Below are 245,249 nucleotides of genomic sequence, written 5' to 3' on the forward strand. Positions count from 1 at the left end.
TGTCTCTAGCTCTGACCACTGAAAGGGCCAAGAAGCAAAGATGCCCTGCTAGCAATGAGCAAATCTAGTGCCCAGATCTTGGTCTCCAATACCATTTCCCACTAAAAGGAACCAGGACTCCACAAAGAAGTGGCTGATTCCAGAACTGGAGCAGAATAGGTACATGACAAGCCTGAAACATCTTCCTATGCCAGAGAGTAAGGAAATGCTCCAAAAATAATAAAGGTTGGGGCTTGTCACACAATAGAGCGGCCATCTAAAGGGGCTCCTGCTGGCCCAACCTGGAAGAGTTTGAGCACCAAAATAACTATAAAAATAGATAATAAATCATTGAAAAGATAGAAACTTATGAATCCATACCAATAATAGATATATATTTAGACTAGATAGGTGATTAGATAGATAGATACATAGATAGATAGATAGATAGATAAGATAGATAGATGATAAATAGATAAGACATAGATAGCTAGATAGATAGCCAGATGGATAGAGAGATAGAGGAAAGAAAGAAAGAAAGAAAGAAGAAAAAAAAAAGAAAAGAAAGAGAGATAAGAAGGGAAAGCTCTTGATTGCAGTAGAATTCTGAGGTCCAACTAGTAAAAGTAGAGAGAATGCCAGAGTTGGGAGGTTAGCACAACCCCAGATTAAACATGAAGAAACAGTAGATGAACGCAAAAATGGAGGCACTGTATTCTTTACAAATATCAGCATTGCACAGGGCAAAGAAAGGCTGTGGGATGTTTCAGATTAAAGGAGGCTAAAAAGACATGAAGACCAAATATATGTATATATACACAGAGAGAGAGAGAGAGAGAGAAACGGAATCTCATTCTTTCACCGAGGCTGGAGTACAGTGGCACGATCTTGGCTCACTGCCAACCTCCACCACCCAGGTTCAAGTGATTCTCTTGCCTCAGCCTTATGAGTAGCTGGGACCACAGGTGTGTGCCACCACGTCCGGCTATTTTTTTTTTTTTTTTTTTTTTGGTATTTTTAGGAGAGAAGGGGTTTCACCATGTTGGCCAGGTTGTTCTCGAACTCCTGACCTCAGGTGATCTGCCCGCCTCAGCATCCCAAAGTGCTGGGATTACATGCCTGAGCCACTGCGCCCAGCCCCATAATTTTATTTTTATGAGTTTATTACTCAGCCTTTAAAATCCAACTCGAGTCAGTTTCTTCTGCCTTCTCCTTGCCTCTGTGTCCCCTCCCTAAAAGTTACAACTGTCCATCAGTGGCTCTCCCCAGCGTGGGTTTGGGTTCCTGCCTCCTTTCACTTCAGAATTGATTGCCTATGTTGCAGTTACTTCCTATTTGCTTCTGTTTGTCTCCCTGAAGGGCAGGGACCAAGTATTGTTCCTCTGACTCCCAGCCCCAAGCTCTGTGCCTGGCTCTGTGAATGTTGGCTGAATAAACGATGTGGCTGAATGAAACCTCCTCTTATTTGACCTAAACTCACCTCAATCAAGTCTCAAAGTGAGGCTTTCATCGTGGAGCTGGAATTAAGTAGGATTAAAGTGAACGCTGTCCTGGCTGACATAACTCTCTCATTCCTTCTGTTTCTTCCAAGGGTAGAAGATCAAGGCAGCATACAGGTCATAGGGAAGACACGTGGCGTTTGTTCCTAGTCAAATAAGGAAGATCTTCTTATTGAAAGTGGTCTGGAGGGAGGGAGTCAATCCGCCAACAGCTATGAAGTAACCAGGTGGGCTGAGTTTAGGGGATGCAATGGACAAAGGAGTAGAAGCCCAGGAGGGGCTAGCAGGCAACTGCTACTGAGTCATGGGTTCCATATCAGTTCAAGCTTCAGTCATTACGGCATATGAGAATTTCTGTGGAGTGATGTGCAACACAGTTTAGGCGATCACCTCCCCCATGTCAGTATCCAGAAAATAACTAAGGAAGGAGCATTCTGCACAGATTTCAGGAAACCTGATTGATATCTACCTTCCTGGTTTATCATGCTCAGGGGACAGAGGGCTATGATCTCTCCAGCACAGCTCTGTGCAAAGTGTGAGAAGATGGAACTTTCAAATAAACCCCTGGATTTAAGACAAGGCTGAAATTTTATTTGAAGGGATTTGCTTTCGATTTCATTTTTTTAAATGCATTTTTAATAACAAGCCTATTCAATCAAAAGGGGGTATTTGACTGTTTGGAACAGCAGTGGGATCGCCCTCAATGTAATTTGGATCCTTTCCTAAACCCATGTCCTTTGATTCTGCCAGTTCAGATCTCTCCTCAGTTGGTAACTCACAAAGCATGTTTGTCAGTGGTGTGGAAAAAACTCAGCTGGGAGTGTCCCTAAAGATACCTCCAGACCCACCCCTGCAAAACAAGACAATCAGTTCCCATTCATTGGACACTAACAAGTGACATCACATAGACGCTGTAAATGTTGAAGGGGGAAGGACTGTGGGGAGCACATAGGCCCAGCCCCTCTCACAACGTTGAGACTCCCATGACCAATCTGCTGGAAGGAAGTAGTGTGAACTATTCTACCTCCTGTACCTTCCTCCTCCTAGAGAGGGAGGCTGCAGAAAAGCGGCACGGCCCTGGGGCTTATCACCAACCTTCCTGGTTTGGGGATCATGGGAGAAGCAATGAGGAGCATTCTTAGGTCTGATGGGCAGGTCTTGGGACTCTTAAATGAAAACTCCCAAGAGAAACCAGGGAGATGATAGGTACTGCTAATCTCGGGTTGGGATACTCCAAGAGGGCATGGAGGCCCAGCTAATGTCAGGGAGCTGGAGTTGCTGGAGCTTGAGCAGATCTGAGTTAGGCACCAGGAGGTTTTGCGCAGATTCCTTCAGTTCGGAAGAGGGCCTGCAGACGACACTCCCTGGAGAGCCACCGGTGGGCAGGAGGGAAAAGCAAAGGCTGCAGGAAGCTAGCAGATGGTGGTGGGTGGCACAGTGGCCTGAGCGAGGCCCCCTCGTGGTGGAGTGGAGAGCTGCATGGCCAGCCCGCAGCAGGTGGATGTGGGGCCCTGGAGCCCCAAGAAAAGCTCCAGCGACCTGGAAGAATTTGACTAGGGTGGGAGCCAGGGGTTGGAGTTGGCAGTGTTTGGTGTCCCTAACGCCAGGGAGGGCAGTGGGGCAAGGTCATATTCACTTTGAGCTGAGTCTGCCTCTTTATAACTTTGCTCATTTTGACAAATTTGTGACACATTCAATTAATTTTCCTAAAGATGCTCAAATCCTAGTAGAGTTGAGATAGTCTGGTAGTCATGTAGACGTTCTCGGTCCAGTGACAATGGCAGAGTCAGGACTTAATCTAAGCAGATCATCTCAAATTTAACATATTCTCAGCACAGCAGCCAGAGGGATCCTTCCTATAAGAGCCTGTAGATGATATCCCTCCTCTGTTCCATCCCTCCTGTGGCCTCCCATTCTGCCTAGAAAGCCCTTACAAAGATTGCAAGGCCCAGCGTGCTCTGGCTTCTGGCACCTCAGACCTCATCCCTGAGGTCGCCTCTCGGTCACCCCATTCCAGCCTTACAGGCCCCTCCCTGGTCTCCAGCACACCAGGCCCATGGGTGCTGCCCTAGCTGCTCCTTCCACCTTGATATTCCCCCAGGTGTCCCCATGACCCTAGTCTTCCCCGTGTTAGTTTTTTGCTAGAGCATCATCTCACAAAGGCTAATCTGACCCCTCTGTTTTAAATTGTAGCACCCTTACCATCCCTATGCCCCTCTCCTAACAGAACTTGGAACCATCTGGCATCCTGAGTGTCTAAGTGATCTGCTTATTGCCTGGCTGCCTCCACTAGACGGTAAAACCCTGTTGGGGTTGGGATTTTTGTCTGTTTCACTCACCACTCACTGATGAGAGCCTAGAATAGTACCTGGCATGTAGTAAATACTCCAAAAATGTCTGTTGAATGAGTAAAGGTGAAGAAGGTGAAGCCTGCTGGCTCTTAGTGTCGACCAACTCAGTTGGCCTGAGCCGCAGATCAAACCACCTTCTAACAGCGCTCCTGCTCCCAGTTCTGCTGGCTCAGCCCCTGGCTCTCGACTCTCATATCTGCTTTCTTCCCTTTCCCATTGCCTGGCTCAACTCTGTGTCTCCCCGCCACTCCCACCATGACAACAGGGGCCATGCACATGGGCCTCAGCTCAGCATTTCCCACAGCAGCGATACACCTGCCTCAGCTCAGCATTTCCCATGGCAGTGATCCACCTGCCTCAGCTCAGCATTTCCCATGGCAATGATCCACCTGCATCACCCCAGCCTTTCCCACGGCAGTGATCCACCTGCCTCACCCCAGCCTTTCCGATGGCAGTGATCCACCTGCCTCACCCCAGCCTTTCCCACCGCAGCGATACACCTGCCTCACCCCAGCCTTTCCCACAGCAGTGATCCACCCGCCTCACCCCAGCATTTCCCACGGCAGTGATCCGCCTGCCTCACCCCAGCCTTTCCCACGGCAGTGATCCTCCTGCCTCACCCCAGCCTTTCCCACGGCAGTGATCCGCCTGCCTCACCCCAGCATTTCCCAGGGCAGTGATCCGCCTGCATTTCCCATGGCAGTCATCCGCCTGCCTCACCCCAGCCTTTCCCACGGCGGTGATCCGCCTGCCTCACCCCAGCCTTTCCCACGGCGGTGATCCGCCTGCCTCACCCCAGCCTTTCCCACGGCGGTGATCTGCCTGCCTCACCCCAGCCTTTCCCACGGCGGTGATCCGCCTGCCTCACCCCAGCCTTTCCCACGGCGGTGATCCGCCTGCCTCACCCCAGCCTTTCCCACAACAATGATCCACCTGCCTCACCCCAGCCTTTCCCACGGCAGCGATCCACCTGCCCCACCCCAGCCTTTCCCACGGCAGTGATCCGCCTGCCTCACCCCAGCCTTTCCCACGGCAGTGATCCGCCTGCCTCACTCCAGCCTTTCCCACAACTATGATCCACCTGCCTCACCCCAGCCTTTCCCACGGCAGCGATCCACCTGCCCCACCCCAGCCTTTCCCACGGCAGTGATCCGCCTGCCTCACCCCAGCCTTTCCCACGGCAGTGATCCGCCTGCCCCACCCCAGCCTTTCCCACGGCAGTGATCCGCCTGCCTCACCCCAGCCTTTCCCACGGCAGTGATCCGCCTGCCTCACCCCAGCCTTTCCCACGGCGGTGATCCGCCTGCCTCACCCCAGCCTTTCCCACGGCGGTGATCCGCCTGCCTCACCCCAGCCTTTCCCACGGCGGCGATCCGCCTGCCTCACCCCAGCATTTCCCACGGCGGCGATACGCCTGCCTCACCCCAGCCTTTCCCACAACAGTGATCCGCCTGCTTCACCCCAGCCTTTCCCACGGCAGCGATCCGCCTGCCCCATCCCAGCCTTTCCCACGGCAGTGATCCGCCTGCCTCACCCCAGCCTTTCCCACGGCAGTGATCCGCCTGCCTCACCCCAGCATTTCCCACGGCAGTGATCCGCCTGCCTCACCCCAGCCTTTCCCACGGCAGTGATCCGCCTGCCTCACCCCAGCCTTTCCCACGGCAGTGATCCGCCTGCCTCACCCCAGCCTTTCCCACGGCAGTGATCCGCCTGCCTCACCCCAGCCTTTCCCACGGCAGTGATCCGCCTGCCTCACCCCAGCCTTTCCCACGGCAGTGATCCGCCTGCCTCACCCCAGCCTTTCCCACGGCAGTGATCCGCCTGCCTCACCTAGGCATTTCCAATAGCAGTGACCCACCTGTCACACTCCAGCCTTTCCCACAGCAGTGCTCAACCTGTCTCCATAAAAACCTTCCTTGATTTTGAGACTCTTAATGATACCTCAGTCCCTCACAGCCTCTCTTTCAATCAAAGCAATCCCAATATCTTTTAAAAACATCTTGTACCATTATTTCAGGCCACTTAGCCATCCATTTGACCAACATAGATGATCCTGTAGCCACAGGAGAAGCCATCCTCAGGAGAAGCCACCCTCAGGAGAAGGCTTGTTGAGCCAGGCAGGGTTTCTCTCAGTGGTGGGCCTGCCTGTGAGCCTCCACAACAGGACAAACCTGGCCCAAGGCCCCTCCCGATGGAATCACCACTGTGCCAAAATGAAGAAGGAGGGTCCACTTTTGAGGCTGCCCCCTAAAGTAAGGGAACATGTGTTCTCAGAATCATCAAGTGCTGGAGGACCCAAAAGAGGAGTTCAATAGACACAGGCCCCATGCTTCCAAGGCAAAGCCTTCCAGGCTCACCGATGTTACCATCCAGAGCTGGCATCTCCACAGCCCTACACAGACACAGGATTTCTCAGAGCCATGGAGCACAACAGAAACACCAGCCATCTGTCTCTTGAAATTTTCAAGGAGGGGGGTCCCGCATAGCTTGGAAGACGCGTTAAGGCAAGTGTTGCGCTTACACCATGTTGTGTGTGCAGAACGTTCATGTCTTCCCTTGGATGATCCAAGTGTGAAACAGGCAGGTTCCCATCTACTGCCCCCCTCAATCTCAGCCAGGGGTCCCAGCAGTTCTGGAAGCCCACAGGAGTGAGATAAGGCCTGCAAAACTGCTGAGGAGAGAGAGCAAATCCCAGCCGAGCAATGTTCCCAATAGCTCTGCGCCAAATTCAGTTGAAATGAGACACTTTTCAAAAACAATTTCTGGGTAAGTGGTGGAAAAAATAAGAACACTGTGAACACGTGGAGGAAAGAAAGGAGCAGCCACCTGAGATCAGTGATGGCTCTTCGTCCGTCAAGTGGAGCGAGCTGGGACGAAGCGCGTTCCTCACACACTGTCACACAGAGGCATCGGCTGGGACAATGACTTGTGTGGGTTGTCATGATGATGAAATTGAAACTGGGATAAACAATAGCCACTCAGCCAGCAACCTAACCTCTGAGCGACCTGTCATTTCGATTGCAGCTGCCTGGGCCCTACATAGACGTCGGGAGATGAACATCTCTCGGGGCAGCCTTTGATAACAGGTAGCTAAACACGAGGCTGGAAATCAACTGAATCTTTTTGCTCCTCCGTAAGCCAAGCTAGGGAATTCAGCAGCATCCTCTATAAGGTCCCCAGAGCCTGTGGAGGGACAACAGAGCACAGAAAGTTAATGCAACGGACCCAAAGACACACAGCATGTCAGCAGAAAAGGCTAAGAATTGCTACCCCATCCTAAATTCAAAATCCCTTGGAAGTCATTGCTGGCTTACTGAGGGTAGCACTTCTAAAGCTCAACAGGGCTTCCTGGCATTCGTCACCAAATGGACCAAGGCAAAATTTAATTATTGTCTCTATTAGAACTTGAAAATCCCTTTGCAGTTCTAAGGCAAATGCAAATGCAGTTTCTGCGGACTCTGTGCCACCCTCCCTTCCATCTCTGGTTGCCTCAGACACATCTGCAGAAGCTGAGCACCAGGAAAGAGAACAGAATATGCCCCAAAGGGCTCAACTTGACTTTAAAAAATGGTATTATTATTTATATTTAATAGCAGCTTCAGAGAAAGCAGCAGATCCTAGGGCATGGCAGAAATGTAAATGCTAACTGATTGTTATTCTTACAGAAACTTAGAATTCCAAAGTTTAATCATCCTCATTAGCATAATTTGGGCGACTTCAGTCCATAACCTTACCCTGGAGTTGATTATTTATGGCGCCCTGAACAGAAGTCGAAAATTAACTTTGATTTAATGTAACAATTCCATCCCCAATATAATTCATAATGCAGATACATTTGTCAAAAATAAATCAGGCTGCTCACTCATCTCAGAACAGGAAACCAAGAAAGGAATAGAAAGAGAATCCCTAATCTTTTCTTTATGTAGTTATTCTGGCTCTCCCTTCCCCTGCTGAAGTCTGTGCTTGCTCAGGGACTAGCTTTGGAGAAGGCCGAGAGCTTCAGGGTGGAGAAAAATCTAGGGATCAGGCAGACAGGCCAGGAGGGAGTGGAGGTTCCCTCAGGATGAACATCTTGTATATATCCTGAGGGCTTTATCCAAGTAAACAGCTTTCTAACAAGACAGGATGAGAAAGTCATCCCAGGGAGCTCATCTGGTGGGAGGGTTGTGTGGAGAGCATAATGTAACCCTTTGCATGTGTTTGAAATTCATCGATTTACAGTTTGCTTCCACCTGTAGTATTTCGTTTAATCCTCACCACTTTAGGTAGGGCAGCTGGGAACTGAGGCCTGGGGAAGTTAAGCAACTTGTCTCTGTCCCACAGCTTGTAAAAGGCAGTGTTGACCCTGGGATCCTGGTCTCCTGGCTCCTCAGGCAGTGCTCTCGGGCTGTCTGCATGTGGAAGGAAAGGTGCTTGGGTATGCAGCCTGTCTCCTAGCCCAGGGAAGCAGAGCCCTTATGGACTCCATCAAGGGCTTGGGGTGACAGTGGGAGATGATGCTCCCAGAGCAGACAGGAGAAATTTTCAAGACATTACCAGCTCACCAATTTCCAAGAGCTCAGAAGCAGCATTTATTGCTTCTACAGGAAACACTTAGAAAATATAAGTCCTGGGGCCGGGCAAGGTGGCTCATGCCTGTAATCCCAGCACTTTGGGAGGCCAAGGTGGGTGGGTCACTTTGAGATCAGGAGTTCGAGACCAGCCTGGCAACGTGGTGAAACCCCATCTCTACTAAAAAATATAAAAATTAGCCGGGCATGGTGGCGTGCGCCTGTAGTCCCAGCTACTTGGGAGGTTGGGACAGGAGAATCGCTTGAACCCGGGAGGCAGAGGTTGCAGCGAGCTGGGATGGCACCACTGCACTCCAGCCTGGGCAACAAGAGCAAAATTCCATCTAAAATGTGTGTGTGTGTGTGTGTGTGTGTGTGTGTATTCCCCACACATAGGACACAAAGAACCCTAGGAGACCTCTCCTAGATGATGGGGTCAGAGTCATCCTAGGATTATGGTTAGACTTATAGACTTACCCCACTATGAATATATTTGCCTCTGCAAGCTACCAAGTTCTCTACCAAGGAAGAAATCTCTTTCCATGGACAGTACCAAGGAGCCAGACGGGCACTTCTGTGGAGCTCTTCCTCCGTCCTAATTCTCTGTCTGGACTGCTGAAGCCGCCCAGACGTGCCAAGTTTTAGTGGCAACAGGTTTGCCTGCCAGTAACCAACATCCTCTACCTCTCCCCACAAGCACCTACAGGCTGACAATGCCAACTCTCCCTTTTCCATGCCAGGCAGAGCTGATGCTATCTCACAACAGGCAGCAGAACCCTGTGCCAACAGCCAGAGTCTGGCCCAGTGGCTGGCAGGAAAGTGACCACATTCAGACTATGCCATTTGGCTCTTTGGCTTCTGCTCTGGAAAAAAAAAAAAACTGGCTGAGAAGAGGTAAAAGCTGTTGGCAAAATATAAAGTTTGCATTCTCTTGGTCTCAACTCAGCAGGGATAGTGATGGGTTGGCATGTCTTCTGTGTATATATGTGTGTATGTGCACACATGCACACACGTGCATCCTCACACTCAATCACGTATTTTTAACAGCTATAAAACTAAGACAGAACCAGGCCAAAAGGCTCATTGTGAAAGAGAAAGCACCCAGGACCTTAGATAAAATTGTAGCCAATCTTAGTTTGGGTCACCATGACATTAGAACAATGAATTGATTCATTCAATTAGAACAATCAGTTGGTTCATCCAATTCAAACAACCACCTGATCCCACCAATGAAAAAAAAAAAACAAAAAACAAGTCAGTTGTTAAAGCCTTTGTTGACCAAACACACAAGGAGTTGGCTGAATTGATGTTTTACCAACTAAAAGCTCGTGACGCTGTACAGACATGGCTTGTGGCTCACCCCTTCCTGGGTGTCACTTTACTGAACGAAAGAATATGGCATTTTGGTCTCTTCTGATTCCATTTCTAGGTAAGTGATGTTAACTATAACAACAGCAATAACAATAATGGGTACATGTGCACATGGGAACATCTGCTGTGAGCCAAGCACTCTACTGTGTCCCTCATATACTTTCAAATAATTCTCACAACAACCCTATGACATCAATGTTGTTATTATCCTCCTGAGTTTAAATATGAGAAAACTGAGGTTGAGAGCAGTTAAATAACTTGCCCAAGGTCATACAGCTAGTCAGTGATAGATCCAAGGCCCAGACCTGGGCCATTTTCCTCCTCTTTACACGTGTTCACATGTGTGCTGTTGTCTCCCCAACTAGAATGTAAGTTCCATGACAGAAGGGACCTTGTCTTTGTTGTTTGTTCTTGGATTCCCAGATTGAAAACAGTGCCAATACACAGGCACAGAACAGGCTCTTAATAAATAACTATGAAATGAATGAATCAGCCTCACCTCAACTGCGAGATGAAACCAACCAGCTTCATATCCACCTCTGAAGTGAAGCCCCAACACAGACAGTATCCAAGGATGGGTACTGGGGTGTGGTCCTCCCAGAGAACAAGGATGGGGTGAGTCCCTGCTCTCTGCTGTTGGCAGGGACAGGCAGACTGACACTTCCCTGCCCCAATCAATGCAGGTTTCTGTCAGTCATTTGTCTCCGTGATAGGCCCCTGTGCTGGGAACACCCTGTGCCTCTCATCACCCGGTATCATGGCACAGGCATCCATACTCCATCTTGCCAGCCAGCTTTCATAGGTGGGCAGCGGATGGCACTGGTGTTTTGGCAATCCAGCTAGACAAGTTTCTACCTGAACTTTGGCTCTGCCAGTGACTGGGTGGAGGAGCCAGAAAAAAAGGTCTGGACAAAGGAAAGTGCCTTCTCATTTCTGCTTCCCAACCCCACAGGGCCAGGAGGAAGGGATGATGTGCTGAGGATGGTGGGAAGCACCACTGAGAGCATACATTCTTTGAGCATTTAGGACCTCGGGTCTCCCATTCATCCTCTGGCTTTCAGACATACCTGCGCAGAACTCACCTGGGACAGGCCTGCAGACATGAAGCGCCTCTGATATTGCATCTGATCCATCATGTTCAGAACTGCAATCCCTCCTGATGGGCAATGCCATGAGAGTGGAGAAATTCAGCAGTCCAAGGATTGTCTCTAGGGCACAAGATGGAGCAAGCACCAATTCTCAACCTAGCCTCTCAGACAAATGTGTTGTTGCTACTGTTGTTTGCAAAGACCCTGGTCCTATTTATAAGCCTTGTTCTTTGCTCCTCCTAGGGACAAGAGAAACTGTACAAATAAGAAGGCAGGTTTAACCCTTTCCTTGTTGTGGATAGACACTTGCCAGAGAAGTGTAGGAGTGAGTAGCTTGCAAGATTAATACCTCAGGCTTGCAAAATGCATTCTGTTTGCCAAAGCATTTTCTCATTTCAGCCTTATGACTGTAAGATAAGGGATACTGTTTTAAGTTCATATTACAGATGAGAAAACAAAGGCTGAGCCAAGGCCTCAAAGGTCATTCCAGGCCACCTTCCCTCTCCTTCTATCCAGGTTCCAGGCCCGTAGAGAGCAGGAGAAGAGAAAGAGTGGTGCTAACAGGCCGCCTTGATAGAGCACTGTTTCTTTGTGAAAGGTCACCTGTCCCTGAGCCTGCTCTGTGAGGGCGGGGCCAGGCAAAGCACTCACAGTGGTGAATTTTATGTCAACTCTACTCAGCCACAAGGTGCTCAGACTTTTGGTCAATCATTACTCTGTGTGTCTGCGAGGGTGTTTCTCAATGAGATTAACATTCAAATAGCTGGACTAAAGAAGGCACATGGCCCTCCCTAATCTAGGTGGCCCTTATCCAATCGGTTGAAGTCCTGAATAGAACAAAAATGCTGACCCTCCCAAAATTAAGAGGGAATTCCTCCTGCCTGACTGTCTTCAAGCTGAGACATTGGTATTTTCTTCACTTAAACTGGAATGTCAGCTTTTCCTGGTCTCGAGCCTGCTGGCTGCAGATCTTGGGATTTGTTGACCCCCAAAATTGCATGAGCTAATTCCTTAGAATAAATTTCTTTCTTAATACATATATATACACACATCCCATTGGTTCCGTTTCTCCAAAGAGCCTTGACTAATACAGGGCCCCAGAGGCTCTGAGCAGGAGACAGCTGGGAAACCGGCTGAGAAGGCTGGCCTCCTCCCACTCCGGCACCAATAGAGAAAGAAAGTGTTTCCTGCTCTTCCACATATGCTCCTCTCTATAAGCTGCCCTTCCTTCCCCAAAGCATTTCTTCAAAAATATTTATTGACAACCAGCACGTGCCAGGCTTTTGGTGTATGGGTGTATCAGTGAATGAAATAGACCAAAATCTTTGCCCTCATGGAGCTCAGATTCCGTTGGAAAGATAAGAAAATTAGTCTATTACGAGGCGAGAAAGACTAAGAACAAACAGAAAGTAAGTAGATCAGCATTGGGTGATTAGGTGCGTTGGGGTGGGGGCAGGGATAGTGTTGAAGGGAAATGAGGACAGGCGTCTGTAGGGAGGTGAGATTTGAGTGAAGATTTGAAGGAGGTGAGGGAATGAGCCAAGCAGGCATTTGGGTGAAGATTAACCCAGACCGAGGGCATAACCAGAGCAAAGGCTCTGAGAGGGGAGATGCCTGGAACTGCAAAGGCCAGTGTGGCTGGTGCAGAGAGGGTGCAGAGGGAAGGGCAGAGCCCTAAGACATGGGAATGAGGTAGCCCGAGGCCTGAGGGGACACCCGGGGGGGCTTTTGCAGGGTTTCTGGCTGAGGAGTAGCACAATCTGATTTAGGTTTTTTTGGTTTTTTGTTTTGTTTTGTTTTTTTGAGACAGAGTCTTACTCTGTCACCCAGGCTGGAGTGCAGTGTGTGATCTCAATTCACTGCAAGCTCTGCCTCCCGGGTTCAAGTGATTCTCCTGTCTCAGCCTCCCAAGTAGCTGAGACTACAGGCGTGTGCCACCATGCCCGGCTAATGTTTTGTATTTTTAGTAGAGGTGGGGTTTCATCATGTTAGGCAGAATGGTCTTGATCTCCTGACCTCGTGATCTGCCCACCTCATCCTCCCAAAGTGCTGGGATTACAGGCGTGAGCCACCGTGCCCAGCCTGATTTAGGTTTTAAAAGGATCCCTCTGAAACTGAGCGTGGTGGTGCACGCCTGTAGTCCCAGCTACCCAGGAGGCCAAGGTAGGAGGATCGCTTAAGCTCAGGGGTAAGAGTCTATAATGAGCCATGATTGTACCACTGCACTCCAGCCTGGCAACAGAGTGAGACCTCATCTCCAGTTAAAAAAAATAAACAATTTTTAAAATTAAAAAAAAAAAAAGGATCCCTCTGGGAGCATGTGGAGAACACATTGTAAAGCCGGCAAGAATACAAGCAGGGAGTCCAGTTAGGAGGCTCTTGTCAAAATCCAGACCAGAAGGCATGGTGCCCCCACCCAAGGTGATGCCAGGGCTCAGACTCCGGATGGAGTCAAGCAAAGATGGAGATGCCCCGGAGCTTCGCAGGCAAGTTCCAGGGTTCTGAGCCCTTCTGCTCTCTGCTCAGGAAAGTGTCCTAAAGATATTTTCTTTGCTGGGACCCCAGGGGGAAATGTCTACTCGCAGCTAGGAATAGTCTTTGCTCTGGTGGGGGCTGGAAAGGATGATGAGAAGGACAATTTCTAGCTCCTTCTCTAATATCTGGGTGAGCCATTAAGGGCTGATGACATCATATAAGTCCTAGAGCTGAAGCAGGGGCTCAAGAGGAAAAGGATAATGGTCTCTCCCATGAGTACGGTTGGTGGTGTGCTGGTAAATCTTTAACAGCTGGCTCTCTGGGAAAAACATGTGAATTTATGTGTGTAATTTTACAGGTCTAAAGAATGTGTGGCATATATCTTACAAATAATAATAAAATATATACGATCCTTTATCATAAATTCCATATAAACAACTGATTCTCACAGAATGCTTTAGTTGATTTTTGCAGAACTCCTGTATTTGCAGCCAGCCTATGATCGCAATTGACAAGCCAGTGTAGTTCCCACAGGAATGTTGGTTGATATTTTCATTTACATTAATGGGTTTTAAAAAAAAAAAAGTGAAATGGGCCGGGCGTGGTGGCTCATGCCTGTAATCCTAGCACTTTGGGAGGCCGAGATGGGCAGTTCATGAGGTCAGGATTTCAAGACCAGCCTGACCAACATGGTGAAACCCCGTTTCTACTAAAAATACAAAAAAAAAAAAAAAAAAAAAAAAGGCTGGGCATGGTGGCAGGCACCTGTAATCCCAGCTACTCAGGAGGCTGAGGCAGAAGAATTGCTTGAACCCAGGAGGCAGAGGTTGCAATGAGCCAAGATCACACCATTGCACTCCATCCTGGGCAACAAGAGCAAAACTCCATCTCAAAAAAAAAAAAAAAAAAGAAAGAAAAAAGTGAAATGACAAAACTGTTTGTTGAAACTTCCCTTGTTCATCAATGATGTGAATGACTTCTTTGTGGCATCAGATATTAGTTTTCACTTACTGCAAGAATATTTCCTCATTTTTCATTGATGTGTAATAGCCACAGACATAGCACACTTTTAAGTTTAATCTGCATCATTAAGATATTCTCCATCTTTTTTTTTTTTTTTTTTTTTTTTTTTTTGAGATGGACTCTCACTCTGTCACCCAGGCTGGAGTGCAGTGGTGCGATCTCGGCTCACTGCAACCTCCACTTCCCGGGTTCAAGCGATTCTCCTGCCTCAGCCTCCTGAGTAGCTGGGATTACAGGCATGCGCCACCACACCTGGCTAATTTTTGTATTTTTGGTAGAGACACCATTTCGCCATGTTAGCAGGCTGGTTTCAAAATCCTGACCTCATGTGATCCGCCCGCTTCAGCCTCCCAAAGTGCTGAGATTACAGGTGTGAAGCACCATGCCCAGCCTCTCTATCGCTTTTTAAAGTCTGGATAAAGAACAGAACAATGAATGAAACGCTGATTTAGAGTCTTTGTCAATTCCATATTGTGAATATTCCCACCCTGGCTGATTTCAAGCTGACATCATTGCGTGTGGCACTGGGAAGAGATGCTTGCTGGCGTGGCATCATACAGCCTCTCCACCAGACAGATACCAGAGATGGAAATAATCGCGAGCATAGATAGTAAAATGTTGTAAAATAATTAGGAAGTAATGAGTTTTGAGTATTTATTACCTTGATGTTTAATATAACTTATTTAATTGTAGTTTATATAATGTAATTTCTAATAATGGCTATGTTTATCAACCAGCTCACAAAATCACTGAAGATTTAATGCTCAACTCTCGTGAGCCTGTAAATGCCAGCTCTAACACCACCCTGACGAGTATGGTGCTTTCATGGAAATTACCCATCTTCCTCAATCAGAGATCATGAAGCTACCTCTACCAAAAAATGGGGAAACCGAGGCTCAGAGGGGTGAGGTGAGATGCCCAAGGCACCGGTAGCCGCTGTCCTAGAGCAAGAGTGGCCTTAAGATATGGGTATGGGGTGAGGGAGGGCGTGGTGGAAATCCAGGACAGCCAGAGGAAGCAGCTTCATATGGGGGCAGTGAGGGTTGATGGGGATTCCTGGGTGCGAGGTGCACCCCTTCCCAGGCCCACATCACCACCCTGGTTCCCCACAGCCTGCCTGGGCCAGCCTCTCAGAACAGGATCTTGGTGGATCATTATGGAGAAGCAGCCTCACCCATGTTTCATAGGCTGTGGTTGATTAACAAATTAGCTGTAAATCACGCGCCAATCAACGTAAATAACAAGTTTGTCCACAGGATGGAAAATCTGCCAGTGCCAGCCTCCTCAGCTGGGCTTGTCAGAGTCAGTTCAGGAGGATCCGGCCTTGGAGAGTCAGGTGGCCCCGCTGGCCCAGTGCCCTAGTGTTTCATTGTCCCTGAATTTAGGGAAAGGCCAAAAGAGGGGTTCAGAGGCTGCAACTGGTGACCCAAAGATCACAGCTGCCCCTCCCATTCTGTACCTGCTCTCCCTTGGAGCACCTTAAATCTCAGAGTCCTGTTTCAGCTCCCCCAAGTTCCTTCTGTACCCACCAGTGCCTCCAAAGTACCCACTTGACCCTCTGGTTCCAGAAACAAGAGTTAGATACTGATTTCAGGTCCTCGCCAGCCTCCCCAGGCCACGCGCGTCCTGGGTGCAGAGGGAGGAGCAGTGCATGGCCCTGAGCAGCCAGGGAGGGAGGCTGAGCAGTGGCCTTGAGTGTGGTCAATCTGAATTTGGCCCACCCCAGACGCCAAGGGCAGAGCAGCCTCCTGGGATTCTGGATGCTGGAAAGGGTGAGGAAGGAGGGAAAGCACAGCCAGCAACTGGCCAGAGAGTGACACACACCCCAGCTTCTGTGCCGGAAGGGTACTGTGTTACCTTGGGCAAGTTAAACAGCCTTTCTGAGTTTCCATTTTATGCATGCTAAAAAATGAGTTAGCAATACAACAAATCCTTGGCTTTCATGAATTTGATGTTCAACTGTTTGGTTTTCACTATCTGGTAACATGCTGTTTGCCTGGGTAGTGCCCACTCACAGGCTCTGTTTAACGCCTCCCCAGAAGCCCTTGGTCTGACACCTTACCAGCCCGGATCAAAGCTCAGGAAGGAGGATCCAATGTCTGCTCCTGCCCTCCTGGCCCTGGCACACTCCCCCCGAATTTCCTTCCCAGTAGGACTTGGAATCTGAGATGCTGTGGCAAAGCACCGGGATCTCTGTGAAGGGGTCTGCATGGCCCTGAGGGGACAGCTCTGCCCACAGCCCTGGTGCCGGGCTTTAATGATCCTGGGTGTGGGACACACACGTGGGCCTGGGCATTCCACAGACCTAGGCTCAAATGCAGGTTCTGCCACACACAGATTACATGAATGCAAAGAGGTGACTTGGCCTTTCTGCCTCAGGTACCCTTTTGACCCTTTCCAGAAAGAGGACCTGAAGGGCCTCAGGGCTGATGGCCTGGGACAAAGCACAAGGACTCCTCCCTCCCCACTTTCCCCCATGTGCCTCCCGCTTCAAATTCCCCAGCACTCTTGACAGCTCAGCATGAGCTCCTCAGCCCCAGAAAGGAGCTCAAATTAGGCTCCGATCAGCCTAGGGGCAACCAGGGAAGACAGAGCTGTGGGAGGTGAGTGGCAGCCCAGGAGAAATGGGGAGAAGGCAGATAAAGGGGGGCGGAGACAGAGCGGGAAGGTGGGAGTGGGGAGCGCTGACACAGCACTCACTGCAGATTCCTGCCATAAATCACTCTCAGGGCGGCCTGGGAGCCCTCGCAGCAGGATGGGGAAGGGTCCAATCCCAGCTTCTAAGACCAGAACATCACCCTGGAGGGCTGGGGAACTCTGGGCATCCCTTTCCTCATGCTGGAAGCCTGTTTACCCCACTGCAAAATAGGGAGCAGTATCCCCTGCTCTTGGGCCCTGTGCAGAGACCAATTATGTCTCAATGCCAGGGGCATTGACGTCCCCATGTAGAGGTGCATGGATTAGGAATAGGATCATTATTAAGGAATTATCGTTCCCAACGGTTTTAACAACAAAAATCACACAGAGCCAGGAACATGCCTGCTCTGGGGCCTGGTGTAATAACTCACATTTATGTGGTGCCTGGCAGCATGAAAACCACGGTCATATATTTTTCTCATTTGATTCCCACAACGCAGCAGTGCAGGTAAGGCAAAGATTTTTCTCCGTGTTTGTTTTACAAACCAGGAATTTCAGGTTCAAAGAGTAAAGGGTCCCCCTGCTCCCCAGGCCATAGAACCAGCTAGTGGGAAGGAGCAGGAACTTGAGCTCAAGTCTTGTGATTCCAGACACTACCTGTTCCCTTCCCATTACCCCTTCCTGAAGGGCCTGGGAATGGAGCTGAATCCTGGAAAGGTGACATCATAGGACTTTGGGGTCCGGGTTTGGCTCCCAGCGTGTGACCTCAGAACCTCCTCAGTATAATGGAGATCGTGCCACAAACAGTGCTCAGCTCCTAAAGTTGCTGGGTGCATTCGAGGAGATTGTGGATTCAAAGGGCTTAGCTAAGGTCCTAGTGGTGAAAAAGTGCTCAGTAAACATTAGCAATTGTTAGCATCATTCCTGTGGTTCAAGGAAAAAGGGGTCACCTGCTGGCTTGCTGGCCACTCTGGAGGCCAAAAGGTGACAATGATGAACTCCCAGCTCTCGCCCCATTTGAGGGGCCGGGGAAGTGATTCCCGTGGCCACTCTCCTTTTCCCCGAGAGGCTCCTCCTTGTGGCCTTCCAGCCCACAGCGGCTGGCCCCACAGAGTGTTCACGGAGGATCCCACAGATGATGGCCCCGGGCCCTGGGGAGGAACGAGGCTCTGCTGTGACCTTGGGTGGAACTGACCTGAGTCCGAGGCAGGTGCAGGACAGAGAACTTGCTTCTCACCAGAGCCTCGATTTGGGAGGAAGCTTGGGGCAGGGCAAAGAGCATGACCTGAAAACTGGCTGTGCCTCAGCGTCCTCAACTGTAAAAGCAGCTGACAATGGCTGGAGTGGAGAGGGGCTGCGGCTGTCTGGGTGTGGTGTTCCCTCTGTTTTTCCCTGTGGAGGCCAGAACAAGCCCCAGGATGCCAGAGCTACCCAAAGCCCCGGATTCACTCCTTCCTGTGAACGTCCCTGGAATGGGACCCTTCATTGGACGGGACTGATTGAGTGGGAGTGGGAGTGAACAGGAGCACTTGAAGGCCTCTCCCACTTTCCCAGAGCGTGACGCTGCCGTGGCCTTCCAGGCTGACCGCCCCACCTGCCACCCCAAGCCCTCAGAGACTGCCCTGCTCCCCGCCATGGTGGCCTGAATGCCTGGCCTCCCTGACGCACCATTGCCTGGTCCTGCAGCCCTGCCTCAGGGCTCCCTTGACCCCCACACTGCAGCAGGGCTTCCATGGCCCCTCAAAAGCAAGTATCAGCGCACACTGCCTCCTCCCACATCCCCACCCCACGCCGGGCACCAGTCAGGTGACGCGCTCTGAGGCTCTGAGGGCTCCGGTTAAGTGGTGTAAGTTAGCCTGGGTTCTGTGTTTTGATTTTGCCCAGCTGCGTCTGTGTGCATTTAGATTAATCCTGTTAGCTGCTGGGAGTGGGGCTACCTGCTGTTTATCAAGAGTGCTTGTACGATTCCTGCTTGAAATGCAGCCGCCTTCCCTGGGCAGAGAAGCTCCAGTTTCCTTCATCCCACAGCAGCCTCCAGGAAAGGTAGAGCATCCACAGAAGGGGCTGCCTGGTCACCCACACTGGCTTTGCAGGCGATGGCATGGAGTCTGCAAGCCCCTAGACCCGTACCCCAGCCTGCATGTCCTCCCCATCCACAGTACCTACCTAGGTCTCCACTGTTATCACAAAGCCTTTGATCTGCTGCATCTCAGAGTCCAGAAGGCTCCAGGATCACAGGTGTGGCTGCTCTAAGGCCAGTGGGAGGCAGGGGTGCCCTGACCTTTCCCTCGCTTGAGTCATGTGGGTACCAGGTTTGAATGAAGGAAAGTCACAGTTCTGGCCTCTCGCTGTCAGCGGTGGGACCTCAGGCGTGTCCCTTGACTCAGTTTTCTCACCTGTAAGGTGAGAGGAATGCCACCAGGCCTACATATGCAGAAGTTTGTCCTAAAGGTGAAAAGAATTCATTTGTTGACAGCGCTTTTCCAGCCCTGCTCGGTTACCAGGCACGAGGCAACAAGGATGGCCTGGTGGGCACACGGTTGGAGCAGGGTTCCGTCCTATCCCTGTTCACGTGTCCTTTAGAAAGTCACCAGTACACACAGGCTCTCTGTTTCTTCATCTGTGAAATGGGAACAGTAATGCTGCTTAACTACCCACAGTTGAAGTGACAACCAAGGCTGGCTGAGATGAATTCTGGCCCCCATCTGAACGCTCACTGTGTGCTTTCGACACAGCTTCCACTTTCACGCTGCGCAACACCGTGAGGGGGAAACCGCCACCTTCATACCATTGATATGGAGACCAAGGCCAGAGAGGTAGCAAACACCCGGGTCCAGACCTGGCTCTGCTGCCTCCAAACCTGTGTTCCTGGGAGACATGGAGTGGGTCAAGTGCTGTTCATCTCCATGGGATCATGTGGGTGGTTTGGCAGGTAGGTGGGACACCTGCCCAGCCATGATCAGAACTCCCCCATCCCAACACTACATCCCTCTAGTGTTGTGCCCTCTCCTGCTGGGCTCTGAGTGCTGCCAGAGGACACTAGTGCAGCCTCTTCTCCCCCACCCCACCCAGGGGTACACCCAAGCAGTGCCTATTCCCCTAGAAGGCATTCCTCCAGGTTCCATCCATCTTCCCACTTGGGAAATTCTTCCTAAGCAAGGTCACCCATCCCCATAGTCTCCCCTGCACCTGCGTGCTAAGATTCCCCAGACTCTATCTCCACCCACACCTTGCCCACTTCTCTCACAGCCTTTGATGTTTTTTTCCAAGATAGGGGGTCTTAGGAAAAAACCTAGGCTGGTCTTGCACTCCTGGGCTAAGTGATCCTCCTGCCTCAGCCTCCTGAATAGCTGGGACTACAGATGTGCATCATCACGTTTTTTATGGGTTTACTTCTCTTTCTCTCTTTTTTAACAGCTTTGTTGAGATATAATTTACGTACCATACAATTCACGCATTTAAATTATACAATGCAGTGGTTTTTAGTATATTCACAAATAGTGCAACCATAACCACAGCCAATTTTAGAACATTTTCATTATCTCAAAAAGAAACCCCCTACCATTTAGGTATCACTCCTCCATTCCCCTACCCCACACCCCAGCTCCCAACCTAAGCAAACACCACTCTACTTTCTCTCTCTACAAATTTGTTTATTCTGGACTTTCATATAAATTGAATTATGTAATAAGTGGAATAAGTTTTAAATCTTGTTTTTTAAATTTTATCATGTATTTTTATTTATTTAGAGATGGGGCCTTGCTATGTTGCGCAGGCTGGAGTACAGTGGCTACTCACAGGCCACTGGAGCACACTGTGGCCTTGAACTCCTGGGATCAAGTGATCCTCCCACCTCGGCCTCCAGAGTAGCTGGGACCACAGGCACGTGCCACTGCACCTGGCAACTTATCATCATGTTTTCAAGGTTAACTCATGTTGTAGCATGTATCAGCACTTCATTTCTTTCTATGGCTGAATAATATTCCACTGTATGGATAGACCATATTTTGTTTATCCATTCATTAGTTGATGAATATTCGGGTTGTTTCCTCTTTTCATCTATTATCAATAATGCTGCTCTGAGCATTTTTGTACATGTTTTGCGTGGATGTATGTTTTCAATTCTCTTGAGTATCAGCCTAGGAATGGAATTGCTGGGTCTTACGGTGACTCTCTGTTTAGCCGTTTGAGGAACTGCCAGGCTGTGTTCCAGCACGGCTGCCCCATTTTATACTCCCACACAACCGTTGTATGAGTGCTCCGGTTTCCCCACAGCCTCACGCTGGCTATTGTCTGTCTTTGGTTATCCCCATCTTACTGGGTGTGAAGTGGCATTTCCTCGTGGTTTTGATTTGTATTTCCCTGATGCCTGATGATGTGCAGCATCTTTTCATTTGCTTTTTGGTCATTTGTATGCCTTCCATGGAGAAATGTATACTCAGATCTTTTGCCCATATTCTAATTGAGTTATTTGTCTTTTTGATTATTGAGTTGTAAGTGTTCTTTATATATTCTAGATACAAGTCCCAAAGCTCAGATTTGAACACCTAACTGAGCCCAGCGTTATGGTTCAGAGGGAAGATAATGACTCGGAATTAGACTGAATTGGATTCAGATTCCCACTCAGACATTCAGTAATGGAGAATGTGCTATTTAACTTACTTGCAGGATAGAGGTAATTATACCTGTGAAATAGCACATTCAACGCTCCGTGTGTTTACCTGTGCGAGGCATGGAGCTTGGAATTGTTCAACCTTCCCACTGAGATAGGTAAAGAACTGTTATTACTCCTGTTTACAAGAGAGACAACTGAGGCACAAGGAATTCACTGTGGATCATGGAATCATAAGTGGCAGAATTGGAACTTGAATCCACATCTCTGGAACTCTAGTGCCAAGAGCCAAGATAGGCAACGAATGTGTGTTAAATAAATGAATGAATGAATGCCTTCACTGATGGGGACCTCACTATCTCACAAAGCAGTCTGCTCTGCTGTTGGATTCTTCTATTTACTACAAAAATCTCACTGTTGTTGAGCAAAACCCACCCATCTCCCATCGTAACTCCTTCCCATTGGCACTGATTCTGCCCTCTAGAGAATCCCAGATGCCCAGGGGCCAGGGTCAATGCCACTGACTCCAACTCTAGTATACAGAAGTCCTCCCCCATCCCCCACTCATACACACAGGCAGAGCCCCAGCCTTGGCCCATCTGACCCCCAGATGAGGCTGGGGCCACCCACCTCCCACAGGTCTATTCAGGCTCTCCCACTGGATGCAGAGAGAGCCAGATCCCCTCTCCAGGGACCAGGGACTGAGGCTTCCCACTGGGAAATGAGGCCCTTGTCAACAGTGAGTGGGACCCATGGATACTGGCTTTGTGATCTCATCAGTGTCAGGTCATATTATGGCAGGAACAGGACCTAGGTGAGAGCTAAAGGAGCCTGTGGCTGGCTGAAGGGAGAGGGGATGCACAGGGGACTCGCTTGTTCCAGCCTCCGAGCAATCTCACGCTTGGTTAGCTCTGCAAGTGACACTACTTCAGGGCTGGCCCGTCGTGGCCCCATAGCTGATGTGACCACAGTATCTGAGACTCCAATTCCGGGCTGTGAGGCCTGGACAGCCTTGGAGAGCACTGGGGAGGAGGAGCACGTCACCGTATGAGCCTCTGCCACCCCCACTGAGGCAGGAGTGAGCACTGAGTCCCGGCCAACCCCTGCAGACAGCTAGAGCTTCACCTCTGTCTCCAGGAAGCATCATCTCTGGGCCCCTGTATGATGGCCTGCACTTGAGAATTCAGGCTGGACAGGACAGGCTAGGATTGCCCTCTCCAGCCTCCAGGACTGAGACCTTAGCATTCCAGAGCCAAGATCCCCAGCTGTGTTTTGGAGGCAGAGGAAATTCAATCTGACACATGGAGGACTGAGGGCCATCAGTTCAAGCAGTGCCTGCAAGTCAGTGTTACATTGAAGAGACTTGAGAGCCTGGTTTACTGTCAGGGTGACCTGAGTTTAAATCCTGTCTCTGCAAGTTACTTCACTGCCCTGGCCTCAACTAGTATGTCTGTAAAATGAAGACACTGATGCTGACCTTGCTCATCAGGTTGTTATAAGAATTAAATGAGGCCAAGCACAGTAATGCCTGTAATCCCAGCACTTTGGGAGGCCGAGGTGGGCAGATCACAAGGTCAAGAGATCAAGACCTCCTGGCCAACATGGTGAAACCCAGTCTCTACTAAAACTACAAAAATTAGCCAGGCGTGGTGGTGTGTGCCTGTAGTCCCAGCTACTTGGGAGGCTGAGACAGGAGAATCGCTTGAACCTGGGAGGTGGAGGTTGCAGTGAGCCAAGATCGCGCCATTGCACTCCAGCCTGGCAAGAGAGTAAGACTCTGTCAAAAAAAAAAAAAAAAAGCATTAAATGAGTTATTCAAGCCTATCCCAAAAGGTTAAATGGTTCTGTGACATTCTTAAAATGACAAAATTATAGAAACAGAGATTCATGGTTGCCAGGGGTCAGAAAAGAAGAGAAAAGGGGAAAGTGCCTATGAAGGGACAACAGGAGAGATCTTTGTGGTGATGGAACAGTCTGCATCTTGACTGTGTCAGCATCTATTTCCTGGTCATGATCTCGTACTATAGTTTTGCAAGATGTTAATATTGGGGGAAACTGGGCAAAGGGCACACTGGATCTCTACTATTTCTTACAACTGCATGTGAATCTACAAAGATCTCAAAATAAGTTTCATTTAAAAAAAAACAGAGTTATTTAAATAATGTTGGGTGAAAGGAAGCATCTGTAACATTAGCTATTCTTGCTCCCCATCCCTGGGTTGCTCTGTGAGCTGATGTGGGCTGGGAACCTGCATCCTGTGAAACCCTCACGACACTGGGGAAGGGGCTGGAGAGAAGAGCCTGACCATATGTTTAGCAGCTTTTATTTCTGTGCCTGCCTTGAGTGCTTAATAAATGCAGGAGGGAGGTAGGGAGTGAATGAGTGAGTGAATGAATGAATGAATATTACAGCAAGTGACCTCTCTATCTCTCAGGAAATGAAATGGCCTTAAAGCAAGAGGCACTTGGGATGGACGCAGGAACCATCTTGCAGCCCTAGATTGGCCAGCCCGCCCTGCCCCTGCTTTGCCTCGTCCACCCCGGCTGCATTCCTTGTTGGGGGCAGGCTGCGTGCCTTCGAGGACAGCAGAGTGACGCACTTTAATTAGTGCAAGAGTAAATTACATTGGACGAAGAGTCCCGACTTCTCCCGATGGCGCGGGGAAAATAGAAGCCTAGTATTTTCAATTTAAGGTTTAGTTAGATAATGCCTATTGGTGCCAGTAGATTACAGAGTGGATATTAAATCCTGCAGGATTTGGATTCGGAGCATACAAGATGAATCCATAAGTAGGGGAAGCAGCCGGAAGGGTCTGGCCTGCTGTCCTCAGCTAGCGAGAGCCCCTCTCTGGAAAGCAGCAGCCTGCACAGAACTCGGGTGCCCACAGTGGCTTCAGAGTGGTAGCTGAGGGCTGAAATTCTAGGGGCTGGAACTACTTTCCTGCCTGGATCCCTGAACCAAGGTTTCCTATGTTATGAATGGGAAGACTAACACCCAAAGGCACCACAGGTTTTGGCAGTCAGAATAGAAACCCACAAACCCACACTTCAATCTCATCCAACCCTTCCCTCCCTTCTCCATCCAGTCAACTCTTAACGCTGCCTTCGAAACAGCTCAAGAATCTCTTCCTCCACGAAGCCCTTTCTAACTATCCACTTGGATTCCTCTGTAAGCCCAGAGGACTCCAGGCTTCCTCTGGCATTGAACTCATCAATGATGATTATAATCACGGACATACCTCTCTTCCTCTCCCCTCACTCTTTTGAAAGGTGTGACCATGGCCTGCTCTCTCACACCCTTGCTCCCAGGCACAGAGGGGCACCCACTAAACATGTGCTGCACAGATGGGGTTTCCATCGTGTTTGTATTTATTTTCCAACAGTTGATGCATTTTGAACATGTGATACATTCACAGCCTTCAAGACTCAAGAGGTACAAAGGGGTCCACGGGGAAAGTCTCCCTCCCGCCCTGCCTCACAGCTCTCCAGCTCCTCCCTAGGAGTAGCCAGTCCCTTGTACACCCATCCAGGAGGCTTTATCCTCATGTAAGCAAATGTGGACGTGTGTTTCTTCCTTTCTCAAGAAAACAGCGGCTATGTCACACATTATTCCCACGTCACTATCTTCACTCCACAACCTTTCTTAGAGACTTCTTCGCTACATGGAGGAGGCCTTTGTGTTCCCAGGCGTCTTGGAGCCAGACCCTGCTACTTCAGGAGCGGGAGGCTGTAGGGCAGGGGGCTGGAAGGATGGGTTCCCAAGTCCTGCTTTTCCATCAGAGTGTGCAGTGTTGATTGGCATCTTAAGATGCCTCTGTGGCATACCTGGACCAGCAGGCTAGGAGCGGCCAAAATAAGCAGCCTCAGAAGTGTGGACACAGGGCCTGGGAGCCTTCTTGGCCCGAGCCCACAGGACAACTGTAAGCCCCATCAGACTTCCCGGGGGGCAGGATAAAGTTTCTGGCAGGCTCAGCTCAAAGGCTTGGGCTCAGTGGAGGAAGCTAGAGAAGCTTATTAGTTTAAGCAGGATAAAGTGTGTAAATTAATTACCCCGGCCACCCATGCATGTAGCGGCCGGTCTGCCACTGGGAGGAGAAGCATTAGCCTCCACTCCTCCTGCAGTCTGGCTTTCCTGCCAGACACAGCCCAGAGGACCCATGGCTGCATGGCCACCAGGGAAGGAGGGACCCAGGAACCAGAGCCAGGTGGCCTCGAGGAGCTAAGCAGGCTCACCCTGAAATGCCAGGGGTTAGATTCTGCCATCACCACCAGCAACAAAAGCAGCAGTCAGAGAAGAAGTGCCTGAGGCAGGGAAAGGACCCTCTGTCCTGCTCTCCACCATGCATCGGGCACCTATTTATGAAATGATGATGCATCAGGCACTGTGGCAACACTTACTTGCCTCCTTTCATTTGATTCTCTTACAAACCCATATGGTCACTATGATTAGCCCTATTCGGCAGATGAGAAAACTGAGGGTAAGGAAGTATAAGTAGCTTCTCCTATTGACCCAGCCAAGTCAGGATTCAGGTACAGGGTGGCACATTGCCTCCCTCAGAGAGGCACAGACAGAGGGCGATCTCTGGGACTGTATCACCCCCCAAGAGTATTCCCTGCTTCCACACCCACCTCATGGCAGTTCCATCCCCCTCAGCCCATAGCAGCTGTGCTGCAGTCTCCCTCTCTGGCATTAGCGCTCCTGCAACAGGGACCTATTCTCCAACTCCCCTCCTCCACCCACGGGCCCTTGGCTCTCAACCGTTTCCTAAACCCTGCATCCTCTGCACATCCTGTTTGCTTCTTTGCTTGCTCCTGCACCTGCAATTCCACCAGCGTCTCCACCTGCCATAGTCGGTCCCATCAATGATGTCTCAAGTCACCGCCATAGCGTACCTGGGCCTCCACTCTTGCTTCACCTCAGTTCATTCCTGAGTCCTCTTCTTAGAGCACTGATCTGATTACTTACCCCCCCATGGAGGTGGCCACTGTGTTTACGGTAAAGCTCAGCCCCTATGTAGCCCGGCATGATCCTGCCCTGCCTTTCTCACACATGCAGAACTCACTCTCCATGTCAGATCCCTCTGGTCCCCCGAGATCTTCTCAACCCACTCTCAACACAGCTGTCCCCTCCTCAGGGGACATGCCTCCTCATCACCCTGTTTTGGGCCCTGCACACTCTGATCACCTTCTGGATCAGCTCACAGGCCCAGTCTTGCGAATTCATGCAGAGCGGTCGCTTGTGTCTCCTGTATCTTGTGATTAGATCTTGGTCCAACACAAAGATCTAAATGAATACAGGCCTCCCCCGAGCCACACCTCCATTCCTGCTCCTCATCAGATATCTGTGCTCCCATCTCTCCCCTGGGCCTATGCAATGCCCCCAGTCTTGGGCTCAGGTCACCTAGTGCAGTCCCCGCTCCAGGCAGGTCCACACCTGAACCATCAAAGACACACACCTCACCCTCAAAGAATATGCCGCCTCCTTCTCAGACAAGCTCTCAGGGCTCCACCTTCCACAGCCAGATCTGAATCCTGCAAGTTACCAATCCATAACAGGGTTTGCAGCCCCTCAATTCAGCCAGCTGAGGATCTTAACATGATAATGGGACCAACCTCAGAAAAATGCAGAATTTGCTAACCAGAGCCAACCTCAACGCCGAGGAAACACGTTATATGTCCACTTGGGATGAATGTATCGATAATGATAAGCCCAGCCAAAGACCTCCCCTCCCTCCCTCACCTGGCTTCCTGTCCTTCCTGGGGAGCTTCAGGGATCCCAGGCACCATCCTCATCCCCTGGGTTGAGGTCACCCATCCACTGCCACATCTTGCAAGAGAGTCTGTTGGTTCCCAAGTTTCCTTACCCCCTCCCCACTCCTTTGCCTCTTCTTAGCCTCTGCCTTGGCAAGGTGATGAATTAGGAGCCAGGACTTGGCACATTCACCAAGCAATTAGTGTTTATCTTCCTTGTTTCTGTGGCTGAACAACAGTTCATTTTCAAACTTAATAGTCAATACTCAGAAAGATAAAACTGCTTGGGTCACTCTTGGGAGGTGATTTGAGGGTTTGGTGGGAAAGGGAGGTGGGATATGAGCTGGCCCTGCCTCAGCCATCCAGTCCCCACCCCTCTGGACAGGAATTCCTGGGGTCCCACCTGTTACCCTTCTGACCTCTTTCCATGGTCCATCAGGAGGCAGGGACAAAGGTCCCCATGTCGTAGCCGGGACATGGAAGGGGGATAAGAGTCAAGCAGCTCTGCAGTTCGCAGCCCCTCAGTGTCCCCTCCCCCTTGGACTTTGAGGACTCTGGCTTTCTGTCTCACTCTTCACCAAGAGCTGCCTTGGGTAGAGCCCTGTCCGACTCACGCAAGCCCTCTTTGGGGGCTGCAGAACTGAGCCTGCTGTGCCCACACAGCCCCCTCCTCAGGCCAGTTACCTGCAGAGGGAACTCAAAGGTGGCGCCCACATAAAGGGAGCCTGCCCCTTCTGCAGAATTCCATGCCAGCTCGGGCAAGGTCTGGTGGGGTGAGCAGTAAGCCCCTATCTCCTACTCACACCAGGGGACTGCTGTCCTGGGGTCACATATTCTACAGGCTAGGACAGAAGGGTCTACTCAGCTAATACAGAAGTGGGGGAAGGAGGAGAGAGAGAGAGGCTCACCTTGTGGAAGGGCCCTGAGACCCAGGCCGTCAGGACTAGGTCAGGAGTCCTGCTGGGGCAGGAGTTTGGCGCCCACTCACTGCAGTGAAATGCTGTCACCTGCCGGCCATGTCCCAGAACTGCAGGAGCCCTGGTGCGGGTCCTAGGGCTGGCCCAGCAGCTTCCACCTTGTGACTCCCCACCAAGTGCAGAAGGCCAAAAAGACGGGAAATCAAGCTTCATCCCAGGTTGAAATGTTGTCATTGTCTCTGTTGTTAATTCCACAATAGTAATAGTATAATCTCTCAACTGTTGGGCCCTTGCTAAGCCAGGTTCTTTGCAGTTTTTTGTTGCTCACAGCAGTCCTTTAAGATGTTATCCCCACTGAAGCTCAGACACAGTGGGCAGCTTGGCCCTGGTCTTACAGCTGATGGGCAGTGCAGCCAGGATTCTGGCCCTGACAGTGTGGCTCCAGCTCCACACACTGCCCTCAGAAGCCTATGCCTCAGCTCTCCACACAATGAAATGTACCAGGCACCCATTATTGGATGTCTTCCAGCTCCCCTTTTGATTTTTTCACCTTCCTCTCCCACTTCCTCTTCCCAGTTAACTGCTTCTTAGCCTCCAAGGCCTGCCCATGTGCCAGGCACTGTTCTAGGACAACATGATGGAATAACCCCTGCTATCACGGAGTCCACATTCCAGCAGGTCCGGAGGCCCAGAGCAGAGCTCAGAAGCTCCTGCATCTCCAGCCTTCCTCTCTCCTGGACAGAGAAGGCTTCTCAGATGGGGACCCATGCCCCTGACAGGGTCTAAAGGAGAGGCAGGGGGCTGGGTACAGGGAGCCTTGGAGATTTGGGAGTCCAACCTGCCTAGCTGTTAGCCCAGGTCTGATGGTGGATTCCCAACCTGACACCAAGCTCAATGTTCCTGCCCCTTCCAACCCTCCTTTTGCTGTGGTCTCCACCTCACGGCTGTTGGAGCTGGGAAAGAACCCCAGAAATGATCCAGTGAATACACCCCATTTTGTAGATGGAGAAGGTCAGGCCCAGAAAGGGCAAGCAGTTTGCCCAGATCACACAGCCAAGTGACAGAGCCTGGATGAGACTCAGGGCTCCCAACTACCCAGCCAGAGCTCCCGGCTGAGCCCCTCTGCTGCCTCCCTCCTAGCTTGTCTGCCAGCGGGCTACCTATACCTCTGAGAATCACCCAACGGCCAGAGCTGGGAGAGGGCAGAAGACAGGGCAGCATGGCCCAAGACTGCCTGGGTCTGAGGAACAGAAGTGGACATAGAATCTTGCTGCCCTCCTTTCTCTCCCCTCCCCTGAGCCACTTGGGGTCTGGAGTAATCCTATTCTCTCATGCTGGGGACAGAGGCATTCTCAAGAACTGGGAAGAAAGGATTTCCCTGATTGCTTTATAATCACAGCTCAGACGATAATGGACCTGTTGGGGATTGATGGGGAGAGTGTGATGCTCAGCGACGTCTCCGCCCAGTTCCCAGCACAGCCCTGGGCCTCCCGACACAGCGGTCTTCCCAACATCCCACCAGCCAGCCTCTGTGCAGCAGGTGCAGCCCCTGGTGTGGCCCAGGCATGGGACAGGCAAGGGCCCGGCTGCCCCCACAGGGGAATTTAGCCAGACCTGGTGTCCCATCCAGTTCCCTTTCACTGGAGCTGGTAGGCTTAGGGCAGGGCCTAGAGAACTGGGAGCCTCTCATGGCCAGGGTCTTTCTGAGAGTCCGGGCATCTCTGGAGCCCAGGAATGGGCCCTCATCACCATCACAACCCCAGGGTCCTCAAGAAGGGCCAGGAGGCTGCAGGGCACGGTGCCCACAGAGGTGGAACTGCTGGGGCACCAGGTAGGGATGCTTCTCAGAAGACATTGTTTGAGGGAACCAGCGCCCGGGGCAGGGGGCTGTAGGGAACAGCAGCTAACCCCAGGGACACTCTGCAGTCCCAGCTCCCAAGGGAGAATACCACCCAGATGGCCAAAGCATGCGGGTCCAACTTGTGGTCTCTCTTCTTGACAGTGCTGGAAGGTCCTCCACGGACACACTTGGCCCCTTCTCCCTCCTTTCCTTTCTCACCCTTACCCTCCTGTCTCCTCCATCTCTCTCTTCTCAGCCATTTCTTCCTCACTTTCTCATTCCCAAGAGCCCCTTCCTGGCAAGCCTGGCTTCTTGGCTCCTAAAGCTCCCTGGCCCAGCAGGGTGGAGAGGAGGAAGGAAGAGTGTTGTCCCTCCACAATGGACCAGCAGCCAGCTCGCTTAGGGACTTTTACTAGGACAGAGGGACTGTTCCCCTGGTGTCATCAGGCCCCTGGTGGGGAGCAGAGTGAGGAAGAACAGTGAGAACAGAGGGGCCCTGGTGTCCCTGCCACACCAGGGAAAAGAATGTGGTTGTTTGGCACCCTCTTCCCTCTCTACCATCATGCCTCCTCCTGGCTTGCTCACCTCTTCCAGGAAGCCTTCCCTGACTGTCCTTCCAGGCCTCTCCGGGTTTCCAGGGACTGGAAGACCTTTTCCCTTTCCTCCATCCCCCAAGCCCAGGATGATGCTGTCCTCAGGAGCCTGACCCTCCTGCCAGCCTCAAAGGTGAGCTCTCCTTCCCAGAAGGCCCTCTATGCTCTGAGAAGGCCCTCAGGTCTGATGCCTCCAGTGGGCTTCCACTCCAGCCCACGTCTGAGCACCAGAGTGCTTGGGGTTACAGGCTCCCAGCCACTTCTGGGCCCTTCACCCCCTGGGAAATCTGGGGTGGGCTGGCCAGAAGGTCTGAGCATGGCAGAAGGTATTGAACATATCCCCAGGCCCACACCCCACCGTCATTCTCCCTGTGTTCATTGTTAGCCAAGGCCTGCCTCCCTAAGGCCCAGGTTCCTGCACTGCACCCCTGTGTCCCAGACAGGGTGAGAGAGGTCAAAGGAGATTCAAAGAAGCCACATCTCTGAGAGGAGCAGGAAGATGATCGTGCCCTCATCAGAGGGAAAAAGTGCATTCAGAAGAACTGCAGCCTGTTCCTCTGGGGACCCTCAGAGAAATGGTCATTCAATACAAGAGAAGTGACAGACCAATGGTTTATTCCAAAGGGGAAAGCCCAAGCTGGATGTCTCCCTCCCCAACCCCTGCAAGCTGGCCCATCCTTCCAGAGCCCCCATAGGCCTGGGGCTGTTGAGACGGGAGATGTCTCCACTGTGCTGCTCCTGGTTTTGTCTCCTCTCCAATCCCTGAGCACCCTGATATGCAACATGGGGGGTAATCAGAAGGAGGAGGCAGCCTCTGACGGGGCAATGGCTGAGGGTGGGGGCAGTGTGTAAGGCACCCTTTGCTGTCAGCCCAGCCACACTCTCCATCGCCAGAGAGAGTGCCAAAGTATAGACTGAATGAAATTCTGTAGGCAAATGGTATAGTGGCTGGTAAATGGTAGCTGGGCCAGTAGCTATTTGCATGGGTGGATTATATCGTGTTAAGGGAATTCTTTATCTCAGCAGAGGTAACAGAAGAATATCTTGGCTAAGGTCAGGCTGCCAGTCAGGAGAAGCCACCCTCCAGGGACCACAGACTCAAAGTGACTGTGGTGGAGACCCACTGCCTGGGTAGGGTGATGTCAAGACACTGAGAGGTTTCCATCCGCAGTGGCCAAGGGCTGCAGGTTCTGCCATGCTGGGCATTGATAGGTAGGACCAGAGAGAGCAGGTCGGGCCAGTCCTCTGGGAAGCAGGAGGTGAGCCACGTGAACGGGAGACGGGTGGCTGTGCTGTCCAGGCACCTGCTGACAACACTGGGGGATGGGGCCTTGGAGAGAAAGGTCTATAGGCTTGGAGACAGCAGGGTGTGGGCGGGAGAGACAGGCTGATACCATGCGGGTACTCACTGCTAGCCCCCAGATCCTGCTAGCCCTCCAGGAGGAGGGTGGTGGGTTAGGGCAGGCCCCACCTATCTCACCCCTGCGATGGGTTGGCCTCTGAGCACAGGAACAACGGTGACCATCTGAGGTCACAAGGCAGGAAAGGAGTCTGAATGGAGTGTGGCCAGTGGGGAAGTTGGAGAAGCCAGAACTGCCCCCAAGAGGCTGGCAGAGGGCTGCAGAGGGCAGGTGCAGGACCAGGCTCCCTCCCACCCAGACAAGCACAGTAGCTTAGAAGGCAAGAGCAGCAGGGTCAGAAGGAAGAGCAGGGGTGTGGCGCCTCGTTCCTTCCACCAGGAGCTCATGGGGCTTCGTTGGACCCAATCCCGTTGCCTTTGTTGACGTAAAATGGCCGGTAGTGAGACTGTGGGGGAAACAAGAGTGTCAGCGAGGCCAGACGACAGATGAGCCCGCTACCTAGACCCACCCTACCCTAACCTGCCTCAGGAGGCAGCAGTGATCCAAGCCCCGAGAATTCTAGGGGCCTTTTGGCCTGATCTGCAAGATTTACCTACCCTGTGATGAGGAGCTGGTCCCTAAAGTCAGGATCTCCAGGTTGGAATCCTAATTAGAGTCCATTCCCATAGTTAGTGGGTGACCTTGGACGTCAGCCCCCCATCACACTGGTCAAAATTTCTCTCCACAGCTCAGGAGGTTCCTCCAGCGCCACCACAGCTACTATTTATATAGCACTTTCTACTCCACAGAACTTCACAGCACTGTGCCGAGGGCTGTATGTGGATGCACTCATTTAATTTTTACAACCACCCAATTAAATAGATTACTATTATCATATTCATTTTATAGTTGAGCAAACCAAGGCACAGAGAGGCTAGGCAACTTGCCCAAGGTCACTCAGCTGGTAAGCAAGGAGCCGGAATCCAAGCCCCAGCAGGCTGCCTCCAAAACCCACACCCCCAGCTGCCAGTTCTCGGCATCACTTCTCTTATGGCGAGGGCTTCCAGCATTTTCTTCGGCTCTCTCTGCATAAATTTCCCTTACAGAGGGGGTGCAGAGAGGGTAAAGAACTGCCCCAGTCTAACACGGTCCCAGGCTCCCCACAGCCCTTTGCCTCTCTTGTCCTGTTCCTCCTCCCCCAGCCATTGGTACAGGGAGCATCTCTGGAGAGAGAGCCCAGTGACAGCTCTCCCAGCCTTCTCCATGTATCGTATCTCCCAGTAATTTCATGAAATCAGCATGCCCCACCCTGCCCAGATAACTTCATCAGGACCCTGAGGAGGCAGCCCTCCAGGATGGAGTGGAAGAGCACGGCTTAGCTGCTGCTCACCCATGCAAGCACCGTCAGCCCCCGGGGGATCTCAGGAAGAGGATTTGTCCCTGAGCTGGGTCAGAGGCTGAGCCCACTCCCATGCCCTGCGGATCCCAATACAGGAGACATCATTTGCCCCTCACACACACACCTCAAGGGTGCACTGCCCTTGGCCCTGTCTCTCAGGGAACTGACACCTCCTGGTCAGCTCCTTGCCTTTGTCTGGTCCACAGCAGGACTTGAGGGATGCTCAGACCTTGCTTAAACCACCTCTTAAACAAAGGAAGAAACTGAGACCCAGGGAGGGGAAAGAACAGCTACTTACTGGCAAAGCAGAGCCTGGACCAGGTCTCCTGACCCCCAGGGGCCAGCCTGGACCCCAAGCAATTCATAGGGCAAAGTGAATAGATTTGGAAATGGCTGAAGCCTTTCTTTGAGGAAGACTGGGTCAATAATATGGGTTGCAGGTCAATGAATGGCATTGTCTGGTTAAAAGCCTGGAGTGGTAGGTGGGCATCAGGGCAAAATGCTCCCCTCACCCTCCCTTCCCCTCCCTGGCTTGAGGTCACAGCACATATGGCAGTTGGAAGAGCTGGGAAATCATCCTAATTACGGATGGGAAAACTGAGGCACAAAGGAACCATTTTTCCTCATGCAAACTCACACAGCAAGTCAATGAGACAGCTGGGGCCAGCCCCCAGGGAAATTGATTCCCAGCTCAGCTTCTCTGCACCCCAGCACCTATCTCCACTCTCCCAGTGCTGGGTGCTTGCTGGACACCAAAACCTTGCTCTGCCAGGGGCCTCAAAGTGCTGATGAGCCTTCTCTCCAGGGCCCCAGGCTCTGAGAGGGTGGAAAAGTATGTAGTAGGGAGGGGAAGGACTGAATCTAGAACAGAAACCTTTTTTCTCCCCATATCTGCTTTCTGCAGTCCTGCTGTTGCAATGCCCCTGGGTCCAGCTCCAAATTACACACACGATCACTTAGCTCCCATCGCCAGCAATTAAAGATTCTCTCCAATTAAACCATCCCCAGCCATTCTTTGTGGTCCAAGGCAAATCACCTCTCCTGCTCTGACCTCCAGTTGCAAGGACGGCAAGAAACAAGGGCTCCGGCCCTGGTTCCAGCAGAGCTCCTGATGCCACCCACATGCCACGGCAGCTGGCCCACTCCTGTAGCAGGGCCTAGAATGGACCTTCAGGAGCAAGGCATTCAGGCACATAGGGGCTCTGCATGTAAACTACAGTCCCCGATCACTGAGGTCTCAGTCAGGGTCAGATATGTCAGATCTAACGGGCACTGGGGATCATCCCAGTCCCCACATAATAAAAAGCAAGAAAGAGTCTCAGAGAGGGTATCTAACTCATCCAGGACGCCACAGTCAGCAGGTGTCCTGGACCCCAAAGCCATGCTTCCCTGTCATGCTGCTCTTCTGATATGCCTGGCCTTGGGTCATTAGATATTGACCCTAAATATATCTAGTCCCGACTTTCCAGCCTTTCCCGCCCCCACATTATCACCCCAATGGCCTCTATGCTGTCAGAACTGAAGAACTGCCCCCAGGGAAATGGGACCCATCTCTAGGAGGAGGCCTGTCCTCCCGCTGGGCTGTTTTACAATCCCAGAGCTGGCAGAACCCAAGCTGTCATTCCACTAGCATAGGCAGCCAACAAGCATTTGCCAAGTAAAAAAACCAAGGCTGCCCACTTTATAGATCAGAAAACTGAGGTCCAGACAGTGTGTGCTTAGCTAGTCCTCTGCCCATTAGCCCTGGGTCTCTACTACCCTCGGCTGTGTACAGGTATTCAGGCCACTGCTGCCTCCTTCTCCACCCCACGGCCCAGAGAAGTCCTCCCACAGGCCCTGGAACCTATTGCCTCCAGGGAGCCCCCTTCAGTGCCAGGTCTCTGGACGTGCCCAGGCCCTCCCGGCAGCACTTCCCTTACCAGCATAGTCTGCTTGCCAGATTTCCAAGTCTGAGGCTGGGCCTTGGGGCTTTGGCTCCGCATGAGGGAGGGATAGCCTGGGAAGACAAGAGACTCAGGTCAAAGGGAGCAGCGCTGGTGGTCAGGGGCCCCCGGGGCCGGAGCAGCACAGCTGCCTTCTCCAAAGTGACCACCAAGCATCATCCAGCCCATTACCAAGTGCAGCCGCCTGAAGACGCGTGCAGCAGCCAGGGTGCCGCAACCGAAAATCCTGGGGAGGCTGGCCAAAGGGAGGAGGCAGCAAAGCAGACAGAAGGAGGAGGAGCCGGCCAGGTGGGCTGGACCAGGCAGCAGGGGAGTGTTGCCCCCACATCCAGCACAGCATCGCGCTGCTCTGCAGGGATTTCCACTCACCCACCCCGGAGGTTTACGCCACGGGCCCCCCCCTTCCCAGAGCCCAGAAGCGCCACGCATAAGCATGGCCTGCCAGAGTTTCCCGGCAGGAGGCGCTCACTTGGACTCCCCTATGCTGTTTGGATGATGCTTCCCATTCACAGAGCCCCACTTGTGCCAAGCACTGTGGAAGGGACTTTGTAGATGTCTCCTCACTGAGCCTGGCCCCTGTATCTATGAGCTCAGCAGTTTGCTTGAGTTGCACAGCAGCAGTCAGGATTCCAAACCAGGTGCTGGGGAGCACCGCAGGCAGGTGGGGGACAGAGTGCCGGAAATCCAAAACCCAAATTCATGTTTTTTCTCCCCGGCTCTGTGGCCCCTCCCCTGTTTCACTAGCCAGAGACTAGGGCCTAGAGAAGGGCAGGAATTTGTCATTGTGGCCGCCACCCAGGGTTAGGATGGCAAGCCCGAGAGGCCTGGAGCAGGTTAGCTATCTGAGCTTGGTTGCAAAGATGCTAGTCTAAGGCAGGGCCGCCTTGACTCCCTGCGCCTCAGCCCAGACAGACCTGAAAGGAGCTCTGGTTCATAGCACAGTGAAGGCACTCTCAGTGTCAGCCATCAGCCTGCAGGGACGCCTGGGAAGACACAGGCCATGACCTGGATGCTGAGGCCCTCAAGAAATAAGCAGGGTCTGTCCTGGGCCAGATCTCTGTTGAGTGAGAGGCTGCATGCGGTCTGTCTCGGGAAAGCCCCTCTCCTGCCCTGCTCTAAGCGAGGATGAGCAGGTCAGGCTCATGATGAGCACTGCCAGGCTGCCGGTTGGGTTGGCCCTTCCCAGGTTGGCACTGAGCAAGGAGGAGGGGGAGGAGGCAGAGCAAAGAACCTGGGTCTCTTCCTGCATCTGAGGGTGGGGGCAGCCTTGGAAAGGGGGGTTCCAGGGATCCTGAGTGGAGATTAAAAGGAGTAATTCAGGCCTCATCTCTCAGTTCCCAGAAAGAAAATCCCATGCCAGCCACGAGAGAGGGGAGAATGGAAACAGGGGTGGGGTCAGGGGGGCCCAAGACACCCGCCTTGTGCAGCAGGCAGAAGTCCAGATAGAAAGTGTGCTGGGGTGGCAGGTGAGGCATGCATCCCTCTCCAGGGAGCTCTGGGGAGAAGGGACCGGCACACCCTAGAAGTGGCAGAGAGCCCCCCATGTCCCACCTGCCCCCGCTGTGGAAGAGGAAAGGGGAGGGATGGAAAATGGGCAGGTACCGGGATTAGTTTTAGACAGCCCACTGCGACCCAGTGGTTTGGAAAACTCTGCAGTGGCCTGTCCCAAGGTGGTGAACTGATAAGGGGTTTTCCCAGTGCCTGCTGGGAGAGAGAGAGGCATTAGTGGCACAGTGCTGGTCCCAGATGGGCCAAAAGGACCCACACCTCATTCTGGGGGCTGCTCTAAATCACACCTGAGGGCGGCCACCTCCCCTGCCAGGTGCTCTGTGGTCCAGGCTTCAGCAGAGAGCAGAAAGGCGCCTGCTAGAAGCCAAACAGGCCGAGGCAAGTCCTGGAGCTCCCCAGGCCCAGATCTGGGCTAGGACATGCCCGGGGCTCCTGCAGGCTGGGACCCTCCACCCATAGTCCTGTCTCCTCCATCTTGCCGGCAGCTCCAAGAATCCCTGTCCTGGGTATAGCATAGGACCCTGGGCCGGAAGGGACAGCTGAGTGATGAGGCCTCAGAGACCACTGCTCAGGGGTCTCTCTGCCCTGCATAGCCCCTTTCCCTCTCCTGAGCCCACCCAATGTGCTGATCTTGACTTCCAGGCCAGATGTTTGGGGTGCCAGAAGAGAGACAGGGTTACTCCCACCACAGCCATTAGAACTGTCCCTGGGATCTTTCAGGAGATACATGAGGGTCTGGGGCCCATAGCTGGGGTCTGATTCAAGCCTGCCCCCTCAGGATGCCCCCAGCACCAGGGGACAGGAGGCATCAATCACTCTGCCTTGTCAGAGTGCTGGGGAGCACCGCAGGCAGGCGGGGGACAGAGTGCAGGAAAAGAGAATCAGTCTCAGGGGGACTTAGGGTGGTCTGGTCCTGCCTTTCCCAAAGGGGGGCCTGCAGGATTGGCTCTACAGGATGCTGGCAGGTGCTCCATGGCCACAGGACCCCAGAGCCATCCAACGCTGGGAGTTAAATAAACTCTGCAGTAGGAGAAGCAGCATCCTGAGGATCAGAGAGGTGCAGGGTGCAGGGAGTATGGCATGTCCCCCCATCCTGACCACTGAGAGCTGTTGTTGCAGCGTGTAGTTAGAGACTAGAGAGTGGTGAAACAAGCCCTGGGAAACGCTGATGTGGCCCAGCCCCCACCCCTGCCCTCATTTTCAGCAAAGACCATGGTGGCAGCTCCCGGGCTCTCAGGCCAGGCCTCTCTCCTTCACGAGGTGAGGGAGGAACTAGCAGCTCAGGGAAGAGACCCAAGCAGGGCTTGGGAGGTGTGAGGCAGCTGCGGAGGAAAGCAGGGGCCAGGGTGGGCAAGCTCACCTTTCAGGGAGAAGGAGGAGCTGCCTTGGACGACGGGCAGGTCATTGTCAGAGCTCTGAATGCTGGAGGAGTACTCCCAGACCCGGGAGGTATAGTTACCTGGCAGGACAAAGAAGGGCTATCAGGCCCCCACAGCTGGGAGTGGGAGAGGAGGCAGGACCAGGACACAGCCAGGTCTATAACTCTCCAGCCGCTGGCCACAACTTAAGCCAGGATGCCACTGTGTGATCCCAGTGACGCCTCACCCCCATCCTTCTGCCACCAAAGCTGTCTTTCTAAAATATAAAGCATAGTCTGGTCCCTGCCTTACCTAAAGGCCACTGTCCTCAGAATAAGGGGCAAAGTCCCAAGAGCAGCCCACAGCTCTGTCGTGAGTTGCTTCCCCCAATCCCCACCACCCACTCACCATCTCCCATTCTTGACTTCACCTCTGCCCTCCCTCCACCACTGGACATTCAAACCAGGCTAAGCCTGTGTCTGAGACACTCCAAATTCTCTCCTGCCCCAGGCTATGTGCCCAGACCCTGTCCTCTGCCTAGGACACTTCTCCTGCTCGCCACCCTTGGCAATTCATGGGTGGGGTCTTCAAGTGTCAGCTTACATGGCACCTCCCCAATGTCTGCATGTGCCTCAGCTCCATCCCCACATCGTCCTGCACCCCCTACCCTCTGGGTCACAATTACATGTTCAATTGTCTGTCTTCCACAGTGAGCTCACATGAACTGGGAATGTGCCTGTCTGGCCCCTGCATCACACCTGGTGCCTGGCACAGAGCCTGGTTCCTGGAAGGTGCTCATTGTATGGTTGATGGATAGAATGCATGAACCAACGAACAAATGAATACAAACACATCCTAAAACTTGGGGACGAGACAGTTGATAGTTGCCAAGTTGAATAGGCTAACACACGCCCATGTGCAGGCATGTCCTATAGTCCAGAGGAGAAGAAGGCAGTGGAAAGGGGGCACTGGAGTGGGGGCACTCAGAGGGCACTGGAGTGGGGGGCTCAGCGTCCCCATGGGTAACGCACACTTCTCCAGCACCACACCCCCACCTGCCAGGCTTGAAGCATCAGTGACCTCCTTAGTCAAGCTCACTCCTTAGCTGCCTGTGGGGAGGGCTGGGGGCTGACTTTCAGACTCAGGGGTCACAGATGGCTGGGGTTGGCCACCTGCCCCAGTGCAAAGCCCTCCCACAGGGATCCCAAGCAGCTTCTGTAGCAAGGCTTCAGTGAGCATGTCCAGCCAGGGCTCCGCGAGGCCAGACACCTTGCCCTTCTGTTCACTCATGCCTTTAGTCTCTCTCTCAACAACTGCTTCCTGACCCCCTCCCACTTTTGAGCTCTGGGCCTGTAGCAGCGAACAGGACAGACACAGCTCTGTCCTCAAGGTGCCCACGGTCTACTGCATATGTGGAGGAGGGGGTGCCACTGGTCACAGCTGTGAATCCAATTCTGGATGTAGAGGCCCAGGCATTGCTCTGGTGCCCCTGACCCTCCAGTCTCCATGAGTCTTGCCCTCACTGAAGAGTCCTCCAGTGCTATGTCTGGGGTGGGGGCTGACCCAGTCCCCTCCCTCCCCATGCATGGCTGGCATGTGGCCAGGAGCCCCCAGGACAGAACCAGGGCCTCCCAGAACCAGGTCTCATTGAATGCATGGCCCTGCCCTTGAGCAAATGGTCCCCTCAGAGCACTGGGCAGAGGGAGACCCTGAACTTAGCAGCTCCCCCTGGGGAAGCCACATCCCCACCCCCATTTCATCACATCTGGGTCTTAAGGTGCTGTTCGTTCGCCTCACCGCCTGGAGCTCCAGGGCCAGCCGCATTTCCTGCCGTGCCTTCCTTTCCAGTCACAGCCACGTTGACAACTAACCACTGTATGACTTTTCACTACAGAAGTACTCAAATCAGTAGAGATTCTCTTTGGGTCCTCATGCCCTCATACTTGCTGGGAGGGGTTCCCCACACTTAAGCCCAAGGTGGCTGCTCAGACCCAGTTTTCCCCAGATCCTTCCTCAGGGATCAGAAGAGCACATGGACTCAGGGATCTCCAGGGATGCCGAGATTCCTGGCTGTTTTTCCTCCAGCCTAACTAACGGTGTCCCTCACGCATGTACACACACACACACACACACACATACACACACACACACATTAAGCTCGGTAAGTAGGACCCCTCCCTACCAATGCCTGGACCCTCCACTCATCCCAGCTTCCCACATTCATCTCACACTGGGGTCCCAGCCCCATGCCCCTGGCCCCACCTCTATGCCCCTCCTGCCTGCACAGCCCCACATGAACTCTGTGCACCCTGGAGCTGAGCCACCACCTACCTTTGGTGCCATAGAGATTGTTGAAATTCTTCTGGGTAGTCTCCTTGGTGAAGCGGCCGGGAGACGAGGGCTGGTATGATGTCCGGGCTCCACCTGTGAAGCAGATGAACAGGGCTGTCATTGCAGAAAATGGTCCCATCAGGACTCCTTGCCCCCAAAAAGTTGCCCAAGTGCCCATCACAGGACCTGGATTCCACCGTTGAGAGAGGTCCTTTGGGTCTGACATAAGTCAGTCAACTAACTTATCACCCAAATTGGCATGCTTTTGAGAGTAGAAGGGCTCTGTTAGTAACCATGCGGAGAGCATCAGCATAAACCTGGAGAGGCCATGGCAACCACCGGGGCAGAAGCAGTGGGCTCTCAGCCACGTGAGGGTGGAGCCTCCTGGAGGTGGCCTGATGAGCCAGGAACACCTCCCAGGGGCCCACCCAGGCTGCTGCTTCCCGGGAGATCAGAGCCTCCATTCACAAGTGCTTTCCTTCCCGCACACCTGGGTTCTCACAACAGCCTTGTGAGGAAGGAGTGGGGACTGATAACCCCACCGACACCCAGCTGAAAACAATGAGCTCCCCATGCGTATTCTAGTCCTCTGTTACCTCTGTCCCTCCCCACCTGACCCTCAGATGACACCACACCCCCAGTTCCAGCCCCGCCAGTCCTTCCTGTAAGCCTTTGTGCCTGTGGTCCCTGATGCCCTCTGCCCTTCGCAGTCATGCTCCCTCTACTGAGCACAGGTTCCTGGAAACTCACCTCTCCCGGGAAGGAGTCACAGCCACTGTCAATCCCACTGACCTCAAAGCTCCCAGACTCAGGACCCAGTCCCTTTAGGGGCCTTGTTTCTTTCATCTCCTTGGTGATTCCTTCGTGTCCTCCCCCCAACTCCACCCTGAGCCTGGGAGCTCCCAGAGGGCAGATTTCCTGTCCCTCCTGTCCTCGGCACAGGCTATCCACAGTACTTGAGCAGGGATGCTGGGGGAACCTGTTTCTTCCATCGCAGACATCATAGACTGACTCACAGTGCAGAGCTGGGAAGTCTCCCAGCATATGAGCACAACCTCCCCTCTCTTCAGATACGGGTACTGAGGCCTGCCCAAGATGCCCCAGGCCCTAGGCCCTTGGGGTGGCATCATAGTGGGTGCTGCTGTTCCCTCAACCACCTCCCTACAGCCTGCAGGAGGCTCAAACTGGGCCCTCAGTCTCCTACAGAGCAGGAGAGACCCGCAGGAGCCCGTCAGGGCACTCGATGGCACCCCAGGGCCTGGTCCATGGATGGAAGGGAGAGACAGGAGGGACAGGGCCGGGCCGAGGCCAGGTAGGGGTTCTGAGGAGAGGGGTGCTGGGGCTGGCTGGTTAGAACAGCTTATCCTCTCCCAGAACTTGCCCAAAGGCACAGCACCCCAGGCAGGGAGGAGGCAGGCTGGCCGGCTGGGGCCTGGCCCACACCAGGAATGTCAGAGGAGGGACAGCCCAACAACCAAGAAGCCCAGGGGTTGTTTTCAAACTGGGTGGGGCGGCACAGGTGCTTTTCTGTTGAGCTCATGTCTCCAAATCCCCCAAGCCTCTCCCATTGTGTGTGTGTGTGTATATGTGTGTGTGTGTGTAAGACGTGTGTGAATTACTGATTAGCTCCCGGAGGCTTCCCCCTCCCCAGCCCCTGTGCCTTACCATGCCTCCGTCCTCCCCCAGCCTCCCTCTCCCACATGCACAGGCACACACCCTCATGGTCTGAGGGCCGGCACACCCACCCTTATGTAACGGGTATTGCTGTGGTTTGTTGCTGGCGCCCAAGAATGTGAGAGGCCACCACAGGGCAAGGACAGGCAGGCACTGGTCTGTGCTAGGCCGGCACCTTGCAGGCTGGGACTGTCCAGGGCCTGGGAGGGAGGGCCAAGGGGGCCAGGGTGCAGAGCCAGGAAACTCAGAAGAGAAGGGACCACTCTCCCTACCTAGGGGAGCAGAATGGTCCTGGGGTCGGCAGCCATCTCACAGGGCTCAGCCCCTGCAAAACCTGAGCCAAAGCAAAATACAGCACTGGCCTGGCAGAAGGGAGCCCAGGAGACCTCCAGAAGGAAAGAGAAGCAGAGATATGGGCTGGAAGTGAGAAGGCAAGGAGGGCAAAGAGGGGCTGCCTGTGTGGCCAAGGAGGAATGCCTCTGAGAAGCTGGCACCAGGTAACTTCTCATTCGAACCAGGACACCTCTGAGAGCTAACGCCGACGCTGTTCATCATCACATCAGGACAACACGTAGATGCCAGGACTTTACCAGGCAAACTGGACATGGCATCACCCCCACTCAGAAGAAACCTGGCTGAGAGTCACTGCACGGACTTTAGGGGCCCCTAGGCAGCAGGAGAGACACTAGGTCTGGGGTGAGGGGTTCCCTCTTACCTTTGGGTGTCAGGTACATGGAGTATCTCTTCATGGTGTCCGGTGCACTCCACTCACCCCCGAAGCTGTTCGTGTAGTTGTTCACATAGCGATGGTCACCACCTAGGAAGGAGAGGGTCGGGTCAGCAGAGGAACCAGGTGGAAAGGAGGAGCCAGCCCACTGGGGACTTTTGGGGCTCAGATGAGTCACCCCATAGGCCTTCCCCTATCTCCCAGGGACAGCCAAGTTTCCCCAACCTCACAGAATACGACGCCCTGCCCAGCATTCACTCGGTTCCTGAGTTCTTGGTGGAGAAGGTGTCTGCAAAGAGCCATCCACCCTCTTGGACTGAGCCCTTGTGAATAAGATTGTGTGCACAGCACTTCCTAGCACTTCACCTTTACCAGGTGCTATTAATGCCCATTTCTTATTTGATCCATACATCAACTGTGGTTATATCCCCCTGAGACAGATAAGGAAATTGAGACTCAGAAAGTAAGAGAAGCAGTTTGCCCAATGTCACATGCCAATAAGGGCAGAGTTGGGGATTGAGCTCTGGCTCCCTACTTCCGAGTTCAGTCCCAGCCACTGCTGGCAGCCTAAGGTGAGGGGATGAGGTCCCAGTGTTGGCCTCCATGGCCCAGGGATCCAGGCAGTGGAGTGAGCTGCTATGGCAGGGGCCACTCACCTGCAGACCCCCTAACTCAAACAGATCTGCTGCTCGATGCTTGACTTCCCTCAGCCACCTCTACCCCATTCCTTTCTCTTTAGACTTCCCCGTGTTCTACTTTCCCTGTCCTTCCCTCTCTCTCTCTCCTGAGCAAGAGGAGGAATGTGCCGAATGAGACCCTCATTCTTCATCTTCATCACCGGCGCCTATCAGTGTCCTGGTGCACAGCAGATTCTCAAAGAATAAACAAATGCCCTCCTAGGTGTTAGCCCAGCCCTGTGCCCCACAGAGTCCAGGATGAACTGGCCTGGTGTCTCTTAGTGCAGGGGCCTTTGACGGTGTGGATGAGTCCCTGGTCTGGTGGGCAGGCTAACATCGGGGAGGAGTGGATGGTCACTCCACTGTCTGACTCACGGGCCACCACCTCCTAGAGCAGACACACTCCCAGCATCCACACGGCAGCCACAAGAAGAAACAACACAGAGGCAGAGGAGCCGCCCCCACGGCCCCAGGCACAGGCGTGGGCTACTGAATCAGCAGTGCCCATCCCTGCTTCTGCTTGCCACCTCGCCACACACCTCGTACAGGACGCAGGGCCACACCTGTACAGAGGCCGTGGCCAGCATTGTGACCTAGAAATGGGACAGTGAGAGGCCAGGAGACTGAACAGTTTCCGCAAGGCTCACCCTACCCCAGTCTAGGCCATCCCCCCAGGCCTGGCCGGACCTCACCAGAGGAGTTTCCCTGCCCGGTTTGTACCCCAGGGACGATGATTATCACACTCCTCAACCCCACTTCTGCAGCCACCGCCAGCCGCAGCTTCTCAGATAAGAGGGCATGGGAGACTGAATAGCAGAGTGTTCAACCCCGCCGTACCCCCTACCGAGCTGTGCGCCCTTTGAAAGGATGCTTCTCTGAGCCTCAAACTTCTCGCCTGTAAAATGCAGTACACCCCGCAGGGAAAATAAGGTAATGTGCGTGAGGAGCTCAGCGAAATGCCCAGCATCGAGGGAGCACTCAATCATTGTCAGCTGTCACCATCACCATTAGCATCATCACTATTGTCATTAGAAGGAGGATTTCGGGATGTGAGTGCCGTTTGAAGCCAACTGATTGTCTTGCTGAAATGGCTTATCTGTCCTTGCGTGTGATTGAATGTCCCCCATATTTCACAGGGACACCGTGTGATATTGCCATCACCAAGGTGCACAAATGGCTTCCTGAACCCCAACCCTTATGCACACTCTTATCCCCCTCACCCCCTTCTCCTCCCCCAAAGAATCATATGCTGTGTCTGGAGAGCAATCAGGGGTCCTTTCCTTTGGGGTATTCACGTCTAGCAGTCATTAACAAGGCTGTACTCTCAAGGCCTCGTGCAACGCCTGGGACACTGGATGGGGCCTTGGGGAAAGTGCCCAGGCTTCAGGCCCTAAAGGGACTGGGTGGAAAAGGACTTGACGATGTTGTTTCTCAGGTTCAGAGGTTTTCTGTGAGATGATTCAGTTGACCTCTGAGGGAACAGCATGACTCAGAAGAAGAGCTGACTTCAAGGGAGCTGGTGAGTCACAGAGACACTGTGTCCCACCATCCCCAGCCCAGCTCAACAGGCCAAGTCCAGCCTCTGGGCTCAGCACTGCTCAGCATGGCCACGATGACAGGCAAGTCCTCCCTCCAGGCATGCCTGCAGTTCTAGGTCATGTCTGCTAGAGTCTGCAAAGCCACCAGTTTGGAATCTGGCCCATAGTAGTGGCAGCATCCACACAGCTGCTGGGCTGGGCCCGGCAATTAGATGTAGATCTGAATGAAACCAGTCTCTGAGTTTGATGGACAACCCACAGAGAGGAGGCATTTGTGGAGCCAGTGCCCAGGATGTCCCTGCTCTGGAGGTCTCTTGCTGTAGTTGCATAACTTTGGCAGCAAGTTCAAAGGAGGAGGAGGGTTAGAATCCCTGTATCCTAGTCCAAACAGCCTGAGGAAGGGTAGGTGGGTGGGAACAATGAGAAGAAGCTCACTGGAGGCCAGCCCGTGTCAGGCAGCAGGAATTGATTTGGGAGAGAAAGGTCTATGGCCTTGCGGCCCAGCCACGAGAGGGGACCTACCGTTCTCCATGTGGTTCCTCTCAATGAAGTTACGGCTCAGGTCCGCCTTGCACATCTTCTCAACGTGGCGCATGCATACATTGAGCAGGTCATCCTTGAAGTTGCCTAGCGACTGTCCCAGGCCCTCCCCCTCCAGCAGGACATGATAGGTGGGCAGGGGTGGGGGGAGAGAGTAATTGCTCATCAACGCACCAAATTCCTACCAAGAAAGGAAAGAACCATTAACTGCCTGGGTCTTCATGAGCTATGAGGACGCTTCTCTGCCAGGGGCTCTCACAGTGCAGCTGGGGGTCTCAGCGCTGCAAGCCCCACTCTTCCTCACTGGATGTTTGTTTCTTCTGTAACGTGAAAAGGTTCAACTAAAACCCACTGGATGCTAACATCCCTGATGGCACTAGCATTCAGATGTGTGACTCCACGACTCCCACCTCTAAAGTGGGTGCATCTGTTTACTTCATAGGATTTATGAGAGGGACACAAACTGCAAAGACTGGGAGTGAACGCACTAAAGAAATGCAAGGAATTACTATAGAATTTGGGGTCAGCCATGGTGGTATTTCTTTCTTTCTTTCTTTTTTCTTTTTTTTTTTTTTTTTTTTTGAGGCGAAGTCTCACTCTGAGATCCAGGCTGGATCTCAGCTCACTGCAACCTCCGTCTTTCAGGTTCAAGCAATTCTCCTGCCTCAGCCTCTCAAGTAGCTGGGATTACAGGTGTGTGCCACCATGCCTAGCTAATTTTTTATTTTTATTTTTTGTATTTTTAGTAGAGATAGGGTTTCATCATGTTGGCCAGGCTGGTCTCGAACTCCTGATCTCAGGTGATCCACCCACCTTGGCCTCCCAAAGTGCCGGGATTACAGCCGTGAGCCACCATGCCCAGCCCACAGTGGTATTTCTACCTTTACATGCCATGCTCAGTGCTGCCTTTGCACTTCTCATTTCCCTTACTCCTCACCAAAGACTCTGTCCTCCCTCTCAAATCCTAACCGGCCTCCAAGACCCAGTTCAAACTCCACCTCCTCCACAAAGCTGTCTTAGCTTCCTCCAGCCCGCCTCCCCTTCTCTGAGCTTCTACAGGCACTTATCTCCTGAGCCATATGCTTTATCATTTAATTACACACTTTTCTATACTGTTCTCTAATTGTACATGTCTTATCTTCCCAGCTGGATTGCAGTTGCTTGGGGGCAGAAACCATGTCTTGTACTTCTCTATTTGCCACAGCACCTGATAGAGTACCAGGCATGCAGTAGTATCCAAAACACTCTAGCAGATGGAAGGATGAATGGATGAATAGACAAACGGACTAGATCCAAGATAACAAATATGCAGCACTCCTACACCACTCCTCCTCTACCCGATTCACTGATCTCACAACTCTTTCCTACTGAGCACAGAGCACTGCTAGCACATATCAATTGAAGTTGGTAAAAGGTGATATTTGTGTGCCATCTTGAGAGTAGGTAAAGAAATGGATTGGATTAAAAAAATTAAACAGGGAGAATGGAGCCTGGATAGATGGATGAATGGATGGATGGTTGGATGGCTGGATGGTGGATGAACAGATAGATGAATAGGTGGATAAGTGGATAGGTGGATGGATGGATGATGGAGGGGGGTCTCGAAAAGTGGATTGTGAAATCGAGGGCTTGAGTGACAGAGGAGTGGCTTGTTACCTGCAGAAACAACACAGAGTCGCTGATGCTGTGCAGCTGCTCCCGGGTCTGCTTGTCCTCATGCAGCACCTTGGCTCTCTCATCCAGAGCATCCACGATCACCTTCACTTGGTCCACAGCATCCTGCTCCCGCTGCTCCAGCGCAGCCCTCACTTCCTCCTTTTGCTTCTCCAGGTCCCGCACCAGGTCCCGGAAGTTCTGCTCCAGGATGGCCTTCTCATTGGTGGTGAAGCTCTGGAGGTCCAGAGTCAGGGAAGGGATTAGGCAGGGCTTTAGTTAGGGAAAGAAATCACCCTAGTCGGGTATGTCTTTAGGTTTCCAGCACAGAATCAGGGCATTCCCACTGCCCCAACCTGGCAAGCCTATTTGGCCAAGAATCTCATTCAAAGGCATCACTGAGGGATGCCACCTACTGACAGAGATAGCCAGGTTTGTTCACAGCCCACACTTCTTATCTACCTGTGGCTCCTTCCTCTTGGTGGGTCGATATGAGCCATCATTCCCTGTGGGCCCCAAAGTTCTCCCATGGGTCACAATATGCTCCCAGAAACCCTAACCAGAACCAAACATCATTCAGAAAATGAATGTATATGTAGAAATGTGTATTCAGAAAATGAATGTGTATGCTGGCTGTGTATATAGTCAGGGTCAAGCAGGCAGTGATTTCAGATTGTAGTTTGCAATTACGCAAACCATGGCAGATATACATTTAGCCATAATGGCATAAGTAGATAAGAAATGGTGTGTATTTGGTGGCTGGGGAGTCTGGTGGGCAGAACAGACATTGGAGGACATTGGAAGACACACTGGAGGAAAGTCTGGGGTCTTTACTTGCTGGGTTAATATGAAATGGGCATTAGGTCACAGACAGGATCCCACCTGAGTGCCTGGCTCAGACTGAGAAGGGGAGTTGGTGAGAATGTCAGAGGAGGTGGGAGAAGCCAGAAGAAACACCTTGGGATGTCTATGTGGGCCTGGGACTCAAATGGGAGCCAAGGCCTGCCTCTTTCCAGGCAGGCCAGGTCGGGTAACGGAGCAGCAAGGTGAGCTTGGGGGCTGCTCACCTTGATGCGGTCCTTCTCCTTCTGCCACTTCTCAGCTTCATCCTCAATCTCAATGATCTTGAGCTGCAGCTGCTCCTTTTGCAGTGACAGCTCCGTCTGCAGAGAAAGAGCCAGGATTGGCGAAGTCAGGGGGAGGAGATGGAAGAGAACCAGAGAACCAGGGAGCGGGTCCACTCAGGGGGCACACTCACAGCCAGGGCTCATCACTCATCTATTCAGCTCTTCATTCAGCAAACATTCATCAGGACCTCGGATATGCCAGGCACCATGCCAGTCGCCAAGGATCTAGCAGTAAGTTAAATACCATCTTGCTGTATTCTCAGGCTACTAGGGCTGGATATCCTAGCCATGTCTTTTTAAGGGCTAAGCCTCTGCCTGTCTCCTCCACCCAGCATGAGCAGGAGGGAAACTCATTTACAGGGTGCTTGCCCCTTTCAGTGGACCTGGAGCAATGGGAAGAGAAAGGAAGGGGACCCAGCCCAGCTCAGCCCAGCCCAGCCCAGGGAGTGTCTCGTGGCAGTAACAGTGTGCAGCGTTTCTATGGCATGACGTAGGGCTGTGCTGCAAGCAGCAGCCAGGGTTGCGGTTGCCGCCGGCGTGGACTCCGTCTGGGCAGGCACAGCTATAAAACCTGTTTATGGGAAAGGGAAGGCGTTCTGCAGTTTTGGCAAGACAGAGACTTTTACCCAGGGGCTCTGGGGAAGGAGAAGGCTAGAGAGGAAGGCAGTGTAGAGTGGAAGAAGAGGTTGTAGGGACCCCTGCTCAGGAAGAGGACACAGACTGTTGGGGTCTGGGGTGGTTTAGGAAGAGGTTGTATCAGTAGCACACTGGGACATTAGCTTTCACTCCCATACTCACCTTTCATTTGGGGAAATGCCCTTCTCTGAAAAGCAGTCACAATAGAGACAAAAGGAGAGGCAGGAAGCTAAGGCCAATCCCATCCAGCCAAGCCTCTGTTCTGCTGGGCTGCCCTGTAGGACTCTCAAAGCCCCTTCTAACATGGACAATAGGTGGATGATCTCCACCTGACAGAACAAAGCATCCAAGAGAGCCTTGGATTGCTCCAGATCTCCCCACTACCACTGGGTTTTGAATGCAGAGTCCCACCCCTTTCTCTGGCCATCTCCTTGAGGAGCCCAAAAGAATAGTCAAGGTGAGGAAGCCACAAACCTCTAGGAATGGGAGTCCCATCAGCCAGGAGTCATGAGCACCTGGGAACATGCATCACCACGCGGCACACCTTCTGAACGCCCCACCGGGTCAAGGGAGTGCTAACAGGGGACCTGCTGCAGGCACCCAGGGAAGTGGATCCGATGGCAGCTAGAGCTTCCCTGGATTTCCTGGAAAAGGTGCCCAGAGGGTGGGGAAGGCATGGGGCAAGAGCCACGGAGCTTCCCAGAGAGTCCTTGAATCCCTGGCCTCCCCGACCCCACCACCACATTCCTGGGCTCTCCAGGCAGGGAGATTCAGAGATGTTCTCAGTAGCATTTGCCCCACCAGCAAAGGGCTGGAAATGCCATAGCATGGAAAATACCATCACCAGAGATGGAAAAGAGGACCTAAGGAGATGAGGATGGAGATTTGGCCCCATCTCTGGAAAAAAAGGCTGGAGAGAAGCCAGCAGCCAATAAATAAGGTGGTGAGAGAGTGGAAAACAGAGAAAGGAGGCCCACTGTAATGGCAGAAACTCAGCCCTCACACTCTCTGATGATGCAGAGCTCAAGAGCCCAGGAAACACAGGCTGGCAGATCCCACAGCCCCAAAGGCCTCCGAGGAGGCTGGACCTGGCAAACAGATCTGAGCTGTGAGGAAGAGTCCAAGAGAGTGGACTGGGGGTCTGTCCCAAGCACCTTTCTCATCCCTGGAGAACTCCTGAGTGAAGTCCAAGGTTGGGGAACAGCTGGAGACCCCCAACCTCCTGAACCAGCTCAGTGATGGAGGAGTTGGCACCTGGGTTCCTCACCCCACCTTACCACCCTGAGAACAAGGTCTGATGGAAAGGAAAGCAGAGAACAAAACAAAATCCCTCCCACCATAGGCCAGGGCCCAGCGCTGGTAAAAGTCCTGTCTCAAATAGGAGATGGGCAGCCCTTCCATGAAATGAGCAATGGTGGGCTCAGAGGGAGCTCCCCGGGAGCACAGGACAGCAGGTGCCTCTGAAAGTTGCCTGGCTGCTCTGTGCCTCAGTAGCCCTGTCTGGTCCATGGGAGCAGGAAGAGGACCTGCCTCCCAGGGAAGCTGTGGGATGCCCTGGGATTGGGAGTGAAGCCCCCAGAAAGCATTTGGCACAGCGTGAGCACCGTCTGAGCAATGGTTCCCATCATCACTACTGTGTGCGCACCTTCCGTGGACCAGGGGCCAGGCTGGGTGCTGTCACTCACACCATGCTCGGAGCAGTGTATGCAGCGTGGTGGGCAGGTGGGTCCGGCATTGGCAAGTGAGGAGCGCAGCAGATGTGGTCAGGCGAGGTGTTGGTGGTGTTCAGTGGTGAGGATAGTGTATGCTGTTGGATTGGGATCCAGATGGAGTGTGTACACTGTCCAGACACAGAGTGAACAGTAGGGAGTGCAGAGAGAGGCTGGCGAGGTCAAGACACTGGGCTGAATGCAAGATGGAAGCGTAGCTCGTGGATAATTGAAGATTGAAGGACACTGGTGGAAGTGAAGGAGGACAGAAGGGGATGAGGGTGGACTAACCACCTGCAAGTGGAAGAAGGTCTGACCAGAGAAGGTGAAGGCCACGAGTCGAGTGCCTGGAGTGAGCAGAAGTGCACAGGGAGACAAGGTGAGGGCTGCATGGTTGGGGCTGCAGAGCAGGAAAGGTCTCCCCAGGTGAGCGTGGATTCATTGGCCAAGACAGATGAAGGAGACAGTGAGTTCAGGGATGCAGAATTCAATGGGGATTAGAACAAAGAAGTGTCTAGGCCAAGGGCAGGGAGAGGCCAGTCCCCCGGGAGTCCATCCTGTGTAAGGGAACCAGGGAAGAGGGCAACAGGGCTAGTTGAGCACCGAGGGGTGGAGAGTAGTGCCAGAGGTGTTGGCGGATGATGTGGAAACCTGTGAGGGCAGGGTCAGAAGGGGAGACTGTCTGCAGCTGTGGGCGGAAGAGTCGGTCAGGGTGGAGGAGAGACTTGGCCTCCTATTTCTTTGGGGCACTGAAGAAGTCGGACACAGGTTGGGAAGGGGCCCTGTTCCCACAGCATGTCTTGCAAGACCGGCAGGACACAGCGGGCTCCTGGAGTTCCCTTGGACTGGGAACTCTGTGCTGCTAGAACGGTCCTTTTTCACCTCTGGGATGAGTCCTACCCTGTCGGGGGAGGAGCATTTGGGGTGACACCTAGGGGTGCACCTCGTGTCTGTTCAGCTCTTGGCAATTTTTCCTGTATAGGAACTAATATAACATGGGAAGGTTTAAAAGACGCTGGGCTCTCCTTCAACACTAGGAGAGGGAAGGAAGGCAGTGTTGATTACTGAGCATCTACTATGTGCCAGGACTTTTCTCCTTTAACCAGCAAAAGCCTCCTGTGGAGGTAAGTGGCATTATCCCCCCCATTTCACAGGTGTGAAAACCGAGGCCTGTAAAGATTACACAGCTTGCCTGAATTCTCACAGTTGGAAAGCGGTGAGGCCAAGCTGCAACAACAGGACTCAGATCCTATTCTGTGCCTTAAGAGGCGCACCTAGAGGTGGTGGCACTAGGCTGTCCTGTGTGTCTTCTGTGGCATCGTCCTTCCCCTTCACTCCTGCTGACCTAAGCCCTCCCATGCTCCCTTCACCTCGCAGATGGCACTTTGGCAGTTCCATCTCTTTCCTTTTGCCCCCGCTTCCCTCCCAGCACCCTCCCCATTGTCCTCTGAGGCCCCAGCTTTCTCTCTCCCTCTCTCCCTCTTCCCTCAGAAAGTGGTTGAAGGCCCTGATGGCTGACAGGGCCTCTGATCCCCACAGTCCCGCCCTGCCCACGCCTCCCTCCTGACTTCCTACTCTCCGCTTCATTCCTCCCTGCCCAGGCCTGTCCCTAAATGACTCCTTTGTTCCCTTCTCCCACACCTGTCTGGTTGCCTCTTGCTCTCTGATGCCAGGAACGGGCCCTGCATGGGCCACCTAACCTTGAAATCCTTCAGCCTTGGATGAGCAGAGGTTTTCCCGAGAGCAGACAGGTGGTGCAGCAGCTAGCAGTGCCTCAACCTGGATGTGGTCTTCAGGTGGAGACACACCTGAGCATCCACCTGGATAGGTGTACCTGCACTGCCTCCAGGGAGGAGAGGACTGGTCATGATCTTCCCCTGGCCTGAATTCACTACATGGGCCGTCGGCTGTGACATTTGCCAAATGAGCCAGTTAATTGCCAAATTTGTACTCTCAGACAAACGGTAATTATCTGGATAAGAATCTGAAATGCTGGATAGATTTCCCCATCTCCACCTGGACGTCAAACAGCCCAGGATCAGTTAGTCTGCTTGACTGAGATTTACTGTTCCTTTTGCTTCCTCACAGCCTCAAGTCAGGGGAGGGGTGAGATGGGGCAAGGAAGGTATCACCCTGGCCATCTCCAGGCCAAGAGTGGGGAAGAAGACAGAATGCCAGACCCACAAAGTGTTAGCAGCCCCCTCAGTCTCCTCCTTCACCTTGCAGATGGGGACGCAGGCACAGTGGGAACCTCCCCTCCCTGGGCCTTGGTTTCCCTGTGGTGAAATTGGACTAGATCTCTGATTCCCAACCCAGCTACACATTAGAATTCTCTAGGGAGACCTTTAAAATACCTCCTGGGCTAAGGCCTGGAAATCTGTGTTTCAACAATTCACCAGCTGATTCTGGTCTGGGGATTGCTGTTTGGGAGCCACTGGACTCGGTGATCTCAAGAAGACCCTTCCAATCCTACAGGAACAAAAAGGCTTAAAATAGCGGAAAGGAATCCCAGCTCTGCCACTCTTGGGTGCTGCAACTTGTGTAAGTCTCTTGACGGCTTTGACCTTGTTTCTTCATCTACAAGTAGCACATGCTGGGCCCAGCACTGGCACTCAGGTGTGTGCCATAGACACTGGGTTGTCTCCTGCCTGCCTGTCACTTTGCTCCCCTGCTTCCTGTCTCCAAGCCTCTTTTATTTTGTTGTTTCCCCCTTAACACCCAGAGAGGTCCCCCTACCTCCTTTCTCACCCACCCTGTCCCAGAGCAAGCATTCTCCCCCCAAAGTCACCAAGGTCTCCAGGGAAAGTGGGCCCAGCCCCTCCAGGGCACCCTGGCCTTTAGCCCGGCTCCCCTTCCCAAATCCCAGAGAGCTTTCCTGGGCAGACCAGCGCTGCTCAGAAATGCAAGGACCAGCAGCTGCCCACGCCCAGCAGCCAGTGGCTCAGCTGTCGTGTTAGAATTGGGCAACGAGATGAGAAACAAAGCCACAGATGTGGTGAGAGAACTGAATAGAACCAAATGGTGGGGTTGAGAGAGTGGAGGAGGTATGAGGCTGAGCCTCTCCAAAGCAATGCTCCTAGCTGAGTGACCTCCACACATGCCTCGTCATGCTGCCACCCCAGAGCAGGCCAGACCCATGACAGGGCAGGGCCCCCCAAGAGCAGCCAGCCATCCACCCAGGAGGTCTTAACATCCTGGCCTGCTGAAGCTTGAGATAGGCAGAAGGAAGGGCCATAAGACACAGAAACAGATGTACGTGTACATTTCAATCTCACCCACCTAACCTAGCCTGGGAAGTGTTCAGTGGCAGAGGGGAAGACAGGAGGACATGTATGAGGCCTATTGTGACATTTGGGGTGGAATTGGAAACATGCTGACCCAGGGACCACCAGAGAAAGGTGCTGTCATGTTGTCACACCAAGTGATCTTTTTCTAACAGAGACTCTGCTCAGAGTCTGTAGGTAGAGCTGAGGCCCAGAAGACGGGCACCCGCAGCCCTGGGTGTCATCTTAGCCTCACACAACCAATCGAGGCAGGTCTGAGGCTATGTCACCTGGGTCTTCACCACTGGCCTGCAGAACAGGTTCTGAACAAGGCTGCTTGCAAACAGCTATGTGTGGGCTGATGTTTGGGTCTGCAGGAGATGCCTCAAAAGGATGCCAGGACTGGCATGCTCATTCACTTTGGCCCATCTACCTACTAACCCTGCTCTGTGCCAATGTCCCCCACCTCTGACATTCCAGCAGAGCCAGGCCGAGACAGCCCGTGTGCCCAGCTCAGTCTCCTGGCTTCCTGGCTCCACTTCTCCCTGCCTAGCCCTATGCTGCAGGTGCACATGTGTGTGCACACACACACACAGGCTACCTGAAGCTCCCACCATCGCAGTCACTTTAGGGCACCAGGCATTTTCTCCTAAAGCACACATATCCCAATCCCATCTCCTTGGGGCCCTTTCCCTGAGGCACTCTCAAACACTGGAAGAGGGCTTAGGGGGCTTCCTCCTCAAACAAGGACCTTGGACCTTCCTCTGTGCCTGTGTCCCTATTTGCAAGGTGAGGGAGGACACTGAGGGGGTTGCTAATACCTGTTGGCCTGGCATTCTGTCTACTACAGCTTGATGTTGACTTATAGCCGCTCTGCATAACTAGGCGGGTGCTCCCCAGTCCTGTTTGGGTGTATGAGCCCTGCCTCCTGACCTACATCATGAGCCCTCCCTCAAGGAAGAACTGTGAGTCCCTCAGCGGCCCCCATGCCAGAACCTGAACTCTGAACTCTGAGCTCCTGGCACATCCAGATGACCCGCCTGCCCACCAGAACCACCTTTTCCAGGGGTACCCAGGCTTAAGCAGAGATATCCTTGGCTCAGACCAAATTTGAGTCCAAACCCACATAGAAGATGATCAATAAGAATGTCCTTTGCTTGTAGTTGAGGTGGGAACATGAACCTTCCGCCTTCTTGACACCTCTTTGCCCCCTCCTCATCCTGAGGCCTTGAAGACATTTCTAAGAATTCTAGGGCTCTGTGGGGTAATTTGAAAACCAACAATCTAGCCTCACCCCTTGGGAGATTGAGACTGAGAATGGAAAGGACTTATTCACAGCCTTACAGTTAGTTAGAGGCAAAAACTGGGACTGGAACTTGGTCACATTTCCTAAAACCTTGTTTGAGGCTCTGCAATTTCTCAGCTACTGTGATGAGGATGATTGCCTCTTGTTCTGTCTAACCTCCCAAGTAAACTCCCCAGAATGAGTTTCATGGCCCCTGTCCCATCTATATCTCCCAGTATGAAGCCTGAGGCCACGCTGGGGTCGGAAGATGGGGGAAGCTGGAAACATCTTCCTGGGCCAAACGAGGCTTCTGGAAGGGATCTGTGAGTCTGTTCCCCTCTCTACCTCGGCCCTTTCTGTCCAGGGGTGTGGGTGAGAGATGAAGGGAGAGAATAATCAACCAGCTCCTCTTGGTCAGGAAGGCTGGGCAGGAAGGAATCCTGTGCTGTCCAGATCTGAGGTGTGCAGAAGCTCTTCAGGAAAGTGGAGTTCACTGCTTTGGAGGCCAGGAAGGTTTGCCCCAGGAAAGCCACCCACTGCAGGAAGCTGTGTACCTTAGGGAAGAGTAAGCCCGACATCTGTGGGGCAAAGGGCAGTGGCCACAGCTGGGCCCTTCGCCCAAATCACCTTCCCCAGGTATGCTACATCCACAAGCCTGCACTTGCCTCTGCTCCTCCCCATAGAAGTACAGGCACAGTCACATAGAACTCATGCAAACACACTTACGTATCACATACACGAATACATGCAAACATCCACAAAGGCACAAAAACACCCACGTGCACATAAAATAAACACATATACAGATGCTCCTCAACTTGTGATGGGGTTATTTACCAATAAACCCATTGTAAGTTGAAAATGTGATAGGTCAAAAATGCTTTTAATACACCTAGCCTACCAAGCATCATAGCTTAACCTAGCTTACCTTAAACGTGTTCAGAGCACTTATATTAGCCAACAGTTTGGCAAAATCTCCTACTACAAAGCCTATTTTGTAATAAAGTGTTGGATTTTATGGAATACTGTACTGAAAGCATAGCACTTTCACATCATCGTAAATCAAACCATCCTAAGTCAGGGACTAGCTGTACATGTACGCGCCATCCACACACAAACTCCAAACTTCCCCAACAGTGTCCGCGTGCAGGAATAGGTGTGTCCACACACAACCACACACACAAAACACAGGGCCCAGCTGGGAAAAGGATAAAGGAGGCTGTGGAAGAAGTCAAGAGACCAGCTGGGGATCAGCTAGAACAAGAAGCCACTGTACGACAAATAAAAACTATAAAGACAGCAGGAAGGACCTTTCAGTGGGCCCCAAAATTCTCTCCTTCTAGTATCTTTCCTCACCCACAACTCATTCCCCAGGGGCCAGTCCCACTTAGATTGGAGGAATTATCTCTTCTTCAAAGAAAAAAAAAAAAGAAGAAGAAGAAGAAGAGGAAGAGGAAGAGGGAGAAGGAGAAGAAGAAGAAAGAAACACCTCAGCCAGGCACAGAGCCCAGGAGTGAGTTCTGTGCTATTGGGTCATGCTCTCTAACCTGACTTGAATTTATCCTATGACTTTGGTCAGGCCCCCAATCTTTTCTTAGTCTCCATCTGCTCATCTAGAAAATGTCCCTGTCTCCTGAGACCTTAGGGGATTGGGGAGCCACCTCTGATCCCCAGCTGGGATTAGGGGGGACGGGGGGCATGAGGGGAAAGAAATGTTTTCTAAAAGAGCCAAGGACAGTAGAAACTTAAGCCCCAAACCCGAGGAAGCCCCAGTGGAGAAGATGAAGGTCGGAGGGGTGGGGTGAGAGAGGAGAGGCCTGGAGGGGCAGGAGGGGCCCCAGCGCTTACCTCCTTCTCGGCCTTGGCCTCCTCCACCGTCACAGTGCTATGATTCTTGTGCTCCTGGAACATGCAAAGGTAGCAGATGCAGGTCTGGTCGGTCTGGCAGAAGAGCTCCATCGTCTTGCCATGCACGGGACACTTGCGGGCCTCAAAGTCCCGGATGGGCTCGAGCAGCTGGTGGTCTCGGAAGGCGGCGCCCTCCAGGTGGGGCTTGAGATGCAGCTCGCAGAAGGAGGCCTGGCACACCAGGCAGGACTTGACCGCCTTCTGCTTGTTGCCGATGCAGGAGTCGCACAGCACCTCCTCGGAGCCGGACTTGGACCGTAAAAAAAGGCCCGTGTCGGCCCGGGGGTAGCTGTTCCGCCGGGTCTCCCCGGGCTCCATGATGGACACCGTGGGCTTCCGGGACTCCGAGAAAATGGACTTGCGTAGCTCGCCCTTTTCGGCAAAGGTAACGGGTGGCTTCTTGGCAGCCCCCAGCTGGAGCCCTGCGTACGGCGACCTCTTGCCTTCCATAGAGTCCATGCTGAAGTAGTTGGAGTTCTTGTCGTCCCCAGACTCGACAAACTGGATGATGGGTCGCCGCCACTCATTGCCCGCGAACAGGGCGCTCCTACCTTCCCCTGGCTTCAGGGCGCTGCCCAGGCTCTTGCCCTCAGCTGCCTCCCCGCCGTGCCCGTTGGTGGTCTTGGCGTCCTTGCCGTCAGCCTTGGTGCCATTCTCCAGGCTGCCACTGGGGCCCGACGGGCTCCGGGCATCCCTGGCTTCTGGGCTCGACCCGTTGCTCCTGGAGGCATCTGCAGCTTCCATCGCAGGGTGCTTGGCTGAGCTGTTTCAGGATTGCTAGGGTTCAGGATAGGTGACCTTTCTAGCAGGCGTCTCGGCAGGGAGTGGGGCAGGCAACCACGGGGACTAGAGACACACCTGTGAGGAGGAGGAGGGGGAGGAGGCGGAGGAGGAGGAGGGGGAGGAGTGGAGGGGAGGAGCAGCAGGCACAAGCCTGACACAGCGGCCCGGGAGAAGCAGGCAGCCCCGCAGCCAGCAGAGCAGATAATTGCACGGGAACCACGCCCTGCACATTCATCCCTAACCTGATTTTTAAAAGAAGTGTTTTTTCTCCCCCAGCTTAATTATTTTCCACAACTCAGCAACCAGTTGGGCTGCTTCCCTCTGACGCACTTGCTTCTCATCCGGGGAGCGGGGAGTCTCTGTCTTCACAGGTGGGCAGGCTTCACTGCGCCCAGAGGCCCCTGGGGCAGAAGGTGAGGTGTCTGCAGAGGCCTACGGGACACAAGGCTGTTAACTGGGTCACACAAGCCAAATAGCCTTGTAATTTGCAGGCCTGAGTTTCAGAGGAAAGATTGTCCACCCTGGGACTGTAACGCTGCTTTTCACCTTAAGGGGGAAGGATGGGTTCCGTTTGATTTGGCCACTGAGTATTGAACCCTACTTGCCAACCTCCAGGCACTTTCCTAGGTATTGCATATATACGAGCTCATTCGGACTTCCCTAAAACCTGTTCAATTAGCCCTTTTTAATAGATGAGGAAACAGGCTTTAAGAAGATAACTCACTGGCCTAAGTCAAGTGGCCCAGCTGGGATTTGAACCCTAAGCCTTTGAGAAGCCAAAGTCCCTTCTTCAGCTGGGTGGTCATGGAGTCACCTGAATATCTCACCAGAAGATGGCTTCTGAGAGTCTGTCCTATCCCAATGGCCCCAACAAGATACATATAGACCTTAGATTATTGCTACCAGAGCAGGTCAGACCCTGCGTGGATTCAAAGGACCAAGGCACAACAACGAGGGGAATCCAAGCAATGCCAGGCCAGGTGGTTGGGTCCTCAGGGCCCAAACACTTGACTCTCACCTGTCTCCACACTTGGTCTGCTGTGTGACTCAGAAAACACCTGCCCATCCTCTCTGGGCCAGGCCACAGGCAATGCCCTCCAAAAAGAGGCCAGCAAAGTGTGAGCTTCAGATAATCTCAGAAGTCACCTGTTCAAATATGACTATCATATAAATACAGACCTCAGGAAGAAAAGTGAGAAAAACAAACTTCATCCCCTTCTTCTCCGTGGCCCCTGTGGAACACCAGGGACCCTTAGCTCTTGTAGGACATGCCCCCAGTCATTTCTGGGCTCTGACCCCCTGGCCTAGTCCTAGGAAGCCTCCAAACCCCTAAGGAAAGGGACCTGCCTCTCCAAGGACAGGCTGGGCGGGGCAGAGCAGACAGTAGGTGAGGCTGGCGTGGCAGGTTCTGGGCTGTGTGGAGGGGAGTGGGTTTCTCTTCCTTCCCCTCCAATCCAGGTCAAGCTAGGAAGCCCCCGCCCCTTTGCCTCACCAGGCTGAGCAGCTAATCCTTTGCAAAAACAGCCCCTGGGAACAAGGGCAGAGACAAGCCCAGCTCACAAAGCAGTTCACTTCTGAGAGGATATATGTGGGGTGGTGTTGGCGTGGGAAGTGCTGGCTTCATGACGGGGATTCTCCTCTTGCCTGAGGTCTCTGTCTGTGGGCCCCAAAGGAGCCCCCTCTTGTTTGAACTCATTGGTGAATTGGCTAAGAGCTCATTGGTTCTTCTCGGGAGGGGGACACTTTCTCAAAATGCCAGGCCCAATTTCTCTGGGCTCTTGCCTGAGGTATGGAGGGAGAAGGAGAGAAGGGAAGTCCTGTCCTGGCCTGCTGGATTGGGACATGCCCCTCCCCCTTTCCCTAATAGTATTGCTCTAACCTGGAGAGAACAGGCGGTGAGGAGAAAAGAACAGAGAGGACACAAAGAAACAGAAGAGGAAAGTCATCAGGTTCTGGCTACAGTCCAACATCAATGCTGGATGAGCCTGGGGCACCCTGGAGGGCCTCTGCTAGTTCTTAGAGTTCATGCACCCATCTTCCAGAAATCTGGGGAAAGATTCTGAGCCTTAGGAATAGGCTGACACAGAGTAGATGTTCAGAGAATATTTGTGGGTGGGTGGATGGACAGATGGATGGATGGATGGATGGATGAATGCATGGAAGAAGTTAAAGCTAGATGAATGTGAATGGGGAAATAAATGAACAGATGGATAAGATATGTAGATAATGGATAAGTGGGTGGTTGGATGATGAACAAATGGATGAATGGATGGATGGGTAGATGGATGGGTGAATGAAATAAGTAAAAGCTAGATGAATATGAATAAGGAAATGGGTGGATGGATGGATGGATGGACAGATAGTTGAAGAACTGGGTAAAAGAATTTTAAAAAGAAGGGAAGAAGAGAGAAAGAAAGGGCGATACATGGGAAGGAGAGAGGAAAGAGAAGGGAAGAGTAAGGAAGGAAGTAGACAGATAGGCAGTAAGTAGGTAAGTGAGTGGATTGCAAGGGTGTGCTGATAAAAGTTTAGCAACAGACTCTTCCAGGCAAAAAAGCACTGGTTTGTAGCATTTGAAAATTTCACCCTAGTCAGTCTCAAGCTACCAATGTGAAGAGCACTGGAAAGAGATACACATAGTCAGCTCTCCCGAGCCAGTGAGCCTGCTCCAACGCATCGCTGGAGGACTAGTGGATGATCAAAGTGGAAGACATCTTATAAGAGGGAGGATAGAAAGATGGATGCTGGAGGATGTCAGGGGAACAGGTTCAAGTGATTCAAGGCAAAGGGAAGATGAGGCGAATTTCTCTCTTCCAAGAGGCTTTCCCTAATCCAAGCCCAGTGACCACTGCCCCCATTCAACCCATGTAACACCTGTAACATCTATCCCTGCCTGTCCTACTCAGGAAGCATTTAGCTCAGCCCACCTGGTGTTGTTAATTATTCATTCATTCACACATACTTGTTGAGCATCCTACCATGGGCCAGGGTTAGGCAAGGAACTGATCATACGGACAGGAAGGAGTCCCAGATCATGCCCTTGGGGAGTTCATAGTTTAGTGGGAGAAGAGATCAGTAAGCAAATCACTTACATTTGGCATGAACAGTGAATGAGATAAATATATGTGAGGGGCTTGGGCTGCTCAGAGGAGGGAGGAACCAGCATGTGCTGAGAGAGGCCAGTCTCTCCAACCAGGATGAGCATGGCTCGCTTTCCATGCACATAAGTGGCCTCCCTGGCTACACAGAGACAGTGTTTGACTGACTCAGCAGATATTTATTCAGCTGAATTCTCAGTAGGTGCTGGTTGACTGGTCTTTTGGTTCTCCTAGATTAGGGTGCAGGGCCCCTCCTCCCTTGAGGGACTACTCTACCCAAATGCCTAGCAGAAGGTAGTCTCCTGGAGATCCCAGAAGCCAGGAGCTGAAAAGAAGCAAACAACTGTCCCTTCAGGGCTGGTCCCCAAGCCCTCGTCCCACCACCCCAACATCCCTCCTGGAGCTGAACCAAAGAAGAGGATTCCCACCCCTGGAGGTCTGAGGTCTGGATGGGCACTGCACACCTCACAGGAAGGTGATCGCTCCCAAAGCTCCCCAGGCCCTCGCTCAGGACCTGACTACAGGCAACCCCGTCTGCTGAGGTCCTGCCCCTCTCCAGCCTCAAACTCAGTTGCACAGGTTCCATAAAGGGCATTTCCTAAAGGCTCTCAGAGCCTATGTGTCCTGTGCAACTTGGCAAAAAGCCCCCAAAGGCCATCATCTGCACTGCTGTGGCAGAAAGGCCTCTTCACTTTTAAAGGCCTTGAAAGAAAGGGAGCCCATGAAGCCCCCCACCCCAGTCACTCCTCCCACATCTCACCCTGTTCTCCCTCTGGTCTAGCTTAAAGTCTTCCTGCTGCAGTGTTTCTCCCTATACCAGGTGGTGGTGAGATGTGACTGGCTGCCAGCCCCTGCCTCATCCCTTGCAAGCTTTAGAAGGTAAGAAGAGCTGGTAGGTGTGGCTTCCAGAGAAGGATTCCTATGGAGCAGAGGCAACTTCTACCTCTTCCTGCTTGGCCCTGTCAGACCAGGCATGCCTGAAAGCCCCCACAGAGTCCCTCCTCCCACACGCACCCGCAGGCCAACCCCAAGCCTCCTCCCAGGCTTCTCCCATGAGGCACCTCAAAGCTGTTCCCTTCCTGGCAGCCTCCCTTGATTCAGCAGGTGGAGCCACCTTCACTTACCTACTGTGTGGCCTGGGAACACCTGATTCTGTCACCGATCATCTTTAGATGAAAGAGGAAACCCCTTAAAAGGAGAAAACTTCTCAGGCTTCCTTGGAGTCCCAGGGTTGGGAGGGAGTGGTCAACCGGTCCATCCCCTTGCCCCTGGGCAAGGCTATATCAAGAAAGTCTTTGATGTATCTTTTAAAGAACTATATATTATTTAAAAGGCCTGCAAGAAAAAAGATTTCATAGCTTCCCTCAGCCATTCATTTCAAGCTTTAGGACTGCTTGCTGCGGGAAGTTCTTCTTGGGGTCTAACATAAATACTCTATAAATGAAAGTGTACTGTGCAATTGGAGTTAAGGAACTGAGCCTCTGGCCCTGCAAAAGGGAAGCTATGAGGTAATTGTTTCTGTGAGGGGAAGAGTCTGATCCGGTCTTAATGCTTACATGGTTCTTTTGACTTCTTTTTTTTTTTTGAGACAGGGTCTCACTCTATTGCCCTGGCTGGAATGCCTTGGTGTGATCTCTCACTGCAACCTCTGCCTCCCAGGTTCAAGCGATTCTCCAACCTCAGCCTCCCAGTGCCTGGGACTACAGGCCCCTGCCACCACGCCCAGCTAATTTTTTTATTTTTTGGTAGAGATGGGTTTCACTATGTTGGCCAGGCTGTTCTTGAACTCCTGACCTCAAGTGATCCACTGGCCTTGGCCTCCCAAAGTGCTGGGATCACAGGCATGAGCCACCGCGCCCAGTCTCTTTTGACTTCTTGGTGCCCTTGTCCTCTTTTCATACCTCTAGCTGTAGACAGCAGCAAAAAGCCTATGGCAGTTCAAAACTTTATAGCAATAATAAAATTTCTAAAGTCTAATTTTCTCATGTCTGCTATCCTAATACAACAGAATTTGTCCTGAAATTGGAAGGATCTAGATTATATATTAGGAAGAACTCTATAGATTGAGCGGTACTGTTCCTGTGATCATAAATTCCTTTCTCAGAAGCCCTTCAAAAACAGGACTGATTTCTACCTGCCTGGAGTGTTTCAGGTACCCTACCCGGGAGGGGAGGGGAAGTAAAAGGAAAAGACATTTGTGGCACCTCTCCAGGGGGCTGGGCATGGTCCCAGCCCTAGTGTACAGAGAATAAGAAGATACTGTCCTCACCCTCAAGGGCTGTTAGTTCTGGCTCCCTTAGGATTCAAGCAACGGTCCTCTTGCTCCTACCCTTGGCTCCTTCTAAGGGAGGAGATCACTCTTCATATTGTCTTATGCCCAATTTCTGCCTCCAAAGAAAGAAAAAGTAAAAACTAAAAGGCAGAAATGAAATCCACAAGCAGACAGCCTGGCGCCACACCCTGGGCCTGGTAGTTAAAGATCTACCCCTGACCTAATCGGTTATGTTATCTATAGATTACAGACATTGTATAGAAAAGCACTGTGAAAATCCCTGTCCTGTTCTGTTCCGTTCTAATCACTGGTGCTTGCAGCCCCCAGTCACATACACCCTGCTTGCTCAATTGATCACGACCCTCTCAGGTGGACCCCCTTAGAGTTGTGAGCCCTTAAAAGGGACAGGAATTGCTTACTCGGGGATCTCGGTTGTTGGAGACGTGAGTCTTGCTGAAGCTCCCAGCCGAATAAAGCCCTTCCTTCTTTAACTTGGTGCCTGAGAGGTTTTGTCTGCAGCTTGTCCTGCTACACTTCCAAGGCTTTTATCCCCTGAGAAGACACTGAGTCCTAATGTAGCTCTCAATTGAGCAGCATCAAGACAGGGCACCCCCAGGGGATGGTGATCAGGTCTGGGTCTGGTAGTACAAACTGACCTAGGACTCTTGCATAATGGGGAGGTCCTCAAGTCCCCTGCCACCTTCCCAACACTGGCTTAGGACTCTGTGGAAAATGCCCATTGGATCAGATGCCTTGGGGACCCTGTGCACCCCCACCCATCAACACCCATAAACAATGCTGTGATGGGTACTTGCCTGTGTCAAGTTGGCTAAGCTATAGCACCCAGTCATTTAATCAAACACTAATCTGGGTGTTGCTGCGAGAGTGAAGTCACCTACAGTCCGTTGACTTTAAATAAAGGAGATTATCCTCAATAATGTGGGTGTACTGCATTTGATCAGTGGGAAGGCCCTAAGGGTTAAAAACCAAGGTTTCTCAGAGAAGAAGAAATTCTGCCCCAAGATTGCAGTATCAACTCCTGCCTGCCCTCTGGATTTCTGACTTGTCAGCCCCAACAATCTCATGAGCCAATTCCTGGAAACAAATCTCTTCATGTAACTATAGGTCCTATTGGCTCTGTTTCTCTGTGGGATCCTGGCTGAGTCCTGCTACAGCCCAGCTCTGGCTGTCCAGAACTTTGTCAGGGTTTCTCCGTGGGAGAATAACTTCACCCGGGGCCTGAGGGACTGGCTGGCTGTTGGTGCAGCCAGAGCTGGGGTGGAAGAGCCCCAGAACTTTCTTGATATGTGAATTTGGGCAAGTTACTTAATCTCTCTGAGCCAGTCTCCTTGCCTACGAAATTAAGCTGATCCTAGCTCCCTGGCAGGACCGCTGGGGGATTAGGGAAGGTGAGAAATTGTGAAAATGCCGAGACTGTGCCTGGCTCCCAAGAACTATTCAGTACATTTTTGTTGAATGTTTCACTTTGAGGGAAAATGAGCAGGATTTTCTCTGCTGGAGAAGGACTGGAGACGGCCTGGTGAAGAGGAATTGCCAGGGCTTTCTTCCTGCTCCAGCAGCTGGGGTGGGCAAGTCTTCTAACCGTCTGCTCCTGGCTCTCCTCCATGTCATCTCCCAGGTACCTTCCAGCCCTGAAATTCTATGATTATAGGGTTGCATCCTAAAATGCAGAGAAGGGCAGTGAAAATAATTAAAGACTTGGAAAACAGGACCTGAGAGGAAAGGGTTAAAGGCACTGGGATTACTTAGCCTGGAGAAGGGGTGTTTTAATAACACCTTTCTTTACCTAGAGAGGGTTATTTGGATGGAGGCACTGGTCAGTTTCTCTCCAACCCTTTAGAGGGCAAAGTCAGAGGGGTTGGGGAACCGACTAACAGGCAGCTAGAGGGATTGAAGTTAGACAGCAGGGTGCCTGCCTTGCTCAAATAACATCAACTATTTTACAGGACTTGTGGGGAGGTTATTTGTGTTAGGAAATGAATTAGATGACCTCTGGGTTTTCTCTTTGCTATTTGAATTCTAGACACCAATTTCCCCAGAATTGTGAAAAATAAGAGCAAAGAAAAAAAAATCGAAGAGCAAATTGAACAGGCGTGGTGGGGATAGCCCTGCAGCACTCCCTGGCCCTGCCCCTGGGCACAGTGGAGTGTCAGCCCGGAAGGCCCAGAGCTTACAGGGGGCCAATCAGAGACGCTTGTGCCCTGGGCTTGTTCCTTGTTGCAGTATCAACTGCAACTTGTCTTCCTCAGACCTCAGAAGACGTCTTTCTTCCCCACTCCTTCCACGCACATTGAATATGAACCTGCCCCAATTCAGGAAGGCATTAGGGAAAAGAAGATGCGCCCCTTATCCTGAGGCTGCAGTAGCACCGACTCCCAAGAAACAGCCAGACTCGGCCAGTTCCCTCCCAGACCCTGAGCTTCTTCCCTTCTTCATCGTCATTGCCACCATCAGAATAACAAGGCTGGCTACTATTCTTTGTTGAGGGCATACTCTATGCCAAGCACTTCATATAGAGTACCCCTAATTCCATGGTACGTGGTATAGGTAAGGAAACAAAGGCCCAGAGAAGTAAAGCAGCTTGCCCAAGGCCACACAGCAGAGCCAGGCTCAGCCTTGTACCATCTATTCGTGCTGTCTGGACTTCACTACTAACCCTTGAGAGAACATTAGCCTCATCTTACTGATGAATAAATTAAGACTGAGAAGTTGAGCAATTTGCCCTCAGTCACTCGACTATTAATCAATGAAGCCAGGTCTCTCAGCTCCAAAACCTGAGCATTTCCACTCCTAAATGAGGATGGTGAGGCATACCCTGCTTCTTGCAGGTTCTAATCCAATGGATGGAGGGGAAAAACCTGTGGGAGACCCCAGGAGTGGGTGATGGGCAAAGGTCACTCCTCTGTCCATCAGAGAAATTGGACAGAATAATGACAAGAAATAGCAATATTATCATTTTCATTAAGCACTAACCCTGTACCAGGCACTGTGCTAGACCCTTAACATGCTCATCTCAATCAATCCTCCCATAAGAGTATGAAGGGGGTACTTCCATTCTCACGTTTTAAATATGAAGCAACCGAGACACACAGAGTTTCAGTAACCTGCCCAAGGTCACAAGGTGAATAACTAGCAGAACTGGGTTTGGAACTCCATGTACTTTGACTCCAGAATTCTCCCCCTAATCCCTTGAACTGTGCTGTGAATTTTTTCCTCCTGAGCCAAGCGTGCTAACGAAATTGAGTCTAACAGCTACTTCTGTGCTGTCTCTAAAAGTTTTTTCCATGCCCTTCATGTTCTTCCAGCCTCTACTCCTGAGGTGCCCCAGAGCCATCTCATTCCACATGGCAGCCCCTGTGCCCAGCCTGACCTCCTGAGCTCAGAATGGGGGAGACTTCCACCCCAGGAGGAGGCTCTGTGGTCAGAAGCTGCTCTGCTATCCCAGGCAGGCTTCTGTGTATGGGCTCACCTGGGGACACAGCTGAGCCCAGGACCCGAATCAGAGCTGGAGCCATAACCCAAACGTGACCCAGATGCAGACCCAGAGCAGAGCACTCGGGGGAGGCCCAGGGAGCAGGAGGAAGCAGCCTGACCCTGCAGAGATGGGAGGTGTGGATGGCCCGGAAGGAGATGACCCAGCTGTGCCTAGGTCACTGCCCAGCCTGAGGCTCTAGGGAGAGAGGAATGGGAGGGAGGAAGGGGACAGAGTGAGGGGGCACTCAGGCACCAACTCAGTGCCATCCTGCTGGAGCCATGTGCTGCTCCAGGAAGGGCTGGGCGGGGGCCCACCTTGGAGTGCTCGTCATCTGGGCAGGGAGGCTGGGTGTGGCAGCTTCCAGCAGGGGAGCTGCTGGGCTCTCCACGCCTCACCTCTTGACAGGACCCTCCCCTCACACACAAAGCTGAACCAGACTGAACCATCTGCAGCTCTCAGAAAGCGAGTGCGCCCCTTGGGCTGCCCCACATGCTGTTCCAGTGCTTCTCCACCCTCTGCGGGTCTCAGCTTAGTTGGCATTTCCTCCAAGAATGGCTGCCTAACCTCCCTGCCCCAGTCCAGGCTGAGTGACCCCTCCGTGTGCCCCTGCAGCTTCACTCAGTTCCCCAGGGCCCACCTTGCCCACACTGCATTGAAATCATCTGTTTACACCACTTCCACCAGCAGGCGGTAAGTCCAGGCCATCTCTGTGGCCACAGAGTCTAACACAGTGCCCAGCAAACAGTGGTGCCCAATAAGTATCTGTCGAGTTCATGGATGGTTAAAACAGAACAAAGCCAGCACAGACTGCAGGCAACTTGTGGGTACTGCCCCAAAGCCCAAGGTTTCCGGAGGACTGCCAGGCACTCAGCTGGTTCTTGGCAAGAACAGATCAGGGTGCAAGGTTGTGGGATGCTGACTGCTGCAGCAGTGAGGCCAAGTCTGGTGGAAGGTGAAGGCTTGAGGAGGAAGGCTGCCCAGAGCAGGGCAACTCCAGTAGGGAGGCCGGCCAGGGTGCAGGGCTGCAAACCTGGCTCAAATTTCCTCTAATCTGACAGTTTTCAGGGAAGCCAGGTGGAGGAGACGTGTCGGGACAACGGCAGCCTGTCCATCCTGTTACAGATGTGCTGGCACACAGATGACAATGAGGCAAGAGCCCTGCCCGCCTCCACCCTGGGGAGACATAGGGTGGCAGAGTTGGGGGGTGGGCAAGCACCAAGAAAGAGCAGGAAGCAATGCCTTGGGGTGTCTGTCCTGAGCCCCTCCCTCATGATCTCCCCTGAAACTGGGGACTGCTGTCCCTGAGCCCCAGGGCTAATCTAACCAACAACGGACCAAAGGCAATGGAACAGGGAGGACAAGGAAGAAAGCTAGGTGGGAGGGAAAGAGAAATGAAACAGGAGTGGCAGGAAGGTGAGAATGCAGCAGACAGCAAGAGCCAGAGTGAGTCAATGAGAGGGGGAAGCAGATCACATGGAGAAGCTATGACAAAATACACTTCACAGCCACAGAACCCCGTCTCCAGCATTGTCTGTATGAACGCAAAACAGCCCTGTGAAGTATAATTATCCTTTTCTTCCCTTTTGTTTTATTTCACTTTTTATTATGGAAAACTTCAAAAATACACAACGTAAACACAATAGTACAATTTCAATCCCTATGTATCCATCACCCTGCTTCAACAATGAGCATATTGCGCCATTCTCCTTTCACTATATTTTCACCCACACAATTTTTAATGTTTTTTGACATTACTATTTTTTGGGAAAACTTGCACACATTAAAATGTGCAAATAGTAGCTCTACAATGTTGATAAAATGTTTATATCCAAGCAAACCACATCCCTATTATAATATGGTACACCGCCATCTCACTGGAAATTCTCTCATATTTCCTCCATCCCCAACTAATCCAATTTCTAGCTACAGATTACTTTTGGCTAATCTAGAACTTCACATAAGTGGACTCGCACAACATTCACTCTTTAGTGTCGTGCTTCTTTCTCTTAGCATAATGTCTCTGGGACCCATCCATCTGGATTCATGAATCGTGGTTTATTTCTTTGAAGTTGCTGACTAGGATTCCACCGTATGGACACATCAGAATTTACCTAGTGATTTCCTGTTGATGAGCATGTGGGTTGTTTCCTGTGCATGATTATTGTGAATAAAGCCGCTATGAACATTTGTTTTTATGGACATGTTTTCATTTCCCCTGGATAAATACCTAAGAGTGGAATTGCCACATCAAGCAGTAGGTGTAAGTTTAACCTTTTGAGAAACAGTCAAACCGTTTCCAAAGTGGTTGCACTATTTTGCATTTTAACATGATTGCTTATCTTTTTGTTATTGAATCATAGGAGTCCTTTGTATATTCTAGTAACAAGTCCATCAGATATATCTTTTCTGAATATCTTCTTCAAATCTGTGGTTTGTCTATTAATTTTCTTAATGGTGTCCTTTTAGATTTATTAAGACATAATTTAAGGCCAGGCATAGTGGCTCACATCTGTAATCCCAGAAGTTTTTATTGGTCTATTTATGGATTGGACTTCTTCCTGGTTTAGTCTTGGGAGGGTGTATGTGTCCAGGAATGTATCCATTTCTTCTAGATTTTCTAGTTTATTTGCATAGAGGTGTTTATAGTATTCTCTGATGGTAAGTTTGTATTTCTATGAGATCAGTGGTTATATCCCCTTTATCATTTTTTATTGTGTCTATTTGATTCTTCTCTCTTATCTTCTTTATTAGTCTGGCTAGTGGTCTATCTATTTTGTTAATCTTTTCAAAAAACAAGTTCCTGGATTCATTGATTTTTTTGAAGGGTTTTTCATGTCTCTATCTCCTTCAGTTCTGCTCTGATCTTAGTTATTTCTTGTCTTCTGCTAGCTTTTGAATTTGTTTGCTCTTGCTTCTCTAGTTCTATCAATTGTGATGTTAAGGTGTTGATTTTAGATCTTTCCTGCTTTCTTCTGCGGGCATTTAGTGCTATAAATTTCCCTCTAAACACTGCTTTAGCTGTGTCCCAGAGATTCTGGTACATTATGTCTCTGTTCTCATTTGTTTCAAAGAACTTATTTATTTCTGCCTTTATTTCTTTATTTACCCAGAAGTCATTCAGGAGCAGGTTGTTCAATTTCCATGTAGTTGTGTGGTTTTGAGTGAATTTCTCAATCCTGAGTTCTAATTTAATTGCACTGAGAGACTGTTTGTTATTATTTCTGTTCTTTTGCATTTGCTGAGGAGTGTTTTACTTCCAATTTTGTGGTCAATTTTAGAATAAGTGTGATGTGGTGCTGAGAAGAATGTATATTCTGTTGATTTGGGGTGGAGAGTTCTATAGATATCTATTAGGTCTGCTTGGTCCAGAGCTGAGTTCAAGTCCTGAATATCCTTGTTAATTTTCTGTCTCATTAATCTGTCTAATATTGACAGTGGGGTGTTAAAGTCTCCCACTATTATTGTGTGGGAGTCTAAGTCTCTTTGTAGGTCTCCAAGAACTTGCTTTATGAAGCTGGATGCTCCTGTATTGGGTGCATATATATTTAGGATAGTTAGCTCTTCTTGTTGCATTGATCCGTTTACCATTATGTAATGCCCTTCTTTGTCTCTTTTGATCTTTTTTGGCTGAAAGTCTGTTTCATCAGAGACTAGGATTGCAACCCCTGCTTTTTTTGCTTTCCATTTGCTTGGTAAATATTCCTCCATCCCTTTATTTTGAGCCTTTGTATGTCTTTGCATATGAGATGGGTCTCCTGAATACAGCACACCATTGGGTCTTGACTCTTTATCCAATTTGCCAGTCTGTGTCTTTTAATTGGGCCATTTAGCCTGTTTACGTTTAAGGTTAATATTGTTTTGTGTGAATTTGATCCTGTCGTTATGATGCTAGCTGGTTATTTTGCCCATTAGTTGATGCAGTTTCTTCATACTGTCGATGGTTTTTACAATTTGGTATGTTTTTGCAGTGACTGGTACCAGTTTTTCCTTTCCATATTTAGTGCTTCCTTCAGGAGCTCTTGTAAGTCAGGCCTGGTGGTGACAAAATCTCTCAGCATTTGCTTGTCTGTAAAGGATTATTTATCCATCACTTATGAAGCTTAGTTTGGCTGGATATGAAATCCTGGGTTGAAAATTCTTTTCTTTAAGAATGTTGAATATTGGCCCCCACTCTCTTCTGGCTTGTAGGGTTTCTGCAGAGAGATCTGCTGTTAGTCTGATGGGCTTCCCTTTGTGGGTAACCCGACCTTTCTCTCTGGCTGCCCTCAAACTGTTTTCCATAGTGGCTATGCTATTTTGGGTTCCCACCAACAAATTGTTAGACTTCCAGTTACTTCTCATCCTGCCAAGACATCATATAATCAGTCTTTTTAAATTTTAACCATTCTAGTGGTTGTACAGTGGTATCTCAGTGTGGTTTTAATGTGAGCTTATCTAGTGACTAATAATGTTAAGCTTCTTTTCATATGCTTATGTGCCACTGGCTTCCCTTTATTAGTGAAATGTCTCTTCATATCTTTTGCCCAGTTTTAAATCAGGTTGTTTGTCTTCTGATTGAGTAGGAAGAGCTTTTTAAAAGACATCTTGAATCCAAGTCCTTTGTTAGATACATGTTTTACAAATAGTTTCTACCCCATTATAGCTTGCCTTTTTATCTTCTTAACCATGTCTTTTAACAAGCAAGTTTTGGCTAGGCACGGTGGCTCACGCTGGTAATCCCAGTACTTTGGGAGGCCAAGGCAGGTAGATCACCTGAGGTCAGGAGTTTGAGATCAGCCTGGCCAACATGTTGAATCCCTGTCTCTACTGAAAAAAAAAGTACAAAAATTAGCCTGGCATGGTGGTGGGGGCCTGTAATCCCAGCTACTCAGGAGTCTGAGGCAGGAGAATCACTTGAACCCAGGAGGCAGAGGTTGCAGTGAGCCAAGATCATGCCACTGCACTCCAGCCGGGGTAACAGAGCAAGACTCTGTCTCAAAAATTATATAAATAAATAAATAAATAAATAAAACAAGTTTTTTTAAAGGAAGTCTGATATACTGATTTTTTTTTTCTTTAAGGTTTGTGCTTTCTATGTCCTATCTAAGAAATTTCGATGTTTGCCTCAGTTTGGAGTTGGTATAGATAGAGCTGTTATGCATAACAGGTTATAAAGATTTTAGGTTATAAAGATTTTAAATCATAGATCCACTATTTCAAGTTAATTGTTGTTTATGATGTGAGATAAGGGCCATTTTTTTTCTTGTATATGGATACCCAATTGTTCCAGCACCATTTGTTGAAAAAACTATCATTTCCCCCATTGAATTACCTTGGCACCTTTGTGAAAATCAATTATCTACATATATATAAATCTATTTCTGGACTCTCTATTCTGTTCAGTGATCTAAATGTCTACTTTATTCCATAACACACTATCTAATTACTACTACTTTGTTGTAAGTCTTAAAAATCAGGTAGTAAGTCCTCCAAGCTTGGTCTTTGTTTTTCATAATTTTTTGTACCTATTATGATCCATGGCATTTCCATATGAACTTTAGGATCAGATTACAAAATTCTTTAAAAATCTGCTGTGATTTTGACTGAGAGTACATTAAATCTGAAGATCAATTTGGGGAGAATTGACAGCTTAACAATATCAAGTCTTAATACTATCAATACATGCCATGAACATGGTATGTTTCTTTATTTATTTAGATCTTTTTTAACTTCTCCCAGCAGTTTTGTAGTTTTTAGTAATTAGTAAATTACTAAAAGTAATTAGCAAAAAATACAAATTTTTGCTAATTTATTCTGAAGTATTTCATGTTTTTATGCCATCATAAATGTTATTTTCCATTTAAATTCCAATTGTTAGTTTCTAGTATACAGAAATACAATTAGGCCAGGCACAGTGGCTCACGCTTGTAATACTAGCATATTAGGAGGCCAAGGTGGCGACTTCAGCTCGAGGCCAGGAATTTGAGAACAGCCTGGGTAATGTAGCAAGACCTTGTCTCTACAAAAAATTTAAAAATAAAAAAGTCAGTCAGGTGTGGTGGCACATGCCTGTAGTCACAGCTATGTGGGAGGCTAAGGTGGGAGGATTGCTTGAGCCCAGGAGCTCAAGGCTTCAATGAGTCATGATTGTGCCACTGCACTCCAGCCTGGGTGACAGAGTGAGGCTCCCTCTGAAAAATAATAATAATAATTAATTTTTGTGTATTGAACCCATATCCTGCAACATTGCTAAACTCATTTATTAACTGTAGTGTCTTAGCTTGCTTGTGGATTTCCTAAGATTTTCTAGATAGGAAATTATATTGTTTATAAATAAAAACAATTTTGAATCTTCTCATCTGTGCCTTTTTTCTTTTTCTTGAATTCTTGCACTGGCTAGGACCTCCAGTACACTGTCGAATAGAAATAGTTATAACAGACTTACTTGCTTTGTTCCTAATCTGAGAGGAAAAACATTCCATTTTTCACTACTAAGTATAATGTCAATTGTAGGATATTTTTAAATAGATGCCCTTTTCCAGATTGTGTAAGTTCCCTTGTATCCCTAATTTGCTAAGATTTTATCATGAATCTTGATAAATTTGTCTTGTTGAATTTTGTCAAAAGCTTTCCCTGAATCTACTGACATGATCGTGTTTTTTTCCTTTTTAGGTCTGTTTATATGGTACATTCATTTTCTATTGCTGCCATAACAAGCTTAGCGGCTTAAAACAACACAAACTTATTATCTTATAGTTCTGGAGGTCAGAAGCCCCAAATGGGCTAAAATCAAGGTGTTGGTAGGGCTGCATCTTTTCTGAAGGCTCTAGAATATAACCCATTTCTTTGCCTTTTCCAGCTTGTAGGGGCTGCACATGTTCCCTGGCTCATGGCTTTTTCCATCTTCAAAGCCAGCATTTGTATCACTCCAATCTCTGCTTCTGTCATGACACATCTTTTTGTCTGACTCTGACGTTCCTACCTCCCTCTTTTAGGTACAAGGACCTTTGTGATTACATTGGGCCCACCCCTGATAATCCAGAATAATCTCCCATCTCAAAATCCTTAACTTAATCATATCTGCAAAATATCTTTTGCTACGTAAAGTAGCATATTCACAAGTTCTGTGGATTAGGACATAGATATTATGACTACCACATATGATAAATTATAGATTGACTTTTTAAAAATTGTGGTTAAAAACACATAACACTTACCCTTTATCATTTTTGAGTATACAGTTCGGTAGTGTTAACTACATTCACATTGTTGTATAACAGATCTCTAGAAAGTTTTTCATCTTGCAAAACTAAAACTCTATACCCATCAAACAACAACTCCCCATTCCCCCTTCCCAACTCGACGAAACCACCATTCTACTTTCTGTTTTCATGACTTTGACTACTTTAAATATCTCATATAAGTGGAATCATACACTATTTGTCCTATTACAACTGCTTATTTTACTCAACACAGTATCTCCAAGGCTCATTCAAGTTGTATATAAATTGACTTTTGAAACTAAAAGTAGATCTACCATTCAATCCCGCAACCCTACTACTAGGTAACTACCCAGAGAAAAAGAAGTCATTATACAAAAAAGACACACACATACATGCAGGCACACTCACGTTTATAGCAGCACAATTTACAATTGCAAAGATATGGAACCAACTTAAATGCCCATAGACCAATGAGTGGATAAAGAAAATGTGATGTGCATACACTGTGGAATACTACTCAGCCATAAAAAGGAAAGAAATAATGTCTTTTGCAGCAATTTGGATGGAGCTGGAGGCCATTATTCTAAGAGAAATAACTCAGGAATGGAAAACCAAATACTGTATATCCTCACTTGTAAGTGGGAGCTAAGCAATGAGGATGCAAAGACATACAGAGTGACATAATGAACTTTGGGGATTTGTAGGTGGAGAGGTTGGGAGCGAGGTGAGGGATAAAAGGCTTCATACTGGGTACAGTTACACTGCTCAGGTGATGGGTGCACTAAAATCTCAGAATTCACCACTATAGAATTCATCCATGTAGCCAAAAACCACTTGTACCCCAAAAGCTATTTAAATAAAATAAATAAATAAAGATTTTAAAACTTAAAAAAACTGGCTTTTGAATGTTAAGCCAACCTTGAATTCCTAGGATAAATCTCATTTGATCATACTTTATTATTCTTTTTATATATTGCTGATTTTTTTCCTGCTAAAATTCTGTTTAGAAATGTTTCCTCCCCGTCTCTTTTCTGCAACAGTTTTTGTAGAATTGGTATTTTTTAAAAATGTTTAGCATCCCAGAAATGGCTTGTACTGGCCCATGACAATGTACTTTCAAATTCTCAGAAACTGTGTAAGCCAGCTGTTAAATACAGCCAGTATTAAAAATTAAATAAATTATGTTAAAAGCAAAAGTAATGCATATGGAATGAATACTTATCATATCTTAAATATTTTGCTACATTTTATTAATATCAATGCTATTAGGGCATTTATGACTATTTCATTTATATGGTGTTATCTTTATATATATTTGTGCATATATACGCACATCTCTTTTTATCTCCATGATGAATGACATCATATTGGTGGCATGAAATTGACCATAGTGGGAATATTTACACTATGGAAACTGGAAAATGCTACAAAACATGTTGTTTTTTCTAGAGTGCCAGGTGTAAAACATTTACCAATACACCTGGGGGTAGAATGCACTAGTGAAACCACTTGATCCTGGAGTTTTCTTTATGAAAAAGGTTTCACTTTTTTAAAACTGTGAATGTAATTCCTTTAACAGATATAAGATATTCAAATTATTTCTTATTGAATGACCTTTGTAGTTTTGTGTTTCAAAGATTATGTCCATTTTATCATCTAAGTCGCTGAATTTATTGGCATGTAGTTGTTTATAATACCTCCTTAGGTTTTTTTCAACGTTTGTAGGATCTGTAGTGACATCCTCGCTTTCATTCCTGATATTGGTAATTTGTGTCTTTTCTCTTTTTTTCTTGATCAGTCAGGTTAGAGTTTCATCAATTGTATTGATCTTTTCTGTGGTGTAAGAACTAAAATGAAGGTTCAATATTATGTGCTACCTTGACACCTGATGAAAATAGGAGGGCCTCATCTAGACTAGCCCCAAGTTCTTCATTCCACTCTGCTCCTAACCCCTAGCCAAATCCTCTTAATAAAGAGAACCAGGTGCAGTTAAACAAGCCAATCACAGCCTCCTGCAGGAACCATGGGGCACCCCATTCTCTTAGTGCTACAACCTGCCCCCCACAGCCTCTGGTTGTTCTCTGCTCACAAGTACAACCCCCATGTGATTGTTCATTTCTGTTCCCAAGTGCAGCACCCCTGCATGAGATGTGGTGTCCTCCTCCCGCTGGCTATGAGTATATGTAACTAACAAACTGTTGTCAGTTTCATCTGCTGTCAGGCATTGTGTCATCCCTGTAACCCTAAGGTGGGAATTTCTCTCTCACCTACTTGGTTAATAGGAAGAAATTAAAATACTTTCCAAATGATATATTTGAGATTTCTTGGATTTTTCTTTTTCTCTCATTTTTTTATATTTCATTGATTTCTGTTTTCATTTTTTTATTTCCTTCATGGGGTTTAATTGGATTTAATTTTCTCTTTCTTGTCTAGTTTCTTTTGGCAGTAGCTCAGTTGATTGATTTTAGAACATGTTTTTCTAATAAAAGCATATAATACTACATGTTTTTATCTAAGCATTGATTTAGCTACATCCAAGAAACTTTGATATATTGTTTGCATGCTTTTTTTCATCTATAGTAGAATCTTTTTTCTACCAGGATAGGGATTACCTTTTGAACTCACGCCTTAGAAGTCCCCAGAAGATGCCTTATGCATCTCCAGAGGCAAATTGGTGATTCTTTGCAATAACAACTTTTTGGGACTCTTAGATGCCAAGTAGTGACTGACAACACTTAAGTTCTTAATAGAGGTTCAGTCCTCAAGTGGGAAGTAAGTGTGATTTACAACTGTAGGTATTACAAAAAAGATAATCTACTGACCAGCAAGCATATTGGCCTTTCTTCTCACATAGAAGGAACTCCTAGTCTGAAATCCTATGATCAAGGTGGTACTGGGTGTGGAGAATTATTTCCACTTTCTCTTAGTCCTACCTCAGATGGTGCTGCAGTGGCAATTTTGGCCAGTGAAGCATTTGCACAGGAGTATGGCCTGCAACCCAAAGAGTTCCACAGGGCTGATGAGGCCTCAGGAAACTTACAATCATGGCAAAAGGTGAAGAGGAAGTGAGGCATGTCTTACATGGTGGCAGCAGAGAGAGAGCCCTGTATGCTTTTTTATTCAGTTCAAAACATTTTCTAATTATCCTTTTGATTTGGTTTATTTGGAAATCTGCTGTCCAATTTTCAAATATTTGGGGGATTTTCTAGATACATTTTGCTTGTTGATTTCTGCTTTTATTTCGCTGGTGTCAGATAACATATTTTCTATGATTTCACACTGTTTAAATCTTGAGACCTGTTCCAGAATATTGTCTATCTCAGTAGATCGATCTTACTTGTACAATTGAAAATAATGTATGTTCTGCTTTGTTGGATACAGTACTCTATAGAACGCCAATTAGGTCAAGTTAATTGATGTTGTTGTTCAAACATTTTATGCCCTAACTGATATTCTTTCTACTTGTTTTATCAGTTACTGAGAGAAGAGTGTTAAAACCTTCAACTATAATTGTGAACATATCTATTTCTCTTTTCAGATCAGTTTTTGCTTCATATAGTTTCAAGCTCTGTTATTAAATGCATAAACATTTCAGATTTTTGTCCTATTGATTATTTTACCTCTTTTTCTCTTTTTATTTTATTTTATTATTATTATACTTTAAGTTTTAGGGTACATGTGCACAATGTGCAGGTTAGTTATATATGTATACATGTGCCATGCTGGTGTGCTGCACCCATTAACTCGTCATTTAGCATTAGGTATATCTCCTAATGCTATCCCTCCCCCCTCCCCCCACCCAACAACAGTCCCCAGAGTGTGATGTTCCCCCTCCTGTGTCCATGTGTTTTACCTCTTTTTCATTAGGAAATATTTCTTTGTTCTTTGTAGTATTCAAAGTCTACTTTGATCATTATTTATATAGTCTCCTCAATATCTTTTCATTAGTGTTTGCATGGCATTTTTTTCTATCATTTTAATTTTAATCTATTTATATGTTTACATTTACAGTGAATTTCCTATAAATAACATTGTAGTTGAATCTTTTTTTTACTCCAATATGACAATCTCTGCCATTTAATTGAAGTGTTTAGACCATTTACACTTAAAGTAATTATCACTATTGCTGGGTAAAAACCTACCTTCTTGCTATTTGTTATTAGCTCAATTTGTTCTGTGCTCCTTTTGTCCCTCTTTTCTGCCCTCTTTGGAAGTAAAGACTTTTTATGATTCCTTTTTAATCTCCATTTGTGGTATATCAGCTGTTTCTCTTTATTTTATTTTTAGTGGTTGCTCTAGACTTTACAATATACACCTTTAGCTTACCACATCCACCTTCAAAAAATCTTTACCATTTCACGTATTTTAAAACAGGTGTCAGTAAACTTTTTTCATAAAGTGTTAGACATTAAATATCTTAAACTTTGTGGGTCACACAGTCTCTGTTGCAACTACTCAACTCCACCATTGAAGCAAAAGCAGTCACAGCTTATCCATAAATGAATGATCCGTATTCCAATAAAATACTATTTACAAACACTGAAATTTGAATTTCATATAATTTTCATGTCATAAAATATTATTTATCTTTTGGTTTTTTCTCAACCATTTAAAAATGTAAAAACCATTCTTAGGTCATGGGCTATAGAAAAACAAGTGGATGGCTGGATTTAACTTATGGGCCATAATTGACCAATCCCTGGTATAAAAGCTTTATAACAATATACAGGCCAATTTATATTTCCCTCTCATCTTTTGTGATATTGTTGTCATAGAATTTTACGTCTATACCTGTTACAAAGCCAAAATACTATGTTGTTATTGTTGCTTCAAATATTCAATTAAATTTGTTAAACTTTTGAGTAAGGAAAAAATTTTTATATTTACCCTTATATCTTTCAATTATTTTCAGTGTCCTTCACTCCTTTGGGTAGAGTCAGATTCTCATATGGTATTATTTTTCTTCTCTCTGAGACCTTCCTCTAAGTTTTTTTTTTTTTTTTTGTAGTGCAGTTCTACTGGTAGTGAATTTTCTTAGTTCCTGTTTGTCCGAAAGGCCTTTATTTTATCTTCATTTATGAAAGATATTTGACTTGCTATAGAATTCTAGGACACAAGGGTTGTTTTTTGTTTGTTATCCTTCATGCAGTACTTTAAAGATGTCACACCTTTATTTTCTGGCTGTCTTTTTTTTTTGCAGGATTTTTGAACAAATTTATTTATTTACTTATTTTTTTGATAGTCTTGCTCTGTCGCCCAAGCTGGGGTGCAGTGGCATCTTTTTTTTTTTAATGAGAACTTTATTGCCATTCTTATCTTTGTGCTCTGTACATGATGTCTTTTTTTCCTCTGCCTGCTTTTGAGATTTTTTTCTTTATCACTGATTTTCAGATATTTGATTATAATATACCTTGATGTCATTTTCTTTATTTTTATTCTACTTGGGTTCATTGAACTTTTTAGATCTGTGGGTTTATACTTTTTATTGGATTTGGGAACATTTGAGTAATAAATTTTTGAAATAATTTTTTTCTATTTCTCCCCTCTCCCATCATCCCCTTATAACTCCAATTACATTGCTCCACAGGTCATTGAAGTTCATTTTTTAACTCAGTATTTTTCTCTATGTGCTTTATTTTGTATAATTTATATTGCTCAATCTTCAAGTTCATTAATCCTTTTTTTCTTGCAGTGTCTGATATTCCACTAATCCCATCCACTGTATTTTTTGTTTCAGATAGTTTCTTTTCTAGAAGTCCCATTTGAGTCTTTTTAGTACTCATTTCTCTCTCATTAAGTTCATGCATTCCTCTACCTTCTCTAACCTATGAATCATATTTATAATAACTTTTTTAACACTCTTGTTTGCTAATTTCATTATATCTGTTTTTGGTTGGTTGGTTTATCTCCTGAATATGGGTCGTATTCCCTCATTATTTTTGTGTTAGAAATTTTAATTAAATGTTGGGCATTCTCAATTTTATATCACTGGTTGCTGGACTTTTTTGTGTTTTTTGAAGTAGTATTGGACTTTATTCTGGTGCATAAGTTAAGTTGGATCCTTGCAAACGTTATGATTAAGCTTTGTAATTAAAGTGGGCCCATTGCAGCCTTTAGACTAGAATTAATTTAACCCAGTACTAAGCCAATACCCTTCTGAACATTCTATCTAATGTCCCATGTATTATACGATCTCTCAACTCTGGCTGGTAGGAACACAAATTCTAAGTTCCATATAAGCTCCAGAAACTGTTCTGCCCACTCTTTTATTATTATTATTATTATGTCAATAGCTTTAGGGTTATGAGTAGTTTTTGGTTAAATGGACATTAGTAACTCAGAAGGCAGGAAGGTGGAAGGGGGTGAGGGATGAAAAACTACCTATTGGGTACAATATATGCTATTCGGGTGACAGGTATACTAAAAGCCCAGACTTCACCACTATACAATTCTGCCCATTCTTTGGTAATTCTTCAGCTTTGGGTCATTTACTGTCACAGATTATAAATCCAAGTAGCCTGTCAAAGACTTAAGGGACACCTGTGAAGATCTCAGACCTCTGTCTGTTTCTGTGAACTTTCTCCTCTTTGGTACTCTGCCCTGCAAGTTCAAGCACCTTAGCTTCCCTGAACTGCAACTTTCTCCTCAATTCAGTGAGACTACCAGGTGTATTTTGCTTCTCTCCCCCTGCTCTGTGACCTGGAAACTGCCTCCAGGCAATAAGCCATTGTAGGGCTCTCTTCATTTGTTCCCCTTCTCTTAAGGATCACAGCCCTGCGCTGCCTATTATTTAATGTCTGTAAAACTTTTTTTTCACATATTTTGTCCAGTTTTCTAGTTGTTGAAAGTGGCAAGGTAAATCTAGTCGCTGTTACTCTATCATGCTGAAAGCAGAAATGCTTCTTGACGAGGAAAATTTTTTTTTATTTTAATGAAGTCTAATATATTATTTTTTCTTTAATGATTATTGATTTCTGGGTTCCATTCAAGACATCTTTGCCAACCTTTGAGTCTTAAAAATATTATTCTATGATTACTTTTTAAAAATGTATATTTTCAGCTGCTATATTTAGATCTATGATCCAATTCTAATTAATTTTTTGATATATGGCATAAGGTTCAGTGGTCAAGATTCATTTTCTTCAGAATAAAGATGTCCAATTGTTTAAGCACCATTTGTTGAAAGATCTTCTTTCCTCTATAGAATTGCTTTAGCACCTCTGTCCAAAATCAATTAACTATGTTAGTGCAAGCATATTTCTAGAATTTCTATTGTGTTTCACTGATCCACTTGTCTATATATGCCAATACAACACTGTCTTGATTGCTGTAGTTTTATAAGTCTTAATCTAGCATAAATCCTTCAGCTTTGTTTTGCTTCTTTTTCAGGATAACTTGGGTCCTTTGTACTTCTATATATTTTCAAAATAAGCCTGTAAAATGCTGTCAGCAAAGCCTTCTAGGATTATGATTGGAATTACATTAACTCTTTAGATTAATTTGGCAAAAATTACATCTTCTCACTCATAAATAACGGCTTATCCCTCCATTTATTTAGGTCTTCTCTAATTTCACTTAGCAATGTCTCGTAATTTACAGTGCACAGTTCTTGCATACTTTCTGTTAAAGAATTTTTAACTATTTTGTTATTTATAATAGTATTGTAATTGGAATTTTTCCTTTTCCAATTATTTTTCCAATTGCTAATATGCAGAAATGCAATGTATTTGTATGTATTGACCTTGTATCCTCCAACCTTACTAAATTCACTTATTTGTCCTAATAAGGTTTTTAGCCACATAAACTATCATGTCATTTGTGAATACATACTGTTTTACTTCATTTTCAGTATTTATGTCTTTATTTGTCTTGCCTTATTGCAATGGCCATGATCTCCAGTACATTGTTAAATGGAAGTAGTGAAAGTAGATATCCTGGTCTTTTTCCTGATCTATGGGGAAAGTATTCAGTTTTTCACCAGTAAGTGTGATTTTAGCTGTAGGTTTTTCATAGATGCCCTTTGTCATATTAAGAAAGTCACTTTTCTAGTTTTCTGAGAGTTTTTATCATGAATGATTGAGGTTTTTTCAAATGCTTTTTGAGCATTTATTGAGATAATAATATGAATTTTCTTCTTTATTCTGTAAAAGAGATTAATTACAATAACTGATTTACAGATATAAAATGGATAAACCTCATTTAGTCAGATATATAACCCTTTCGTATACTGTTGGATTCAGTTTGAAATTAAATAATACAGCTTCAGATAACTCAAGAATTAAAAAAAAAGGGAAATTTTAAAATATTTTGAACTGAATAATGAAAATACAACATACCAAATTTTTATTTAATTTCTAAATATCTTATGAATTTTAAATTTAATTCCATCTTGGTTAGAAAACACTTTATAATATTTCAATCTTTTGAAATTTATTGAGACTTGTTATTTTACCCAGCATATGATCCATCTTGGTGAATATTCCATGGACACTTGTAGAGAAAATGTGTATTCAGCAGTTATTATGTGTAGTATTCTATAAATGTCAATTTAGTCAAGGAAGTCAATAGTGTCATTCAAATATTCTGTATTCTAACTGAATTTTTGTCTAATTATGCTATCAGTATCTGAGTTGCAGATAAATCTGCAACTATAATTATAAATTTTTCTATTGATTTTGTTCTATCAGTTTTTGCTTCATTTTGAAGCCCTGTTATTAGATTTAGTGCAGATTATAATAATTATGACTAATTATTATTAGATTTTAGTACATATTTCTAAGTATTATGCTTCCTTAATATATTTATCCTTTTATCATTATGAAATATCCCTTTAATTTCTGGTAATACACTTTGTCTTGAAGTTCAGTCTGTTTGATATTAATTTAGTAACTCTAGCTTTTTGATGAGTTCTATTTGAATAGTGTATCATCGGTCAATGTTCTACCAGAGAAACAGAACCTACTGGATATCTATATTTCTATAGATATACGTGTGTGTGTGTGTGCGTGTGTGTGTGTGTGTGTTTAGAGAGACAGAATTTCAAGGAATGGCTGATGTGACTGAAGGGGTTGGCAAGTCTGAAATCTGTAGAGTAGGGTAGGCTGGCAGGCTGGAAACTCTCTGGCAGGAGCTGAGGCTATAGTCAGTCCACAGGCAGAATTTCTTTCCCTGGGAAACCTCAATTTTGCTCTTAAGGCCTTTCAACTTATTGGAAGAAACCTACTCAGATTATTGAGGATAATAACGTTTACTTTAAGTCAACTGATTATAGATGCTAATCACATCTACAATATACCTTCACACCAACACCTAGATGAGTGTTTAATTGAATAACTGGGTGCTATAGCCAAGCCAAGCTGACACATAAAACTAACCATCACAAATGGTATATCTTTTTTTTTTAATTAATTAATTTATTTTTTAATTATTATTATTATTATTATTATACTTTAGGCTCTATGGTACATGTGCGCAACGTGCAGGTAAGTTACATATGTATACATGTGCCATGCTGGTGCGCTGCACCCACCAACTCGTCATCTAGCATTAGGTATATCTCCCAATGCTATCCCTCCCCCCTCCCCCCACCCCACAACAGTCCCCGAAGTGTGATGTTCCCCTTCCTGTGTCCATGTGTTCTCATTGTTCAATTCTCACCTATGAGTGAGAATATGCGGTGTTTGGTTTTTTGTTCTTGCGATAGTTTACTGAGAATGATGATTTCCAATTTCATCCATGTCCCTACAAAGGACGTGAACTCATCATTTTTTATGGCTGCATAGTATTCCATGGTGTATATGTGCCACATTTTCTTAATCCAGTCTATCATTGTTGGACATTTGGGTTGGTTCCAAATGGTATATCTTTATTCATCCTTTTACTTTTAACCTGTTTGTGTTTTTTGTATTTAATGTTCATCTCGTACAGTCAGCATATACCTAGGTCCTGCTTCTTTGTCCACTTTGATAGTCTACTCCTTTTAATTAAAGTGTTTAATTCATCATTTTATCAATAATTTGTCAAATCACATTTGATGTAATATAAATATATTTGAGTTTAGCTCTGTCATTTCCTATTTGTTTTCTATTTATTTCACATGTTCTCTCATTCATTTGTTCTTCGTTTCCTGACTTATTTGAAATTATTCGGCTGGGCGCAGTGGCTTACGCCTGTAATCCCAGCACTTTGGGAGGCCAAGGCAGGTGGATCACAGGGTCAGGATTTCAAGACCAGCCTGGCCAAAATGGTGAAACCCCATCTCTACTAAAAATACAAAAAGATTAGCTGGGCGTGGTGGTGCACGCTTGTAATCCCAGCTACTCGGGAGGCTGTGGCAGAGAATTGCTTGAACCCACGAGGCGGAGGTTGCAGTGAGCCGAGATCATGCCACTGCACTCCAGCCTGGGCAACAGAGTGAGACTCCGTTTCAAAAAAAAAAAGAAAAAAGAAATTAATCAAATATTTCTAACTATTTTCTTTGATTCCTTTTCATTTGATTCCTCTATTACCTTTCTTATCTATTTTTCTTTGCATTTTAGGGGTTGTCCCAGGTATCATAACATGCATCTTAACTTACCACAATGTACTTACAGTTAATATTGTACTTTACATAAAATGTAGGAATCTTGCAGCAGGAATAATTCCACTTAAATTTACCCCGATACTTTGCTCTGCTTTTGTCATATATATTAATTTACATAGCTTATAAACCCCTCACTACAGTGTTATAATTTTTTCTTTAAACACCCATATGCCTTTTAAAGATTTAAGATAAGAAAATATGATATGTGTGTCGTCTTTTATATTTACCCACATATTTATCATGTCTGATGGACTTTATTTTTCTGGCAAATCTGAGCTACCATCTGGTGCCATTTCCCTTCAGCCTGAAAAACTTCCTTTAACATTTTTTGTAGTGTAGTTGTGCTTCTAATGAATTCTCTTCATTTTTGTCTTAAAATGTATTTACTTTGTCTTCATGTTTAAAAACATTTTGCTGAATATAGAATTCTAGCTTGGCAGGGTTTTGTTTTGCTTTTTCCTTTCAGCATTTTAAAGATGCTGCTCCATTGTGTTGAGAAGCTGGTCATGATCGGTAACATCATTCTTCTCTGGATGCTTTCAATGTATTATCTTTATCTTTGGATGTCAGCAGCTTGAACATCAGGTGCCTAGGTATGGTATTCTATGTACTTACCTTGCCTGGGGTTCACTGAGCTTCTTGAATTGCTAAATTAATGTCCTTCAACCTAATTTATGAAGTTTAGATCATTATTTCTTTAAACATTTGTCTTACTCATTCTCTTTCTCCTCCTTTCCTTTTTTAACTCCAGTGACATTCATCTTAGACTGCTTGATGTCCCACAGACCTCTGAAGTGCTCTTCATTTTTCTTTAAAATTTTTTGTTTGTTCTTAGGATAGGATAATTTTTATTGGTGTATCTACAAGTTCACTAACTCTTTTTCCTGCTACCTCCAATCTGATGTTAAACCCATCTAGTAAATTTTTTATTTTATTGCTTGATCATTTTTGGCTCTAGAATTTCCATTTGGTTCTTTTATTATAGGATTTATTTTTCTGCTGATATTCACCATCTGTTCATTCATAATCCATATATTTTTCTTTACATTCTCAAATATTTGTAAGAGCTGCTCTAAAATCTTTGCTAATTGCAATAGCTGGATCACCTCAGGGTTGAGGTCAATCGAATGTTTTTTAGTTGAATCTGGGCCATGTTTTGTTTCTTTGCCTGTCTGTGAGTTCTAATTAGATACTGGACATTATGAATGATATGTACTAGAGACTCCGGATTCTGTCATATTTCTTTGAAGAGTAATTTTTTTCTTTTTTTAACTTTTATTTTAGGTGTGGGGGTACATGTGGAGGTTTGTTACATAGGTAAACACGTGTCATGGGGGTTTGTTGTACATATTATTTCATAACCCAGGTATTAAGCCCAGTACCCAATAGTTATCTTTTCTGATTGTCTTCCTCTTCCCACCCTCCCTCTCACGTAGACCCCAGTGTCTGTTCTTTCCTTCTTTGTGTAAATAAATTCTCATCATTTAATTCCCACTTACAAGTAAGAACATGCAGTATTTGGTTTCCTGTTCCCGTATTAGTTTGCTAAGGATAATAGCCTTCAGCTCCATCCATGTTCCCACAAAAGACATGATGTTGTTCTTTTTTATGGCTGCGTAGTATTCCATGGTGTATATGTACCACATTCTCTTTGTCCAATCTGTCATTGATGGGCATTTAGGTTGATTCCATGTCTGTGCTATTGTGAACAGTGCTGCAATTAACATTCGTGTGCATGTGTCTTCATGGTACAATGATTTATATCCCCCAGGTATACATTCAGTAATGGAATTGCTGGGTCAAATGATAGTTCTGCTTTTAGCTAGAAGAGTAATTTCTACTGCAGCTGTTAGTTAACTTGGCTAGACTCAAACTCCAAACCTTGCCTCTCCTGTGGTGAGTAACATTTGAAACCTTCCCTCAGTTCCTTCAGTTTCTAGCAGCTGCTTTTTTGCCAGGCTGCCTGGGGTCTCTCTCATGCTTGACAGTTTAGCTTAATAGCTTAGCAATCAACCAAGGATTTGAGCAGATTTTACATTAGATTTTAGAGTTCGCGCCCTCTGCGGTTCCCTCCCTTTCAGCATTCCCAATTTTCTGATTGCTCTGCCTGATACCTCAAACTAGTAAGTCTGCAGCTTCTGCCACTGAACCCGCCCATGTGGTATGCCCTCAGAAAAAGGCTGCAAACTCCTAAGTCTCATTCTTTGCAGTTCATTTTTTCATGAGAAGACATCCCTTCAGTTTCTGCCTGCATTTAATCATTCTCCAATGTCTTCAAATAAATGGGTTTTTAAAAATATTTTGTCTAGATTTTATCATTGTTATCTGCTGCTGGTGGTTGCTTGGGGAGGAGAGAGGGAAGGAGGAAGGGTTAGTACAACAAAGCTATTCTTCCATTACTGGAAGCCAGAACTTTATTGTCCCTTTTACACAGTAGGAAACTGAGGCCCAGAGAACCAATGTGACTGGCCCAAAGTCTTGTGGCTAATAATCAACTTCAATATCCAAGTCTTGCTATCATTGATTGATGGGGGCAGGTGATCCTCTGATTTTTTTCTATCTCGAAATGCCTCCATCTACCTCTCTCTTCTCACCCCTCAGACAGATTTACCCTGGATCTTGTGTGAAGTGTGAACACCTTACTAACTGTCCATTCACAAACTGCACTTGCCTTTTTCTTCAGTTGTCAGTACAACTGATGGGGCATGATGGTGGCTGTTGGCCATACAGATGCTGGGTAAGACCCATGGTAGGGATAGTGATGCTACCAGTAGCACCCTGGCCATAGCAGGGAGTTGATTACCAATTGTACTGGGAAGGCAGAGAGGGGTACTGTAAACAGGATCTTGGGCCATGAGTGTTGAGTTTGGTCCTGAATCTGCTGCATAATCATTATGAGACCTGATACAATTCTAATTATCACTCTAAACGTCAGTTTCTTATGTGTGTAGTTGAATGATAATTCACAGTAGTATGGTGTTGTTCTGAAGATCAAACAGAGGAGCATATATGGTTTGTAAACTAAAGTTCACAAATATGAGTCCTCCTAGTTGTTATCAGTGCCTGGTGAGGATGGCGGACAGTAAACCTGGCCACATAGGCACAGCGGTTATTGCCAGCAACCGGGGCAGAGGGAAGCCTCCGGGGTAATTCTCTGAGAGTTAAACTGGGTAGTGAAACCCACACAGGAAGGGTATAGAGGTGGCCCAAGAGACTATCCGTAAATTTGAAGCTGAAAAGATTTAGAAACGTCCAAGTTTAGTCACAGCGACGAGGGTGTATACAGACAGACAGGACTGGTCTGTGATCATAACTGGAAATAAGAAGCCCAAGCGTTTGAGCCCTGTTTGGTCATCAAAAAGTGATGGCTGGCAGGAAGCCAGATAAAGGGACGGAATGTTTCCATGCGATCCCGCAGTTCCTGGGGGAGCCCTACCGCATATCTGGTGAACAGGGACACTTCAGGCACCAGCGAGGCATGTTCTGTTGGAGGACAGGGAACTTCAGGGGGCCTCCCTGAGAACTTCCGGTGACACTTCACAAGGATGGATGAACCATCATTTGTTCTGAATCCAAGCCCACTGAGGAGCCAGGAGACCTAGTTAGCATCCCAGAGAAGCATCATATTTAGCAGACCCGCGTATTGCACACTCTTTCCATTCATCACAGTCACAGCTAACATGCTTGGCACAGGCACCGTTCTAGCACGTGTGTGTGTCTGCCAAATATTTGTGAGGATGTCTCACAATAGCTCTGTGAGAACCTTACATACTACATTGACGTTATGCTTTCTTTTCAGTCTCCTGGAAGTTTGTTTATCATTAATCAGTTTCCCGAAGACAGACTGCCCCTGACTCTACAGACAGAAGCAAGCTTCGAGGTCTGAAAGCAATGAACGAACTACAGATTGTGGCGACCCCAGCCACCACATACACACTCTCGGGGGCTGCTCCCTTTTGAGGGCCTGACGTGGGGTCCAGGCAGGCACCCGACTGGACGTCTCTACATTGGCCGTGGACATAGTGGTGCTAGTGATGGTCACAGCTTACCCATGATGTGGCACATCTGGTGGGAGCCTCAGGCCGGGAACATCCTGGGGTGGGGAAGGGATCTCTGCGAAGGGAGGGGTGTCTGCAGTCCAACAAGTGATGGCCTGGGGCGGCTTCAGGGAGTAGGGAGGGGCTGGACCGATGCCCGAATCCCACATATATGTGTAACGCATTGGAGTCTGCACTTGCGTGACCCTGTCACCATCACCTCCTGGACTTCTCAGGAGTCTCCTGATTGCTCTCCGTAGGGCAACTCCAGCTCACTCCAAGTCACCCTCCACCCAGCAGCCAGAGGGATCTTTCCGACCATAAATTCCCTCTCGCCACCACCTCCCTCCTTCGCACCCTGCCCAAGTCCCTTCAGTAGAGAGACCCAGGCCTGGAGACGGTACAAAGCCCTGCAAAGTCTGGTCCCACCGCGGCACCCTCGGAGCCCAGCGCGGAGAGGGCGCTTACTGCGTGAGCGACCGTCGTTCCCCGCGACTCAGCCTAGCGGCATCCGCACACCCTCCTAGCCTAGGAAGCGCATCGAGGGAGCCCGCTCAAGCTGAAGCGCTGCACGAGCTATGTCTTCCTTCTCTCCGCCGCGAATGCGGGCAGGATGCGAGCAAAAGACCCGGCAAAGGGGGCGCCGAGGGGGCGCAGTCGGGGCGCTGAGCGGGCCCAGAGGGGCATGGAGAGGAACGCGGAAGGTACGCGGTCGAGGCGGGGAGGTGGCGCGGAGCGGGACATGGGGAGCGGGACATGGGGAGCGACCCGAGGGGCTCGCGGACGGGGCTCGCGGAACGGGGCTCGCGGAACGGGGCTCGCGGAACGGGGCTCGCGGAACGGGGCTCGCGGAACGGGAGCGCGCCCCCGTGTGGCCAGGCCAGGAGGCGCCACGGCCGGGGCCGTGGGGGCAGTGGGAAGCGCTCAGCGTCCGGGCTCTCAGCGTTCCCTGGCCTGCCCCGGCTCGCTCGGCTTTTGATGGCTGCTTCCGCTCCCCATAAAGACCTGTTTCATGGCCAACGCCGGCATGGGCTTTACGTCTGCCCTCGGGCTCCCTGCAGGCTGCAGAGGGCAGCGGTGAAATCCCCTGTCCGGCCAGGCTGTTCTTGCTCTAAAGGGAGGCCCAGGGAGTGTGTGCGGGCGGCGTGCTCCGTGCTGGGCTCTGTGCCGAGCCCTATTCATTGCATATCCCAGTTTCTGCCTCTGGGTGCGTTTCCCTGGCCCTGGCCACTTCCCCTCTTTGAGCGTGGGCACTGTGTTTATTAGTTCATTTCCCATCCCCACACCAAGCACTGCCTGGCACAGAGCAGGCGCTCAGCAAAGGCTTGCGGGATGCGCAGACCAGCTCATTTAATGCTTGCAGGTGCCCTCTGCGGTGAGCATTACTATTTCCACCATCCTCATGAGGGATCTGGAATCCGCGGGGGTCGCTTGCCCAGGATCGTGCAGCCTGTGGAAGGCAGCAGGCGCCAGGATGCGGAATGGATTGAATGAGCTTCTCGGGGGATTCCCTGAGCTTGGTGAACGGAGAGCCCACCCTGACGGTCGGGCCTAACCCCACCGCCAATAGCAGAGCAGCCCTAGGTGGAAGTGGGTTGCCTGTGCCTGGCACTGGGAGCGGCAGAGGCGGCCGCCGCTGTGGAAGTAGCGCCCGCAGTGCCGAGCTCCTGTGCCTGGGAGGACGCGGGCACTGGGCGACCCGCAGTCGGGGCTGCCCCCAGGCAGGGCTCCCTGGCTTTCTCACAGCGCGGCTCGCGGGAAACGACGCTGCCCCATGGCACAGTGAAGTAAGGCGATGGCTGTTCTCAGCCAGAGGCCGGGCTGGGGGAGGGGGCCAGAGATGCCCCGGGAGCCCCTGGACCCTCTGGAGGGTCGGGTGGGGGAGGGGAGATCTCTGTCTTGACCACACACTTGTAACCCGTTCTTGGCACACCGGGATACCTTGCCTGCAGGTAGTGCTCTGCTCTCGGGGAGAGGGCACAACGTCTAATCCTCTGACCGAGGCTCTCTGCCTCTCACAAGAAGCCCCCAACACACTGGTTTTCCTCACAGCCTGCCCCAACTGCTCATCGGAACCTGGAGCCCCCTTCCCTGCCCCAACTGTCCCTCCGCAGACCCTATTACCCTACTTTCTATCGAGCCCAATTGCCCTATCCTTTATACAGGCTGTCGGGGGCAATGGTGGTGAGCATGGGCTGTGGAGTCAGATTGCCTGGGTTCAAATCCTGGCTCTGCCATCTTTTGACTGTGTGACCTTGGGCCAGTTTCTTTATTTCTCTGCCTCAGTTTTCTCATCTGTAAAATTGACAGAATGATGGTATCTATCTTATAGAGTGGCTGTGAGGGTAGCGGGCACACTGCCACAGGCACAATGAACGTCAGCTCTTGTTGCCAACCTCCCCCCACAACACACACAGCTTAGTAACTCTACCTTCACCCAACACATAACACCTAGCTTGTCCCTCATAATGAGCTCTCAGCCTAAATCAGTGCCCTCAGCAAACCTGTGGTGCAGAGCACGTGGTAGAGTAGACAAGATCCTGGGGAAGACTCACACTCCACAGAGGCAGCACTGGCTGCAGCTGGGATTAGGCCCAGATATTTAAGAGCCGAGGACTAAGCAATGCCTGCATTGCCTGCTATGTGCATATGTCCAGCAGGACAGCAGTGTCAGGCCACTGGTCAGTGGGGACCAGCCTCTGAGCTGGTCATCCGAACACCCTAGGAAAGAGTCCACCCCGTCCTTCATGTTCTGTCACTGCTTGGCCTAGCTAAGCCAAGTGCCTGGGCCCAAGCCCCACCGTGGAGATGGTGGCTGGAGCAATGTCCGAGGTCACAGATGGAGGAACGCGACCTCCAGCCCAATCTCGACTCTGCTCTTTGCCAGTTCAATTTTGCCCAAGTCACTTGGGTTCTCCAAGCCTATGATCTCCTCTTTAAAATGAAGGGGGAGCTGGGCAAGGCGGTTCAGGCCTGTAATCCCAGTACTTTGGGAGGCTGAGACAGGAGGATCACATAAGGCCAGGAATTCAAGACCAGCCTGAGTAACATGATGAGACCCCCATCTCTACAAAAAAAAAAAAAAAAAAAACAAAAAAAAAACTGTTTTTTTTTGTTTGTTTTTGTTTTTGTTTTTAATTAGCAGGGCATGGTGGTGTGTTTCTGTAGTCCCAGCTACTCAGGAGGCTGAGGCGGGAGGATCAGTTGAACCTAGGAGTTCAAGACCAGCCTGGACAACACAGCAGACCCCATCTTTATAAAATATATTCAATAAAATGAAAGGGAGACAGTCCATCTCTATTCCAGGTGCTTGGTCCTGGGGGAAGGTAGGGGAAGGGGCAGAGAAGGAAGCAGGAGAGGCAGCACCAACACCTCTTCCCACCTGTGGGAGGTTCTGCTCTCTCATTGGCTGAAGCTGGGCTTGCCAGAAAGTCAGATGTGGCCAGTCATCTCTCTTGCCCCACCTGAGGTGAGCTCTAACTGTACCTTCTCCATCTCAGAAATAAACGTGGCCTTTGAGTGGGGACACTCAACAGTCAACTTCCTTGCTCCCCATGAGGCAGAATTGCAGAAACGTAGATTCAATCCCTGCTGCACCAGTCCCTTACTAACTATGTGACACTGGACAAGATGTAGCCTCTCTAGCAGTGGCCAACTTTGTTTGGCTCTTATTACACACCAGGCCCTTGGGCAAGAACTTGCCCCCATCCCTGCAACAACCCTATGAAGTAGCCCATCTCACAGGCAAGAAAACTGAGGTTCCAAGAGGTTATGTAAGTTGCCACCATCACACAGCTGGCAAGTGGGAGAGCTAGAAGGTGGATGGTGGCGGAGTCTGGGCATTGGCACGTCACCCTCCCAGAGCACTGGGATGGGGAAAGGAGGTCTCTGGAAAGTCTCTGTCCAGCACAGATGGGAACTCAACGCTGGTTCTGGGTTTTTTGTTGCATCCCCTTTCGGAGGGAACCAAACTGTGATTCCTCGATCTCACCACAGGGTGTCTCCACGCCACTACTCAACCAGCCACCCGATGCCCGGGCTACCTTTGGCGCAGCCCTTCCTCCTGCGGGACTGGCTGCAGCCCTCCTGCTCCTGTGTGGCCTGTTTGCGCCTGTCTTGTCTTCAGTGGGGACAGGCTCTGACTCCTCTGGGAAGCGTGAGGGCTGTCACTGACCTGCACCCCCTGCCTTGTGGGGTTCAGCCGAGTGGCATGGAACAGAAGTGCTGCTTTCCACGTGGCGTCTTCTCTGCCTCCCCCAAGTTCCCCCACACTGTCCTGTGTCAAGAGTCACAACCAGAGCCTCAGTCTCCAGAAGTCACGGCAACAGAGCTGTGGGGAGATCCCACGCCCTCCCATGGGGGGCCTTAACCTGCCTGGAGAGAGGGGCTCATGCCACCTGCGTGGGGCCCCTCCCCAGTCTGGCTTGGTAACTGCAGACCTCCGTATTGCTTCCTCTTCTCTGCAGCCCATGCTGCCGTGAATGTCCCCGCGTGAGAGTCCTTAGAAGGGGAGTAATTACCTCCTTTTGGAAGTTTCAATGAGACCATGTAGGTAAAAAACATCTTGCAAGCTCTTTACTGAAATGTTGCTTGCCAAAAATTGGGAAATGGGGGCAAGGTCAAATGACTGTCCCAAAGCCACTCAGCAAGTCAGCGGTGGCCACAGGCTCCTGATCCCAATCTAGCGATTCTCCCAAGAAATCACACTTGACTTTGGGGTGGCCTCCTCTGTGTGAACCTAGTCCAGGGCGTTGAAAGGGCACAGAACAGAGATCCTGGGGAGGAGGAGGAAGCTGGGGATAAAGGAGTTAAGGGAGCCTGCAGCCGGGATGGCTGAAGGCTATTAACAGACCAGTATGAGAGGATGAGGCCAGCGAGGGGCCTGGCTTTGATTAGGCCCCCAAGGCCATCTGGAGAACCAGACACTGGAGATGGGTTGGTTTTATGGGGGCAGATGGCATAAATTATAGGGGCGTTAATGGGTCAGAGGGGTTCCTCCCACAGTGCTTCTGAAAGGGGTTGCATAGGGGGGTCCTCTTCCCTAGCAGCCTGGGCCAATCCCATCTGCTCCAGCCTCTGCTGTGTCTTCCCGCCTGCAGTACAATACTCTCCATAGGAACTGCCCCCGGAGGCATCTGAGAGCATGCTCCAGCACTCAAAGGAAAGAGAGACCCTCTGCTGCCTAGACAGGAGCCACATCAGGACGGTGGTACTGCCTGGAGCCATCATATGATGGGCGACCCAACATCTGGCTCAACAAATCCTCAACAGCCAGCCAATTGAGAATGGTCGTGTCCCATTTGTCTCCAAGCCAATTGCAGGACTTGAACAGTCATCAGATCACACCCTCAATGGTGAGGGGCTTGGTGACCATCCTGTCCAAACACTTCAACAGAAGCCTAGGGCTACACAGCTAACTGACCTCAGGGCTGGACTTGAACCCTAGACTCCTCACACTTGAGCCAGTACATTTTCATGACCACTCGCCATCATCACACAGCCTCTCTGGATCTCAGTCTTTTCATCTAACAATTACTGTTTGGCCTCCCTCCCAGCTGAAGTGGAATGAAACGTCGGCTGCAAAAGGCTTTGAAAAGTTAAAACCACAGCACAAGTGATTGCAGCATTATTGCAGTTTTGTGAGCAGAAGTTGGGGAGCCCATGGAGTTTCCCAGGAATGGCCCAGTGGTTCTGCTCCGTGGAGGAGTCCAGCTGACATCCCTGGCCCTCACAGGCCCTCTTCATTTCAGCTCTGCTCAGGGACTCAGGTAGTGCTCAGCCTGAGCACACATCATTAGGAGGGTGGGTCATTCTGAAAACAAAAACCTCTCTTTGTGCTTCCCAAAGCCCATCAAAAATGATTTTCAGTCACCCCACTGGGGGAGTTATCCCCATCATTGTATCCCATTCTTGCAAAGGATAGGAAGTGGGGAGCAGGGATGGAGAGTTGACAACCAATTCTTCCACCACTTTATATATAATCTTAGCTAGTCAGAAAACAACCTAAACAATGTCTAGCAAACTCGAGGTACATATCTCAAATGCAGCAATTTCTCTTCTAGAAATCTACCCCTCAGTTATATTAGCACAGATGTCTTTGTACAAGATTGTTCATTGCAGCTTTGTTTGTAGTAACAAAGACTGGAAGCAACCTAATTATCTATCATTAGGGGATGGAGCAAATAAATTGTGGTACCCATACTATATAACACCAGGCAAAGAATGAAGTAGATTTATAAGCATATACAAATGCAGTCGATTTATGTAAGGATCTGCAGGATATATTGTTAAAAACAAGTCGTATATGGAACAGTGGAGATACTATGTTCCTGTTTATGCCCAAGAAAAGAAGGTACATGTAAAGCATAAGAAATTTCTGAGTGATACACAAATTCTGTTCATAGTAGTTGCCTCCAGGTTGAGAGACAGGTGGCTTCCGGTAAAGAGGGACTTACTTTTCATTATATTCCTACTTTAGCATATGTATTTGTTCCACTTTTTCAGTTAAATGGAGAGCGAGAGTTAAAAAAAAAAAAAAGAAGTCAGTCTAGAAAAATAACTGCTTGAATGTAACCACATTTCTGCACTCCATCCACCTTCTGCCTTCCAACTCTTGCCCCTGCTCCCTTGCACAGCTCTGACCCACTCCAGCCAGTAAGCCTCAGCTTTCACCATAGCCACAAGCCTTGGGGGAAACTGCCCTTCATTCTGCAAGGACTGAGGCCTCCCTGTCATGCCCAGCTGCAGGAAGACTCAAGGATTACTATACGAGGATCTCAAATGCTTGGAAAAGGGGTGTTACCCCAGGTGACGCCCTTTGTACAAGCCAAGGGGCTTGGTTTCCTATTAAGCCCATGGAAGGAGTGGCAGTTAAACACCAAGCTTCAAAGAGTTGAGGATTTTCAAAAATCGCTTTTGGGGAATCTGCAGCTTTTATTGGAGGTGTCACAAATTAATGAGGGCTCTGGATCATTCCCAGCCTGCAGAGCCCTCTCTCTCTCTTCTCCGCCCCCACTCATTCCAGCAACCAGCTTCCCTACTTTGATGAATCAGGAGAGGCTGAGAGTTCAAGGGGGTATTTCTGTCCCACTCTCAGCCCACCTTCTCCCCCTTTTGCTTCAAGAAGATGTGGAAGCTGAAAGGACCCAAGATGGGGGAAGAGGGGACAGAACTCAAGGGAAGGGCTGGGGAGCAGGTTCAGACAGAGGCAAAAGAACCCAGCCTTGCTTACCTTCTCCTCTGGAAACAGTTTCATGGCAAAGAATTAGGAATTCTGGAGCCGCCCAAATGCCAGCTGGGATGAAACCCTCAACACACAATCACTCCCTCTGGGCAATGATCATGCTCTTAGATATTTTGAGATTCTTAAATGGAAGGAGTTGTAGGAGCTCCATTTTGTCCAAATGTGTAGTTACATATGAGCTTTTCTTGACGGCATTTTCAATGCTGGTTGAGTTCCCAGTCTTAGGATGTACCTAGTGAACATGAAAGGTAAGTGGCATATCCAAAACAAAGGGGTGCCTTCCAATTCACTTGGAACAGACAACACACTCAGAAGTATTTGTGGAATGAATGCATGCATTAGCGTATGCATGAATGAATGAATGAGCCTGTTTTATCCTTTATTTACAAAATGAAGACATTAGATTAGATGTTAGAAATTAGACACTGGATTAGATTAGACATTTAGTTTAGACATTAGAAATTACTCTTGCTGGTTAGGGATTGGAATCTCTGAAAAGACTATACCATAAGTTGTTAAAGGAGAGGTCCGCTGTCCTACTCATGTTTCAATAAATGACGGATGGATGGATGGATGGATGAGTGGAGGAATATATAGTATTTTGACCCCTGAAGTTCTAGGGGAAGAATAAGACAAACATATATCGTTAGTCCTGCCTGAAGCAGGAGGATGGACAAGATGACCTATTGAGTGTATTTCCAACCCAAGTATTAATATCTATAGCCAGAATGGGCAATCAGAAACATTTGTGTCTAGACCCTGAGAATATGTCATTACTTAGATTTCTTAAAAGTTATTTTTCGCTAACTTGTGAACCGCCCTCAGGAAACTCAGTCTCTCACACTGGGGCAGGGTGGTCATCTCCACCGCTGGCCCCTGGAGCCCTCTTCTGATGCCAGTAACCACGGTGACTCAACACGGTCACCCGTCAGAGTCCAGGGTTCCTCCATTCTACTCAAAGAAATCCCCTGAAAGAAATTGGGGAAAGAGTTCTGTGCTTTTCTGAACACCTTCGTCCTGGAGAATGTGTCCCAGGTCAAGTATAGAGAAGTGAAATGGAGATATACAAGGCTTATTGGTTCATTCCACTTGAAGAGCAGGTGGATCTTAAGAGCAATACACTGGTGGAAAGTTCACTTTTTAACTTCCAAGAACCAACAAAGAAAGGAGCCCACCTGACATTGACTTTGAGATAGACTTCTGTCCCATTCTTCTCTAGACCTCTTGGACTCTCTCTTTGACTTCCTATCCTTTTCCTAAAGTCCCTTCTTTCTGTTTCCCTGGACCACTGTCCCTGCCCCATCCCTTCCCAAAGAAAGCCCCCTTATTGATGGCCTAGCTGGCATCAGTGTGATGGAAGCCCTTCAGTCTCCCATGGGAGAGCTATGGTCAATGTCCTCAGCAGCCTAGAAGCAAGCCTGTCTCCATCCATGATGAGCACTAGTTTTTTTCTCAGCACCAATTATCTGGTCTGTTATGAAGAAGGGCTATCTTTCTGAGCTTGTCTTTGACCCTGCCCCTTGTAAAACAATAGCCCCAGCATTAATTCATCTAAGGAGCATCACCTGTTCCTGAGCTTAGCTTACAGTAGAAGTGTCACCATGTCGGTTGTTCAGAGTTCTCAGCATCTGGAATGACTAACTGTAGTCAGACTAATTCCTAACATCCCCCAGATGAAAGGTAGGGAGGCCGCCTGTGAGTTCATTCTGCCATAAGAATTATCACAGAGAATGATCCATCCAGCTAGGTCCTGTCTCTGACAGGGGTGTGGAGCATATGCTATTCTCATGATGTCCCATTGAAGCGCTAGTGGGGGATGCGTCCAATAGTTCTAGTCCTCCAGTTGACATTTATGAATAACTTGATCCTTTATAGTTTACCCAGTGTGTTCATGCACATTGTGTCTTCTAATCCAACTTTAGGAGGCTGATAGCATCGTTGTCTCCATCACACAGTAAGGAAGCTCAAATTCAGAGACTTGTCCAAGGTCGTATAATTGATAAAAGGCCGAGTAAAGCCTAGAACACAGGTGCCCTGACCCTTCTGGCTTCTCCACTTTACCCTTTTAAGACACGTATATATTTCATCTAGAAGCCATATTGGTACTGAGACTGCTACTACACCAGCTGAGTTATAAAACAACTTTCCTCTTCTCCAGACAGGGCTAGAAGCTGGAGTTCTGAAGCTGCAGAGAGACAAAGGCCAGCACTTCTGATCCTCTAAAGCTTGGAAAGAAACCACATCATGAACAAAGACAGCTCACTGCATAATCTAGGGAGAGAGAGAAGAGGAGGAAGGGGAAGAGGAAGGAAGGAAGGAAGGATGGAAGGAAGGAAGGAAGGAAGGAGAGGGAGGGAGGGAGGGAGGGAAGGAAGGAAGGTAGGTAGGAAGGAAGGAAAAGAGGCCAGCAAACAATTCTCTAAAGATTTCTGGGAAATCACATACTCGATACAGAAACTGCATGCACACACATGTGCACACATACATGCACACACACACACATGTCTGTATGAGGGTGTAATGGAACCAGCATAGGCTCTGGAGCCAGGTGGACCTGGTTAGTTTCCTGGCTCTAACATTACTGCTGTGAGTCTCTAAGTAAATCACCAGATCTCTCTAAGTCTCCTTTTTTTTCATCTGAGAAGTGAGGGAATTAATACCCATCCAAAGACCTCAAAAAGCTCAAGTGAAATGTTGAGCTAGAGACTGGAGGAGAGAGGACTGGGGGACGTGCCCAGTGGGAGGTAGAAAAGCTCTAAGGGGAAAGAGTTTGAGACCCTCAGATAACCATCTTAGAAGTCACATTGAGGAAACCATTCTCCAGTATTCACAAACCCCAGAAGAAAGGTCACATTCTTTTCTCCTTATGATTTTGATACCAGGCCCAGTTTCCCTCCCTCTTAAGAATCCTTTCCACCCATCACCACCCTAATGCATCCTCCAGATTTGCCCAGAGGACTCTCAGTTGCCTCTATTCAGCCATGCTGATCTCTTCACCCTTAGCTTGTTTCTGTGCCAGAACCAAAGCCCCGTGGATGGGTAAACCTGAGACAGGCCTGGGCCTTCTGGCCTGAGCTGGGCCTCTCAACGGCGCACTACAGAAACAGCAGCTGAGAGAGGGGGGCCTCACACTTACGGAGGCTAATGGAGGGCCTGGAGATGTCAACCCAGAACTGACATTTGAAAATGTCCAGGGAGGGGAAAGGGCCAGGCCCACTGCACTCACTTTACTGACCAATGCCAAGGCCAAGAGCAAAACTGAGAGTCTGAGGTTGTTGAGCAAATAAGCTGAGCTGAGCCCAGAGCTCTGCAAGAGAACAAAAGGAGGTGGAGATGGTGGTAGCCACCAAGGGCCAGAGAGGGAAGCTGGGCGTTGATGAGATGGACAGTCTGCAGCCACAGGTGCCCCTGGACATCAATTCAGTGGACTGAGTCAGCAACCCAAGCTGGAGGCGTGGAGAAGGCGATTGGGCTGGAACAGGCCCCTAGAGAAATAAGCGTGGGTGGTGAGCTGGGAAGGAAACAGAGGCAGCTACATCAAGCAGGCCCCTGGGAAGCTCCAGCGTTAGTGGCCCAGCACTGTTGCCATGTTCCCAGGGCAGCTTTGATCCCCACCACATGGAGCATCACCACAAGGGGCCGGCAGTCTCTGTTGGGGGAGCCAGCCCCTCTCCTCCTTGCTGCCTCATTAAATCAGACCCTCCCCCACTCCCACTCTTCTTTGAGCAATATCTTGGATTTTCTTCTGCCCCCGACTTCCCCACGACACCCCACCCTCACACTCCTTCTTATTCCAGCCTTTCTCCTCCCTGACTCAGCAAGCGGGGAGCTGCCTCATCCAAGCCTAGAAGGGCAGGAACAGACACCCTTTGAAGGCTCCTCCATGGCAGCCTACATCCTACTCCTGGCTGTGTGACCTGAAGCATTCCATGACTTCCCTGTGCATTGTTCCTTAAGAGAAGGAAGAAGATTCCTGCCAGCCCCTGTGCTCTGTAATTCTCATCTTCCATGCAGTATTAGTGGGGATGGAATCTCCTATATTCTAGACGCCGAGCCAAGGAGCTTCAAGGCACTTGAAGTTCCGAGAAGTTAAAGCAATTACCCAAGATTGCACAGCCAGGCAGCAGCTGAGCCAGGATTTAGAACTGTGATCTGTTTGCTTCAGGCCAGGTACACAAGAGCCTTGGCAGTTATTAGATGATTGGCTACAGATGATTTTTTTTTTTTTTTGAGATGGAGTTTCGCTCTTGTTGCCCAGGCTGGAGTGCAATGGCACAATCTCGACTCACCGCAACCTCCGCCTCCCAGGTTCAAGCAGTTCTCCTGCCTCAGCCTCCTGAGTAGCTGGGATTACAGGCATGTGCCACCATGCCCAGCTAATTTTGTATTTTTAGTAGAGACAGGGTTTCCCCATGTTGGTCAGGCTGGTCTCGAACACCCGCCTCAGCCTTCCAAAGTGCTCGGGTTACAGGTGTGAGCCACCGCACCCGGCCCAGATGAATATTTTAACAGTGACAGGGAGAGAAACTCAGTGGGGTGTGCTGGCTATAATAGCTCAGGGGTCCCCAAGGCTGGCTGGGTCTATTACTAGAATCTGTTCACTCACCTTGTTCCCCTCTCTCCACTTGAGAATGCACAGCCTATGCAGGATCCCCACAAGTAACACCAAGTCAGGGGGACCCACTGAATGGCCCTCTGGGAAATTCCAGCCCAGCTAATACACCCTCGGGGTCCTGTGCAGGACCCTGATCTCCTCTACAGGGAGTGACAGGCAAGGACACAGCTCTCACTTCCTCTGCAAACGGCCCCTGCAGCCCAGAGCTTGGGGCAGGAACCTGGGGGAATTGGCTTGCGAGGAAGTCCTGGGTTTCCTGGGCATCTGACTCAAGGCCTAATTCAGGGGAAAGTTGCCTCCACCCAGCCTGGGCCCCAGCTTTCTCCTGTTAATTGAGACAATGACCCAGCTCCCAGGACTGCTTCCAGCTTGAAAGGGGCTTTAAGATGCCGGGATGAAAGGCTGGGGTTGAGTACAAAGCAGCACAAGCTGTCCTGGGAGTGGGAGGCTGGCCCTGGGCCTTCTCCAGTGTCCCCACCCCAACAAGGGCTGAGTCACTTCCTCCCTTCTGGCTGGATTTCACCTCAGTCATCCATACACATCGAACTCTGGAGGGGCGGGTGATGGGGGGATGGAAATGAGGGGACGGAGGGGCAGCGGATGGTCCCAGAGAGTCAGGCAGGAACCTCAGTCACCACCAGAGGTCCCCATCCCTGGAGGGGAGGGAGGTGCTGAGGTCCTTGATGCTGGAGGAGCTGCGATCATGCATCATAGCTGCATGACTCTGCTCTTGATGTATCTGGGGGAGCAGGATGGCTCATCCATGAGCATCCTTTGTTACTCAGAAGTAACCCAGGAACAAAGAGGCAAGGAGATTTCCCAAGGTCTCACAGTACATCTGAGGAAAGAGCAGATCTGAAACCTGCAGGCTCCCAGAGCCCCTCCCATGGGCACCCAGACCCCAGATCACTCACTCATGTACCTGTGAAGCTCCCCCATGAGTTCCGTAGTGCTGCACTTTGCATTGCGGGGGCACCATAGAAGTACAGACTTGGTCTTCGCCTTCAAGGAATTTCTTTTGCTGCTAGACTAGTGTCTCATTAGTACCTGGAAGGATCACTAGATATTTCAGGATTTAAAACAACAACCAAGAAAGGGATGCTGAGAGGGAATGAGGCAGAGGTGAGAGCGCCTAAGAAAGAGGGTCCCCGGGCTGGCCCATGCCACCACATCAGCACCACAAGGTCCTACAGGACATTCTCCTCCTGCCACCCTCAGGTGCATCCATTATACTAAGCTCACCAAGCCGGGCTCCTCAGGTTCTCTTGACCTGGGGGACCTCAAATCTTCCAGCTCCCAAGGGACTAGTGTTTCCATTCAGCATTCAGCATTCGGACATGTAATTAACAGCCAGAGCCCACTCTGAGCCAGGTCCTGGGCTATGGACAAAGAAGTCCTGGTCCTTGCCCACACAATAGAGAGGAACCATCTGCAGCCACTGGGCTGGAAGTGGCCTGTGCTGAGCTGGGAGTCGGTACAGGCAGGATGCTGTGAGGGCTGGGGAAGCAAGTGCGATAGGGTTAACTCAAAGCACAGAAGACAACTCACTTGAACTTTGGAACCAAGACCCTTCCTCTTTCCAGTTTTGAGCCATCTCCCCCCAATTCAAGGCCTACCCGGTCATTCCTGACCTAGTGGAGGTCAAACCAAACCAACCTGACCTAGTGGAGCTCAAATCAAGCTCTAAGCAGTTTCTTCCACTGGGAGCTTTCTCATCCTTGGAAACTGTCCAAGTGGAGATAATAATGGCGTTAGTAGGTTGCATGAACATGTGTGAAGTCTTAGGACAGCACCTAGGTAGGGGGCAGGTGCCTCAGCCATTCTTGTTCCTTTCCTCTTGGTACTTTCAAATCCACATGTATTAGAAAGCAATGGGAAGTGTTTGTGTAAACCGTGAAGAAGTCTCCAAAAGCATGGGTGGTTAAAGACCAGCACCCTAGTGCGAGGGAGACTGTGCAGTGATGGTAGTGGAGGGCTTTACCACAGAGGAGGTGCAGGCCTTTCTGTTGTTTGAAGTGGCTTGGGTGGAGTCTGGCCCGGAGGCAGGGGGCTCCCTGCAAGGACCTCTCAGGTTCCCTTTCAGTTGGGCCCATCTGAAGGTTGCAGAGAAGGCACAGAGGGGTGGAGTGTAAGCGACCCGTGGGCTTGTTTTTGCTAGTTTTCTGGGTGCAGGGCTTGCTCCTCCTGGCACTGGTCCTTCCTGGGGCCCCCGGCTCCAGCTTGTTAGTTTTAACTGGAACAATTTCCTTTGAACTCAGTTTGAATGAGCATCACCATGGCGATGGATCAGGGTTTTCACAAGTCGACCTGGTCTTCACCCCTTAAGCAATTAGTTCGAAGGAGAAAAGGAGAAAGAGGAGGAGGGAAGAGGGGAGGTGGGGGAGAAAATGGAAAGGAAGGGAAGGGGAGAGGAGGAAGAGGAGGAAAACTGGAGAAATAGAAGTAATGGGGAAGGAGAAGAGGACGACACAGGAAAGATGAGGAGGAGGAGGAAGGTTAGGAGGCTGGGGAGGATGTGGCAGGAGGAGGGAGAAGGTAGGAAGTAGAGGAGGACCGTTCTGCCAGGCTAAGCCCAGGGGCCTAGAGTACTCCAGAGGGCCTTGACCTTCCCAGCCTTTCCCACAGCCCCACCTACCGGGAGAAGGCAGAGAAGCAAGGGAACCAGATCTTTGACCTGCAGCCTGAGGAAGGACACTGTTCCAACTTTCTGCAGGGTCACCCAGGAGCCTGCTCGTGAGCAGTCAGCCCCCAGGCAACAAGCCCACCTTCATTCAGCCTCTTTCTCCTGCAAGACCAGGCTAGGAGGACACAAGAGCAGGGGCTTCGAGTCTGAGAACCAAGGAGAGGTGGCAGGTCCCCTAGGTACTTGCCCTAGAACCTTGGGCAAGCCAGCAGCCTCTGTAAAATGGCAAGGATGGCTCCTCTTCCTCAGGTTCAGGGAAGGAGTGTCAAGTGAGAGGGCTGGATGCTCACAGGGGGTTCTGTGCATTCAGAGAGCCCTGGCACAGACTTCATGTGGTCTCCAGGGGCTCACTGCTTGCCTGCTTGTCAGCTCTCTCACTTGGCTGGGAGCTTCAGGGAGGCAGTGACTAGGTCTTCATCATCGTTGAATTTCTAGACACTAGCGCAATGCCTGGCATATTACATAGGCAATAAGTATTTTTCTGACGAGTTAATGATTGATGAATTGTTGTTAATTTTCCCAAAAATGGGTGGTAAGAGTGGGGAAAGGAGACTAACAAGCCTGAACCCACTAGAATTTGATAGAGATGAGATCTCTCTTTCTTCAGGACTCAGTATGTCCCCATGTCCTCCAAGAGGCCCTCCTGGATTTGCCACCCCACCCCCTACCTCCCCAGACCCCTCACTCTAGAGCCCCACTGTGTTCCGTGGCCCCTGCCATCATCCCCATCATCATGCAGTATAAACATTGATTCGCTCATCCATTTCCCCAGCTAGGTCAGCTCCATGAGAGAGGGACTATGTCTGGTTCCCCAGGTCCTTGCACACTCCAGGCACAGAGCTGATGCTCTAACCATGTTTGTAAATACACGAATCTGAGTATTCCAGCCAGGGCCAGGTGTCAGGCTTTCTGAGGCCAGTAAAGGCAGTGCCTGGGGGAAACAAGCCTGTCGATGGAGGGCTCACCACGCAGCACGCCAAGTGGAAAACAGGCCGGGAGAGGATGGAGGCTCCGGAGAGCTATCATTGATATCTACTCTACAAATGACTGAGGAGGAGAGGTGTTTCCTGGGCCACCAGTCAGAACTCTGGCTATGAGATATGCCGAAAAGATTTAGGTTAAAAATCAGAATGACAGCCAGGCATGGTGGCTTATGCCTATAATCTCAGCACTTTGGGAGACTGAGGCAGGAGGATCACCTGAGGTCAGGATTTTGAGACCAGCCTGGCCAACATGGTGAAACCCTGTCTCTATTAAAAATACAAAAATTAGCTGGGCGTGGTGGCAGGCGCCTGTGTCATCACTATCTCCATCTGTCTTCAGAACCATCCTGTTTCTCCCTCTCTGTCCCCACTTCTTACCCTTTGGCTCCTGTCTGTTTCTCCTTTCGTTCTTGTAACCTCCCTTCCCAGCCCTCACCACTGCTCCAGCCTCTTTTCCCAAGTCCTGCCTTGGCCTCTCTGCCTCTCCCTCCCTCCCCTTTCCTTCTCTGCTGCTCATTATAAAAAAGAAATATTTCTAAATACGCCAAAAATGCACTCATCCCCCAAGGACCCCTGTCTAGCACAAAGGGCTGGTTCTTTCTGGCCGCTCCCTGTGTCCTCCTTGCCCAGTGCCTTTGAATCGTGGCCTCATTCACATGACTGGAAGGGCTAACAGGGCATTTTCCCACGTGTCCGGGTTGGGAGGAGGACAGGGTCGGGGTGGTGAGTTGGGTGAAGGAGGGTGCAGACAGGCAGCTGAGAATCTTCCCAAAATTTGGCTCATCCTCAGGGGAAACAAACTGCTTACTTGATGTCATGACTAACTCCTTGGAACCTGCAGGATCTATTAGCTATGCGGGAAAGATTCGGGTTAGAAATCAGAATGACCATGCAAACCATAAGGACAGATGCCATGTGGAATGTTTGGTCCCCATGGCACAAAGATTTGGGCTTCTTCCTGGGATGAGTTGGGATCCCTTTGGCATGGAGGCAGAGGGGGGGCTCTGTGATTCCTGGGAGACCTTCTGGATGTGAGCACCCCTAGGATTCTGGAGGGAGCCCAGTGCTCCCTGTGCTCTGTCCTCCCACCCCACACCCCACCCTGTGCTCTCTGCTCTCTGGTCAAGTCCCTGGTCCACGGGAGCACTGACCTAGAGTGTGGAAGCTCCTCCCCTTGAAAGCTGGGCTGACCTTGCTTTAGCTGAGTCCAGGAGAAAACACACATCTGACACATCCCAGGGCTGGGGGATGGGAGGCGGGAGCAGAGGAGGGGAGCATCCAAGGTCCTGAAGTCCCAGAAGGAGTCCAGCCTTCTCACAGAGCCTGAAGCATAGGCATGGGCAGAGCGGGTGCCGGACCTCCAAATGGCTCTCCCTCTGCACTGTGGAATCACTCCCGCAGGAGGCAGGTGGTGGGAGAAGGCCTTGGCCTCAGCATTCCCCTGCCCTTGTGTCCTGTTCTGAATTTCCTAATCTCTTTCCTGCATGTCCCCTCAACAACCTCCCCTCCCCTCCCTTCCCCACCCCACCCCACAGCAGCTGGGCTGCTGGAAGTCGGGAGTGTTTATGAGTTAATCAAAAACTCCTGTACTTTGCTCTTGAATTGAGGCCATGATTCCTTTGTCCCAGGGCAATGGGGTCAGTTTGATCTCTCCTGGCTTAAATAGTGTGTAGCAAAGTAAAAGGGAAAAGTGGGGGAAGGAGAAGGGAATTTACATTTATCAAGGGCCCCCTGCTAAACATCAGGCCCTGGGCTGGGTGCTCTGCAGAGACCGAGCTCACAGCCGTGCTAGTAGCTGGGTGTTTCCATGTTACATTGAGGAAACCAAGGTGCAAAGACTTAAAGAAACCTGCCCCAGATCTCATAAATATGAAGGAAAATGCTTTGATGCTTCCAGTAGAGTTTGGAGAGTGTTCCTAACCCAAGATTGGGTTAAAAAATTCCACGAATGTCCACAGAATATGGACAGAAAGCTGAGAATAGCTGTGATGTTCCAGTTTGGAAAGAAGTGGGGGTGGGAAGAGCTGAGGGGAGGCAGGGGCTGCATGCAGACTGGGCTCCTATCCAGAGGAAGAGCCCCAAGGGGGATTGAGAAGGCTTGTGAGGTTGGAAATTATGGATGAGGGGGCTAAAGAGGAGGCCTAGAACTCCCCACTCCAAGAGCCCTGGAGAATCCCGGTCTGGCCTTAGAAGATCAGGAGTTTGGGATACATTGCTAGAGAGGCCTTGTCCTCATGTGGACCAAGCAAGCTCTTAAAACGGGTGCCCAGCAAAGCAAGGGGGGCTGAGGTGGCCCAGCTCTGTCCCTACTCCCCACAGACACGTGCTCCCCTGGGCATCCTACAGCTGCACTCAATCCGCCCCTCCTTCCTTCCTAGGCCCTAGGAAATATCTGTTCATTTTGTTTCCTTCCACTTTCTTTCTCCCCTTCTTCCTGTCTCCCTTCGTCTGCCTGCTCCTCCCCGATCTGTCCTAAAGAGTACATTTCTTTCCCCATCAGGGAGCCTTGTGGGAATCTGGGGGGCCTGGGGCTGAGGAAGAAGAGACTTCAGATCCAAGAGCAGCCCTGAAGGATTGAGGGAGGCAGAAGGGGTGTCAGCCACCGGGCAGAGGATTTCCTGGCAGCGGGGAAGGCCATGAGATAAGTAGCCCTAGAACTTTCTAGGCTTCTGAAAAGATGTGGGGTACAGGAACAGGAGGCAAGGAAGAGGCAGGTCAGGACTGGGGGAACTCAGGTTCCCTGGCCTGCCTGACAGAGACGGCACATGGTAGAGTTGAGAAGGCAGCCAGGGTCAGGCACAGGGCAGGCAATGGGAAAGAACAGGGACATTCCCAGGCTCAGGAGTCCCCAGGTCTCCCAGGGGAGGGTAGTCCTCGCCTGAGGTTAGGTGGCGGGCCCCGACTGGCTGGGAGTGGGTTTCTGTAGGTGGCTGGAGGTGAATCACACCTTCTGTGTGTGTTGCATGTTTATGTGTGGGTGTGCTGAGTCAGCATGCATTGTCCTGCGTGTCTGCTGATGTATGTAGGTGTTACTGGTGGGTGACAGGTCAAGGGTGTGCCCTTGTGGGGCGGGAGGACACCTGTGTGTGTCTGTGGGCCTCTAGACCTGAGGAACCATGCTTGAGTTTGTTCTCAGAATGTGCTGGCATATCTGTGTGCCATGTGTCCCTGTCTCTGTCTCTGTGTGTCCTACTGAAATCGGCTGTGTGCAGGAGTGTGTCTGCATATGTGGGTGTGTTTGTGCAGGGGCCAGGGAAGGGTTATTTATAGAAACAAGAACTGACTCTGGTGGGACACTCGTGCAGAGATGGGGAGGCACATTGAGTGGGTAGGTGGAGGGCAGGCACTGTGTGCACCAACGTGCTCCGAATTCCAGCAAACTCCAGTGCCTGAGTTTCCAGCTGTCCCAGCTCAACTGTGCACAGATGTGTGCCGCTTTGCTACAGCCATAAACAGACCTCCCAGGATTTTTCCAGAGGAAACGCAGAAATATTTTGGTGTCTGCTCTTGGTAGTAGGAAAGAGAGTGGGGATGGGGCTTGAGGCTAGGGCTTCAAAACAGAGGGACCACAGTCAGAGGGGAGCTGAAGAGGCAACAGCATCCCCCACAGGCCAGCAGGGCGGGGGAAGAGCTGTGATGGCTTCCAGTTGTGGGGTCCTCTCTAAGGCCCCAGCTAGCAGCTGGGAAAGTGAAGTCCCAGTTGCCAGTGTAGGGGCAAAGAAGGAAAGCTTCCCCCTTCACCCTCTGAAGGTTTGCAGAAAGTGAGCTGACAAAAAGGAGATTAATAGAAAAAAGAGGCAAACGGATGTTATTTAACATGCATAGCACAGGGGAATGGCGGGAGAATGATTACCCAATAACCCAGAGAGGTCCAGGTGCTTGTAAACCCTTCTTTATAGTGGAAGGAGACAAGGGGTTATAGGCATAAATAATTTTATGGTGGGGAATGAATGGAGCCAGGAGGCAAGCATTATCTTGTGAATGATTCTCTTTGGAAACTGAATGCGACCAGAGAACAAACAATAGTTTGAGACACAGTTTGGGCTCTAGATGTGGTGTTTAGTGATCAGTCTCTTCCTCTGTGGTAGGAGTTTTCATCTCCTCTGATTAATGAAATTTCAGGAAAGGAATCAAAGGCAATTCTGTTCCTGCTTGGGAGTCCAGTTTCCAGTTCGATATGGGAGCTTCAGAAGACAGCCTCATCCTGTGCTTTGGGAGAGACAGGGGCTTTTGTGGGAGGTAGGTCAGAGAGACCTGGAGGCTGCTTCTTCAATTCAGCTTGTCAAAGTGCCATCTTTGTGGGTATCGTTTTCTGAGCCCTAACACCGCGGATGCTGGCCCCCCGGGGCCCAGGCCACTGCTGCTCCACCCGTCCCTGTCCCCCAACCCCACGGGCTGTACCACAGATACACACACACCCCCACCACCACCAGCCCACCACTCCACATCCAAACACACAAAGACACCACACAAACCAGCCACGCTGCACGCACCTCACCACCACATTCACATATGCACTCACTTGTTCTCTCATACATCCTATGCCCACAGTTCCAGGATCACAGTCACAGACACCTCACAAACACCCCACTGCACACATCCTCTGAGCCAAACACCCTGGCACAATGCACACCAACCCCACCTCACCCCACGCCCCTACACAGGTCCAGACTTCCCCAGGCCAAGGAAGGGGCATGACACTCTTCTTAGGCCTCTCATCAAAGCAAAGTCTGTAAAGGTTTAGAAGAGTGTGAGGTGTTCCTGTCCAACAGGATTACCTTGGTGAGTTGAACCCACCCACCACCTCCTGCCCTGGGCATAAATTCTCCCATTTAACTACACCCCTTCCTCTGTCCCTCTCCAGGGAGAAAAGTGGCCTTTTCTCAGCAGGTGACCCTGGGGATGGGCCCCAGCTGCTCTTTGCCCTCTGAGGTAGGAGAGATCCTTGCACATTTCTCAGCGAACTCTTATTAACCAGCTACTCTGTGCCAGGGAAGTGCCGGGGAAGTGGGAGGCAGGGGCTGAAAGAGGTGCTTTCTCCACCCTTAAGGAACTTACAGCCCAGCAGCAAGGATGATCATGGACTGTGCTACAAGCCACTCCACAGCCTGCAAAGGAGCGGAATAAAGTGCTCTGGAGTCCAGTGGTGGGAGAGAACACTGCCAAGCTGAGAAGGCAGGCAGGCTTCCTGGACGAGGTGACATGTGGGCAGGCCTTGACCAATGGGCAGCATTTACCTGTGAAGACTGTGGGGGTAGGGAGAATTCAGCCTCACTCCTACCCACAAAGCTCTCTAGCACCAGGAACCAGTTTCATGAAAGACAACGTTTCCATGGATGGGAGGGCAGCAAGCGGATGGTTTGAAGATGAAACTGTACCACCTCAGATCATCAGGAATTAGATTCTCATAAGGAGTGCGCAATTCGCAATAGGGTTCACATCCTTTGAGAATCTAACGTTGAGGAGCGTGAGCGGTGGGGGAACCCCTGCTGTAGCACATCATCTTGTTTTATTGTATTCATAGCACTTATCTGAATTTATCTTATTTATTTGAATATCTGTTTTCTTTTGTCTCCACCTCTACAACGTAAGCTAAAGCCTCTTGTGTCTTGTCCACCGCACTTAGTGACTGTGTCCCCAGCACTTAAAACAGTGTCTGGTGCTCTTTAAAGGGAGGAAGAAAGGGAGACAAGGAGGGAAGGAGGAAGAGAGAGAGAGAGAGAGAGAAGGGAGGGAGGGAGAAAAACTCACCTGCCAAGGCATAGGATCTAAAGGCCAGTCTGGCAGGAGGAAGATGATGGCAGGCCTTGAATACAGGCTGAGGAAGGTGGACTCAACATTTACCAATGGGGAGCCATGAGGTTTATGAGCCGGGCAGTGATGCATACAGGCCAGTGGCCCCTGGGCCAGCCATTTATGCTGCAGAATCTCCTTGACTATGAAACATATGGGTCTCTGATGTAGCCAATTGACAGGTAAACTCTACCTAGTCGCAGGATTCAACCATGACCTTTGGCATTATAGGTACATACATAAACCTATTATATAGCATTTTAGCTTACATTGTAGGGGTGGGGCCGGGCAAACACAGATGTTCAGATAAACAAAATAAATTAACATATGCCTTCTCTCCTTAGCTTCACCCTCAGACCACCCCACAGAAATAGGTCCTAGATGGAAACCGCTTATGGTACAAAAGTCATGTCTTTGAGAAAACACATTTGCATGGAACAGCCATACCATTGCCTTTCTCTAAAGCACACACGGAGGACAGTACAGCATGCAGAATGGGGAGGGAAGTGGCTAGATCGCTCATACCTTCCTAGGAGCCCCCTGCTACCCTTTAGAAGTGGACCAAGCCAGTGCCCAGTGTCTCACCCTTGCTAAAGAATAGCTCACTTGATTTTAGGGCCAAAGAAGCGGGTGGTAAGGCCAGGCAGGGGCTGAATGAGAACTATCTTGTGAGCTACCCGCCCGCTTTCCAAAACTGAGCAGGACAAATGCAACGGGGAGGTTTCATTTTAAATTTTCTCCAGTTGGAGAAGGGCTTTAATCTCAACAACGAAGACTCGCCAGCCCTTCAGCCCCTGGGCCTAGGGATGAAAGCTCTAGGCCTTCATGGAGAGGTCCACTGTCTGCAGAGTCCTGGCCATAGCTGCGAAGGAGGGATCCTGGGCTCTGGTCTTGACTACAGAACATCTGGTATCTCTGTTGGAGCCAAGTCGAATCAGATGCTCAGGCTCCTAGTGGGAAGGGGCAGAGCAGCAGAGAGATCTGACCTGGAAAGAGCATGTGGTGGGTGCAGGCACAGGCTCTGGACGCAGGACTGCAGCCCTAACTCTACTGCTGGACAGCTCTGCTACCTTAGGCAGCTTCGTTACACTTTCTGCACCACAATTTCCTCATCTGCAAAGTGGAGAAATCATCACTCTGCCTACTTCAGAAGAGCACTGTGGGGATCAAATGAGCTGAAAGGGAGATGAAAGGAGTTTGCGCTGCACACAGGGAGATGATGAGGCCATGCCCTCCTCACTGTGGCACAGAACACGGTAGCAGGAGAGACTAGAAAGGCCCTGTACTCAGAATTAATTAGGAGGCTCTTGTTTCTTGACAACTGCCCAGGGCCTGAATCCCAGCCCCGCTTCTCACCTGTAGGTGAGCATGAACCAGACATCTGAGCCATCTGGGAGGATCGTCTTTGAAGCAGGAGGAGGGGAGGAGCTGGCTCCAATGATTGCTAAGGTGCTGTCGAGTTCTGCATTTGTTCCCTGCAGCCTCCCCAATTTCCAGACTCCAAAGTTCTGAATTCTCCCTGCTGTCCCATCTTACTCTCAAACAAGCGGAGACCAGGGAGGAGGAAACTGGGCTCCCCATGAACACACTGGCTGGCTGGCAGCTGAGAATGGCCTCAGGTAGGGAGAGAGGATGGGGCTTCCCAAGTGCTAGGGAGAGCAAAGGACCCAACTTGTGCTTACAACTGCTCCCTCTATGAACAGGCAAGAGATGGAGGCTGGGGGGTGGGGCCCAACCAGGGGGGCTGATTTGAACCCTGACTCCTCCTACTGCGTGTTTATTATTCCATCTTCATTTTCATTCATTTAAGTGCTTGTGCAGCAAACATTTGTAGGGCCACTGCTCTGTGCCAGGCACCGTCCTGGGTGTCGGGGATACAGACATGAGGATGTTCACAGCCTCGTGGGAGACGACAAGAGATGTAAACAGATGGTTCACACATAGAGTGAGAAGCAGGGGGACAGGAGCTCTCCTGGGTGCTGCGTCCTGACTACTGGGTGCCACAGAGCACAAAGGAGGGTCCGCACCCAGCCAGGGGACCTCTCTCTCCTTAAACATCACAGTCAGCTTGCTGAGATGATGGGAAATACAGGAATCGCTTGGTGCCCAACAGCTTAGGGGGTGGTAAAGAAAAAACATCCAAGAGAAAGGTTCCTGGGTGGGATAATTAATGTTTTGACGAGGAGGAAAATATTAGTGTGTGTTGCTCAGCACGCAAACACCTCAACTAACAAAACGGCTGGGAGAAAACAAGTGGAACGGTGGGGTTTTTCTCACAAAGATTTTTTTTTTTTTTTTTGAAAAAAAAGAAGAAAAGAGAAAAAGACGGCAGTCACAAATAACCTCCTCCCGCAGCTGAAAGACATTCCCCACCGGCTGAGGAAAGCAGGGCCCAGCTCAGTAGAGAGTCTTGCTGCTGCTCCTTCCTGCAGATGGCCGACCAGGCACATAGACCCTGAGCCCCAGCTCCTGACCCACACTGCCATTTCAAGGTGCTCCTCCCAGTTGCTGAGGCAAGGGGGAGTTCTGCACACACCGGTTGAGCATTTTAAGGAAAAAGAGATGGCCGGGCGCGGTGGCTCACGCCTGTAATCCCAGCACTTTGGGAGGCCGAGACGAGCGGATCACGAGGTCAGGAGATCCAGACCATCCTGCCTAACACGGTGTAAACCTCGTCTCTACTAAAAATACAAAAAAAATTAGCCGGGCATGGTGGCGGGCGCCTGTAGTCCCAGCTACTCTGGAGGCTGAGGCAGGAGAATGGTGTGAACCCGGGAGGTGGAGCTTGCAGTGAGCCAAGATCGCGCCACTGCATTCCAGCCTGGCCGACAGAGTGAGACTCCGTCTCAAAAAAAAAGAGAAAAAAGGAAAAAGAGATTTTCCTGATTTGCTAGGGTGCGTTCAGTGGGTGCCACGTCTAGACAGCTGCCTCCTACCCCAAAGAGTATCTTCTCAGGGAAGGTTACATTGTCTCCAGCTCCTGTACTCAGTGGAAGGGCCAGCTTCCTCTGAGGAGATAAAAGGGTTAGTTTTGTTTCTACTTCTGTGAACTGTAAATATGTGCTCCGAATCTCCAGGTGACAGGACAAGCCCCAATGCTCCACTTTTGGAACTGATGCCAAAGCTTGACAGAGCTGCCAATTCATGCAAGAAAGTCCACCGGCACCAGACGGGGTGCTCTTGGCTTGTTTCCAGACCTGCTGCCCTTCCCCAGCTGTAGTTCCGGGGGCATTGCCCCTCAGGGGAGGACTGGTACCAGGCGCCCCTCTACAACTGGACACATCAACGGTAGAATTGGCTTGGGCCCTCCAGAGACAAAAGTTCAGGAAAGATCCCCCTCCCATGATCGGCTCCAGAGTGCTCCAGGGCTGGGGCCTGAGGGAGGAGCTACGAGGCCGGCTTGCGGCTGTGGCAGCACGCTGCTGACCTTGAACTCACCTTGACTACCACCAGAGCGGCCTCAGAGGCAGGCAGGGGCCAGTCCTCCACTGTGTTGGGACCAGATAGAGCACACAGAGCCAGAGAAGTCCAGAGTCCTCACCCTTCACTGGGACAGGATGGGGCCTGGGTCTTGCCAACCAGCTTGGGCAAAGGTAAACCTTCTTTGTGTGCCCAAGGGAGGCTTAGAGCCAGCAGTCCCCACTGTAGGGGGCCTGTGCGGGGAGAGGGTTCAGATGTGCCTCATGGCTGCTGCTGGCAGATCCTAAGGTCTTCTTCCGCCAGAGGCGCCTCTGCCTCCTTGGCCAGCAAAGGTTGCCACATGTGGCCACACTTCCCTGCTTCCTGCCTCCCCCCATTTGCACCCCAGGTGTGAACACTCTTCTCATGGGTGTTTACATGCCTACTCGAACACCACAGGCAAGTCATTGGCCAGCCAGCTCCTTTCCACCCTAGATCCCACAGGTCAGGGTCGGGGACTCCCCACCTTTTATACAGTGGGGAGAGAGTAGAACCTGTGCTCTCAAGGTCAGGGTGGGCCTGCACTAGAGTCCCAGCTTTGCCAGATACTATTTGGTCTTGACAACTTCTTTAACCTTTTCTGAACAGTAACATAGCAAAAATGCTTAGTTCACAGATGTGTTGTATTAGATGAGACCATCTTTCTTTAAAAAAAAAAGGGAGCATCCCATTGACGTTAGCTCCCTTCTCGCATATTAACTCAGGTTCCTAGCAAAGAGACTCTGAGAGCTTTGCATCATTTATTGGGGTGCTGTGGGGATGAACCCCTGTAGGGGGAGTGGAGAGAAGAGGCTTGGGTTGGGGGAAACATTGGACGTTGGATGTTGGCTATGAAGTTGCAACCAAGGCCTTTGCCAACCCCATGAGGACTCTGGGGCTGGGGGGCTCTGCAGAGATATCCCACATTAAGGCAAGAGGGCCAGGCCTTTGTAACCCTCACCAACATGTCATTGGGTGCAAGGTGTCACTGGGTACAACATGTCACTGGGTGCAACGTGGCTAACCATGTGCCAGGGCTGAAGCAGTGGCCCTCCTGGCCTGCTCCCCTCCTCCACCGCCACCCCTGCTCCTGCCCCTGGGAGGTCTCAGCTGCCGCATTCATCCGCCATCTGCAAACTCAAGAAGGGCCATAACTGTTAGCATCTCCCTTCAGCTGAGGGCAATGTCAGAGGGACAGAGCTGTGCACCTTCCCAGCCAACACTCTGGGCAGCTGAGGCAGTAAGCACCTCCATCCCAAAGGACGCTTTGGCCTCAGCTTCCAGGCACCCACCACAAACTCTCAACTCTCCCCACCACCCCAAGCCTAATATCAGTTTCAAGAAGTGAGCTAAACTGACTCCAATAGAGAGGCCAACAGGGAATGAGAGGCTGAGGTTCCTGTTTGGGTCCAAACTCTTACTTAGATGCATGGATTGGAGCAAGTCTTTTCATTTCTCTTACCCTCAGCTTTTTCATTTTTATTTTGGAGACAGGGTCGCACTCTGCCATCCAGGCTGGGGTGCAGTGGTGCGATCTCAGCTCACTGCAGCCTCAACTTCCTGGGCTCAAGCAATCCTCCCATCTCAGCCTCTCAAGTAGCTGGGACGACAGATGCATGTCACCACACCCAGCTAATTTTGTTTTTCGGTTTGTTTGTTTTTTTGGTAGAGACAGGCTTTCGCCATGTTGCCCAGGCTGTTATCAAACTCCTAGGCTCGAGGAATCTGCACACCTTGGCCTCCCAAAGTGCTGGGATTACAGGTGTGAGACACCGTGCCCAGCCTTCTTTCTCATTTTTAAATGGGATCTAATAACTTCTCTGCCTTTCTTACGGAGTTGTGGAGGGGATGTAATGCCATCATGCAAACTCTGAAAGGCTCCGCAACCTGTGGCATTATTCTGCTATGGTAACCACGCAGGCCGTAGAGTCTAAGGCAGTCCTAATTCCAGCTGTTCTTTCCTGTGTCCTGTAAGTTTAGTCCTTCTTCTCAGGCCGTGTGTCCTTCTGTGAGGTGAGGAAACAGGCACCATAGCCATGGCCCACCCAAGGGGCATTGGAACACTCTGCTCCCAGGGCCGGTGAGAAAGCTGCTGCTTACAGGATGGAGTGGGTGGGGCAGACGCTTCCTTGGAGGAGGATTTGGACTCAGGCATGGCTTTCTCCAGAGGTTGAAGCAAGGTGTTAGGTGGCAGACAGGATGTGGCAGATCCAGGGCACTGGTGAGTTTTCTCTGAGTGCCTCTGTTGTCGGCTAAGCACATGCTGGGGGTGAAGCAGTGAACTTCCTGGCCCGCCCCCACTCCACAGCTTCCAGCCCCCCTCCCTGCCCCTGCTCCTGCCCCTTGGGAGGTCTCAGCTGTGGCATTCATCCATCATCAGCCTCTGCTTGCAGGGAGGAAGGCATGCCCCAGAAGCATCCTTTAAATCAGCAGGGCTGCCTCTACCCGCACGTGTGTCCCTCTGGCCCTCCCCAGAGGTAAACTGTGTTTTCTTCCCCAAGCCCAGCCTTGAGCATCATTTCTGGGTGTTTACAGAGCCTGGTTTTATTGCCTTTCCTTTCAATTGACTGTGCCTCTCTTTTTGCCTAGACCATTTCACTCAATTTAATTCCTGCTTTCCCACTCCTCACTCCCTTTTTCTCTAATCCTTTTTGGTGGGGAGGTGGGAGGGAGGAGCCCACACAGGAAACTGAATTTCCAATACCAGTACCCTGTATGGCAGTGGTTCTCAAACAGGGCTGTGCGCGAGAGTCACCCTGGGAGCTTGTTAGACATAGATGACTGCGTCGCACTCCCAAGAACTGCTGTTTCATGGAGGGCCCCCGACCAGCTCTTTGCACAGCAGTGAATGATGGCCCTGGAGATCCCAGCTGACTTAAGAGCTTGCACGCAGGCATCTTGGAGTCTGTCTCCAGCACCAATTTGCTTCAGCTGCAGGTCCACAAGAATACAGGCTAGGAAGCTGAGTCTGGCAGATCACTCTAGGGTAATTTTTCTCAAAATGCAGCCCAAGCTCAGAAGCATCAGGGCCACGCAAAAACTTGTTAGAAATGCAGATTCTCAGGCCCTACTGAAACCCAACCCTGGTGTGGAGCCCAGCAATCTGTGATTTAACAGGCCTTCCGGGAGATTCCGATGCACACTGCAACTGGAGGGCAGGGAGAAACACAGCAGGACTTCTCCAGCCCACTCTGTCTCCTTCATTCCTACCCCAGGAGAGCATGGTTGGCCTTGACCCTAGGGTAGATGCTAGCAACACTGCCACCAGGGCCAGAGAGCAGAGGAGAGGGGGCCTCCCAATATAGTGTCCCAGGTTCCTGGTATGGGTGGTGAAGAGGGAGTTCAGAACGACCCTAGGGGAAGATCCTAGAATGCAGCCCACCTGGAGTTCACAGGGACCTAGAGATCAGGCCACTCCATAGACCCCAAAGCAAAGGAGTAGTGCTCCTACTGTGTGCAGCCCCATCTACCCCATCCAGAGTCACACTCAACAACAGCTTCGTTTTCAAGAAACAAAACCAAGAAAACACACAAAAAACCAAAGCCCTAGCAAGTTAGGTCCCCTGCCCAAGGCGTCTCAGCAAATTAGCGGCGGAACCCAGACCTGAGCAGAAGGGAAGTGCTCTGAAAGAAAATCCCAGCCTTTGAGGTTGCAGGACTTTGCTGATTCATTTAGTCAATTGACAAGCAGCACCCACAGACAGCCAGATGTTACCCCGTGTTTATCTACCCGGATGTTCACACCAGGTCTATATGGCATGGGGGATCCTTCCATTTCTCAGATACGGGAAAACTGAGACTTCCAAAAGTGAAGATAGTCTCCCAAGGCCCACAGCTTTGAAGAGGTAGCAGAGCCTGGATTTGAATCCAGGTGACCAGCTCTAAGCCTGGAGTTTGACCTAAGGCTGATTTCTCCTCTGAGAGCTGACAGAATCTTAATGGTCAAAGCAACAGCTCCTCTTGACCCTGGGAAAGCCCATAAACAGTGACACCTCCCCAGCCATTTCCTCAGGGACACAAGCCAACTCTGCTCCCAAGTGCCAGCCAGCCGAGGAGCCTGGGCAGAAAAGGCAGAGGAGACTCAGCTACAGGGAGGGGCCTTGGCTGTGCCTCTGCACTGCACCGGCATCTAGGGCCCGGCTCCGGACCTCCACCCCCTCCTCCAGCCTTTAGCTCCCTCCCCACCCCACCCCCAGTTCAGCCTGGCCTTGGATTGGGCCCCACCATTAGTTCCAGACACCACGTCTCCTCTATTTATGGGTTTTTTTCTTTGCTTCTGCGGTTCTCCCTGGATGAATGCCCCCTTTCCCTGGATTTACAGCATCCTCCTGCGGTGGGGTTGATGTCACTTTAATGAGAGTTACAGCTGCCTTGACTGTGACTGCCACATTCCAATTTACTGCTTGGCCTCTAGAAGCCCAGCAGGGCTTCTCTCTGGCAGACAGGAGTGGCTGTGTTCTCTGGCCTGGGATTGGGGTGGAGGGTGGAGAACTGCAGTCTCCTTACTGGCCCCAGCTCTGAACTAGGGCTCCAGGCTCCCTGGTGGATCCTGAGCAGCAGACAACACCGAGAATCAGGGCAAGGTGGTAGGTGGGGGGGGGGGGGGGGGGAGGCGCGGGGCGGTGGCGCCGCCGGGTGGCTGGGGGTGCAGAGTTAAGTCAACCCTACAGGTTTGGGGAAACAGAGCTCAAAGCTTTCCTGACCCATTTTCCCCACCCGCCCCCATCTGCCCCAGTGAGAGCCGAAGTTCTGTAGCAGAGGACAGAGGGCAGAGGAAGGTGGGGGCATTCACAGAAAGCCTGTTGTTTGCTAGTTGAATCCAGATGTGGAGGGTGGGAGGGGGAATTGGGAGGGCACACTGGAGGCAGGCCTGGGGAGGGGAGTGGGGAGGGGAGGGAATTGGGCAAACAGAACTCCCCGCAGGAATGCCACAGATACCCTGAATCCTGCCTGGATTTCAGTGCCCTCTCACTGGGGTCTCAAATCAGCCCAAATCAGCCTCCATTGTCTCTAGTTAAGAAATATGAGGCTTGGCTGGATGTGGTGGCTCATGCCTATAATCTCAACGTTTTGGGAGACCAAGGTGGGAAGATCACTACACCCAGAACTTTGAGGTGAGGTTACAGTAAGCAATGATCATGCCCCTGCACTCCAGCCTGGGAAACAGAGCGAGACCCTGTCTCTAAAATAAATAAATACGAGGCAGTATTGCCGTGGCCCCAGCACATATGAAAAATAGCTATCATTTATAGAACAGTTATTAGATGCCTCTTCCTGTGCAGCCGAGGCCTCCGGCCATGTGGTCTTTTCTCTCTGCCTGGCTGCTCTGCTACAAGTCCAACCGAAGCAGAATGTCTGGCCTTGACCAGGAGACACAGCAGTAGGGTGGGCAGTCCAGGGCGTTGAATATAGTACTTTTCTAAAGTCCTACAACAACCCAACAAGATGGGAATCATTACAGCCATTTTACTGACAAAAAACTGAAGCTTTAAGTCTTAGAGGTTTAAGTCCAAGGCCACACAGCTAGAATGTGACAGAGCAACAGTTCAGACTTGGGACTGATTCCACAGTCCTCACTACGTGACCCATTTGCCCATCTGTAAGCAAGACAGAGGTTGGGAGAGGCTGACTGATAACCATGAAATGACCAGAGGCCCACCAGTTCCTAGAAATCTGAAGTTTGCTCAAAGCTGCCCCACAGTCATGTGGAGACAGGTTCCAGGAGGCAAGATCCTGACCATGTGTTTATAATGCCCCTGCCAGCTGCACCCACGCCCTGCTCACCTCCATCCCCTCCTCAGAGGTAAGAGGAGTCCGCAGCAGAGAAGGAGGCCAGCACTGTCTAGGAGGACACAGGGTGTAGGTTCTCCCCAAGGCTGCTGACCCTGGAGAAGGGAAGGGTCTGTCCCTGTCCTGCCCTGCCCTGCCCTATCTCCCCATTGCCTCATCCTCTCTGGGAACAGGAAGTCCATGACCAGGTCCAAAGGCACAGTGGGAAGAAGGACTCCGGGGCTGCAGCCTTGCGGTTGTCTCCCACTGCCAGCAACTCTGCGGGCCCAACAGAGAGGAAAATGCCCAGGCTTGGGCATGAAGCCAAGACAAGGGGGACCCTGGGCTGTGTGGCCATAGAAGGCTCTAGAGAGCGGGAGCAGGAGCTCAGTCTTTGGAACCAGATGGCCTGGGTATGCCCCTAGTTCTGCCACACTAGCTGTGTGACCTTGCTCCAAACCCCAGGCCTCACTTTCCTCCTCTGTGAAAGGAGGGAAATAATAATCCTAGCTGCTGGAGCACAAGTGGGTATTAAGTGGGGTGCTGGATTTAAAGCATGCGGGTTAATCAAGAAACACCAGCTACTGCTGTTCCAGGTTCCACTTCCCAAGCCACTATCATTCCAGGCCTCAGCCTCCCTGTGCTTACTACAGGTAGAAAGATCCTTTTGGTTGAAACCAGTCACTTCCTGCAGGTCTCCGCAAACCTCTCATTCTAGGGACCCAAGGGACCATAGAAGTGTTAATTAGCCAAGCCTTAAGACAGGCCTAGGCAGAGGGAGCCTTGTTAACATTAATTGGTACTCTCAGATCTTCGCCCAGTCAGGATGGAGCAGCGCATGCTGGGACAGCCTCTCTGCCCTTGGGGTTCACAATCTGCCCAAGACTGTGCCCCCAGCACAGCTGCAGTGGAGGGGACAGCCAGCGACCACTCCGCTCCTTCCCCACTCACAGGGCCCAGCATTCAAGACAGGCAGGGCGAGCCAGGGCAGAGGGAGGGAGGGAACTACCCTCTCCTGCAGAAGGGTCAGAACCGTGATCTTGGTCCAACCAACAGTCTTGGAGGCAACCATAATGCGGGCACTTTGCTGCATACCAATGCCAAAGGCTGTGCCTGGGAGGAGATGCCAGTCTCTATCAGTGGCTGTCAACCTAATTTAATGAGCCCAAGGGGCCTGTTTAAAATGCAGAGTCCCAGGCAATGCCCTCCATGGTTGAGGTCCAGGAATCTGTATTTTGAAAAAGCACACTTTAAAGCAGGACCACACTTTAAAGAACTGAAGTTTGTATATCCAGTATGACTTAGTGTAAAGCAAGGCACACAGAAGGTATATAATAAATGCTGATTGATGAAATGAATGAGTGAGCAGAACATGAAGAGACCATGAATGATTCTACAAAATATGAGCAAAAGATCTGCCTTCCCCCAGGAATTCTCCCCTAGGTAAGAGGTGGGCTCTTCATCTCTGTTTCACTTCTTTTTGTGGTTGGGACCAGACTTTTTCTACTGAACTTGTAAATTGCTAATCTCAATTCTAAGAGAATTTTAGTCCACACAGAAGAAACCCCACACAGTCCCTCTCCCACCTCAAATCTACCCACAGAGGTTAGGAATCCCTGAGAATTCTATTTCCAGAAAAATGCAAATATATACACAAGTTTTTTTTATATTGTAATTTCCAAGAGTTCTGGACCCTGAAGCAAATTCATGGTTAAGGATCCCTGCTGGGGACATCCTTTGATCTGTGAATCATTGTTAACAGCAGGGAGCAGAACAAAGGTGCAGGAAAGAGAAGGAGGAGGGTCTGGGCCAAAGAAGGGCTGCTAGGGCTCCATCCCTGGGTCACGAAGCCAGGATTTGGCTCTTGGGTTTCTTGTCCATTCTGGGGATTACTGAGAGGCAGGTAGGGCAGTAGGGTTGGAGCTAGAGGTCTGAGGGTCTTGTGGCAGGAAGAGCTGAGGTGACCCAAGAGTGTCATAGACACTCCAAACTCACTCCAGGGCTATCAGACAGGAAAGACAGCAAAGGAAGGTAAGAAGAAGTTTTGGCCGGGCGTGGTGACTCACACCTGTAATCCCAGCACTTAGGGAAGCCAAGTTGGGCAGATCACTTGAGGTCAGGAGTTCGAGACCAGCCTGCCCAATATGGCAAAACCTGTCTCTACTAAAAATACAAAAATTAGCTGGGCATGTTGTCCCGCGCCTGTAGTCCCAGCTACTTGGGAGGCTGAGGCAGGAGAATCCCTTGAACCTGGGAGGCAGAGGTTGCAGTGAGCCAAGATTGCACCACTGCACACCAGCCTGGGTGACAGAGCAAGACTCCATCTCAAAAATAAATAAATAAAAAGTTTCACTAAACTCCACTTGGTATAGGAACCATCCTATTTGTACATTGTATCACATTTATTCTGCATCATAACCAACTGGAGTAGGTACTAATATTCCCTCTTTAACGTGGGAGGAAGCAGAGACTCATCGGTGTCAGGAGGAGGCTGTCATTGGCTCACTTTCACACAGCTAGCTAACACCAGAGCCAAGATGTCAAGATCAGGGGCCTGGGAAGGGTGGAAACTGCAAGCCCACTTCCTCCCAAGGAATGGGTCCTGCTCTGTGTCCTCCCCGGTTGCCATCAACAGCCCTTTCACACATTCCACTCTGTTATTTGCAGGAAATGAGAGAGAAGTTTCAGGTGAGTGGTGAGAACCAGATCCCCAACCCCTCTGCCTTCATCCCTGATGGCCTTGGCCAGTGCCTCCCACCGCCTCCCTGCCCCCAATCACCACCCAAAGTCTTGGGTTTAAAAGGCACTTTGGTCTCCTGCTTCCCAGAGTTATCATAAGAATTAAGTAAGAAAATGAGTCCAAAGTTCCAGGCTTACAGTAAGCAAATGATGAATAGTGACATGATTTCTCACCACTTTGTTTTTAATAAGTGGGTGGGTTATTTGGAGGAAGTAATTTAAAATTCCAAATAGAAGACATATAATATGATTTTTTTTTAATTTTAAAGCTGAGCATTGATTGAATCATCCTCTTTCCTTGTCTGTAAAATGGAAATCAGAATAACACCTACCACAAAGGTTTGTGCTATTTGAATTTGATGAGAATTCATGAAAAGTCTATGACATTCTCCTGCAGAATATCATCACATATAAATAACTCCTAATATGGATCATACTCTTTTGATTTGCACACACGATGTGCAGGTGAGAGAAACTGTTCACACTCAGGAAAGGGTGGAAAGTTTACATTCAAGTCAAGGACATTTGTGTTGTACATGAGAAAGAAATTTCTAGTTGAAAGTAGCTAAGATCCTGTGTTTGTACAGCAGTAATTGAGTCCCCTCGGGACACTATGGGGTCTTTTCCCTTCACAGACATGAAAAGAGATATATAGGACACTCTGTCTCAGGGGCTGCTAGAGAGGAACCTGGCTGAAGGCATAAATTAAAGTTTAAGTGCATAGCATTCAACCTCTGCAAAAAGCATCAGAATCACAATTTGTAGTCTCCTTTTAAATCTTTTCTACAAGACTGTATAGTAGAAAAATAATAACCAACAAATGATTAGAGTACGCTGTCAACTGTTTACACCACAGTGTGCTCTATAACTTTATTAAGAACGATGTGTGGGCTGGGCACGGTGGCTCACATCTGTAATCCCAGCACTTTGGGAGGCTAAGGCGGGTGGATCACAAGGTCAGGAGTTTGAGACCAGCCTGGCCAACATGGTGAAACCCCGTCTCTACTAAAAATACAAAAAATAGCTGGGCATGGTGGCAGGTGCCTATAATGCCAGCTACTCAGGAGGCTGAGGCAGGAGAATTGCTTGAATCCAGAAGGCAGAGGTTGCAGTGAGCTGAGATCGTGCCACTGCACGCCAGCCTCGGCGACAGAGCAAGACTCTGTCTCGAAAAAAACAAAAAAAGAATGATGTGTGGACTGTGTCAATATGTGGAAATGCATGTAGGAAATAATATTAAGAAAAGCAGGACAGGAAACACAGGGCATGCAGCGATAACTTCATAAAAACCACAATGCTCAGAAGATAATCTGAAATCAATATTGATCAGGTTTTATTTTCTCTCCAGTGGCCTAACATGATTACATGCACTTTTTAATGGCATGGACAGGTGGAACGTGGGATTTTTAGCATAGTGAAACCCCCTGTATGATACTGTAATGGTGGATACATTTGTCAAAACCCATCAAATATACAGAACCAAGAATGAACCCTCATGTACACTGTGTACTTTGGTTGATTACAAAGTGTCACTACAAGTTCATTGATTGTAACAAACATAGTCCTCTGGCAGGGATGCTGAGTGTGAATATGTAGGGGCCAAGGGTATATGGGAGCACTGTACTTTCCACTCAATTTTGCCGTGACTCCTAAAACTGCTTTAAAAAAAGTCTATTTTTTTAAAAGATAATAGCACTTTATTCTTATTTGAACCACACTGTATTATTGGTTACCGAGTGTGAAGGTAGTATGTTCAGAGTCTTGTTTTATGCCTTTGTAGCTGTGTTGCCAGCATTTGAAGGTAACTCCTCCACATAAGCGGCAGGAAAATGGCCTTTTTTCCCATTCAAAGATCCAAACCACCATCCTTCTTCTTTTTTCTCATGCACAATCACAATGTCACCCTTTTCCAAATTCAACTCATCATCTTGCCTGGCTTGAAAAGAATATAAGGCCTTGCAAAGTCTGCTGCTGAACTGGGCTGCACCAGGGGCTGGAGTTGAAGAACCTGGATTGTTCTGGCCACCAGAAGATGCCTTGCTCACAATATTTTCTAATCTCTTCATTAAAAAAGGCCGAGATATTTTCACATAGCTATGAGTATGCTCCTTTTCCCTCCACCTGAAGATGGAGTTACTACAAGGATGGCTGGGTTGAGGTCTTTGCTCAAGTTCTGCTAACATCGATGACAGTTTGTAGGAGTTCGCTTCCAAAAGGTCTAGTTTCAAATTGTTCTCATCCATTAACGCTGCTGTGTCTTTCTGGCTCTTTGCATCAGAGGAGGAGGAGTTGCTGGAGTACGTTTTAAGCATTCGTTCCAGGCCTTCCTTGTCTTTTAAGGCTTTTTCAATGTCTCTCTGCAGTCTCAATAATTTTGGTTTTAGTAAAGACTTTCGTCTCTCTTTATCCATTGCACTGTTAGGATCTTCTTCAAAGTAATCTGTTAACAGGAACTCAGATTTGTTTTCTGTGGATAAAATTGCAGTGTCTTCCATTAGAGCCTGGATATCTTTTTCAATGTCAATCTTGCTGATGGCACAGTGAATCTGCGTGTGGCATGTGGTCAGGGTTTGGCCAAAAAGAGAAATATGTTGGCTGTACTGGTTTAAGTTATTGCATAAAAGTTGAATTCTTTCCTTCTCCAGCTCCAGAATGCTCTGGTAGCAGTTCTCTAGTGTGTTTTCCCATTTCAGTCTGGTAGAATAACCCGCCATGTTTTTTTGGTAGTAATTTTCATCTTCCTTTTCCAACTTCTCAGTTGATTTTGTCAGTTTATTGAGGAGCTTCTGCTTCTCCTTCTCAGTCATAGATTGCTTGGAGCTTTCTACAAGCTGGAAAAGTGCTTCATGTTTCTTAGTACTAACCATTAATTTCTTCTTGGCCTCCCAGACAGGGCGGCCTGGCAGAGGCGCTCCTCACTTCCCAGACGGGGCAGCCGGGCAGAGGCGCTCCTCACCTCCCAGACGGGGCGGCCGGGCAGAGGCCCTCCTCACCTCCCAAAAAGGGCGGCCGGGCAGAGGCGCTCCTCACTTCCCAGAAGGGGCGGCCAGGCAGAGGCGTTCCTCACTTCCCAGACAGGGCGGCCGGGCAGAGGCGCTCCTCACCTCCCAGACGGGGTGGCGGCCAGGCAGAGGCGCTCCTCACCTCCCAGACGGGGTGGCGGCCAGGCAGAGGCGCTCCTCACCTCCCAGACAGGGCGGCCGGGCAGAGGCGCTCCTCACCTCCCAGACAGGGCGGCCGGGCAGAGGCGCTCCTCACCTCCCAGACAGGGCGGCCGGGCAGAGGCGCTCCTCACCTCCCAGACAGGGCGGCCGGGCAGAGGCGCTCCTCACCTCCCAGACGGGGCGGCCGGGCAGAGACGCTCCTCACTTCCTCCCAGACGGGGTGGCAGCCAGGCAGAGGTGCTCCTCATCTCCCAGACAGGGCGGCCGGGCAGAGGCGCTCCTCACATCCCAGACGGGGCAGCCGGGCAGAGGCGCTCCTCACATCCCAGACGGGGCAGCCGGGCAGAGGCGCTCCTCACATCCCAGACGGGGCAGCCGGGCAGAGGCGCTCCTCACATCCCAGACGATGGGCGGCCGGGCAGAGACGTTCCTCACTCCCTATACGGGATGGGGCCGGGCAGAGGCACTCCTCACTTCCTAGACGGGGTGGCTGGGCAGAGGCGCTCCTCACTTCCCAGACAGGGCGGCCGGGCAGAGGTGCTCCTCACTTGCTCACTTCCCATACGGGGTGGCGGCCGGGCAGAGGCGCTCCTCACTTCCCAGACGGGGCTGCCAGGCAGAGGGGCTCCTCACTTCCCAGACGATGGGTGGCCAGGCAGAGACGCTCCTCACTTCCTGCAATCCCAGGCACTCGGCAGGCCGAGGCAGGAGAGTCACAGGAGCCCGAGGCAGGGAGGTTGCAGCAAGCCGAGATCACGGCAGTACAGTCCAGCTTCGGCAACAGAGGGAGACCGAAAAAAGAAGGAGAGGGAGACCGAAGGAGGGAGAGGGGGAGGGGGGGGAGGGGGAGGGGAGGGGGAGGGGGACGGGGAGGGGGAGAAAAGTCTATTTTAAAAATGCTTAAGCTCCATTAGGATGTTAATTGGAAATGCACTAAATGTATATATTTTTATCACATTTTTCTCGATAAACAGTATCTTTCCATTTGTTCGGAAAAATGAAAGATCTTTTTTTTAAAAAAGTCATGATAGTGAGGGTGGCTCTGAGATCCCCAGTTCAGGAGAGGGCAATGTTCCCTTTTCCACTGGATAAGAAACTAGGCCCTGAGCCTCCCTCCCTGGATAATGCTAGAACCTTCTTAGCCTCTCTAGCCTAAGCCTTGATGATATCATCAGTCAGATGGAAGCCAGATGTTCTGATAAGGGGGCCCATAGCAACTGTGACAGGAAAAGGGAGACAAGCTGATGGCTCTGGTCAGAAATGGCCCCCGTCCAGGCTCAACTTTGTTCACACTCAGCCCCCTGATGAAAAGGCAGGATGTCCCATCCCAAGCCGTAACATGCATATTTTTCAAGAGCAACAAAATACCAGGCTAAAAATCCAGCTGATTTTTTAAAGTAATAAATTTCTGGCCGGGTGCAGTGACTCACGCCTGTAATGCCAGCACTTTGGGAGGCCAAGGTGGGTGGATCACGAGGTCAGGAGATCGAGACCATCCTGGCTAACACAGTGAAACCCCGTCTGTACTAAAAATCCAAAAAATTAGCCGGGGGTGGTGTCGGGCGCCTGTAGTCCCAGCTACTCGGGAGGCTGAGGCAGGAGAATGGCATGAACCCGGGAGGCAGAGCTTGCAGTGAGCCAAGATCGTGCCCCTGCACTCCAGCCTGGGCAACAGAGCAAGACTCCATCTCAAAAAAAAAAAAAAAAAAGTAATAAATTTTCTCGGGGATTTGCATAAAGGAAAGGGTGTTTACCTATTAAAATGTAATCAACACAAGGCACACAAACCCTGCCAGATCCCATCCTCTTGCCGCAGGCGTACAGTCTAAGGTCTCTGTGGCTGAAGGCAGTGACGCTCCAGACCAGTGAACAAGACCTCTCCTCTAAAGCCTCCCTGAGTGTGCCCTGATGAGGGACTTGCCAGGGCATGAGGGGCAAAATGCTCTCAGGGACAGACGTCTGAGTCTCCAGAAGATGGGAGCCATGCTGGCATCTGAAAAGGGCCTGAGGTCTTCCATTGTAATGAGGTGGCCCAGCCTGCTCTGGAAGGTCCTGGATCACATGGTCAACAAGATTCTTGAGGGCAGGGACTGTGTCTCAGATTCTCTCTCCCATAGCCCAGTGCCAGGTACACAGGGCTACAGAGATGTCATTACTAAGCACCTTCTGCGTACAAAGCACCATGCTGGGCATAAGGTGGACGCAGAGAGGAGCCAGATTCAGCCTACAAAGACCGTGAGTGAAGGCGGTGACATGGAGCTCTGTGCCGTGTCAAAGGAAGAGACGAGGCCTGGCTTCAGAACGCCAGGCTTCTAATCTGAGTGGCACCACTTACAGCTGGCCTAGGTTCTTTTGTAGCCTCTGGTTTCAAACACAAATGCTGTGAAATAATTATAGCAAGAGGCAGAGGGTGAAAGGCACCTGAAGAGCTACCATAAAGGCAATCCCAGGGCTTCTCCCCAGCTTCCCAATCTTAATTCATGGTGCCACCGCCTACGCAAGCCAGAACCAGGAGTTGCCCTTGACTGCTCCTGCTCACTTGCCCCCAGTCCAAAGAAACATCAAATCCTACTCCCACATGTTGCTGAATTCCGACCCCTCTCCACACCCCTACTGCCGCCACCACCATCCCACTCACCAGCACTACTCGTCATGGCCACAGTCCATTTCCCGAGCACAATCTTTTTAAAATACAAGTCTGATCATGTCACCCCTTATATAACACCTTTCAATGACTGCCCATTGATCTTAGGAAAACAAAACAAAACCAAGCCCAGTGCTAATATTGCCTCCAAGGCCCTGTGTTTCTTGGGCCCTGCCAAACTGTCCTGCATGATTTCAAGCAACTCTCCTCCCCCGTCATGCCCTAGCTACTTGGTGATGTTTCTGGGAAGCCCACCAGACTCAGGTCCTGTACACAAGCTGTTTCCTTTGCCTGGAACATTGTCTTTGCCGGTCAATGCTGATTCATCTCTTAAGATTAGGCTACACCTGGAAAAGCCTTCCAAGAAGGCCTCCTGGTCTAGGCTAGACTCTCCTCTAATTCTCCATTATAACAATTGTAATTAAAGTATTTTGTTTTGCCATGATTTTATAGCCTGCTCTCTTGCATGTTCCATCTCAGGGTAAATAATTGTTGCATCTGCCTTGTTCCACTGCTGTGCCCACAGCATCTAGTGCAGTGACTCACTCTTCACGTGCTAGATGACTGAATGAACGAGTGAATGCATGAGTCTGGGGGTGGGGAGCAGGGAAGGCCTCGTGGAGGAACTAGCATGGAGGAGAAGAGGTTATGTTTGGGAGGTTATGCTTTTTTCTGTTTGTTTGTTTGTTTTGAGGCAGAGTCTCGCTCTATTGCCCAGGCTAGAGTGCAGTGGCATGATCTTGGCTCACTGCAACCTCCGCCTCCTGGGTTCAAGCAATCCTCCTGCCTCAGCCTCCCGAGTAGCTGGGACTACAGGCACACGCCACCATGCCCAGCTAATTTTTGTATTTTTATTACAAACGGAGTTTCACCATATTGACCAGGCTGGTCTCGTACTCCTGACCTCCTGATCTGCCCGCCTCGGCCTCCCAAAGTTCTGGGATTACAGGCATGAGCCAATGTGCCCAGCTATGTTTGGGACTTTCAAGAGTCAATGGACAACATGGAGCTCTGTGCGGTGTCAAAGGAGAAGATGAGCCCTGGCTTCAGAACGCCAGGCTTCTAATCTGAGCAGCACCACTTACAGCTGGCCTAGGTTCTTTTGTAGCCTCTGGTTTCAAACACAAATACTGTGAAATAATTATAGCAAGAGGTAGAGGGTAAAAGGCACCTGAAGAGCTACCATAATCAATGGACTAATCAACGGACTGAGATCTGCCTTGACTTGCAGCTCTGATCATCCAGGCTTCCTTTTCCTTCCTGAAAGTCATGGATCCAGCCCATCTCCATGACAGCTTCCCTTCTGCCTGGTTTTTCCACCTGGAAAGAATGGCTTCTCCATGCCTACCCCAGCCATCTCCGCTTCTCTTCCCTTTCCACTCAGTATCCCCACCAGCTATCTCTCCAATCCACTTTCCCACCACACCCTTGATGGATGGAACTGCATAATTGTGTGATGGCGGAAAGCTAATTTGTACTTCTGTGCTGGCAATGAAGTGTCTGGAGCTTTGCAGTTGACATTGAGAAGCAGAGGGGATCCCTCACCCCATCCCTGGTTCTCCCTCAAACTCAAATCACAAATCCTCCACTCTATCTGCAAAGGCCCAGAGACAGAGGGGCTGTAACCTAACCCAAACCAAACAGCCTGTCACAGAAAGTCATGGGAAGAAAAAAATCTTTCCAGTCTTGCAAAGACAAGCACCTGGTGGTTCTCTCCCTGTCTCTCGGTAAAGGTCGTTGGTTCAGTTTCCCTTTCCACTTCCTGCAGGGTCTTGTCAGCACCTGTTTTCTTGGGCACAGATTAGGAGATGGTGTGGTGTTTCTCTTCCTCCCAAATTAAGGCACACTCAGACCAAAACGCAAAGGGAAGTTGCCTCCCGAGGTTTTGCTTCTATCCATTTTTCAGTTTCAGAGGTCTCAAGACCCATACAACTTAGACACCTAAAGAGGGTAGAGAGGAAAAAATGTTTCTTTTCTATGTATTTATTTTTTTCTTTGAGACCAACTCGCTGTGTTACCCAGGCTGGAATGCAGTGGCACGATCTCAGCTCACTGCAGCCTCTGCCTCCTGGGTTCAAGCGATTCTCGTGCCTCGATCTCCGGAGTAGCTGGGATTACAGGCACCTGCCACCACACCCGGCTAATTTTTGTATTTTAGTAGAGACGGGTTTTGCCATGTTGGCCAGGCTGGTCTCGAACTCCTGACCTCAGGCGATCCACCTGCCTCGGCCTCCCAAAGTGTTGGGATTACAGGTGTGAGCCACTGTGCCCAGCCAAAAAAATGTTTCTGAAAGAATATGTGTATGTGCACGCGTACACATGTGGCAGGGGGTGAGAGGGAGAGACTTGTATAATCAGAGATTTAGTATTTGATACAATGGGAAAGAATAAACAGAATTAAGTGATAACAACCACCATTTATTGGATCTGTACTATATGCCAAACATGTTGTGAAATGTTTTATGCACAATGTTTCATTTAACTTTCAAAGCAACCCAGTGAGGGAGAAATGTATGAGCCCATTTTACAGTTGAAGAAACAGGCTCACTGACACACAGCTCATGAGTGGGGCCGAGCTCCAGGACTGAGATCCTGATGCCCATTTTCTGAACCACTGCTGGCTACTGCTTTCCAAGGGCTAGAGATGAGAAAAAAAAGGAAATTGGTTTATGGTGTGGCAGAGGTCTTGCGATGAGACATAAAGAATTCTCTGACAATGAGAGCTGTTTGGTTGTAGTCGGAGTAATTAGGCTTGTTAGAGCTCTTCCTCTGAGGGCCTTTACATTTAAGATGAATGGATGCTTCTATGCCTGGATTGTTTGAGGGAAACGCTGTCTATTCCCAGCGCGGGGCTGGCCTGTTTGAACTAACTGACAGCCTCACTGGGGATACAGGTTTGCCACACGCGAAACCGTTAGATAACAGGAGAAGATAGCGCAGGATGTGAGCCCCGAATGGGACTGGCAGAAAGTGAGGGCTACCGACAGGCAGAGGCTACTGTGGTTCAAAGCAAGGGCTTTGCGGTCAGGCGGGCAGACTTGTGTTTGAGTCCCGGCTGGCTCTACTGCTTTTGTGACCTTGGGTACGTTGCCTAACCTCTCTAAGCTTTGGTTTCCTAGTCAGTAAAAAGAGCCTAAGAATAGAACCTACTTTGGAGGGATGCCATGAAAATTAAATAAGATGATCCATGTAAAATGCTTGGCACAGAACCTGGACATAATCAGAATACAATGGGGGAGGAGCTGCTATAATAATGACTATTGTTGGAGTCCAGAGGCGGGAGACAGCGGCACAGAACAGAGGGCTAGGTCGGTGGGAGTTGAGAAAGTCTTCCTGGGAAACCTGAGTTTTATCCTGGAGCTTGAAGAGGTGGTCAGGTGAAATGAACAGGAAGGCACAGAGACGGAGGTAGGCAGGGCTCAGGTAATGGAGTGAGATTTCAAATGCCCTATCGCTTTCAAAGAAAAATCTGGTTTGATCTGTGGTTGAAATAGAGAAGGAAGTTGACTATGGGGAAGAGGTGGGAAAGAGATGAGGTCTTCCATCCTTGTTTCCAAACCCAAAATGTGAACAGAGACGAACCTCAGGGACCTAAACAAGAAATCCGACACCCAGGGCTTCTTTGCCCACTTCTGGGCTGTTGTGGGAGGAGAAGGGGTAAGAGCCTGGGAAATGGCTGAGGGCAGAGCTGGTGGCGGATGGGGACAGGACCTGAAACAAGGGAAGTTAGGAAATGTGGGCGAGGCCCTTAATGACTGTGTGGGCTGACTCATGTGGGAGACCTAGCTTCAAGGCCGCATGGAGATCCAGCATCCTGTCAGGCGGGAGGCCAGTTGCGAGACCCTGGGCATCTCTAGTCTAAAGAGTTGCCAGCTAAGCGTGGGAGTCCCTAGGGGAGCAATCCTTGTGCTAATCCAATTATTCCCTAACAGCCTGCCTTACCTCCCTGATGTGAAGATGAACTCCTTAGGAGCCAGGTTCTCCAGGAAAGATGCTCTATGCTTTTTTTTTTTTTTTTTTTTGTAGAGACGGAGTCTTCCTCTGTCACCCAGGCTGGAGTGCAGTGGTGCAATTTTGGCTCACTGCAACCTCTGCCTCCTGGGTTTAAGCAATTCTCCTACCCCAGCCTCCCGAGTAGCTGGGATTACAGGCACACGCCACCACACCCAGCTAATTTCTTTTGTATTTTAGTAGAGACGGGATTTCACCGTGTTGCCCAGGTTGGTCTCGAACTCCTGAGCTCAGGCAATCCGCCCGCCTCGGCCTCCCAAAGTGCTAGGATTACAGGCATGAGCCACCCCGCCTGGCCCAGACGCCGCTCTATGCTTAAACATCTGCCAAATACCTGCTGTCAACCACTTATGTCGAGCATCATGTGGGCCTTGCCAAAAATGCTAATCCTCAGTTCTTTTCCCTAGAATCTGATTCCATGGGTTTAGGAATTCGGGAATCTATTTTCTAACAAGCATCCAGGTGATTCTTCAGGAAAGGCAAATTTGGAAAAGGCTGACTTGATAGTCTCTTAAATTCCCTTCAGTCCTAAATCTAGGCAGCAGAGAGTGTGTAGCAGGAAGAGCCCCTGGCTGATAGCAAGAGGCCGATTCTAGCCGGACCCTGCAGTTCACATGGCCCTGCGCTGGGGAAGCCCTAGAAGGGAAGGTTGGCTGCAGAGAAGGGAGTTTTCACCCATCAGTAATCAAGGTCCCAATAGAAGTGAAAATGGAAGTCAGGGAACAATTGGTTTTGAGCATCTTCCTGGGGCTTTTTCCCTTGCCTGGGACTGGCAGGACAGTGTAGGTCTGAGCCGCTTCCACGATACACAAGGGGGCACTTAAGCCCAAAGAATTTTTAAAACGTGCCTAAATTCCACAACTAATCAGAGGAGGCAGCAATCCAGATCTCCTGGTCTTCACCCTCCTCATTGTTGGGGTGCACCGCAGGGCACGCATGTTTCCTTGTGGCTTGTGGGAAAGCCATTGTCGTGGAGCGCCAGCGTCCTGAGTCCCTGGAAATTCTCCCAAGTGACCTGGAATCTAACATTTCCCTGGATTTGCACAGTCTATGATTGAAAGAACCGGGTCTGCGGTGGTGGGCAGGACTGAGGAAAGACTGTGAAAGCGGTAAGCACGGGAAGCAGGACTGAAAAGGAAAGAGGCACAGGGGCTCACAAAACCTGAGGGCCGCGTCCCAATGGGTGACCTGACCCATCAAGGTCTAACACCTGGCGGTGGCAAAGCTGGGCGAGAACCCCCGATCCACCTTTCCAAGCTGGGGCAGGGAAAAGGCAGAGTGCGAAGCGAGGTCTGATTTTGCAGAAGCTTTTTAGAAATTCGCTGTCAGACAAACCGAAAGACCAAACAAAACCCCTAAAAATCCAAGCCCGATTATTTCATCCACGTGGCACAAGAGCAAGCCAAAAAAAAAAGAGGGGGGTGGCGTCGTAGGGCGGGGGAAGAGTCACCCGTCCCGCCCCTGCTGGAAGGAAGGGATTTGCCGGGAGAGCAAACTTCTGACACCGCCTGGGTCGCTGACTCCGCGCGGCCGGGCGGGAGGGAGGTCGAGGAGGCCGCTCGCACAAAGCCGCGGAGCCGCTGCCCCCTCTCCCCGCCCCCTGCCCGGCCAACGCCGAAGCGCGGAGAGCAGCCGCGGGCCCTTTAAGGGCCGCGAGGTGCGCGGTCTCTTTAAGGCGGGTCCTGGTGGTTTCTGTTTTCTGAAGGAAGTGACGGGGGGTGGGATTGAATGAAAAGTGCAAAACACAGGCTCGCAGCGCTGAAGCCCGGGGCCGCGGAGCCGGGCCGGGGCAGCGAAGTCTCCGCCTCGGGGCCGCCGGGGGCGCGCTGCCGAGCGCTACCCACGTGCGTCCGCGCCACCTCGCGGGCGACCCCGCGGCCAAGGCCCCCGGCGGAGCGGCTCCCGGGCGCCCCGAACTAGCCCCCAACTTTGGGCGAAGTTTGCCTGCGCTTCTCCCCGCCCCCACGCGGCGCGCCAGGGCCGCGGACTGCAGCGGCCCCCGGGGATGCGCCTTCCCGGGGTACCCCTGGCGCGCCCTGCGCTGCTGCTGCTGCTGCTGCTGTTCCCGGCGCTGCTGGGAACGGGTGCGTCGGCCGAGCTGCGGGTCCGCGTGCGGCTGCCGGACGGCCAGGTGACCGAGGAGAGCCTGCAGGCGGACAGCGACGCCGACAGCATCAGCCTCGAGCTGCGCAAGCCCGACGGCACCCTCGTCTCCTTCACCGCCGACTTCAAGAAGGTGAGGCGCCCTCACTCGCCGGGGTGGCACCTTCAAGCCTGAGCCCCCCGGGATCCCAGGCGCCCTCTTGCCTGCAGACGGAAAGACGGGCCCAGGAGGGAGACGCGGCTGGCCCAAGGTCACGCCAGGCTCTTCTCTACACCTCTTTGCCCACTCCCCAGGGCCCACCCCTTCATTCTCTCCAAAGAACCCCTCTGCTGCCCTTTCTCACTCCCTCCTCCAGCGCTCCCAGAGCCCCCCAGGTGCTAACCCTCCTCCAGAACTCCTACTAACGACTGGACTCCCTTCTTGGAGTCATAACCCTGTGCTCTAGTGGGAAAGTCCTAGGCGAAGTGTTCTCACTGTGGGCTCTCACTGTGGGTTCTCGCTGTGTGATCTAGAGCAAGCAAGTCTCTTTCCTCCTATGGGCCTGGCTTCTCACCCCTGTACAGGGCACTGAGGGGTCTGCGAGGCCTCCCAGCCCTGACATTTTGGAGTCCCTCTGTCACCTCTCCCTCTGTTTCACTTTTCTGGGGAGAGCTGGTTGCCCCGGTCCCTCTCAAGCCGGGAGAAGTCCTGTCTCCTCTTTGGTCTGGAAGGCTGGAGCGCTTGCAGCAGGAGGATCCTGGAGAGATACCCCAGCTGAGGCCCCCTCCCTCTGGGAGAAGTGCTGCCCTTCACTCTGCCTGGCAGAGAAGCGAGCCAACCCCCCTATTTTGGCCCAGATTAGTGTGTGTGTGTGTGTGTGTATGTGTGTGTCTGTCCGTCCCAGATTAGGGTTAGGGAGTTAGAGACCAGCCCGGGGTGTGTGTGTGTGTGTGTGTGTCTGTCTGTCTGTCTGTCCCAGATTAGGGTTAGGGAGTTAGAGACCAGCCCGGGGTGTGTGTGTGTGTGTGTGTGTGTGTGTGTGTGTGTGTCCCAGATTAGGGTTAGGGAGTTACAGACCAGCCTGGGGGTGTGTGTGTGTGTGTGTGTGTGTGTGTGTGTGTGTGTCCCAGATTAGGGTTAGGGAGTTACAGACCAGCCTGGGGGCATGTGTGTGTGTGTGTGTGTGTGTGTGTGTGTGTGTGTGTGTGTCCCAGATTAGGATTAGGGAGTTACAGACCAGCCTGGGGTGTGTGTGTGTGTGTGTCCGTCCCAGATTAGGGTTAGGGGTGTGTGTGTGTGTGTGCGTGCATGCGTGCGTGCGTGTGTGTGTGTGTGTCCCAGATTAGGGTTAGGGAGTTACAGACCAGCCTGGGGTGTGTGTGTGTGTGTGTCCGTCCCAGATTAGGGTTAGGGAGTTAGAGACCAGCCCGCTCTTGGTGTGTGTGTGTCTGTGTTGGAGGGAACAAGAAGGGCCTTGCACCCAGGGGGCTGGGGGATTATCAGGAAATGGGCCTGGATGGTGAGTGACTAACAGTGACCCAGGAGCAGGAAAGCTGGAGGAAAAGACGGTGGGTAAGTCTTAGGTATTCAAAAGGAGCGTTCTGTCTCCTTCCCCCAGCTAAAGAGAGGCCCTGTGAGGCTCTGTCCCTGGGGGAGTGCAGGGGTGAAGCAGATTAGATAGCTGGGGGAGCCCCGGGCCCTGGGGACCCTTGCTGAAGCGCCTGTCTTTCCTCCCTCGTAGAGACAGGGCGCTTTAGAGGAGAGGTGGCGGAGTTTGGGGAGTCAGTTAGGGACCCAGCCGGATTGCCATAGTTAGCAGGGGTGAGGGGTTAGGCTTGATCGCTAGAGGGAGGTGGGGTTGGGGGTTGAGGCTTGACCACTGATTGCCCCAGGGCCACGGAGTTGTCACTGACATTGGACATAAGCAGGCAGATGGGGGGTGGGGTAGTGAGCGTTCACACATGGGAAGACTTTGTAGCTCATCCTTACTCCACAGGCCTAAGCTAGACTCTCAGATGCAGGTTGAGAGAGAGGGAAGCTGAGAGGGTCGGCTTCCCCCCCACTGCCTCCCCACCTAAACCCTAGGAGAATTTTATCAAGTGTGTTCTGTTCCTGAAAAATCTATGTTAGTGGCTGGATCCATCAGGAATCGGGGATCTAATCTTCTGTCCAAGCCCTTTGTCCTTGAAAGTTAGCCTTAGGCCAGGCTGTGAGGCTCCCACCCCCCCTGCCCACTGGACGTCATCTTGTGGCTGCACTAGAATCCTGCAGAGACTTCCCTGGCTGTGGCCAGGATAGTGAAAGGCAATGGGTAGGGCTGAGCTTTTATAGCCTTTAGCTACAGCTGGAAGGTTTTTATTGCTCTGATCTGAAGGGAGAGGCTAAGAAGTGCCCAGGTAGCTGTGATGTGATGGCAGTAGTGGCTGATGGCAGGGGTGGGGTGCTGGGGATTGGAGTGAGGGTATGCTGGGCATCTGACTGCCCAGTTAGAAAGTACATTTGGAGATTGTGAGCACCTCATTTGAATCTCTGCAGTGGTTCAGACCTCCATCCAGGTTTCTGAAGTCTGATTTTCAGGTTAGCCTCTGACCCAGAAGCTACCATTTCATACCCACCTCTGGCATCTCCAATTTCATCAGCAAGGGAGGGAATTGGGAGTGGAAGACACAGAAAAGAAACCAGCTTTCCCAAGTCCCTTTAACTCCAGGTTTCTCCATTGGCCTAGGACGGGATGGAGTTGGAGAGTGCAGTGTGGGGGAGAATAGCCTTATCCTCACCCAGGCTACTCACTCACTGCCTGCACTGGCCATAGCAGCTTCTATGTCCAAATCCTTCCAGGGTGGGTCACCTCTCAGTTCTCAAGGCCTCATGCCTCATAGTCTTTGTCAGATTTCTACAAGAAAGTTCGGTCTAGAAGGAATGATTTTTCCTATAAGAAAAAGACTCGGGCTGGGTGTGGTGGCTCACATCTATAATCCCAGGATTTGGGGAGGCTGAGGCAGGCGTATTGCTTGAAACCAGGAATATGAAATCTTCAGGCCAAATGAGACCCCTGTCTCTACAAAAAATTAAAAAATTAGCTGAGCACGTTGGTGTGTGCCTTGTAGTCCCAGCTATTCAAGGAGGCTGAGGCAGGAAAATCACTTGAGCCCGGGAGCTGAGGCTGCACTGAGCTGCAATTGTGCTACTGCATTCCAGCCTGGGAAGTCGTGCTTTTTGTGTTTCTTGTACCAAACTCATTTGCAGTGGTTTGGGAAAAGTCCTAATCTACTTGGGAAGAGTCTTGTTTGCCATTTGATCACGTTGGGGAGAACAGTCCAGACAGAATGAGACAGACTTGGTTTACCACTTATTAGCAGGTTCACCCTGGGCAAGCTATTTGATCTCTCCAGGCCTTCATTTCTTCATCTGTAAAGTGGGCATATCCCACGGTTAGTAGTGCCTATGACATACTCACTCTCTATTAGATACTGTGTTAAGTGCTCAAGACATAGGAGCCGTTAGCTTTGCTAATTGTGGCTCACACAGCATTTCAGCAAGGATCTTCTCTGCTAAACTTGGACTCAAAGACATTGAACAACAGACCCAAGGTCATGCAGAAAAGTCAGTACTGAGCCTGGAGGAGCCTTGAGCTCTTCATCGTAACCTTCTCCTTGAAGTTCCATAATTGCTGGCCAGCCCCTCAGAGCAGGAGCAGCCATCCTTGTCCTGACAGTCCACCCAGGGCAGCAGTGAGCCCCGCTGTGTGGGATGGGACCAAGGCCTGTATCTGATTCCCAACCCTATCCAGCCCCCTCTCTCCAGCCCTTCCCACCCGTTTGCCTCTACCCGCGTCAGAGTTCTGACAGTCTAACTCTTTCCCACACTGCCACCCTGAACCTTGACGCAGCACAGCAGTCACAGTCGTCAACCCACTGGAGGACACTTAGCCTGGAGCCCAGGTGAGGCTTGCAGACTCAGTAGCTTGCAGCTATCAAATGGCCATCATGCATTACTGCAAGCCCTGCCCAGAGGCTGAGTGAAGGCCATCAGGCTGACTGAGCCGCAGCTCTGAAAGAATGCCACAGCTCCGAAAGAATGCCACAGTTCAGTGGCTCGCAGCTTTGCCGCACCTCACAATCACCTGGGGAGCTTTGAAAACTCCCAATACCTGGGCTGCAGTGATTTCACCCTACCAGTGAAATCAGAATATCTCAGGATGGGAGTCAGGCAGCAGTCGTTTTGGTTTTGTTTTTTCTTTTAAAGAACCCAGGTGATGTAATCCCAGCACTTTGGGAGGCCGAGGCAGACAGATCACAAGGTCAGGAGTTCGAGACCAGCCTGGCCAATATGGCGAAACCCCGTCTCTACTAAAAATTAAAAAATAAAAAAAATTAGCTGGGCATGGTGGCATGCACCTGTAGTCCCAGCTACTCAGGAGGCTGAGGCAGGAGAATCGCTTGAATCCAGGAAGTGGAGGTTGCAGTGAGCCAGGATCGCGCCACTGCACTCCAGTCTGGGTGACAAAAGAACCCAGGTGATTCCAATGTGCAGCAAAGTTTGGGAACCACTGGCACAATTGCTCTAGGGGAGGGGAGGGGACCTGGAGAAGGAGCCAGGTCAGGTTAAATGAGGGTAGGGCCCAAACTCAGTCACATATTTGAAACCTGTCATCTTACCCACAGTAATCCTAACGTGTTTTGAGCAGCACATATACTTCAGGCCTAATGCTGTGTGCCCTCAGTACACAAACTAATTCACAGTGTGCCCTCGGTGGGCAACACTCTCCTTTATACTCCACATCCTATGGGTGTAATTAGCCCTGGATGTACATAATCACTGGCATATCTAATCATAGGTGTGTCACCATCCCCTCTCCCTAACCTGGCTGTTTGACAGCCCTTCTGGTCTACCTCCTGGAAGCTGGTATTCTTGCCAATTTCTCTTTCACCTCTGTCCCCCAGTCCGAGTGGCCAAAAGCTGGGAAGAGGATGAGTCACGCTCCAGGCTGCCTGCCTTGGGGCTGACTGGATGGGGAGGGTGATACTGACAGATATGAAGAAGGTCATGTGTGATGGCATCAGGGTGGTGGGTGGTGGGGGTCCCTTTCCCCTCCCAGCATCAGGGAGGATAAGGAGACACAGACTCCAAAAGTGTGGAAAGAGGGGATCCTGAAGGCCCACAGCTGGAGCCTTGGAGGGAATAAGCAAGATAAGGGGAACCGTACAGCTGTGTGGGTCAGCTCAGGGCCACTTCGAAGGGACGAGGACCCATGGAGGCTGGAAGCTTGAGCCCTGTCCTGGGCACTGATGAGTGAGTGGGAGCCAGAGGAAGGGATAGTCCAAAGAATGCTAGAGCCCCTGTGCCGGGGGGCCTGGTCTGGGGGTAGGGGAGCAACACGGGAAGCCTTGAGTTGCAGTCAGTGAAGATGTGGAATGTGCAGTGTCCACGTTGTCACCTAAGAACGTGTATCCCAAGGAGATATCACAGCACATAGATGTGGCACTGAGAAGCTTTCAGGGCCCAGTCTGCCTCTACCCTGTCTGTGTTAGTACCCTTAAGATTTGGCATGGAGACATCTGATGGATGGAAAGTCTCCTTGGGGAGGAGAAGGCAGTGGAGGTGCTTTCGGGAGAGGCCCAGACTTTTCTGGAGCTCAGAGCATTTCCTCACAGGTATTTACAAGAAGTCGCCAGATGGAATGACCAGGCTTACTGACATGGGGCTCCTGGGTCTAACACCTGTCCCTCCTCTGCGTGTGAGGAATTCCTCCTTAGATCAGGGATGGGCAGCCCTGCCTGAGGGTTCAGACCCCCTCCCTGGAGCTTGGCCAGCATCTCCCACCCCTGAATGCTATGTCCACTTGGAGTCCTAGCAAAAGATCCAGGCAGGCCATGAAGACTGCCACCTGGGATAATGGAGGATCCTGCTGGGAAGCTGGTGGGGAGAGTGAGTTAGTTCCCTCCCAGGCTTCCCAAGGCACAGAGAGGTGGTGGAGATAAACTTAGGACAGACTCCTGTTCCGCAGGTGGAGGGCCCAGCCTTGAAGTGAGGATTGCATAGGGTCTGGAGATCACCCATTGAGCAGTCCCTCATGTCATACATGGTCTTATCCGATCCTCACTGCCACAGACAGCAGGAGGCAAATGGTGCCTCTCTATGTAGACGTGCAGGCTGAGGCCTGGAGCTCTCAAGTAAGGCTGACAAGATCAAGCAGCTGATGATCCGATATTAGGACCCAGGGTTCCTTTCAGTATATCCTGACTGCCTGTCTGCCATGGTACCATGAGTGGGCTCCTTCCAATAGGCTAAAGAACCCTGGGGAGGGAGGTGGAGGGGAGAAGGAGGCTGGAAAAAACCTTGGTGCAGAGGAACAAATCCACAGAGACCCTCGTTTGTACAGACGTGGGCTGGGCCACTTCCCCCATGCTCTTACCTCTAGTGGATGGAGTATTGGCTACTTGGCCATGCCTGCAACTCCTCTCTCCCTTGCATGGCCTCTTGGGGAGCTGGGTGAGGGGGATGAGTTTGGAAAATATCTCACCAAGGCCAGATGTGGTGGCTCATGCCTATAATCACAGCATTTTGGGAGGCTGAGGCAGGCGAATTACTTGAGGCCAGGAGTTCGAGACCAGCCTGATCAACATGGTGAAACCCTGTCCCTACTAAAAGTACAAAAATTAGCCAGGCATGGTGGTGTGTGCCTATAATTTCAGCTACTCTGGGGGCTGAGGCAGGAGAATCACTTGAACCAGGGAGGCAGAGGTTGCAGTGAGCTGAGATCACGCCGTTGCATTCCAGCCTGGGCAATGGAGTGAGACTCCATCTCAAAAGAAAAGAAAAGAAAAGAAAATATCTCACAGACATTAGTGAGCAATCACTATGTACGTTTTTTCCTGCCACTTACCCACTGTGTGACTTGGCAAGTCACTTAACCTCTCTGAGCCCCAGGCCCCTTGCCGGTACACCAGAGACAACAGTGTGATGCTCGGGGCTCAGTGTGCGCAGTGACTAAGAGGCCTTTCGCAGAACAGAGGCCCGCGTGGGCATGTGAGGAGCGAGGTGCCAGTGCCCGCAGGCCGGGAGGTCCCTCTACCCCACCGTTAAGCATGTTGCTGCTGCTGCTTTTCTGCTGTAGGGACCAAAGCATCATGAGGAGCTAACATCCTTGAAGTTGGCAAGTGTTGAAGTGGCTGCCACTAGGGATTCAGATAAAGGGCAGGGAGCAAGGGAGGCATCAGGGCTGGGAATGCGGGTGAGAGGGAAGCATGGAGACCCGTCTTAGGAGCACTGAGTCAGCGGCACAGTGGGGCGCAGTTGATCCACATAAAGCCTCACATTGTTCCTGCAGCAGTCAGGACAGTGGTGACCTTTGGGATTCGGCTGACAGAGCACTGGTCTGGGGAGGGGCTGGGGGCAGGAGCACTGCTCTGGGTGAGTGGTTGTGCTAATGCCCCATGACAAGCGGCCTCTGTCCAGGCCTAGCCCTGAGGGGATGCTGGCATCTCATCATGGGGCAGCCTAGGTCCCTGGGCACTGGCCTCGGGATGTGCGTGACCTGGCTTTGGGTGGAATCCATCTACCCCGTTCCTGCTCGAGAAGCCTGGGCAGAGCAGCCAGGGTGCTTCCAGCTTTGCCGTGGGGCTAGGAAGGCACTGCTTCCTGGCTGGCTCTCCAGGCTAAACCCCCTCTCCCCTCCCCAGCCCAGCGAAGCCAGCCCCTTCTCTAGCCATAAAGCAGCCCCAGCCAGGAGCAGAGGAATAAATATTTAGATTGGCTCAGCCTGGGCCCCAGAATCACGCTTTCTGGTGTGACATGAAGGAGACCAAGATGGCAGAGGACACTCCCAGGAGACAGCGCCAGCTGTCCAGGAGCAAGGGGGCTGGAAGAGTGGGAGGGGGCCAAGTGGCTTTGTGTGGCCCTAGAGCGATGACCTGCAGCCTGGGCCGTGACCAGCACTGGACAGTGGTGGCTGGAAGCAGGGTGTGGAAGGAAGGGGCAGTCTGCTTCTCTGGCCCCCTTTGCTTTCCATTCCCCTGCAGGCGGGCCTCCCCTCAACCCCCAGGGCTTTCTGGGGAGGGGCTGAGGAAGAACGCCTGGAGAATGGGGCCAGCTAGGAGCCATGATGGGAAGGCAGGGTGCCAGAGCAGACTAGGCAGGCTGGAGCGAGGTGATGACATGCGGTGAGAGTTTGTGCTTCTGCATGTACGCATGTACACGTGTGTGTGTGTGTGTGTGTGTGTGTACACATGTTATGAGAAGTGGTGTCGGGAGGAGGCGTGTGAGGAGAATCGAGCAAGTGAGGAGGGTGATGCGGGATGTGCCCTGACACTGGGCGTGGGATGGGGAATTCACAGGGGGGCGGATGTGGGGACTGCGGAGAGGGGTGTGATGAGAGGGTGGGGAGTCACCTCTGCCGGGAACAGGGAGACTGAGGGAGGAGACAGGCCCAGATGCGCCCCTGTGGAGGGAATGGGAATGTGGAACAGGAGCCACTGGGAGACCTTGCGGGAAGGAGACTGAGACCCAGCTTGTCTGTGAAAGAGGACTGTGTGCGCAAATGGGGAAGCTGTGTGAGCCTGTGTGTCAGTTCAGATTAGGCTCGGCCGTGAGTAACATAAACCCCCAGGAACAGCGGCTGAGGCTGTGGCAAAACAGCCTGTTTCATTCTTCCCAATGTTATCTGAGTCTGGAAGCCAGTCAGGGCTGGTGTGACAGCCCTGCTATCCCCTGGGATCCAGGGGCTCCCTCCCCACCCTCAGTGCTGAGCACAGGATGTCTGCCCAGGGGTGCTCTGCCGTGTCTCAGCACATTCCCCCAGTACGGCTGAACCAGAGCAGCCTTCCCTCTGGAGACACAGGTGGATCCCAGTCAGACAGCGTGGCTGGGATGGGCACAGGGAGGAATTGAGTATCTGGACAAGGGCTAAGAGGGGAGCCAGGACAAGCATGAAGATCACTGGACTCAGAGTCAGGAGGTCTGGGCTTCTGGCCCTGGCTCTGCCACTGTGTGACTCGTGAAGGTTACTTCCCTGCTGAACCTCACTGGACCATGAACTAGATGATCCCCTAAACCTTCTAGATGCCAAAATAGCAGCTGTAGCACTACCAGCCTGCAGGAGCCCAGCTACAGGAAAGGCCAAGAAGAAAGAGTGTCTGCACATTGGAGGCCGGTGGGTTGATGGAGGCCCTAGAGCATTCATTCGTTCCTCCAGCTACTAAGCATTGAGTCCCAGCTGTGCGACAGACCCCAGGGTCACTATGTGAGTAGGCTAGAGTCGCTGCTCTTGAGCCAGAGGCAGGTCACAGAGGGCCTGGATGACTTACTGCCTGGGCAGAAGGTGCTCCATGAGGACAGAGATCATCTGCCCGGGGCATTGAGATCCAAGGCACTCTCACAACCTCAGGCGGAGTCTGATTCAGCTCCAAACCACAGGTCCCTCATGTCACCCCAGGCTCAAACCCACCAATGACTTCCAGAGAGGCACAAGAGGAAGCCTCCCACTCCTCAGCCTGGTTCAGACCCTGCGTCCTGCTTGTGTCCTGGCCCCTTGCCAACCTCATCAGCACTCACTACCCTTCCCTTCCTCCCCTAGTACATTCCCACCACTTTTCTCGGAGAACTTTTCCATGCTGTTGTTCATTCACCCTTCACGTATTCCTTATCAGATGTTTATTGAACACCTGCTGTGTTCCAGGGGGCAGGGATGCACTTCAAGCAAGCCACTTTTCCCGGCTCAAGAAGTTGAGTCTGGAAAGAAAGACAAGTAAAGAGGTCAGCACAAACACAGTGGGAGGAGACAGTGGGATTTGTGCTCTAGAGGCAGCGACTGGGATTGGCCAACTCTGCAGAAGGGCTGGTGAGGGCAGCACTGGGAGGGCAGTCAGAGGAGGGTCGTTTGTGAGCTGTGCCCTGCACACAAGGCACAGATAAGACAGCTCTAGACAGCTGAGCACAGGGCATCCAGGCTGAGGAACCTGCTCACAGAAAGGCCTAGGGGTGACAGAGCATCGCTCATTCTGGGAACTACAAGCTCTCCGGTTCAGTGCATGGGAAGTGCAGCAGTTGCTGTGAGCAGGGACCTGGGATGCCAGGCTCTGGGGGTAGGCTTTCTGGTGAGGACAAAGGGAGCCCTTGAAGGGCATTCGGCTGCTTGGGTGATAGTAGCATGGAGGGATGATTGGGTGGGGCATTGGGAGACTCACACCTCGCTGTCTTCTGTAAACGCCTCATTGCTGGAAAGCCCTCCAACCTTTAACTGTCAAGGGCCAATGAGGCGTCCCTCACTGTGCGAAGTCTTCCCTCCCTCATGCCACCCTCAGCCCCAACCTTAAGGGGACAACAAGCACTCCCTCATCCACCCTTTACCTCCATTGCACTTGGAGTAAACCTCAACCCTAGGCCTATTGTTCACTGACTTGAGTTGTCAGAAGTCAGCCTCCTCCACCATCCCCTGGAAAACAGGAATCTGTCTTGGCCAAGGCCACTCCCCTGCCAGGTGCTTGTGAAGGCCCTGCCCCAGGTCATGCTAATCAGTGCTCTCCCACTGATTGGCTGATTACTTGCAAGCCCCAGAGGAGTCAACTGACCTGTCTAGGCCGTAGATACATCTAGAAGAGAAAAATCTTGGCTCCTGGGTCTTCAGGAGTGGAGTAGATTTCAGTTGCAGCAAGGCAGACATAGAGCCAGGAATTGCAGCAACAAGAGAGAAACCGAATGTTCAGCCCACTGTGTTCTGAAACCTTTCACTCATTTATTCCCTGCAACAGTCCCTCGAGGTAGATACCGTCGTTTTACTCATCTTGCCAATGTGGAAACTATGGTACAGAGAGGTTAAGTAAATCCCCTCAAGGTTATGTGGCCAGCAGAGGCAAAGCCAGGATCTGAACATGGGTAACACTGGCTCCAGAGCCTTTGTTCTTAAATTCTGTGCTATCCTAGAGCCTACTACTCCTTACTTAAAACTACAGACGAGGACCCTAGCAAACACTGTTTCCCTGAGGTACTTGCCACACCCTCTGCATGGCCCAGATCCTGGCCCTGGATGTGGTATGTTCCAGTTCTTCCAGGTAGGCTGGAGTTTCCTGGAAGCTTGTGGGAGAAGGAGCCTTATAACAACCTCCCGTCTTGGGGGCTCCCGTCCTGAGCCTCAGGAGCCTGCCTGCAGCCCCTGTCGTAGGCTCTTCCCCAGCTAAGCATCTGCTTTAGGCATTAGGCCACATGAAGTACATCATCCCAATAGATTCCTGGGCAAGGAGGAAGGCTGGGAGCCAGGCTTCCATCTGGCCTGGGCTTAGCATCTGAGGGGACTTTCACCCTTCCCTGTGAAGGTTGGAGGAAGAGGGGGCCCCAGAACCTTGCCAGGGAGTCTGAGGTGCAAGGAGTGGAAAGCAGGAGGGACACTGGTCAGGATGATAGAGCCCTGTTACCAAATAGACCCAGAAAGTAGGGCTGCCCGCTCCTTCTCAGGGATCAGCAAGTGGAATGTGCTTTTCTGGGGAAATAGGACGAAAGGGCCAGGCGCAGTGGCTCACGCCTGTAATCCCAGCACTTTGGGAGGCCAAGGCGGGTGGATCACCTGAGGTCAGGAGTTCGATACCAGCCTGGGCAACCTGGTGAAACCCTGTCTTTACAAAATACAAAAATTAGCCGGGCATGGTGGCACATGCCTGTAATTCCAGCTACTCCAGAGGCTGAGGCAGGAGAATTGCTTGAGCCTGGGAGGTGGAAGTTGCAGTGAGCTGAGATTGCACCACTGCACTCCAGCCTGGGTGACGGAATGAGATTCGGTCTCCAAAAAAAAAAAAAAAAACACGCACACAAAGAAGAGACTGGAGAATTTGCGGTTTAAAAAGTCCTGGCAGAGGCCGGGCACAGTGGCTCACGCCTGTAATCCCAACACTTTGGGAGGCTGAGGCAGGCAGATCACAAGCTCAGGAGATCAAGACCATCCTGGCCAACATGGAGAAACCCTGTCTCTACTAAAAATACAAAAATTAGCTGGGCATGGTGGCCCATGCATGTAGTCCCAGCTACTCGGGAGGCTGAGGCAGGAGAATCGCTTGAACCCGGGAGGTGGAGGTTGCAGTGAGCCAAGATCGCGCCATTGCACTCCACCCTGGTGACAGAGCAAGACTCTGTCTCAAAAAAAAAAAAAAAAAAAAAAAAAAATGAAGTCCTGGCAGGGCAGGCAGGCGGGTTAGAAGGATATTCCTTCCTCCTCTTCTCCTCTTATTTGTGTCATGCTTTTTGGTAGTTGCAGGAACCACGAGCCAGAGCTGCCACATTCCAAGGCAGGTGTGCTGACTTAAGGCAGGCTGCCGCCAGATGGGCATGATGGGGAGCGGGTCCTAATCCCACCTCTGCTGCTGGCCAGCTCAGGCATCAAGGGCAGACCCCACAACCTCTGTGTGCCCGAGTTCCAGCTTCTTTAGCTGAGCATCAAGGAGATGAGACTAGCTGATCCAGGAGGCAATTATGGATTCTGGTTAAGAGAGCTCAGGCTTTGAAGTCAGACTGTCTGGGTTAAGATCCTGGCTATGTTTCCTCTTAGTCCATGACCTTGAACAGCTTACCTAATCCAAGCTCGGTAACAATCATAGCTCCTACCGCCTGTTGTAAGGATTTTAAAGAGGATCATACATCCTTTTGACCCATAGAAACAATGTTTTTTCTCTTCTAGTTACAAATTTCAGTACCTCTTTTTCCTATACAAATAGGAGATACGGAGGAATTCTTCTCTGTGAGAAATTATCATTCCCTTCCTGCACCCCCAGTCAGTTCCCATTTTGACAGCATTTTGTTATTGTCATTGATGACATTATTAATATAGAAGCAGGAAAAAAGCTCAAATAGATTTCTTTCATCCTCTAGTCTGGTCTGAAAGTTCAAATACCTTCTCTTGCCAATGGTAGTCAGGTGATGTCACCAAGCAAAGAGACCCCCTGAGCAGCCCTGAGACTTCCGGATATTTCATGCACCTGTGGTATTGGAGAAGCTGCTGTGAGTATCCAGATAGGCTTCTCTCCAAAGAGTCAGAGCTGAAAATACCAGGGAAGTGGTTTTTGGATCCTTCCTGGGGGATCCTGCCAGGGACATGGCCTGGCTCAAGCTCTAGCAGGGGAAGTCTGGTATCAAGTCTCACCTGGCAGGAATTGAGCCCAGAATGGAATATGCTACAGGCAGAGCAGCCTCCCATCTCTCCTCAGCCGACCTGAGTGAGGGGAAGATCAGATAGCCCAGGCTGGCAGGACAAGGAGATTGCAGCATCATGACCAAGAAGGGATTTCCTGTTGAGAGGAAGCAGGGGTTAAGCTGAGCTCTGATTCACCTTCTTCACAAATCTCTGGGATCATAAGGAACCTAATGGAACCTTCCTCAACAGCTGAGCCTCAGTTTCCCTTTCTGGAAAACCTCCCCCTATACTTCCATACCTCATTGTTCCAGAGATCATTTACAATAAAAGCAAGTAAGAGAAACTCTGTGTAGAGTTAAAGGATTGCAGAAATACATGGGCATTTATGAGATGACATGCACTTGTTTGTTGCAGACTACCTACGATGCTTGCTGGTCACCTACAAGAGTAATCCCAGCTAGCGCTTACCCCATGTGAGAATCTTCCAGATAACTTACTTAGTCCTCACCACGACCCTGTCACATAACTGGGATCATCCCCATTTTACACATCAGAGAAATTAGGGGAAAGCCTGGAGGACTCACTAATACATTGCAGCTTCGGGGCAGAGCTGTGAGTCCCTTGCCACATGTATTGGACTCCAAGGGGGCCACTCAGAGCCTGTTGCTGAGACACTTCTGTTTTTGAGGGTGTACAGCAAGTACTCAGTGACTGTGTGGTGGGGAGCTGGGGCCCGGGCATTAATAGATGATCCACAGAGCTGTCATTCTAAGTCTCAGTGCAGAGCCATAGGGGTTCCCAGCAGAGAATGGTCACTGAGGCCAGGGTGCCTCCACCACAGGAGGGGTCTTGACAGATGTAGACCACTTCTGACTGGGACCCACTAACTTCTCACTGGGAGCAGAGTTAATCAAGTCACAGAGATGGGTAAGAAGGCAAGGGGCCCCTTCTCATGTGGTGAGCAGTGCAGGTGGGCAGAGCACAGGGCTCCAGCAGCCAGATAGGGAAGGGGGCCCCAGCCCACCCTACAGCTCTACTCCCTCCATCCTGCTGCAGACCCCCCATTCACACAGTGAGTCAGTAACAGGAAGGAGCCCTTGGACTGCGGCAATGCCATTAGCGACCCCATGGGGGAAAGGGGAAGTGGGGAAGGAAAGGAAAAGGCGAGGCATCCTAGCTCCCTCAGGCCGGAAGGCTGCAACAGCTGCAGCCAGCCTCCCTGTCTGCCCTCACCCCGTCCCGGCTCCGCCACCCCACTCACTCAGAGGTCGGTGGCCAGGAGCCTGGCCAATCAGAAGCACCAAGGGCATCTTGAGACCTCTCCCCAAATCTACTGAATAAGAATGTCTAAGATTTCTAGCCATTACAACTACAAAGAAAAAAAAAGTCAGAGAAAGGAACTCTGGAATCAGTACTGGAAAAGTCCAGCCCTCCTCCATGATGCCCTGGTCAGGTGCCTGTAGAGGCCCTGACCCACCCTGATCAGGGTGAGGTTAAGGGGTTCCACCAAGAGGAATCATCAGCTGGAAAAAACTCTAGTGGTTCACTTTGTCAATTTTCCAGGAGGCTTTGGAACATTTGGGGTGTGTTCTTTCTTTTAAGTCACGGGTTTAAATGGAAAAGATAAAAATTCCTAGACCAGCAGGAGGGAGGTGTCTGTTGCCGGGCAGTGTCCAGGCATCCTCTTCAGGGGCCAAGCTGAGCACCCGGTGGGCCAGTGGGAAGGTCCCGCACCCTCCAGCTGTTCCCATCCTCCTGCCCTTCTTCAGGATGTGAAGATCTTTCGGGCCCTGATCCTGGGGGAGCTGGAGAAGGGGCAGAGTCAGTTCCAGGCCCTCTGCTTTGTCACCCAGCTGCAGCACAATGAGATCATCCCCAGTGAGGCCATGGCCAAGCTCCGGCAGGTAAGTGCCCCACCAGGCCTGCCTGGCCCAGATCCCGACCCGCAGACCCAGCCCAGATCCCATCCCACAGACGCGGCCCCTGCAGCCAGCCTAGCTCTAAGCTCTGATTCCCCAATCTTAGCCTCTCACCCAGCTCCTCATCTTCATGCTGTTCCTGGACCCACTGCCCTTGACCTGCCCTCATCCCTGGTACCCCATTCACCCTAGAGTCCTGAGCCCCTGATTTTGCCCCAGGCCAAACCTGACCCTACAGCTGCAGATCGCTAACTGAACCCCAACTCTCAGATTTCTCCCGTCTGGTTCCAGCACCTCCCCGTGTGTGACAGGCTAGGGGCTTGGGCTCTGAGGTCAGATCAGGCATCACATCTCCTCCGTCACTCATTAGTTGGGTGACATTGGACAAGTTACTTTCAAAGCCACAATTTTCTCATTGAAACTGGGTTATGGGGGAATTCAGTGAGCTAACATATGTAGTGTTCAAGACCCTCAAAGCTGCCGGCCTGCTCCTGCTGTCTTCTTAGACCCAGGGCCTTGCCCCAGCCTCATCTAAGTTCCCTGGCCTGTCCAGCAGAGCCCGCCCTGGGGGCCTCCTCGCCCCTGCGCTTCAACTGCTTTCCCAAAGGGACTTGGTTCCCTGGATGTTGGAAAGTACGTGATTCCAGAGGTCATATGCCCTGGCACAGCTTGCCTGGCCCACCCACCTCCACCTCCCATCCACACCTCAGCATTCTCCATCAGGCCCCAGAGGTCAGCCCAGTGGCCAGCACATAGTTTGGGAAGTGTCCATTCTGGATAGAAGCTGAAAAGGCTGGACTGTACTCTAGGCATCAGTTTCACTACCAGTTGGAGACGGGTGGGGCTGCCACCCTGCAGATGGCCCCAGCATTCTAAAGGCAGTCAGCCTGGGCTTGCCTGACTCTGGAGGGTCAGGGGAAGATGGACAGGGGGCATTCTGAAGCCAGGTAGGAGTGACTTCTCTCCCACACACAGAAAAATCCCCGGGCAGTGCGGCAGGCGGAGGAGGTTCGGGGTCTGGAGCATCTGCACATGGATGTCGCTGTCAACTTCAGCCAGGGGGCCCTGCTGAGCCCCCATCTCCACAACGTGTGTGCCGAGGCCGTGGATGCCATCTACACCCGCCAGGAGGATGTCAGGTTCTGGCTGGAGCAAGGTCAGCTGGGAGCTGGGCACTGCCCACTGCTGGGTGGAGGGAAGGGGACGGGGAGACAGCACAGAGCAGTGGAGGAGGGCAGAGGCATCATTAGCCGAGTCTCATCATTAGCCAAGTCTCATCATTAGCCTTTCCTTTGTTCAGGAGACATTTACTGAACACCTACAGAGATGTATTGGCACAGGAATCAGAGATGTAGACACTCAGTTCCTGTCCCCCAGCAGGGTAGATCTGCACAGAGTTAAGTGTGATAGAGTACCATGATAGCTACAGGTGTTCAGGGAGGGACCCCCAAACCAGGCTACAGTTGGTCTGGGAAGGCTTCCTGGAGGAAATGGCACCTGTGTGACTATTCAGTGAGAAGATTCAGCCAGAGGAAAGGGCCCTACTCCAGGCAGGGCACACAGACTCTGCTAGGCCCTGTGGAGGGAGATTCCCAGGTACTTCCCCTTGTCCCTGCTCTTAGTGAGGACACAGAGATGGGGCCTTCTGTCATGGGTGTGGGGCACAAGGACACCCTGCCCCCCTCCACTGTCACCTCTCAGATATCAGCTTCAGGCCCTCCCTGGTGCCAGCATCTCTGCCCCAAGATCCTTGGAAGCTCCTCTCCATACTACATGGTCCCTGCCTTCTTGACCTCTGTGACTTCAGCGCTGACCCCTCTCTGGGTACCTTTCCCAGGACCGCCCTCAGGTCCTCTGTGTGGAGGGGAGAGGGAAATGGCGCCATTCCAACTCTGGGCCCCTGTGCCTTCTGCCAGCCAACTGAGCACTGGAGAAATGCCTGCTCCTCCCAGGGCAGGCCCAGATTTAGAAATGCCCAACCGAGCTGTGGTCTTGCCCTCCACACGTATACACCCTCCCCCATGGCCTGCACCCCAGACTATGCCACAAGCTTGACATAAGCGTCCTCCAGAAGCTGGCCTTTCCCATACAGCCCCTGAGCCTAATAGGGCCAGTCGCTTCCGTCTCCTCCAGCGCCCCAATATGCACACTTTCCCATTTGATACGAGCCCTGGCCACCCTGACCGGACCTGCCCCTCTGTGGGTGTGCTTAGCTGGCCCTTCTCTGCCTAGCCCTACTCAGATGTCACTTTTTTTTTTTTTTTGAGATAGAGTCTCACTGTTGTCCCCCAGGCTGGAGTGCAGTGGCACGATCTCGGCTCACTGCAACCTCCGCCTCCCGGGTTCCAGCAATTGTCCTGCCTCAGCCTCCAGGGTAGCTGAGATTATAGGTGCCCGCCACCGTGCCCAGCTAATTTTTGTGCTTTTAGTAGAAACGAGGTTTCACCATGTTGGCCAGGCTGGTCTCAAACTCCTGGCCTCAGGTATCCACCCACCTCAGACTCCTAAAGTGCTGGGATTACAGGCATGAGCCACTGTGCCCGGCCAGATGTCACCTTTTTTAAGAAGCCTTCCTTGACTTCCAACCTTGTCTCCCCACGCCTCTATCTCAGCACACTCCAGTATGGTGATTTTTTAAAGCACTGGGTGGCAGTGTGGTCGAGTGGAGGCCTTGAAACCTTGGCCAGATCATTAAACTCTGGGTCGATGTTCTCATCAGTAAAACAGGGATGACGATACTTAGCCCATGGAGTGACAGATGGAGGTACTGTAAGTAGAGCCCGTGGCACACGTTGATGCCGTAGAGGAGGGTGATTCCTATTTAATCTGTCTCTCCCACGAGCCCAGCACGGAGGAGCCTAGTAACCAGGTCTTACCTCTGTGTCCCATGGCAAGCTTGGAAATGGAGGTGTCTGTAAATGCCTGTTGGATGACAGAGGAGACCAAGTGGGGAATGGCAGAGGCCTCTGGCTAGGGGAGCTCCTTCCCTCCCTCCCTACCTCCCTCCCTGATCCTTGCCTCTCTCCCCCAGGTGTGGACAGTTCTGTGTTCGAGGCTCTGCCCAAGGCCTCAGAGCAGGCGGAGCTGCCTCGCTGCGGGCAGGTGGGGGAGCACGGGCAGCCTTGTGTCTGCCGCTATGGGCTGAGCCTGGCCTGGTACCCCTGCATGCTCAAGTACTGCCACAGCCGCGACCGGCCCACGCCCTACAAGTGTGGCATCCGCAGCTGCCAGAAGAGCTACAGCTTCGATTTCTACGTGCCCCACAGGCAGCTGTGTCTCTGGGATGAGGATCCCTACCCAGGCTAGGGTGGGAGCAACCTGGCGGGTGGCTGCTCTGGGCCCACTGCTCTTCATCAGCCACTAGAGGGGTGGCAACCCCCACCTGAGGCCTTATTTCCACTCCCCTGGCCCTAGAGCCTGGGCCCCTCTGGCCCCATCTCACATGACTGTGAAGGGGGTGCGGCATGGCAGGGGGTCTCATGAAGGCACCCCCATTCCCACCCTGTGCCTTCCTCGCAGGCAGAGAGGGAGAGAGGGGCTCCCCAGGCCTACACCCCTCCCTCCTGCATCTCCCCTGGAGCGTTCACTTACAAGCTGCCAAAACGTGATGGCCTATGGTTGTTCTGTTGAACTCCTTAAATGTTTAGACCCTAAAAGGAGTCTATACCTGGACATCCACCTCCCCAGACACAACTCCCCTCCCCATGCACACATCTGGAAGGAGCTGGCCCCTCAGTCCCTTCCTACTCCCCAACAAGGGGCTCACTATCCCCAAAGAAGGAGCTGTTGGGGACCCACGACGCAGCCCCTGTACTGGATTACAGCATGTTCTCATTTCTGGCCCCGAGGCTGCCTGTGGGGCGAATGGAGACCTCCCACCACTGAGACAGATCACAGACCACGAGTGCCTTTCCCGGACCTGGACGTTGCCTCCAGAGCAGGCACCAGCTCTTTCCCTCTCTACACAGAAATATTTTTGTAAGCTTCTGGGGCAGGGAGGGAGCATGAAGTACGAGGAAAACTTGAATTCCAGATTTTTAATGCAAAGTATTTATCATTTCTACCAGAAATAAACGTTTTAAGTTTTTACTTGACTGACGAGACCCAGAGTTTGGAGAAAACTTTTGGCCAGTGCTGCCACCTGGTGTCAGAAGTGTCCCCACACCCTAGCAGTGGCCTATCTTGGAACAACAACTTTGAAAGCACCTACTGTGTGCTCAGCCATTTGAGGAAGGAAGGAGGAGAAGGAAGATGTTACTAGGGAAGGATGAGATAAAACTTCTCCACCCAAGACAATGAGACAGACATAGCTGCAACCGTAGTAAGCCAGTCAGAAATAGCCAGCGCGAAGGCAAGAGATGGGATGGAGATTGGAACCCCGCTTCAGATCTGGGCTCAGCTACTTACCTGCTGTGCAGCCATGGGTCAAGTTGCTTGACCTTTCTGTGCCTCCACTCCCTTAGCTATAAAATGAGCTTACTTAAGAGACTGAAGTGAATTCTTGCATGTCAAGCATCTAGCACATAGTGCTGTTAGCCATTCTTAGTATCATTACTATTAGTGAAAAAAACAGACATTCCTGCAGCTATAAGTCTGACTCAATGAAATCAGACATCTGGAAGGCTCTCCACTTCCAAAGTATCTTTCAACATGAAAAGGCTGTAATAGGAAGTGCCGGGCAGGGTTCTGGATGGTTCCAGAACGAGGGATGTGCAGGTTGCATGTATTGGGAAAGGCTTTCCGGAAAAGCTGGGGTGTGGGTTGAGGCTGGAAGATGGCAACGATTTGGTAAGATGGAGGCAGGAGTGTTTTAGGGGCTGGGAGAGTCTCATGGGTTCCCCAGGGGACTCAACTTTCTCAAGGAAGAGATGGGGAGAGTCAGATCCTTCCCTGAAGGCCTTGGCGAGGGAAGGGGTTTGCAGGGCGGTCCCCTTTACTCTGCTCCCAGAACTCCCAGAACAGGCTGCAACCGCCCCTTGAACTCATGCAGGCCAGAGGGTTGAGGGAGCTGGGCTTGCTTGGCCTTGGTTGAGCTGAGGGTCAGCGGGGAGATAACCCTTTTCAGGTGGGCACACCTCCCTTCTGAACCTGTTTTCAAGGACCAGCTCAGCCTTGCTGGGGGATGGGGAGGGAGCTGTCCCATCAGTCACCCCCCAGGCCTTTTTCTCCTTCCCTTTCTGCCAGGACCTCCATCCCGAGCCCCAGCCATTGCTCCAGGAGGGCGAGGGACACTTGGAGAAGGCACCTGCTACCTCCTGTGTGCCTTTTTTGATGGAAGGGGAGTCCCCAAATCAGTATGTCTTCCCTTCTGATTTCCAAGTCACCAAAAATAATGCTTTTTTAAAAAGCAATGTTTTTAAGACTTGGAGTGTTTTTCTGACCTTCCTTGACTAGCACCTCCTAGCTTGTCTGGCCCCTGCAGTGAGGGGGCTCTGGACACCATCACTACAGACATCAGCTGCCTTGGGCTCCTTCTTAGTCTCAAGGGATGGTGATGAGAAGATTCCCTGAGACTGTTGGCTGACCTTACACTCTGCAAAGTAGGCACCTCCCACAGGGCCACATCCAAGGGCTCGAGTCCACCATTCCAAAGCACTCGCCCAACCGCCTCAGCCCCACTGTCACAGCGCCTGAAATCCTGCCGTGACAGTCACTTCTTTGCTGAAAAGCAAATTTTAGTGTGCGTCAGAATCACTTAGGAGCTTGTTGAAATCGATGTAGGTGGTCAGCTGTTTGGCAAACACTGAGATAAGACTTCCCTATCGCAGGAGGCTTTTGTGGCCATGTAAAACACTTGGGAGTGGTAATATCGGTACTTATTTCTCTGCGGACTTCAGGGTTTACAATGTGCCTTCATATAAATTGGCCATTGGCTTCTTGTAGTGATTCTGTAACATTTTATAGATGTGGCTCCCTTATAAAATTGTGTGACCAGCCCAAGTTCAAGTCCAGGCATCTTGTTAGAACAGAACTGAGATCCAACCCCTGTCCTTCCCAACCCCCTCCCAACCCAAAGGGCTTTATGAGGTTGGCCAGCCAGAACCTCCAAGAGCACAGCTCACCCACAGGAGGGGGACCCAGGCTTCGGTGGGACGGGGAGTAGTGTGGAGTGTAGAGCACCTGCTGGGCCAGTCTCTAGTAGCAATCACTGAACATGTGGGCAGGGGGTGGTGGGGACAGTGTCCAAAGCTTCCTGGGACCAGAATTGGCAGGAAGAAGTGCCTGATTTCCCTTTGCCAGGGTAAGCAAAGCACCCTTGGGGAGGCCAGAAACCCAGCCCTGACTGCTGCAAGCCGGGAGGATGAGTTGTGCCTGGTTCCCTGGGCAACCTCACCCAGGCTGGGCTGGACCTCACTGTGGACTTCCTGTGGGTTTTCTTCAGGCATCTCTCCCTTCAGGCTTGTTAGCCAAGGGAGGCCTTCAGTGGGGGAACTGTGGGCCACAGCTGGAGGACCTCTGCCCCAGGGTCTTTATTGGACCTGGCTCTGGTGGATGAGGGGACAAGGACTCCGGCAAAAAGGAGGGCAAGTGCCACTCTCAAGAACCAAAGGCTCGAGGCCAGCATTGTATGTGAGGAGCATGGGCACCCGCTGGGGCCCAGCTCTATGTGACCTTGTGTGGGTCACACACATCCCATAAGAGAGAGGGTCTCACTGGGTTATCTCTAAGGTCTTCCCCAACACTGGCATTCCATGTCTAATTGCCTAATATTCTCCCAAATGGTCTATTGGCCATTTGGCTACTGATGGAAAATCGAATTGTTTACTGTGACTTGCTCTTACAAGCCAGGTTGTAGGCAGGAATAGAAAAAACAGGCAACTGACTCTAATCCCAGCACTTTGCGAAACCGAGGCGGGCGGATCACCTGAGGTCAGAAGTTCAAGACCAGCCTGACCAACATGGCGAAACCCCCTCTCTACTAAAAATACAAAAATTAGCCAGCGTGGTGCTGGGCGCCTATAATCCCAGCTACTTGAGAAGCTGAGGCAGGAGAATCGCTTGAATCCGGGAGGTGGAAGCTGCAGTGAGCCAAGATCGCACCACTGCACTTTAGCCTGGGTGATGGAGCAAGATTCAATCTCAAAAACAGAAAAGAAAAAACAGGCAACTGGAATGTCTGTGTCACAGGCATGAACATTGTAGATGCTGTCAGATCATCCTACAGATGGGGCTGTTCCAGTTTACACACTTAACTAGCAGTGTCTGAAAGTTCCCATTCTCTCATATTCCTGTGGTATCAGCCAGGGCTCTCCAGAGAAACAGAACCAGTAAGATACATACACACAGAAAGATTTATTTTAAGGAATTAGCCTGCTGGATTTTGGGGTCTGGCAAGCCCAAAATCCTAACAAACTAGCAGTCTGGCAGCTGAGGCAAAAGTTAATGTTGGGGCCATCCTGGAGTCCGAAATTTGTAGGGCAGGGCAGCAGGCTGGAAGCTCAGGCGGGATTCTTGTGTTATAGTCTTAAGGCAGAATGCCTTCTTCAGGAAACATCCATTTTCGCTCTTTAGGCCTTCAACTGATTGGATGAGGACCACCCACAATACAGGGGTGATCCTTTACTTAAAGTCAACTGATTATAAAGGTAGTCACGTCTATAAAATACCTTCACAGCAACGTCTAGGCTAATGTTTGACAAAACAGCTGGGTATGAGAGCCTGGCCAAACTGGCACATAAAATGAATCACCATGCCTGCCATCGCTTGGTATTGTCATAAACTGTTCTCTGTTTGACCAGTGAGAAACATGACAGTATTCCAGGGCTTATTCTCAGTATCAGCTATTGGCTGTAGCCAGGTGACAGCTGAGCTGGTTGTTCCCCTCCACCCTTCTCTGCTCTCACCTGGGATCCCTCACCCTCTGGCTTCAGCCGATGAGAAGCACTGCAGATGGGAGCACAGGACAGCAGTGGGGTGTCAGTTCCCTGCTCGCTGCCTCAGCACCACACCTGTGGCACTGGCTTCATTCCTCCAAGCCTCCAGATCTTCCGGGGCTCCCATACCACTGTCTCCTCCTGTTGCCTCTTCTGCCCTCACTTCTCTGTGCCGCCCCTCTCTGGGTGCTGGTTCCCTTAAGCCTGCTGGCATCTCTGTCAATAACGCCTTTGTTAGAGGCACTCCGAGTTAAGTTGGTTCTGTTTTCCTGCAGAGACCCTGACTGATAACCACAGTGGCCCCTGTGGACCTAGAAGGTTAGTGGTAGAAGGGAAGAGGGTAAAAGCAGGTGGAAAGTGTGGGCTCACTTGGTGGGGATTCAGTGCAGACCTCCATGGAGAAGGGCTGGACCTCAGGAGCTCTCAGTGGAGCCAGAGAAAGACAGTCACAAGGGTGGTGTCCACATGCCCCTGGGGGGCAACAATCTCACCAGCCCTGGCTCCTGTGACAAGGTCCGGATTCCTAAGCAGGGAGAGGCAGGATGAGAGGCAGCTCCCTCCCCTCCTACATCACAGAAAGCAGAAGCCTCGAGAGGAAAAGCCTCTTCACCACTCCCTGGCCTATGCTGGCACCCACCTTCCCAGTTCCCCTCCTGTCCTCATGGAGACATGTCTTTTCTCCCCACTCCTCCGGACCTCCCTCTCTGGGGAAAATGATCCCCTCTTCCTCTAGCATCGCTCCCTTTCCTGCTTCCTTCCCAGTGGCCCTGGAGAATTCGCATTCTTTCTCATCTTAAGAACAAAATAAAAAACACCTCAAAACCAGGTCCCTCTCCACCTCTGCCCTATTTCTCCCTGCTCCTTCACAGACCAACTTTTTGCCAGCATCCTCCTCCCCAGCACTTTCCAACCTTAGAATCGCTACTCAAGGCTATGCAGCAATCAGCTAGGATGTGTGTCACAAGTCATCTGTTACTGAAATGGCTGAACTATTTTCACCAAAGTCAGGGCAGATTCCAGGTCCTTCCCATGTGAATATCACCACCCTCGTGGCTCCTGCTTTTGCGCCTTCACACTCAGTCCTTGTCTATACACTGATCCCACAGGGATCAGTGTCCTTTGCAGCCGCAAAGGGAAGTACAGGAGGTAGGACATTTTGACTGGCAGAGATGTCCAGCAACAGGACGGATAGCCCAGCAGGCCAGGAGCACCTGTCACTGCATTGACTGAGCAGAAACAACCAAGCTGGCTGACTCCAACTGGGGTTCTGGGCTGAGGTCTGGTCTTTGATGGGGAGCAGGGATTAGAAGACCCAATGGTGGTCTGAAACTAAAATTCGACATCTCCATCTTGCCTAGACCTGGGGCCCTCCCCTGTGCATCCCCCAGCCATGGATGGGCACTCCTGTGAAAAGATCTCTCCAGGGTCTTGCAGGTAGAGGTGCAAAAGTCAGGGTCACACGCCCCTGTGACCACAAGAGGGCGCGCAGGGCCTAGACTTGCCCTGAGCATGTAAGTGGATTGGGAAGGTTACCTGGGGTGAGGTGGGTCGGGGCAGCCAGGAAAGGGCTGACTGAGGCAGAGGCTGGGGCTGGGCTCTGTCGAAGGTGCAGTTAGAAAGATCCAGCTCAGGCCCAATGCTGGCCTCAAAGTCAAAAAAGTTGATTGGAAGCAGAGTTGCTGTTATGTTGTCTTTAAATTAAATATATGTTGCTATTATCCATGATTCTAAACTTTTAAGTGCAAAATGGACAATGAATGTGTGTGTACTGCCCCCCAACATGGGTGAAGGCTGGGTATGGGGAGATGTCCCTTGGGCAAGGGCAGGGGGTATTCAGCATTAGAGATATCAGAGCAGAGAATAATAGCTCTGTATACTGACTCTGGTGTCCTCTACCCATCCCCTCCCCAGACACAGTTACCTTATCCTGGTTCCCAAGACACCTTTCACTGTGTCACCCTGACATGAACCCCACCTCCACCAAAAGCCTCCCGGCAATGATGCCCTCAGATGTACCTTGACATATGATTTAAAACAGGCCTGGAAGTCCTTCCTAGCCTCTCCCTTGCTCCCATCTGCTTTTATGGGGAATCTGAGTTTGGATCCATTCTCTTTGATCACCCCGAGGCAAGGAGCTGACCCTCTCCTGTACCCCCACGCTCTGGGCCCTATGGCCCGTCTGCCAGAAGGAAAGGGCTAGAAGGGACTTGTTCCTTGGTGGCCTTCCAGGACGCCTCACTCTCCGCCCTTCTCCTAGCCCTGACAACTCAATCCAGCTGACAGGACAGGAAATGGGAGTGAGCCCAGGGTCTACAGCCCAGAAGGTCCCTTTTCCCTGCTGAGGTGGGGATGGGGCTCGGGCCCACTCCGCGCAGTACCCTCTCCAGGGCTGTGCACCATTTCCACCCACTGTGTCTGGAAAGGAGGCTTGACTCTTAGAGCTTTCTGTCCTTGAAACAAAAGAAGCTGATTATATGTTCAAATAGAAGTGAAGCCTGGGGCACTAGTGACTCCCTAGAGGTGCAGCCAAAGGGGTTAGATGTCACTCCAGGAGGTCCCGGAGGACCTGGGGAGGGGTCAGATTTGATGACAGTTTCAAAACCACAGCATCCCAGAGTAAGGCTTCTGCTACTCTGAAAAAAGTCCTCCAGCTGTTGAGAGAGGTGGGGTAAGGGAGGTAGTGATGGATGATTTGCATTTAATTTGCATTTCATTTACATATAGTTCTTTTGATGTCCAAAGGCACAGAAATTTCCTGTCCTGGCTTCTTTTTCCCTTTCTTTCTTCTGTTCCTTTCTAACCTCCAGGCAAACCCCTATCTCTCTCTCTCTTCCCCACAGCTTTTCCTCTCCTAAGCTAAACAGGGACATGGAGTATCAGGCTCAGGGGGATTGACACTTTTCCCCTCTACCTCACTCCAGCACAGAGGTCAAAAAGCTGGTTTCATGGAGTCTCCAAGAACTGCAAAGGAGGAAGGGATAAAGGAGTTCTCTACATTCCCATTCTAGCTCATCTAACTGAAATGATCAGCGAGTAAGTCTGAGAGAGAAGGAATAGAGATTGCTCACCATTCCCCCTCACCCCCATGCGCACGTGGGACTTAGAGGGCACCCCAGCCTTCTAAGCCTCAGGGCACATGAAGGAGAGGCAGGGAAGAGTAGAAAGGTCTCTGCTGAGCCATATATTTGTTCTGTTCTCTGGGGTAAGTCCCCCTCCTTGTGGGCCTCAGGTCCCTCAAATGAGGGGTTCAATGATATCTAGGTTCTTTCTACCTCATTATCTGATAAGAGAAGGGGAAGCTCAGATTCAGAAACTGGAGGGCAGGACTAAAATCCTGGCTTTGGGGTCGGCAGCCCTGGGTCTAAATACCAACTCTGTAGTCTACTAGCTGCGTTTACTTCTCTGAACCTCAGTTTTCTCATCTGTAACGCAGGGCTAATAATTGTACCTTCCATCTAAAGTGGCACTGACTAAAATCAGATGGTGTATGTTCAGCATGGAGCACAGTTCTTGGCACGTAGGAAGCACTCAATCTATATTCATTGAGTGAATGAGTAAATGAATGAATGCGAAGGAGTATCTGCTATCCTCTCCCCACCTAGCCCCTTCTGCCCCGTTCATCCTCCTACTTCCACACTCCAAGTTTGGAACCCAAAGCTGTGCCTCCAACTGTGAACCTCCAAGGTCCTATCTGTGCCTCAGTTCCCACCCCAATCCCCACAAGAACTCCATCTCCCCATTCCCCTCAGCACCCCAGAATCCTACGCTGCTGGAGACAGAAGGCCCTTTGAAATTATCAAATACGGGCCTCTCTGACTTTTGGAAAACTAAAGCCCAGAGAAGAAATGTGACTTTGCACATGGAAAAGGGCAACAGGCCCCAGATAAGGTGGTCAGAGAATGAGACCCTCGGTGCACATGGCCATGCAAATAATATACAAATAGAGATATGGAAATCACAAGCACACAGGGGTATATAAGCTGTGTGCAGGCATTTTTCCAGAATGGTGGCTGGTGAGTGCAGTTGTAGGTAAGAAATGGACTTCAGGGAAGGAGCCAAACCTGAAGTTGGGGAGGAGAAGAAAAGGCCGGAAGGGGGTGGGAGTTGGGGGAGGGTTGAATAGGAGGGAAGGAAGGAACAGAGGCTGAGAGTATCCTGAGAGGGACTCCCCTTGGGCCTCCAGTAAGCCCTTGCTGGTCTCTTTCCTCACCCAGAAGAAACAAGAAAAAGTGCCGGGCTTGGTGGCTCACGCCTGTAATCCCAGCACTTTGGGAGGCCGAGGCAGGAGGATCACCTGAGGTCAGGAGTTTGAGACCAGCCTGACCAACATGGAGAAACCCCGTCTCTGCTAAAAATACAAAATTAGCCGGGCGTGGTGGCGCATGCCTGTAATCCCAGCTACTCGGGAGGCTGAGACAGGAGAATCGCTTGAACCCAGGAGGCGGAGACTGCCATGAGCCGAGATGGTGCCATTGCACTCCAGCCTGGGCAACAAGGTAGAAACTCCATCTCAAAAAAAAAAAAAAAAGAAAAAGAAAAAGAAACAAGAAGTTTCTCTCCTCCCTTCTTTTCGGGAGCGTGGGGAAGGGAGGTCCATGTGACTGGGGAGGTTGGTGTATGTGGACCTGAAAAAGCACTTAAGTGCTTCCTGTTCCTCTGGGGCCACTGTAGCAACCACAGAACACTTTCTGATACCTGTTGTGTGCCTAGCCCTGTTCTAGTTGCTGGGGTGGGGGCAATAGAATGAAGCAATTTATCAGTTACCAACCAGGAGATAAGCTAAGAAAAGGCCTTCAGAACCTGCCACGAAGGCTGTTAAGAACATGGAACTTAGGCTGGGCGCGGTGGCTCACACATGTCATCCCAGCACTTTGGGAGGCTGAGGCGGGTGGATCACAAGGTCAGGAGATCGAGACCATCCTGGCCAACATGGTGAAACCCTGTCTCTCCTAGAAACACAAAAATTAGCTGGGTGTAGTGGCATGCACTTATAGTCTCAGCCACTCGGGAGGCTGAGGAGAATCGCTTGAACCCAGGAGGTGGAGGTTGCAGTGAGCCGAGATTGCGCCACTGCACTCCAGCCTGGCAACAGAGCAAGACTGTCTGAAAAAAAAAAGAACACGGAACTTAAACTCACTAAGCCTCATTTTCCCCATCTATGAAATGGCAATAATCATAGTACAATGTACAGGTTTTGAGGACTAAAGAACTAAAGGCACGAAAGATGCCTTTCAAGTATTGGTCACCCCAGTGCTTGGTACACAGTGAAGGCACATGAAATGCTGGGTGTTATCGTGGGCATGACTGGAGTGCACGGTGGGATGGGCGTGCCACGGGGAAAGGACACTGTAAACAAGGTGTAGAGGCAGGAAAGCCCAAAACCTGTTCTGTGCTCAGGAAGTAGCCCATGGGACTAAGGAGAAGACATGTTCATGAGGAGTCCTGTCTGGGAAGGAAAGCGAGGCCCTGCCCTCCTGTCTGCACACAGCTTTCTGGGCTTCCATGCAGGCCATCCCGTGGTGACAGAACCACTTACTGGGACTTGAAGAGAGGAAGAGAAAGGGTGAGCCTATGATGGGTGCTGCAAAGAGCACTGGAGTGGGAGTCCAGAGACCTGATTCCAGCCAGGCTCTGTCACTAGGGAAGTGTGCACCTTTGAGCAAGCCACTTCCTAGCTCTGGAAGGTGGCTGTCACTAAAAGCCTGGGCACTGGTAACTTTCACATCCATCCTCTGGTAGAGCCTCACAGCAACCTGGGACCTGGGGCAGGAGACTGGGAGGGGCAAGCAGGAAGCAGTTGTGTGCACCTGGAAACTCTGCTAATAATAAGCTGCACCCCGTCTAAATCCCACAATGCTGTGAGGATGCCATGGGGGATAGGTGAGCTTGGTCACCTGCTCAGCCCCGTAGAGAACCCGATTAGCACCTGTCCTGTTTTACCGATGAGTTAAATGAGCTCAGGGAGGTGAAGAACCTTGTCCCAGCCACACTGCTGGTAAGCGGTTGAGAGGTGAGATTCCAAAACTGAATTCTTTCCAGCAGACCCCCGCGACTTCTCCAAACACTCCAACTCCTTGCAGCGCTTACACTTCGGAATCTGTCCAGAAGGCAGCTCGGGCTCAGGCTGGAGAACCTGCCAGGGCTTCCTAAAAAGGGCGAGCAGGACCAGGAGTTGGCGCCACTCCGGGAGCGGTAGGGAGGTGCTGCCAGGCCGGGTTGGAGCAGGCAGGTGTTCCGCGGGATCGAGACCCGCCCCGGCAGCACCCCCCGGCCCCCTCCCCAGGCCCCCAGCTCCATGTATGCAAATCGCTGCTTTGCATGGGCCCGGGGCCAGGCGCGGGGCTCTGCCAGGGGGCGTGGCCGGCGGCCCCCGCCCCGCGCCGCGTGCTCACCTGGGGAGTGTGGCAATCCTGGCGGCGCCGAGTGTTGCCCGGGCCGGAGCAGCGGAGCGCGCGACAGTGGCGGCGACGGCTCCGGCAGCGGCTCCCGCGGAGGCGGCGGCCGGGGGCTGGAGGAAGGAGACCCTGGCTTCGCAGGGGGCCCGGCTGGGGCAGAGGCGAGGGGCCTGGGGGGGCGCCGGCTTTGGCCCCGCCTGGGGCAGGATGGTGAATCTGGCGTCCATGCACACAGGTGAGGGGCGGAGGGATTGAGCTCTGACAGGTGTCACTGCGTGTGGGTAGGGGTGAAGGAGAGGGACAACGTTCTGGTTGGGGAGGGGGGCTTGTTTCCCAGCGGCCAGGAGAGGGCGGTGTGGATAGCGGGTTGTCCTGGGGTGGGCGCCGGTCAGTATTTGGGGACTAAAGGGAGGGGATCTGGGATAAGAAACCCTGGAAAAGAATGAGGGTGAGGGCTGGTGGAGGGCAGGAGGGCTTCGAAGCCCCCGGTCTGGGGAGTGGCAGTTGTATGGGACGTGGGTGTGCTGAACTGTCATAGTCTCAGGAGGTTGCAGGAATGGGTGGTTCACTCACTCAGGGGTGTGGACCTGGGAGTGCATAAGTGAGGGAAGTGTGTAGGTCCACACGCCGTGTGCTGGTGTCCGGGCATATGTGTGAAATGGAGGCAAAGCGGACATTTAGGTGGTTGGGGGGCTTAGGAGAAGTGGGTGAGGTGGGGCAATTACAGAGGTGCCCCTGGGGCAGGGGCCATGCCCCCATGTGTTTGAGAGGGGATGGTGACAGACACATCCTCTGGGTTCCATGTCCCATGCCTTCCTTCCCTAAGGGGTGGAAACCTAGGAGATGCAAATGCTTTGCCGGGAGTCAGGCTTCCCTGCATGAATGAATGAGAGGTGGGCATGGAGGGAACCCAGCCCCTCCATTCACCTTGCTGTTCCTCCTTCCACAGCTGGGCTAAGGCAGGAGCTGCCAGGCAGCCAGGTTGGGCTTGGCTTGGGGCTTCGTGTTAGGGTGGGCCTTCTGGAGGTCACAGGGCCTGAGCAAAGAACAGGTTAAGAAAGCAGTACCTGACCTGGCCATTTCTAACTTAGCAACTTACTCTCAAAGTGGGCAGGACCCAGTGATCTTTCTTTAGGATTTCAGGGCTGTTGATGGGAATGTTGTTACCTGGTCTCCTTTCTGGGCTAGTAGGGAGGAGGCAATGTTCCAGACCCACCCCAAGAAGCAGAGCAGGCCTGAGGCCTACCCAGCCTGAAAACAAGCGTCAGTGAGTGCCTGGAGGGAGGGGACCTGGAGTGCCCAGTTCCCCAGATGCTGTTTCCTGGCAGGGCTGAGTGAGAGGCAGGCTGGCAGTGAGATGCTGGCGCTGAGTGGCTCCCCAGGACGTGCCAGAAGGGCTAGGTGAGGCGGAAGAAACCATCCAACTGGGTGTCATCCAGAGTCTGAGGAAGGCCTGTTTCTAGAATGGGCATACCTGGGGCAGATCCCCGGGTAGGTGCTCTCCCCTTCACTGCCCGCAGAGAAGGCCAGGGTTTGAATGGGAGCAAGGCTTTTCAGAAAGGTGGGCTTAGCAGTGGATGGGAAGTTTTTTAGCACCAAGATCACAGACTTCCTGGGAGTTTTCTACCTCCTTGTCTACTGGAGGCTCCCATTCTGTGGAAGTGGGAGGGGGTGGGACAGTTGGGACCCAGCAGGGAGGCAGCCTGGGGCCTCAGAGGATTTAGCAGAGAGCAGAGAGCACCAGAGGATGAGGTTGAGGCATAGGGCTTGGCCTCTATGCCTTCCCCAGAAGTGAGCTCCTGGCTGATGCTTCTCAGAAGCCCAGATGCCTTCTCCACCCTGTCCCTTTGAGCAGGGATTCCCGACACATGGGGGGAGACTGAGCTAAACCCCAGGTGGGGTGACTCCTCAGGGCAGGGTCTCCATGTACCTGGGGGTAGATTCCCCAATTCATCTCTCTCCATTTGCCTGCTCCCTCCCCAGCCCATTCCCCACTCAGGGCTACCTGGCCTCCCTGTGCAGTTTCTGGGTCTTGGCCCCTCTGTAGTGTCTGAGGGTTCCCCTTCAGTGGCACCTCCAGAGGTCTCTGAGTTTAGGACTTTCTGTCCCCTCTCTCTGACTGGGTCTCTATTAGAGGGCTCTCTTTGCTGGGTCCTCCTGGTGGCCTTTACTGTTCAAGATCTTCTTTGTAGGGTCTTCCAGTGCATACCCTGCTGTGGGATCTGTGAAGGAGGATCGCTCTTCCCTGTATGGAATATCTCATTATGGGTCCCTCTCTAGGGTCCCTTAGTCCAGGATCCTCTTTGGGAAATGTGGTCTCTTTTGAGTCCCATTTTCCCCCGCCAAGGTAATCCTGTATCCTACTGATCTTGATAAATAGTACTTCTCCTGTGAATTCCCAGGGCTGGGTCCTTGGGGTCTCCTCCTTAATTGACTTACTGGAGGAGTTTGGATGGTGGAAGGAGGAGGAACAGGAGCACACAAACTAGTGCATAGGCTTGCTCCCGGGTCCCCCACTCCAAGGACTCCACTCGCATTGAGGCCAGCTGGAGTTAGCCCCATTGTCTTGCTCTGATAACGTGGGTACAAGCCATGATTCAGGTCTGCCTGGAGCCTTTGCACCTTATACTTTATAGAGCATCTCTCACCTGGAAGCACAAAGACCTGAGCAGGCAGAAGGTCACCAGACACAGGGGCTCTGCAGCAAGGAGGGGCTCCCTGCTCCCTGACTAAAAACAGGCAGAGAAGTAGACCCTAGGCGGCCAGCTAGGGAGGCAGATAAGAGACAAAGGAAAACAGTGGGAAGCCAGCTGGCGGGGGCACACCTGGTTTGCCCCAGGTGTCTCTTTCTCTGCCCTTCTCCTCACTGTGAGCTTTTCCCCACCAAGGTTGGGAAAGAGGGGCTGAGTCTCACAGACAGGTGCCAGTTGGAGCTCAGGAATAGCATTTGGGTTGGAAGGCCTGATGATGGGACTGAGAAGAAATGAGAGAAGTCTCCTCTGGCGGAGAGTTAGAGCCTTGGCTGCCTCAGAAGTGGGGCCAGTGGGTCCTTTGAAGTCTCCCAGTGGAAGCGCTGCCATCAGCAGGTATGTGAGAGAGGAGCCAGAGGGAGCTCCCGTCCTTCCAAGAACATGAAGATGGACACTAGGAGAGAGGCCTGTGGCTTCTGCTTTCCCAGAGTAGCCTGGTCCCAGGAGGTCCAGGACCCTCAGCCTGCAGCCTGCGGGGAGTGCTGCCTCTCGAGCTTTCCTCCCTGGGGTTCACAGATGTCTAAGGAGGGGCTGCTCCTGGTCAAGCCAACACTAACTTCAGGGTGTGATGGTGCTGAGTGGGGCAGCCGAGGGTCTGCAGCTGGTGTCTGGGCTCTTACACAGAGCAGCTAAGCCTCCCCAGGGAAGGGAGTGATGGCAAGGAGCCTACTCAGTCTCTGGCTGAGATAACACAGAGGAGCCTGGCCCCACCCCACACCTCTCTCACTCACCCCTGGCAAGTGCTGTCCGACAGGTGAAGGGTTACAGCGTCTCAAGGAGTTTCGGTGTTGGCCCATTTTTAGGCTGAGACCCAAAAGCTCGTCCCACCCATCAGCCTCAGCCTCCTACCCAACAGGAACAGGTTCTCAGTGTCTTAGCATCCTATGAGACTCAAGAAGAGGCTTGATAGGTCATCTCACCCTGCCCCTCCAATCCTGAAGTTCCACCTTGTTGCTCCCATAATGGATACATCAAATGAGTAGACATCATGGCAGATGAGGAGGGGAGGGGGTTGATGCCGTTAAAAGTTATTTTTAGACATGATTAAGACTAAATGTTAGGCTAACTTAAAGGATGAATGAGAGCTTCTGTGTGTATTTGATGAAGGTGATGTGGAGAATGGGTGTTGGAGGAGAATTTGGGTTCCAGGCATGCGATTACAGTTTAGCTAAAGAATTACTTTCTTAAATGTCAGGAGTTTGAAATCAGTTGATTCAGAGACTCTGGTCATCATCCCAGCGTCACTGCCTCTTAACTTTTTCCTGCCCTCATGAACACTTCTTCTATGAAGTCAGAATTTGGAGAATCCTAATGGTTTCCCAGATAAAGGACAAATTACAATGGTGCTGAGACAGAAAACCAAAGCTATTCCTTGTAATGGGCAAGGGGTTAATGGAGGGGCATGAGAAGAAGGCAGGAAGGGAATGGGACTAGCACCTAAGCCTACGTGTCTGTTTAATTAGTTCGTTTATTAGGTGCTTACTTTGTGCCTGGGACTCCTTTCCTGGCAGTTTTCATTCAGTATTTCATTTAATCCTCACAAAAACCCTGGGAAGTGTGTATCATTATTCTCATTTTTAGGTGAGAAAATTCACATTCGAATATGTGGCTAGGGTCCCCCAGCTAGTTAGTGATGACACTGAGATTAATCCGTGTTTGTCTGATGCCAAATCCCATGCTCTGAATCGTGGTGCTGATGAAGCAAATTGAAACCACCAGTGGGGAAGAACTTCCTCTGCACCTTTCCAGCAGTCTCTGACTCAGGGCCTCTTCTCAGCACTGTTGAAGAATCCCCACGGTGAAGTATGAGCTGAGCAGATCTGCATTAGGCAATGCCCAGCTCCAGAGGGGATAGTACTTAATGGATGGGACAGGGGAGCCCGTTTCTCCATTGGAACAGAAGGCCAGTGGCAGCAGAGGCCCTTTGCAAATGTGTCTGGGTGGTCCATAGTAGTTATTCTGCATATTCATGCATGGCAAACTATACAAAGAGTTTGAGACTGCAGCAGGACGGATCCAGGTTAGGCTCAAGAAATGCCTCCCTAAACGCTGTGCACTAGGAGGTGGGGGGGTGGGGTAAGGTTGCAGGTCTTCCTTAGAGCTCTGTGACCAGCCACAAAGTGCAGTGTAGATTGTCTGGGGAGGGTTCCATGGAGCTCTAAGTGTTTACCTTGGAGTCTTCCCTCAATTTGGCTGGTCTTGAAAATTCCTTAACCCACAGTGACTCCTTACTTTCTCCCCTACTTCTGGGGTATTCTAGGCTCTAAATCTCTGGATCCCCCATCTATGTCTTGTTTGGCATCCAAGCTGCTACACTCCAGAGGTGTACACCTCGGCCGGAGCCGCACACGTTAGTCCTCACACACACAAAAAAGAAAAAGTAGGTTTTCTCCCCTCTTTCCCTGGGGCACAGGTCTACCCTTTTTCCTCATCCTGATCATCTCCAGACCTGGGCGTCCAGACTGCCAACTGCCTGATTACCTGATGCAAATTAAGACTGCCTGCTTGACTGGGATTGGCTGGGGAGCCAAGTATGCAAATTGCCTCACCAAGACTTTATCTGGTTCAAAAGAGTTAAAGTGCTGCCCCAGAGAAGGGGGGGTGTGGGGGTCAACATGATTTGAATAAAATATTCTTCTGTCTTTAAGGCTTCAGTCTTTGGGTGGTTTAATAAGGAGAGGAGCAGAGAGAGAGTGAGTTGGTTCAAAGTTGCCTCTTTTCTTCCCCCTGCTGACCCCAAGAGGAGACTTAGGGGCCTCCCACATAGGTGGTGGCAGCTGTCTGTTAAGGGTAAATGTTTAATTTATTGAAATGAAGCAGGGCAGACAGGCCGGACCAGCAGGACTTGGGGGCTGAGCCAGGGGCCTGGTGTAGGTATCCTCTTTCTGTGGGGCACTGACCTGCTGCCATCCCTTTCTCACTGAGCCAGTTGAAGGAGTAGGAGAGAAGGTAAGGATCCCCAAAGGACAGGATCTCCAAGGAGGACAACACAGGAGCTAGGGCTTGATCCCCAGACAGTGGGCTGACCTCTGAGACCAGACAGAGAACCCAGGCAGGACCTGGGAAGAAAGGTGAGAAGGGTGAGCCTTGGTTTAAGGGCACTTTTACCTTCCAGGATGGGGTTATTAAGGGAAACAGAGCTGGGGAGGCAGGCGGGGAGGGATAATTCTTTCACTATTTAAAAATAAAATAAATTCCTCAGATCCCAAAGGAAACGAGTGTTGGAAATGGGAAGTGTCCCCTCCACCCCCTTGTTAAATTTTTACCAACTGAGTCCTGGTGATAGAAGCAAGTGGCCATGAATGATGCAAAAGGTGAGAGACCCTGCAGTGGCACCGGGGAAAGGGGAAGAGAAAGGCAAGGAGAGGAGGCGAGCATGGGAGGAGGGGATCCGTGCCCTCAAGCTTATGAATATTCTAATGGTTGTATGTTCGGGAATCAGGAATTTGAAAGTCTGATGGTTGTTGTAATTACACATTCATCTTTGCTATTTAGTTAAAGCCACATATGTCACAGCAAGAAAAATTGTGACCTGTTATTAAAATCAGTTGTGTTTTCCCTGCAGATATCAAGATGAGTGGGGATGTAGCCGATTCCACGGATGCTCACAGCACTCTCAGCCAGGTGGAGCCAGGTAAGGGTCTTCTCTTCTAGGGGTGGAGGGGGTGGGGGGAAGAGAGTTGTTGGGAATTGTTGAACAACTGATGTCTCTTCTTGCTTGGTCTTTCAGCCAACCAGACACCAAAGCTAGGTCTTAGGAACTAAGGGAATTCCCTGAGGACATGGGATATGATTCTGGAGACTTTGAACAGTAGATATTGGTCCACGGTGGAACAAAATCTCTGGAATTAGGCTAGGAAGAGACCAGATACTTAAAAACAGAACAAAACCAAAAAAGTTCAGGAGCAGCTGTGTTCCCAGCTGCTGTGACTGGCAGAGGCAGAACCTGTCTTTCTTAGATGGGGACCAGGGTCTTTTAGCCCCAGATACCTTGATAGTCCTACTCAAGGCACTAACCAAAGAGGCCTGTGTACAAATGTTTCTCTTCCAAATAACGTGCATGTGGGTGGCAAATAGGCTCAGAGAGGAAGGCTTGGTGCCTGGAGATGACTTTGCTTTGTAAAGAAGAGAAAGGATGTCAGTAGTCCCAGCTAGTCAGCAGGCCAGGGAGTTTGAGGCTGGACCTAGGCTCCTTGAGCCTAGGAGTTTGAGGCTAGACCGTCTCAAAAAAAGATGAGAGGAACAAAGAAGAATTAAAAAAGAAAGTTTCATAGCTCTCTATTTTTACCTCCATAGTTCAAGCCTTGCTTTGAAAGCTCCATATAATTAAAAAGAACTTAAAGATGAGTATAAATTGTAACACCACCAAATAACTTTAATAGCATTCCAACCAGACCTCAATTAGTCTTTCATCTGGATCATTAGAGACACAGAAATTAGAAGTGGAAGAGAATCAATGTCCCCCAGAGCTAAAATCTTTTTCAAATCTTGTAGAGCAGTCTAGTTCCGTTCTTGAAGCTATGAGATTCTTGTCAGGGGCGAGATAATTGGGGGTCTTGGCGGGGAGGTCACCCACAGTATGCATTTGCCGTAAACTTTTCTGCTCCCCAGTTTAATACTGAAACAGTGTTTCCTTGCACAGGTAGCAATACACATCAAACTACAATCTTTCTATTTTGCTTTGCATATGTACAGAGGCAGCTAGACTAAGGAGAATGTGGGCCGGTCACACTCATGTTTCAATAGATTATTTAGCAGAGTATCTTTTACTAAGGGTCTGTGGAGAGGGGCACCTCTTCTTCCCAGTTGAGAAGAAGATTCCCTTTTATCTCAAAAACCTGAGCAAGACTTTAAACTCAGTTCAGCTAGAGAGTGATAGATATAGTCCCCACACTGACACCCTTCCCTAGAGAAAAATCAGCCCAGGAGCCATGATCCAGAGAAGCTGGATTGCCCTTTTCTGGAAGCAGGCTGGCTGGAGCCAACTCTGTTTACCCGGGGCCCATTGCCCAGGTGTGTGGGGACACAGCTAAGAGAGTGTCCACATGAGAAGAAGACCATGCCTAACCAGCTTGCACTGGTGTTCTGTTACTGAGACCAAGTCAGGGTAACAGTGTTAGGAGTGAGAATGAGCCACATAGAACCCTGAAAGAGGAGCCAGGAAAGGGAGGGAGTTCAGATCCTGGTGGGGGTTAGGAAGGTTAGTGTGTTACAGTCAATATGAGCAAATTCTGGCTTCCTGTCTGGGAGCTATATATAAAGTAGGTTAAGAGAGAAAGAATCCAGACATTGGCTAAGACCTTCAGAATCTGTCTCTTATCCAGGGATACCACCAATTCAATATATGACCTTAAACCAGGCCACTTTGCCTCCCTAGGAGGTAGGAACAGATGACCTTTGAAGAGTATGGATCTAGAATCAAACAGACCTGGGATAAAATTTGCAGCTCCACTGCTTACTGGCTGCATGACCTGAAAATTTATCCTTGTCCCTTTTGTAAAGGGGGAAAATTAATGCCCAACTTAGAGAGTGGGTTGAGAGTTACTTGAGACGATATCTCAAGCCCTTAGCACAGTGCTTGGCACATGGCAGCTGCGATCGTCATTAAGATTCTGGAATATACAGATGGGCATCGCTGCTGAATACTTCTGGCTCATTCCCCGCTTTACTCAGGCCAGTGTGTCAGCCCGGAAGGCTGGTTTTGCTCCCTTTCCGATTTAGGAAAGGATTCTGCACAGGTCCCTTTTCAGCTCCAAGGAGCCCGTGACGTCTGGAACTTTACCACCACCAGGAGATCTTTCACTTCAGGGCTCCCTGGCTGGTAGCATCAATACTTAGGTGATCTTCAAATTACTGCCTGTGTTTAAGGGCAAGAAGAAAGAGGTGGCTAATTAAAGTAACCAAACTTCCTGGAAAGTCGTTCTGACTCATTTTCTTTTTACAGAAGAAAGCTTATTATGAGTCACAATGGTTACCAACTTGGTTTAATGGCTTCCTTTGGATTTTAAAAGGCAGATTCACCTTCTCAGCAGTGCATGAATTAAGGGGTGGTTTGTCTCTGGGTTTTAAAGGAACCATAAACAAAGGTGACTTAGAAAGCCCCAGCTCCCTGAAAGCACCCCCTGTGCTGCATGAAATCCCCAAGGGGTACTGCGGGTAGGAACTGGGAAAGGGAGGTAAATTTCCCCATCTGCACCGGTCAGGAATGCCCAGGGGAGCATTCTCAGGGCCGGAGACAGACCTCCTGGCTGGTGGAGACCTGGCCCGGGGCACATGTTTTCCTTTCTTTGGCCTGTGAGGAAGCTGAGGCATAGATGAAGAATAAGCTGCCCACTAGCTCAGAATGTCTTTGCAGCAGCACAAGGGACCAGCCAAAGCTCAGAGCCCCAGTTCGGTACTCTTTCCTCTTTCTAGATTTCTGAACTATCAGCTTTTCTGTCCTTCCTACCTATTGCTTCCTTATCTGTTGTTACTTTTCCTCCACTTCTTTTTTTTGAGACAAGTTCTCCCCCTGTCGCCCAGGCTGCAGTGCAGTGGTGCAGTCATGGCCACTGCAGCCTTGAACTCCTGGCTCAAGGGATTCTCCTGCCTCCGCCTCCCAGGTAGCTGGGACTACAGGCGTGAGCCACCGCGCCGGGACTTTTCTCCACTCTTGAGGCTGACAACAATTTTTTTCTGTTCTCAATTAGGTGGTTGATGAGAATATAGCCTTACCCATATTTCAAAAGCCCCCAGGTCTGTAACTGACAACCCCCAAGTGCAGATGTGGCTAACCCTGTGACTTTTGACCATGCTGGTCACATCATTGCCTCAATCACAAGGGAGGAAAGAACAGAGGGTCAGGGGGAAAGAGGGAGAGATTGTAACATTCACAGAGCCTCCTCCCACAGCAGGCACATGTAGGCAACTTTATTTACAGCATCTCATTTAATTCTTACAATAAGGCTATGAGATAGAGACACGATTAACCCCATCTTCATTGATGAGGAAACCATAGCTCAGAGTGAGAAACTAACTTGCCCAATATCACACAGCTTATAGCCAGAAATCAAACTTGGCCTTGTCTGACCCTATCAGACTCTTATCCTGGGTCTGCCATTAACTCCCTGCATATTGTCTTGGCAAGTGTTTCCCCACATGGACCCTTACTTTCCTTCCCATAGAGGCGGGGTTTGGACTAGATAATCTCTAAGGGCTGAATTTTAAAGGATGTGTGCCCAGTTCTGCTTTTCACAATTCTTTCCATCTGTTTCCAGATCTTGCATTTTTGTGCAGGTTTCCCCAGCTCTGAGCTCTCTCTCTCCATCCTTTTTCCTGGTTTTCTCCCCATTCCTTTCTTTCCAGCTTCCCTTTCAGTCTTTTCTCCTCTGACATCCACAGCTGTCTTCTCTGTTTGGGCTCCAATCCTCTTTGACTTAGCTTGTAGTTGTATAACCAACATCTTTGGAGGATGACTTGGTGGCAGATCCTGGGCTCAGATGAAGAGCATCCCTGTCCTCAAGGAGTTGTCCTTCTAGTGCAGGAATTCATGGCTGCCTGGATAACAGTGACAACATATGTCTGTAAAGGTGTTCTCAAATACTTCATCCATTTGGCCTTTACAACACCTCTATGAGAGTAGGCATTATTAGCCCACTTCACAGATGGAGAAATGGAGGCTGGTGATGAGAAAGAACCTTAGCTACTTTTCCCAAGCTCTCATACTTAGAGAATGACAGAACTAAGCCTGAGTCTTTCTAGTGACTTTCTACCTAAAGATGGTGGTAGGAAGACTGGGAGTCAACGTAGAGAACCAGGGACAGGGGACATAAGACAATGGTAGCTGTCTGGGCGCGGTGGCTCATGCCTGTAATCCCAGCACTTTGGGAGGCCAAGGCAGGCGAATCACTTGAGGTCAGGAGTTCAAGACCAACCTGGACAACATGGTGAAACCCCATCTCTACTAAAAATACACAAATTAGCCAGACTTGGTGTTGGGCACCTTAATCCCAGCTGCTCAGGGGGCTGAGGCGGGAGAATCTCTTGAACCTAGGAGGCGGAGGTTGCAGTCAGCCAAGATGGCACTGCTGCACTCCAACCTGGGCGACAGAGTGAGAGTTGGTCTCAAAAAAAAAAAAAAAAAAAGACAATGGTAGCAAAATTATGGAGCATGACACAGAGGGGCTGGAGGGGAGCCAAGTCCCCCACTAATCTAGTCCAAGAAGCCACAGTTTCGTCCCCCACTCCCCACCTCCATATCCCTTAGGCTCAGTTGTCATTTGGCAGGGGTAGGGCCGGGGCAGGGGGTGGGGCTTCAAGCCCAGATGACTGTAGAGCAAGTGCCTTGGCACCTTTGCTCTGCTTAGAGATCTGTGAAGGAAGGACTCCAAGAGGGAAGCCCGGGGTAAAAGGGGGAAGCTAGAGATGAGGGAGGGGATTGGGCTTTGTCAGCCCCTCCTGTTGCCCTTCCTCCCTGGCCTCCACTGTCCTGTCTGTGAGGAGGAATGACTAACATCAGCCCCACCCTGCAGAAGGAGGCGAGTCAGTTGTTTGGGGACCCTTAGCAGAAAGTCTCCCTACTTAACCCTGGGGATTTTCAGCATGGCTTTCAGAAGGCACAGACATGATTTTAGAGGGAAGCACAACTGAGGCACAGGAGGTTAGTGATTCTCATAAGGTCCTAAAGAAAGAATGAGACCCTGCTGCCTCCCCAAGAAAACAAGCTGAAAATGGCAACTGAGAGGTGAGGTTCCAGGTAGGAATAGGCAGAAGACTTTTAGGGATGAGTGTGATTTTTCAGTCCAAATATTAATAAAACTATTCTTAAAATGGCAGAGAGGACAGGAGAAATCTAGGAAGTACTTGACAAATATATTTATTTATTTTGTTCTTTCAAGACAGGGTCTCGGCCAGGTGCAGTGGCTCACGCCTGTAATCCCAGCACTTTGGGAGGCCGAGGCAGGTGGATCACGAGGTCAGGACTTAAAGATCAGCCTGGCCAAGATGGTGAAACCCCATCTCTACTAAAAATACAAAAAAAATTAGCCAGGCGTGGTTGTGGGCACCTGTAATCCCAGCTACTCAGGGGGCTGAGGCAAGAGAATTGCTTGAAGCTGGGAGGCAGAGGTTGCAGTGAGCCGAGACTGCGCCACTGCACTCCAGCCTGGGCGACAGAGCAAAACTCCGTCTCAAAAAAAAAAAAAAAAAAAAAAAGACAGGGTCTCACTCTGTCACCTACACTAGAGTGTGGTAGGGTGATCATAGCTCCCCACAAGCTTGAACTCCTATGCTCAAGTGATCCTCCTGTCTCAGTCTCTGGAGTAACTGGGACTACAGGTGTGCACCACTATGCCTGGCTAATTTTTTTAAATTATCTCTTTGTAGAGCCAGGATCTTGCTATGTTGCCCAAGCTGGTCTTGAACTCCCGGCCTGAAGCAATCCTTCCACCGTGGCCTCCCAAAGTTCTGAGATTACATGTGTAAGCCACCATGCCCACCTGACAACCATCTCTAGATGAAGCACACGTGTGAGCATGTGCGTGCACGCACACACGCATGCACACACACTCTCCCTCCCCTTTTGTGATTAAATGACAGAGCAAGTCTGAACTGTATTTGTATGATGGTATACAATTTTCACAGTCCATCATTAAGTCCTGCATGCACTTGTGCCCAGGACTTGAATTTCCTCATCGTAATAGAAGAAGGGTAGTGCAGGAATAAAATGAAGCGGTGGGCTAGGTGGCCTCTAGGATCTGTACCTCAGTCTGTACTGGCTCCATCCCTCACCTCTCTGGAGGAGAGGAATGAAACCGCAGCCCCCCCAGACATTGAGGGATCCTGATATTCCTGCTATGAATTCCTGAGAGGACATCTTGTCCATGCCTCTCTCTTCTTTTGGAGACGTTTCAAACCCATCCCTGGAAAATGAGAGAAGCTACTTTCTTAGAGACTTATTTTTTGTCTATTTTATATCCTTAAGAAAAACCAACCCCACATTTTCTCTTGGCTGCCTTTTTTTTTTTTTTTTTGGACAGAGTCTTGCTCTGTCGCCCAGGCTGGAGTACACTGGCATGATCTCAGCTCACTGCAACCTCTGCCTCCTGGGTTCAAGCAATTCTCCTGCCTCAGCCTCCCAAATAGCTGGGATTATAGGTGTGTGCCACCACACCCAGCTAATTTTTTGTATTTTTAGTAGAGACAGGGTTTCATAATGTTGGCCAGGCTGGTCTTGAACTCTTGACCTCATGATCCACCCTCCTCAGCCTCCCAGAGTACTGGGGTTACAGGTGTGAGCCACTGCGCCTGGCCTTGGCTGCCTATTCCTACAGGATGCCATCCTCAGTGCCTGGAAGTCCTTTCTTATCTCTCACCTAAGACCCTCATGCTGCTGCATAAGCCCATTACCTCTTGTTCTGCTTTTCTTTTTTTTTTTTTTGAGATGGAGTCTTGCTTCGTTGCCCAGGCTATAGTGCAATGGCACGATCTCGGCTCACTGCAACCTCCGCCTCCCAGGTTTAAGCGATTATCTTGCCTCAGCCTTCTCAGTAGCTGGAATTACAGGCACACCACCACCACGCCTGGCTAATTTTCATATTTTTAGTAGAGACGGGGTTTCACCATGTTGGCCAGGCTGGTCTCAAACTCCTGACCTCAAGTGATCTGCCTGCATTGGCCTCCCAAAGTTCTGGGATTACAGGCATGAGCCTTCGCACCCGGCCTTGTTCTGCCCTTCTCAGAGTGGCTCCCACCCCACCTTGTTTCTGCTTTCTGTGACAGGGAAATTAGTAGGTACTCATTCACCACTCAGCCTTCAGACTGTGGCTCCATGTGCCAGAGATCGCAGAACACCCTGTGGTGCCAGGAGTTGCTTCTCTGCCTCCAGCACTCACAGAACCTTATGAAATAAAACAGCCACAGCAGCCGCTCACATCTGTACCATGACTTACAACTACAGATACTTTCTCATCCATAGATTCCCACGCCAACACCCAGGACTAGGGTAAGCAGAGCGGGCAGGATTGTATGGTTCAGATGAGCCATGAGGAGTTGGCTAGCCCTGCCCGACACCATTCCCTCTTCCACTTGGAGATCTCCTTAAGGAAATGGTCACCCCTCGACCCCAGTTGCCACGTTTAGAACATGGTGGCAGCCCCCAGTAGAACATGGACTCCTTTTCTGTTCAACGTAAGAGGGGAAAAAGGAGGGGGAGCCTGGTGTGGGAGGCATCCATAAGCCATCTGTTACCACCCAGAGTTCCCTTAGTTTATGAGTGGTCATTCTTTAGAGCACTGCTTCTCAAACAGTCTGGGAGGAGGACCAGTGTTTATATTTCCAGCCTGTCACAGACATGCACCCAGACCTACTGTGCCTGACAGCATGCAGCTTGCACTTACCATGCATACTCAACAGCACCCAAATGGCTCACACCCAATTCAGCTGGAGGGCCTACTGATGGAGTGCTTGGATGTGCTATTAACATTTCTAATTTTTTTTTTTTTTTTGAGATGGAGTCTCACTCTGTCACCCAGGCTGGAGTGCAGTGACACAATCTTGGCTCACTGCAACCTCCACTTCCCGGGTTCAAGCGATTCTCCTGCCTCAGCCTCCCACGTAGCTGGGACTATAGGCATGTGCCACCATGCCTGGCTAATTTTTGTATTTTTAGTGGAGACGGAGGTTCGCCATGTTGGCCAGGCTGGTCTCGAATCCTGACCTCAGGTGATCAGTCCACCTCGGCCTCCCGAAGTGCTAGGATTACAGGTGTGAGCCACTGCACCCAGCCAACCTTTCTAAGTTCTTATACTCACTCTTTGTCCATAGCTGGTCCTGGACCTCCACAGTGCACAGACCAGCTTTGGTCGTTGCGGGGACTTTCTACCTAAAGATGGTGGTAGGAAGACTGGGAGTCAACGTGGAGAACCAGGGACAGAGGACATAAGACAATGGTAGCTGTCCGGGCGCGGTGGCTCATGCCTTGTGGTGCACTACCTTAGTGGAGTTTGCGTTGTGTATTAGAAAGTCTTTTTCCTGTGGTCTCCGTGAGAATTGGCTCCACCTGACCCTGGGTATATCTTCTTCTGACCTCCTTACCATTCCTCTCGCTCCCTCCCTGGAGATGTTGGGGGATGATGATGGGAGACCCAGCAGGAGAGGGAGGTCCCAGTCTGTCCTTAGCTGACCGGGGTGGCATGACACACACCTACCCTGCAGACTGGAAGATGGAGCAGCATCCAGAGACTCAGGCCACTGCAGCTTTCTGAGCCTCAGCCCTTCACTAAGGCACCCAAAATTGCAGACTCCGCCAGCCCCAAGCTGGGAGTAAATCCTTTTTGTACCTTGGGTTCACCTTCCTCCCCCAGAAACGATTAGGGCAATGAACACCTGAGTGTGGAAAAGTGCTGAAAACGTGGAAAAAGAATTTAGAAAGAAATGAGCAACCAAATTAGGACGAGTCTTAGGGCCTCGAGGAGCAGCCAGAACCCAGGCAACTGACATGCACCTAGTCTGTCCCAACCCAGCCCCCAAGCACCCGCATAGACAAGCAGACATACACTTCAGACCCCAGAGCGGGCGGTGCACCTAGAGGCAGTCTCTTTTCTGGTCGAGGTTGCTCTTTCAAGGCAGAATTGGGTCCTTGAGGAAGTTTGTGAAAATACAGGACGGGCAGAGGAGATGACAAGTTGGAGTTTGGGGCAGCATTTGTTATGGGTCTGTGGAGACCACTTCTCCCCGGAAGGGCTTGCACAGGATGGCCCACTCCTAGGACTGTCTAGGAGGTGAAGAAGTGGAAAGGGGGAAAGGAGGAGCCCTTCCGCTCTCATCCCCACTCCTCATAGGCTTTGGTTTGGAGGAAGAAGGCCACAGTCAAGCTGAGAGTACTTAAAAGGAAAGTGGCATGAGGTCACCCCAGCAGGGGCTTCTGGGGTTCTCCCACCTTGGAGCCTGGGGGTCTGGCAGGACAGGGCAGGATGTGTGACCAGAGCCGTCATAAGTGGCTGGGTTTCATTCCTATGGGCTTCAGACACCAAGAGTTCCAAGTGCCCACCTGGGCTCTCCCTGGACTGGTGAGCGTGCTGGTGGGCGCTCCTGGGGTAACAGCAGATCTCTGGGAGACTCAGGGAGGGCAGGCCTTTGTGCCAAGCCAGGAGCATGGGAAACAGCTGCAGGCATCTCCCAAAAGCATCAGTGCTGTTGTTGACTCAAAAAATAATAGGTGTTCATTTGCATGGCATTTTACATACAGCTTCCACGCACTGCCTTTCATCTCCTACCACTGGCACCACCAAAGCCCCCCATGTGTCTCCTTTCCTGCCTGCCACTTCTGGGGGCCTCATGGTCTCCCCCAGACTCCCGGTCTTCCCCACCACAGCCTAGCCCACCCTTGGCTTAGCCCAGCCAGAAAAACCAGCGGTTGGCCTTGCCTGGGTGTGCCCAGTCCAGGTTTGTACGAGAGGTGTGGGCAGGTAGCCTGGCATATCTGGACCCCACTGGGCACTTCAGTTGGGGACACTCCACCTGCCCCAGTAGGGGGCTTGCCTTCCCTTCAGCTGCTTGGGCTGGAAAAAGGAACAAAAAATCGAAGCCAGGAAGCCCAGAGAGGTGCGGAAAGGAGAGGAAACTGGGTGGTTGCTATGACGATGGGGTCTCGGCGCCCAATTTGCATAGGGCGATGATTTCCATACTGCAGGGTGAATTTCCATATCCCTGCCTCAAAGCCTGTTGGGGTGGGGAGGGGGAGAGGTCATTTGAAATTCAAATGAGGATGATTAAGGTTTTCTTGAGGAGGGAAGTGTGGACAAAAGGGGTTAAGCCTGCTGGCAAATGTCGGCTCCAGGGCTCCAAGTTATCAAAGGGAAGTGTGTACTTGACTGGCTCCCTTCCCACCCCATCTCCACGGGCCCCTGGAGAGCTGGGGGTGGTTGGAGGAGTTGGCACTGGGCTGGGTGTTATAACTTCTGCCTCACAGGAGAGCCGGCTGGGTCTCCGTCCCTTCCTGCACCTGGGCTCCATTTAGCCCCTCGGTGTCCTGAGGACATCTGAGTTCATGGGAAGGACCACTGAGTGAGTTCTGGGGCTGGGTTCATGCCTTCCTCCCTCTGGTGACCTCGGACTGATCATCTCAGGTTGTCCCTCAGCGAGACTGGGGAATAATCCCTGCACTTTCTTGTTTGGCAGAGGAGGTATGAGGACAGATGGATTCTGGACTCATCTTTATCACAAACCTGCGACCTCACCTGAGTTACCGTCCCTCTTTTGGCTGGAGTTTGTGCATAAGATGAAGGGTCTGAATCTGAGGGTCTCTAAAACAACTTCCAGCTCTGAGGTGCTGGGGTCTGTGAACACACTCTAATCCTTTTCACACATCAGTTAGTATTTGTAAGGCTCTTTGAGCAGTGTGAATTGCTGAACCCCTAAGTGTCTCTAATGTGTTGGGAAGGGCTCCTCTGCTCTGACTTTGGGGTAGTTACTTAAAGGCTATCTGCTCAGTTTCTTCCTTTATGAAACAGGGGTAATGATAGTCCCTACCTCATAGTGCTGCTGTGAGGATTACACGAGTCAACATTTGTAAAGCACTTAGAAGAGCGCCTGCCAGATGATAATGCTATTTGCTATTATTAGTATCAGCAGGACAAAGTGTCCACGTGGTGGGTGCTGTGACCACCAGCCACTCCAGGGAGCTTCAGTTAGAAATATGGCCTGTTTCCCAGGAAGGCTTGCCTATAAATTTACTCGTGGTCAGCACACTGTCGCGTCCACACACGTCCAGGACTCTTGAGTTGGAAGCATGCTTCAGTGACTGTCACCCCACAAGAAGCCCACTCTGCCACCCAGGGAGATGCATCTGTCACATTAACCCACTGTGGGCTCCTCGTGTTGATCCTAACTCAAGTTTGTCTTTGCTTCTTAGGAAGTAGGAACATGGCAGGAAGAAGGGGAGGGAGCTGGTGGAAGAACCTCCTCCTCCCAGGACCCAGTGCTAAGAGATGGGGCAGATTCACTGAGACTAGATGTTGTAGTTCCAGAAGACCTAAAAGTCCTTTTTTCCCATTGAGTTTCTGCAGCAACTTCATATGAGGTTTCATTTGGAGATAACATGGTGTAGTATGGACAGCCTTTGCTGGTAGACAGATGTAGGTTTGAGTCTCTACTCAGTGATTTATTAATCAGTAACCTTAGGCGAGGTAATTAACCATTCTGAGCCTCAAGTGTCCTCATCTGTAAAATGGGGATAATAAGAACACCCACTCATAGGGTAGTTGTGAGGATTAAATACTGTCATGTGTATAAAATGTTTACTACAAAGCTTGGTGCGTAGTAAATGCTCAATAAATGTCAGCTACTAATTAATCCTTATTATTTGAAAACAGTGTTCTGCTGCCAAAATGTTTGAAAATTCTCTGATCTTGCCCTATTTTCCTATTTTATAGGGGAGGAGACTGGGGTCAGAGAAGGGGGATGATTTTCCCAAGGTCACAGCGGGAGTTCAAGACCCATGTTTCCTTAGGACCCTTTCCCTGCCCCAGAAACAGGTCCTCTGTCCTTTGCTTTTGTTTTGTTCCTTTCTGCTATTTTGTCCTTTCCTTGGACAGAGCTTCTCCTCTGCCTACCACCCTTCCCTGAGAAGTGGCCCAGCACCAGGTGACCTGCTCCTGCCACATCTCGGGGTCACCATACCCTTCGATTCACTTTCAGGGGCTCTCTGTGACCCTGGCCTGTGATCCCATGGCTCTAGCCTCTCACCGGCTCTTCCACAAGGGTTTTTGCTCTGTTCTCAGGGCCTCTGAGTGCATCTTTCCCCTGCACTCCAGCCCTGGGGACACCACTCCAGAGAGGAGTGGAGAGTGTGACCCTGATAGCATCACACCGCGTCATGGAAAGGACACGGCATCTCCACTCTCTGACAAGCCCTGACCCCTCTGAGCCTCACTTTACTCAGTGGTAACACAGGATTTCTGTAATTCTGGCCCTGCAGACCTCACAGGCAGGGTGAGGATCAAATAAGAAATGGACATGGAAGTGTGCTGCAAAATGAAGGAACAACTGCATTTGAACCAGGCATTTTGGTGGCCAGCACATGGACCTTGGAGCCAGGACTTGGAGCTCTGAGTTCTTTCTCTCCAGCTCTGGAGCAAATGACCTTGGGCAAGTTACATAACCTCGTCCAGCCTCAGTTTCCTTATGCGTAAGATGCATTGTGAGGAATGAATGAAATGAGAGTCTATCTGTAGCAGTTTTCAAAAGTGTGAGTTGTTTTACAAATGTGAGATTGCATCTCTAGGTGTAAGCTTTCTCACTCCACACGCACCCCCCTGAGCTGCACTGAGCACATCTTTGTGCCCACGTGAGAGCCAGCGCCCAGCTGAATCCTGCACCTCTGGTAGTTCCCCCTGCTCTTTCGCTCTCTACCCCTTCTCACCCCCACTTTCCTCAGCCTAGGGGAGAGGACTAGGAAAGAGCCCCTTGGACTCTTACTAACCTTAAAACTCTCTGAGCCCCTTCCTCTGGCAAGGCTGGGGTAAGGCTGGGGTAAGGCTGGAGCGGTGCTGGTCTGGAATCAATGTTTAAAGAACTCCATGGGCTATCGTGAACAAAGTCAAGTCTGGGCATTGGAGCTCAGAGATTTTGTCCCTGTGTTGCCATTTGCTGGTCGCATGACCTTTAGCACATGGCTTGTCCTTTCTGGGACTCAGTTTCCTTACCTGTAAATGGTGGGTCCAGAACAAGGAGTCTTTGGTTCCTTTCTAGCACAAAAAAGCTCTGATAGAAAAATAGCGTCTGGGTGGGGCGTTTCTCTGAGATGTGTTTTCGGGTGCAACTAGAACAGAGCTCTTATTTAACTTCCTTTGAAGTTGGACTTTTACTATTTTTCCAAGGCCAGGGGATTATGAGTCAAGGTTTTGATTGGGAACTGGGATCTTCTGGCCCCATTCCTTGCAGCAGTGGCCTGAGTGCCTGGACACTTTTTTCTGAAGCCTGGTGCTGTCTGCTCAGGATGCTCCTTCTGCTTAGCCCTGACCATGCTGCCACTTTTGCCCCTGGCTCTATGACTGCAGCATCAGTGTGTGGCCAACAGGGGATGGGGTTGAGGCAGGGATCTCCTGTTGCATGGGAAGCCCAGAGGGCCCCATCTCAGACCGAGAAGAAGTGTGGGTTGTATTTCCTAATGAAAAAGGAGACCTTGCTGAGGAACCTTCCCTTTCTCAAAAAATGACATGAAAAATTGCAATAGGAAGCTGAGGGGATGCTGGGCTCCTCTGTAGCAAAGGTGGGTGCAGCAGAGCTCCTCTGTCGCCTGTGGCATGGCCCTAGCCTCCTGGTATCTGTGAGACCGGCCTGGAGAGCAGGCTTCAGGGTTTGATTTCATGACTGTGCATGTGAAGGAAAGTCATCAGGATACCCTATAGGCCATGTCACAAGGAAGCCCTGAGGTTGGTCATGTTGACTCTCCTCTGGGTAGAGAGGTATGAGCTTTAAACCATGAAAACTCCCCAATCCGCAGACTGTCAGGGGTAGAGAGAACCTGACAGATCATCCAGTCTTGGAGTAGTAAGTGAATGTCTTCAGGAGCACTAATTCTGGTCATCTCTAGTGGTCGGTGAGCCCTGAGTTTAGGGAAGAAAAAGGGAAAGCCAGGATCCATTAGTGATGTCTGCCCTGGGCATGGCTTGCACACATGTGGCATCTTTGCATTTGCTATCCACACCCTGGCTTGACCCAGGATTCTCAGCTAGTGGAGAAATAAGACTCAGACCTCCCAACTCCTAAACCAGTGCTCTTCTCACAGTCCCTCATGGGGCCTCCTGGGTCCTATTCTTCAGATGGCTTCAAGGATTGCTTTCAGGCTCCCCCTGGATATTTCTTCACTCCTAAGAAGGAGGTAGCAGGAATGGAGACAACAACTTTTTGTTTTAATATAATGTTTAGAGGAAATTGAAGGCTACGGAGATTAAGCCACTTGCCAAAGTTGAGCATGAAACAGCCTCCAAAGTGACCCTAGAACCCAGTTTACTGTGCGTTTTCTGGACAGAACTCTGACCATTAGGCCACACTTCCCAGTTCCTTGGATGAATCTCAAGTACCAAAAAAGGTAGGCGTAATGTCTGGGGGCATCCTGGAAAAAAACTTGTTTTGGGCTGGTTTAAATGACCATGCTGGAAGCTTCTCCATTTGTTCTGGTGGCTGGCTGCTCAGGAGCGCTTCCAAGGTCCCAGTAGCTTAATGGTTGCTCTCCCAGGAAGTGCCAGCAAGGTGCCAAGTGGTCCTGTAGTGTCACTAGAAGTCTTACTGGGTTATACTGGAAAGCAGAGCTGGTGAGAAGAGAACCAGAGATGGGAGAGGCTCGGCCCCATTGCCGAATGTTCTCTGCATTGTTTACCAGGCAGAAGTGAAAAATCCTGCTTGAACAGTTTTCCAGCTTCCACCTCCCTCACCCAGAGAATTGCTCCCCAGGCAAACTCACATCCCAGGGCTGCCAAAGCTATGCAAATCAGCCTTCTAGCCTGGGCTGTTGGCTCATCTTGGAGGTGGGAAAGCAGGACCCTCCTAGGGGCCCCATGCCCAGCTCCTGGTGTTAGGGGCTTGGCCAGGGAGCTCAGGTCACTGTTGATCAGTGTCCACGGTGTCCACGGATGCCAAGGAGAGGAGAGGTGGAGGCGGAGGCTGCTTTTGACACTGGGCACCTCCTCCATTAGGATCCTTGGACTTTCCTCTGCAGCACTTCACTGGGTATTATGGCCGTCTTGGCCTAAGGAGATTCTATTGGAATCTTGGGGCTCCCCAGAATTTTAGTGTGCCTTTTACCCTCTTGATCACTTAATTCAAATTCTGTGGACCTAGCTGTTCTCATGTTTAACCCAAATCCCTCCAACTGCAGCTTGGCTTCTCACTGGGAGCTGTTTGGTGGAGATGCACAGTCCTGGGCACTGTGTGGGAGCAGGGATATGCTGGCGTTGGGGGTTTAATTTGGGTCTTCGATGAGTCCTTAGACATTCTCTGAGTTTGAGATGCCAGAACCTCGCACGGTGACTCATGCCTGTAATCCCAGCGCTTTGGGATGCCGAGGCAGGAGGATTGCTTGAGCTCAGGAGTTCCAGATTAGCTTGGACAACATAGTGAGACCCCGTCTTTACAATTTTTTTTTAAAGTTAGTCAGTTGTGGTAGCACACCTGTGGTCCTAGCTGCTGGAAAGGCTGAGGTGGGAGGATTGCTTGAGTCTAGGAGGTCAAGGCTGCAGTGAGCCATGATTGCACCACTGCACTCCAGCCTGGATGACAGAGTGAGACATTGTCTCAAAAAAAAGAAAAGATTCCAAGAATGGGGTCTTGTCAGAGTGCGAAGAACACAGTGCTTTGGGGTTGGAGACATGGTTTGTTTGTTTGTTTGTTTTGTTTTGTTTTTTTTGCCTCCCCCTGAGGATCATTCCCCACATACCTGCATGCTTTAAAAGCTCTTTCACTTTGTGCAATCACTTACTCTTGTTCACGCTCAGGCTCAGTTTCCTCACCTGTAAAATGAGTTGAATAATAAAACCACATCTTCCCAAAGGCCTGGATGATCTCCTGCATTCCCACCCAGCCTTATGAGCCAGGGTTCCTGGGCATATGCCCTCTCCCACTTTCTTGCCATTGAGGCCTCCTGGCCCAGAGATTCCCAGGGGTCCATGAGAACCAAAAGAGGCCTGGAGAGATCCCAGCTGTTGGCCCTTCCTGCTTGGCAGAGATCTCATCCATTTGCTCCCAAGACCTCCAGATAGGGAATTCTGGCACTTCCTTTGTGAGCCCTTTCTGCCCCACCCCTCCCTTCTGTGTACTTAATCTTTTATTTGTATGCAGAACCAACAGGACCCAGGGAAATGGTGAAGAGAGTTCTTTGGTCCTCCCTGTGCCTCTCTTTGCAGATGCTGTAGACAGTGACAAGATTCTGGGAGGGGAAGAAAAAGTCCTGGTACGTTTCAATCAAATGCATTGAATCCTAAGACTTTAGCAGATAGAGGGAATTTGGGAGGTCGCTTGAGATCCCCTTTGACGCTATCAAATTGACTCATCAATTCAAACATCACTTCTGTAACAGCCCTGAAATAAGCAGCCTCCACTTGAATATTCCTTAGGATGGGGAGCTCTGTTTCGCTGCAGGTTTCACTGTGGGACAGGTACACTTTTTACAGAGTTCTTCCTTATGCTGAGAGGAGGCCCGCTTCCCCACAGCTTCTACCATTGTTCTGCTCTTTGGAGCTGCAGGCTAAGCCTGCTTCACTTCCAGGCCAGTATATGGGGAGGAAGGAAAAGTCCACTGACGTTTATTTCAGCACTGACTGCACCAGGCATAGGGCCAGGTACTTTCAAATGTTCCCTCAATGAACCTTTTCAACTTTTATTTTGAAAAATTTCAGACCTACAGAAAAAGGAAAAGAAACTTCAATGAACAGCCACATATCCATCATCTGGATTTAATAATGAACATTCCGCCATATTTGCTTCATCTATTTTTCTGAAGTATTTCATTTATACATTTATTTTCAATATCTTTTTATTCTGGACATTTTCAAACAAACACAAAAGGAGAGACTAATACAATGAGCCCCCATGCACTCATCACCCCTTCTCAGCAACCATCAAATTCTTGCCATTCTCGTTACTGGAATATTTTCTTTTAAATTACAGACATTATAACATTTCAGTCCTAAATAAGGGAATATGCATCTCTAAAACATGAAGACATTTTCCTTCTTAAGCACAATATCATTATCACACAAAACAAAACGAATCCCTCATTTAATTCTCACGGCACTTTTGATGGTAAAGTATCTTAAAATATGCACACGCATTTTTAATCGCCTTATGTATCAGCTATGATTATTTCTATTCTTGGTTCCAGTTTGAGGTTGGTTGTTGGTATTGCTGAAAGCAGTCTTCATCAGGTTCCACCTTGTAGCAGGTGGTCTTAAAAGTGGAGCATATCTTTGCACAATTGGACTACTTTAGCTGATTATCCAATATGAAGTAGAAAAGCAGATTTCCAGTTTACATTATTTGTCAAAATAGAATTCCCTAATAAAACTTTTGGTTGACTTTTTTACATTTTTCTATCATGGTAAAAAATGCATAACATAAAATTTAATCTTAACCATATCTTTTCTTATTTATTTATTTATTTATTTATTGAGATGGAGTCTCGCTCTGTTGCCCAGGCTACAGTGCAGTGGCATAATCTTGGTTCACTGCAACCTCTGCCTCCTAGGTTCAAGCAATTCTCCTGCCTCAGCACCCTGAGTAGCTGAGATTACAGGCATGTGCCACCACGCCTGGCTAATTTTTGTATTTTTAGTAGAGACGTGGTTTCACCATGTTGGTCAGGCTGGTCTCGAACTCCTGACCTCGTGATCCGCCCGCCCTGGCCTCCCAAAGTGCTGGGATTACAGGTGTGAGCCACCGTGCCCAGCCTACCATCTTAACCATTTCTAAGCATATAGTTCCACCTCCCCTATCTTTGATTTTATGTAGTTGATTTTTTTAGCCTAAATATGGGACTTTGTATTTATTCCTGTTACATTTTATCTTGTTGGTTTGGGTCTCCTGTTAGAGCCTACCAAATATTTTCTAATCCTGATTCTGTGGTCTACTTTTATGTATTGCTTTCTGCTGTCTGCTTTGAATCACTTCCAGATTTGATCCGCCTCTATCTTTATTAGCCTAAGCTGTTGATTAAGGTCTAAAACCATACTCAATTTTTTTCTGCGTCACTCAATGCATTGGAGTTATCGGAAAAACTGTGTGAGTTTGGTAGTTAAGAAATCTGAACTGTTGTCCTAGTTCAGGTTTTCTGGGGCTATGTGTGGCCTCAGGAAGGTGTTTTCCCCTCCGAGGTTAGAATTTGGTGTTGGACTCTGAAAATAATGCTGCTGGCCATATGTGTTCTGTCCTGTTCTGGTTTTTCTGCAGTGGCAGCCATCTTCCAAAGACACAGCCAGGGCTTGGAAATAGAACATGTTCAGGTTTCTCTGGATGGGGATACCTGTGGTTTCTTAGGTCTGAATAGGAGGTTAGTTTATTTCACAGTTTCTCAGTGATTTGGATCTGTTAAACATATGATCCTTCAGTACCTACTGTTTTAGACACTTGGGGCACAAAGATGAGCAAGATATAATAACCCTGGGCTCTGGGACCTCACAATCTCATGAGGGAAACAGACACATAAGCCACTGACTCTAAAAAACATGGTATGTGCTATAAGGGATAAGAGCTGGGTGCAGTGCCTCATGCCTATAATCCCAGAACTTTGGGAGGCTGAAGCTTGAGGCCCAGAGTTCAACACCAGCCTAGGTAACCTAATAAGACCTCATATCCACAAAAAAAAAAAAAAAAAACAAAACACCACATTAGCTGAGCATGGTGGCACGTGCCTGTAGTCCTAGCTACTCTGGAGGCTGAGGTAGGAGGATTGCTTGGGCCCAGGAGGCAGAGATTGCAGTAAGCTGAGATCGCACCACTGCGCTCCAGCCTGGAAAAGAGAGTGAGACCCTGTCAATGAATGAATGAATGATGCAGAAACACAGAGGAGGAAATCCTTTGTTTTGCTTTGGATAAGCTTCTTGGAGAATGACATTTAAGTTGGGTCTTGAAGAGTGAGTATTTTCTAGGTAGAAGAGGAGGAGAGAAGGGCCTTTCAGAGGGAACAGCATATGCAAAGTCCCCAACACAAGATCAGGCTCCACCTTTTGGGGGAGTGGTCTAAGGTGTCTGGAACCCAGCTCTGCAGTTTAAAAGCCTAGCCGTCAGCTTATCTCACTCAATTCTCACTGTATTCCTGGGAAACGAATGAAACAAGAATCATGACCTTGTTTTACCACTGAGATATCAGGAAGTCCCTGCTTTGACCAAATTCACATAGCTTCGTGGTGATGGAGCTCAGGCTCGAACCCCAGTCCTCTGACTTCCAGTCCAGGACTCTTTCTAAGTATACCCTGCTGCTCCTCCGCACAGCATCTTACAGGAGTAGAAAAGTTTCTGGTGATCGTGGACCAGTATTTAACACAATATAATCATTGCATCTCTTCCTTTCTCTGGGAAAGAGGAGTACCTTCAGTACTGTTTCAAAGATGAATAAATTTAAGCATTCGAGGAATGATTGGCCAGTTGCCTTAATCTGGAGCATTGGGGCCACAGCAGAGCCCCCATGAGCTAAATCACAGTCTGCAGTTCCCAGGTACCACCTTCCATGCCTTCCTGTAGGCTGGGTGGGGACAGCTGCTCCATGGAACAAGTCCAGTGACCACGGAAGGAAAGCAGGAACAAGCATGGCAGTAAAATGAGGGCTGCGGTGGTTCCTCTTCAGCCAGATCTGGAGGGAGAATCAACAGCATCACCAGATATGAACCTAATACCTCCATTAGACTATGTCCCTATGTCTCAGCCTAGACACATGGGCTCGGAGACATGAGGGAGGCCATGTCTCCCAAGAGCTGTCTTACCTGAGTGCCAAAGGCTGCTACTCTCTGCCCTCCTGGAGCGCTAGGGGCCAGTCTCCTGGGAGGCCGTGGCTGGCCCCTGCACTCTAATCCTGCCCTTCAGTGTGCCTGGGAACAAGGAAAATGAGAGATACCGCAGCAGATAAGAATGAATTTGATGAGAAGGGGAAACTCCATCATCAGGCTCCAAGTGGAGCAGATGCATCCTCAGGGTGAGATGCCTCTTGAGAAGGGGGCCACGGCCAAACTTCCGGGCAACAGAAATGTTTGATTGTGTTGGTCATTTTCAAATTAATCTCTGAATTGTGCTTACACACCTTTTTCATGTTATGGGTCTCACTAACAACATCATAATGGCATTCACAGAAATCAAAAGTGAAGACATTTTTTAATTGTCCACAAACCTGATGACCCTCTCCAAGTCAAACTGTTATACAATGCTATTTTTCTCACTTTCTAGGTCTCATTCAAATGCATATTGTCTCCTTTCTTGAAAGCCCCTCTCCTCTTACACTCCAGGGCAGCACACTTACCTGGTCTTTCTTCCATTTGACTGCCCACTCTTTCTCAGTCTCTTTTGCTGGTGCCTCCTCATCATCCAACCTTGACCCTTTTTTCTTCCTCATCTAGGCTCAGTTCCTTTGTGGCCTCACTGGGTCCTGCAGCTTTAGTCTACCACCCATAAGCTGAGGGCTACACAATTGATACCTCCTGACTGAACACTTCTCCTGAGTCAAACTCATTTCCCCACCTCTTCTGGGATATCTAATTGGCATCTCAAACCTTGCATGTCCAAAGCATAACTCTTGAGTTCTTCCCCAAGTCACCCCATCGCAGTGAGTGGCACCACCACATCTTCATCGACGACGCCCAGACCCTAGGAATCATCCTGGATTCCTTTCTTTCCCCTGCCCTCCACATGCTCCCATCAGCCAGCCCTGTCAGCTGTCCATTTAAGTACATCCTGGCCCTGCTCACTGCATCTACTGCCACCATCCTATCCAGCCCGCTGCCCTCCCTCTTGGGCCATTGCAGCAGCCTCCCAGTTGGTCTCCCTTCCTCCTCTCTTACAGGTGTAAAGGCTTAGGTCAGATCATATTACTCCTCTGCTCAGAATTGTCAGATTGACCCATCTTCCTTGGATTGAAAATTGCAGTCTTCATCACAACCCAACCAGCAGATCCCATGCCAACTCTCCATCACTACTCTCTCCAGCCATACTGACCTCATTATTGTCCCTCGGCGTGCAAGCCTGTTCTTGCCTCAGGACCCAATCTTTCCATCGGAAATGATCTTTCCTCAGGCCTTCGAAAGACTGGGTCCTCACTTTGTTCAGAGAAAATATCACCTCCTCTGAGTGGCCCTCCCAGGTCATCCTGTTTCTGATCAGCCTCAGATACTCTCTACCACCTTACGGTGACTTCTTGTTCTCCACAGTAATTATCTGTAAATGAAAGCACAGTGCATTTTTGTTGGCTTAGTTCTTTCTTATGTCTTCTCAACTAGAAAAGAAACTCCATGAGGTCAGTGACTTCCTTCTTCTCCAATATTGTATCCCCAGTGCCTGGAACAGCGCCTTGCACATAGGCTGTGCTTAGTAAACACTTGTTGAATTAATGAATGTGTTCTTTTGTGAAGTCTTTGAACATTACTCCTTATTAACCCAATGTTACAACATCACAACGTCACAAAGGGATTTTTTTTAAGATAAAAGCAATTTTACCTTCATCTACCCCTTTCAACACAACTATTGTGGCTGTGGGTCCTTCCCGTCTTTAGCTCCCTCAGCAGATCTCTTTTTTTTTTAGACAGAGTTTCACTCTGTCACCCAGGCTGGAGTGCAGTCACGCAATCTCAGCTCACTGCAACCTCCGCCTCCCGGGTTCAAGAGATTCTCCTGCCTCAGCCTCCCGAATAGCTGGGAGTACAGATGCCGACCACCACGCCTGGCTAATTTTTGTATTTTTAGGAGAGGCGAGGTTTCACCATATTGGCTAGGCTGGTCTCAAACTCCTGACCTCAAATGATAGACCTACCTGGGATTACAGGCTTGAGCCACTGCACCCAGCTCCCCTAGCAGATCTTATATATCATCATAGCTGATCTTAAAACCAGGCTTTGCTGAGAGATCATTTTGCATCTCACCTCTTCCTCTTTCTCGGGACCCCACCTGCTCTTCATCCTCTGCTGCCACCTTGCCAGCCCACCCGCTCTCATAGATGTGTCATGACCTCATGACCACACAGGAAAGGGCTGCACTTGCCCATGGTTGTTTAGGACACAGTTGAGGAAAAGGGGTTAAAGTTCCAGGGAATTATCTTAGACCCCATTCATTCATCTCTCAGGTGTTTCTTGAGCCTCTTATCCGTGTTAGGAACTGTGGTCATTTTGTGGCCACTGAGGACAAAAAGAAATGGGTGTCACTGTCCAGCTCTCAAGGAATTCATAGACTAGCAGAAGAGGGAAACATACAAAGAGGGAGTGACACAATGAGTGCTACGCAACCAGCAGAGAGGCCTCCCGGATTCCAGAGGGGAGAGGGACTAACTCCATGCTAGGGAGCAGTGCATGGAGGCACGGTAACGTGAGTGTGTGTGTTAGGATGCAAGTGAGTACTTTGTGTGGCTGGAGCTCAGGGTACCTGGGAAAAAAGTAAGGTAGGATTGTGAGTGGCATAAGAGCAGAAAAGGTAGGCAGGAGACAGGACATGTGGGGAATTCCATGTTGTGCCAAGGAATCTGACTTTATTCCAAAGCTATTTTGAGAGTTTTGAATTAGTTTACTCATTCAACCAATGTATTTTGAGCTCCTACTATATATATATATATATATATATATATACATATTATATATGCATATTATGTTTAGAACACAGCTGAGGAAAAGGGGTTAAAGCTCCAGAGAATTCCGTTAGACCCCCATTCATTCATCTCTCAGGTGTTTCTTGAGCCTCTAATCCATGTTAGGAACTGTGGTCATTTTGTGGCTACTGAGGACAAAAAAAATGGGTGTCACTGTCCAGCTCTCAAGGAATATATATACACATATATATAGTATATTGTATATGCATATTAATATATATGCATATGCTACACAGTGCTGGGCTCTGAGTGTACCGTATTTAATAAATAATTATTTTCCTTGCTGTTATAGAACCAATAATACAGGAGACCCAAAGGAAGGTTGTGCGGCAGCTCCAGTCCTGGAGAGCTATGTGAATAGGAAGTTTTATTATAGCAAAGAGTGAAAACGATTCTGCTAACAATAGGTATAAGTTTAAGCAAATCATGGTATATCCGTATAATGTAATATTATGTAACCATTAAAAATGATATTTATAAGCATAGAAGCATTTATGATGTTCCTTAATAGCATAGGAGAAATATTTGTGGTGCTCACTGGAAAAAGTGGGATAAAAGTCTATACGGAGTGGTATATATCCATGAAGAGAAACAATTATAAAAAATATCATAAAATATACAAAAATATTAATTATGACTTCCTCTCGGTAGAGTGATTTTTCCACTACTTTAGACTTTTTCTGAACCAAAAAGCTTTGCTTTTCTTCCTCTTATGTATTTATTTATTTATTTATTTTGAGACAGGGTCTCATTCTGTTGCCCAGGCTGGAGTGCAGTGGCACAATCAGGGCTCGCTGCAGCCTCTACCTCCTGGGCTCAAGCGATCCTCCTGCCTCCACCCCCTGAGTAGCTGGGACTACAGGCATGTGCCATTATGCCTGGCTAATTTTTTTGTATTTTTAGTAGCAATGGGGTCTCACTGTGTTGCTCAGCCTGGCTCAAACTCCTGAGCTCAAGTGATCCTCCTGCCTCGGCCTCTCAAAGTGCTGGGATTACAGGCATGAGCCACCATGCCCAGCCACTGAAAGATATTTCCATTAAGCACATATTTACTTTTTCAGCCCAACATTTATAGTAAGTTGAGGGTGAGAAAAAACAAGAAAGACAGCTGCCTAGCTGACATACTTTAGGTGTCATCTCTCCTGGAGGGCTGGGCTAGTAGCATGACTTCTGTCCTAGGGAGTCCTTTGGGATCCAGGCTGGTCTCTTCTTGGTCCCTTGGTCCCTGGAGGGATGTAGCAGCTGCCATCTGAGGGGGAAGCCCGGGCATAGAAGCATGTGGTGGAGTGAGCTCTCCGGTTGGCATGGCCAGCAGTCTTCCCCACAGACTCTGATTTGCTGTGTGACCTCAGACAATTCAGCCTCCCCTCCAACGTGACCCTTTACCCGGCTATCACCACCCTGGAGGAGACTTTCCAAAGGTGTTTCCAGGAAACAGGTCGAGGAGGAGGATCCCAACCACAAGGGAAGCAGGTGTTCTTTTTCAAAATAGAGCCACACGCCTCTCAACATCCTAGTTTTTTTCTAACCTTCAGCCTCTTCCAAACCTGCTACCAACTAATATACACATATTTTTATCTTTTCTAGGAAATGATCGAAATGGCCTAGATTTCAACAGGCAGGTAAGAACTTGGGTCAGAAAGAAACATTTATTCTATAAAATTTGGGCATCACCTATACTGTCTGGTATGGAGGAAGACAAGATTAAGTATAGTTTGGGGGTGTTTATTCACAAACCCCAACCTTTCAGGATCAAAGGACCTTGAGCCCAATCTCCCACCCCAACCCATGAGCCAATGTTGGGGTCTCTTCAGTACCCTCTCAAAAAAGGGCTAACAAATGGAGGACCTGTTTAGGGTAAACTTTATACCAGATGTGGTCCAGAAATCTAAGACAACAGCTCTTTTCCTGTCAATGCTTAGCCTGAGTTGCCTCTTGGGTGAGTGTTTGCGTGAATTCACTGTGTACAGAGGAATTTATGGAGCCACAAAGGATGAGGTGCCTGGGTTGCCACAGAGAATTCCTGATTTAAAGGGAGAAGCTAGAGAACATAACAGGAAACAGGCAGAAAGAGCTCAAAAAAGAGCAGGTAACCAGGCTTGGGGGCAATGTAGACATGCGCCTGGTTCTTTGCAAGGAAACCAAGTTGAATGAGGTTAGACTTAGTTAGGAAGGGCTTTGGGCCCAAGAAGGTGGTGTTGGAAAGATTGCAGGACAGATGGATGCGGATGTGTAAAGAGAAGGGGGAAGCCGAGGGAGAAGACTTGCCCTTGAGGTTGGAGGCTGATGGGAAGATGGCGGGGTGGGAGGTAGGACAGGGTGTGATGTCAGAAGCAGATGGCGGGAGTGGGAGAGTTTGTTGGGAGGAGAAAGGCTAAGCTGGAGCCAAGCAGGGAGCAATAATGGGAAGTCCTAGAGTGAGGGAGAGGGGTAAGAATTAAACACAAAGTTAGAAAGCCTGGGTTTTCGTCCCATTTCTGCCACTAACTAGGTGTATAACCTTAATCAAGTTATTTAATATTTTTGGTCTGAGTTTTCTCAACTGAAAAATCAATTTATTCCATAAATTTGGCAGTGGGGGAGTGCTTGCACTATGCCAGGTATGGGAACACAAAATTAGGACGTGGTCTCTGCCTTGAAGGAGCTCAAAGTCTAGTATAAGGACAGGGTGGAATGTCTACAGAGAGAGGGAGAAGGAGAAACTTACTCTTAAGTGAATAATTATAATACAACCTCATTTATGTTTTACTAGAGGTATGGAAAAAGCATAAAATCAAATAGAAATAGGAACAGTTAATTCTTCCCAGGAGCTCAGAGCAGGCATCATGGATGAGGTGATTTCTGAGTTTATCTCTGAAGGATGAGTAGGAATTTTTAGTCAGAGAAGAGTAACGTAGAAAGGGAGATGGCAAGAAGGAAGGAAAAGGGCTGCATTGGGTAATCACTAGGATTCCTCCCCTAGATTCTGCTATCCTGAGTCCAGATCTAGATGGAAGTCTAGGATGGGGGCTGGAGATCAAAGGCAGTCATAGGTTCTTCTCCTCCTTTATCTGCAGAGCGATATGAAGTCACTGTTTTGTTTTTAAGACAGGCTATCACTCTGTTGCCCAGGCTGGAGTGCAGTGGTGTAATCACAGCTCACTGCAGCCCTGACCTCTGGGGCTCAACCAATCCTCCCACCTCAGCCTCCCAAGCAGCTGAGATCACAGGCATGCACCACCACGCTTGGCTAATTTTCTTTATTTTTTGTAGAGATGGGGTTTTGCCACCTTGCCCAGGCTGGTCTTGAAGTCCTGGGCTCAAGCAATCCTCCCTCCTCAGCCTACCAAAGTGCTGGGATTACAGGCGTGAGCCACAGTGCCAGGCCTGAAGTCACTATTAACATTTCCTAAAAGGCTGTTAATTCTGGGTACATTCTTCACAGTCAGAGAGAAGAATAATGCTGAGTCCTAAGCCAACACCTTTTAGGCAGGCAAATTCTGCAGTTTTATTCATTGGGAAGGCTGGGGAGTTTGCTAACAAATGAAAGCTAACTACCCTCCCTTTACACCTGAGAACTAAAACAGAGATAGGCTTCAATTAAAGAGAGATCTAAGTTAGCTACAGAGAGGAAGGACTTCCAGCCAATGCAGTTTATTAAAAACTACCAAGGGAGGGAAACTGTAGAGTCAGCATCTCACTCAAGGTCTTTAAATGGGAGACAGGTTCTTATCTCAGAGACAGTTTGGCCAGGTTTGCTTCAAGGGCAGGAAAATGGAGGAGATGCCCAAGGACTCTGTGATCCTGATGGATTCTGTGATCCTGATCCTAAACAGGTTGGGATGTGGCCTGGGCCCTGTGCTTTCTGCTCTGAGGACTCAGGATTCCCCAGCCCAGGGCCCACCTCTCCCGGCCCCAGCCCCTTGGGACGAGATGCATGGGGAGGATCCTCTTCCATACCGAGACACTGCAAGGCCAGCCTTGCAGGGAGGTGGCCAGCTTCACAGGCCCCATGGGCTTGGCTGCCCATGTGATTTGTTGGAAGCTTGAGACACACTAGTGCTGGAGAGAAGGATGAGGGCAGCCCCTCTGACCCTGGGAGGCCCCTGACCCTTGGAACATCTTTGGGGTGTGGTTTCCCCACAAGGTGGCTGCTGCCGGGAGTGGGCCTTGCTGGAGTTTGTTTCCCTTGGATGAGCCTTGTGGGGTGGGTTGTCCCCTCCCTCTTCTGGGAGGGGTTTGGATTCTCATCACTGGCAAGAACAGACATGACAGATCTTTCCTTTAAAGAGGGTGGAGGGAATTTTGGAGGAAGAGACACTCTGCCCGGTCACGTTCATTTACACACTCAGGCTGGAGCTCTCCTCTGCTCACACTCACAGCAGCTCACCTGCAGGTCAATGGGTGGGCACCCAGTACTTCCCAGGCCCCTGCTTGAGGGTCACACCCTCACACTTCACAACAAGGGAAGCAAACTAAAACTTGCTGACCGCCAGGCTCGGGGCAAGGCGCTTCTGGCACTGTATCTCCTTTAATTCTCACTCTAAACCAATGAGGTAGGTGATACAATCCTCATTTCATAAGTGAGAAAACTGCCCCCCAGGCAGCCCCGCCTTTTTCAGAGAAGGATTTGAGAGATTAAATAACCTGATGAAGTTTACACAATTGGTTGACGGGCTGAGCCAGGATTTGAACCCATATCTCTTTGACTCCAGAGCCCATTTTTCCCATGAGGCCTTGCTGCACCTGCCCTGCTCCCTGTGTCCACACACCGTCCCTGGGGAGAGGCCTGGGAGCCAGAGATTGAGTGTGACCTCACCATGACTAACTGGGAGGAAATGGGAGGTAGAGGGAGCAGGGAGGGGAAGAAAGAATGGTTGTGTAGGAGCAGCCTCTGCATCTGACACAGACAAGGGGTTGGCAGACACAGGGGAGCAGAGAAAGAGTCACTGCCCTGGGTGAAGCTCCTGTTGCAAGGCCCCAGGCCAGTTGGTGCAGCCAGATTCTGGGTGAACAACAGTCCTGAAGTTGCATGAGCAAGGAACGCTCATGGCTCATCGGGAAGTTTCCACACTGAGCCTGTTAACTTCCTGGTCCCAGGAAGGCAGACTGAGTCTGTCTGGGGGAAAAGGGTGGGAAGGTCAAGGGACCCAGAAGCAAGGCCAACCCTCCATCCCCAAGGCAGATAAGATAGACTTGAGAGGCAACAGGCTAAGGCCCTGGATAGGGACTCAGAAGCCCTGGGTTCCAGTGCTGTCTGTCCCTCACTAGTTGCTGCCTTATACAAACCTCTTCTTTCTGGGGTTCTGTTTCCTGATGAATAAAATGGAAAAGCTTGGCTGAGATGCTGTCTAAGGCTCCAAACAGTCTGCATGTTACTGTGTCATTACTTATCTCTTGCCATATTTTGGCTGGTTAGTTGGACTCTGACTTCCACTCGACTTTCATTTTATTTTATTTTTCCATTGAGGAGAAATAAGGAAGAAAGTCACCCTTGAGCTGTAGAGAGTGAGGGGAAATATGTCACGTGGAATTTTTCCAGCCTTTATGATTGTGTGTGAGCCAGCTAAAAGAATCATTTGAAATCTAGAGGGTGAAACAGAAGGACCCAGTAGGCTGGATCTAGGACCATCCATTCAACCTTTGAATATGCAGCCATTCTTAAGTGCTGGATAGAGAGGTGTCCGTTGTTAGAAGATAAATTGCAACGATACATAGTGAATTCTGTGAGAGACATGAGAATGCTAAGCTCTACCTAAGGATATTACAGAAGAGATGGTGTCTGGAGTGGGTGGTGAGGGAAGAGTAGGGCTTTGACTAGCAGAGAGGGTTGGCAAGAATATTCCAGGCCTAGGAGATAGTGAGTTGTCTCCCTTGCTGGGTTAGGCCAGGCTATGAAGATGTTGAATGCCTAGCAAAGAAGTCTGGGGCTTATTCTGTGGGCAGTAAGGCACTACTAGGTGTTCTCAAGCATGACTAGTTTCATTTACTAGAAGGGCATTGGAGGAGAGTGTGGGTGAGAAGGGAAGGGAGGATGAGTGATGAACTGATGCAAGAGAGGCCAAGTGGAATGCTGCTGTAGCCAGAAATGTGAAGGATACAGACAGAGCATGAAAGTTATGCACACAGGCCAGGCGCAGTGGCTCATACCTGTAATCCCAACACTTAGGGAGCCCTAGGTGGGTGGGTCACCTGAGGTCAGGAGTTCAAGACCAGCCTGGTCAACATGGCGAAACCCCATCTCTACTAAAAAATACAAAAATTAGCTGGGCGTGGTGGCAGGTGCCTGTAATCCCAGCTACTCGGGAGGCTGAGGCAGGGACAATCGCTTGAACCTGGGAGGTGGAGGTGGCAGTGAACTGAGATCATGCCACTACACTCCAGCCTGGATGACAGAGCGAGACTCTGTCTCAAAAAAAAAAAGAAAGAGAGAGAGAGAGACAGAGAGAGAGAGAGAGAGAGGGAGGGGGGGGGGGGGAGAGAGAGAGAGAGAGAGAGAGAGAGAGAGAGAGAGAGGGAGGGAGGGAGGGGGAGAGAGAGAGAGAGAGAGAAAGAAAAAGAAAAGAAAAGAAAAAAGAAAAAAAGAAAAGAAAGAAAGGAAAAGAAAGAAAGAAGGAAATGCGCACAAACATAGAGCCTGGCTGCCTGGCTGTGAATCCTGGCTCCAGCACTACCTGACCATGTGACCTTGGGCAAATTCTCCAATCTCCCTGTGCCTCAATCTTCTCATCTATAAAGTGGGGAGAATAGTGATATCTGTCTCACAGGGTTATTGTGAGGGCCAAATGATGTGTAGTTACCTCTTAGACAAGTATCTTGAACGTATACACTGTATATTTGCTATTATTGTTACTATTTCAGTAGGCATGGAGAGACCCAGCTTTAAGAGATAATTCTGAGATAAGATCAGGAAGATTTTGGCAACAGATTGGGCATGGACAGCAAAGAAGAGGGATGAGTTAAACATGGCTGAGAATTCTAACTTGGGATGCTGAACATTGGTGGGACCTCAACCTATCATCAAGAAGACAGAAGGTGAAACAAACTTATCCAGATGATGGGAGGAGAAGGAAGGGCAGAGAATGAGCTTTGGGCGCCCAGTGCATGGCAAGAAATTTGGATCTGGAGCCCAGGAGACAGGCAGGACTGAAGATGCGTATTGGGGAGTTGCCACTGGATCACATTACATGGAGTGATGAGAGGGAATGGGGTTACCTGGGGAGGATGTGCAGAGTGGGAAGAGGACCAAGGACAGACCTGGAGAAGGGCACTTAAGGGACAGGCTGAGAAGTGGATGTCTATAGATGAAACTAGGAAGGAAGGTCAAAGGGACAGGAGGGGAGCCATGCTCACAAAGGAGAGATGTTCATGAAGGTAGGGAGAACTAACAGCATCAGAGCATATGGAGCAGTACAATAGAGTCTGAAGCCTAAAAATTGGCTAGGAACTTGGCAGTCAGGCAGGCAAGGATAGCCTTTGCCTGGTGTCTGTCTGGTCCACAGTGAGAGTGGATGTCAAGCTTGCTGCAGCTGAGGGGTGAGTAGGAGTTAAGGAAATGATGGAGACTTGAATTGTAGAATTCCCTTTTGAGGAATAGGGTGATAAAGAGATGGAGGTGTTGGCTTAAGATGGAGGCAGTGTGAAGAGAAGGCTTTTGTGGAGGAAGGGGACTTGAGTGAGTGTGGCCTGGGAGAGCTAGGAAAGGCAGTGCAGGAGAAAGGAAAGAGGGGCCTGGTGGTGGTGGCAGTGGGAGGACTCCAGTGGAGAGCTCTTCTGAGAGGGAAGGAGGGTTGAGTGCCCTGGCAGCGTGTTCAGGAGCCCAGGGCACAGCTATCCTCGCCTGGAGTCTCTCCACTCCATTTGCTGCTCTTTGGGCCAACAGCTAACTTCAGAAGAACACTGGGAGGTAGAATTGGATTAAAGGGACTTGGGGGTTCCAAAATGACAAGTGCATACCTAGGTGGCGTCACACCTGCTCTGTTCCGGTAACTTCTGGAACCCTCATCATCCAGGGTCATGGGTTTCCACCAGGCAGATCAAGACAGTGTTTTATGTATGCTGTTGAGCATTGTGTTGCTTGAAGACCTCCCAAAAGTCCTGTGAGGCCAGAAGAGAGTCTGAAGCAAGTTGGCAGCTATCCTTGTCCCTACGTTTCCTGCCCCAAGAGGTGAGAATCAGTGGCCTGGGGTTTCCTCTCAGCCCCACACTTGGCAGCATTCTAAGCTCACCTGCACCAACGGCTTTCCCATGCCTGTTTCTGGACACCTGCGCCAGCTCGTCCTGAGGAGTTGCCCTGGTGTGCCCTAGTGTAGCATTTAGTTTTAAACCAACTGGGATTTTCCATCATTGTTTTGTTGAATGTGACCAACCAACTACCACGGTCCTGTAGCTGCTCCGAGTACAAATTGACTTGTAATTAATTGGCTCGTTGGGGCGTCTTCTTTAAAATCAACAAGATTCAGGTACGGAAAGGTCTCCAAGGGCCCAGAATGATGGAGAGGTTTCTTCAGGGAGGCCAGTGAAGGAGATGCAGGGGCAGCAGTGCCAGACCCTGCAGCTGGCAATGAAGGGTCCGCGGTGATGGCAGAGTAAGTGCCCCCCCCACCCCCGCCAGGAACAGCCTGAGGACAGTAGGCACCAAAGCCACTGAGCCTGAGAGAGCAAAGGAGGGAATGAATAGGCCATGTTGGATTGTTTAGTTCCACAAACCTGCACTTAGTTGACTATTGGGAAGACACAGAAGAGTATATCACGGTCCCTGCCCACAGGAGCTCCCAGCCCAGTGGGGAAGATATAGGGTCTGCCACAGAGAGGGAGGTCAGTGAGGCTGGTTCAGAGGGCCTAAGAAAGCCATGCCAGGAGAATAGAGCCTCAGGGTAGTGGGTCCAATGGAGGTAGGCTCTGAGACCTCTTTGGGAGGATGAGAACTGAGGGCTGAAAGACTCTTGTTCCCCTGAGGATTGCTTGCTTCTGCTCCAGGATCCAGCTTCCAGTCCTGTACTTCCTGGTGGATGCAGGATTTGGGGGTGGTGGGGCAGGGCAGGGCGGGGCAGGCTAAGAAAGAGAAGAGGATGAGGAGCCAACAAACCACATTTTGCTCAACCCTAAGCAGTACAGCTGGGTTTTCAGGGTCAGTCTATGATAACCTCTCTCTCCCCTCCAAAATGTCAAAGCAGAAATTTAAATGCAGGAGCCTGACAGATAGAGCTATGTTGGAGATATGGTTTTGATGCCTGGCCACAATAGGCTTTCTAAGACCTCACTGCAGAATTAAACACATCCACTAGGCACAGATAGAGCCGGCAGAAAACAGACCTAAAAGCACCCTTCTGGCCTGGTGCAGTGGCTCACACCTGAAATCCTAGCACTTTGGGAGGCCGAGGTGGGTGGATCACCTGAGGTCAGGAGTTCAAGACCAGCCTGGCCAACATGGTGAAACCCCACCTCTACAAAAAATACAAAATACAAAATATACAAAAATATGCATTTTTTACTAAAAAATACTAAACTATAAAAAATACAAAATACAAAAATAAAAATACTAAAAATACAAAAATACAAAAAAATACTAAAAATACCAACTAAAAATACAAAATACAAAAAAATTAGCTACTAAAAATCCAAAAAAATTTAGCCGGGCATGGTGGTGCACACCTGTAATCCCAGCTACTTGGGAGGCTGAGGCAGGAAAATCACTTGAACCCAGGAGGCAGAGGTTACAGTGAGCTGAGATCGTGCCACTGCACTCCAGCCTGGGTGATAGAGCCAGACTCTGTCTCAAAAAATAAAAAATAAAAAATTTTTAAAAAGCACCCTCCTAGTCAACAGGCAGATCTGAACAGAAGGCCCCTATGGGGCCAAGCCACACCCTCAACCTCCTTCTAACCCTGATGTTCTCAGTTTTATCAGATCCAGTATCTCTTGTAAGGAGGCTCCTGTAAAACCCCTTTAATATCTTAGAGTGAAATTTATAGAAAACATAGGCCAGGTGCAGTGCCTCATGCCTGTAATCCCAGCACTTTGGGAGGCTGAGGCAGGTGGGTCACCTGAGGTCAGGAGTTCCAGACCAGCCTGGCCAACATGGTAAAACTCCATCTCTACTAAAAATGCAAAAAAAATTAGCCAGGTGCCGTGGCTCATGCCTGTAGACCCAGCTACTCAGGAGGCTGAGGCACAAGAATCACTTGAATCCGGGAGGCGGAGGTTGCAGTGAGCTGAGATCACACCACTGCACTCCAGCATGGGCAACAGTGAGATTCCGTCCCAAAAAAAGAAAAAATAGATATACAAATAAAAATCAGTAATATTGTCTAATTTGAATAAAAAGGAAAAAGCAAAGTAATTAATAATAAAACAATGTGTATTTCAGCAAGTATATCCTTAGACACATTCCCCTAAAAGGTTTAATGAGACAGTAGGACCCTCGTGCCTCTATGAATGTGACAGACACAAGTACAGGCTGATATTGGTATGCCATCCTGGCTGCTCAAAAGCCATGATCTTTCAAAATGTTAAACAACTCTTCGTAAAGCTCCAGCCAAATCTAATATTTCCTCGATTAACACAGAAAATGGCATCCCTGGGTAAAATGCATATTAAGAGTGTGCAAAAGATACTTTGTGTTTGCATAAAAAATAGAATTGGGTTTTGGGCTTATGTGATTATAGGCAGGTTGTTCACCGACACAGATGTCCGGTGGGGCACTTGAAAGTCATGTAAAAAGTTGTATGGGAAGCAAAGAAGTGTTTATTTGATACTGTCTTCTACAGTGCAAGATGTCTAGAATACCTGCCCTCAGCCCAATAAATGCAAGCCACGCCCCCTCATTATTAAGACAGCCAGAGAAACCATGCCACGGATTTCAGAAAACACCTCCCGGGGTAGCTATGATCCCCAGTGAGAACAAGTGACGTTGACCCACCAAGGGGATAAGTCACTTCTCTTAGCAGGAGACAGAGCCAGGTGTGACTGGCTGGAGACCTTCCACATAGAAATACAACACCAGGAAAAGGCGCCCCCAGAAAGAACGCATACAGCCTCTGCCCTCAGAGAACTTACTTGCTGTCTATCCAGTGAGGGAGATGGGTCTGAAAAATTCCTTAAAATGTCAGAGCAAGGGGTGTGTAAACCAGCGCCACCCCCACGGGGAATGAGCTGGGCTGACTGAGTGATGAGGTGGGTATGGAGCAGAATGTTCAGGCAGGAGATAATTGGAAAGATTAAACAACTCTCCATGGACACAAGGGCCTGTTGGGAGGTGGAAAGGGAAGGGATAGCATTAGAAGAAATACCTGATAAAATGACGAGTTGATGGGTGCAGCAAACCACCATGGCACGTGTATACCTATGTAACAAACCTGCACATTCTGCACATGTATCCCAGAACTTAAAGTATATTAAAAAAAAAGGTTAAATAACTCCCTTCTCCAAAGTGATGTCCCCACTGTAGTCAAGATACTATAATAATCATAGCATTTCTTGAACTCTGACTGTGTGCCAGGCATTGAGTATAAAAGTGTTTATATACTTTCTTTTGTTTAATATTTAGAGCAACCCTGTGAAGTAGTTGTTATCATTCCTATTTCATAGATGGGAAAACTGAGGCACTGAGAGGTTAGGGAATTTTCCCATCATAACATTTTTCACAGAGAAGTCTGTATTTAAAGACAGGCTTGCCAGACTCCCAGCTCTGTGGTTCTCCTCACACTACTGCCTGCTTGTCTCGGGAGGAGGCCGTGTGATATGGTGGTTGGGTCATGTTGTCTGTATTGGTCAACTCCTCTGCGCCTCTGATTCCTCATGTGAAGATGAGAACAGTAAGAGTATCTGTTTCCTAGGGATGGCGTAAGAATTAATAGTTAAGATCTATAAAGTGCTTAGAATAATGTCTGGTATACAATAATGCACCAATAAACATTAGCTCTTATTATTTTCTGATGAATGAGAACCCATCATTTTCTCTACCACCCTTCTCCCTGTGTGGTTACTTAGCTGGGCTTGCACCATGTTGGAGGGCTGCAGATGCTATTAGAAAGGTAATTTTTTTCTGGAATCCATCATCTCCCAATCTCAGCCCCACCACCCTCTGCAAGCGTGGGCGGGGAAGCAGTTGGTAAACGTGTTTGTTTTTGGAGAGGTGGGAATTTGTTCTCTTTTGCCAGCCATGCTTGGTGCTTTGGCCTGAGGCTCAGGTGTCAACTGTTTCCTGTTTGTAGGCTGGGCAGCAGCCCCAGTACTGGGTGGACCAAGCCCTGTGGCAAGCCCCATAATGAACAGCACAGAGGAACAGGAACAGCGGTCTGGGTTCTCCAGAAGCCTCTGCCTAGAGGTCTACCAGACAGCCCCAAACACCACCAAAAAGCCCCTCTGCAGCATGGGATTTGGGCCTAGCTGGTTCCAGCTCCAGCACTGGCATGAGCTCTGCATGCATTCTGGATGGGTAGCGGAGACCGAATGTTCCTCTTGGCTCAGGTGTTGGATGGAGAACAGTGAGAATGAAGGAGGGAGAAGAAGGTCGGGGTCCTTCACCTGATTGTGCAGGAGCCAAAAAGTGGCTTCTCTTTGGAGATTTCAGTGAGTTGCCTTTGGTGGATGCAGACACTGATGACACTAAAAGCAGGGCCAGGCCTTCCCTTTTTCAAGCAGGTGTCTCTTTGGAGCAAGGCTTTTGAAAGGGAAGCTGGATTTAGCCCCAAACAATAACAGGGAAAGTTAATACTATTTATTGAACCTTTAGTTTATAACAGGCACTGGGCTGAGTGCTTTGCAAGCAGTATCTCATTTAAACCTACAGCCACCCAGAGCAGTAGATTTTGTATTTCCATTTTAAAGATGAAGAAACTGAGGCTTAGGAGAGGTCAAGCAACCTGTTTAGAGCCAGAATTCAAACCAAAGTTGATGTGCTGTGCCAGGCACTTTACATAGGTGATATCTTACTTGAGATTACCTAATTAATCCTTACAACAGCCTGGTGAGGTAAGCATTATTCTTCCCATTATATAGCTGGGGAAACTGTAGCTCAGAGAGGTTAAGTAACTTGCCCGAGGTGGAGCTCAGATGTAAGACAGGCCTGTCTGACTTTCTACCATACCAGGCTGCTTTTGAGAGAAAGAGGACAGACAGAGAGAGAGAGAAAAAGAGAGAGAGAGAGTGTGTGTGTGTGTGTGTGCACTCCTGCAAATGAGACATGACCTAATGTTACCCAGAGCCCCTCACTTGACATGTGTCCAGTACTTTTCCATGTTTCCAAAGCCCTGTCAGTCATACCAACACCCGCAGACCTCTTCTGGCTGAGGCTTGCCAGCTGAGATGGTAGAGATAGTATCTGCAGGCTCAGGGAGGGTTGCCAGGTAAAGGGTGGGGTGGAGAAGGGTTCCCACCCAAAGAAGGTTCCCCTGGCCCTTCGAGAAGCAGCCTCCCTGGGCCTGTGCGTGAGAAGGGTCCAGGGAGGAGGCAGTGTCTGCCTGTCTGTGTGTGCCTGCAGGGAGGGGCGGGCCCTGGCTTTCTCTTTGCCCCCAAGTCAAAGAGGGCTGTGCCTGCAGCTCTTGTAACCAACCAGAGAGTCGTCTTCTCCCAGAATCACAGCCTTGGCTAAAAATAAACTTTTTCCACCTTAAAGCTTCCTTCCCCCTAGTCTGGCCCTTAAGTGGCTTTGGAGGCCACCCTGGGGCTCAGGTGCTGTTTCTGTGTCCCTGTACAGTTCCTACCTGATACCAGGTCACATCTAGTTTTATGTCCCTCTCTGCTTGACAAATTCCAGAGTGCTTCTCTAAGCCAATAGGTTTTTTTCCACTCACAAGAACTGTGTGAAGGGGGTGTTAGTACTTTCATTTAACAAAGAAGATAACTGAGGCTCAAACGGTTGAGTGGCCTGCAACTCAGTAGCAGAGCCGGGACTTACTCCATTCCCTTTTCTCTGTGCCTGCTGGATCACAGGGGCTGTGCTCACTACAGGTCTGTTATCTCCAAATCCAGCTTGTCCCACTGATCACCGCTGCCTTCATGGCCCCCATACCCTCCTGGACCTCTGCCGCTTGTGTTCAGATCAAGTGTTGAGACTTCCCTCCCTTTTCCACCAAAGCCCTCTTGGCTCCCAACTGCTGAAGATACTTAGTTCACATCCTGCTGTGCTTTTCTTTCTTGGCAGCCCCTCCCCTGCGCTGGCATCTACTCATATTTCCTCCCGTATACTTCATCAGCATGGACTGCTGTGGGGTGTCCCTGGTTCCAGTCCTGTAGCAGACAGTGTGGTTGCAGATTGAGCTCTGGCATTGCACAGACCTGGCTTTGAATCTTGGCTCCACCAGCAGAATCTGTGTAACCTGGTGACTTATGCTTTCCAAGCCTCAGTTTCCTCTCTGTTCAATGGGAGGAAAAATAGGATCAACTTTATAACGCTGTTAGGAGGAGGATTCAATGAGATCTTGAGTGTAAAGTGTCTTGGACACAGTAGACACTCAATAAATGTGAGTTGTTGTTGTTGTTCCCATTGCAACAATTTAGCAGCAATATTGGTTCCAGTTGCCCCATTTCACATCCATGTGGCTCCAGTTCACCCCTACTTCTTAGCTTTGCCCTTGGAAGGCTCTGAAGACCTCTGGTTCCTCCATTTCCAGATGGCAGTGCTGCTCAGATTCCCCCAACTGCTGGCCTTCTTCTGAGTGTTCTTACCTGTGCCCTTGTGCTTGACTCAGTCCTTACTAAAGCAGCCATACGAAAGCCATGCTTTCAGTCTGGGCCATGCAAGACTCAGTCTGGGCCAGGCAAACACAGGTATACCTCACTATACCTAACAGGGTGGTTTTTGAAATGTTGTATACAAATCAAAGTTTCATCAATGAAATATTATTTTCCTTCACCAGAGAACCTGTGTTTAAAGAAATATTAGGCTAGGCGCAGTGGCTCATGCCTGTAATCCCAGCACTTTGAGAGGCTGAGGCTGGCGGATCACTTGAGGCTAGGAGTTCAAGACCAGGCTGGCCAATGTGGCGAAACCCTGTCTCTACTAAAAATATAAAAATTAGCCAGGCATGGTGGCGGGCACCTGTAATCCCAGCTATTCTGGAGGCTAAGGCACAAGAATCACTTGAACCTGAGAGGTAGAGGTTGCAGTGAGCCAAGATAGCATCACTGCACTCCAGCCTGGGTGACAGAGACTCGGTCTCAAAAAAGAAACAAACAAAAAAAAGAGAAGTATTAGACTGAATCTTTTCAGAGAACCAAGAATGAATTTTTATGGTCAGTTAGAGCCAAATATCATCTATAGGCTTTGCTTAAAGCAAGTTATACATTAAGATTTTTATGTTTATATTTTCCCCTTTGATGACATTTCACAGTGTGTGATCCTAACAAGAAATTTTTTGAAACTTAACCTAGGCCATCACTGTGGATGGTTTCATCTGAGGGCTTGGAAGTGGGTTTTGCAGGCCACTTATGTAGCTGGCAAACTGAGCCTAGAAAGATTTGGATACCCAGTCACTGGCAGTAAACGTGGGTTCCTGCAGAGGCCAATGGTGGAGAGCTGTGCTCCTAGCTCTGGGCTGGGACTTTTGCAAGTGTGGCTGAGAAAAGTGATCAAGCTGAACTTGGACTCTAAGGTGAGAGCTGTCAAGCCAGAGAAGGCTAACCACTCTGTCTGGGAGGGGGAAGCAGTGAAGCTGCCCGAAGACAAGGAGTCCCTCCCTAGGTGTCTGACATGAACCAGAACCAACTTCCTTTCCGAGGATTTGGTGCCTCCCTTAAGGTTGGCTTGTCAGCATAGGAAGAGGGCAGCTTTCTGGCTATTTAGGGCACTCCTCAGACTGTGTAGAGGCTGCCCTTGCCCATGTGACCTGGGAGGGACAGGTGCTTTTCTGGCATAAAGCAAGGTATGGAGCAGCAGTGTCTGGGGTTTGTGACTTTGTCCAGGATGTGGCAACCCAGCAGCAATCCAGTGGGCTGCCCCGTCCTGCTCAGGCAGGCCTCTGAGGATCTGGGGAGTCTAAGTGCATAAGAGGCCTCCAGTTCCCCTCCTTCTCTGGGCCCTAAGGACTTTCAAGTACCACCTGGGAAGAAACGCGAATCCTGCCTGGAATGATGGAGGCTCCCGAAAGCAGACAGGAACAGAGAAGTAGGTGTCTTGATTCTGGTTTGCATGATCCCTGACACTAGCCTGCCCCCGCTCCCTCCCTTCTCCCCGCTTCCCATCTCATTCTCAGGTTCCTGTTCATCTTTCCAAACTCAGTTCAAATGCCTCATTCTCCAACTTGCCCCCCCCACTACCTCCACCTGTGTGCCTTAATAGGCTTCGTGTGTGTGTGTGTGTGTGTGTGTGTGTGTGTGTGTGTGTCTGCCCTGCCCACCAGTTAGTGGAATATTTGGGAAAAGGGTCTGTATCGTATTTATGGTAGAACAGTGCCTGCGCTGTTCAGTTACTGGTGCATTCAGTAAGTGTGTTCTAAATAAATGCATGGAGGCAAGCGGATCACTTGAGGTCAGGAGTTTGAGACCATCCTGGCCAACACGGTGAAACCCCATCTCTACTAAAAATACAAAAAATTAGTGGGGCACAGTGGTGCGCACCTGTAATCCCAGCTACTTGGGAGACTGAGGCAGAAGAACCACTTGAACCTGGGAGGTGGAGATTGCAGTGAGCTGAGATCTCACCACTGCACTCCAGCCTGGGTGACAAAAGTAAGACTCCATCTCAAAAATAAATACATAAATTAAGTAAGTAAATAAATGCACGGTTGGATTATTGGGCTGAACCTCTCCACCTGCCTATCACCCCTGCTTCCTGGGGGCCGCGAATGCCCATCTCCTCTGCTCTTGTGGCTGCTTTGCTCCCTGTTGTCTTTTCTTGCATCCAGTGATCCACAAAACCTGCCCCCTTTTCCCAGGAAGGTGAACTTGTTGGCTTTATGCAAATAGAGTGTGGAGTGGGCTCCATCCAGTCAGCTCTGGTAAATATTGCCTAACCCTACCACTTGCTGGCTGGGCCCAGGAGCTGCTTACAGAGACATCTCAGTGTTGGCTCCGTGGTTGTTGGGTGCTAGGGCCTAGCCTCTAGGGACCCGGAGTGTGTGCAGGACTCTGACCAACCCAGTTTGAGGTTGGTAGTTAGGTCAGCTAATTATCCCAAGCCAGAACAGGGCTCTTACTAAATGCCCCTTAGGAAGTAACGTGGCCATCCTGGGGCTGCCCTCTCCTGGCCATTTGAATGGAAACAGTGTGGTTGGGGACATCCAGTGACACATGACATCACTGTAACATTATTTTTCATAAGCTGTGGAGATAAATTTGCGTTGAGCCTTTAGCCCCTGGGTGAGTGTGAAACTCACAGACTCTTAGGGCTAATGGGTCCTTGAGGCCGTCTGTCCCCTGTTCTCAGCAGCATCCCACAGAGCCCCACTGCTCTGGCACAAGGCTGTCTTCCTCCCTTTAATCCTGTGTGTTGACACGTTTGTTTATTCATAATATAATGTCTTTCACCCTCAGCGGTGAAATTTAAAAAGGAGAAATGGAGTGCAGGTGTACAGAACTAAATATATTCCATTTTTATCATTCAAGATTTTGCATTTTTGGTGTTAAAGTATTTAGTACACGTAATGAAACGAAGGTCAGAGTTGATGATGTTAGTTACTTTAATATTCTTATTTGACAAAATAAAACAACTGTATCTGACTCTAAAAAAAAAAAGTGTTTACTAATCATGAGCCTCAAAAGCCTAAGAAAGAGTGATTCCAGTACGACCTATGCCTCATATACAAATTCTGCTGACACCCCTGTCAGATGGCGTGTGGTCCCAAGTCTCTGCCAAAACTCATCCTGGGTTTTCAGACTTGCTACCAGCCTGCTTCAGGACTGAGTGGGTTGAAATGCTAGACGCCATCACCTCTCTTGGTCACTCTGCCCACTTCTGTTTCAGGGCCTGTGTCTGTCCCAATCACATGGCAGCCCTTCAATATTTGAGAAGAGTTATCACCCTGAAATCATACCTTTTCTGTGTAAATATCCTGGATCTGTAAATGATTCCATATGTTATGCTGCTGAATGCTTTCCTTAAACCAGTTATATACTTACTACATGAATACTTTCTTGTTATAAAAAAATTTCATAATAGAGATTAAAAAGGAAGATTATTTTTATCCCTGTTCATGCTCAGTCCTCTTCCCAGAGGTAACTCCTATTATCAGGGTAGTGTATATATGTCTGGAAGACTTTTTCTCTGGATATATATTACAAATGGAAATGTATAGATTTTTGTGGCCTACACACATATGTACAAATTATACTGTATGTATTCTTTAGTGGCTTTTAAAATTTTTAAATAATATTTATAGGTTGTTTCATGGCAGTACATATAGAGTTATATGATTTTTGTTAATGACCACATAATGTTCTATTGTTTGGGGGTTTTTCTGTTTTTTTTCTGAGACAGAGTCTTGCTCTGTCACCCAGGCTGGAGTGCAGTGGTGCTATCTCGGCTCACTGCAACCTCCGCCCCCAGGGTTCAAGCAATTCTCAGCCTCCCCAGTAGCTGGGATCACAGGCGCCCACCACCATGCCCAGCTCATTTTTGTATTTTTTTAATAGAGATGGAGTTTCGCCATGTTGACCAGGGTGGTCTCGAACTCCTGACCTCAAGTGATCTGCCTGCCTTGGCCTACCAGAGGGCTGGGATTACAGGCATGAGCCACCGCACCTGGCTTGTTCTATTGTTTTAACATAATCTTACTCTTCCATTCCCCAATCGATGGATATTAGGTTGCTTCCGATACTTTATTTTACAATGCTGTGATGAACTCCTTGAATTCGTTTGTGCCTTGTTGCCTTTACATGCATGTGTTTTGGTCTGCCAATCACTCCCTTTAAGTATGAAATCCACAAGTGTACAGCATAACACTCATTGCTCAGGTGAGATCCAGGCAGGCCAGAGCATGGTGCAACTATTTGTTCATCTAGCCATCCATTTACCCATTTGAATGCATTTATTGAGCAGGTACTATGCCTTTCTCTTGCCCTGATTTCTACTGGCGCCAGCTGCAAATAAGTAATGGGGCCTGCCCTCATGGAATGATGCAGTTCAGTATGGGAAACTCCCTCCATTCAGCTACTCTACTTCTGTTAGTACCGCCTATCCTATAGGGTTTTTTAAAGGTAATTATGTCACACTGTCAACTTATATGCTCTTTGAGTCAGTTAATGTGTCTCAAGTCTTTTTTCATATAAATTATTGTCTCAACTTGTGCAGTTAATTTTCATATTTCTAAGTAAAGGATTTTTATATTTGTTCCTATGTTTAATCTTATGACTTGCTTCCCTTCCTGCCATATGTTTGAGCTTTTTTTTTTTTTTTTTTTTTTGTGAATCTTGATGTCTGCGCAGAGTATTAGCTGGCCCTGCTCCTCATGCAGAGATGTAATAAGTATGTATGCTACATCTTCATCCACGTTACTGATAACATTCTTAGCCACAGTGGACCACAAGCGGGGTACTGTGGCATACCATTGGAGATGTCTCTGCTAGATGACAGTGACCCATCATTAATCAACCCTATCTCAGCCCATACCACCTCATCTTGACCTCCAGGACAGTACCTAAATACATATTTACATATTTCAATGATAGTATCTGTCTGATCCCCCATTCTAAAAACCTGATGTTAAAGGAAACGAACCTAGTTTGGCATGACTTTATAAGTCACATGATATGGTGGAAAGAGGGTTGATTTGGGGGATTTGGTCAGGCCTAGATTCAAGCTCTGCCACTTAGCTATATGGCCTTTGGGAAATCATTTGACTTCTCCGAGACTCAATTTCCTATACGCGAGGACTGTTAAACGTATTTATGCAATAATACCACATATGTTTAATAAGCACTTACTAAGTGATGGACATTATGCACTGTGCTGGGCAGGCCATAGTAAGCAAGATAGGTCTCTCAGGTATTAAGTGTGCAAAATTCATATCTTCAATCATTTTAGTGACAGAAATAAGGAAAGCCCTCCCTGGAATAGGTTTTCTAGACATTCAGCCCTAACCCTTGAGACCTGGGGATGTATCAGAGATTATTTCCCTTTTATACATACGGAAACTCAGATACACTGATAGAGTCCCTTGGCTCAAGTCCACTCAGCCTTTTGGTAACAAATTCGGTAGCTGTTCCCTAGCCTTAGAGAATTTATATTAAACTGTCAATTGAGTAGGTTCAGCCAACCCTTGTGCCTAGAGCCCTGTCCCCAGCTAATAGACGTAACAGGATAGGCACATAGTTAATACAAATTAAGCCAAAGCACAAGTCAAGTGTTAAAGAGAGCTTCATGGCAGTGCTGCATTGCCTCACTTATCCAGAGAGCCAGTAGCCAACCTATTTATACAGCTGACAGTAAGAAGGAAGCAAATGAGACCTCAAGCCAGGCCCTTTCTCAGAGCCTTAAACTCTTATTTTAGGGATGGTCTACTGAGCTTAATGATCTGGTTTTTCTACCCCTTAGCAGATAAAAGTGCAAATTCAAGCTGGAATAGGGGATTTCTAGAAGGAAGCATACCAACAGAAGCAGAGATAAACTTGATTGTGAGAAAGGAAGAAAAAAAAAAAACCTGAGAAAAGCAGAGCTCAGAGCTGAAAAAAAAAGAAAAGAAAGAAAGAAAACAAACAAACAAAAAAACCAAAAAAAAAAAAAAAAAAAAAGCAAGAAAAAAGGGCAGTCTGGGGCCATACAGTACTACAGCCAACAGAGGTCAAACACATCAGTATCCCTGAGGGCATGGTTGCTTTTAAAACAAGTTTGAAATTATGACTCTGAGTCATTGACTAAATTATCTTTCAGTTATGCTTTAAGACAAAATAGGGATGTATATGATACCTTTTAGCAAGATCTCTATTCAAAAAGAAACCAATAAATATCTATCCAAAACTGAAATAAAAGGCTTTGGAGCTTCAAGAGATAGATTTCTGTGACTGAAAATCCACTTCTTTAGGAAGGATTCCTGAGAAAATCCTAGGCATTTGAAAGGTATGCTGAATTTTAGATGACTTGAGTTCAAGTCACAGCTCTCCTGCTAGCCAACATGTGCCTTGGACAAATCTCTTACCGTTTATGACCCTGTTTTCCACAAGCAGGAATAACATTACCTACCTTCTCAATCTCATGAAAGTATTCTGAAAATCAACAGAAATGTGTTTGAAAGTGCTTTGTAAACTCAGAACATCATGGAGATATACAAGTGAGGTCTGTGGGCCACACCCCCGGTGTTGCCTACTGCGAGACAGTGACACAAAATGTGGACAAAGATTGATTCCAAGTTGTTGCTTTAAATATATACATACGTACATGTATGTATTACATACATATGCATATTTTCATATATGGGTGTATGTCTGTTCATTTAGATAATGTACCTTTAAACCTCTCAAGATGCCTTTTTCACAGGCAAAAGAAGCAGCTCTACAGCTTTGTCATCTTGTAAACTGTAACATTCTATGTAGATACGTGACGTTTTGAATGCTTACTAACTTTCATCTTAATCTTCTCTAATCTAACACTAAGAATTTGCTTTTAAAAATCAAACATTGCAGAAATATATGGCTTAGAAAGTGGATACCTTCTAGAACCCCAAATGCTCTCCGCTGCATCTATGATTAGCAGTTTGGCTTAGGGACCTTCAGATTTTTTTCTGTGCTAGTTCTGGTCCTGGAGGCATTCAACAGACAATTCCTGAAATAAACAGCCCTTTGTTAAAAAAGAGAAACCTTTAGGGATGGAAATACATGTTATATTCTAAAAGCTCTCCAGTCTGGCTGTTTGGGCCTTAGGCTCATCTTCTTGAGTTCTTACTTAGGCAATTGCAGTAAATAGCTTTTTAACTGGCTACCCTGGCTACAGTCATGCTCTCTTCAAATCCATATTCCACAGGGCTGTTAGGATAACTGAACTAAAACTAAAATCTCACTGCAATCGCTCCCCTTTAGTTCCACCATGCCCTCAGAGTCCCTTCTGAATTCTTTTGTCTTCTGCCATAGGCCCCTGCCTGCTCACCCGCCTGTCCTCTCTCTCCCCTACAGCAGCAGTCCCAAATTGCTGGTAGATCCTGAACAGGAAGAGAAAGCGCCGTTTCACCCTCTGCAACTTTGGACAGAGCCGCTTCTTCCACTTCCGCTTCCTGGGATGGCTTTCTTTGCTTTTGCTGCCTGGCAAACTTTTCTTCATCCTTCAGGGTTGCTCAGAAGGACTTTTCTTCTGAGAGCCTTCTTCATCTCATTCCATTTTCTCTAGCTATTCTCCTCCTTGACAAAGCAAATGGCAGCCTTTTCTTTGCCACCTCGTACCTGCTTCTGAATGTTAGAAGTACTAAATGTTAGAAGTCATCCGGAGATGACTCTGACTTGCACAGCCTCTCAATTAACCTGGGGGCTTCCTATTCATCTTTGTGTCCCTAGTGCCTTTTGGTATACAGTAGGTGCTTGGTAAATGTTTGTTGAACTAAACTGAACTGGAAAGGGAACCTTTATAGGGCAGGAAACTGTTTCATTCACGCCACATAGAAGACCACCTTTTCCAGCTGCTGTTGAAACAGACCTCGGGCTGCCTCACTTGATTTGGGGTGCCACAGTAGTACAAGAGACAAGGAAGACCTCAGTCTTCATGGAAGACTAAACCATGAAAATTACCAGAGATAACCATTTGCTTCATTTATCCAATGCCCTTCAGAGGCAAGCTTCCAAATCACAGGTTCACTCAGGAAATGCCAAAGAGATTCCCATTCAGACCTGTTGAAGACTTCACTCTCAATAACTATTTAGGCCACAAATATGTGTAAAGTCCCAGACTACGCTTGCAAGTGTAGTCTGGAAATGTTTACCCCAACTGTGCACCATACATAAAAGCAATATAGCACACAGAAGAGGCTGGAGTGAACAAGCACCTCTCAGTAGCTTCCAGAAGCCCAGAATTCTGTGTGGGAGGCCCAGTGCAGGTGCCTCACAGCATGGTACCGGCAGAAGGGAGGGGTTTGGAGGCCAAATAACCATGTAGAGAGTCAGGCTCTCCTCTTCCTAGCTGTGTGATGTTGGGAATGTTGCTTAAATTCTCTGAGCCTTGGTTCCCGTATCTGTTACAACAGTTTGGTAAGATTACTTCCCTCATTGAATTATCAAGAAGAATAAATGGTGGTATATTTGAAAGTGTTTCTCATCTCTACAGTGCTTTAAAAAATATTTTTTCTCTTTCTTGAGCTAATGCTCCTGTAACTAATCTGTGTAGTGCTTCACGATCATAAGTTGGTGTGTACACGTGTGTGTGTGTGGCATGCGCATGCACGCATGTGTACCTTCAGGACAGGGCATGTGCACTTCCTTTTATTGGATTCATCTGGAACCCCATAGTAAAATACACACTGGGACAGAGATTTCATGACATTCCTTTTTCCTCTCTTCACCTCTTCTCCTCCTAATGAGGGAGGTAAGAGCAAATATCACACCCTGTAGTTACTTTGTATATGTGAGACTCAAGGAAATACAGGATGCTGGCTCCAAAGCCAAGTGCATTATGTTTCCGTATCAAACAGATGTGTGTTTATCTGATTCTGAACCTTGCCCTGCATAGTCATTGAGAACTCTGAGTGGGGTTCAGAGTTCTTTCTTTTGACTGTGACTAAGTCTCAGTAGGGGAACAGCAGGATTAGGGCTACAACTGAGTTATTACAATAGCCAGAGTAGGCAACAATTTCAGAGTGATAATAACAGATGACAGAGACATGCGGCAGTGCAGTAGAATGAACTGGACACTGGATAGGGAGTTAGCAGATCCATGCTAATCAGCCCTGGCTTGGTCTTTAGGACTAACTTGACTGCAGCTCTAGCTGTGTTTCCCTGAGCAAGTTATTTTCCCTCTCTGGCTTCAGAAGTCATACTGTAAAATGAACCAGGTGATGTCTATATTTCCTTCCGGTTCTGATGGCGAAGGAAGGGAATCAACGCATTTTGGAATATCTGCCATAAACCTAGTGCAACCTACACCAAACAACTTTGAAGAGTCTGTAATTCTATAATTCCATTACACACAGAGAGAGTGAGGATTGTGTAGAAATATGCAGTCAGACCAACTTAGACTGAAATCTCAGCTTCATTATTTACCAGCAGTGTGACTTTATGCAAATTTATTAATGTCTTTAAGCCTCAGTCTTTTCATCTATAAAATGTCTTGTAACATAGTAAGTATACTTATATGCTTACAAGTCTACTCCTACTCTCTCTTTATACATTATAAATTTCTTTTCTTTTTTCTTTTCTTTTTTTTTTTTTTTTTTTTTGAGATGGAGTCTAGCTCTGTCACCCAGGCTGGAGTGCAGTGGCGCAATCTTGGCTCACTGCAAGCTCCACCTCCCGGGTTCACACCATTCTCCTGCCTCAGCCACCTGAGTAGCTGGGACTACAGGCACCCGCCACCACACCTGGCTAATTTTTTGTATTTTTAGTAGAGACGGGGTTTCACCATGTTAGCCAGGATGGTCTCGATCTCCTGACCTCGTGATCCACCCGCCTCAGCCTCCCAAAGTGCTGGGATTACAGGTGTGAGCCACCGTGCCTGGCCTAAATTTCTTAAGTAGATTTCATCTGGTCTATTTCTCTTCTTTTTGGAGGAATAATCTAGGACTACAGAGATGAGTGAAGTAATGTAATATTAGGTCATGCAACTAGTTGGAGGCAAGGATGGGTCCTGAAGTCAGGATACTGATTGATTCTGAGCCTTGTGCTTATTTGCTGGATGTCTTCTTTATCATCCCCATTGGGGACAGCAAAGTCCTTCCCTGATAAGCAGCCCAGGGATATGTTTAAAAACAAAACAAAACAAAAAAAAAAGTGTGATGATGAACTGCATTTATACACTAGACACTTCCCAAGAACAGCCACTGGGCTTGGAAACAGTTCTCAGAGTTTGATGCTTAGCATTTCTTCTGCCTCCCACACCCTCTCCTTCTGCCATTTCACTTATTTAGGGACAGAACAGCCTTCTGTGGGGGGCAAATCAAAAGTTCTGTGTCGTACTTTTCCCTAGTCAAAGAACCAGAGAGGGTAGCTCTGTCCTCTTTTCTACCAGGTAGGCCACCAAAAGAACCAGCAGATGCTGGCTCGAGGTGATGAGGTTCACAAAAGGGAACTCCCATCAGTGCAGCTGCCCACTGGGGAGGATGCTGCAGGTGTCTCAGGAGGGCTCCGCAGCAGTGCTTTGGTTAAAATGATTCAAGTCCTGGGCACCATAAAGCATTAGTGAGGGTGGGTCTGCCATGAGGGCACAGCCCCCTCCCAACATTTTTAGAACTGAATTCAGGGGATTTATATTCCAGAGGGAGAAGAAAACTTTTATGGGCTTAAAATGAAGGAGTTTTTCATGCATGTGTCAGCACTAGCAATGCTGTGTCCTAAGAACTGAAGCCAAAGCATTAAATAACATGACTGATAAGATTGTTGCATTTCCAGAGTAGGCACAAGCAGGAAAAATAAGGATGGGTTTTTGGAAAGTGTCTTTTCAGCAGTAGCAACCCCACGTGGTTCCAGCCTCCTAGGAGCCATATGTCTCCTCTCTTCCATCCCTCCTTTGTGTAGAAGTTTGATGCTCTCAGGGTGATAATCTCAGTTTGCATGGCCAAAGGCACACCTAGGCTGCTATATAGTAGGTTTGATTAGAGTCCAGGGGCTAGATGAGGTCATCTCCCCAAGCACTTCCTAGAGGCATCTGAGGAGGCAGGAGCCTTGGACTCCTAAGGAACAGCTGGGAGAATCCTCCAAGCAAAAATGCAGCCGTTATCTCTTGGGGTACTTTCAGCCCTGTTCACTTGAGAGGAGTTACCCGTCTGCCCCATTCCAACACTTAGAATATATTTTAAAAATATTTTCATTTGCCAATCCTTTATATATCAGTTACAAAACAGAAACTCTTCCTCACTGCTAGGGAGAAGTGTAGAAGGAGGGAGAAAGAAAAAAAAATCTTGCCTGTAATTGAAGGCAGGTTGGGAGATGTTCACGCTTTGAAACGCTCCTTCTTGTGAAATGTTTATGAAACACTTTCCACAAACGAGTTATGCAACTGGGACAACAGCTTTGATCATTTTCATCACCAGTGATATATTCATTAGTGTTGAGCTGTCTTCCCCCAGAGAGGGCCCTGTGAAAATGTCATGGGGAAGGGGTTAAAATGAGTACCCCAGCCCCACCGTGCCCCATCCCATGAACCCAAAACAGATGGTCAGTAAGGAGGTCCCAGTGTACGTCTGGGCCAGAACACCCCCTTTTCCATCACCGATGGTCTGTTCTCTCTCCTACCCTTGGGATGTATGTAATATTTTTTGGTAAACAAAGCACCAGAGGAGGGTCAGGAGACCACTCTCTTGTCAGAGTTTTGCCAGGGTGTTGCTATATGAGTTTATAACCATCTCTGAGGCGCTCTGAGCCTCTGTGAGATGGAAGGGTGAACACTTGTCCTCACACCTCCTGGCTATGAGGGTAAAGCCAAGGAGGGATGTAGAAAGGGCTTCCACCTCCTTGGAAGGGGCTCTCTCCTTCCAGAATGAGGCTACTGCTTTCTGAAGTAAGTGATGTCAGAGAGTTCACTGGGATCAGAAAAGATAATCATCCCTGATACCTTTTTACCTCCCTGGTCACTGCCCAAGACTCAGTGTAATACCTTTGCACAGCACAGTGGGTGGAGAAGATCCTAAACTAACAAAGCTTGTCCAATAGCTGGACGGGCTGCTCAGTGGCTGTGGCAGGGCAGAGCACCCTGTGGTGGCCCACGTCTCCAGGGATGCTTCCGTCCCAAGTAAAGTCTGGAGAAACACTCCACTTGCATGAGAAGAACTGCCAAAGAGACCCTGGAGATGATCTTCTTGATTCCAGGCAGGCTGTGGGTTTGGTTGGGTTTTCACAAGCACAGGGGAGATTGGGTTTTCGTCCAATTTGCCTCCGGTTCTCACATTAGAAGTCAATGGGATCCAACAGAAGTCTCTCTATCTCATCTTCCAGATCCACAACCAACACCCAGTTGCCTGGAAAGGTTCCAACCTTTTCCCCTTAACAGCTGTAAAAAGGGATTTTTGTAAATTCAGGAAGACTTTATTTCTTAATTTCTTCATTTCTGAACCCCTGAAAGTGTCAAAGATGTCTGTCGGAGGCCATGGGAATTGTCAATGTATCCTTCCTCCTTCCTGTTGAACTCAGCTAATAGAGACCGCTGATCAAAGCTGAGATTTGAGAACTTGTCCTCAAGAAAGCAGTGTCCTTTATTATCTTTCAATTTGGTTTGTTTAGGATTGTCTTCTTTTGGGGTTACTATCAGCACTTCACATCCAGAAGGTAATGAATTATGAAAAATAAAAGATTCCATATCCAAAGGAACCGTAAAGAAGATAAAAATAAATAAATAAATAAATAAATAAATAAAAATTATAAAAGAGTAAAAAGTCGGTCAAACAAATCAGAAAAATAATGCAGAGGTTGTCAGAAAGCCCCCAAACTTACACCCAAAGGGCTTTTCTGCTATCACGCACTTCATTTTTACATCTGGGAGGTCGGGAGTGCCCCCCAAAGAGTCTGAAGGGCAATTGATCCAGGAAGCAGATGAAAGGGTGCGTTTTCTTTTATGATGGCGCTGGTTTCTGAAATTAAGTGTTGCAGGAAGACCTGGCACAGATTCTAACAGATAGCGCCCAGGTTGGAGGCAAAGCACATGTTTTCAAGCTCTGTCATAGTTGCCTCTCCTTATCTCTCCCTTGTGCATAATGAGTCTACAGAGGAACCCTGCCACTTGCCTCCGAGATGGAAGTGGGCCAAGCTGCCAGAGGCTGTTCCACCAGCATGATTTTACCTCCAGTGCTCCATGTTCTCCCTCTGTCCCCCTTCCTCCATCCTGCCTCCCCAGTACCCTCTGGGATGGCGGATGCCTGGGGGCAGGAGGAGGTTATGCAGGGAAGAGGTGGGGACCACAAAGGCTTGGCTTAAGTAAAATCTCCTCTCAGAGCAAACCTTAAAGTTGTAGTGGTGGTGGTCATTTTGAAATAAGTAGTTTATCATCTATTTCTAGTTTTTAAAAACTTGCTAACACATGTTTTCCTGGAATCTAAGGATGTGGAAACTCTAATTTTGGGGAGAAGAACTAGGACACCAGAGTTTCTTAGAGGTGCCAAGTGTGGATGGGCACAGTTGAAGGGGCATGGGGCAAAGAAGTGGGACTCTTGGAGACAACTCCCAGGCAGCCATGTTTTTTGAATTTTCTGAATGTCTGACTCTCTGCCCCCACAGTGCTATTTCCCATCTCTCCCGCTTCCTTCTCTTTGCTTCCAGAGTTCCATAATAGTCTCCTTAAGTGAGAGGAATGATTTCCAAAGACTGTCCCTGAAACAGCCATCTTCTTACCAACTTATGTGCAACCAGGGCTTCTTGGTGTTATTTAGATCTGCTTTGTCTAAGAACACAGCAGCAACCTGGACGGGCCAGGTCTACCAAATGCACTAGGGAATTGGAATTTGTAATTCCATTTGTCGACAGGGAGAAAAATCATGGGCTATCATACAATAGATGGGGAAACTGAGTCCCATAGAGGCTCAAGATTACATAGTAAATTAGAGTCAGAGTTAGGGCTAGAAACAAGATCAGCATTCGATGCACCTGTTCAACATTTTCTCCCCCGTAACTCATTGGAGGCTGTGGAGAAATAGGTTTTGCTTATGTCTTTTGTTCAATTAATGTTCATTGGGTTTTCACTATGTGAAAGGTACCATATTTAGGACATTAGCTCCCTCCTCAGTCTCTAATGTTAGTAGTATCTTCCTAACTGTCCAACCAAAGAGAATTCTTTTTCATTTTATCTAACTTTTATTTGAAGTTCAGGGGTACATGTCCAGGTTTGTTATACAGGTAAACTTGTATCATGGGAGTTTGTTGTACAGATTATTTCATCACCCACATATTAAGCTGATTTTTGCTGATCCTCTCTCCTCTCACCTTCTACCCTCCGATAGGCCCCAGTGTGTGTTGTTCTCCTCTATGTGTTCTCATCATTTAGCTCACACTTATAAGTGAGAACATGTGGTATCTGGTTTTCTGTTCCTGCATGAGTTTACTAAGGATAATGGCCTTCAGCTTCATCCATGTTCCTGCACAGGACATGATCTCATTCCTTTTATGGCTGCATAGTATTCCGTGGTGTATATATACCACATTTTCTTTATCCAGTCTATCATTGACCAGCATTTAGGTTGATTCCATGTCTTTGCTATGAATAGTGTTGCAGTGAACATAACCTGTGCATGTGTCTTTATAATAGAGCTGTTTATAAGGAATTCTTTCTTTAGTGATCCAAAGCACCATTTTTTTCCGCAAGGATTAAGCACAAGTTTAGCTGTTAATCTGAACTTTTGACTTAGGTTAAACTAACACAAACAGAAGGTATTCCAGGATGCCAGTGATACTCACAGTGTAGACCAAGAAAATGGTTTAAGCCAGCGTCTCTATGGCCAAGAGTTTCTATCTGGATAGGGAACAACCAGATGTCCGCATAGGAGGGTCTTCCCAATGTCCCTTATAAGGTATGGTCTAGAGCTCGTGCCCCTGTCACATTATATGAATTTAAAGTCACATGGACACCCTCCCAAGGGACTTCCTGAAAAGCTGCAAGAGGGTAGCTTTCCTGGGATAGGAGGAGGGGTAGGCACAAGCAGCACTTCCTGCCCTGCCCTGGGACACCTGGGAAGCCCACGCGTGGGTGGTTAGTGCTGTCATTGCAGGGTGGTGGAGACTGGAGAAAGGTTGGAAACCACCACGGGCCCCTCAGGCTGTAACTACAGCATTGGCTGTGAGGGAGACATGCCTTCACCTGTAGGGAGACAGGCAAAGACTGTCACTAAAGCCACACAGGTGAAGAGGGCCAGCTGCAGAGGCAGACACAGAGGATGGAGAGGTGTGGAGACAAATGGGATGGGGAGGGAGACTCCTCCAGATCAGTGGTGCCCAGATTTTGGGGTTTCATAGATGAGATTCCATTGAGGAAAATAAGACACAGAATTTGGGGGAGATCAGTAAAAGGTTGCCAGTTTTTTACTCTGTGAGGTAAAGAGTTTTAAGAATGGCATTTAGGATCACTATCCTGTCCTAAATATATTTTAACCTTCTTCCTCCTAAGAAAAAAAAAATATCATCTCAGAATTTCTAAGAATTTAATCCATTTTTTTTTAAGAGACAGGATCTCACTATGTCACCTAGGCTAGAGTGCAGTGGCGTGATCATAGCTCACTGCAGCCTCAAACTCCTAGGCTCGAATGATCCTCCCATCTCAGCCTCCCAAGTAGCTGAGACTATAGGCATGTAACACCATGACTGGCTAATTTTTTTTTTTTTTTTTTTTAGTTTAGAGATGAAGTCTTGCTATGCTGCCCAGGCTGGTCTCCAGTTCCTACATTGAGCCCTATTTTTGAAAGTCACTACACTATCATTTTTGTCATTTCAGGGTCACTCACACAGGCCTCTGCCCAGCTGCCCTGGCTGGAAGGGCGCACACAGGCAGGAAAAGTAAGCTGCAGCCCAGTAGGCCCTGGGCTAGCTCTCTCCTCTCTAGGCTGGTCACTCCTTTCCTGCCTGGATCTTCCTGCCATTTCCATCTCTGACTGCCTGATGGGATCCAGCACTGACACTCTCCTCTTGCTTCCACTTGCAGATTAAAACCGAAGATCTCAGTGACTCCCTGCAGCAGACCCTCTCCCATCGGCCATGCCACCTGAGTCAAGGACCTGCCATGATGTCCGGAAACCAAATGTCTGGGGTAAATGCCAGCCCATGTCAGGTAACCCTGATTTTCACAGTGGGCCAGTGTGTTTAACTCAATCCCTCTGTGAAATGCTCGACTTGCATGCTTGGTACTCTGTGAATCCATATCAGTCTAAAGAACCCCCTGCAGGCAATGTGGGAAAGAGATCTGGAGGCTGCGAGTGGGGTTCTAAAACAGTCCTCTTACAGGTGAAGCCTAGCTAGAGATGTGAAGAGGGAGGCCTCTACTTCTCAGGGACAAAAAGGAGCCAGGCTTGCCAAAGCCAAGGACCTAACAGCTGAGCTGCTGGTGTCTGCCAGCCATGTTCAGGGGAATCCTAAGTTGACAGCTGCTGCTGCAGTTGGAGAATGTTTCTGTCCCCATTGGGCCCACTCTGCCTCCCCTAAGGTTTTATGTTAGAGCCAAACTAGAATGGAGTTCTGGTGGGGGAAGAAAGAGGCGTCTGAGATAGTAAGAGCCAAGGTCCGGGAGGGCGTTCACGTGATGAGACCTCTTCTCAGCAGGGATCACCCGGGGGAGAAAGAGCCACCCCTTTCTGGAAACACATAAGAATATGCATCTGTCCCTTCACCTTCCATTCAGCAAGGCTTCTCAGGTCTTCTCTATGTGCACAAACCTAAGCTCAACCCCATGGGGCACAGAGCTCTGGGGTCTCCATTGCAGAGGACTCCCCGATCCCCCAAGCATTGGAATTATTAGTCCTATGTCCTGGGCTGGTAGGAGAAACCCTGGACTTTTTGTTTAACTAAATTGGTTTTGTTAAGAATGAGTAGCTTGCTCCACCCCCCAACTCCCACCCTGACACCCTCTAGGAAAGATTCGGGCCCAGGAAACAGCCAAGGCATGGCTTTTAGCATAATCAAGTGGCATGAGATTAAAAAAGAATTGGACAGTTGGGGATTGCATGTTATCTCTAGGATAAACTTTGAGAGATGGGTCATACCCAGGTTTGCCTTCAGGGCATTTTACAGTCTAGTTGGGAGACAGGACTGACACATACAAAAATTAACTCAGGAGGCAAGGGTTAAGTAACAATATGTAGTAAGGACTCCTAGGCTGAGGGCAGAAGCTGTAACAATACTAGCGTTAATGGAGTAGCTACTATTTGCTAGACACTGGGGATACACAGTGGCATAAAGCAAGGTCAGCCTGCAAAGTCTCCGAGTCTGGAGACGCCTGGGACAGATGTGTGGCAGGCAGATGGGGCTGATGTCCCCAGCTTGTAAATGCCGTGGTGTATGTGTATCTTTCCGTGTGTAGGACATGGCTTCCCTCCATCCGCTCCAGCAGCTTGTGCTGGTTCCCGGCCACTTACAGTCTGTATCCCAGTTCCTGCTATCTCAGACCCAGCCTGGGCAGCAAGGTAAGAACCCTGGGGGTTTCCACATAGACCAAGTCCAGTCAAGTGCTGCTGCTGCTGCTGCTGCTTTTTGCTGGGTGAGGGGGCCTAACTGGAGAGCATGCGTCAGTCAGTCACCCATCTGCTATTAAGACCTACTTATCCACCCCAGGGTCTGAGGAAGGGACCCTGGCAATGCTCCTCCAGGCTTAGTCTCCTTCTCTGCTTCCCCTTCCCCGCCTCCTGTTGGGTGGTCTGGCCCACCTCCTCAATTTCGTGGTGAGTGGAGATGGAAGGTGCAGGCGTGGAGCAGAGCTATGCTGTACAAGGGAGGGGAAGCGCCCTGGGAAATGCAGTACAGACAAGTCCCAATTCCTTGGAAATCTCTCCTGGACACAGATTCAGACTTGCTTCCTGGAAGCCTGGCTGTGATTCTATTTGGAGAGAGCAGCAGTGCCACCCACAGGTTGTAGAAAGGGTGTTCAGGTTTTCTTTGGCAGGGAAGTTACTCGCAGAGAACTTCTCCCTGGCCAAGAGCAAATAGATTGAACTATTAATAAATAGCTAACATTTCTTGAGCATGATGTGCCAGGAGCTCTTCTGAGTAATTTTTCTGACATTCCTCAAAATAACCTTGTACAGTATGTAGTTCTATTATGCCTCTGGTGACCTACTGGGAAGTTCTAGAACCGTTTAGCTGAGACCCATACTCTTGGTCATCACACTGTTCTGCCTGTCCCACTCCCATCTCCACCAACTAGGGTCAAAAGTGATGGAGGATTGGCCAGGCTCGGTGGCTCATGCCTGTAATCCCAGCACTTTGGGAGGCCAAGGTGGGCGGATCACTTGAGGCCAGAAGTTCAAGACCAGCCTGGCCAACATGGTAAAACTCTGTCTCCACTAATAATACAAAAATTAGCCAGTGTGGTGGTGCATGCCTGAGGTTTAGGCAAGAAAATCACCGGAACCTGGGAGGCAGAGGTTGCAGTGAGCCAAGATTGCACCACTGTCCTCCAGGCTGGGCGACAGAGCAAGACTCTGTCTCTGGAAAAAAAAAAAAAAAAAAAAAGTAATGGAGGAAGTATAAACTCTCTCCTGTTGCACAAATCCCAAGTAGAGGCTTTGGAAATCCAGAATCCAAACAAAATGCAACTCTGCCTTCCGCCCTTAGCACCTGCACAAATGACAGTCACTATCTTTAGTTTCCAAGGTACCTCAGAATATTATGGTGATGAATGAGACCCTATTTGAATTTTTAAGTGTTTATTTTGGTTAAAAAATAAACATCATACTCCTGGAATGGAAAAGGGAAGGTAACAGTTTAATTTGTTTTCAGAAGACTGGAGAGTGACATGAAAACGGCCCAGGCTTATAACCACCTAGGTCAGTGTATGATGTAGTGGTGGAAAGACACTTCCAAATTTGGAGTCAGAAAAATTTATCGGTTTCTTTAAAAGGTCACTTACTAACTGTGTGTTTTGGGGAAAGTTACCTAACCTCTCTGAGCTTCCATTTCCTCTTCTGAAAAATGGGATAATAGCAAGGCTCTGCCTCATGAGATTATTGAGAGTCACTCGAAATAATGCATGTGAAAAGGCTGTATCCATTTCAACTGCCATGTCAGAATTGCCATTAGTACCCAAGCCTCTCAACTCCCAGTTCAGGATTCCTTATAAGAGCTTTCTTGACTATGTATTTTAATAATGAACAATGAAGCCCTGACTTTTTGAGACTGAAGAGCATAAAGGTTCAACATCAGCAGATGCTGTACATTGTGACCCAGAACAGCCTAGGGAAAACAGAGACCCCAAGGTGCTGTTGAGTGACAAGCGATTGGGGTGACCAACCCCATTGTCTGCTTTGGTGGTTTGATGGCCCCACTCCTGCTGGGAGAGTGCAGGCAGAGTCCCTTATGTACAGTTTTCCTGGGGAGGATGGAGAAGCAGGTGTAATACATACTGCCCAAGGGAGTTTCCAGAGGCTTGGCCCTGGACTTTCCCTCCTCTCTCAGCTCCCCCTCCCAAGTATAAAATGTCCTGGTCAGCCATATGCCTCTGGCTAAGGCCCACTGCCCTTTAGAGCTGTATGGTCGCATCTGCTTGGTCTGGCATCCTCGCAGATTTGATTGGGCCTCTGTAGCCGTAACCCAGCTACTTCTCCTGCAGGGAAAGCCAAAATCCTCAGCCCTAGCTTGAATTCTCAGCAGCCACCCTGCATCCCTTCCCTTCCTGGGTTTCTTCAGCTCTGGTAATCAGATCCCAGAGTAGATCCTCTTGACCCTCCTTAGCCTCTGCGCCTCTCCAGACAGGCGGGCAGGTGGAAGGACTGGTTTGGGGACTGCTGTTTACATGTCTGTTTATCCCTGTATCTGATTTGCCTCCACCTGTATGTGGCAATGCCTGGCAGTGCTAGGAGGGCCTCTCCATGGGACTTGAGGTGGGTGGAGGGACATGATCAGGTGGCAGGGGGTGGGGACAGTGATCGTGGTGCCAAAGTTGTAGCACATGTCTTTCAAATAGCCTGGATTTTATTTGTCTGTTCCTTTGTCCCTCCCCTTTCACCCAGGTCTGCAGCCAAATCTCCTCCCCTTTCCACAGCAACAAAGCAGTCTCCTCCTCCCACAGACTGGGCCGGGACTGGCATCCCAGGTAAACAACCCCATTCTTCCTGTTTCCTCTAGGAATGTCTCAGCTCTCACTGAGTTTAACTCACTGGTTTCCCCCTACCCCTTTAACAGGGCACTAACCCCTCTGGGGAGAGGGGATAGCAGGGAACTATCCATTGGCACAGGGGAAATCCAAGCTACAGCAAGAGGGGGACAATTTACCAAGTGTCACTGGTGGGGCCACAGTTAGAACCCAGAGATTCCAGCTCCCAGGCCAGCCTCCTTCATGCTCTGGGCACTGAACTCCAGCCCTGCACAGACCCCAGCATTGCTCCTCTGAGAGCCAGGCTCAGCTAACTTCTCAGGCATACCAAGGTGGCCACAAACTCTACCTAGGTGCTCTCAAGCCCCAAGAGGGAGATTAGAATACCACAGACCTGATGTCCGAGACCACAAAGCCAGTGTCTTTCACCTCTGGGCCACTATTCCAGATTGCCTCCTGCAGTGGGCACGTATATAGGCCAGTGGGCTGAGGTCTGGGAGAGTGGTTGTTTGCAGAGCTGCCATGGTTCCACACAGCACCTTTTTTCCAACTAGGAAAAAGGCACCTCTTCTTCTGGCCAGGTGCAGTCTCGTGCCAAGGTGCACAGATTGGCGACAGCAGCATGAGCTGTATCTTAGCTGCCATTCCTCCCCTGATCTTGGTGCCCCTGTACAGTTAATAACCTGCACAGCTGCATGAGATGGCTCCCCACAGATGGTTGGGCAGAATGGTTGGGAATGACTACAAAGATCTCTGTGCTAAGATCCCCATGGCTCACCAAGAGCCCTGCCTTCAGAGAGGGCTGAGGCCACTGAAAGTACCTGGAGGGGAAGCTCGCCATCTAGTGGTTGAAATGGGGACACCGGCATCATAAGCTGCTCTTCCACCTCCTCCTGGCTGCCCTCTCCAGAATCTCATAGTCATGGGCTTACAGCTGGAAGAGATCTTAGAATATTGAAGATCAACTCTCATCTCTTATCATATTTTGGCATGGAGAGACTGGTAGCAGAGAGACCACATAGAAGATTATGAAGATCATCCAGGGGAGGGGTCATAAAGGATTGGCTTAGAGTTGTGGCAATAAGAAGAGGGGATGATTGAGGGGATGCTTTGGGAAGTTGAATCAGTGCAGTTTGCCAGTGGATTGGAGATGAAAGGAGGAGGGAGACGGTGTAGCAGAGAGCCCCATAAGTCTTTGTCAAATGAAAGAACAAATGATTTAATGAAAAGGAAGGTTCAAAGAGGACTGGGGCTTTGTCCTGAGGGTCTGGTCTATGCCACACTCTCCTCATACATCCCCTCCCTGCAAACTAGGACCAAATTCATGGTGGTTTCAGACTAAAAGACCCTTCACTGGAGGAAAGACTCCTAAACTTCTCTCTAGGGGTCCTTTTACCTTCTTCATCATAAGGATGCCTATCTGAATGGTAAACCCAAATATCCCAGAGGAGAAGTAATGTTAACCCTAGCCTACAAAAAGTAAATCAAAAAGGAGAGAAGAGGTGGATTTAGCCCTTTGAGCTGGCCACAGTGCCTGGACCCCTAGGCTCAGGTTCTACTTTATCCTTGTGGAATGATAGATGTCTTTAAGATTGGATTCATTCCTGACCCCAAATAGGCACAACATGGTTCTAGGTTTAAGGGTACATTTTCCTATGCAAATAAGCTCAAGAAATAATATTTGGTTGGGCACAGTGGCTCATGCTTGTAGTCCCAGCACTTTGGGAGGCCAAGGCAGGTAGATCACTTGAGCCCAGGAGTTTGAGACCAGCTTGGGCAACATGGTGAAGCCCTGTCTCTAAAAAAACAAAAGTTAGCCAGGCGTGGTGGCACACGCCTGTAGCCCCAGCTGTTCAGGAGGCTGAGGCAGGAGAATGGCTTAAGACCAGGAGTTTGAGGCTGCAGTGAGCAGTGATTGTGCCACTACACTCTAGCCTGGGTTGACAGAGTGAGATCCTGTCTCAAAAAAAAAAAAAAAAAAAAAAAAAAAAAAAAAAAAAAAAAAAAGAAGAAGAAGAAGAAGAAAAAGAGAGAAAGAAAGAATATCTCCTAACAACCCAAATGTGATCAAGGTGCATTTTATAAAGGTACTGATTAAAATACCTTTGATTAAAAACAAAACACTTTCATGAAAGAAAATGGTGGTTTAGAAAGTAAAATGAGGCCCAAGAGTTTGACATTTTAGAAAAGTTCTATGAAGGCCATGAGTTATTGGATGGATGTCTCCTGTTATCTTCAGTTAATCCCTGTTCAACACCTCAGTTACCTGCTTTATGGGGAAAAAAAAAAAAAAAAAAAAAACAAAGCAAGCAACCTTTTCTTTGTACAGTTATGTGATTTGTTTTTGGAATCTTTGTAAACAACCCTGCTAGCTCCTTTTATGGTAGAAAACTGAAAGGAGGAGGTAACCTGCTAAGACTCAAAAAGTGAGTCACAGGCTAAACTCAGGCCACCTCCCTATCCTGCACTCCTGATGTGTCTACCCAGATATTCCAGTTATTTGCTATACATTCATAGAAACTTTAATTTCCACTTCCATGCCGCTGGAAAAAAATAGGACTCAAATGTACCCAGGGTGTATCCAGGGATCTGTCATCCTCTAAGTGGGCCTATTAGTAAAAAAAAAAAAAAAAAAAAAAAAAAATCAGAAAATGTTATTTATTGATCTTTGTGGTGGATCTGCTTGGCGTGTTTCCTATCAGGCAGTTGGGCGCCCTGGGCTGCCAGGATCCTCTTTAGAACCCCACCTGGAAGCATCCCAGCATCTCCCAGTGCCCAAGCATCTACCCAGCTCTGGAGGGGCTGATGAGCCCAGTGACCTCGAGGAGCTGGAGAAGTTTGCCAAGACCTTCAAGCAGAGGCGCATTAAGCTGGGCTTCACACAGGTTTGGTTTTAGGGGAAAAGATAGAAGAAGTTGAGCCGAGCGGCTGGAGACTGGGCTTCCCAAGTGCAGGTTTCAAGAGCGACCAGAGGCTCGATGTGTTTGGGGTCTCCTCATCATGTCTCTGAGTTCTCTGAGAATAGGGCGCAGTTGCCATTGGTAGGGAAACTGAGGACGTTGCTGGTGGAGGAGAATGAGAGGTGGAAAAGGGGCTGGCTCTCCTGAGCACATGGGCGTGGTCCACTGAGAGTCTAAGGAGAGAAAGAAACTGATTCTTCACCTTAGAGGGAAGAGACTTGGAAAGGAGCCGAGCATGGGTGAGCACTCAAAGGTTCAGGCTGGCTGTGTGATCGATGCTAGGACCATGCAGGATGTGGGCAAACAAGAGGAGGAGGCTGCCTCTCATGTTCCTCCCCCTCGGTCCCCACGCTTAGGGAGATGTGGGGCTGGCGATGGGAAAGCTGTATGGCAACGACTTCAGCCAGACCACCATCTCACGATTTGAGGCCCTCAACCTGAGCTTCAAGAACATGTGCAAGCTCAAGCCCCTGCTGGAGAAGTGGCTGAATGATGCAGGTAGGCCTCGCAAACACGGATGCCAGGGGCCCTAGAGGGCTCTGCAGGGAAGGGCCAGTGACTTGTCGTGTTGGGGCTTTTGGGAGTTGATACCTAACACCCCTTTCTTCTCCTGAGACTGGAGCCGATGGAGAAACAAGACACAGGACACAGGCAAGTGTAGATGAAAGTGTCAGCTCGACTACTGAGAAGCCCTCAGAAGGATGTGGATTTAGGTCTGTGTCCATCAGGATTTGTCCCCATTCCATTCCTACCCCATCCCACCCAGCGTAGACCTTAGGACAGCTTGCCAGCGACAGAGTCTGGATCTGCAGAGCAGATCCACTTACGCAGATTTCTGTCTGGAATAAGTCTAGGTCAGGGAGATAGGGCAGTGGAGCCTCTAGGGTTTCACTGGGAGGGGGAGACCACAGGCATGACACGGGGTCTTTCCCTGGCTAGTTCTTGAGTAGATTTTCAGCAGACAGGGACTTACTGCAACCCAGGCTGGTCAGGAAAGCCTGACAGCAGGAGTGGGGTTTTCAGGAGGACTCAGTGAGGCATGGTGGCCAGGAGGCATCCCAGGAGATCAAGGGTGTAAGCCAAGGGACCACACATTTGGCGGCAGGGGCTAGCATATAGGATGGGGCTTCTCAACCTTGACACTACAGACATCCTGGGCCAGGTCATTCTTGTTGCCAGGGACTGGCCTATGCATTGCGGGATGTTTTGAGCATCCTTGGTCCCTACCCACTAGTTGCCAGTAGCATCCACCCCCAGTTGAAACAGCCAAGAATCTCTCCAGACATTGCCAAATGTCCCAGGGGGAGTGGTGGTGATGCAGAGTCCCCCCCGGTTGAGAACCACCGGCCTAGGCAGAGAGAGGGAGTGAGCCAGTCTCCAGGGCTGGGCTCTATTCAGTAGATTCACATGGATTCGTGGTTACACTGGAGAGGGAGGAAAGGGTGGGGCAGCCAGCCAGGGCTGTTATTCCCACGGAACATGGGAGGAGGCAGGAAGCTCCCCCTACAGGCTGTCCCTTAGACAGCCTTTATGGAAGCACTGAAATGAGTGAAATGATCCGAAGGTCTTCGAATCTCTGGGGAAGGGCCCTGTGACCATTTCTAGTCTCCATCAGATGCCTCAATCCTTCCTCAGGGATATCCTTCCTATGGCCCCTACAGCCTTAGCTCAAACACTTGCACTGGCGGGAAAATGCCTCCAACACCGACAGTCTGTCACCAAGTGCCATTGCTTTTGGCTGCAAATCTCATTTCACATTTCGCTCAGTATTCACATCCAGGCATATCTGTAAACAACCTCATGAGCGTTACTCGTAGGAGCCCTGCCAGTGCCCCCTTACACCCACATGTGTCACCGATGCATAAGCATTCCTCAGCTGTGACCCCAAACACTGGAGACACTGCTGTGGGGGACACAGAGGGCTATGGAGGGCAGTGGAGGGCCATGGAGGGCCTTTGCCCTGAGCAATGAGAAGAAATAGGATTCTTGATCTGTTCTGGGCTCCCTGCTGGGGGAGGGGATTGTTCCTGAAAATGCCACTGCAGAGCCCATCGGGAAGGGTTGTTGGACCTGAAATCCATGAAGGCACCAGCCACTCATCCCCTTCTCTGAGCTTCCTCTGCTCCTTCGTGTCCCCGCAGAGTCCTCTCCGTCAGACCCCTCAGTGAGCACGCCCAGCTCCTACCCCAGCCTCAGTGAAGTATTTGGTAGGAAGAGAAAGAAACGGACCAGCATCGAGACCAACATCCGCCTGACTCTGGAGAAGAGGTTTCAAGATGTGAGCAGCACCTTCGGGTGGGCATGGGTGGGCTACCTCACACAGGTAGGGAGAGCAGACACGGCACAGGGCCCTCGGCACCAGCCCCTCCGCACCTCACACCTGCTCTGGGACACAATCAGAAAACACACTGTCCCACTCCAGGCACCCAGGTATTGGAGTGCAAAGCTGCCCTCCATCTCAGGTTCCAGGAACCTCCTCTTCCACTGACCCTTCTTGCCCTGACATCTATTTAGGGCCCTTTGTTTCTCTCACTGGGAGATTTAAAGAACGGGCTATAGGGTCCCAGAACCCAGTGTAGCTCCGTATCCAGTTGAGGTAAAGGGAGCAAAGCCAGGGGATTGTATATAAGTTCTCTATTTTCTATGCAGTACATTTTGTATTTTTCAAATTATAAATGTAATAAATGCTTATTGTAAACAATTTGGAAAGTACAGGGAAGTAGAAAGAAAAAAACGCCCATCGCCAAATGCCATCTGACCTCATTTCCTTCTACTCCTTCTTTTCTATGCACATTTAAATACTTGTGATCATGTTATACACCTACATTTTTTGGAACTTGTAGCAAAAGCATATTTTTGAGCCAGTATGTGGAAGCTGTGAACCCCATGCGGGCTGGGGAAGAGAAGAGGGAGAAACAGATGTGGCCTAGCCAGCTTCTAGCCAGGCTCCCTCAGATCCCAGCCTCCAGAGCCGCCATGGGTACCATGCGTCTCCAAAGGCCCCAGGCCTCCAGGACTGCTGCCCCTCCGGCAGATTCCTCGCACATTTGGCTCAAAGATTTGGTGCCCATATCCAGCTAGCAGAATGACAGGAACTGGCTTTTCCTTCTTTTTAGGCTTCCTAGAGTGGCAAGGTTAAGGAAGGGTGTAGGAGTGGGGGAAAGTGGCCAGGGCTAAAGACCAGGTGTGAGGGATCAGAACAAGGGGGTAGCACCCGTGTAGCATGTATTGCTATGCCACAGTCCTGATGGGTCCACATGTTTTAGCTTTCTCATTTCCTGCTTTGAGGCAGGAGGACAGGAAGAAATGACAAGGCAGGCCAGGCATGGTGACTCATGCCTGTAATCCCAGCACTTTGGGAGGCTGAGGCAGGTGGATCACCTGAGGTCAGGAGTTCAAGACCAGCCTGCCCAAAATGGTGAAACCCCATTTCTACTTAAAGTACAAAAATTAGCTGGGCGTGGTGATGTATGCCTGTAATCCCAGTTACTCAGGAGACTGAAGCAGAGAGAATTGCTTGAACCTGGAAGGCGGAGGTTGCAGTGAGCGGAGATCGCGCCACTGCACTCCAGCCTAGGCAACAGAGTGAGACTCCGTCTCAAAAAACAACAACAACAACAAAAAAGAAATGACAGGGGAGAAGGACATCAGGTAATAAGGAAGAACACAGAAGGGAGCAGCAGCTCTGGGGACTCTACCTGCCCCACATAACTCATCCATGGACTCCTCTCCTCCGAACTCATGAATGAAGGAAAGACAGCCTACATCTATGGAGACCCTACTTTGTATCAGGCTCTGTGCTTGACAGTTTACACACATTTTCTCATTTAATTCTCACAATAATCCTATGTGGTGGGCATGATTATTCTTATTTCATAGATGATAAGACAGGCTCAGAAAGGTTAAGAAAGTTTTGTAAGGACACATAGTAAGTGAAAAAGCCAGTATTTCCTCCTAGGTCTGACTCTAAAGCTTTTGATCCATGTATAGTTGTATCCTGTTTCTTTGGGACCTCTTTTCCCTGCCCCTGATTCCCTTCTCTTGACCATACTCTGTCCTTTCGGTCCCTATAGAACCCAAAACCCAGCTCAGAGGAGATCTCCATGATTGCAGAGCAGTTGTCCATGGAGAAGGAGGTGGTGAGGGTCTGGTTCTGCAACCGACGCCAAAAGGAGAAGCGAATCAACTGCCCTGTGGCCACACCCATCAAACCACCTGTCTACAACTCCCGGCTGGTGAGTGGCCAGGAACCAAGCTGTCTGCCAAGCACTGGAGGGACATGATGCTTGGAGGGGAAGGTGGTGGCTTCAGGGAAGAGGGGAGCATCCAGTAAATAAATAAGCAAAGAGATACTGTCTAGAATATATTATAAAGAAGGGCGAGGGAATAGAACGGGATAGCAGGGAGATACTCTTTCAATAGAGAGGTCAGAGAGGACCTCCCTGATAAGGGTGTGTGAACAGATACCTAGAGCTGTCAGGGAATGAAATACATGGATATCTGGGGGAACGAATGTTCTAGGCAGAGGGCCTAGCAAGTGAAAAGAGCCAGTATGCTTAAGAAACAACAAGACAACCAGTGTGGCTGGGGACAGAACGAGAAAGGGGACCAGAAGTAGGAGAGGAAGTCAGAGAAGAAACAGGAAGCAGAGCGCCCAAGATCTTGGAGGCCATTGAAAGGCCCCTGGCTTTCAGTTTGGGTAAAATGAGAAGCCATTGGAGAGCTCTAGCCAGAGAAAGCTGAGCTGGTTGACACAGGCTGCTATGTGGGGAATAATCTGTGTGGAAGCAGGAGACCAGCTAGGAGAATGACAATGGTCAGGCTGTGTGATGGAGGCTTGGCCCAGGGTGGTAGCCATGGAGGTGAGGAGGAGTGGTTGCATTCTGGCTAGACTTTGATGGTGGAGCAGCATGATGTGCTCAGATACGGAATACAAGAAAGGAAGCAAAGATGACTGAAAGGGTTTTGGCCTGAGCAATGCGTTGGAAAGCACTGCCATTTTTTTGAGATGATGAAAACTGCAGGAAGAGCAAGTTTGAGGAAAAAAACTAAGAATTTGGGGCTGGTCATATTAAGTTGAACATACCTACAAGGCATCCAAGAGTAAGTATGAAGGAGTTATATCTGTGACTCTGGAGTTCAAGGGAGAAGCCAGGGCTGGGAATAATTTGAAGTTCTAGGCAGACAATGAAGTTTAGGGGGCAGGAAATACCTTCTCCATGCAGGGAGAAATGGTATCTGGAGGGTGGGGGTGGGAAGGTTCTTCTCTGGGGATGGTGATGGTTGAAGGTTAAGGGAGTTGGGGAGAATGATGTTGCCCTTCAGTCTTTCAGCACTGTAAGATGGGTGAAATGCAGCCTTGTCAGGGTGGGACACAGCTGTTTCCCAAAAACTACACCATCGTTGATTCTTTCACCAACCAGCTACCGACTACCTTCTATATATTGTGCCAAGTGCTGGGGATACAAAGATAAATATTGTTTGTTCCCTGTGCCAGAGGACCTCACTGCCTAGCAGAGGAGCAGGTAAATAAACAAATGGAAAACAGCATGATCGTTTCTCCCAGAGAAGTTAGGAGCAGCAGCTAACCAACCTTGGGAGCTGGTGGTTAGGACAGGCTTCCCCGAGGAGATAATTAATACCTGAGCTGAGTCTAAAGGACGAAGAGGAATGAGAGGCAAATAAATGTGGGTGGAGCTCTCCCAGGGGAAAGTACGAGGGCTGTGGAATGGGGCAGGGAGAGTGTGGCATGCTCACAGAGCTGCAAGTGGTTCCATGAGGAGGAGTGTTGAAAGATGAGGCTGGACAGACCAGCAGGGGCCAGACTGTGCAGGGATTGTACACAATGCTAAGGAACTGAAGGTTTGGGGGAATCACTGAAGGATTTTCATAGGATATTGGCATGATCATTTTCTCTTTTTTGAATGATCGCTCTGACTGCAGGATAAAGGATGGCTTGAAAGGCCCAAGATGGGTTGCAGGGAGGCCAGTTAGGATGGGACTGCAGGTATCCAGTAGAGAAAGACTGAGGGCAAAGCAACCCCACAAGGTAGGAATGAGAGGGTGGGAGGGATTCAAGAAATCATTAGGTCTTGGTTAATGAATGGAAAGTTGGATGGGGGCAGGGAGAGAGATGAAGAAAAGGGAATCCTCTGCGATGACTCTTGGCATTCAGGCTGGGCTAACTGGGTAGACGGTATGGCCATTTACGGAACAAGAAAAGCAGGAGGAGATGGCTTGGGAGTGGGAAGAAGTGATGATTTCAGTTCTTATGTCATCATGATGTACAGGGAGGCCTGCAGGATACCCATGTGGGAATGTCCTCGGGCACTTGAGATTATGGGTCTGGAGGTGAGACTGGAAGGCTGGGATGGAGACATGGACTAGGGAGTCACAAGTGTGCAGGTGGTGGGTGAAATCCTGGGTGAGGAGGAACTCGCCTATGGAGTTTATGTAGAGGAAGCAAAGAGCAAAGGCCATGCCAACCAGCTTTTGCGAGACGGGCAAAGGAAGAGGATCAGGGAAGAAACTGAGAAGGAGGGACCAGAAAAGACAAGAAACTACAACCACGTAGATGTGAGGAGTGTTGGCAGGAATGAGCCCCATAGGACTGCCATGGGAACCAAGAGGAAAGACACCCACATCAGAATGGGGCCCGGGAGGGTGAATATCTAATTTGTTTGGAGAACAGATTAGTAATTAGCAAGAGTAGTGCACAAGGCAGAATGAACAGCCTATGAGAAGGCATGGAATTTTTTAAATTTTTTATTTATTTATATTTTTTTTAAGACAGAGTTTTGCTCTTTTTGCCCAGGCTGGAGTGCAATGGTGCGATCTAGGCTCACTGCAACCTCCACCTCCTGGGTTCGAGTAATTCTCCTGCCTCAGCCTCCTGAGTAGCTGGGATTACAGGCACCCACCATCACACCTGGCTAATTTTGTATGTTTAGTAGAGATGGGGTTTCACCATGTTGGCCAGGCTGGTCTCGAACTCCTGACTGCAGGTGATCTGCCCACCTTGGCTTCCCAAAGTGCTAGGATTACAGGCATGAGCCACCGCACCCAGCCTGAAGGCATGGAATTATAAAACAACATGATGCATTTGGGAAATCACAAGCATTTCAGTCTGGCTGGAGCAAAGGGTTCAGGATTAAAATTAGAGGGGCTGATGAGTGTGGGATCATAATGGGCCATGGATGCTGAAGTACCCTAAACTCTCTGAGAGATCATTGAACATGTTAAGTTGGCGGCAACATGATATTCTTTCATTATTTCTTCCTTAAGCATTCACTGAGCACCTACTATATGTTTGGTACTGGGGCTCCAGTGGTGAACCGCACACGTGACCCCTGCTTACAGTGTAGCAGGAAAACAGATACTAAACAAATGCTATTTGTGACGAAGGCTTCAGAGAAGAGGTACAGGTATTTGAGGTGCCTAACCTAGTCCAGGGTATCAGGAGCTTCTCTGAGGAATGATGTTTAAACTGACACCAGAAGAATGAATGTCACCGTTGATATTAACAGGAAAGTGTCTGAGTTGGGGGGGCAGGGAGGAGTGAGGGCAGGGAATAATATTCTAGGTAGAGGAAATAGCATGTACAAAGGTTCTAAGGTTGGTGGTGGGGTGGGGTAGGAGGAAAGAAGCACAGAAGGCCAGAACAGGCTGGAAACCAGGGAGTGAGGGTGTGAATGAGGAGGCTGGAATGGTAGGCAGGGGCTGGATTATGTCGGGAATCGTAGGCCTTGTTAAGAAACTTGGGTCATGTCATAGGAACTTTGGAATCTTTAAAGATTGGGCTTTGTTTAGAGCAGATGGGAAGTAGTAGATTTTCCCTTTGGTTCAATGCCAACCCAGGACATCAACATGATGAGAAATGGAGGAGGCCTAGAGGAGCCATGCAGGGGCCCCATTCCTCATCAGCTTTCATTCAACACATATTTACTGAGCACCTGCAACGTTCCAGGCACTGTAGAAAGCACTGGGGGTGCAGCAGTGAACCACACAGGCGTTACCCTGCCCTCATGAAGTCTACAGCCTAATGGCTATGAAGGACATTAAATAAATAGTTACACTAACACTTGTGATATCATGAAGGAAAAGGAGAGAGAAAATTTTCTGATCCTATCTTTGGGTCGCATTGAGACAGTCCCTTGGGACTAGGACATAGTTTCTTCTGCTTCTGGAATAAAATGATTAGCGGGTAGAAAGGCAAAATGGTGCAGATCAGTGTGGGCAGAATGCTACAATATATCTAGAAAATAAAAAAGGGGGAACCATGTATATGTCTGTTCGCATATGCCTAGCCTGTCTCCAGAAGGAAACAGTCTGGCCGCAATGACCAAATACATTATCACTTATTTAAAAACAACAACAAAGCCAGGCATGGTGGCTCACACCTGTAATCCCAGCTATTTGGGAGGCCAAGGTGGGTGGATCACCTGAGGTTAGGAGTTCGAGACCAGCCTGGCCAACATGGCAAAACCCTGTCTCTACTAAAAATACAAAAGTTAGCTGGGCATGGTGGCGGGTGCCTGTAATCCCAGCTACTTGGGAGATTGAGACAGAAGAATCGCTTGAACTCAGGAGGCAGAGGTTGCAGTGAACCGTGATCGTGCCATTGTACTCCAGCCTGGGTGACAGAGCGAGATTCCATCTCAAACCAACAACAACAACAACACATGTCTTGGGTGTGACAGCAGGGAGGCAGGAGGAGAAGAGGTAGGGAGATTATTGGTAACATCTCTTACCACTCTGCCACCCCTCCCAACCTGTGCCCGTCTCCACCCTTCACAGGCCCCCAGCCTACTGAGGAGGCTCATTGTATAAGGAAAAGTAAATGAAAACAGGAAAACCATTTCTGATTAATGAGGAAACAAGTACATGCTGCATCCTGTTTGGGTGGGATCTTCCAAATTGGGGAGAGCAGAACTACCTTTCAATAGCCTTTGCAAACACCTGGTCAGAGCTTCCCCTGTTAGCATGAGAAGAATAAGGGGCAGTGAAAATACACAGATTTTAGCTCCAAAGAAGAGTTGAATAACATCTAGAAATATACAGCAGTTGACAGCTGCTTCTTCCAGAAAGGGAGAGAACTAGCATTTAACAAGCTGACACTTTTTGCCAGCTGTTGGGTTGGAAGCTTTACAGACATTATCTCATTATGACTTAATTAAAATATATAATGGAAGTATTGCTGCTATTTTACAGATGAGAAAACCAAATCTCAGTAGGGTTAGATAACTTGCCCAAAGTCACACAGATAGTGGTGGAGCTGTCTTACTCCCAGACCTGTTGGGCTCCAAAGTCTATTCTTTCTATTACATCTTGTTCTAGGTTGTTCTAGAATAGTAACAGTGAGAGAGAGGTTCCTGAATTGCATGGGAGGGTAAACAAAGTTATCCCAGGTCCCTTTCTAATCTCAGAGCTGATGATGCTATGAGGTCTCCAGGGCAAAATAAAAAGCTTCAGAGACCAAAGTTCAGTGCCTCCAGTTACCTCTGGAGAGTCCATGCTCCATTCATCCATCAGAGTGGGAAAGCCCGCGAGAGGCTGCTGGGCTGAGCAACCCTGCTGTCCTCAGCAAAAGCAGGGTTCTTTTAGGAAAAAAGGAATGGAGACCAGAAAATGGCAGGCAACCAGCAGTATCTGCCACAGCAGGGCCCAAGAGGCTTGTCTTGCTCACCTCCAGGGCTCTCAGGCAAGGCAGCCTTTGGCTTGGCAGTGTCGAAGAAACCTTACCAGGCAATACACATTGTCAGGGGCTGGAGGGGCCTGGTGTCGACACCAGGGAACTTCCGGAGCAGACTGGACCTGGTTCTGGATGCCAGTATGTGGTCCAGAGGCCTTCCCATAGAAAGGAGGATGGCATGTAGGCTAGGAAATCACCAAGGAAGCCAAGCCCTGGTCTCTGTAGAGTCTGGGGCCTACTGTCTTTGGAGAATGATCTGAAGTTGGAGAAGGGAGCAGAAATGGACATTTACAAGCTTCTGTTGTTTTTCAGGTGTCTCCCTCAGGATCTCTGGGCCCCCTCTCTGTCCCTCCTGTCCACAGTACCATGCCTGGAACAGGTGAGCTTTAAAATGAGATTTCTGAATAACACCAGAATTCTTTTAAAAAATGGGATATTAGAACTGAAAGGTATCTACCTAAGTCAGGCTTCCCTAAATGCATTTCAAAGGATATTAAAATCTGTGTTGGGGAAAAAGGGTTCTGTGATCAAGTAAGTCTGGAAAATGCTGAGTAAGCACAGTTTAAACAAGCGTATTTCTTTGTTTTGTTTTGTTTTAACTGCAGCACTTCTAAGCACTTAGGTGCATAACATTCCAAAATGAACTGTATGGAAGGCCCAAGGAAGGCAAGGCTTCCCAAAGTAATACTCTATTCCTCAAAAAGCACCTAATTATTTCGAAGAACTAGACAGGATGATCACATGCCCAAGGGTGGCCAGGACAGTCCCAGTGTCTGCTTCATGTCCTGACATAATTATCAATAGCACTTCCTTCCATTTTCTTTCTTTTTTTTTTTTTTTGAGACAGAGTTTCACTCTTGTTGACCAGGCTGCAGTGCAATGGCGCGATCTCAGCTCACCACAACCTCTGCCTCCCAGGTTCAAGCAATTCTCCTGCCTCAGCCTCCCGAGTAACTGGGATTACAGGCGTGTGCCACCACGCTCGGCTAATTTTTTGTATTTTTAGTAGAGACAGGGTTTCTCCATGTTGGTCAGGCTGGTTTGAACTCCTGACCTCAAGTCATCTGCCCGCCTTGGCCTCCCAAAGTGCTGGGATTACAGGCATGAGCCACCGCACTTGGCCCCTTCCACTTTTCAAAGTGTCTTAGGGTCTTAGTTTGGATGGGTAAAATGTATATCACCCTATCCATAGAACACAGTTTGGGAAACACAAACACAAGAGTTAATCCAGATACAAATCTGCCATTTCACAGAGGATGAAAATGAGTTTCAGGAAAGTGAAACAAATCAGCACAGGCCACAGAGCTGCTGCGTGGATGGCCAGGGACCAAGACAGGGCTCAGGTCCCCTCACTCCCAGTTCATTGTTCTTTTTGTTGTTGTTTTGTTTTGTTTTGTTTTTTGAGACAGGGTCTTGCTCTGTTGCCCAGGCAATGTGGTGACACAATCATGGCTCACTGCAGCCTCGACCTCCCAGGCTCAAGTGATCCTCCCACCTCAGCCTCCTGAGTAGCCGAGACTACAGGTGCATGTCATTACACCTGGCTAATTTTTGTATTTTTTGTAGAGACTGGGTTTCGCCATGTTGCCCAGGTTGGTCTTGAATTCCTGGGCTTAATCGGCCCCCTGCCTCGGCCTCCCAAAAGTGTTGGGCTTACAGGCATGAGCCACCATGCCCAGCTCGGTTCATTACTCTAGTTTCTAGAAAACCATGCACCTTTTATTTGTAGAGACTGGAGGACTAGAGCAGCTGGCAATCTTTCATCATGCCCTCAAGTTCTCTTTCTCCCCTATGCACTTGCCTTTCTTTCCTCCTCTCTTCCTTCTTGTTCTTTTTCTCCTCCCGCCTCTTGGTCTGGGGCTGCATGTGCCCAGCCTAGGGTGTGTCCTACAGTAGGATGATTTTGGCATCTGTCCTTGGATTTGGCAAGTCTTAGACTTGCAGAACCAGCCACACCACTCTCCACGGCCTGGGCTGCAGAAAGCATTTGTGACGAGAGCCCCTCTGGGTGTGGGCAGAAGTTGATGCTAATGAAGCAGGAGGTAGTCAGATGGGTGTGGGTAGGGAGACGGTGAGGTCCCTTTGGGGATACACCAGGAAATTTGTGTCTGAGGGACTATGTGCCGATGTCCCAGAATCCAGCAGCATTATTTTCCCCTTGTTTTTGCCTCTCCTTATCCTCAGTAACGTCATCCTGTTCCCCTGGGAACAACAGCAGGCCTTCATCTCCTGGCTCAGGACTCCATGCCAGCAGCCCCACTGCATCTCAAAATAACTCCAAAGCAGCAGTGAACTCCGCCTCCAGTTTTAACTCTTCAGGGTAAGGTGAAGGGGAGGGTGCAGAGACATCCCAGCAGGGCCAAGGGACATGTGAGAAGCTGAGCTTATTCCTTGGGAAATAAAGCTTATCATAGATAGGGTTGGAAAAGAGGAATGGGGTGGCAGAGAGAGGACAGAGTGACAGCCAGACTGGACTTTATCCCTAGGGAGTGGAGATTTTAAAAAGAAGCTTCAGTCAGTGAGCCATCCTGGCAAGGAGCTGATGTCAACAAAGCCAAAATTTCCATCCTTTACTTTGAGTGTGGAAATTTCCAAACACTCATGACGGAAAGAGCCAGGTCCTTTGCTGGGCTTCATGCGAGGAACCCAGTTTTCAGGAGGTTCTGATGTGAGCCTAGAGCTTAGGCACAAAGAAAACCCTGGGCTTCAAGCATGGCTGACACAGGGAGAGAGGGAAGTGGTGCCAATTCCTGTCTCCCACTCCCACTGGGATGCAGTGGGGCAGGCAGCCTCCTGGGCTTCAGTTCATGAAGCAAAGAATCTGCTCTAAAATGTATTTTCAGAGCTGATGACTTGTAAAAGAGAGATTCTGCCCTGATTCAGAACAAAACAGAGATGTGTAGGTTACAGACCTGAGTTTGTCAGAAAAGATGAACCCAGCTGTCCAAATCCAGGCAGTTCAGCAAGGCAGCCAGCTCTTATTGGCCAATTGTTGCATAGCCCGAAACGTTGGAGCTCCTCACCTACCCCTACTGAGAGAGAGAAAGAGGACCGTATAATATACATTACCAGCTTTAAAAAATTGTTTCGAGGTATAATTCATACACCATAAAATTCACCATTTTAAAGTGTACAGTTCAGTGGTTTTTAGTATATTCACAAGGTTGTGCAACCATCAGCATTATCTAATTCCAGTATGTTTTTATTACTCTTCCCCCCAAAAGCCCCTGTACCTGCTAGCAGCCACTCCCCATTCCCATCTTACGCCATCACATTATTAGTTTTAGGATTGACTTCTTTCTTCCTTCCAGATCTTGGTACCGATGGAATCATCCCACCTACCTCCACTGAGACCAAAAAGTTTCTCCTACTCCACCTGGCCCTGTATTCCCCCTGGAAGGAAGGGAATCATGCCTTCTATATACAGACAGATTGCCTTCAGAAGAGTGGAAGAAAATCTCCACTATCAATGAACCCAGACTCTTGTCTTCTTCAGGAGCAAGGGCCTCCGGAGATCCAAACTGTGATTGAACCAAGTGCAGACTCCTAATCCTCTTGAAATATTCAGCCCCTCCTAGGAGCTTACCGTTTTCACCTTCCTTGCCTATGCCCTTGCCTTCTAGTTCCAAATATTTTAGCCAGCTTCACTGTGGCAATAGTCTTTCAGAGAGAAGACTTCTTGCTGTTATTCTCCAACTCATTTGTGGGCTTCTGGGGACAGCCATTTGGCTGGGGTGCCAAACACCAGAAGGCGAGATAATAGTTTTGACTCTGAACTTGGCCACAACCCCTGAACTGATCCCAAAATCTGTGAAAAGATTTGAATCTGATATCTCCACCAAAGCCTTGATGTTTTCTCTGTACAGCTAAGTTTTCTGATGGAATCTTCATCTCACCCCATTTTCTTTTTAACCTCGCCCCCTTTTGTACCATCAAATCCATTCATTATTGTGCCCTCCAGGTCCCCTCCTTTTTGCAGAAGGTGTAAAAGAGCTGCCCTTGGTGGGTGCCCTGGGCATGGTGCTCCGCCCACTGGTGCCCTTCTGTCTGTCCATGTCTGCCTAGGGCTCAGGAGTGCCTGTTCTTTCCCTTCCTCCCTGTGTTTCTCTTTATCCTGTCCCTTCTCTTTTCTCCTGGCAGCAGAAAAGGAAGAACACAAGAGCAAACACACAACAATGATGGTGGCAAAGTACCTGTATATAGCCCTTTCCCATTTTTTGCATTATGTTCTTAACTCCTTAATGTGGAATTCTCCAGCAAAATGTTTAACTCAGGTGTGATTTTTGAAAATGTCTCTGTAATATTTTATCTTCTTTTAAAAAAAAGCGGGGGGGGGGGAAATACCAAAGTGTGAAATACTATGCTAGCTTCCAGAGTTCCCACATGGGCTGGGAATTTTTTTTCTTTTTCTTTTTCTTTTTTTTTTTTTTTTTTTTTTTGAGACAGTCTCGCTTCAGCCCAGGCTGGAGTGCAATAGCGTGATCTTTGCTCACTGCATGCTCTGCCACCTGGGTTCAAGTGATTCTCCTGCCTCAGCCTCTCAAGTAGCGGGATTACAGGCACCCACCACCAAAAATTAGCCCAGCTAATTTTTGTATTTTTAGTAAAGATGGGGTTTCACCATGTTGGTCAGGCTGGTCTTGAACTCCTGACCTCCTGATCCACCCACCTCGGCCTCCCGAAGTGCTGGGATTACTGGTGTGAGCCACCGCATCCGGCCTGGGCTGGGAATCTTTGTTGACTTCTTTGGGAACATTATCTCTAGAGTCTCCTTTTTTGTGGGCCAGTTCATAGAGATGTAACATGAAGCCATTCCAGAAATGGTAACTTAAAAAAAAAAAAGACTACATGTCTAGGAAACTGTTGAGATTCAAAGGAATCTCACTGTTCCTAAATAAATGTGTATAGTGATTATGAAAAGTATTCCACTGTTGATAAGAAGAGGTTTAGATTCTTGTTCTGTGCCTTTTTGTTGTTGTGGGAGGCATGTGAGTGCATATAATGAAATGGGATGGCAGGAAATGTTTCAAATTCGGACATTAAGTATATTACTCCCCAAACTGATGCTAAAAATGACATATGTTATTACAGGGCCCTGAAGAATTCAGAGTTGTTACTCCCTGTAACATAACTACCTTGAGGGCAGAGTAGGCCAGAGATATTGTAAGTGGCAGGATGGTGAATGTTTAAGGTGAAGTCATTTGAACACTTAAGTGGTGGGGACTGAGGCTAGTGTCTCATGTCTCAGATACCCTGAATGGCAGTTATTCATTACTCACAACATAAAGCAATAAATAGTTAAGGCAGAGGATAATTTAATAATCACATATTGGCTGGGCTTGGTGGTGTACGCCTGTAGTCCCAGCTACCGAAGAGCCTGAGATGGGAGGATATATTGAGCCCAGGAAGTCAAGGCTGCAGTGAGCAATGATCATGCCGCTGCACTCCAGCCTGAACAACAGAGTGAGACCCTGTCTCAAATATACGTATTTGTCATATATATATATATATATATATATAGCTTCAGAATGCATTGTGA

The 245,249-nt window shown here is 49.5% G+C and overlaps 5 protein-coding genes and 1 long non-coding RNA gene across 7 annotated transcripts; 3 read left to right on the forward strand and 3 right to left on the reverse strand.

The window, feature by feature from the left end:
- Positions 1-31,283: 31,283 nt before the first annotated feature.
- TRIM29 (tripartite motif containing 29) lies at positions 31,284-58,128 on the reverse strand. Of its 2 annotated transcripts, none has more exons than XM_002822590.5 (9): positions 57,243-58,128; positions 48,442-48,537; positions 47,378-47,611; positions 45,704-45,902; positions 42,955-43,056; positions 40,566-40,658; positions 38,237-38,335; positions 35,344-35,420; positions 31,284-32,491 (listed from the first exon to the last, which is right to left on the reverse strand). In XM_002822590.5, the coding sequence occupies exons 1-9, from the start codon at positions 58,044-58,046 to the stop codon at positions 32,429-32,431; spliced, it is 1,767 nt and encodes a 588-aa protein (XP_002822636.2). In that variant the 5' UTR covers positions 58,047-58,128; the 3' UTR covers positions 31,284-32,428. The 2 variants fall into 2 exon arrangements, with proteins under 2 accessions (XP_002822636.2, XP_063567540.1); XM_063711470.1 differs by lacking the exon at positions 57,243-58,128 and adding an exon at positions 48,746-48,944.
- Positions 58,129-90,262: 32,134 nt separating this feature from the next.
- LOC100456881 (uncharacterized) lies at positions 90,263-91,087 on the forward strand. The gene has a single exon (XM_024255405.2). The coding sequence runs from the start codon at positions 90,263-90,265 to the stop codon at positions 91,085-91,087; it is 825 nt and encodes a 274-aa protein (XP_024111173.2).
- Positions 91,088-123,732: 32,645 nt separating this feature from the next.
- LOC100432665 (nostrin-like) lies at positions 123,733-124,969 on the reverse strand. Its single transcript, XM_024255580.3, has one exon. It carries the CDS (start codon positions 124,900-124,902, stop codon positions 123,802-123,804), a length of 1,101 nt encoding a protein of 366 aa, XP_024111348.2. The 5' UTR covers positions 124,903-124,969; the 3' UTR covers positions 123,733-123,801.
- A 7,935-nt stretch (positions 124,970-132,904) lies between these two features.
- Positions 132,905-153,064, forward strand: OAF (out at first homolog). Its single transcript, XM_003777907.5, has 4 exons — positions 132,905-134,090; positions 148,821-148,955; positions 149,946-150,126; positions 152,002-153,064. Exons 1-4 carry the CDS (start codon positions 133,860-133,862, stop codon positions 152,274-152,276), a joined length of 822 nt encoding a protein of 273 aa, XP_003777955.3. The 5' UTR covers positions 132,905-133,859; the 3' UTR covers positions 152,277-153,064.
- A 16,490-nt stretch (positions 153,065-169,554) lies between these two features.
- On the forward strand, positions 169,555-243,553 carry POU2F3 (POU class 2 homeobox 3). Its single transcript, XM_024255398.2, has 12 exons — positions 169,555-169,623; positions 193,885-193,919; positions 222,962-223,087; positions 224,333-224,435; positions 226,977-227,059; positions 229,762-229,944; positions 230,376-230,517; positions 232,161-232,297; positions 234,093-234,254; positions 240,023-240,089; positions 241,895-242,030; positions 243,022-243,553. Exons 1-12 carry the CDS (start codon positions 169,563-169,565, stop codon positions 243,059-243,061), a joined length of 1,275 nt encoding a protein of 424 aa, XP_024111166.2. The 5' UTR covers positions 169,555-169,562; the 3' UTR covers positions 243,062-243,553.
- LOC103891926 (uncharacterized) lies at positions 172,879-190,035 on the reverse strand. Its single transcript, XR_656164.3, has 8 exons — positions 189,970-190,035; positions 189,440-189,544; positions 185,446-185,476; positions 180,206-181,187; positions 179,017-179,169; positions 178,307-178,369; positions 177,779-177,849; positions 172,879-173,525 (listed from the first exon to the last, which is right to left on the reverse strand). It is a non-coding gene; the product is annotated as an uncharacterized LOC103891926 (long non-coding RNA).
- Positions 243,554-245,249: the final 1,696 nt, after the last annotated feature.

The sequence above is a fragment of the Pongo abelii genome, chromosome 9, assembly GCF_028885655.2.
Source record: "Pongo abelii isolate AG06213 chromosome 9, NHGRI_mPonAbe1-v2.0_pri, whole genome shotgun sequence".
In the NCBI taxonomy this organism is placed as follows: domain Eukaryota; kingdom Metazoa; phylum Chordata; class Mammalia; order Primates; family Hominidae; genus Pongo; species Pongo abelii.

Excerpts from the sequence above, each read along its gene's own strand:
- LOC100456881 (XM_024255405.2), top strand. The coding sequence starts at position 90,263 with ATGAGCTTCTCGGGGGATTCCCTGAGCTTGGTGAACGGAGAGCCCACC.
- LOC100432665 (XM_024255580.3), bottom strand. The coding sequence starts at position 124,902 with ATGGTTAGTACTAAGAAACATGAAGCACTTTTCCAGCTTGTAGAAAGC.
- POU2F3 (XM_024255398.2), top strand. The coding sequence starts at position 169,563 with ATGAGTGGGGATGTAGCCGATTCCACGGATGCTCACAGCACTCTCAGC. Across the intron at positions 193,920-222,961 it reads GCCTAGATTTCAACAGGCAG|ATTAAAACCGAAGATCTCAG; the intron begins GTAAGAACTTGG and ends TTCCACTTGCAG. Across the intron at positions 230,518-232,160 it reads GAAGTGGCTGAATGATGCAG|AGTCCTCTCCGTCAGACCCC; the intron begins GTAGGCCTCGCA and ends GTGTCCCCGCAG.
- TRIM29 (XM_002822590.5), bottom strand. The coding sequence starts at position 58,046 with ATGGAAGCTGCAGATGCCTCCAGGAGCAACGGGTCGAGCCCAGAAGCC. Across the intron at positions 47,612-48,441 it reads AGGAGAAGGACCGCATCAAG|AGCTTCACCACCAATGAGAA; the intron begins GTGAGCAGCCCC and ends CTGGACCTCCAG. Across the intron at positions 45,903-47,377 it reads ACTCTGTGTTGTTTCTGCAG|GAATTTGGTGCGTTGATGAG; the intron begins GTAACAAGCCAC and ends CTTTCTTGGTAG.
- OAF (XM_003777907.5), top strand. The coding sequence starts at position 133,860 with ATGCGCCTTCCCGGGGTACCCCTGGCGCGCCCTGCGCTGCTGCTGCTG. Across the intron at positions 148,956-149,945 it reads CCATGGCCAAGCTCCGGCAG|AAAAATCCCCGGGCAGTGCG; the intron begins GTAAGTGCCCCA and ends TCCCACACACAG. Across the intron at positions 150,127-152,001 it reads CAGGTTCTGGCTGGAGCAAG|GTGTGGACAGTTCTGTGTTC; the intron begins GTCAGCTGGGAG and ends TCTCTCCCCCAG.